Genomic DNA, 237,489 nt, shown 5'->3' with positions numbered 1-237,489 from the left:
GTTTGAATAGTTTAATAGATTATTGTCATTTGTTTTTTATTACAATGGAGACATTGTCCAGCCCGAAAAAAAAAAAAAAAAAAGATATAGTCCAAGTTCTTACATTAACCTTGAACAAACCACGATTTGGCCTGTTCTGATACAAACAGACAATTGTTATTTTCTTCACTGCAGTTCAACCTTGCTGGATGTCTCCATCTATTCTAGTTTAATTGTGACAAGTTAAAAAAAAGTGAGGGGGGGGGGAGTGACAGGAAAATGAAGCACGTGTGTGTAGGGATGTGTAATTTAACCTTGCCCCCTTACCAGCACCATCACGCCCCATAGGCTCCAGCTATGAGCTTCTTCCATCCCATAATCGTGTGCCCTCAAACAGCGACGGTAATGAGGTGGTGATTCTCCTCCATGACTGGCACTGACAGTAAAGATGTTTTTTTTTTTTTTTATGACCTCTTATTATAGACGGCGTAATACGAGAGCAAGGCAGAAGATTGGTGAGGCATTCTACGGGTGACATTTGACAAAGGTCACGGATGAGATTCAAACGTGCAGAACGCCCCCCCCCCCCCCACCACCACCACCACCACAAGTGGAGATGATTTCAGTCATATTATGCGACGTCTTTTATCAAGCATCCTGTAATCATTGTTGAAGTGGATGAAAAGGAACCTGAATTCATTTTGACTTCAGATTTTACCTGACAGATTTAACATCAAAAACAGCTATGAGTGGATTCATAATTGAGACAACACACACAAATTGTGCTAGCCTACTTTATAATGTGCTTTTTTTCGGCCAAGATTGTTCAGAGTGGGCAGCATTCAGGCTCTGTGTCGCCAAGTTCTCTGCAGAGAGGCTGCTACCGCATACCGGGTCACCACCTGGCTGCAGCATCCACGAGCTGAGCTCCACCAGAACCCAGATTGACATTTCATCCATATTTAACACATTTTCCCTCCCTACAGGAAAAGAATATATGCTTGATAATTACGATCAGTTAAGATTTTTGGCGAGGTAGCCCAAAAGTAGCTAGCATGGATTCTAACCCGTAACATTAATGAGGACAAGCACGATACAAAATGGATAAATGTGTCATCAACACACTTTATTAACAATGATTTAGTACGATTTCATTCCGATTCCCACAAGCTTTGCACCTTGCTGTTTATATGATGTATGCTAATGGCTTGCAAATGCCATGCGGCCAATCTGGAGGTGAAATATATTGATGTCATCATCAGTTATAGGGTTGTCCTTGACACACATTTGGATTTTTTATTTTTTTCCCCGGTGGTTTGTGGGCCCAATCTGTCGCTCGCTATGGTTTCGGGGATACGGTGTGCTGAAAGACATTTGCTCATTATGATAATAAAATCAGTGTGGATGCATCTTTAACAGATCATATTTTATGTTTTTAGGTCAACGTGTGTTGGAATTATAACACAGACTGTGCTCGCCAAGGAAATAAATCAGGTCAAATTATTAGAGGCAGGCGGCAGAGCAGATTCCAGCATGAAAGGAAAAATAGTTTTTAGTTTTGGAAGTAAAAAAACACGACTTAGTAGTGACAAGAAAGTTGGGAACATCATCAGCGTCCTATTTTTCTGTCTTCATGTTCTCTTGAAAATATATTTTCTAAATTATTCCTGCTCCTTTCTCTTGACTTCTTGCTTCCCTAAACTTGGACCCTCCACCTTGCAAACCTCGAACTTTGAGAAAAAAGATACTATCATTGTGCGACGTTTTAATTATCACAGCAACCTCTCTGACACCAAGTAGGACAATGGCGCCCTCTCGTGCTTGAACGCGTTTGTGACAGTTCTGAAGTTTGCTGTGTTTGCAATTTTAAGTGTCTGGTTAGCGCTTGTTCTCTTTTGGGAGCCGGTTGGTGAGCAGCCATCATTGGGCACATCAAATACAACAAATAGTCTTATTTCCTCCATCAGTGTTGTGTCAGTATTATGACTGGCTATTGCAAGATTCCACACAGACTCCGCCTTATCCCACAAGACATATATATATATATATTTTTTTTATCTTTTATTATTTAGCAATTACGTTCATTTTAAACTTGCGTGACAGGTTAGGGTGTTACAATGTACTCTTAAATTAGATTTTACGATGGCAACAGTTTGACTTTTGGACAGATTCTGTTAATCGTGTGTGTTGATTCAGCTTTTCACCGGGAATATGCCCCAGTTTGAACATACAAACATAACAAAAAAATGTTTGATTTGATGGGAAAGGGGGAAAAATATCATTTATTATAGATGTAAAATTCTTTACATATTCAAAGGGAGTGGGTGGAAGTACAAAGAATTTACTACTGTCATCTGTGTTTTTATTTAGATTATATTTCATTTTGCATCATGTTGTCAGTTTGGTTTTCTTGTATTCCATCTTTATGTTCTGTCTCGCCGATTACGTTTCAACCTCTTCTCGTGAGCCCAGTCACTCGTGTCGACCAATCAGCAGGCCCCGTCCGGCCACTCGGTGTAACTTGCTGGCTCGTCAATTTGCAATTTGTCATATGTCTGCTTTTGTTTAAATGATACTTTCAATTTGGTCAGTTTGAATTTGTAATTGAGTTTTTTGATTCTCTTTTGTTAGGCTTTATGTTTTGGGGAAAATACAACTTTTTTGAGCTTCACCTTGCTTTGCCTCCTTGGCTCCTCCACCTTTTGCAACACCAGAAAACCCTGACAAGATAAGAATAATAGAAAGTGATGGAAAATATTTTTATTTCACTTCGATGTGAACTCACTGCATAAATATCCACATCAAGCGCGGCACAAGGCCCGATCGGTGGGAGCCAGAAGGGTCCCAGGAATGTGCACACTCTAATCCCAGAAAGGGACACAAGATGTTTTAGCAGAGCTCCTCTGGTCCACATGAGTGGTCCCGGCATCCGACGTTCCCGCAAACTCCGGAACCGGATAAAGTGAGGCCGAAGCGTGTTTGCATAGCAGCAGACTTTCACACTGACGAGAGCAAGTCAACTAAATAATCGGCAACAATGCCGACAGAGGCGCTTACAGCCCTTCCTGTCCTGACGGTATGCTAAGACATCACTAGATGTTAAGTGCACACTGTCAGGCCATGTGGAAAGAGGGATGTGTGTTTAACCCTTTACTGGGTACAGAGAACTTCATTTTTCCATTTTTGTACAGGTTTACAACATTAAGTACAACAACTCCATCAAATGAACTCTAGTATAACATTTTCAAAGCTTTGTTGTTTGACTGCTTGAGTTTTTTGGTTGGTTTTTGTTTTTTGAATCTCAAGCAAAAATTTGAGATGTGGTGACAACTCATTTCAGAACAGTGAGAAGCTACTGAAAGTGAAAAACAACAGTTCAAAAAAGAATTTTGGAAAAGTTGAACTGTTAAAATAACCCATAAAAGAAAGAGAATTGTATATTTAAAACAATGACAAAACTTTGCCTGAAAGTGTGCACACATAAAGGACCAACAAATATTTTTCGGGCTGTTTTACAATACATTAAGCCATAGGTGTCAAACTCAAGGCCCGGGGGCCAGATATGGCCCGCCACATCACTTTATGTGGCCCGCGAAGACAAATTGTGCATCAAATTCGTGTGTCATTACTAGAATTGCAAATTGTCTTCACTTTTAATAATATCTTTTTTTTTCTAAATATGTGACCAGTTTTTACTCGTCTGATTTGAAAATGAGTTATTTGTCAGTTTGTTTTGTAGCTTTTACTGTATATAATATGAGGTTTATTTGGGTTGACAGTCATAATGGCCCTCCCAAAGAAGCTCTGACTACAATGCGGCCCGTGAAAAAAATGACTTTGATACCCCTGCATTAAGCAATCGTTATTTGAATTATTTTGAGTTGCCAGCATAATCACGGAATGAGTTCAACTTTTATCTCAAGGCATAATTCAATGACTCAAACAATTTCCATGAAGTTAACTATAACTTACACTAAAGTTCACGTTCCTAACGGGTAAGGTCAAGGGCATATTTAATATTCCATTCCATACACAATAAAAATAATAAGAACCGCATAACACCAATGCTGCCTGAGGACCTAAAGCTCCTTTATTAAATGTTGACTTGATTTTATTACAGCAATAAATGTAAATGTGTCAGTCAATATGGTTTTGAGAGTGCAGCAGCTCTTAAGAAGCTGTCGGGAAGCATGCGGCGCATTTGCAAGCGGGTGGGGAGGTTCAACGTAGCGTGCGCTGAGTGGATGCGAAGGCCGTCTGACTCAGCAGCTTCTCTGCTGTCTGCATGCTCGCTCCACAGTGCCTTTATCCCCGGTGACGGGACACTGCCTCGGGCCTGCCAACACACCTAGCAGTCAGCCTCGAGTGAGATCTGGATTTGTCTCATTGATCCAGATGATCGCACCACCTTTCATTTCCAATCATACTAAAAGTGAGTGATGTGTGTCTGCAGACTAGAAGAAGTTCTGAGATTAGGATCCTGGTTAAATTCGATATTTGTGGATGAAAAACTTTTAGTTTTAAACTCTGGAATAGGGTGTGGGGGGTCTGCAAAAAAAAAAAAAATGACCCCCCTGACCCCAGGCCAGATAAGTAACATTTCCACCCTTCCTTCGTAGGGAACACATTGGAGGCCCCATAAGCTAAAAAAAAAAAAAAGATGCCACCATTTAAGTCACACAGAGCCATTTTTTTTTATTTAGCTTTTTAAAAAAAAAATGTATCCTTGAAAAAAATCCTAGCTCCGCCAGTGCTTCTGGAAATTACATTGATGTTCATTGTGCCCAATGTGAAAGAAATATAATAAAGCAGCAAGCATAATGTGCTTTGAGGGTGTGTTTGAGCCCATGTCATTCTAAGAAGCACAAACAGGTTCTTAAGAGCAACATGTTCTGTCACCCACTCGCCTCTTTGGTCTTAGTCACTGGAGTTGTTCTGATGAAGCTCCACGCATGCACAGGCTAGTCCCAAAGTCAAGACAACCACGTCAGCCCCCTTCCGTGATCAGCCCGCGAATGCGGTAAACCTGAATTCCCGCATCTGCCTCAGGCGCTCATTGCTACAAGAAGGAAAGAGGTCATGGAGGTCAGTATTGAGAGAGGAACTTCAACTCCCCCCCCCAAAAAAATAGTCATAGCGAGGAAGGAGTGCATACCAAAGGGGCAGACAGCACAATCCCTGCCTTCACGCATATTCTCCTCCAAACTTTATGATCTTTCCAGAGTTCTTCTTGGGGAGGGGGGGGCGACTGCATGCCATTGCCTGCACCTGTATACTATGTAAAAAAAAAAAAAAATACACGTGTGTGTGTGTATATGTATGTGGAGGTCATTGGGTTGAATATGTATTCACGAGAGAGAGAGAGAGAGAGAGAGAGAGAGAGAGAGAGAGAGAGAGAGAGAGAGAGAGAGAGAGAGAGAGAGAGAGAGAGAGAGAGAGAGAGAGAGAACAGACATTTAGTTTGACATTATGGCGACAATAAAGGTTAAATACAACTTACCTGATTCATTCTTTCATTCATGATGTTTTTTTTTTGTGGACTCTCAAGTTACGGCTGAACCTAAAGACATTGTGTAAAACTAAAAGTATGCGTCCAGTCCAGTGTGGCTGGTGCACATCATGACAAAAAGTTCTTTGGAGATGACTCGCATGTGTTTACACTTGCTTCGTGCCTGGAAGGCACAAAGCAAGCATTTCCCGTGACATTTTTTCCTGTGACGCCGAGCTCCACCTTTCTTAAGCCGGTGCTTGAGAGAAATAATGTGGCTCTAATCTTGCATATGCGTGCCACGGGGCCTCTGCCTGTCCCTCCGCGTGGGCCTAGCAAAGCAGGAAAGCAAAGAGTGGAAAAAGATGGGAGAGGTCTCACTCTGTCGGAGCTGACAGGTATGCGTATATTGGAATTTGCACGTCAGCGTGCACACCTGTGAGGAAAACACACTCACTGAGCCTGTCCTCTCTCATCCTGCTGGCTCACATGACTGACAAGGACTGGGGAACTTTTTTTTTTTTCTGCACAGCATGGGGGCAGGTTGGGTGACCTTCTGGACCAATGGCGTGGAGAAGACGTCCTCACATAGCAGCCAGGCGGGGCCACACTGAAATAAAACTCCTGAGTGGGGTGTGTCTCCAAAAAGTTTGTCAGCAGTCGAACTGGGAAGAGCAGCAGGCTTTTTTTTTTAAAAGGGGAGAACCTTTTCAACCCCGAGGAGCTTCTCGACGGGACTCCAGAATCTGAGGTCGGACGGACCACTGTGAGCAGGGATGCGGAGGTTCCCCCTTGCTTGAGAGGACCTTACTTGTTTGTCACTTTCCAATTACGTGACATCAATGCTGTTTTTATCGTAGTCGCTCACATCTCCTTATCACTTTTCCAGCCCAGCTATTGATTCTGTATCCGTTGGACGGAGAACTGATAAGGGCATGTGCATGACATTACCACCAGAGAGGCGACATCAGGTCCTACATGGTGACCAGAATCACTTGTTGCTTAAGTATAAAATTGTTTGGGTGGGTAATCTAGAAAAGACTTTTGAGTCAAGTCCCAAAAACTGATTTGTTGTTGGTGTTGAATGCTGTAAAAATTTTGAGCATTGAATTCTTTCTTTTTTTGGCAAAGGGCATTGCGATTCATGTCTGTTGTGTTGTTAATAATTTGATTTTATCGACATAGTCTAACTTCATTCTTTCATTGCAATTTCTGCGGTGAAATCAGTTGCAGGGGGAATATGAACGGAAGCAAAACAATTCCCTTCAGGCAGCTCAGGGCACACCTGGTGCTTTGCTCATATTTGTCCCAAAAAATGCAAGCGAGAGCCAAACTATTCCCGGTGCAGACAATGTTTGCAGCAGTCATTGAAATAATTTTTGCAAATGTGCTTTAGACTCATTGGCAACTTAATGCAACTTTAATTGGGGGAGTGCAGGAATTAGGTGAGTCATATGCAGCAAAACGCCGGCTTGCGTGTTGAGTTTTTTTCTTTCTTTCTGAGCAGCCAAAAACGCAGTCTTTGCATACTTGTGCTTTTTTAACGAGCGTGCATCTCATACTTTGCTCAACGTGCAAGAGCAAGCTTGTTAAATAGGTGCAAATTGACACTGGGCGAGTGAACTGACAAGAGATTCAACTCTTATTTAATGAGCTTTTTTAGCAATCGTCATGGAAGACGTAAATCCCCCAATAAGGCTCATAAAGCTAGTCTGTAATTAGAGGTGTCAAAAGTGTGGTCTGAGGGCTATTGGTGTACCACAAAATTATTGTTACTGGCACACATCAGGTTAGAATAAAAAATTCAAATGTTAGATGATATCCCAGAGTTTGAAGTTTAAAAAAAATCTGTTTTGCACCAGTAATCTTGGTGCAACATTTTTTTTTCTGATTGTTTGTTGGATTAATTGTCTGTTGTTTTTTTTAAATTATGAATTTTATTTATCACTTTTATACCATTCATCCATTTTCCATAGCACAAGGTAGGGTACACCCCTGGACTGATTGACAGCCAACATTCACACCCATATTAACAACTCTGGACCATTTAGACTCTTTAATGAGCCATGCACGTTTTTGGAATGTGACGTGAGAGGAAGTTGGAGAAAAGCCACACAAGGATGTGGAGAACATGTAGACTCCACACAGAAAATCCCAAAATGAGATTTGAACCTCCAATAATATTAATTTAAGATAATGACGACTAGTGCTATAGAAAATGGATGAATGGGAGTTCTCGTAAGGTTAGAAAATGTAAGTATACACACCCAAAGTCACAAGTCCATCATGTTTTTTGTTTTAACTTATTTTTAATTTGGTGCACATAAATTGTTATACCACAGGGGCCATGACAGAAGGGAGTTGTTTCATATATTTTCATTTATGTTCAGTCAAATGTTGTAATATTAGAAAAAATGTTCAAGACGTATTTTATTCTCTGCATGTTTGCGTGCCTAGGTTGGTAGGTAAGTCATGATTCATGTTGAAACTGCACTTTAAACTGGAACTGCAGGTATGCAAATACATTATGTAAAACATAACTGGATTTAAAGCAAACTCAATAGTTGAATTACATTTAGAAAAAAAGATATACAGAGGATTCAAAAGTCTACATGCCACTGTTGTTGGGTTTTGTGATATAAAAAATGAGAACAAAAACAATCATTTTGAACCTTTGTTTGCTTTTCCTGACTTTTTTCTTTCAAGCACAAACCTGAAGGTTTTGTACTAACACTGCTAATTACCAAACAGTGACACCACCTGTCACAAGAGGGTGTGCACACTTGTGCAACCACATTATTTCAGTTTACAGGTGTAGATCACATTTTAGGATTAAAGTTTTGCAATAATTGATCATGACAAAAATGTAAGATTTGAACAGGGGTGTGTAGACTTTCTCTATCCATAGACAAAAAGGACATTTGCGACAGAGGACATACTGAAAAGAAACTTACATTGAAAAAAATCAACTTTAATGACAGTGAAAATGTATGAGTAACAGTCTTTTCTACATTTTTCTCATAACAAATTGATCTTTTTTAATATTACAATTTTATTGTAACTCTTGCGGCCCTAATAACTTCACAGATCACAGAATGTTTATAGTGCAAAGTTTATGGGTCTCATTAAAACCAATGCGGGGGAAAAAAAATGCAGTAAATGAGTTTTTCGGCCTGTGCATCATGAATGAAGGAATAGCGGGATGCTGACTTCAGAGCAGGCCAACCATGGAAGAACTGAGAGTCCACAGTTGCTTGGCCACGATATCATCCAAGGCCGCTGGGGCAGGAGTCTTGGGGGCGCAGTCACTGTTGCAAATATAAGGAGAGGACACCTCATGAACATGGACTTGAATATCAAAATATCATAAAAGTCTTGAAAGCTAGAGATTGGTTCAAAATGTTCCATTTTCTCATATTTTTATCTTGAGTGATCCTTGCCTGTAGTAGAGGCCACTTTCGTTAGCCAGGCTCTCGTCCACGGCACAAAAAATGGAGGTCTGAGCTCCTTCCTGGGGAGTTTTGATGGTCATCAGGTAAGGCAGCAAGAGCAGGTTCTTCCACATGGATGTAGGACTCAAGTGGCGGCCCAGCTCGGTCCGGACGACGCCGGGGTTGAGGCAGTACGTGTTCACGCCGGTGCCTGACGATGGGAATCCGTTTGACGTTAGAGCAAAATAAAACATCACAGAAAATGGATGTTGATTTTAGTGCACCTTTCATCCTGTTGGCCAGTTCTCTGCTGAAGAGCACATTGGCCAGCTTGCTTTGGCGGTAGCTTACGTTAGGTTGGTAGTCTAGCTCCAAGTTGATGTCCTCAAAGTGGATGCGACCTGGAAGAAGCCACTCTTACCATAGGTACATTAAGAAACTAAGAAGAAACAAACCTTACCCTTCTCATGCTCCAAGCTGGAGACGATGACGATTCGACTCGGCGCGGACCTCTTCAGCATATCGATGAGAATGTTGGTGAGCAGGAAGTGTCCTAAGTGGTTGACGCCAAACTGCATTTCAAAGTCGTCGTCCGTCTTCCATTTCGGGCACATCATGACACCTGGGAAATAAACAAGAAACAGCTCTCAAATACATTTTAATTGTCGGAGCCCGAGTTAGAATATCTTAGTCGAAAAGACAAACCTGCATTGTTTATGAGAATGTCCAAGCGATTCTCTGTCAACATAACCTCCCTTGCCAAGTCTCGGACTGACTGCAAGGAGGCCAGATCCAGCTTCTTCACCACCACATTGTCGTTGCCACTCTGCTGGCGGATGTCGTCGGCCGCCGTGTGGGCTTTGGTCAAGTCCCTGCAGGCCAGGATCACTCTGGCCCCTAAGAAAAAAAAAGGGGTGCTATCAAAACAATTCTAGATAAGAATCAAGGGATGCTGAGTGCTTACCTCGTCGTGCCAGATCCAGGGCTGTCTCCTTGCCAATGCCGGTGTTGGCGCCCGTGATCAGCACTGTTTTCCCATCCAGCCTGGCCTTGCTCCGACACACTTCCCCCGCCATCCACCTCCGCAAGGCCAGCAGGCTTGCCCCTGAAAGAGTGAAAACATGCTATTAAAGCATCCAGCCATGGTTGTGTTTTTCAATCTTTTTATTCCAAAATTTCCCATCAAAGGTGATTCCGGTTAAAGGAAAATAAAGCAATGATGTGCCAATGATGTCATATCATATATAGAAGATTAGATCTGTTCTGAAAAAAAACAGCTGTCCGCTTTGCCTGCTTTTTCTACATTGACAGAAATGGTCAAAGCAATATTGTGTGTCACTTATAATAAAACACAATTTCCCCACCTACAATCACAAATTAAAGTGCAGACATTGTGATGGCTGGTGGTGTCCATTGCATGTGGATTTCTATGATGTGCTGTGATCTATCATCCAACAGTTTGCTTTTGGCAAGATTACTTAAGGAAAGGCAGTAAACATTGCATTTTTAAAAAGTGTTAATCGATTGTACCCCCCTCCCACACTCGCGTCGACGGTCACCATGGAAACGTATTAAAAACATGATCAATTAAAAAATATAAACCCGTTTTACCTGTTACAACTGCGACAGTGATACCGATGGCGTGCGTTTTAACAAACTCCCTCGCTGTCTCAAAGTAGAGTTGCATTTTAGTTTTTGTTATTGTTGTTAATAAAAGAAAAGTCAATTAAACAATTGAAGGAGTGTTTTAACTCATTGACGTTTGACGCTTTTTGGTAACACTCCTGTCTCACACTCATCAAATCACTACCTGGAGCAACAAACGTGATATAAAACTGTATGAGCCGTAACCTGACGTGACACTTTAATAAACATTTGCACGAAGCGGAAATGACGTTTTAGACTTTTTTTGTTTTTTAAATTAATAAGTTCTCTCCGGAAGCTTAACTTAATAGTATAATTTAGCGGTTTTACTTTTAGAATCCCGGTCTTTTTGCTTTCATTTGTTCAATTTAAGAGCAATCTGGTGAAGCTGAAATGCGATGGAAAAATTGACATTGCGACGCTTTTGTAACTGCTTTTATTTTTTTAACTTAGTTTCCATTTCCTGTTTCACTATTCAGAATTGTTATTTATTCAATAGATAAAAATATAATATATATGAAATGTTATTTAGACACAATATTTTGGCAGAGGAAAATATTTAAAAACTATTAAAACATAATATATCGTAACCCGGAAGAGTCGAGCCGCCGTGCCACGTCACAGGTAACTATCAAGTAAGCAGTAGTGTAACATCGCTAATTTCATGTGGTGCTACTGTAACAATGCAACAGCTGGTATCGCTGGCCTGTCTGCTCTTCCACGTTTTCGTGGTGTTCGCCACTGAGTTCACGTTTGAGCTCCCCGATAATGAAGAAATATGTTTCTACGAGGAGATGGAGCATGGTGACCAGTTTGACTTTGATTTCCAAGTAAGTCTTCAAAGCTGCATGTAACGATCTGCTTCCTGCGATAAAGATTCTTGACTTTTAAGTTTCACTTTTTATGTTTCATGTGTATTCATCCATGCATATACTTGCATTTAGGTCAGAGGTTACTAGAACATTTTGACCAAATTTTACATACTTTTGTGGGATTATTGTAACAGCTGTCAAGAGCCTAACCTGATAGGATCAATACAGGGTACTCGGTTTACGACAGAGCGACGTACGTAACGAATGTGGATGTAAATCGGAACGAATCAAGTGACGTTAGTCAATAATTGTATGGAAAAGAATTATAGTCCATAGATTTTTTTTAAATGGCCGATAACCCTTCTTGTGCTGGGTTTACGCCATGCCATGTTTTATTTTTTAAAATAGAATATTTTATTTGGAGCACAAAAGTGAAGAAAAAATATGACAACGTTAAAACTGTAAAGTCACAACTAGAGTACATTAAATTTGTATGCAAAACACTTGTTGGCAAGAAGTATAATCGGTGGGTAGTAACAGAGTTAGTCTATTTAATCTAACACAGGTCATTAACCTAAGCTAACCAGTAGTAAAAACACAATTCCAGTGAATATTTTAATGCAAAACATAAGACCTGGAATTTAAAACAAACAAATGAAAACTGGTTACTCAGTAAGACCATGAATTTGAAATGGAGATCTAATATACTAATTTATCATGCAGTGATCTCTCAAATGTCTTCAAAGGTGACATCTGGAGGAAACTATGACGTGAACTGTTATGTGGCGGACCCTCACGATAAAATCTTGTACGAGGAGGAGAAGAAACAGTACGGCAGCTTCTCCCACACCACCGCCATGAAGGGTGTCTACAAGGCCTGTTTCACCAACAAATTCTCCACCTTTTCACACAAATACGTCTATCTGGATTTCCGAAACGGTGGCGAGAAACCTCTCCTGCCCGACATGACCAGAACCACAGCGCTGACTCAGGTAAAACAGTCTCATTTTTTGCTGACTGGCTTTATGTGTCGCATAAAAAAAAAAAAAAAAAACGTGGTCACTTGAGTTTCCGGTCTTTTTCCTCACAGTTGGAATCAATGTGCGTGTCAATCCACGAGGTTCTGAAGGTGGTTTTGACGTCGCAGAGCTGGTACCGGCGCAGGGAAGCACATGACCGCATCAGGGCAGACCACATCAATCGCCGTGTCACTCAATGGTCCATCAGCGAAACGGTTCTGCTGCTTGTCATCAGCGTGGGACAAGTCATGTTACTTAAGAGCTTTTTTACTGACAAGAAAGGCCCAGTGGCCGCCCCGACTTAGACACGTCTCATTCCAGCACTCCAGGAGTGCACCGTTTTTTCCCTCAGTGTCTTACAAATTGTTTGGAAAGCGATACCACTCAGGCTTGTTTGAAATTCGATTCTTTTAGTGATAATTTATTTTACGTTACTTAGTCATAGTGCAATGCGGAGGAACCAGGTTGCCTTTGTACTACCCCTGGCAAAAATAATGGAATCACCAATTGTGTTTAAAGTTGTGTAAAAAAAAAAAAACATTTAAGGAGAAAACAGATCTGGCAAAAGCAATCCGAATGTTGGAACCAGATTGATGAAGAGTATTGTTTTCAGAGTTGGTTCTAATGGTGTGTTTGAAGTGCTTTACAATTTTTCATGATTCCATTTTCCCCCCTGTGCTAGGTCTTAAAATGTAACTCATTGACTGCCACATTTTTTTTTTTTGTGTTTCATAAAGCCAGAAAGTTGCCATTTGAAATGACTTCATAATTATGTCATGTCTGATCTGCTGGTGATTTCATAATATTTTTTGCCAAGGGTTGCAGTATAAAATGTCATTGTTACTCAAGTTGAAGCTGATATGTTTTAGTGTTCTTGGTCCTAAATTATGTGAGGAAAAAGATGTTTGCGAGAAAAGGGTTTCTACTTTTTCCATTTGCTATTAATGTGATTTATTTTATACTGAATGTTGGTGACTTGTAAAATAATAATTCATCTTATCCCAAGTGACTTCGGTAGGAGGGGAACCCTGAACTGGTTGCCAGCCAATCACAGGGCACACAGACAAACAACCATTTGCCCACACAATCGGGGAATCAGGTGTGGTCAATCGGCCATGTTTTTTGGAATGTCGGATAAAACCCATAGGAAACCCTCATGGGCATTGAGAGAACATGCCAATTCCTCACATGAAGGATAATGTAACAAAGGAATGTTCATGTTTGAAAAATCGAATTCATATTCAACATAGAAAGGCTGCTTTGTTGTCATTCTGCATCACGTGAAGCTAATGGACAAAAGATGATGGCCGTCACCATAAACCATGAGGTAAGGGCTTGAAGTCTTCCTCTTGTACTCCAGCTCATAACACGACGAAACTTTGAGCCAGTAACTAAATCCTGAATTGCTAAGTACGAAAACAATAACACGACTGGGAAAAACTAAAGGTCAAAGCAGTAAATGGAAGAAAAAATAAATGACAAGGGCAATGTCGGTCGGCATCGCTGGAAATAATTTGGTCAACGTCAGTAATTACCACTTATTTCCAGCAGATGTCAGTATTGTCCCCGGGCATGAGGCGTTCACTGCTGCGCCCTACAAAACACAGCCATTCCATTTTACAAAATTGAACCGATTCATTTTAACTACTGAAATTAAAATTCCCATGATTTGAATGCAGCAATCTGAAACAGGCAATTTCTGACTCGGTCATATCAGTAAATATTTGTTAATAGTACTGCTGTTGATTATGACTTTATTACAAGTCTCCTGTCTTTATTTGTCCATAAAAATACAAGTTTTCACCCAATATATCGTCTTGATTCTCGTATTCAATATATTGCTTATTTTCAGTATGACCCAAATGTGTTGAGGATGCTGCTATAAAAACAACCAATTTGCCCTTATTTTTAAATGTCTTCTTAGATTAACTTGATTTACATATGTGTACGCTTAAAGGAGCGTCAGTCTGACTTAATTAAAAGGGGTTAACAGTGGGATTCAGATTACTTCTAGAATCTAAAGACTCAATGATGACATGCAGGCAAGTCATTTAAACTAGAGATTTTTTTAATTAAATAATTCATAGTCAGTTCCCATGACATTTGAAGTCCTCATCAACTAGTCCAGTGATTCCCAACCGGGGTGCCGCCGTGGCACACTATTGTGCCTTAACAGTTCACGGGAGCTGCAGTAAATGATTAAATTCCAATTAATTTGTCAGGATATGATGTATTAATTACAAATATATCAATTAGGCCAGTTACATAAAGTGACAGGAAGAACAATGACTCGCTCTTCTATTTAATAGCCTAAGGTACAATAAATTATTTACCAGATCCCACTGGGTAAAAAATAATTTTCGAATGTGAAACGTGTGCCTTGGCTCAACAGGGGTTGGGAAACACTGACTTGGTCAACTGTTGCGATGGTTTTGTGTGCATATCGAAGTTGACTGACCTGCATGGCAGGACAGGGGAAGCAACAAAATTGTCAATAGAAGCAGGACTAGTCTCAGTCCACTTTTAACCCACATTTCTTTTGAACATGTACACAAGCCACACTTCGGGAGCTTTTCAATCAAACCTTTTTGACCAAACTGAATAGAAAGTAAAGTGAAAACAAGTTCTTCAGAAAACAAGCCTCCCGGAATGGCTTCGAACCACAGTTTGTCTTAAGTTTACAGTAACGGAAATCATATTGACAGAGCTTTTTACAATCTTGTTTCCTCCAGCCCAATGAATACCACCTTCTTTAAAACACTCCAAAAAAAAAAAATTTCTGAACAAAATCTTCATGACGTTTGCTCACTTATTCAAAAGGTTCAGAAAAAATAGAAGGTTAGATCATTCAAGTAAATCTAAACTGCATATTAACTTATTGGGGTGAAAACCTGCTGATTGGTGTAGATAAGAGGGAAACAAGGTGCTGATACTACTTCAGTCCTTTCACCACAAAGATTCCTGGAGCTCTCAAAAATATGAAGGGTGGACAAAAAAAAAAAAAAGGGAAGAAATTTACTAAGATGAAAGATTTAGACAGTAGGAATTTAAACAGAGGAAGGAGCACAAGAACTATTTTTTTTTTTGGTAGCGACTACAATGACTAATACTTTCGAGAAGTCCAGGTAACCTTTGTGATGTGGTGACCATATCTGAAGCGATCCTTTCAGTTCCAAATACCAAGAATTCTTTCAAGTTGAGGCATTTAAAAGAAATGAGTCTACAGAAGTGCACATTAGAACTGTCATGTTGAGTAAGTGCGTTCAAACCTAATAAGAGTGGAGGACGTATTAAAGATGGTGTTTAAATAGACTATATAGCGCGAGTACATTGTCGTTTTCAGTTCAGACAATAAGGGTTGCTTGTGCATGACATGACTCACATCAAATGTTATTGATGAATATGGAACTTTTTTTTTTCTTTTCTCATTTTTTGTAACAAAGCCACACACAACATATAAGGTTCGAGTCAGTGGTGTCCCAAAAATGAGCAGCTCAATGTCAGTTGTTGTTAAACCTTCTCTCTGGGCAAAATACACACACACACACACACACACACACACACACACACACACACACACACACACACACACACACACACACACACACACACACACACACACACACACGCTCGTTCGTCCACTCAGGGTGTGGTGTAGGTGCTGGTGTCCTTGCCGAAGTTGTAGTACTCCTCCATGTCGTCCATGTTGGCTGTCGTCAGCTTGGTGAGGTTTTGCGAGCCGTTATTTTCCATGTTGTCGCCGGACGGGAAGTTGAAGTTTTGCCCTTCGTACTCCGCCTGGCTCTCCATTTCAGGAAGTACTTCAGCGGAATAGAAAAAAAAAACGTGTTTATCTTATCAGCCAATCGGAGAAGGCTGTTTCCTGTGTCATTTTGAATAAACGCTGGTTTTCTGTGCCGACCAACCACCTGTTGAGCTTAATGACGTGTCTGTGTCATCGCTCCATACTTGCTCACCTTGTCCTTCGGGTGACACATCCATGCCGTGCTTGACTTTCATGTGCCTGCTTAAGTTGCCCTTCAGATTGAATTTGCTGGTGCAGTAGGGACACTTGAAGGGTTTACTGCCAGCGTGCAGATGCATGTGGCCCAGCAGGTTGTACATTCTGTTGAAAGACTTGCCACACACCTACAAACAATACACAAAAATATAGATATTTAAAAAATAAAATGCTACTATGTTAGTGAAGGACAAGTGCCACCCTGCTGGGCAAATACCGGCCTTGCATTTAAAGGGTTTGACGGGCAGGTGGACGATCATGTGGGTCTTGAGCGTTTGCTTCTGGATGAAGCTCTTGAAGCACACGTGACACTGGAAGGGCCTCACGCTGTTGTGGATCAGCATGTGTCTCTTCAGGTTGGCTGACAGTGTGAACTCTCGTGAGCACACTTCACACTTGTGCCCTTTCATGCCCTGCAAAGGTCGCAGAGAAATTTAGCCTTCGAACATGTGACATATAGGGTTAAAATGATGAGTTGCTAGATTCAAATGTATTCCCCTATCATTTGTGATTTCCCGAAAAACTCATCTATTTGCAGTTTTTGAGTGCAGGTTTCCAATTTGAAATTTTTGTCTTGGCGCCATCTTGTGGCTTTATAATTCAAAGCATCTTGGGCTAAACTGCAAAAAAGAGCTGGTGTGCTTTTTTCTGCAACCAGGTTAATTTCCTCCAAAGATTTGCTTGTTTTTCCCAATTGAGTTGAACATAAAATGTGGAGTGTTTTAAAATGATTCCTCTTGGTCTCATTTTCACCAGGCATTTGAACAGTGGTGTGAAGAGGTCATTATTAACCTTTTTATGCTAGACCCTAGCTGTCAATCCCACGAGTGACCCACAAATAGTGAAGACGAGCTTACCTTATGTGTGAGCGAGTGCTGGCGGAGGTGGTGCAGCTGCATAAACTCCAAGCCACATTGGGAGCAGGTGTAGGGTCTGGGGCTCTGGTGCTTCAACAAGTGGTTTTGGAGCTGACTGCGGTAGGCAAAGGATTTGTTGCACTCCGTGCACTGGAAGGTGTGGGGTCCCTGGTGGCTGGTCTGGTGGCGCTTGAGGTGGGCATAGGTGGGGAACTCCAGGCCGCACTGCGAGCACACGTGGCAACGGCCGCGCTCGTGCTTGACCTCGTGCGCCCGCAGCTCGCTGGGGTAGGCGAAGCCGCGGCGGCAGAAGCGGCAGCTGTACGGCTTGACGTCGGTGTGCTGCAGCATGTGGCGCTTCAGGTGGCTGGTCTGCGTGAAGCCCTTTTTGCACACGGTGCACTTGTGAGGCCGTGTGCCCTGGTGGGTCAGCAGGTGAGTCTGGAGGTGGCTGGGCTGCTTGAAGAGCTTGCCGCAGTGGGGGCACGCGTGCGGCTTGATGCCGTTGTGGCCCAAGATGTGCGTGACCAGATTGTACTTGGACGTGTACGACTTGTCGCACATGCGGCACTTCCAGCGCTTCAGGCCGTCGCCCACGTCCACGCAGTACGACTCGTCGATCTGGATGTTGATGTCCAGGCGGTCCACTCTGCGGCCGCCGTGTCGCCGGGGGGGCTGCGGAGGCTGGGCTTGCTGGTGCTGCCCCCCTCCGCCGCCGCCACCCCCGTCCGTCCACATCATATTTTGCCCGCCGTCTTCGTATTCGGTCGGCATGGACATTTCCCCCGAGTCGTAGCTGCCCACTTCGCTTGTCTGGAAGTAGCTGCTGATGGCTTCATCTTGCTGGTTAGGCTTCATCATGTTGTTGCCCTGATGATCTACCTCCTCCTCACCCTCGCGGACGCCTCCAGCGTGGCCCCCCAGGGGGCGCTGGCCCTGCAGTCCTCTGTGCTCCGCCCCTCGGTGGGCCACTTGGGCGGGAGGAGGAGGAGGAGGGTGCACGTGGGCGCCCGCTTGCTGCTGGTTGGACGCCTCCCGCTCGCACTCGGAACAGTTCTTGTTGGTTCCTCTCAGGGTGGCCGGGTCCACTTGAACCAACCCCCCCCTGGGAGCCATATTGTTAAGCATGTGGACGCATGAGGGCATGACAGAGTTCACCACTTCTCCTTTGATGTGAGGAACGGTCCCGTCAACACCTTGGAGGGTGTGGCGATCGGGGAGCACCATTTTCACATCAGGGTGCTGAGGTGGCCCCTGCTGCCACCGTCTCTGACTGCAGCTAGGTTGCATCTGTCCGTCCTCCGCCAAGTTGTCCCCGAGGTAATCTCCGTTGGCGCCGATGAGCTGGTCCGCGTACTCGTAGTCCACGGCGTCTACCGGTGGCGCCGGCGACTCTTTGGGCTCGCCGGTGTAGAAGCCGTTGGGTGCGATGGTTGCGCCGAAGACTTCATTCTGGGAGATGAGACCTAGCACGGCAGCCTGGGCCAAGGACAGCACGACCACTGGATCTGTTTGCGTGCCTGTGTCCACCAACCTGGCCATTACCTTGGGCTCACATCTACCCAGGCGCCGGCTCGCCTCCTCCTGGAATCACAGACACAGATGCTTAGTCATGAGAGCAAGGAAGAAATGCATACAGTAGATATTTGTTGTAGCACCAATACATGACATATCGACACCAATGCTAAATCCGGCCAATCTTCCAGCTGAGACACCATCCCTGAGCCAACAAGCTTGCCATGTGTTTTCCGCGTTGAGTGGGATTAGATGACCCACCAAGCTACACTAATCAACAAACGGCCTACGAGGGAAGGAAGGGAGATTAAGATTCAAAACAATCGGGGGGAAAATGTAACAAAAAGATGACAACAAAATAGATGGAGAGGAAAGATGGAAGCAGACAGGAGGGAGAGGAGAGGGGGGAAGGGCAGAGAGAGAGTGACGGAGGAGAAGAGGTTGAGAGCCATGCCACGGAAGGAGGAAATATATGTAGGGAGACAGGAGGGAAGATGATCAAGACAAAAAACGACAAGCAGACTGAAAAAAAAAAAAAGCCCTGCTTAAGGACCAATTGGAACAAAGTTTAAAAGCGCCTCAGTTAAACAAAAAAGCAACCACTAATGATGCCACTGTGAACTCACCACATTTCTTCTGCTGTGAAGCTTCAGGTGCTTTAAGGATCTCATCCCTGAGAGCGACAGTGCCGAGTGAGATGAGGCTCTCTCGCTATTTATACGCCGAGGAAAACGGGAGGCGGTACCTGTTTCGGCCTACCTCCCTTCATCTCGGCCAAACGAACAAGCCGGCCTTTTTTTTTTTTTTATAAAAAATAAATAAAATTAAACTGAAGCCTCATCACGAATGCTCGCCGACGAGCATCTTCTGTATTGCGAACATCCATCGTGCATCAGTGTGGAAAGGCGAAGACAAATGGGAGAGCGGAAGATGCTGTCAGGTGACTGACGTGTGGAAGAGCGAATGAAGAATGAAGGAGAGAAGAAAAAGAGGGAGGGGAGAGGAAGAAACCAGGGGATGGGAAGAGGGGAGCAGGATGTGGTAGAAGAAAATGAAGAAGAGAAAAAAAACAAGGGAAGACTCCTGCCATCGCACCTCCTTCACATTTGTTCGACAAATAAAACAGAGGGAAGAAAAAAGGTGTTAAAACTGCTCAATAGCGCCGACTGCAGGCCAAGGAATCCATTAACGGTATGCTCATAATGTAAAGGATAAATGCTCCGTTTTCATTGGCAGGGTCAAAGGCGTATCATTTCAACACTGTTATTGTTATCGATGTATTGGCAGTGGTGTCAAACAGTGTGACAACTACCACAGAAGCGGAAATGGCATGATGGAATGAGATCATTGTGCCAAAAGTGCGACAGGCAAACGTCTGTCCTGGCTGCTCACGACAATATGGCTTAAATGACTTTGAGACAACAACAATGGCGGTGAATCAGAGTGAGCCAGTATCACATTCTGGTGATAAGGATCAAATTGGGAAAATTCCATGGATTCCAGAAACTGGCTTGGGGGAAATCGGGAGAGACCTCACAGAGTCCATCCGAATATTTCTTGTTCTCGCTCGACGCCAGACACTTTAATCACACTGCGTCCTTACTGGCAGGGTACGTACGTTCATGTCACATTTCTTGAAAAAGTACAGACGCACTGGTTTTTTTTGTATGAAGTAGACCAGGCGGTGTCAGTGTGACACCACACTTTTTGAAGCTGAGAGCTTTTTTTTGGGTACTGATTAATGGGAAGAGCTTCCAAATTCATACACATTTCTGAAATAAAATAATCCATTCAAATTACCTTTAACAAGGTTATAAATAATCTAAATCAATATTCAATACTTTTTTTTTCCTTTAAAACTGACTGTTTACATTTTTTGAATGCCCACTTCAAAATCTTGAGGAAATCACCATGTCCCAGCACTGGGGAACTATTTTTAGAACAAACTATGGGAACCTCATTAGTGACCCTGGAATTAGATGAGGCACCTAGCAAATAAATTCAGTACAGTGTAAATTAGAGGAGTGGCGCTTATTTAAGGTGCTACGTAATCAAAATGACGACTGGCATTTTACGAGCAAAATCGAGAGTGAGTGTGATGTGGCAGTTAATTGTCTTTTTTTGGAGTGTGTTCCATGCAGCCTGTGAAGTAACGCTTTTAAAAATAGTCGAGGGAACAATAACATCTTGTGTTTTTGTGTGATATTTTTATGAAATTGTTAAGAGAATTCCATCAAGTAAATCAAGCGCATTTAATATACAAATAAAAAAGAAATATGGCATAATGTAAAAATTTATTTGATAATAATAATAATAATAATGATATCAAGATTTATTTGTTGAATCAATCAAACTATCAACAACATTGTGCTCAGGTCTTGATTTGTTTCTGCGCTGATCATATTACATCATTTTGAAGGTAAGCAAATGTATTTATTGATGCATTCAAAGCGCTTGTCACACACAGGATAAAGTCTGATCTCTCATAATATTTCCATCGGGTTGTGCTCTAGCCACTTGTTGCGTGCATATGCAAAACACCCGGCAGGTTTTGACCAAAGAGCAAGTGACTGGCGAGTTAAATAACGAGACTGACGTGCACGAAAAAAAACGGATCGACATTGTGTCTAAATTTTTGCCTTTGTCAAAGTTTGTATTTTCAATCTCACTCATTGGGGTGGCCGGAAGGGGGGAACAAACAACAGGATAGAGAGAACATGGAGAGAGAGAAAGGAGGAAGGCTGCAGAGGACAAAATGGGGGCACAATAGCGGAAGCAGGGGAAGAGAACAGATGACTGCATGGAATGAAAGAGAGATTGAAGGGGGAGGAGATAAAGAGAAACAGGCTGGGAGGGAGGGAGAGAGAGAGAGAGAGAGAGAGAGAGAGAGGTGGCAGTGGGGGAAGGGAGGATGGAGAGGAAGAAGGGAGGAGGAAAAAAATCAAAAAGGAAGAGAGGGAGGATGATTGGAGAAAGTGAAAGAGAAGGGTGACATGGTAGCAATGGAGCGAGAGAGGGAGTGAGAAAGAGGGGAGGGGGGAGGAAAGGGGAAATGAGAGAAAGAGCGAGAGAGAAAGAGAGAGAGAGTGCACAAAGCAAAGCCTCACAAAAACATGGCTGCAGCGAAGAGAGAAAAATGGGACTTGGGCATTGTTGGTTTGGGTGCTGCTCTGTTTTTTTTTCTTTTCTTCAACACGCGTGACAATTAAGCATGTGTCACCTGTCACCACCAGGCTGGCGTGCCATGTGTTCAAAGATCTTCCACGGACACATCATTAGGTACACTCGAAGAGTTTACTTGAAGATTAAACTGAATATAATAACCTTCAAAACGCAAACATGACCATTTGGGGCATTTTTTTTGTACCGGGCAGTACTGACTTGGTAATAGCAGGTACTATTTTTTAATATCAGGTCAGCTGGGGATACAAGTGTGGCGAAGCGATGCCATATCGGTGCGAAATTGCAGTCCTGCCGATCGCTCACCAGATGAGTACAGCCCGTTTCTCCGCATACGCTAGTATTGCACTTCCCCTTTGCTGCAATGTTTCATTTCCTCGCTTCCATCGCTCTCGTCTAGAATAACATTCAATATCATTAGCGCGGCCCACGGCAAGAAAACTTGCTGCGTTACAGAATGGAAAGCAGAGACGGCAAACAGACTTTCGAAATGCTTGTATGAATTGTTATCAGGCTGTTCCACTCCAGTCCTGGTGGTGGCAGTAGTGGTCGTTATGAAGTGGCCAACTGCCAAGCAAGCAAAGCAAAACTAAAAAGGTATTGTTATCTTCCTAACACACACCACTACATCGATTCCTACTAAGGTAAGTGCATCTTTTTTGCATTAAAAACCAAAAAAAGAAAACATTTAGCTTCCAATTAGAATAGCTCATCTTTCTATCCAACAACATCAAGTTGTAAACTCGATTTGAAGCGACATTGAGCATTTGTCAGTAAAAAAAAACAAAGAAAATGGCCACAACCAAAGTCAGTGTTACCACTGGTGCATTGATGGACAAAAAAAAGAGACATTGTTACAGAAAAGAGGAATGGAGGAAGCCATGTGTATAGGAGACACACACACGCACGCACAGACACACAAAAGCTAAAATTACATTGAAGCGGTCACAAAGTGGGCCAAGTCAGTCCCCCCCCCTCCAGAATGCACATGGAATAGTCTAATCCATTTAATCTTAAATCAATCTCGAGACCCCGGGAAACAGCCTGCTAACTAGCACACAAACAAATCTCAACAACACCTCAATCTGTTAATTTGTCAGACTGTTCTGCTGATGGTAAGAATCTTGGTTAACCCGTCAGCAGCTTTTGTTTTTGCCATTGTTTAGCTTTTAAAGTGTCCGTTTTCCTATTAGGCTTTAATGGTTAGCTGTCCATCTTATAAGAAAGTTAAGTTATATCTGTGGCAGTGTGTGACTAAAATTTAAGTTCTGAATTTGTTTGTCATATTGCATGCCAAGCCCCTAAAAATCCACTAGGCTCCTATGCTCAAAGCCCATTATTAACGGATTTACCAACGTTTCCTTTCAATAATGAGGCAATTACTTTCATGCAGCCTTTATTTTTCTTTTAAGGGTTTTCCTGGCACTCATTAAAAAGTAGAGTACGCTCAGCATGGTTGGAACGTACATACCCGACACATTTGGCTTGTCTGATTCCAGATTCATCAGCCTCTTTTTTTTTTAAAAACCCAAAAAAACTAAAACCCTGCCTGCAGCGCAGCAAAGCACCGCAATATGCTGACACCATCATCAACTATTCTAAATCTCTTAGCATGGCTGCATTATTTCAAAATGATAACTAACGGGCTGGGTTCACTATTTACCACTGCTGGACCTGAAGTATCATGCCATCATTGGAACAAAAAGAAATCTCATCATACTAATTCAGACTTCACAATTAAACATTGCTAATTCAAGTCACAATTCTCAGTGATTAAACCAATCACGCTGGTTAACATGTCAATAAAACATTTTGTTGTTGTGGAACTCGGCTGGGCTCTTCTCAACGCTAAACTTGAGTTCAGAATATTTATAGACATTTTCCAATTCCATGTAAAAATATCCTTTTTAAAATATAAATCTTTTGAAAAAGATATATATAATTGGGGAAGGACATTTAGTCAAATGTGTGCCACTTTGTGTGAATGAGGCTTAACTGCCACCATGACAAAGCTGTGCATCAATTTTAATACAGCAGCCAGTTAATTAATATTTAGCCAGCGGCCATTAAACAGCTTCATGCTATCATCAGCCTTGACAGCATTGCAGAATTGTGGACACTCAAAACCTGAGTAGCTTCAGACACTTAAATGAGTTTCTTGGTGAACTCTACACAGAGAAATCCATCAGGCCGAGTCCCCCCGTCCGCCGCCCCCCATCGGGCACTGAGAGAGGATGAAAGTCAAAGTGGCATCAAAATGGGTCACTTTGGCAACCAGCAGAAAATGTGCAGCACGAAGGAACATCTGCATCGTGCTGATACCAGAGTGACATTTTACTATCACCATCCATGACTCATAGACCGACAGGAAGAAGAAACGGTGTACTTATGTTTAGCGGCAGCCACTTTGTTTCCAGCACAGCACTGGACAGCTGAAGCAGGGTACACAAATACTGATAATCACGATTCATTTCAGCATTTTTCTTTTTTTTGGTTAAAAGTCAGCAAAGGCCAGATTGTCAAATGTCTCTAATGCTCTCACACGTTTTGATCAATTAAAAATCGTTACGTGCAGCTTACAGAATCAGCATACCATCGACTCTCGGACCAATAGGGTGACGTATTAGGACACACTTCTAATCAATCAATCAATCAATGGTTGCAACTGACACCTTTGTTCCTCTTCTTTTTCAGGAACCAGGTGCCCTAACATTTTTGTCAACATAGTTGGATCCTGAGGTGAAAAAGTCAAGTGTTGGTTGTTGCGGCCAGACAACACGAGGGAGTCGAGTGTCAAAAATTCCATGGGAAAAGGTGCGCCTAAAATGGAATCTTTATCACAAAGAACAAAAGCTGAACTGGAAAACATGCTAGGACACAACCACAATACCCCTCTTGGCAACTTCTACATAATAGCTTGGTTGGTAAGTAAATTCACCAAGATCCATCAAAACTAAAGAGACAGTGGTTTGTTTCCTTGCTGCCCGCAATCTCCTGTTGGATAAAACTACCAACCCAAACTACCTACCCAAGATGGAATTACCAGACTCTTGGTTGTTGTCGCTCGTTCCGAACGATGCACTCAATGCGTCATTTGTGCGGTTAGTTACCCAGCAAAACTAGTTTGAAGGCAGGTTCCGTGGCTCCTGGTTAACAAAAGCGCTACCAAAATGTACAACCAGTCGGAACAGCCTGTCATTTACGACTAACCTACGGTAATGTCGTTATTACAGTAGGACATGGTGTTACACTTGGAGGCCACATAGATAAATAATCAAACGGAAAGACGCTCAGTGCAGCGGTAACGGAGCATGCCTTCTTGTGTTGTGAGATGGAACTTTTGCACAAACTAGGTTGGAACCTTGAGAGCACAAATATCAGGACAGTAAACGAGGGGTCTCCAGTATTTTGCAGGAAAAATGTTACGTGTCGCCCTCAGAATGCAAGCACTTTCTGTACCCTATAAATATAGAACTATGTTGAAAACGTTTATGCCGTTTTTAGGCTCCTGGCATCAAAGTGCAATGTCAAGTGCACAAAAGTACCAACCAGTGAAAAGCCCGAATGACCCCGAGAGCACGATCGTATACTTTTAAATTATATTAACCGGTTAATATTCTGCGACAAAACAAACATCAAAAACATAAAACAACAGAACATTAAGTATAAGATCGGGGCCTGTGTGCGAGGCATCCCCGTGTTGCGGGGCTGGGATGGGCAGAGTGGGGCTAATGTGGCCTGGTAGCCCCGGCTCCTGCTCCAGCATGCGGCTCGTCCACCCCCTCCCTCGGTGCCGACTGTTTTTGGCACGGCCCGACCTGCCCAAATACACGAAAAATGCAATCGACCGTCTGTAGATCAGCTACGCCGCTTGTTTGTGGCACAACACAAAAAGAAGCGACCGCGGAAGAGATGTGGTGGTCAGCCCCCGAGCGGGGGAATCGAACCAAGTTACCGTTGAAGCAGTCCGAGCAAACACTTTCATAAGCGATCACCTCGCTCCGATGTCCGGGCGGAAGGAAACTAGCGAACATGGTAGCTTACCTGGTTCCAAAACGGGTTTATGGTGGCGACGAGACTGGTGGTGGTTTTTGAACGGAACGAAGCAAAGCGGTTGGAACGACGGACAGCGGCCGTTGTGTGAAGCAGGAGGGAGGGGGGAAAGGAAGAGGAGGGAGGGAGGGGAGGGGAGGGGAGGGGAGGGGAGAGGAGCTGACGTGATGAATAAACAAGAGCGCTTCCTTTCCTCCTTTCTCGCCCCTAAAACAATATTCTGGCCTCGAAATGTATTTTTTTTAATATATATATCGCGTTTGTAGCAGTCAACATAAATAGCAGATCTCACGTTTGTTTTTGGGGTTTTTTCAATTGTCTCTCGCGCTATTTGCACTAATGTAATACTCAAATTGACGTAAATGCATTTTTAGATGAGGCAAATGCAATCATAAAATGCTATTTAATGTTAAAAGTAAAATATGGAAGCCAATTTGACGTTTATAATGTTTACGATTTTGACGTCACTTGTGTCGTTTCGATGTGATCCACAAGATGGCGTCATGCCTTTTAGATTTACATAAAATGTCATATCTTCTCTTCTAGTCTATTCTCTCATGATTTTTCATGTGCACGAGTATAAAGTGTCATTTTGACTAATTAACAAGCACAATTAAGGCAGTGACCATAAAAAAACTTTTTTTTCTCTCGGTTTCCTTTTTTTTTTAGCTTGTGCTCTGTGAAAACGTCAATCTGGGACTGAATGGTAAGTTTTTATAATAATAATAATAATAATAATAATACTAATAATAATGACAGTCTGACTCCCGAGTCTTTCATTGTATGGAAGAGGATTCGGGCCAGTGAAGAAAAAAACCTGACTTTTTTCTCAGAATTTTGACTTTAAAGTGAGTATCTGAAATTGACAACTTGACACTAGGGGGCGTTAACACCCCATATTTAATCCTAACCAAAGCTGCCTCAAGTAGTATTACGTCTCAGTGAGGCCTCCTTGTGATTAACGTCCCTTCATTAGTTTTCTCTTGATTATGAGGGAGCATAGACTTCCTATTATATTCTGAGAGTTTAGGAGCGAACCATTGTTCAGAATCTCAGCAGTAAATCAATCGTTTCTGTGGTCACTGGGTTCAATTTCAGGAAAGATGGCCGCCATATTTATTTTGGATTAAGTCAGAGAATGAACAAGAAAAATGAGCACAACATGAGCAAAAATTAGATAGCCCTGAGTCGGGTGGAGTACAATGTGGAGCTCGTCGGATGCTCGCAAATTAACACTGTGGTGTTAGCTCGTATTTCGAACAGATTTGACTCAGCAAAAGAAGAAAATTATTAGTCCTGACCCGTGGACTCATAGAACTCTTTCACCAGTTCAGGGCAGAAAAACAATTGATGCTCACATTCAAAGTTTAGTATTCAATGAACTCATCATGCATGTTTCAGGAACGTGGGAGGAACCCAGAAATAAACGTGCAAACCCAGATAGCCCGTACAAATTGTTGCAAGCGCAGTAGCAGACAAACATTCAAATTCGAACCCTGAACCTTAGAACTGTGAGGTCGATGTGCTAACCATTAGGTCGCTGTGCTGCCCAAGCTTGAAATTACGATTTTCGACGATGCATTCTAATCTGGACCTGCATGGCAATGAGCTGAATGCATTTGTGATCGTGAATAAGTATTACTTGTGGGCGCCAAGGCGCTGCAATTGCCTGCCCACCTCCTCATGTCTTTCATGCACAAATAACCACAAGTAGGCAAATTGATTTTTGTTTGTCTCATATGGTTCCACTTTCCTTCAGGTAGAGCGAAGTTCAACCGGATAATAACGAGTGAGCATTAACCTCTTCTTCTGATCAAGACTTATCATTTTTGATGTGGTGTGCGTTGTTGGTCTTCACGAGATGGAGCTCAGTACATGCATGCCAATTATTTTTCCTCGCACCATGGGGTCTTGCGCATTTCATAAATAGGTAAGAAAATCAGAATGTATGTAGCCCACTTCAGAGACAATCTACCAGTAAATATTGGGTTGTCCATCCAAGCGAGCCACTTGCAGCTGACATCTGGTTGCGAGGATGTGAAGCATGTTGCATAACAGTCAATGAGAAACAGACATTGTGCGAGAGGAGGAAGAAGGAAGAATTAGCAGCGGGCCTCTCGGCCTGCATATCAACCCGTTGTGTCATCAAGTAGATTTAACAAAAAAATCACAGAATGAGCACGTGCGTGAATATAAAACACTTGCAAAATGATTTATTTGCTAAGAGTTTTGACTCATGTCTCGATAACGTTTGACTCGTTCCAAATGGCAAATATAGTGAGCAATTATGGAGATGTTAATACAAAAGGTAGATCAAAACCATATATGATTTATACTTTTGATTTCTTAAATGGTTGTTATCTTTAGAAGCTATTTTTCGTCATCTATCAACAACACGGAAAGAGCCAGATCGATACATTTATCAATCTGCACTGCGATCTGCTCGCAAAAGGCGGGACAATTAAGTATTCTTCAAGATGATTGGGTGACGTGACAATTTGTGCAGGCTACCAAACTGACCAATCACGGCAACGTAAATCCTGATCAGGAAGTAAAAAAAAAAACCAAAAACCCCAGAAACCTCTTTTCCAGTTCAAAGTCTACAAACGCCTCCAAAAAAGAAAACTGTGAGTAAATCTGCGAGAATTATTTGCTACTGGTGTCGCCATATTACTTTTTGTATTTTCCCGACGTTTCGTGTTTTAGCGGCATCTACATATCCCGCCCCCTCAATTACATTGTTGCTTTGTGATTGGTCCGGTCATCCAATTAGCGGGCTCAGGACAAGCTGCATTCTCTATTTTCGTGTTTTTGTGAACTCACAAATACTGTCATGATTCATCTTACATTGAGAGCTCTCTTCAAATTGTTTAGCAAACGTGGTTTTCTTTAATTAACACCCGCACCAATTAGTAACCGCATAATAGAGGGAGGAACACGCAACTGAGCATCTGTTCGTAGTACTTGGATCCACAGTATGTTTTGGTTGGGCGTAACAGAATGAGCTCATGGCAGTGCTTTGCTGAGATGTACATACAGGGCGTGTCTGGGTAGCTCAAATTCACGTTCGAATTCAAAACACATCCCTAGAGAATGCAGCTCGAGATTGCATAAAACTCTCTTTCCAAGAAAAAGAAAAGTTCTTTTTTTTTTGTTGTCTTTAAGCGCGCACGTTCCTGTGCAGCTGTTGCGGAAATTCGATTCCATATGTTAAAATTGGTTCAGTCTGCTCAGATCAGAGCTAATATGGTTTGATGGTGAGGAAAACATTTGTAGAACTGGTGGCACCATCTCATATAAAATTCATGCATGTGAGTTCACGAAACACGTGACCAAAGTTGGATGTGCGGTGTTTTAATATATAGAGGTTGCAATGTTATGAAAGTGGACACTTGTAAACAATGGCAATTGTCCCAAAGGAAATTAGCCGAGCTGTTGACATAACATAACATTCATCAGAGCAGCATATCTTCAGGAGAAGTTTGAGAATTTTTCTGGATAATACTTTGCTTTTTGACAACTAGTTAGTTGGCTGTTTAGCTTTAAATTTAGTTACAAATGCATGTGGAGGCTTACCAAAATCTGCCTGCTAACTACCAAATGAATAAAACTCAACAATGTTTTCCATTTCGCCAGAGTTTTCTCTCTTTGTCATGTTATGCTTAAATCAAAACCATAGATCTGTCACACCCTTTGTTTTGTGTTATTGAGTTGGGCTTTTTGTACATTGGGCTATGATGTGTTTTATGAGAACATTTGAGTTAATTGGCTGTTAGCAGGACACAGATTCATGTAAATCTTTTGTATTACAGATTCAGAAAAACAGTCGTGTGTGAGTCCACAATAAAGACCATTTGCAGATGGTGAAGCTGCAAACACAGACAACTTGACAGATTGGCCATCTCCTTCGACAACTTTACATCATCCATCAGGTCTGCTCGCATTTCCTTACAAACATACTTTTGCTAATCAACATTGTGCATGGCTTCTAGCAATGTGTATTCTTCACGCATCTATTTCTAAAGGGGCTGGTAGGAGCTGCTTTGATTGGCGACGAATCAATTTTCCTGTGTTCACGCCCACAACGGCGCAAAACGCCCATTTCTAACTGTGTGTCTGCAAATATACCAAAACGTAGTTGAATTGCCACGCGTACGTTTCATTAGGAAAATTCATGCATATTTTAAATTAGTATGTATCAAAGACACGGCAGCAAACAGGCTTGATGCTTGTACATTTAATCCTCAGATTGGAGCAGAGATGTGTGAACTCTAGCGGCAATGTCAACACCACAGCTGGTTCTCGCAGCATCTCAACAGTGAGCGAAAGGTTTACTTTAAGCCTTTTTGGAAGAGACCGGCAGTTAATGCCAGGAGCATCCCCTTGCTGACTTGACTCGTCTATTTAAGGCTACAAAGCTCAGGTTTAGTCTGCTCAGGAGTTCACCGTGTTAAATGTGGCCGTGTAGATAGGCTGTCTAGAGGGAAGATATGTCTTCATGAGGGGCCGTCATGGTGGTCTTTTCCCTTCTGCAGCTAGAATACATGTTTTGTTTTTTTTCACAGCCAGAAGCATTTATTTCCGGGAATCATTTCAGGCGAATAAAAGGTGCATTAAATGGTTTCAAAGTGTATTTATTAGCTAATTACCACCTGAATCCTCCTCGATAGAATGTTTGCTGTGCTTTTGCAGACGTGATAATGCCTCTGAAGGATATCCCTCATCAAATGATGGTGGAAAATAGAAATGGCATTGACCAGTCGCGTTTCCATGGCAACGCTTCGCTGTTCCACAATGCGTTTCATTTTTGACTCACAAAACCGCTCGTACTGTATGGAGAGTGTTAGATTGATTTTCATCTCAAATTTCACCAAATGAGCAAAATGAGGGTGTGTGACTGGAAGATTTATTAAGTTGCCACAAGTAAAAAGTGATTTTGGGAATGAAGCATCAAAATGCTTACATCAGCAACACGCAGGTCACCACAGCGCACCTCTGCCATCTGATGCGTGTGTCATTGATACATGTTCTAAAGTGTCCATTAGCTCGAGCAGTCAGAGGTTATCCTCATATCTGTAGCACCGACGATCGCTCGGTCAGCACATCTTGTTACGGCACCGAAACAAGAAGCTGTATTCATCCCAGAAGCAGGATATGCTCTAATTAGACTTAATTGTCAATGGGGATGTGACTCATGTGGTCGATGTTCAAAGCCTTTTTTTTTTCAAGTCTTCTACTTTTCTGTGACGTTTGAAGTCAGATTTTTGAGGTTTTTTTTCTTAGGGTTGACATTTGAAGACAAATGTAGCATGAAGTCATCACGCTTGAATTGCGCATGGTCACTTGGAGATAATCGTATTTTATGATCAGCAGACCATCTCGTAATGGCTTTTTTTTTTTTAATTGCGTTTCAACTTTTTGACACCAAACAATTTTCACTTATATTGACGTAACAGTATTCAATGTCACATTTTTCTTTGAATTTTCAAATATTCATGAACTTTCCCATGTTGGGTCCCACGCTAGGATCAGTTACACATCGTACCCATCCAGAAACTATAATATTTTATAGCGTCTCGATAAGTGGTTGTAAACTATCATGACCGCGTTTACCGTATTGTGTTACATAACCCTAACCCTAACCCTAACCCTAACCCTAACCCTTCTCATTCAGAAAATTTGGCGTATCTCAGCTGTAATATTTTAGCAACTCAGCACCCAGTTGAGAACTTCTGAGCAAGGCGACAGAAGACGCCGAAATGAAAAACATCAACACATTTTCTTAAAAAAGGAAAACTATCGACATAAATCATGCACTTATTTATGTTGCTGTAGAACACGAGGAGATGAAGCATGACGTTAAAGGGCAGAATTTGCTAAATGAGTTTATGATTCAGACACGATGTCATACGTATGCGTCATATCCTCTCATTCGAGTGAACGCCATGGGCCACTATGACACTTCTCGAGAAAGGAGTGTTTGTTCTCTGTCTGTCTCTTCAAATGTGTCAGCCCATCAATGATAGATGGACCTCACCTTCTTTCAACTCGACTCATCTTTCACCCACAGCTCACCTCCCAGAGGCTCAGTCAGTCAGCCTCCGTTTTTTTTCTTCCCACTGGTGCAAGTAGATGAAACTGAAGAGCCATTAAAATGCGGTTTTTATTTCATCCATTATAGTCTAATATAATTAAACAAATTCATTATGAATTGCTACTATTAAAAAAGAATATTCTATTCACAGAGGTCTGCACTCAAACTGGGTGCTCTTGTATTTTATTTTATTTTTTATAGCATGTGTCCACAAGTTACCATGGCGCCCTTGTATAAGAGCAGAAGGGTGATTATGACAACTCTACAGTGTAGCCCTGCCCCTGTCTGACCGCCATTCCGAGCAGCGGCGAAATAAAAAGGCTAATGCGGAGGCTGTAATTCTATGTTGTCACAGCCTATTGTGCCCAAGCCGAGGCCACGTCTATTCTCCTCTGGTGTTGTGTGTTAAACGCAAGGATGCCTCGACAGGCTCTGTTATGTTGAGTAGAAGCAGCGAGAATACATTTCCTCACAGGCGCTTCAGAAGTGAAGGAATGTTGAAAACCGTTGCTTGTAAATGGAATCATGCGTTTATCTCAACTGACACATTGCTGCGGTCGGCGTCGTGCAAATATGAGCAGTTTGTAATTAAAATGACTTTTGTTGCTAATAGTCTTTTTTTTTTTTTTGTGCTTTTTCACATATGGCATATTATATTCCAAAATAATTATTTGTAATAACTCACTCCATCCATCCATCCATCCATCCATCCAATTTTAGCTAGCTAGCTAGTTGACATGAGATGAAATTGTTACCCTGATGCTTCTGTGTCGTCAAGGAAATAATATATATAGTAAATTATAGTAACTATAATTACAGAAAATAATGTTTTTTTTTCTTGGTGTGATGAGCAGCTGGGTTCAAAGTGTCCTCCACCCCCATCAAGTCTTCCCCACTCCTCCTCCATAGATGCAGCCTACACCTCCCTAAAGGGAGGACAAGCAGAGCGTGGCCTGAATGTAAAGTGTCCCTAATGATGCCATGTGCTTCTATGTGCATGGTCTATCCTGTGGATCTAATACAAGAGCTGTACCACCAACAATATTTGATTGACAGCGCCACTGAGGTGTTAATTCAATGATTAGCATTGAATCACCGTGGTTCATTTATTCCAGCTTTGTGGGTCCCTATACATGCCCGAGAACTTGTCAATTTTAACAACATGGATTCTTGTTGTTGTAGTTTTCAATGTTTTATTTTTTATTTTGCTACATCTCAGTTCTGCCAAATGTTGTAGCCGGTGAATCAGGGTAAACATCTCCCCACCCTTTTGGTATGGAGTCAAACGATTATGCACACAGCATGCAGCCATGAGCCAGAATCTACTCGCTATTTAGCCTGGAGCATGTTGACCTCATCAACATGAGACTCCTAAAAAAGGTTGACATCATGGATAAATGATCCGCTGCCTTAATATTAATCCACTAAACCCTTCCCTTTATATAACGGACCTCCAAAGTCAAACAGTTCCAAAGTCAAGTACCATTTGGAGTTCAAACCAAACGCGCTGAAAAGTAATCGGCGACTTCGGGAGGTGATGCGAGCGGACTATCCCAGAAATAGGCCGGCCGTTCGGAAAAATCAATTTTCCCGACATTCCCGATGGCCACCACGCCCCTTGCCTGTGATGGAGTGGCAACCAGTCCAAGTTGTTGTCTGTCTGTCACTCAAAGTCAGCTGACCTAGATTAAGTAAAATAGAAATGGATAAATAGATGGACTTGGCACAACGTTAAAAGGAAAACATCCAAAAATGGTACCACTATTGGTGCGTTTGAGTTTGGAGGTTTCCAGCTGTAAGGCCGATTTTTTTTCCCCACATCTGAATGAATATTTTTTCCTCTCAAATACCTTCCATCAGCATTTTCCTCATGTGCCCAGCATATAATCGTTCTCGTGGATGACTGGCTGCAGAGCTGATTAATCGGCTGGCTGGACACACTTTTCAACCGGGGAACAGCGCCGCGATTGTGTGACAGCACGGCGGATTTGCGGAAGCCTCTGACTGATCCAGGTGGCCGACTGTCGGCCGCCCTGGCTGGCTGACAAGCTCATCCGTTTGCTGTTACCCGATGGAAAAGACCGGAATGATTTTGAATTTGACGGGAGGCAGCACGGTGCCTTGTGGTTAGCACCCGACACGTCTGAAGTTCTGAGTTCGAAACTCTGAATCAACTTTTCTGTGTGTGAAGGTTACATGTTCTCCCGGTGCTTGTGTGGGTTTTCTCTGGGGACTCAGTCTTCCTCCCACATTCCAAAAAACATTTTAGTGAATGTTGTGCTTTGTGAATCCAGCTGGAAAAGTGTTCCAGAAAATGGATGGACAATTGTGTAATTAGTGTGTCTTTTTTTTTTTTTAGAATAATCTAAAATGATGGTGTTCATAAATGTACACATTTTTGGATTAAAAACTTACTAGCATGTTTTCAATCCTAACGGACCACACTTGAGCACACTGATGAAGTTGGATCAACGTTGTTTTTGTCTTTAAACCTCATGTGAGCCACAATCCCTTATAAGGTGAGGGTCACATCTTTCGACTCAATGGACCATTCAGTCAATCTTGTTTTTAACGTTGCATGAAAGGGATTAGAATGATAAAGATGATTTGATTCTAGGTTTTTTCACAAGTTATCTCCTTAGGTTACGCCAATGATTTTGTCTGTCCAGGCCAACGTCAACAAAACAAAATGTTCCGCACGTGACCTCGCAGTCAAGGATCTCGGCGAGACAAGTCCTTATTTGTCCCTGTTTCAATCTCTCTTAACGCACACGCTCTGACAACTCTGAGTCTGTCTCTCGATTATCAAACGAAGACTAAATAATCTCTTCACTGTAATAACACGCAATAAGAAAATAACATGACAGAATTAGCATAAAATATTTTGCTGCTCCAAAGCCAATGCATTTGTGTTTAAGAAAAATACTGCAAGGTGACAATTAGCTCCTTCACTGCTAAATCTTTAACGTCTAAAGCTGTCAATGGCGGTGAATGAATGAGGTCACTCTTACAATCTTGTAGAAACGACCATTAGGCGTGACCATTTTGCAGTAAGTGCTTTCCGCCCTGCTGTTATCAGCTCAACATCTGCTTTTGCTCTTAAAATTGTACCCGGGCCTTGATGAATTACACTTCCACTCGGCAAGAACAATGTGCTTTTCAAGTGGCTCAGCCGAGAACTGACTCGTAAAAGGTTTGGTGCGCAACTTGAATAAATATCACCCGAGTCGTTTGAAAGTAATACCTATTAGACGATCAAAACTGAATTCAAATCTGACAATGTAGACCTACTGTATGGTTGCTAACAGGAAACACGTTTTGCTAGCGGTTAGCATGTTTTGAGGTTGTGGGTTTGAATCTTGGCCCTTCCTGGTAAATTTAGCACGTCGTCCCTGCGCTTGTGTGGATTTTCTCCACTACTTTGGTTGCCTTCCATTTTACGGAAACATGCATGTTAGCATTTTCCAAAAACGTGCATGTTAGCATTTTCCAAAAAACATGCATCAAATTATCCCTAGATGTAAAAATAGACAAATGGATGGATAGTATAAGCAGTAGTCATCCCCTAATATCCATTTAAGACCACTACATGCAATACATTGTGGACTAATGGCTTTTATAATTTGTAATTAGGCCTTATTCTCATGTAAACGTACTTGAAATGATGCACCGCGTGTCATGCGCAGCGGCAATCAAGACATAAATTCACACTTATCAGCTGGAACCAGGGCGCTCCCCAAACGAGGGAATTTGATGAAAAATATTCTTTGCTGGCAATCTGCACATAGCCTTCTGTATTTTGCAAAATGTTCACGTGGAAAGAAATTTCTTTAGGCTCGGAGAAATCACAGGATTCTACTGCCTTGTCATCCAGTTCACCCGTTAAGGTTCCCAAATATGGTTCCTTCGCCTTAAAAAAGCTTCACTCAATAACATTAGCAGCTCATAACTTTCTTCTGTTCTCATGCAGTCATGAAGAAGACTCGATTCACTTCCTGTTGAGCTTTTGATTCTTTTTTTTTGACAACCCACGGTCGTAGGAGTGTCGCGTTGGAGGCGGGCAGGAAAGGATGAGCATGTGCACCTTTTTCGAAGAAAAGTCCTCCAGCTGCTCGGAGGCGAGAACACAAGTCACCGTTGTGTCCCCTGGAGAAAGAGAGAGAGAGAGAAAAGAGAGCGAGAGAGAGAGAGAGGCCCGGCTGGCCTAAGGTTGCCAAGGCAACAGGGAACAGTGTAGGCATGGTGAAAGAGCTGACAGGGATGAGTGGCGACGCCAGGGGACACCTTTATGCATGAAGACACTGACTTTTGGAGGAGAAATAGAGAAATATACTTTTAAAACAAATCGAATTGCGTTATTAATAGCACCGCTTAGGCGCCGTCCCGAATCGAAGGGCACAATGCTCGGGATCGAATCTTGCGGGCAGCCGCGGAGTATATTTTACGCGACCCGGTAAAGGATGAGCGACTCATTTCTTTTATTCCTGCAATATTAAATACAAAGTCTGCAGCATATTAAATGTGGTTACACTTAAGATGGTGTGAAATTATTCACAAGATTGATGAAAAACTTCAATCGACTGTTACGCTTTAAGATTAGTGTATGTCCACTTCTAAAACATTGGTGTCAAACTCAAGGCCCGGGGGCTACATTCGGCCCGCTACATACTTTTATGCGGCCCCGCGAAGACAAATTCGATTTACATCAGTACTAAAATCGCAAATTGCCTTCACTTTTAAAAAATAGAGCTATTGCTAGCTTTTTTTTTGACCATTCATATTTTCAAAATATTTGAACATTTTTTACTTGTTTCAGATTTGAAAATTATTCATCATTTTGTTGCGTAGTCTATACTGTATATATAATATGAGGAGTTCATACATTTATTTGGGTTGACAGCTTCTTCTCAACAAAAATGAGTTTGACACCCGTGCTCTAAAAGGAATCGGTAAAGAACATCTGAAATCTTTGTACAAGAGTTTTATCTTCTTGTTAACGATTAATCCTCGAAGGAGGTCTGTAGTGGTGTTATTCTAGTTGTCTCACTGTTTGTCGAGTTCGCTAACCTTCTTGTGTGTTGACACAGTGGCCTCGCTCTTCATTTGTCTCCAGCTGTTCTCTGTCTACATTTGCTTGTACTTGTTTCCACGCTTTAAAAAAGAAAAAAAAAAAAAAACTCCCACATTAGCTCATCTTCCTGCTTGCCGGATGTAGCGTTCAGCCAAAAAAAAAAAAGGCCCAACATTTTTCGAGAAGTCTCCCTTAAAGTGTCCCAAAGCAGAAGTGACAAATTTGGACGGCTCCAGCGAATTACCCAGAAAGCCTTGTTGACTTTACAAACTACACCTTCCTCAGACAGCTTAGTTTTGTTTTGAGGCAGCTTCACTGGAATCAGGAAGATATACAGCGCCAGCGTTGTGTTTTTCTTTTGCCTTAAGTGGATGTTAACATGTGTTTCTAAATGCGCTTTCCCAAAAATGATATTGTTCGCAGTGGGATGACGCATCCCACGTCTCTATTTCCTGCAGCGTCTGTTGGCATCATAATAAATAGGAACACGTCAAGAACGTTGCGATGGAACAGCCTAAATTATTCACTTCCATTAACACGGGCGCCCATTACACATTCGATTTGTTTAGGCCGCAAAATGTCCGCGAGCGATCGATCATAAACAGGAAGTGAAGAATATACATAACCAATGAGGGCTCTATTTTAAACATGCTTTATCTAAAAAAAAAAAAAAAAAGACATATTATGCTTTTTTGGCGGGTGTGGAAATGGGTTTATTTAAAAAAATAAAATAAAATAAAAAGGTTGTTAGTGCTTCTCTCAGCATTATTGACGTGATTTCAACACATGAATTCTGACTTTGAAGTATGATACAGTTAGTTAAGGCGGGGCAAAATATCAATACAACAATGGATCATACCGTGCAAGAGTATTGATACAGCAGGATCAAAATATCTATACAGTATGTTAACATGCCGGCGGTTCTGCCTCGGTGGTATTGATTTCTTCATGGCTCAATACTTCAGGGCGCCTCATGGTGGCGCTGATCAAAGCTAAATATCCTGAAATGTTGTTTGATATCCTTAACTTTGAGCTTGTCAGGTTTTTCTTGGAACAGCTCAGTATTCCCTTTGCTACACATTTTGGGAAGGAATTACAAATCGGATACCTTCTTGTTCATATTTTGCGTTTGGAAAGAAATGAAACATTTTAAGGACTTTTAAACTTCTCAAACTTTTTTTGAAACACACCGCTACTGCAAATAGCTGTGTTCTCAATTTAGCTGTTTTAGACTCACTTTATTAGTACTGCAAAACTTTACCAACTATTTCTGCTGCGTTCCCTCCCACATCGGCGCCAACGCCCCCTTCTACCTACGCACACAGTTCAAATGTGACACTGTCGATGTGATTGCTTATCTGCCGTGTGATTGACTGGCGTCCAGGCTCTTGTCCGAAATCAGCTGGGCTAAGCTCCTACCGGGATGGATTGTATGCACCTAGAAATCCTTGGAAGAGGTCTCCAGTTATCTTCTAAGACGTAGCCACACTATCTCCTAACTTGATGTGTCTGCTTTCTCCATCCCGACCTTGATGCGAGGCCCCTGCGTTTACGCCTGCCGTGTGAGACTCTGATTTAACGGCGAGAGAAGGACTTCCTTATCAGTATGTTTCCCGTGCGGCTGCTGTCTCACTCGTGCTGTTATGACCCTGAGCTGTCATTGTTTTTACTCCTGACACCCTTTTCCTCCAAAATACTCTCCCTCACTTTTCCTTTTTAGGCTCCACTAACAGGTGATGTCTGTATGCTCTTGCGCAAAAGCTTTTTCCACACCCGAAAATGTCAACGCCAAAGACGTCCATCAACGCTGGTTCAAACTGACAAGCGAGCCATTAGGGGCGTTTGAAAAAGGGCGTTTTCGCCAATGTCCATCTGCTGTTCACTTTTAGCTGCTATTACATGATGAAAGCTTGCTTTATTTACTGTCTCCCTCTCAATGGTTGTTAATCACAGCTCTGTGCAGGTGCATCATGACCATGTTTAATCATCCTGCAGAAAATATACAAGGACACACACACACACACGGGCGCACACACACCTTCCCCCACCCCCTGCAGAACACAACCGTTCTCTTCGCCCATGATGTAATGCTAGCAAACCCCTCCTCTGCCATCTCTCACACACCCTCTCCTTCCCTTTCGCCTCTTTCTATTGGTGGCTCCAGTCTGCATCTGCTGGATCAGCACACACACATGCACTCACTTTACACACCGGTAGGAAGAGGATGAGGAGGGGGATTCCGCCGCAACGGCAGGCTTCGATTACTCCACCTGGCTGCGGTGAGTCCCTCTTTTTTTTTTTTTTTGTGATACATGACAGGCGGCCAGTGTGGCTCACACAAAAGGATGCTTTTACTTTGTCGTTCAGGGGGTTGATGAAGTGGAGTGAGAAAGAGCACCGGTGCCGTGGTCGTGCATCACACTGAGTCAGCTTCTTGGCTGGTGCGTGTGTCTTAAAGTCGTTTATCAAAGATGGCATGCGCTCGGCGGCTGCTAACTAGGAGGGATGTCGGTCACCTTGTCGGGAGATAACGCGCGCTGAAGATGCTGATGATGAGGAGGCTGCGTTAAGTTCTCAGGGAGGAGTGCAGTGATGTAGTTTGCGGTGAGTCCTGGCCAGCTACACAATGAAGATGCATTGGCTACTAATAAAGCCCTGACACTGTCATTATGTGGAGGGTGTGCGTGCGTGCGTGCGTGCGTGCGTGCGTGCGTGCGTGTGTTTGTGTGAGAAACATATGCATGGCTCCTCCTTGTCCCTGAAGTCCGCGGAGCTCATTCACTGGAAGGCTCAGTGGGATTTAAAAAAGGAAAATGAGTTATTTTATCCTGACCTCAACCTTTGAATCCCACAAGAGCATATCTTTTTTAATCTATTTTATTTTATATTTAAAATGAATTAATTGTATTATGACCTCAGCGCATTGAATTCCAAAAGAACTGAATTTATTTTAAATCTTATATTCAAAACCCCTCCTTCCCAAAAACTTTATTTCGCTTACTTGTTTCAAGTACTTTATTTTTTGTTTAATTTAGTTTTCTCTCTATTTATGCAATTTTACTTCATTTGTCATTTAGTTGATCAAGATCTCAAACATTGTATTCATTTTTTATAATTCATAAATCAAGTCTAAATAACAAATCAATTTTAATTTTTAAAATGTTACAATTATTTTGCATTTCCAAATTTGGGTACCACCTGCAATACCGCCAGGGCCACTAGAGGGCCGCGGACCACCGGTTGACAATAACTCATTTAAAATTCATTTATGTTGTCATTTGTCTTTTATTATTAATAATATTTTTAGTAATTCATTTTCTATTATGATTCCACGATAAATGCATTTTTATGTGGTATAAGTTGGTATCTTTTAAAACGTGTGACATAATTTCATTAAATGATAACATACTTTACACACCCTATTTTTTGCCTCGATGAAATTAGAAATCAAGCCTTGTCTCATGCAAGTAAACGACCTTATACCCCACCCTGTATCCTGCCATGTCAATGGCGTGTTCAGCTTTCATTCCCATGACAACCGGGGGGAAAGCCCTGATTGCAGTGACTTCCTCTTGAGCCAAGAGCGCCCATGAAGACCATAAAAGCATTTTTACTCATGGAGGCAGTACATCATGCACTACTCTGGGGGTTGCTGCATGCCTGTGCCTCTTCGTGCTCCAGACAGGGTGTGGTAAACCCAAGTATTCTTGCAGTTCACCATTTGGAAATGTACCCGTTTTTTTTTTTTTTTGGTAGCGGTACCTCAATGTAGCTATTTGAGGGGGAAACTCACCTATTGGCAAGAATAGGTAGATCACAAAAGATTTCGAGACCAAACTATTTGTCTACAAGCAATGAAAAAGCTATTTTCTCCAATAACATGTCCCTTTTAAGATTATCTCTCCACTTCATGTGGTTGTCATTGATTTTCCCCCAGTGAGTCGATCCATCATTTCAAAGAGCTATCGAGTCAATCTGTAGAGAAGTTTAATCCAGCTGCAGCAGCAACAACACGCCGGATAATCAACGTGCTGCTCTTCAATTAACCAGCAAACAAATGAGCTTTGCTGTGCCTTTCAACTCACTCATTGCCAGTGATTGCAACCATCTTCATCATTGTCATAATCGTCATCATCATTGCGAAGATTTGGAACTTGGGTGGGTGGCAGTTGTCGCCAGCCTTTTTTTGTGCTTAAGTTCCATGTCGAGTCATAATTTGAACAAAAAAGTAATTAAAAACACAATTCGCCATTACACTGAATCTAGTTAATTAATTAGTAAATAGTGGGAGCTCAGTGCTTGTTTCTCTTCCACATGGCTTGCGGTAAAAAGCCACTCTGATGCTCAAAGTGTGTTATTTATGCATACATTTTTTATTTTGGTTGCCATCAATGCAGAAAATCCTGCTTTGCAAAGATAGAAGGTTGCAAATGGAAGCAAGGAACTCTGTGCTTTTTGTAAAACTGGATTTTCTTCACTTGTGTAACAAATCGCAGTGAAATAAAACGAAATGCCATTAATCGATTCCAACCCAAAAAATGTAGCAAAGTTTTCTATATCAACAAAAATCATAAAAATAAGACAAGTGAATATAAAATATATATTTTTTTAAAGAAACAGTTGATCGTCATGACAACAATAGTTCAACTGTTTGCTAGCAACATCACGACCGCAAATAGCACTCGACAACTGAACTCAAGCCAAGTGGTCTCTTACGGTAGATACCTGAAATGATCAATATATTTTTTTTTCCAGTCAGCATCAAATGGCCCATGGGCCGGTGGTCAGGACAGTTGTACAGGATGTACAGTAATTAGGCTGCAACTCCAAACTAATAAAGCAACCGGAAATGGGTGCTGTCGGCTCCTCGGAAGGTTAACGTGTGCTCTTGCTGAGATGCTTCATTGATTTCTGACCGCTTTAAGTCCCGTTACAGTCCATGAGAGACACGCTGTCTCCATGGTGACCTTTTTAAAAGTGGCCTCAACACTTAATATTGTAGCTGGACCAGCAGTGGAAGGAAGAGCTGCTATCTATCCATTTCTACAAACTGTGAGGCACACGTGCAAACCACTAGGACACCGTTTTGCCTTCAAGTAAGGAAAATCTGACTATCTGAGCTCACGAACGGAGACGTGGCCAAGCAGCTGTTGAACCACTTTGCATCTTGACTATATTGACGTTCCAATCACCTTGATGAGTCGTTCAGCCTGTTTAATCGTATTAACTCTGTGAGAGTCCAAGCTTACTTCCATATGATTTGAACCAAGGCTTTTACTTCCTTTAATGGCTTTTTGGCTGGAGACAGAGATGCCGCCACGACTACACTAGACGCATCACGTGACGGCGTGGGGCCCGTCTCTGGAAAAAGCCAACGGAAAAGTCCATCCTGGAATCTCTGTTCCGTAAGTGGATAAGTGGATGACCTCAGCTTCCTCAGCATACTTGTGTTGGACAAATGTAAAATCAATAAGGCTTTTGCTTTGACGTAAGAATGAAAATGTAAAGATTGTTTCAAACTTCCTGTTAAGAAAGGAAGATTAAATATCTTGACTCAGGTATTCAGAGTTGGTGTAAGATCCAGAAGCACTTTCAAGTAATATTTGATGTTTAGTTCAAATATTGGTCTGCATTTTTACAAAATCATTAACACATCATCAATGCCAGTTTCTTTCTTACACCCCCAGCCCCCTCAATCCTCCCATTGTGCAGCTGCGCAGGACCTTGACCTCTGCCCCCTTACACAGACTGCAAAGGCACAAAGAAAGCGCAAAATAAATGTAATATATTCATCGGCGTCTCATTAGAAGCCCGCACGTGGCTGACGTCATGTCACGCCGGTCCCCCCGGGGCATAAGCATATTAAGCTGGAGATAATTCATATTAATGCCACATGTCCCGCCGTGGCAGATATTGTCTTTTATTGCCGATGGAAGATGAAGAGAGGAAGGGTTACTAGTTTGGCATCAGCAGGCGAGCCGCTGCCAGATGGCTTTTGGTCATTATTTCACTTTGGTGTTTTTTTTCCTCTTTGTTCACTGACCACATGACATCTGCGCAGCAATAAACTTCATTTAACCGTGAGCCTCCCGGCACGGCACGACTAGACAAAACTGCTCAGATTAGTGTTAATGAATCCGGTGGGTCAAAGTGCAACGTGTAGAGCTGGCCTCACTTTCCCAAGGTTATGAGTTGAAAATATTTTTGGAATACAGACAAAAATAGTTCTCCTTTTTTGTCGTCTGTCTGACTTTCATCTGAAGGTTATCAGACACTGAGTCATGTGATGCCCTCGTGACTTTGTAGTAGCCTATGTCAGCATTTTTGCTCCCCTCCGAAAGGCCTCTCTGATGACACTGATGCACAAATCCAGTGTGACAAAGAGAGCTTGTCATGTACTTAACCCCAATCAAATGTGACCCGATCTGAATGGTCGCTGTGTAGTCGGCGGTGCGTTGGCTTGTCTGGACAACGGCGGGATGTTATTGGAGCATGGCGGAAGATTGAGAGTGATGTGTTCAACAATGGAGCCCGCTGTCACCTTTGGCAAAGTGGAGTTTCTTATCGAATTGTGATATGGTTGCAGAGCACATCTTTTTTGATTAAAATAGGATTTACTGAACAATTTTGACTTTTTAACACTAAGGCCACAGCAGGATTGCCGATACATTGCATGAATTGTGTCAACGAGAGAGAAAAATAAATCGACTAAACATTCAACTGCACTTGCATGAATACACACAGTACATAAGTACACACCCTTGCACATTTCACGAAAACAAATATGTCTTAAGAGTTACAAAATGTCTGCAATGATGCTGACTCATACTTGATTTATGCTATTTTTTTTAATTTTTGTATACACAGCAAGTGATTCACACAATTTCAGGTCGGTTCCAAAATGGTTGCACAAATGCACACCTTTGCCTAATATTTGCTTGTATTGAATTTTTTTGGACATACTTGGACCCCTGAAGTCCAAGTACCTGTTGTAGGTTTGAAGTCAAGTCAAGTCAAGTCAAGTTTATTTGTATAGCCCTAAATCACAAGCAGTCTCAAAGGGCTTCACATAGACAAAAATTGACAATTATTCTCAAATTTACTTTGTACTTCATCTGAGCTACTTTTAACTCAAGTAAGTCCTAAAATGTCAGTCTTTTGTTTGCTGAGTAAAGAATTTGTTGTTCCTGTATGTTTAGATCGATTCATAATTAATATTTCTCTTTTTTGTAGATTCGTTGTTTTTTTTTCCCATATAATGAACAATAGACTATAAATAACGTCGACTTAATCAGGACATTCTCGGTTTTGTCTCGTAGAGGATGCCGCTTAGTTTTGACATTTTTCTTTTGACATTGTGTACAGTTAGGGGGCGGAGTTCTATGGATGCTCTTTCGAGACAAGACACAAGTAATCAAAGCAGCAAAGATCTTACATATAACCCCGCCCCTAACTGCAGGCCTGCTCCTAAATTCCAACACAACTCCAAGGTGATCTCATCGGAACATATTGTTGCTTTAATAAGCACAAGTGTACAATAGATATCTATTATAACTTTTGAGAAATGTTCATCATCACATTTCTGCAAAGCAGTGTTGTTTTAAGCTTTACTGATGTCAAAGCATAGTGGAGATGACTGCAGTGTGACAAGCACAACGTGACATTTTAGTCTTTTTTGCAGCAGTGAAAGGAGATTACATGAATGGCTGCGTTCAAGTCTTTGCCTTTGCCCGTAATCCTCTGTAATGCTCTTTGTGCCGGACGCTCGCTAGCTCTCCTTCATTGTTCTACTTGGCTGCAGAGCACAGCAGAACAACAAGAAGAAGCAGCAGCAGTGACTTAGTCATAGTCAAAATATACACACAGTAAAGACAACTTTGCCTGCAAATTTAATCTGAACTAGCCCAGAATTTATCATCTTGAAAGATTAGCCAAAAATAAATAAATATGTCCTTGATTCAAAATTAAACAACTTGAATCTGTGAAATAAATCCAGCTGGTTTTGATGCTGTGAATCCACATCATCTGAAAAAAATAATAATTAAGAAATGTTTGTAAAGTGTCTCCAATACAAACTTTTTTTTTTTTTTTTTTAACCCCCTGCCCCATGTGTAAAGTTGAGAAGCTGTAATATCACACTAGAGCTGCTCAAAATTTGGATTTCATGGATGACAAAAGCTACTGGACTTTTTGGACTTGATAGTTTGAGGACTCCCTTGCGGTACGTGACGTCACGAAAGGCAGGCAGGGAGCGTGGGTTGTGGGCGGAGCTTAAAGTTTCGCAGCCTGTGGAAACACTACACAAGCACACATACGCAGAGTGGACACGTCAATGCGAGGAGCTGCGTTTGCTGGATTTAAACCCTGATCTCTTTTATGTGTTTTTTTTAACTTCTTTTCAGCACCCCAAAGACTTCAGCCATCAAAGGACCGTTTGCATGGATGTGTGTGCGTTTTTTTTTTTTTTAACTGCAATTGGCAGCCAGGAATGGTGAGTAACAATTTTCTATGTATACGGAGGTTTTTAACGGGTTTGTTTCTTTTCTTCTATTTTATTTGAACTGTCTCAGGCTTGTAAAGTTCATTTGAAATGAAGCAACTCAGTCGGATTCCAAGTATTTTCTCTTAAAGTCAGTCTAACAAGTTTAGTGATGTGCAAACATTGTTGGTGTTGACCTAATCAATATTTAAAAGTACTGAGTTGAGACCATCTTTAAATATTGTTGTTTGTTTAGGTTTTATCATATCAGGTACTTTTAAGACACTGAGAATTTGTGCATAGGCCGACACAAGGAAATCAGGATCAGATCTAGATTTAATTTGGTTTATCACAGCATCATATTTATAGTTAATAAATTTTAAATTAAATTAATAGCATTTAATCTAGAGTCATTTGTCTTTCACAGATTAAAACTGTGACATCATCAATGTGCCTCAAAATCCGGATCAGTTTAAACTTGCTCTTTTATACTGCATCGATGGCAAATTGGGTGCACACTGGTTTTTTTTTTTGTACAGTTAAAAAGCAAGAAATTGCAGTTATAGTTTATGCTTGAGGAAGTGTGAATGTTTAGTGGTTAGCACACCTGGCTCACAGAGCTGAAGTTCTTGGTTTGAATCTCGGTTCAGGCCTTCCTTTGTAGGAAGTTCTCTTTGAACTTGCGCTGGTTTGCAAGCTTAACCAAAGAGTTTGAAATTAAATTCACCATTGGTGTGAATGTGTGAGTTTTTTATGTGTGTTCCGACTTCCTCAGGAATGTCTCTAAATCATAGGTGTCAAACTCAAGGCCCTGGGGCCAGATCCAGCCTGCCGTATCACTTAAGTGGCCCACTAAGGCAAAGAAAGCATGTCGACTTTGTTTCTTGCTCAATATCTTATTTCTCTTATAACACTTTTAACTATCACACACATTAGTCCCCAGTCCAACAAATAGTTTCTTAACATAAATTTAACAACAGTTGTCCTATTTAATATTTGCATGCCAGTTTGTTGAAGAGTGACATTTCTTAAGATTTCACAAAACATTCAGGATGTGACTAATCATTTCTTGTGTAATATTTACCCAGAAACTTCACTTTTGTATGTGTAAAAAAAAAAAAATCTTTACTGGCTTAATCAAATTGATGAGTGTCTTATTGTGACATCACACAGAGGGGGAGAAAGATGAAAACAAACCTTCAGACGACCTCATGTGAGAATGAACAACACTCATCCTCCCTCATTTTACTGTAAACCAAAAACTGCAGGAAGCAGTATTCCTTGAAACACTTAAATCCCCCCTCCTCTTCTTCCGCATCCCCTCCTTTTGCCTAAAAAAAAACAAAACTCACGCACACACATGGGATCCCCACCCACACAATCACATACACATTCAAACACTCAAAACAAACACACATGCTCCACCCACTGCTCCGCTGAGGAATGGTCAGCATGTGGAGACCAGAGTGGGGAGACACTCATTCCTTTTAACAAAAGTTCACAAGGGCCCTTAAGTCTCCGAAAAGCAGATAAAGTGAACCCCCAATCCATCGCGGGAGATCGTTGCCAAACCCATCCGCTATCGGCTTCAACAAAAACAAACCAGCATGTGCCTTTAAGAGGCGGGGCTTGGCAGGTTAGCGTGTTGAAGTGCGCAAGCCTCCATGTGAGTGCCTGGACATGAGATGTGCTTGACAGCAATTTCTGTGGGACTGTTTGTTTTTTTTCTCGCCGTGCCATGCAAGATAGCGAGCTGCCCCCATCCAGCCGGCCCCGTATATCAGTATCAGTAATATCCGATACAACTTTTTGCAGTCAGTCCACAAGGCCTTTTTGTGTTGAATAATTTGCATTTGCTGCATCATGTATGTGTCTTCAAAGTTTTTTTTGGCTTGCCTGTTCGTATTTAGGACCACTTGCTGCTCTTAGGGAATGCTTGCTGTTTTTTTTTTTTAATTATTATTCTTTTTAGATGCAGGTCAGCCCAAGGTCCATCTCATTTGTCTCCCTTGACTTGCTCATTTCCTTATCTTTATTTGGTAACACTGTATTAGTCAGTGTGTTTTTGTGTTTTTAGCATTTCTGGACCTTACACAATCCCGCATTAACTTAATTTAACTTTGCATCGGTAGTGACACCGAGCATTAAGCCTGGAAAGAATTACTTGCTGATTGATGTGAAGTCCTTTTGGAACATTTCTTAATATTTTTCTTACATTCAACTCTTATCAGCTGTTTTGTGGCTCATTTAATGTTAGTCTGAAGAAATGTATTCTTATTTGGAATTGGTGTTTAAAATTATTGCTATTATTGTTGGGGTTTTTTTTTCCGTGGCGATATATCGGGGGTGGCATTTAAGGGAGGCGCACGTTTGTCACAACTTAGTATCGGTTTGAAGAAGTCTGCGATGGAAATGGATTATGCAACAGGCTCCTCTTTCTCCAGAGACAAATTCCTGCCTCCCTCTCGTTTCTTTTTTTTCCCTGCTTCTCTGTTTTGAATCGAGTGCAGGGGAAAAAGATAAAACTCTCACTTGGCGATGAAAAACAGCTGGTCGGGAATGAAAATCCACACTTTTTGCCCTTTCAAATCTCGCTGGCTTACTACGTTTACAATTGTTCAACGCAGCTATAGTATTGCGCGACCGCAGCTGTCATTCAGAATAATACAGGGGAGCAGATGCTTATTAGAAAAGAGAACATTCAACCAAAAAAAAAAAAAAGCTTATTATTCTCAATTTCACAGTTAAAGACAAATGGCTTCAATGTGACTGGTTATTATCTATGGCCTCCATCAGGGAACTGGTGCCAGGAGGGACCGCCACATGCTGTTTTATGACTTCCTTCATTGGCACCAATCACAAAAGCAAGGACCACTTACCTGATATCTAACAAAGAGCCTCAGCTGGTTTGTTTGAAAGCTGCCAGACAGCAGAATAGCGCAATAGCAGCAATCTCGACTTGATTTAAATTGAGACGAGCTTGATAATCGGGTGGATTAATCGTGTCCTGAGGCGATTCAAGCAAAATGGAGTCCACTATGGGTTTGAAGTTGAGATTCATCCATCTTTGTGAAGTTTGCTCCACTTCTTGCATTAGATCTCATTAGATTGTGCAGATGTACAGACGGCCATGAATGCCCTTTTCAAAACCTTTTGTCCAGCTTGTCAAAAGCGGTAATGAAATGAGTCTTCAGGTTGATGAAACCGCAGGGGATTTAATGGCTTGCTTCCAACACTGACTTGGAAGTCATGAGATTGCTGGTCCGCTGTGGCCAGTCACGTATTTACTTTTGCTTCCTCGTGTGGCGTAATCAGCGCAGTGACCTCACGGAAGGCCTCGTTGTGTAATCGCGTGAGTGTTACTTTGATCGCTTGCACGTCGTCACGCAGGTGGATCATCTACTGTACAAGCTTGTAAACAACAACAGTGTTTATCTTTGGTGAACATGTTTTTTCCTGAGCAATTCAATTCTTATTTCGCAGTTCAGGTTGATGAAAATACCTAAATTCCAATGTTTGAAATGAAAAAAAGAGTACACAATTTCATATAATTAACTCTGAAGAGATTAGAATAGCAGAAGTAGTCGAAGTGGACCGCTTGTTTACATGAATGTAATAACACTAAAGGCCTCTAGGGGCGCAATTCATGTGCTTGGCCATTGCCTAACAACTTCTCTCGCGTCACGCTATTTCAAATGAGTCGGCAAGTTAAACGCACAGAGAGGTCTTGGAGCCGGGTAAACAAAGGAGATTAGTTTAATCTACTTTGCTCCCGGTTCTGAGACTAATAGCGGCCATTTTTAAATGCCATAAAGGGATTTGCTGGTAAGTGCGCGGCAGTTTGTGTAAGAGATGCCGTGGTCAAGTGGCGACTACGGGGAATTACGAAACGCAGCCCATTAATTATACTTTACACTTTTACTGAAAATGATCTCCTACGGTTCAAAGTCAACTGCATATTAGTGGGCAACACACTTGACCCCCCAAACTCTCCTTTAAGCACTCCTCTGGCACTCATTGAAAATGAAGCCTGACTCTTCAACAATACTGAGCTGTGATTGGCCGACGACCGTTCCAGGAAGAATCCGACCTTTTGCCCAAAATCAGCTTTACCGCGACACGAGTGAAGACAAGCGCTATAAAAAAAAATAGATGACTAGACCATCCTTAATGGAAATAGCTGTTTTGTGGTCATTTTCATGAGTTGGAAACACGTTAGCAAAATAAAAAAATAGTTGTGTTATTTTAGCTGCGGTCTTCCGGAAAGACGCATGTTGTGTCTTGTTTGGCCACCACATGTGCGTGCATACAGCTGCAACAAATATGCGCGTCGTCGTCGGTAATGTCATGCTGCGGTGCGCCGTGTACTTAAAATGATATATATGTCATTTTCGGTGCCTGTATTTATGGATGCGTTTGCCACGCGTGACATTATTGTCACTGAAGGCCGTTCAGGTACGAACTGAACAATTACTTCGTATTATTTGCAAGTATTTTATTACTGATTATCTTCTGCGTGACTCATATTAGAGGAATTTGCTTTGAGAGTCTTATCTTGAGCCGCGAGAAGCGGCTCGACTCAAGGCCGCCGCAAATCAATAGAAAGATGATTCGGTGAATAATTAATGATACGTTAGGGGAGCCCCCTCTGGGATGTTTCGCAGAAGATGCTTTTGGTTTCAATTTGCACAGATATTCATATCACCAGTGTCCATTTATAAGTACTGTCTGTAAAGGAGCTTGCTTATATTCCGAAGTTAGGCTCCATCTTGCCGTGACTCGGAATGCGGTGAACGGTAAACAAAATGGATGGTAGAAATGACAAAAGTAAACACAAATGCGAATGTAGCAAATTCTATTGCTGGGTCTTGGCTCTGGGTGATTTATGTGATTTTTTTTTTTTACCAGGATTTAAAAGCATTTACAGCTTGGCTATCTTGGTTCACAGTTCAACATACACTTTCATGATGAGCCAACTTCCTCGTTGCTAATCTTTCAAGCCTGCTCCTGTTTGGCTCGTGTTGGAAGTTGTCCGGAGACCGATTATTCTATCGAGTAATCAAATACTCGAATACAATCTATCGATTAATCGAATTATTGGACGCAAATTTTGTTTTTGCGTGAAAGTGTATTACAAAACATTTTCCCCATTTACTGTGTTTATTTGGTATTGTTGGTGATAAAAATAAGAAAAAATAAAACAATAACGCACACGAGGTTAATATTGTAACAAAAAATAAAACAATAATGCACACAAGGTTAATATTGTACTCGTCAAACTCCTTGAAACGTCCTCAGTTACTGGTGCGGCGATTATTTTCTGAAGTAAAAGCAGTACACTCCAAAGTCTCCACTTTGCTACAGTGCTCTGTTTACTTTTTGCCCTCTTTCTCTTCCTGCAATAAAACATGTTTCATCGGGAGTGCCACGTTGTCCCGCATTTTTATTTTGCTGAAGCGTTCAATACCCGCCTGGTTTCAGTAGTTTCCAGAGGAACAGTTCTGAAATTCATAACTATTATCATGTACAATTGTGAAGGTCATGTTGCCCTGTTTTAAAAACCTTACATACCTGCTACTGTTTGATCTCAAGCTGTGATCACGTCTACCTTATGATGATAATAATGATGACGATGATGATGAGGTAGTCAAGTTTAAGCTTGTCATGATAGAAATTAGTACAACCACCCCTTGATGTCATGTTGCACACTGTAAAAGGTGTGCCGCACGTTTCGTTCCCAATGATGTCATCGCACTCTCCTGCCCTTTTTTTATTATTTTCGTCTGACTTTGTTTTTTTGCCAGACGTGCTGAGTCACGCTTTGTTGCGGAAAGTCACCGGCACTAAGTTGTAGTCGATCGGCGGCCGGCCTGACTGCGACAAGGAGGGGCTGCAGTTTATTTTTAACCCACTAGTGATTTATTTAGGAGTCTGGGAGACGGCTGCAGGAATTCTGTCTCAGTCGTCCTCCACCTGTCTTGTTCCTCCCACCTGTCTCATTCCGCACGTATATTATTGAGCATGAGGTTTTGGGTTTGAATCTCCCTTCTGGCCTTCCTGTTTGGAGTGTGCATGTCCCAACTGTTGAAATTCCAAAATTCCCAAAACATGTAAGTACAACATGTACATTTGTATAATGAAATATTAAAATATAACTTAAAACATTGTCTGCAAAATTAATTAATATTTCACAATGGTCGCAGATTATTTTAATTCATTCAATTAGATTCTGGGGGGGTTTTAAGTGCAAATGTTATATACTGTGAACAAAGTTTAGCAAGTTAATAAAAAAGCTTGAGTCAATAAAACTTTGCTGCATCACCACTCTGGCAACATCTTGATACCTTTGTGAGGCGACGAAGATGCGGCTTTTGTTATGCAATGTGAACAACTGACGGCGGAGCCTCGTGTTGACTCGTCTCTTTCCCTAATAGTGCAATTCAATGGAGTTCATGCTGTGACGAGCTCATCCCTTTGCTAATTTACATTTTATCGCCCATTTTGTTATGTTTATAATATGCAAATAAGTGAATAATACACACAGTGTTTTCGCCATCAATTCAATCCAAGATCATAGCTTGGAATTGGAAAGTTAATGTACTGTACGCATTTTAAATCTGTTTTTTCCCCTGCTACATTTTAGCAGACTGCGCTAAGTGTGAGTTATAAAGACAGACCCAGCATGATGCCTCTGTCTTGTCCGTCACCCACTGAGCTCTTTCTCTTCAACACAATGGCTCCGGTAACTTTGCTGGAATCCCAAACCCCAACCAGTGTGGTTTTCAGGCTTGTACTTGGGAATAACAGAAAGCTCTCAAGTAGTGATAATAGTAGTCCTCCTATGAGCCGTTTTGAAGTGCCGTGACTCTGAGACCAACTATTTTGGTAGCGGATGCCTAACCAAGCATCACGTCGATTCCCTCGGCCGAAGACTCACGAGAGACAAGATGATTGATTGCATGATTGAGTTACTTGTGGGTTGGACTCTAGTTTTGGCTCGGACCTGTTGTGTGGAGTAGTTTGCATGTTTGGTCTTGCCCTTGCTTCTGAAGGCTTTTTCTTCATTCCCCATTCCCTAAACGTGCTTAGGTTAATGGAGGGCTTGACCTTCAGTGTGTCTATATGTACCCTGTGATTGACTGGCGACCAGTCTAGGGTCTACCCTGCCTCTTGCCTGAATTTCTTAGTACCCCAATGAGGATGAATGCGACTGAAATTGGTCCAATGGATGAAGTCCTTAGCATTCACGCTCTTCCAGACATGCCATGACCCGGTCCGGTCTATCAACCAATGAGGTTGTCACGTTCCTTCCTTCAACTCAACAGATGTAGGTGTTAATGTGGAGTCTCCGGGGGAGTTCTCAAGGTTAATGAATCTGTTGCTGTGAGCAATATGGCACCAGATTCCCTCAATTATCCATACAGTGCACGGAGCCTGATGAGACAGATGGGCTACACGGCACTAAACTTGGTGGTTATATCTAGTACCAATAAATTACTTTTGTTGCGCCCCTTGCAAATGTGGTTAAATGTTTGATAGAAGTGGCCAGTTTTACTTAGCATTCGGGACATTTGAAAATTGAAGTCACTTTGTTGTCAGTTGCATCCCCATTACTAAGGTCTTAATCACGGGCTGTTGCGTTAACTGGATTATCCAAATCCTCACGGTTTAAATTCTTCAATTCATTGAAAGCATGTGATTTTCTTTTTCCATTCCGTGCAAGCTGGCATGGATGCTTTGTGTGACAAAGCTGTATCAGGCCACCAACTGTACATTCACGCCAGGTAAAAATCATTGTTGGTGGGCCTAAGCTTCTCATTGAGGTAACAAAAGGTCAGGAGAAATGTTTTGACACATTTTCTCTCTGGATTAAACTCTATACCATTTCATAAAGAGTGCCAAGAATCCTCCCTGAAAGCACTCGCTTCTCATTAAATATTCAAAGACGTCTCATGTTGAGTAATGATATGCTGGGGAACTCCAGTCACGGAGTAGTTTCAGCTAGAATCACACTGTCACTGTGAATAGTTTGAGTACTCAATACTGTTCCCCTCCAGTCCTGTGGGTGGCAGTAATGAGCGTCATCAGCTTGAAACCATGTTTGTGTTTTTCCCGATTCTGTGCCTCTTGCTGCATGGACGTGTCATTTCTGCATCAAATGTCTGCCTAGTCTCTCGTTACTGGGGTTAGAAAACTGAACGGCCGCATTAATATAATATTCTATCATGAGAGTTATCTTGTCTGCTTCCACTCAGCGACTCTGTAATGGTGCCTGCCAGCTAAAGTTACGATCACCAGGAAGTCTGCCATCAGCGGTCACCAGACAACCAGGGGCCGGTCGCCCCGCCCCCTCTTACCCCCTCTCCAGCCGTCCTGCCCTGCCAATGGATTTATTACCTGCTCTAAAACCCTTTGAATGAGCTCTTGAGGGAACATTCACATTGATTATAAAGGAGAAAAAAAAAGGCCTCATCCAGAGACGCCATTAGAGTGCTGTTTACGCTCAAAACTGTGACATAAACATTATGTCTCTTGTATTTCATGATCAAACTTTTTCAAACAATTGATATTCATCAATTATATCCGATTTTTTTTCTGGAAGGGTTTGTGTATATGTACAACAAACCCATACGTCACAAAGCAAATGACAGAGTTGTTTTTGGACTGTTTTTCATTCATCCTCATGGCAGCCAAAAAATATGAAGTCAAGCTTCCCCAAGATTATCTGCGGTTGCTAATGACAGCGTAGTTTTTTGGACTGGGGTACGAAATAATCGCAAAGGTTTGTGGCGCTACCATATGCGTGGAGTGCCAGCCGCTTGCATTTTGATGTCGTTCTTTTGGCGGCGTGCTCAAAGAGTGGCCTCGCTTTTGTTTTTGGCATCACTGTGACAAATACATGTTGCGCTCTCGGGACAGAGAGTTAAGGGGGACGCCCCGTTTTCGTTGGTCGAAAATCCGAGTATCTCTTGCCGTAATATCGTCAGCCAAATTTCTCTTTTTGTTCTCAGAAACGGAATGTGTTGTTGTAACTCAGCTTTAATTCTGCCTGTTCTTGGATGAGACTCAGAGAGTGTATTTCCCCTCTGTTCTCTTCACAGATGACCATTGCTTGGAGCTTAGTGTGGATCACATCCACCAGCAAAAAACAAGCAGGCTTTTAATCCAGAAAGGATTCCTCGCCTTTGTGCAAAGAGTCTGCTCGCCGTGTGCGAGGAGGACCTGTGGGAATACAAGGATCAAGTCAAGGGCACGTTCGCTACCTCGCTGCAACTCTTCCAAAGATGCCGGCGAGGATAGAAAGCTGAGCTCGGGAGTTTGGTGGAGCTTCATGAATTCCGAGGAAAGTTCAAACAAACACTCTTCCCCCTTGTGTTTCTTGGTGTGAGGCTAGGATAACCATGTGGACGTTAGCGGCAGGCACGCGCTGCCTCGCGTTTGCCGCCATCCTATTGGCCCTCTGCGTCCAATCAGCAATGACCGTGGATGACGACGTCACGCCGCGAATCACTTTCCCATACGGTAAGTGAAAAAAAAAAAAAAGACACCTTTAACATCTCACAGCTCAACATTTTTGATGAAGTTGTGACTATTTTTTACATCTTATTCCATATAAGGAACGGATTTTGACCAAAACCAAATATCAACAATTGGTTTTAATGGATTTTTAATGTTTCTGAATGTTCTGAACTCCTGTTTCCATGTCAGTGTTATATTAGGTTGTCATTTTAAGCCGTTTATTGACCTTCAGGATAACAATAAAACACTCAGCACATTCACACTGGAGCTGCTGCCGGCCACAGCTCACAACCAGACTCTCACGCCGCTATAAAATCCAGCATGCTCAACTTTTTAATGGCCTCTGTACAATACATACAACAATTTCTTTACACCTCATCCTTTGAAATTAGTGTCAGTTGCTTCAAGCCACAATTCATTAACAATCGACAAAAGACCCGAAATAATATCATGTCAGGGTGAGAATGCTCTGATGAGCGAGCGAGAAATCCCAATCAATGCTCAGCCATCTGCAGGACTCAAGCCTTCATTTGCATGAGTGAATTATCGTGATGAGCGAGGCGGACCGGAATAAGTGCTTGCAGGCCGAGGTGCACGCATGCCCAAATGAAATGCGTGCAATCATAATTGTGCCCACACACTGACAGTCATTATGCTTTGTGTTCAGGAATGGCTCCACATGGCAACATAGTGTACTATACAAATATGTCTGTGCCAAGGATAGACATAATAAAGAGCGTTTGTTCTGTTAGGCAGGTGTCCACTGGATTGTAGTGCTCACTACAGCCACCTACTGGACCGGGGTGGAATTTTCATTTGAGCAGTTTTTCATAGGGGCAACCAGGCTTTGCATCTTTTACACATTTTGTGAAGCGCTGCGGAAAATACTATTTTTGTGACTACAGTTATTGCCAAATCACTAAAGCATTATGGTAATTTAGCTCCATAAAATATATTTATATAATAACGTAGAGCGGCCAATAGATGTGGTCAGTTGTCCCTTTGGATTATCTCCTGGTTTGTAACGGTCCAAAGTCCTCTTTAGAAAAATGCTTTGGTTGGAAGTCACATGTCAAGCTGCTGCTATTCATTCTCAAGCGCATCCTTTCTCTCGCTTAAGCCATTTAACTTCTTTGTCAAAGACCTAAATGGATTACGCTAAGTCACTTTGCAGAAACAATTTAAAAACGCAAATAACTAGCCTGTACCACACCATGTCAAACAACTTTGGTCACAATTGTATGCATGGAAAAAAAAAAGGGAGGGGGAACTTTCCCTCGCTTAAAGTGAACTTTTTTCCCTGGAAAGATTTTTTTTTTTTGTCCTTCCTCTATTGACTGCCATTCACCATGCCTCTCTCCTAATGAGCAGGCTAATCTCTCATGTGCGCCGAGTGGAGGTTTTTTTGTGTGGCGGTTGCGGCGGGAGCGCTCGTCTGTTATTCATTAGGGCCGCACGAAGGTTCATGGGAATAAAGTTGGGCATGCGGCGTGTTTTTCATTATCACAAACGTCTCTCGAGCCAGCGGACGTTTATTTCTTTCTTTTGCTTGCATCAACAAAGAGTCGCTCTGAGTTTTAAACCTGAGAAGATTGGAGGTAGTTGTTTTTCACCACTCGTGATGTGAAAAACCTCAGTAATGTTTGCATGTTTTAGCGCCGGATACGATTTCATGTGGACTTTTCACGGCCTTTTCACATTGTCTGTTCCATGCTGCTCCACCAACGGCGTAAACTGAAAAAGAAAAGTTGAACGACCATTTGTTATCATGGAAAAGAAATATGCTGTTACCGACTTTGTGGAGTTTTTTTTTTTTTTTGCCGGTTAATCTCGGGAACTGAAGCAAGAATTTGATTAAATAGTAAAAATATGACAACATAATGACGGAACAATTGGAATTTTTCCAAATTATGATTTCACGTTTCAGTTACGCCTTGCAGAAATTCTCTCCCCATGATTGGCCATTTTGGCAAAACAATCTTAGCACAGCTTAGCGTTAAGTGTGATTCGCGTTGGCTTCTCATAACCAGCACATGCTCAAATGTTCGTTGACTAATCTTGAGAGCGATGTCATGCGCCATTCCTCCTCCAATAGTGGACGTGACACACACTTTGAAATGCTTTATTTGCACGAGCGTGGCACATACTTTCTGTGGCATTTGCCCCTTACGGTGTACACGGTGTCCTTTACACACACGTGTTTGCTTTCCATTGGCCGTATATTGTGCGCCGGCTCTCATGCATGCTAATCCAACGACCTTGGCAGCACGCAGACAAGCAAAGGCGACCTGCCCGTGATTTTAGGCATCGGGCCCAAATACTAGTGTCCCTTTTAGACATGCTACGATGCCTTCCTAAAACCTAGAACACGCCTACTGATCCTGAAAGAAATGCAGGGTGTGAAACCACGACTCGTAGGGGGGGTCGCACTCACAAGGGCCTTCGACCGACGCCATCAATGACAATAGCGACGTCATTGCGACACCTCACGTGCAGTGCTCTGGCCTCTGCAAAAAAAAAGATAAGACAACTATATATTTCTTAAACAAAATTGCTTTTAGAGCGTTTTTCCACACTCACCGATGTCAAATGATCCCTGAGGACACGCCCACTGAGCCTGAAAGAAAAGCCGCCTTTGGACCCCCCACAAGTGACACTCATTAATGCTCGCATCCGACTCGACAATGGCGACGTGATTGCGGCACGGTTTTGATAGCCTCATCCCCCCTTTTTTTACACGCTCCAGAGGATGAGGAGAAAAGTTCCGCTGTGACACATTTGGACAGCTTGATTGGCGCAGAATAGCAGGCGGCGCGAAATGACCTTGTAGAGTTTAATTAAGGTGGACAGACAGGAATGCCAGGGTCATGACACTCATTTTTAGGGATCGCTGCGTTCATTTTTTTTTTCGTGTGGGCAGAGATTTTGTAGCAGGATTTATGAAGTCTGGGCAACATTTCGCAACAAGTCATTTTATTTTACGACAATGACAGATACAATGTTTGGGGTTTTTTTTCCACTGCAGTGTCGCATTTGGAGTGCAATTAGCATTCAGCATGCATATGCAATTTTTGTCAAGAACTTACAAATTAGCATGAATCAAGAGTGACAACTTAACCCCTGCTTTTGGAATGTAGAAGACATTTAAAACATCCAATTGGCACAACTTTACTGTTAATTTTTTTCCACCTAACTAATTGCAGTTTCTTTCCATTTTCTTGAAATGGATTGTGGACAGTCATGCTGCAAATTATAACAATATACCAGATATCATTTCTCCAGAGACGGTCAGCAGCATAAATCAGGGCTTTTGCGTGATTGGATTGGGAGATTAGGTAATGTTTTGATCTTCTGCTAATGCCATGACATCATCGCTGTTATGTTTTCATGTCAAGCAGTGAACAAATGCGCAACCATATTTAAGGCTGAAATGCAACTCAAAACCAGTATTTGGAGATTTTATAATTCAGTTCCACAACAAAAAAATTACCTGAGTGAAATTTGCAATCCACACTCTTATCAAGAAAGCCCCCTCCTGGTCCTTATCAGAACTCAGCCCCCGGCTGGGATAATTGGACCAATCAGCAAAGCGATGCTCGCGTGGAATACGGCGACAGGAAGCGAGCGGTGGCGGCGGTGCGGCTCGGTCAGCGTTAAAAGCTTCCAGCTGTTTGAGGAGCGCGTGCACAAAACCATCAGCATGCGACGCTCAGACCGGCCCCGACCGCCCGCTCGTTCTCTGGGCTTACTTTGCGGTGCGTGTGCAACCACAGTTGCAGACTACTGCACAACTCATCGTTATAACACACACACGCACGCACACACACACAATTGTGGGTCTGTATGCTGCGTTAGCACTTAGGCCTCAATCACATGGCTGCTTCCAGAGAGTGCACTTAGCGAGCTGCACAAACCATCTGCAAGAATGTGCAAGTGACTGAGACTGTGAATGTTAAAATATGTGCACGGCCACAGGATGGACGGTCAAAAGTATTGGGACAGTTGTCAAGGTAACTGAGACACTGGCGGAGCTAGGTATTTTTTCCTTTGGGGGGGAGGGATATCTTGGGTCTGCAAAATAATTAAGAACTCTAAATGTTTTTATCATATGGCCAGAGCCTGGCCTGGGACCTGCATATTTTTTTTGGGGGGGGGGCATTGCCCCCGCAGATCCCTTCTAGCTCCGCCAGTGAACTTATAGTATATGCCAATGGAAGCATTCTTTGCTGCCAGTTCAAGTAATTCAATCATCACCTCTTTGAGTTGCTGGGCTCTCGTTGCCATGACAACCCCCTTGTATATGCCTCCTATTTCTCATCTGTCAGTCAACAGCGTTCTTAGCACCAATCAGTACAACATTTACTCTGACATTCTTTCACACAACATGGCATCCGGTGGCTTTCTGTGTTTTCGGGCTCCGAGCGCCTCGTCGTCAGACGAGCGAGGACACGTCTCTCTTTTTTTTTTTTCAGGGAATTACATACGACATGCCGGAATAAGTTGCTTGCAACCCACAAAGGCATACACGTTCCACCTCGGGGATACAACCACCAGCATGCCTGCAGAATGACACCTGAGAGACACTGATGACAGAGCTGAGTCTTGCTATGCTGTCATCCTCGTGTGTGTTGATTCTGCACAGGTGTTAAGTTCCTCTGTAATCCTCAAGTGCCCGCATTCTATTTACTTGTCACCATGCGACACCTTCTATGTTGCTTAATCAACATGCATGAGGCACTGCCAGCCTGGAGTTGTTGTTATCTGTGAGGTGCAGCCGTCTCTCACTGTGATGTGCACACACACAACTCGGGTCTCTAAAAGCCCCGCTGAACAAAATAAAAACTGTGCATGAATATCACGTCGAAAAAAAAATCATAATTTGAGTTAATCATTGATACTATGGTCAATATTATCAAAAGTAGGCGTAATCATATTTGCAAGGGCAAAAATTTGAATGTATACTAGGTGTACAAAGCTGGACATGGCTGCCTCGTGCTGCTTTCGTCAATGCGAGGCCATGTTTACAATCGGATCCTCGTAGGAGCGATTAGCGGCCCCACCTTCGGTCCGACTCGGCGCTCCAAAACATCTGGAATGCGATATGCAGCTGCGTCTACGTGCATGTGCGCCTCTCCTTTGTATGCAAACTGGCGCCAGAGAATCATTTCTGCTAGCTGAAACAATGCAAACCAAGAGGCCCGAACCAATCCAAAAATGTATTTAATTCCGCAAAAATGTACAGATGTTAATTTATGCTTTTCGGATATATTAACATCTGCTTCACTTTATGGGTTGGCGTTTTTTTTTTTGGCGGATAACATCATCGATAATACTTCTGGATCGTCGTGCATGCAAAGTTGATAGGCTGTGGCGATTTCATCCCGGGAGCCTTCGGATCAGAATCGAACACTATCAGATGCAAGATGATGTAGTTATGTATGAAGAGTTCTGCATATAGATAGTCAAGCAGATACAATTGACATATTTTCCGAGAACCCCGTTCGGAGAGTGTGTTTCCCGTCGCAAGAGTTGAAATGAGACTGCGTATCTCATTGTCTTGCGGACAGTTTGCACATGGTCGCTGTGGAGCAGCTGCTCAGATATACGACTTGCTCCTAGCATCCTTTATTTATTGAAGGGGGGGGCATCTTGAATGAATAGGCTACCGGAATTGAATTTCACCTGATTTATTGCTAACTTCTACGATATGGCCAAAAGTCTTGGGACAGCACACAAAGTTCCTAAAAGCAAGTTTGGATCCGTCTCTCTCTCCCTCCCTGTGTCCAACCACACATGACCTCTTCAAAACACAGTGACATGTTATTTTTTTTTCTCGGATGACCTCTGAACGTTACCACGGCTACTGTTGTTAACGATGTCCATTCCTCAATACCGCGACTTTCATGAGTGTGCCCTCCTCTACTTTTTATGTTATTGTCCTGCACGGTGATGTACGTCAGGATGTTAATGTGCCAAAAGGGAAGCAGGTTTTTTTTTTTTTTTTTTTTTTTTAGTGGATGACTAGAACCCAGGGGACCAACAGAGATGGTGATTAACATGATTTCATATTTTCAAGTGCTTTGTTTACTTTAATTGGATTGTAATTTTATTCGTACCAGATTAGTTTTAAATAGTTTTTATCATCTCAAGTCCTCTTACTTTCTTCTTAGCATTGTTTCCTTATCTCATTTGGGCAGTGTTAATATTTTATTTATTGCATTTTTCATTTGCGCAGTATTTAATATTTTATAATATTGCATTTTTTTTTAATTTACATTTTTTTTAATTTATTTTAGTTCCTTAAACGATTAGTGTTTACGTATACGGTCATTTATAGTTTTCTTCCTTTTTTTCCCACATGTAATTCAATTGTAATTTATTTAATTGTGATTTCCCTGCCCTCATGGCAGGAAATATGTATATATGCGTCCCAGCCTATGACTCAAATGACAGGCTTTCTCTACATTGACTCCAGATGTTGCAGGATATTCCGCAAAGTGAGAGCTTTTGGTTTGGAAAAGTCCTTGAAATGTGACGTTTCGGACAAGATGAGTCTTGTGCAGCTGGTTCCTCTCGATTTTCTTGCCAGAGTGCTTTGAGTGTCGGTTGAAGTGCAGCAAATATTCGTGTTTACAAGCCGTTTGTCTTATTTGGACATGCAGCAATTTTGGCTTTGGTGTCTTGGTCAGTTCTTTCTATGTTTACCGGAGGAAGCAATAGATAAACATGTAGCAAAAACAATGGAGGAAAGAGCTTTGCAAAGTATGTAAACAACAAAAGTATATGTTCTATTGATTTTTAAAGGCAACTCAAGGTCTTTGTTGGAGAATCAACAAGTTGCTTCTCGCTCGCTGATTGTGACATGACCTCCAAGATGCTGCATGTTTCTGTTGTCACCTCATAACCTCTTATAATTACTAGTCAACTAATTTTGAACATTCCTGGACTTGTTTTTCCCCGCCAAAGAAAGAAACCCAATGGCTTCTTCCAATGATATCACATCCAAAGCGATAAAACTAGCTGGCATCAAAAGTTGTATTTGTGAGTATTTTATTTATTTATGCCTGCCAAGTTTGGGGTGGTGAAGTGCATCGGCTCGGAGGAGGATGTGAACAAACTTTGTGTTAATGCCGAGTCTGAATTCCGCATTGCTGGCTGATAAAGGCTGCATTAGCTGCTATTAGTTCGCTTCAAGTGGTTAGAAAAAAAAACAATTTCTGCCAGAGGAGTTTTTGAGCAACTTTGGGATCTAGCAACGACATGCAGTAACACCGTAATGAATTTTGCAAGGTGGCAAACACAGCCCCAAGCCCCCCCCCCCTGAAAATGTTTTGCTCTTGCTTCTTTGTAATATTCATAATAATGGCGTTGTTGTCACACGTGCCCCACAGATGCCAAGGAGAGATCGGCCAAGAGGTTCTCCGCCGAGGGCGTCTTCAATTACACGTCGCTGTTGCTCAGCCAGGAGGATGACATGCTGTACGTGGGGGCCCGGGAGGCGCTGTTTGCCCTCAGCCTCTCCGACATCAGCAGGACTAAGCTGCAGAAGAATGTGAGTGTGTCACGCTGCCAGACGTGTGTGCGCATGCAAAAGTCTTGCCGTGAAAGTACAATTTTGCCAATTCATGGAAATAGCAATCTGTCAATAATACTACAAATATATATTGTTGTAACGATAATATTTTGGCATATGCTTTTGGAGTTATATTTTGATAGGTATTTTTTATTTTATTCTAATTTTAGCAGATTTGTCAACATAAGGTGGTTGTTGCATTTTATTTTTTTTATTTTTTTTTTAAATAATTTATTCCGACTGTTTTTGCCCTTCAGCTGACTTGGGCTACTCCGCTTGGAAAGAGAGAAGAATGCAGCTTCAAAGGGAAGAACCTCGAGGTGAGATGGGCCAGTACTGCCATCGACAATGTTGAAACAACCCAAAAAGTTTCCAGAGGATTATTTTTATTGTATTGTCACATTCGGGAATTAAAACCTGAATGTACTCCACCAACCTGTGCAACTTGAGCCATAAGCAGTATTGTTTGGAGCTTTGATGCCTTGAGATGTCGAAACAACCATTTGCCATTCAGCCTTTTGGCGTCACCTTCAATTTTTATGTTTTGACACCCTTTCCACATTTACCAGGTGTGCATGGGGGATTTCACCCCCTTTTTTTTTTCTTTTTTTTTTTTGCTGTATGTGCGCCCTTATTGTAATAGCAGCTGTCGTATCCTCAGGCGACAAGTTCTGCTAATCTACGTGGTGCTGCTGTGTAGTCCCAACTCAACTCCAACAGCTTTTCTCCCCATTGAACACTTTAGTTGATCAGGTATTTTTTGGAAAAATAACACTCATGATGTTTTTTTTGTTTTTTTTCCCCTTCAGACCGATTGCTTCAATTACATCAAGATTCTGCTGCGTCTCAACAGCACGCACCTGTACGTGTGCGGCACCTACGCCTTCAGCCCCATCTGCGGCTACATTGTAAGTCTTCAAGTTTCTCAACCCAACTTGACACTGTTGACCTCTCAGCCAAAAACAAAAAGCAACAAAAACCCAAAGAAGCTCACTACACTCAGCCAGCATCTCAACGAGCAACTCCATCGACATGAAGTCAGAGGAGATTTCACGTGATAACGTATTTTCCAGAAAATCTAAGAGGTTCCACTCTTCAGTATTATCGAGTTCGGTTTTTCAAGCTTGTTTTTTTTTTTTTTTCTGCCTTCCGTTGCCATCTGAGCGTGACAGGACCCTGCTGAGGCAATTTATCCAGACAAGTCAACAGGGGGCTACTTCGTGCGTGTGTGTGTGTGTTTTCCAGCGTCAGACGTGTTTACCTAGCAGAGGAGCACGTCAGGAGTGGCTGGTAGACTCGCAGCGGTGTGACACTAACGTCAGCTCTGTAAACTTTAGCCGCTTTTGACGTCAAGAAGCGAAACCATAACACAGAGCGTCTCAGGCTGCGGAAGACGGACGGGGTGAATACTCTTGATGTTGACACAGTGCAGGACGCTCTGTCACATGCATAGCATTACATGTTTATTTTTGTAGCTCTTCTTTAAACAGGCAGACATGCCTTGGACATCGAACTCATAAAATGGATTTATGCTAGATTGTGCAGCGGGTACCATTTTTTTTTGCACTCGATTGGCACAGTTGGGATTTGTGTCATGGCAGGCTCTGAGCCAGATACAAATATATATATTTCTGCGTTTATTTTGTTTTAGTGGAAACGTGCGCCGATACTGAGTTTACATTCATTCTGGTTAATTCAGTTCCAAAAGCCTCGGCGCTTTTTTTTATGTGGTTGAAAGAAAACAGATGTTTGATCAGCGCTTGCTTCGTAAAGCAGCGTATTAAAGCTCACATGCCAGATCGAAGACTACTCCGCTCACAATCCAAACCATATGTGTGGTAAATGACAACCTGTTTGCTCACCGTTCACACTGCCAGTAAGTCAGCGCTCTCTTGTGTATTTTAGCGCCGGAGGCTGCTGAGGTCATTGTAATTAGAATGACATCATCACACTGTGCCTGTCTGTCTGCAGAACACGTCCACGTTCACTCTGGCGAAGGACGACGCCGGCGAGGTGGTGATGGAGGACGGGCGCAGCCGCTGCCCTTTTAATCCAGAGTACAAATCCACTGCCATCATTGTTGGTGCGTTAAATAAAATTTTGCAAGTCAATGTTAGCAAGTTTTGCTCTGACCAACCAATCAGAGGATAGAGATGTGCTGATGTCATCAAGGGCCAGTGCCAGGACAAATTTGACATTTTTAATCTATTGTTAATGTTCGATTGGACAGCGCTACTGATCCTGAAGGGCAGGTAGATAAACATATTCAAAAAAAAAAAAAAACCTAACAGCCACATAAATGAGGGAAAAAGTCTGTTGGAAATAAATTAATACACTTTTATGGGACATATATTAGAATTTAGGTTGTAAAAGTTGGTCAGTGCTTGATATTTTGACTCAAAAGGCCAGTTGAGAAGGCTGATGAGTCATCATTTCCCATCTGTCTTCTCTTCTGCGTGTGATTCAGTGATTCAGCTATCAGTAAATAACGAGATTATTTTTAGTACTTAGCTAATCCCACATTCAGATTTAATACAAGTGTATCACTGATTCTTGCTCATACTGCATTATTAGATAATCCATTTGAACATGTTGCATTTTCTTCTTCTTTTTTGAATAGATGGTGAGTTGTACACTGGCACAGTCAGCAATTTCCAAGGGAACGAGCCTGTCATCTATAAGAGTTTGGGCCAAGGAACAGCGCTAAAGACGGAAAACTCTTTAAAATGGCTGCAAGGTAGAAATTCTTTTCGCCCTCACATATACATCACTATACATCTTTTCGTTTTAATAACAGAATGAGTTGCCTCGTTCTCAAGAGGTTCCGGGTTGAATTGTGAACTTGGCTTGTATTACCATTATGTATCTGTCTAAGTGAGCAGGTAAAGCTTCCACAAGTGCTCATTAGCAGGTTGCATGCGGAGAGGACAAGTTTCTCTTTAGATGGCTGGCTGGCTTCTGTCAGTGGGCACACATGCTCTTTGTAAGCGCTCTGCCAAAGGACGCCGCACGCTGTGCGCAATTAAGTCCTCTTTTCTATTTGGATCTGTCGGTAATTCATGCTGATGATACATCTGAGTGCAATTACGGTTCGGTCTACTCTCCCAGGACCGACTTACAGTAGTCATACATTTAGCAACGTAAAAGGCGAGTTGCTGTGAATAAAGAAAAACGCAATGATGCCATTTTTGTTTGTTTTGCACTCTTTCTTTTTTTTCCGCAGATCCCGTCTTTGTGGGCTCGGCTTATATCGAGGAGAGTCAGCCGCTAGGGAACCCCGTCGGCGATGACGACAAGATTTACTTCTTTTTCAGCGAGGCGGGGAAGGAATTTGACTTCTTTGACAACACCATTGTGTCAAGGATTGCTCGCGTGTGCAAGGTAAGACGACACCTGCGCACACAGACGGGAAAAAAAAAAAAGAGGCGACAGGGCCTCCAGCTGCCTTTGTCTTTAACGTGGATAGAATTGCCACTCTGAGAGGCGAGACGCTCCCACGTTGGAACATGCATGAAGCGTGATGGAAATAATGCATCATTCTTTTTCTTTCTGTCTGACTGTACCAACTTGTTTTCTGCACATTTAGTGTCGCTACGTGGGAATATTCCTCCACTCCATTTTTTTTTTAACTTTAATCCTCACATACTCGCACAATGTTGTTGTGGATACGCAACGTCATTATGACAATATTTTTGGTTATGCATGTGTTGTCAGATCAAGTGGACCATCTTTGAATATCTTTGACGCTTTCCCGCCGTGTTTCTACTACTGTTTTGCTCTGCCTCGCTCCGCTCGAGAGTTGCTGTTTTTCTTTTCCGACATGTCCGCCTCCCTTTCTCCCACTCAGGCTTTCCTGTGTTTATTCAGGTGTGCCCGCTGGATGCGGGGATGAGGAAAAGGTGGCGCTTTACTCACCGAGGCACAGCACTGCTGCTTTTTATCGGCGGTCGGAAAAAATGGCGATATAGCGCCATACAGTTATCAGATATTAAAGTGGCCGGACAAGTGCAAGGGAAACAGACAACTTATTCACATTCACACCTTTAGACAATTTAAAGTCTTTAATAAACCTAACATGCATGTTTTTGGAACGTAATGGGAAGCCAGAGTACTATTTTTTTAATAGCTGAGAAACGAACAGAAAGCTTTTCGTTTCATTTTTATCGCCATTAATCCGTTTTTTTTCACCATTCAGTAGAATGGAAAAGTCCATTTCTCTCTTCCCCTAATTCAATAATTCATGATTTATATGCACATTTTGTAGTTGCTATATCATTAGCGAAATGTTAATGCTATTCTGCCTGCCAATGTCATTTCCCTTCATAAAAATTGTATTCACTTTATAATTCATGACCTATTCCAATTTATGCATTACATTCTTTCCGTACGTTATACAATCACCATTGACGTCAATACGCAACTACTGTTGCTGACTGCTGTTAATAGTTTGAGATACGCACGGGAGGGAAATGAAGTATAATTATAACCTTTAGGGGTGAACTTAATTTGACCTCTTAAACTTTTAAACTCACTTGTCCCACATCTTAGTGTGTCAATTCTGACATTTCACCCAAAAGCCCAAATATCACTTTCAGTTTTTGTGAGTAATTTTCTATTATTATTATTATCCTCTGTTTATAATGTGAAGTGTTGATGTTATAGAGGCATATTTTCACAGTCCAACTATCTTTAGGGATGGCCCCCAATGCAGGCATACTTTACAAGAGCGGAGGACAGCTGAGAGAGCGGGAATGCACGCTCCTCATTACGGCAGAAGTGCGGCCTAATTGGCTCCCAGGCCTGCAGCAGTCCCACCAGGCCCTCACCTCAACACGCAACGAGACCATTGTTCATGTTTAAGAGCTCGCGGCGGGAGGGAATGTGCCACTTCTCACATGTTCTTCCCTCCCATGCTCTTTGGGGTTATGGAGGGCTCGACGCGGCTACAACCTGTCGAGAGATTTCGGTGTTTTTGTTTCCTCCTCCGCACGAGCCACCTGGCTGTTGGCTACTCGTTGCCACGTGTTTACAAGCTCGCTGATAATGACCCGAGCCCCGACGAGGTCATCTGATGTGTGTTTATGGAAAAGATTCTTCCTGCCTCCGTTCAAATCTCAGGGGAAGGAGTGAGGCCCCATCCTAAAATCTTTCATTAATATCTCGGCTTTGTTTACACTTGTGCCAGCGCTCTCCTTTAAAAGGCAAAGGCAAGCAAGTTGTTATTCACCTTTGTAGTTTCATTCATTGACAAGGAGTACTTCTTTTTTTTTTTTCTTTTTCACGAGAAGGTGACCTCTGCCCACAGCCATGTCCAAAAACACAAACTCAACTTGTAGTTTGCATAGGTCATGTTGGAAAAGAAAAATGCACTGGGGACAGAAAAGGGCCTTTCCCAAACTCTTCCCATGGAAGCATAAAAATGTCCAGCAGTTGCTAACACATACTTGTTGACACTTGTTTCCAGGGAGACAGAGGTGGTGAGCGTGTACTGCAGAAGAAGTGGACCACCTTCCTGAAGGCCCAGCTCCTGTGTTCTCTGCCTGACGACGGCTTCCCTTTCAACATCATCCAGGACATGTTTGTCCTGAAGCCCATGGGAGACAGCTGGGAGAGCACCGTCTTCTACGGGGTCTTCACATCACAGTGGTGAGAGACAAACTGCATATATGTTGTGTAATAAGAAGTGGATGTGACTAGTAATGAGTATTTTGTGAATACCATTTTGTTCATCATCATAACATATTTCAATTTGTAACTTTGTTGACAGGTACAAAGGTGCGTCTGGCAGCTCTGCAGTTTGTGCCTTCACCATGGCCCAGGTGGAACGGGCCTTCAGCGGCCGCTACAGACAGGTCAACAGGGAGACCCAGCAGTGGTACACCTACAACCACCCGGCACCAGAACCGCGACCCGGAGCGGTGAGTCGCAACCCGAAATGCATACTTTCTATTTGGACGAATGTGTATTTAATGATCCGACACTTATCACCTGCCCGCAGTGTGTCACCAACCACGCCAGGCAAATGGGAATCCAGTCGTCCTTGCACATGCCCGACAAGGTGCTCAACTTTGTCAAGGACCATTTCCTGATGGACAGTGTGATCCGCAGCGCCCCCTTGCTGCTGAAACGCAGCGTGCGCTACACACAAATTGCCGTTCACAAGATTCAGGGCATGGAAAGGGCCTACGATGTGCTCTTCATCGGAACAGGTTAGACACACAACTGTGCCGTGATAGTTCTGGTCAGACCCCAAGATGAATGATCTGCAGCTATGGTGGGTTTCAAACCTGCAACTTTTTTTTCCTTCTCGCGCCCAGATGACGGAAAACTACACAAGGCCGTCAACGCTAACGACAAGATGCACATTATCGAGGAGATGGTTCTGTTTGCTGACCCGCAACCCGTGCAGCACATCGAACTGGACCCTCAGAGGGTAAATACATTTTATAGTGCTTTTTAGATTATAGTTCCTTCAAGTCAGAAAGAAGAACAGCACAAGAGCTAAATTTACCAAGCTGCCCAGGGACATCCCTCCCCTCTGGGGCCTTCTTGCCGCATTTTCTTAAGAGTTATTTGGGCATCTGGAGCAGAGTTTATGATCCTCGCTAGTGTTTTAGCCGCTGCTCAATTTCATTAGCTTCCTTTCTTTATGACATAATGGCCTCTCCCAGAGGCCAAAATGGACCCTTATCGAAAGATTATGTCATTCTAATAAAGCCCGGGCTACTTTCCCACGTATTTTGGCCGATGAAAGACAAACAAGATGATTCAGTAATGTTTGCTTCATACACTACTGGGAAAAACAGCCTTAATATAAACTTTATAGCGTGTGCATCAAAGCTGCTGAAATGAGTTGAGGACAATATGCGTGGTCACCCCCAATTTAACGACCCTCCTGGCGCCAAGCAGGAGAACATCTGGACAGATTTTTGTGCTCTATTTACTTAAATTGTTTTTAACTATGTAATTGTTTTGGCATGAGGCAGCACAGAGGAATAGCGTTAAGCACCGTTGCCTTGCGGTTCTGAAAATCTCATCTTGGGCCCAAACGTGCCATCCCCAACAGCGTGTCCTATAGTGGTTAGCATGACTTCCTCACGGTTTTGAGGTGGGGAGGGGGGGTCAAATAGGGGCGGGGCTAGGGTGCACGCCACTTCTTACCCAAAGTTACTTGGGATAGTCCAGCTCACCCTGTGACATTAATGAGAGCGATACAAAAGTGGATTTGTGTGTTTAACTGAAATATGAGAAGCTGAGTGTACACGTTTCATCCTTCTCCTTTCTGTGCAGGGTCTGCTGTTTGTTTCGTCCTACTCGGGCCTGGTGGAAGTCCCTGTGGCCAACTGCTCCAACTACCTAAGCTGCGGAGAGTGTGTCCTGTCCAGGGACCCTTACTGCGCCTGGACTGGACGGCTTTGTCGGGACGTCAGGATGGCACCGCCTGACAGGTAGGGTCACATGATCGGAACGGCAAAACAGTTTTGGCATCACTCACTCAAAATAATACAATCCATAGAACTTTATATTCATTGGATTAAGTATGCTGTTAGAATCGTGTATTGGTCAAGCGCAATGGAAAACGACAGGAAGGACATTTTTTGCTAATGTTAGCATTTCATTAGCACATAGTGGAGCATTCCTTAGAAGATGATTCAGTGAGCTCGCTGACTGTAAATTGTATTTCTGACGTCTGCAATATTCTTTTAACAATTTATGTCCCACTATGACAGAGTAGACATTAAGGTTGACAACAACCACTTGCAAACATACTAGGATGGAAATTACAAACCTGTACATGTAAATATTTATCCTGCAACTACAATGCCTCCATTGAAGAAGAAAACAAAACACCGGTTGTGACGTCATTGAAAACATTAGAGCTTTTCTTAAAGGGCCACTTAACCCTTAATGATAGGGTGGACAACAATTTTAATCTAAAATGATTTGACTTAAGTTCGCTCGCATCAGTTTCTCTTAGCATCCCTTGTTAAGGCTGCTCCTTGTTGCCAAAGAAAAACATGCAGTGTTAACCATTTGTTGAGGGCCGACCGGACGTTTTCATGACGGCGTTGTGACTTCTGAAGTTTTAAGAGGCACATTTTGGTGGATTGAATTACCATATGTAATGTACAACTTAAGTGGATCCACACTGTGTATCAAAACAAATAAAAAACAGACCATCCGTCACGCTGTGAACTTAGACAAGATGGCGTTAAAAAGAAAATTGTTCCCTTTTGTCAAACTGAAGCGGCTTTGTGATCACACCATTAATGAAAGACCTGATGGAAGAGCATGTGCGCACAACATGTCACTTAACTGCAGCTGTGGGTGTTTTTGGATGTCATGTTCCGTCTCAGCCACTGGCAGCAAGATGTGGAGGAGGCTGACACTTCGGCCATTTGTAACAGGACGCTCTCCGGCCCGAGATCTGCCCGACCAGCAGCTACCCGTGAGTGTTGATTTTTAGTGGCATTTTCAAAATAAATGCGACTTGCCCCAGAAAAATGGATGATGTGGCACGCAAATGAGTTCGGGTTTATTTCCTGGTTTTTACAACTCAGCACAGAGCACCTTTTGTTTGAAGCCACCCTCGTTTTAAATTTAAATGTATTGGAACTGAGTTTATTAAATTAGCTTGAAGTGAACAAGGCCCGACCCTTACATCCTGTATCAGTCTGCATGTAAATCTTTCTGTGTATGTATTGTACTGCCCCCAGGTGGCCAAGGTGTGCATTCCATAAGGAGCTGCACAATCACAATTGATTTCTTTACATTGTATTTCACTCATTCACTGTCAGCCCAGTTGAAATGGATCTTTGACGTCTATAATTACCATATGGAATTAATAATCATATGCTTAAGTTTACATTTATCGTTGTTTGTGTGCACTTTTGGGACAGGTTGGTCCCGTTGCCAGCTGATTACAATCCCCACCAACACATTCCGGGTCTTGCCCTGCAACCTGCGCTCCAACCTGGCCCAGAGGAAGTGGCGCTACAGCGCCGGCGCTAGCCAGTCCCTGTACGCCACGCTCGAGGGCAGCCTAGTGGTGGTGGCGCAGGCCGACAAAACGGAGACCTACGAGTGCTGGTCGGAGGAGGAGAGCTTCCGCCAGCTGCTGGCCAACTACTGCGTGAGAGCGGAACCCCGGCAGGAGGGCTACACCACAGCACCGGGCCACTCGCGCACGCCGCACGTGAAGCTAGAGGAGGTCATGATCCTTCCCGGCGAGTCTCGCTCGGAGCAGATCCACACCAAGACCTACTGGAACGAGCTCATTGTGGTGTGCGCTTTGCTGGCCTTCTCCCTCGTGGTCTTCTCCCTGATTGTCATCTACCGCAACCGCGACCACATGAAGTCCATGCTCAAGCAGGGCGAGTGCGCCAGCATGCAGCAGAAGAAGCCCAGGATAGTCGGCAAGCCCGCAGAGAGCCTGCCGCTCAACGGCAACACCATCCCCGTGTCCACGTCGGACCACAAGGGCTACCAGACGCTCAACGACAACTACATCTGCAGCACGCCCACCCGGGAGTCCTCGCCGGAGAGCAAGAGCTTCTCCGACGCTTCCGACGGGCGACCGCTCAATGTCAAGGAGAGCCACGTGGAGTACTCGCCCACATTACCACGTCCCAGAGTGCGACTCGGCTCGGAGATAAAAGACTCCATCGTGTGAGAGCAGACCCCGGCAGCTTTTTATTTTGCTCAGTCGTTTCCTTTGCTTTCAAGCTGCGTGCGGGACGGGAAAAGCAGCTCCAACAGGGTTGAGGACTCGGCAGCTGCTTTCCAATAGTTTTAGTCAATTTCTTCACAGCCACTAATTGCATACACAATGCCTGCAGAGTGGCAATGCAAGACAGAAGACGCTCTCTCAGTATTTATGTCTGCAAGTCCTTACACGTCCCCCGGCTGCACAAAAATCACCAAGTTCAGGTTCAAGGAGGACCAAAAAAAAAAAAGCGCTCTGACTAAGACTGTGTGACAATGATGAATCGATGAAGGACAATGAGACTGTATGACATTGTAACAGATCTAAGGAGCGGCGAGAAGGGCACCAAACGCCTCGTACTGCCTGAATGTATGGCTGGAAAAGACAAAAAAAAAAAAAAGTCTGGTCTGTTCACACTATGGACCATCGGACGGCGCAGCGCCTATACCGAATCGTGCAGGTACTACAAGCATTAAGCGGGGTACATGCATACCGATAACGTTTTTTTTCCCCTTGATCAAAGTCAAGAAAGGCCAGATTTTGTTGTTTATTTTGTGGTCAACACTGAGGTGGGCTAGCCAAACTTTGTAGTAGATTACCTGGGAGTGATTCCGATCACAGCCTCAATCGTCTTTGAATTTCTTCTTTGTGTTTTTTTTGGCTAGCTGCTGCACCACGCTGCCTCTCACAGGTCAGTCTTGGAACTGCAACAGATGTGTTGATTATTTTGAGCACGCCACACTATACGAGCGGTCAAACACACTTTGGAATTTCCTCGTCACGCGTAAAAGTCGGTATGTGTATACCCCGCTTTACTTAACTGAAAGCCAAGGAGTGAAAAATAAAATCTTCAGGGTCACACCGAACCATCCCATGCTCTGTGCCAAAAAAAATCTAGAAAAACAATTATCGAAATGCAATAGTGCCATTGTGTTGTGATGACCACTCCCACCTTCTTCGTTTTTAGGATCGCAAAGAGCACACAGAGGCCTTCGCGAAAGGCACTAAAGTATCATCCTGTGTTTGGTGGCGCTTTTACACAGTTTTAAAAAAACAGTTGATCACAGACCATTTAAGAAATCTACACTACTCACTCCTAACTGTCTGTTTCTCTTACTACAATATAATCAACTGTGCAGACCACAAAAAAAAATGTCAAAACTAAAATTGAGTCTTTGTTAGCTAGCAGGTAGAGCAATGTAAAACAACAGAGTTGCTATTTCCTGGTCACGTCGCACATTTTTCTCAGTCACTTGTTGCTAGGCGGGACTCGCGGGCGAAAACATGCCCAATGGAAAATTCCTGTTACTGACGCCTCTATGTGTCCTTTACTCATCACCATTGAGTATTTAGTTTAGGTTAGTAATTCATTTACAATCTATTCCATTTAAAGTATGCGTATTCTTTTCCATATTTGAGATTTTTTTTTTAATTAGCTATACTGTGGAAAGTCTATTGCCACAGTTCAACCACTACTCAGTATTGAATATAAACTATATCATCTGCTGATTTAGGACAGCGCGGTGAAAAGCACGTGTCTCCAAATAAGGCATTTGTTGTGTGTTTGTTTCAATCAAATTTTTTTTTATTTAATTTTTTATGTTTTGGTTTGTGTTCACTCTGGATTTTGTAAGGGATTTGGCCGCCCCATGCATATAGCGGAAAACATGAAGACAAGAAAATCTTTTGAAAAACATAACAATAAGGATTATTAAATTTATTGATCCACAGTTTAATTGCTACTATCGAGTTTAAAATGTGGCACCTGCTGGAATTAGTTGTGCAATGCAACACTGCAAAATGGCCATTTAGTGGGAAACAAAAAATCTAAAGTCATTGTTATTTTCTATTTTCTCATGCCAACGTCGTGTTGAGCTGTTGCGCAGCTGTAGCTCAACTTCCCCATAGTTGACGTCACGTTCTCCAAATTTCAAAAACTCCCTTCTCGATAAATAGACCAATTATTTTTTTGCCAAACTTTGAAGAATGTAATTGTTTGAGAGGTCAGTGCAGCGATAATCTCAATACGAGCTCCCGGGTTTCATCATCACTCGAGTCCATGTGAAAGCACAAACCAGGTTCTTTGCACAGCATGTCAATTTCCACATTAAAATGCAACTACTGAGAAAACAGGGACCATTCTAAACATTCTTTGTATACTCTTGAGACTTAAATGACTTTTCCCAAAGATGTAGGAAGCTTGTCGATAACAATATTCCCAACGCCGAGCAATAGGGCACCGCGTCACTGAACCACAAACTTGCAGCATCTATTTCAGCAGAAACCCTTTTAAGAACAAGAATGACCGACATCTGGATCTGCTCCCCCCCCCCCCCCCCCCCCACACACACACATCCAGTTGACAAAGTAATTGCACAGGATAGAGCGCACAAAGTGGTCTGTGTTTATTTTTTTGCTTTGATTCTATCGACTGTCTGTGCTTAATATTGTGTGTGTGTGTGAATTTTTAAGGGACCTTGTGTAAGACGTGTCGTAGAACTAGAACTGAATTGTTTGCTACCCACAATATTTGCTGCCGCAATAGTCTACTGCTGATGAGTGCACACGCGTTTTGTGGATCAAGCATATTCAAGCAGGAATGGTATCTAGTTATAATAATGCGGGGTTAGCAAAATGGGTGGGAAGTGGTGCCTCAATACCTTAAAAGGTGACACTACACTTTAAAATCTGCCAAAAATGTGTAAAAGGAAATTTAACATGCTGCTAAATCGATTTGATTATTTTAAGAGTGAGCCTAGCACAAACACAATGTAAGCAAACTGCTAAAATTGATTAAATCTGAAAATGGACACTTTTAACCAGAATTGTTAAAACTCTACAATCACACTGATATGGAAACTTTGACCTGACAGCTTTAGAAAATATATCTTCAAGCTTAATTTCCGTGAGTTGGCCTTCAACCTAAATTTGGTCACCTATAGAGCAAGCCAAGCCAAGCTTGCTGGGTTTGCAATTTTGTACCACTCGGAACTAATGAAATTGTATTAATTAAAGACCCTGGGAACTAGACTACATGATCAAAAAAAGGAGATCCTGCTTTTATATGCTTGACAGCCTCATAAAAGTATAAAATGCCTTTGTTGTTCTACCTTTTTTTTTTCTTCGGCCGTGTGCCGTGTCGTACTGCCCAGCATTTACAATTCACAGTATACACGGGTCATGTTAGCATTGTTCACCGTAACTGCTAACCATAACACTAGGGGCTGCTCAAAATGTTTTTTTTGTTGTTTAATTTTTATGCACACACATGCCTTTCTGAAGACACAAACTGACGTACGGTTACCATTTGGCCTTAATTGTCATGCATATTTATTTTATTCATGACGAGCTTTTTGTTTCAGAGCAATTCAAGCTTAATTTTGAGTGGCTCCTCGGTGATGCAACGAATACTGTACTGGACATGAATGTAATGGCCACCTCATCGTCTTTTTTTGTAGGATTTCTTTTTTGTTTTGTTCAAACAGTCCCGTGATATAAAGACCAGCACAATCCAACTAACATTTGATATATATTGGCATCATTCACTGAGTTGACTGAAAAGCAAAGTAGAAAAATGTGGTCTTGCCTGCATGATTCCCTTCTATTTTTTTTAATTATTATTGTTATTATAATTATTTGTCGTGTATATACTTGTGAACTGTATTTTTTTTTGTATTATGGAAATGAATTGTGACTGTTGTTTTTGTTATAATGTACATAAAAAGCACTTTATTTTAAAATCTTTCAGATAAATGAATAAAATCAATGTTTTTAACAGAATCATTTATGACTACTTTTCATTGTTTGATATGTACGGTTGAAAAAAATCTGTACTAAAAGCGATTTTGAGTCACATGGCGCACAAGCAGACACGCAGCCAAACAAAGAAAAATATAAAAAAGACAGTCATGCGTGGTATCGGTGATATAAAAATAATAGGGGACACATGTCATTGCGATCCGTGAGACCAAAAAATATACAACTCTGTGTTTTTCTTCTTCTTTATCTGGCTGCATGTCAGGTGTGCGTAACCTGCGTGTGACGTAGTTACCGTTACATGCGTTCTCGACTGCGATTGGCTGACTCGGAGCGACTGGGCGAGGCTCAAATAGGGACGGAAAACTCGGGAATGGAGGACGATGCCCATCTCTTGGTAAACAAACAAGAGAACCGAGACAGCTGTCTCACAACCCCGAAAAATGAAGAGGGATTATTCATCTGGCGGTTAAAATGGAAGGGGGAAAAAGGTGGAGAAAAGAATGCAGGACAGCGGTGAGTGTGATATGTTACCGTTTCGTATAACGTCTCTCAACTTAATGTAACATACCTGCTGTGCTCTACCAATTTAACCATGCAAACAAATTGCATTACCATGCTATTGCTCCGAAGACCGAGTAAATAAAGATGTCACGTTTTAAATTTATGCTAAATCCTTTCGTTATGCCAGAATGTCGTACTTTTGTGTTTTCACACACACTGTGCAGCCTTGTCAGTATTTTGTATTGTAAACTGTAGTGTAGAATATTTGATTTTTAATTGTACTTTATCCAGTTCGTTTCATTTTGAAAAGAGAAACATCAGCACATTTCTTGGCAATTTCATTTTTAATGTTATTTTAAATTGTTTTATATGCTCAAAATGAATCTGTTAGATAAAAATTATTCATTACATGTTTTAACCGAAAACAATAATACAAACTGTTGATATTTCAAAGTTTTTTTTGGACTGGTATCAATAACATTTGCACACTTTTTGTAAAAGTGCCTATTTTCATGATCACCATTACCCGCTGTTTGAAAGCCTGTTACATAGTATTTGACCGTCTTTGCTTGCTCTAGCTCATTTTAATTAGTTTTTTTTTAATTAATTTTATTGTGCAGCCTGTTATTTTCGACATAAGATCCTGTTATAAGGTTAACAACTGTTATCATCACTGGTACCTTTCTCACTTGTCTTTGCTGCCACCTGGCGGTATCACTGCATCAGTCATGTAAAAAAAAAAAATCTGCTATAAAAGCGTAACCCCAACACTATTCTAATAAATTTAGCTCCAACTGAATCGATCATAAAGAGCCAAGCGAGCATGAACTACAAAGATACTCTTTATTTGTAATCATTAGGAGACATGTTTATACAAGAAAAAAAAAGTTACGACGATGCTTTGAGTGGACAATTGTTCATCTTCCTCCTGCTACTAAAAGCACCGACGCTCCTCTGCATGCACAGTGTGGGATAATGACGAACAATTTCACCCCAGAAAAAAATATTCCATTGCCATAAGAAGAGAATGTAGGCTGAATTCTATGTTGAGTCTCGGATATTTAAAAAATGACATTACAGGCGTTTATCTTTATCAGGAAGGAAGCCGAATACGGGATGAAGTCAGCTCTTCACTTGGACTTTGGGTTGTCTTTCTCTCCACCGTCTGACTTTTTCTGCTTTTGTTGCATTATTTCAGCATCCCTGGAGGGCAAAAGACAAAAAGTGTCATTAAGATTAAACTAATATATCATGAATATTAATGATGTGTTTTTCGAGGCATGTTGTCTAGTACCTCTGCTTCCGAGCAGCGGCTGAGAGCCCGTCGTCAGTTCTCTTCCCTTTGCCGGTATCGTTCGCCTTCTTGGCAGCCTTTTGGCGTGCAAGCTCACGCTGATTTCCCCCTAAAAAAAAAAAACGTGTTAATGTCACATGTAGTGAACACGAATGCAGTGACGTCCCAATTATAATCAATATAATGTTACAAACATTTCTAGGTCATAAATATTTAACGAACAAATAACTGGACGCGCCTTCTTCCAGTTCCGCGCGGCGTTCGTAACCTCGAATTGTGTTGTGTCGTAAAACCGAGGAATGATTGGAGCATACAAAACCGGACGACGTGGCAGGGCGGCGCTGTGGAGCAGCTTCACACCTCAAACCACAACAACACAAAAACCGGTCGGGAAACAATTTAATTAGAGGTATAAATAGATATACCTAGACACACCCGGTATCCAGCTGACGTATTTTACCGAAAATTAAGTATAAAATATTCTTTTGAGTGATCAATTTGACAGAGAGCGGCGCTTAAACAGCACTTGTATCAGTCAAATTCTGTGGACCAAAAACAAGCAAAAGCAGGCACCAGTATAACAGATTAATGAAAATGATCATTCTTAATACAGTTGCTACTTATGCAGTGCGCATTTTAAGAGGAAAAAAGAAAGTGATGTGGTCTTATTATGGACAAATTCGGAAACGTCCAAGCCCCGCGAGAGGACATGACGTCTTTTCCAGCATATAGACGACGACGGGCCTCGGCTGCGCGAGTAACAGAAACGAGAACACTTCATGCAATTGCTGTGAAGTATATAATGCCTTACGGTAAATTTATATATGTCGATACCCACTGGTCATTTTAGTAACTGATGCTTCCGTCGACCCAAATCCACAAAAAGCTCAGCCTAAAGGCCAAAATGTCCCTCTGCGTTGTGCCAGTCGCTCTCTGCCTGGTTGTGCTGCGTCTCTACTGCGCCTGCGTACAAGACAGCCCTTGACAACGAGAACATTCCGGGATATCAGAGCGCATGCGCAATTAGTCAGGATGTAATGTGTGACATTTGCACGTGGAGAAATAGTTGCCAGTTTACTTGTATTCTTGTTGAGGACAGTAAACGTACAAGAACATGCCGGTGCATTATTGTTTTGTTTTGTACTGTGCTGTCCTTACTGTACAAAATAGCAAATCCAGTGACAGTATCTGGCCAACAGGGGGAAGCCTTTACCAGCAAATAAAAGCATCACTGGGCCTTTCGTGTTATACTATTAGAATAAAAAAGATCAAACATGTACAACACTTCAAATTCAGCTAAGAATAAACTAGGGGATAAACAATATGTGGACTTTTAACAAAGGAAGAAAATCACATTTTATCAAGTGAATTTCAAATGTACAATTTTATTGTAATATTGCACCTTTTGTTCAAGTATAAATTTGTGCAAGTATACATTTGTTCTCAAATTGCATGGAAAAAATACAACTGTGGTTTAAAAAAGGCATTACTCCGACAGTAAACAAGACAGTCACAATTATATCCGACTTTTTGAAGGTGAAGTCAAGTCAAACTTTTCTTTAGTAATATGTTCAATGCGCTCCTACTACTCTTAACATTCTAATTAATACTGCGTTTGTGGGTTTAAGCAGTAAAAAGCCACCCATGTTTTCCACTCAGTGGGTGGCCATTTTGACACTTGCTGACGACTGAAAATGACATCACAGTGCCTTAGGGCTCAGGTGATGAAAAACCACGGCTCACCTGTTTTCTGAGTTTGGTCGGATCCACCAGTTGCCATTCATATAATTCTGGAGACAAGGTCTTCATGATTTCAGTATTCATGCTTTTCTGTGATATTTTTGTTTGGTGGTATGTCGTGATCTTGGCCCGATGAGTCGTTGTAAACAGTATGTCTGTTGCCAGCCATAACTGAAATTGATATGTAGACTCATACAAACCCTTCAAAACCTTTTGAACTGGAGCCTGCATGTAATTTCAGTCAAGCTGACCGTCACGAAAGAAGGAAAAGAGAGACTTTTGCGGCGCCGGGGAGTCACCACACGTACAGAGCGTCTCGTCTGAAGACGACGGGCAAAGCAATGAAATGTTCAGGCAGCGATCAAAGGCTTGCTCTTTGTGTGCTGGAGCACGAAGAAAGTTAACAGCATGTAGAGGAGCAAGTTAAACACTGTGGTCAAGTTTATTAGGCCGCTGGCAACACAGCATGTTTGCCTCCGACTTGTTTTCCTCGTCCACATCTGCTCTTGACCGTGGTGGCCTGACACGTTTCACCAAAACTATTTCGGCCTCCTCGCGCAATGACTCCCACCTGGCCTTTTTGACAACATTTTATACTTGTGCAAAGCCGAGATTTTCGACTTTCCCAATTCCCTGTATTGAGTTGCACTTTCTCAGAGTTTTTTTTTTTTGTCTGTAAGAGACCTGATCATCATCTGTATTATGCAACGCAGCGGTTTGCATCACAGTATATCCCGCGCGACATTGTTATCATTGTGGGAAGGAACATTTAAAGTGGGTTAATGTGTTGAAAGGAAATAGGCCGTGTTAGCAACTTTTTTTTTTTTTTTTTTTGCCTGATTCAGCAGGGGATGTGATGTCATCATCTGTTTTGCTTTTCCCATGAACGTATCAGAATCATTCCCTTTTGACTTAAGTGGCATTTTTTAATTTAAAACATGAAAATAAATCTTGGCAGAAGAGTGAGGCGATAATCGATTCAGACAAAAAAATAATAAACCGCAGGGCTGAGTATTTTTAGCTCACTGCCTGAGGGCGCTCGTGCCCCTTGATCAAAAGTTATTTTGGGACAAAAGACGACACGCGAGCAAAATCTCTCTCCTGTTGTGCAGATGTTACCCCGGCCGACCTTTTGTCTTGGAAGCAAAAGATCAATCCAGCAGGAGGCTGGATTCAATTTCACATACGCAACTGGTAGGGCTTAAAACTGAGCAATGAAAGAAAGAATGAATCAGATAAGAGCCACATGACAAAGACACCAAACAGTGCAAAGATTTTGGTGGAACACAATCTGATTCCTCGTTTTGGACAATTTTGCCACACACCAACTGAAGGAAAATTAAAAAAAAAAAAAGAAATTAAATCATCCACCAACTGTATAAACATAAATAAAGAGACTGCACTGTTTTAGACCCAATGCCCCTGAGTCACATTTTATGATAGTATCAGAGCAGAAACGTGCGTCCGTCATGTGACTTCTTATTTATTTTTTAAACACTTCTTGCACACTTGAGAACAATCCAGGCATGTTCTTTTTGTAACAAGAGCGGTCATCGGAGGAGAAAATTATGTTTTTTTTAATTTTCATTATGTGCTAAAATTACACCACTGCTGCATTCGGACAGGATGGAAATGAACGAGCGTAGCACGTCGTCTCTAAATGCAACAGGGTCTTGTCAAAAGTCCAGGGTTGCGTGCACCACATTACCAAGCGCAAACAACGCCCACAGATGAAACCGTGGTAGAAAATGGACACAAGTATACTGAGAAGTCATTAGCAGGGTAAAATTAAATCTTGACATCGTCCAGACAGACCATATGTGTTGCCACGGTAACACAACCATTTATAGTCTTATATCCAAAGTATTGGGGGTGGAGGGGATTAAGGGTAGGGGGGCTTTCTGAGTCAAAACTAATCCTCCAAGATGAAATTTTCAAAAATTAAAAGTTTCTTCTGCTGATAGCAGACGCTAATTTTGGTGAAATAAGTTTGTGACCACTGCTAAAGATAGTGGGTGGGAAAACAAGCTCATACTGTAATTACATAATGATTCTATGTCATACAGAGCCAAGTGAGCAGATTCTCCTCCGCCAATGCACAGTCTGTATAGTAAGTAAATAAACTCCCACAGAGTGACACTATAAGTAGCATCCCAGACTTGGGAGTTTCCTCCATGGCAACCGGCCTCAGTGAACTGCGTGGCAGGACACATGGGAAGCCTTCTCCCATCTGGAGATGATGAGGATGATCACAGCGGACTAGATCAGCACAGTCAATTCCCACTCCGCTTGATTGGAGGAGTGAAAAATATGCACAGTGACTAAGAGGACGCAGCCGAGACAAATATTATGAAGGACGGAATTAGAAGCAGCTTCTTTGTTCGCAGCTCCCGGGGACATAAAAGTCAATGTGATGAGGGTAAACACTGTTGTGGTAAAAGTTCTGCCTTCACAAAGATGATTAGATCCCACAAGGTGCTGTATAACAAATCAGATGAGCTCAGACTGTGACATCTGGATATGTTTAATGGGGAAGAATGTGGTTTAGTGCTCGTCTCTGTCTCTATGCCTCATGGGTAAAAGGTAGCAGGTTTGAATCTCAACTCCAACCTAGCATAAATTTGTCTGGTTAGTCCAGTTTTCACCACATTCCAAAAAATGCTGATTAGGTTGATTCAGGATTGTTCATCTGTGTCAATGGGAAAGTGATTGCTTGTTTGTCCAACTCGCCTGCGATCCTGATGAGGACAGTCTGAATGGATGTTTCATGTTCTGTTTACATTGCTTCAAGTGCACAATCCTGATCCAATCCAGATTAAAAATCCAGTTTTACTCCATAAGATCCAAAATATTAGAACAATTATTTTAATATTTGTAGAGGTTGAAGTGAGCATGAGTTAGAGATGCACATTAATTTTGGTGACAATATGAGCCCTATTTTGTTTTTGTTTTTTTGCATGCCGTATGTAAATGATATTTGTCACAGCAAAATGTTTGATGTATCTTTTGGAGCTGATTGCATTGTAAATTGAATCTTGTGGCAACTGAGTGTATTTCAAAGCATTCAAGGAAGGCACTCTAATGATGTCGCGCAAGACTCCAAAGTCACCTGCCTTGAATAGGATGACGTCTGTGGGGCAAATGAGTCATCAGAGTCGCTGGAAGCCCACTCCATCATAGATGCGATGGCTCCAGTCGTGCGGGTGAAAAATAGGCATCCAGTGAGAGGTAATAAATTCAGACATAAGATGAAGTGGCGCTCTTTTGTGAGGTCTTTTTTTTTTTTTTCTGTGGGTGGCCTTCACACATGATGACCTGGTTGTCACAGACAACTCTAATCAGGCTTCAAAAGCAAATGCATCATCTTTGTTGAAGCACTGCAACGTCCTGGAAACGCAAGCACGGGGAGGAAATACAAGATCGTAACGGGAAGGATTCAAATCCTGATCCTCCGAACTGTATGGCAGATGCGCTAACCACCAAATTATTGTTTGTTATCAGAATACATTTATTTATTTGCTATTATTTTGTGATTAGATGTGTTATTTTGATTAAACACAGAAAAGATCAGTCTGCCTTCAAAAAGGACTAGATCATTTAAATAATTGTTCATTTTGAGAGCCTGAAATCTTATTTGGACAATATTTAGTCAAAAAAAATTCGAAACGATTACTCGATTTCTAAAATACTTAATTTGATCATCGTTTTTTTGTCGATTAATCGATACATTTTCACACGCATAGAAACAATAAAACCCAGAAAGGGATGTTAAAATTTGTAAACGGAACCTAAAAGTAAAAAATGTGATGTTTTTTTCTTTTTTACCTTGGGTGGATTCTTTGCAGAGATAAAAGTTAAGACACCGCTTCCTGGTCCCTCAATATAAATGCTGCTGTCTGTCTTTTATTGGCTAATTCCATCACACGGTGCGCCCTGTGGTTTAAAAAGGACACGCACTCCTCTGGTGACGGCACACTCCATTTATTGTTGTCTAACTATTTGCAGACAGAACGCGCTGCAAGCAGAATGGAACTAAAATGAAAGCAAGAGCAGAGAACATTCTCTGGAGTCATGCGAGGACACCGCAGCTTTTAATCATCTCTGTGCTCATGCATGGAATGATGCGCCACAGCAGTCGGTGTCAAAGTGGCAGCTGTAAAGTCATCTCAGTAAAACACTTACACACCTGGGCCCTGTTTACACACGTGTGTGTGTGTGTGTGCGAGCAAGTCAAAAAAGAGAATTTGCGTCAATTGCGGTTGTTTTAAATACGTATGATTTTCTTTGTTGTTTCATTTGAGAGAAAAATTCAACTAGGAGTGGCGCTAAACAGCTTTTTGGAAGATTTGTTGGCGTTCACTCGGCCAAAATGTCGCTTGTTGTGAAGTCAGCTGATTGAATTCGCCGCCACCAAGCAGTGCAATGACGACTCGTATCTCGAGAAAAAGTCATGTCGGTTCATTCGTATATAAAGGCCTCAGTGTTTATTTGTGAACTTTGATCTAGTGGGCTAGTGTTCCGCTTACCCGGAGTGCACCCACAAATCATGAAGCTGATTGTTCTTGCGTTTTTTTTTTTTTTTCTCTCAAAACAACAGATCTCAAAGGTCTTCACAGTGAATAATCTACTTGCTTTGCAAGTAGCACACAGCCTTGAAATTCTTGCACTTTGCACACTGAAGCCTTGACCGCTACAGTATGCTAGCAATTTAGATTTTTTTTTTTTTTTGCACCAGCTCATGTTCAACTGATGTTATCTTATGAAAATGCATTTATCAACAAAAAAAAGTTCATCCTGAAAAGTAGAGTGAACAAATACACACAAAACAGCTTTTTTTTTTCTTCTTCACAAGAATCATTGTAAATGGTGTTCAAAGTGCAACACGTTTACCACCCCTAGTTTAGATTACAACTTTTACAATGTGTATTTATTTCATCTGTATTCCATTAAACAGTCGGCTCTTTTGAAAACTATTCACTTTGTCTGAGCACTTGTTTGTACTCTTACATGGAAACAAAAGATAGAGAAATGATCCCCTGGGGACGATTTGTGTACCTTTTCTAACACTTAATTGTACCAAGGGGTTCAATTGTTAACCCTACAGAGTCCATCACAAAAATGTCTACCTTGGAGCACAATAGTACCTTTTTTTTCTGAGATTGCATACAACGTGAGCAAACTGAGCTTCTCGCAGGTGTCCTGGGACTTTGTGCCCTCAGGTGTGACGCATCTCTCCTGGGAGTCGGTCGATGGGCTCTACCCTACTTCCCGCGAAACAGATGGCGAAGCGCAGACAATGAGTGGATGAGACTGACAAGACAGGTAGAGATGGGGGGGGGGGTCAAGGGTTTTATCTTCCAGATCTCACCTTCTGAAAACCTGCTGGTGAGGCCCGAAGGGATTTGTTTTTTTGATGACCACGAGAGCACGGTGTTTCATATGGATTGTACTTTTAGTTCGGACGTTGATCACTGCCAAATTGCTCATTGTTACATTTTTATTGACTTTAAAAATGTTTGTCTAGTGCATTCCCTGAAAGTAGTAAATGGTTTTCCATTAGGAAAGCTTCATTGAAGGCTTATGCAGTATGTGACGTTTTTCTGCCACCTGCTCTTGCTTCTTTGACCCACAGTAACCTCCTCCTTTTACGTACTTTCATTCAGGCGTGGCTTAAGAATTTAACTAAATAGGCTTATACTTGTCAGACTCACCTGCTTTTGCTGCCGCTGCTGTCACTCGTGTGTTTTCACTTAGTGATATACAAAAACTCGGTTTGTAGCATCTGTAGTGTACAAATGAATGGCGATTTGATTTTATGCATTTTGGATCACGGGTTCATTCTTAAAACTCAAATCGGATGAAAAGCATGTAATAAAACGACTTGCATTAAATATTTAAATTGATTTGCTCCCAATGAATTAGAATAAAACGATTACTGGCCCTTGTCAGCAAAGCAATTAAAAGAGCGAGGCGAGTGCATCAACCGACGTCGTCATCATAGCCCCGCCCACTTTGTAACGTAGGCTGACGTCACCTGGTTTGAGCGTTACTTGGGAAAGACTGCATTAATTCGCCGAGCGGACTCCGAAAGGGAGAGCCAGTGATGGCTTCGCTCGGGCAGGACCGACGTTACGGGCTGTCGTGCGGGAAAAACAGCAATAGTAAACTCGGACCCAACCGGACACTTTACCACGTCAAGCTCACCGACACCGCCATTCGAGCGCTGGAGGCTTACCAGAACCTCAAGGTACCTGTGGCGCGTGCATACCGAACACACGCACACTTGTCACAAGTTGTTTTCCTGGCTTTATTATCTTAATTGCTACCTTTTTATCTCAAAATATGTTTGTGTCATCCGTCAGCACTATGCGCTTAACTTTACAAGCGAGACGCGCCTAATGAGAGACCATCATCGTATACACGCGCTTGTTTAAATGTTATTTTTTTCTCTCTCTTTCACTCAGACTGATTTACCAAGTGAGCCGACTATCTGTTTCGAGGGCAGTCAAGGGGTAAGGACATGTTAATTTCTATTTAAAAAAAAAAAAAAATCTCCAAACCAAGTAATATTTTCGTACTTCATTTTACCACATTGGGGGGGAATAAATTACAACTTTTAATTTTAATTTATTTGTTTATGTACCATTCATATACATTTTGAAAAACCCCATCTATTTTATAAAGTATGATGTCAAACTGAAGGCCCGGGGGCCAGATCTGGCCGACCATGTCATTTAATGTGGCCTTCGAAAGCAGATCAAGCGTGTCAACACACTGCTTGCTAAACTCAAAAATGTAAAGTTGTCATATGTAATAAATAATAACTATGATATATTGATCGCAGCACCCGCAGACGGATTATTATATGGGATCTTACCGCATATCTGAGTTTGCCATCTCCGATTAAAAAATCGTATTATTATTAATCAAGTAGATTTTGCCTCCATAATGTTTTTTGTTGTTTATTTTACTGTATTTGTCCATGAGATGACCTTGTACTTTATTTTAATTAGTAGTTTAATAATATTGTTTGATATTGTACGAAAAAATGACAATGATCGATGCTTCCTCCCCGTCAGCAAAAAACAATGCCCTCACTACATTTTAAAATATGATCAAGGCCATTTTTTTTCCGCTATTGTGTAGCTGCAAAGTAGACTTTGGCATATATTGTATGTGCTGTAATGATCCATAATGGGGGGTTATGCTTACAGCACATAGGAAGCTTGCAGGTTATTGGGTCAGGCTAGGTACTGTGGAGTGACAGGGAGTGAGTGACACACACACAAACCTTCACATTCTGAGTCACAAATGCAGTGAGGAGCATTCATGTGTCAAGCGAAAAGCCCCCCCCCATGACGCACATTGGTCGCATTGCTTCGTGGGAAGTTAATGTTGCTCACGGCGGGTGTTTACGCTTGGTTAGAAACTTTTTTTTTTTTTTTTTTTTAAGAGGGGGAGGAAGAAGAGGGAGGGTTTCCAATAATCCAGAATCTGCAGCAAGCACCACTAGATCATATCTGTGTTTGTGTGTAGACTGTGTGTCGTCAGGGATAGCTACAGTTTTGACCTCAGGGAATGTTTTACTTTTCAGTAATTACACAGGTTGGTGGGAAATAGCTGCAGCTTGCCAATGTTCCTGTCTGGACATGACTGGTAACTAGTTGTGTCTACATGCCCCAATGTTATTAATATCATTAAACACTTTCATAATATTTATTGGTGTAGTTGTGTGCAGACCCGAGAGTGAACTCAACTCAGAACAAGCAGCAGTTTGGCAAAGTGATCAAATCTTGATTAAAAAGAGGCTTTAAGGTGTTTAATGCTAGCTACCCAATTAAAATGTCGCATTAAACATCAGACATTTGCATATTCTGTATGTAAATTAAACATCACTTTTTTTTAACTTTAAGTCTACTAGCTTGATGCTAACATAATAGTAAAGTTGTCACAAACGGTGCAGCAAAACATGTAGACAGTATGTGAAAGTAGTTACAGACCTACTTATTTATCCTCCTTAAAAAACGACTAATGTTACTGCAGTTCATGGCTCCATGTACAAGTTTTTTCAGATTTTTTTTCATGTATGACTTACCTGGATGCACCACGATTGGACACCTGTTTGATGTAAATGCTCGTGGTGTTTTTTATCTGTAGTTTCCCTCCTTTGTTATTGTGATGGAAACTGGATGACGGAAATTTCTACACAGTCATTAACCAAATGAATGTTTAGAGGTAATTAGGAGCCATAATACTCTGCATGACAGTGTCAGCTCTCTCTGTCTTGACTGACTCAAACGTGCATGCTTTTGTGTTAGTAGGCGGCAGAGGAGCGTATTAGCAGAGTCGATAACAATGCTCTCGTCTGTGTTTGTTAAGACCTAATGCTAGTTTTGGACGAGTAATACAACCTGTTGCAGTGCATGGTCCAGTCGTAAAGTCAACAAATAACCAGTTTCATTTTGCCTTTGCGTGTTTTGAAGTGTTTGCTTCTTGTTTTTGTGCTCAACGTTTTAAAGGCATGAGTTATTCATTTCCCGCAACACCCCCCAGCCCATTGTACAGCGCTCTTTAGCCTGGCAAGATCAGCTGAAATCCCCTGGGGGAACCATGTGTGTGTATGTGTGTGTGTTTCCTTGCCTCTCATTTGAATAACAAGGAGCAAGGGAATGCGGCCTGTGTTTTGTCACCCACAATGAATTGACTTCCTCATCCTAATGCATTACAGTCAGTACAGATGCAATGGACTGGACTCCGTCCTGGAGGGTTCTTTTTCATAGGCTTGAGCACCATGGTTTAAAGAAAAAAAAAAAAAACACTGCTGTGCATGTAACAGAGCAGAAGCTAACATTTTTGGCTCAAAGTTATGCAAGTGGAATAAAGTTTAGATTTCTTTTCCTTAGCTGATGATAGCTGATGGTTACAGGAAGTGCTGAATAATCAAAGTGGCTGGAAGCAGCAGAAGGCAAAACCACAACAAATTCTATTGTCCCCCTGAGGGGAACTTGAATGTTACACTCCATTTCTTTGTACAGTATTTGAACATGTCACATGCCTAATGGATCCTGTGAGCATGCAAGTGGAGTGAATTTGGGGTTTAAGGATTCCCTGCTCTTGGAGAAAACTGGCATTCCACCAACAAGTCAGTGACCACTGAGATGGTGGAAAAATGACTTCTGTGTGTGATCAAGCAGTTCATCTTGGCTTACAAGAATCGCGTCCCGTTTAATTCCCTCATGTGAAAATCCAGGGTGCTGGCTCAGGAGGTATAAAAGGCTGCTTGTTTCCCTGCCACACACACGTGTCAAAGTATGTGTCGAGCCGGCCTTGCTTGGGGGCCACACGGGGGTGGTTGGGGGTTGCGCTGACCCACAATTTGTTGAAGTTGACAGTCTGGCCTCGAGCACCTGCCAGAGACAAATTCTTCTTGGCATCGGTTTTGGGGAAATCTCAAGGACGCTTCCCGACTTCTTCTCCCCTGCAGCATTGGAGCTTGTGGCTTTGTCTCTGTAAAACTGCAAATGAAAGTGATTACAAGCTCAGTCTTGATGACATGCGCCGTCTCCCGCCGGAGGCATTCGCATTAATCACCCAGCATGTGAATCTGAGCAAGCGACACCAGCCGCGGACCCAACCGACTGAAATATTATATTAAAAATAAGTCCATAATAAAATAGAGATAAACAATTAGTCATGCAAAACTGGGTCAAATTAACTCAAGCTACTTTACTGTGGTAGCTGGGAAGTAACATGATAAAAAATTACACAATCACTATGCTGTTTTAAAAACTGCATACTCTGGATTGTGTCACAATCTTGGAATTTTTTACTTTATCTGGAAAAAGTTTTTGTATTATAAAGCTTAAAACCTTTTTATTTTTAGGCCTGCCTCATACCGAGTAGCATGACTGAATACGACTACGAACTTGTATTCTTTACAGTGATGGGAAAATGAAGCTTCATATGTGCGTTATGAACCAGTTGTATTTTTTGACTCCTCTAGATGGCACTGTTTGAATAAAAGCGTTTAAGAAATGGCAAGTCAGTGTACGTTCACCCCGATGTTCAACTAATACTGCCATCTTGAGGAGTCAAAATATATTCCAACTGGTTTGTGAAGCAAATTCGAAGCTTCATTTCAATGACTAATTCTTTTGTAACCATTGTTGACTTTTTGTGAAATTAGTCAGATTTTACTGAGCAGCCAAGGCAGAGATATGCATACCACTTTCCTATATCACAATAATTTAAATTTCTACGTGAATCAGCACTTTATTACTATAAATGCTGTGACATCATCACGCTAAACACCAAAAGCCAAGGAAAATGAAAAGCACACGTGCAGTTTTGACTATTTGGAATATTTTTCCAGAAATGTTTGGTCACATTCCAAATGTTAAAACTTCAGGGTCATTGCAGTGAAAATGTATTTTTTATCTGTGTGTGATAGTTCCACTGTTAAATTACTACAAATTTTTCACACAAACAAACACTGCCACCTTTTTGTACAGTTTGGTAAAAACCAGCTAAGCTAGCAAAATGCGTGATGACCCTACAAGGGTCAAGGGAGAGGCTATGCTCAGCCCAAAATGGCAACTAGTAGTCCTGGGAACAAATGTTCTCTTTTGTTGGGCTGAGACGAGGAGTTTATTTGCCAGCGGCGAGGATGAGGAGGCAGCCAGGCTGTCTGGTGTGTGTGTTTTTTTTATGACCTGCTTTTTCTTGTGTGTCACTGAGAGCTCATCCTTTTGCCTTGCTCCTCCTCGGCCTTGCGACTGGCAGAAATGTTGATTACACCCTAGCAAGAAAAGCTCAGCCTCCAGTTGCTCACGCTGGATTAACACACGCAGTCACACGTGGGGCGCGTTTATTGTGAATCCAGCCGAGGGTGGCTCGCCTCCCGCTGCTAACAGACAGCGGTGGTGGCGACAAGTTTCTCTCCCACCTCCTTTCTCCTCCCTCCCCCCCCCCCCCCCCCCCCCCCCCCCCCCCCCCCCCCCATCGAACCAGAGAGGCGAGGCAGTGCCACGGCTCTGGAGTCCAGGAGGCCGGAACAAAAGACGGCCTGTTTTCAGAAGGCCATTACTCAGGCTGCAGAGGATATGGAAACAATAGGCTGCATGAGTTCTACACCCCGACACCACATTCAACTAAAAGCTCGCAGGAAACTTAAGCCCGGTGCACCGACAGCAGTCTCTCACAGTTTTTGTTCCATCAACTTTATAGTTTGATAACGCCAGGAAAAGGAGCCTTTTCCTGTCCAGTACGCCAAGACATTTCTGATGACTGACTGAGATTGAAACCAATACCGTTTCTGTAGAAATAAAGATTTCCTCACGGCTCATTCCATTGAAATTTATGTCCGCATATAATCAGAATACTCATTTTTAGATTTTTGCCCTTCGACGTGCCCACTTCATTTGGAAGATGAGTAACTTTCATAAATAATTCTTTCTGCCTGATGTTGCTGCTCATGTAATGCTTCCAACCCAGGAAAGGATGGAAATGGATTAGCTGTGTCCACTGTTTTTAGCGCCTAGTTAAAGTGGAGCGGCAACACATGTTTTGTAAGGGGCTTGTGCCAGAAACAATCTTCTGATCCGTAGATCTTTGGAGAACGTTATGTCACTGTGGAAGTTTTTAACACTTCGAAGGTCGCAGAAGACGACGTAGGAGTAAAAGTGTCGGAAATGACTTGGGAAAAAAAACATCATTTCACTTAGCAGAGTTCAACAGTGATCAAGTTGCGCCAGCAAGCCACATGAGACTATTCTGCCGACCAGCGCCAAGTCTCCTCCACGTCCTTACAAAAGGGTCACAATGTTTATCTCGAGAGCTTGATTACTCTAAATGGGGGAAAAGGAAGTCTATCAAAAACCAAAATAGTGTCATTTGTATGATTATTATCAGTCAAACCCTGGGGCCAACCAACCAGTGGACTGTGACCAAAAATTTTACTAGCATTAAAATGACAACAAATAGCAGACTATAATAATAACATGTTGTCCAATCAGCATTTTTTTTTTTTTAAATGTTGAATGTGAAAGATTCTAGTGAAGGCTATGTGACCCATATTCAAATGGCTTTCATCTAATTGTGTGAACTCCTCTTGTAAACATTTCCACTACAGAATAGTGGTGCTCTGAATGCTAGGCCAGATTGTGGTCGGACGATTAACGTGAAGTACATGATGGGCACATGCCTTTCATCCATCACAAAAAACGACCTCCCGCAGCTCATATTTTGCAGCCTGAGTGTGAAGTGTAGCATCCCCTCCCACTTTCCTTAACGCTGCAGGTTACAGACCTAACCAGTCACTGTATCATAAAATGATTTTCTGCACTCTCAAGTTGAAACAATATGTTTTTGTAATTGTTGTGGCGGTTAAAAAAAAAATAAATAAAATAAAGGTCCATAAAATCCCCGTTCATACTAAACTGCAAAATTGAGTGAAAATGAAAATTACGTAATTACGCCTGTAGTTAGTCATGGTAAAGAAAAAAACCAGCACAGTGATTTGTTTCAACTGATCACTGCAGATTATTATAGCACATTAATGCCATTTCCAGAATTAACATTTTTGTGTGTAATCCCACTAACAAGCAAAAAGTGCTGAATGTAACCTCCGTGGCGGTCATAAGTGGGGATGAGGTTTGACGGCTCAAGACAAAATCATCATGGTCTAATTAATTACTTCTTGAGGTTGACCCGGACCCTAAGTCAAATAAATTAAAAATAACATTGCGCTTCGACCAGCGGTGTCAAACTCACGCATTGTACTCAGTTTCTTTCGGAGGGCCGTTATGACTGTCAACGCCTAGCTTTGGGATCAGAATCTAGTAAAAAAAAAAAATAGAAAATGAATGGTAATAAAAATTGCTAGCAATATTTGTAGTTTTCAAAAGTGAAGAAAATTTTCATTTTCGTATTGACACATAAAGTCAATGCACAGTTTGTCTTCGCGGGCCACATAAAATGATGTGAGGGCCGTATCTGGCCCCCGGGCCTTGGGTTTGATACGGATGGTTTAGCCACAATTCTTGTCTAGCGTCGACGTGTCTATCCGCACTCTCTTCACCGCCTCTCCAAATAAATCACGTGCGGCCATGTGCTCCCAGTTAGAGAGGCTGGCTGGTTTTTTAACAAGGCCAGCACAGTTTTATAGCTGAGTGGAGATCGGACTGCTGTCCTCCTATGAAATGGCATTTTTCCACACCGCATATTTTTGCTCTAACTACCACCCACACATTTTTTAAATTCCTTTTTTTTTTCTAATAGGGAAGTTTTACAATAGTTATTCACAAACCTTTGGTGTGCCAGTAAGATGACCTTTGCACAACTGCCTAATGCCTTATGAACGTTTGCAATGTGTTTAGCTCTTGTGCTTTTACTCTGCGCCAATATAAACAACAGCACCAAAGATTAGTCAGACGCTTCCCTCGCATGTTTTCTCTCGGAAAGCAAGATCGTACATTTCAGAGACCGTTTTACTATCATGATGGAGTATTTGTTAGCACTTTTTTAGTTATTCCTTCAGGTCAACAATTTTTTTTAGGCTTATTTAAAGGTTAAGTCTGATGTCTTAAATTCAGTGATAAAGGTAAAAAGAAAAAAGAAATGTACTCAAAGTAGGATAGCCACCGTAAAAGCAACACAATGATGATACACTTGTTTTTAAATCTTAGGAATCAAAGGACATCAGATCTTGACCGGTTGTGGTGAACCTTCATGTTCTGTTCAGTTTGTGTGCACCGTGTACTCTGACTAATTGCTTGTGAAAGTGAATCAATCACAAAATGCAGACGTAACAGTGGTTCAGTAACAAATGTTTTCTGACCTCTGTCTCTTAAAAAACACATCCGGGATTAACCCTATACACAAGCTTAGTACAGTGTATGGCAGAGATAAATAGTACACAGTTCTAAAGTGTTATGTCACATGCTGAGATGAGCCACCTGTGAGTCAACTTTCATAGGAAACCACATGAAATTTGATTGAAAGACTTGCAAAATCCTGCAAGTCAAGACTTGTGCAGCTGGCTGATAAGAATGAAGTGAAGCTCACAAACGCTGAGTCGGCTTGTTCTGAACAGACTTTGTGTTATTGTTAGCTTTTCCAACAGACCTTGCATGTATAGGTGGCTTTTGTTTTCAAGTCACCGAATTTAGCTTTTCTCCCTCCTTTCCTTTCCAGTACATTAAGCTCCCAGCTCCCACAGCAGAATCGCCAAATGCGCTTCGGGTCTTCTCCTTCTATTTATCCAGCGACTGTAAAGACCAGCCGCAGGCCAGCTTTGACTGCATCCATCAGTATGTTTCAAGGTAGGAAGCCGAAGAAATGCAGGGAGTACTTTCAAGGTTGAACACGGTCAGAAAATGTTTTTAAATTATTTAAATTATTTATTTTTTACTTTATTTATTGTATTTTTATTTGATTTTTGTTTTTACCATCCCTGTCCAAAACACTTCCCATGTATCTTAATAACATGTCTCTGACATCCTTATATGTCCAAAAATATAAATAATTGAAAATTGTAGCACACTTATCACATGACATTTCTTGTCTTGCAGAAATAAGCCCATTTTCAGTTTCTAGTCTTGTTTGTCATTTTCTAATAAGTATGAAGAGGAAGGAAACAAGCACCTCTATTTGTTTAGGGAAGAGCGAAATTCAATCTCTCTTCTTTTATTCAGCGTTTTTAACACGTCCTATCTCGTATGCTCGCTTTGGCCCCACCAGTGAGTTGATATTTCCAAGAGAAAGTGTGCAGTCATGCGTGCAAATGAAGCAGCCCAGCCATTTCACGTGTGACGCATGACTTTTGTCCTAGAAGAATTTTGCAAAGCAACTGTTTGAAGCCAGGTTCGACCGAGCTAAGCTGGAGGTTTTCCACAGGCCGTATCCTGCCATGAACCTTTTGTCTTGATACCACGTAGCACACCGGGCTATATCCAGTCTGTGACATAACCACGGCCATCTTGGCCAGCTCCAGCTTCAAACCGCACTGTTGCCCTGAAGTCTATGTCGGTACGCCGCTGTGCTCACTGGGCTTTGTCTTGACGGCGTTGACAGCTTAAAGCTCCTACAGCTCAGCGGCTTTCTTTCGGTCTCGTTGGTTTTTGCAGTGACGGCCGCGAGCAGCTGGAAGGGCAAGGAGTCATCCAGGACAAGATCACCGTGTGCGCCACCGAGGACTCCTACCAGATGACACGCGAGAGGATGTCTCAAGTCGAGAAGGATAGCTGGAGCCGTTCGGCCATTGAGATAAAACCCGGAGCCACGCATCCCAGTGAGTGTTCACCTCAAATGACTCACAACCCAAATGTCATTTTGGGCCTCAGTGTTTTTATATGACTGTGAAGGGACTTGCCTCACAGACACACATATCCTCCAGTGGTGACAGTTGGACTCAAGAACATTTCATTTAGTGCCAGGATTTTCTATAGGAAAATAGTTATAAAATGCAAAAGCCATCTTGGAATGGATTGCATTCAATTTTATTTCCTTCAGCAGCTGGGTGATGGTCGGCTTCATAGTTCCAGCTTCCAATCTTGGCTCAGGGCCTCGTGTGTGGAGTTTGCATGCTCTCTCCATGTGCTTTTTGCAGCTACATTCCATTTTAGGTTCATTGAAGGCTGAATTGTTTATAGATTGTTTATCATACATGTGCCCTGTGATTGGCTGGCAGTCAGCCTGGGATAGGCGCTAACTCAACCATGATTTTAATAGTGGATATGGATAGATGTTTTATGAAAATGGGATTCACCAAATTCCCAACTTGGCCGTTCTTAATGGTTTCTACTGGAAAATCCCAAAGATTACAGACCATCAAAACCTCCACCGATGCTACGCAGTGCTATGTTACGCTTAGCTTAGCTATGCTACGGTGCACATCGATGCCCCTGCGACCTTTAGGGATTTTAATTCTTGCTCAATGCCAGTGAATATTTTCGACATATTTTGCATAGGATGTCAAATGTTATGACTACAAACATTTTATTAGTGCTCAGTTAGTCAAAATGTTATCTGTTTTTAGTATTTCACTTATCAGTGAGCACATGTCTGCGGTGTGATATCAGTTTTCCAGCATATTTTTTTTTTTCCTTCCAATTGCTTGCCAGTGAAATTCCATTGACGATAGCATCTGGCTTTTGAAAGAAAAAAGACACACTTGCCCAGAGTGACATTTGAAGAGTGCGTCTTTAAACTATTGTTGCAGATGCAAAAATCCAAACGTCCAAAAAGTTATTCCCTCTTATTTTTATTTGATAGGCCCATAACTCCCAGTAATGTTTTTTACGTACATCAGGAGGGAAAAAGTAAGCAATGGGATTGCTCACATCTGAAGACACATTGACGTTTTATATCAGATGGTACGAATCATGAGCATCGTGCATCATAAATTAAACGTGCAGTTATGCACTTGCCAGCTTCTTTCTTCTCTTTTATTTCTCCACTTCAACCCTCGCTGCAGTTACGCAATTTTCTTTCCTGGCAGGACTATCAGACCCCCGCGTGGTGCCGAGCTCCAGACTCTTGCTCAAACTGGTTGCTTTTGACCACACTTGGCCTTTGTAGATTGTGTATCAACTTTTTTTTAAGGTGAAGATGATAGCTGTGCTCTTGTAGCTTCAGGACCTTCTCTTAAACAACCTGAAGAAGAGGTCATATAATCGTCCGTAGGCCTCATTGTTTCATTCTTCCCTTAAGTTTTGCAAATGTGATTTATGTCTGACTTTGCAGATAACATAGCACATACGGTGACCTTCCAAGTACAGCTTCATGCGTAATAGGATTAGCAAGTGGAGATAGCTCCTACCCGTCCGTGCCCTACGAGCTGTCTGCTGAAGCGATCAGTTTCACCTGGAAGACAAATGGCTTGCGTGCACTTTGGAGGCTAATAGCTGCATTTTGTTTTTGGGGTGAAGTCGTCATGGAGACAGTGCGGCTAAATACGATTATCAGGTAGTTTTTAGAATTTCCTCTGCCTTATTTATCTGCTCCTATGGGCATATTGAAAAATGTGTACTGGATATTATTTGTGCCACTTTTCTTTGTTCGCCAAAAATGTTCATAATTAAAATATGAATATAAAGAAAGTGCATGTCGTGGGTAAACAACATCTCCATAGCCTTTGTGTTAGTTGAATAAAGACATTTTATTTTGCCTGAAATGGTCCTATTTAGTTTAGAAGAAAAAGTGATAGCTACTGTGCGGTGACTTTCTGTCTTCACCGTGAAGTAATAAAATATTAGTGTTAATTTTGATTCATATTTGAGATCATTTGAGTAATTAGCTGCAAAATAAATCCTGAATTGGAAGTTGTTCTGCGGAACTTTAACAGCCAAACACAATTCTGGATGATGGGTCACTTATGACTGATTTGAATGTCACTAGAAATCACAGAAATACCATTCCAGAGTGCCATTGTCAAATTTTTATTAACTGTACTGGCAATGTTTTTTGGAACCGCCATCACGCTTGAGGACTATAAAAAGCTTGATTTGATTAGAGCTGCTAACCTTTTTATACACGATGGAAGCTTAGCTGAGGTTGACCTCGAAATCCTCGACAAACATGTCACCACGTCATTGCAAGTTCTACATCCATTTTTATATTGTTACCATCACACCATTTTGCCTTTTCTATTGGTCAGGTAAAAGCGTCAAGATCCATAAGAGGCCGCCCATTGTGTCCGCATCGGACGGCAGCTTCTGTAAACCTCCTGCGCCTAGCCGCTGGAGCGGCAGCATGGCCTCGGTCCACCAGAAGCCCCTCAGGGAGCGCATCATTCATCTACTGGCTCTCAAGTCCTACAGGAAGCCGGAGCTCCTGCTGTGGCTGGAGAGAGAACGGGTCGGTCCCAAGGACAAGGCAGAGCTCGGAGCTATATTGGAAGAGGTATGAGGAAGAGCATATGCTCATCGGACACTTCATTAGGTACACCTGCAACCGGATTGGATCAACTCATTTCTTATTCTAAATTGTTTTGACTGTTCTGTTCATGATAAGTTTGTTGTTTTGTTAGCTGAAAGAGAAATGATGGCATTCATACATGTTTTTACAGACTTGTGTGTTTGCATGCACGTAATTGGGTCAATGCGACTTATCTCTGCTGACGTGTTTGTTTTGGGAACAGGACAATTTGTCTGCAGTTTGTAGTAGATCATTTTAACCTCAGAAACAGAGTCTTATAGTTTTAATTCTGCCTGTGGAAGAAATCCAAAATTACTCATCAGATTGAGTACAAGTGTATTGCTTATGACAACAGTGGATGAGTGTGAAGGATAAATAAGATGAAAATGGAGGTTTGTTTAATGGTCGCTTGTATTTCAGGTGGCAAAAGTGAACCCCAAAGATAGCAGCTACCTCCTGAAAGACGACTTCTACAAGTACGTGCGGCGAGACTGGCCTGGCTACAGCGAGGAGGAGCGACAACTTGCTAGCAGGTTGTTGTTGAGGTGTGTTTGACGTGCGGACAAAAGAATTGCAGCTGTTCTCCCATGTGACTCTCTCATGTTTATTTTCCTCCATCTTTTGTTCCTGTCTGTTTTCAGGAAGTCGCAACCCCCCGCGCACGGCCACTCGAGGAATCCTCAAGCCGATGAATCTATCGGGAAACCATCCGGGGATAGAATGCCGCTGCAGCACAGTCTGACAAAAAACCCACTAGTGGTGAGAAGTCAAAGCTTGGGTTTGATTTCATCACTTGTAGATTATCTCAATCATGCATCTGTGTTGGTCTTCCAGAAACGCCCCGTGCTTACGCACAGTCTACAACCTCTTGCAGCAAAGAGACAAAGGCAAAATGATCACAGGACGCCGCAGCAGCCAGTCACCAACGGACTTTTAAACAATAAGGGAGCACCTGTCGCCGAGCCTCTTAGTTTCCACGCCAAACCTGATTTCCAAAGGACTAATCATACTTTAGGGAGCTATGTTGGAGACCACCAGCACGCTTCCCTTTTAGCGCTTAACGTATCAAGCACCGCAGACATACCGGTGACTGATCAGCACAGAACCAAAGCGACGAGCCCCGAGCCACCTCGGGCTGAGTCGGTCTGCGCTCAACAGCAACAGAAGAAGAAAAAATCCAAAAAGCATAAAGACAAGGAGCGGGAAAAGTTGAAAGACCACCAGGACAAAGGTGGTCAGAGGACAGTCCGGATCTCAAGCACGACCAGGACAAACTTGGAAGTAAGGCTTTTTTATTTGATTACATTTCAAAGGTCATAATCAGACTGTCAATCAAAACTCTCGCAATTTACCCCCACCACTGAGGTCCCGAATCAACATAGGTAGCCGCCCAGCACACTTAGCCGACATAATCTCCTAAGCATAGGTGTGTTTGCACCCCTAAGCTCCCTCTCTCTGGAGTGTTGGGCCTGTTATGTTCCCGACTCACTCAACAACAGCTCTTGAGCTCCCTAAAGCGACGCCTCCCCTGATGCCTCCCACCTCTGAACTCGTCTACGTCTCCTAGATGGACGTGTTAAAGTGTTATGCCCTGCGGGGTTACTTGACTGACTCATGCTGGTAATATCTTAATCTATTATGTGTTGTTGTTTTTTTTGTTTTTTGTTTTTTTTAGATTGTGACATTACTAATGACATTGACTTGGTGGAGAAACCGGATTATGTGAGGTAAGTTTGAACATGTTGTGATTTCTTACATTTGACTGAAACTTCCCATATCCATGATGAGTATTACATTTCCACTAATAGTCAGCAGATGTGCTGAGGCATGTAATAACTATTTTTTTAAACAATCTTGCAAGTACAGTATATTTTAATTTCTATGAAATGAAACTGAAGTTTAGGTGACACCTTTGGAAGACTAAAGAGTGGCGTATGATACAACAATGTGGAGCAAGCATGTTGGAGGTGTGGTTTACTGTAGTCTAAGTTTAAAACCAGCAATGGACGCAGAGAAGCAATTCTGTCCCATAGTTAGTCGTTTTAAAGAAAAATAAAGTGTCCGATTTGGTAAATTTTCAAATTACAATTGTGTTCAACGTTAGGTTATATCTGTTGGCATAATCATATGAGGCGTTCTTTTGTATTTTGGATGGAAGACATTTTACATTAATGTGTAATATATGTTGGGTTTTTTTTAACCCTTACATTGTTTATAGTATTTTATTTTTGTTAGCTCTGTCCTAATACGTTGCAGTTTACTGGAGCAGGATTTAAAATATATGTTAGTCAAAGGCCGCCATCTTGTGGCACAAAATAGAATCGCAGCATTCTGAAGTGCAGTAAAAACGTCACAAATGAAATAATTTTAACCGGAGTGGCGTTCTGTGACTATTTGTCTGATTTTACAATTTTTGCCACACACTAAATCAGATGTCTATTTACAGCGCCTATGTCAGGATCACAAGCGTAGAACAACGTCAGCGGTACCAGGAGGATTTCAACGCGGAGTACGACGAGTATAAAGATCTGCACACCCGAATCGCCACCATCACTCACATGTTTGTTCAGCTCGAGTCCAAGATCAAAAGCATGTCGCCCGGCACTAAAGAACACAAGGTGCATGACTTCATCTGCTTTGTTGATGGATTTTATGGCTGCCATACGAGAACTTACTTAAATTGTGTTCTACTTTTAACAGGTGATGGAAGATCAAATTTTAGAAAAATACAACAAGTATCGAAAAGTAAGAAACATTAATCCAGATCGGATCTAGAATACTTGGTAGTTATTCGCATTTAGGATGTTCAGTTATTTCTGTCCAGTCTAAATTTTTGTCGATTGTGTGCACAGAAATTCCCGGGTTACCAGGAAGAGAAGAAGCGCTGTGAATATCTGCACCAGAAACTGTCGTTCATCAAGCAGCTCATCGTGGACTACGACGTCTCTCAGGGCTCCTCGTAGCGCCGGCTCTCCCTTTGCGTTGGATTTGTGCAACGGAGGGATTTTCATGAACAATGTTAGGTCCACGAGCATTTTTTTTTTCCAATTTTCTCTCACAGGTGTCCAAGAAGAAATATGTTCGACTCAGCAAAAACAGCCACCAGGAACACTGGAAGCTATGTTAATGGTAACCAGAAGCGCCTGTTCGATTTATCAATACACATTACAGTTGCCTCCTTTGAAATGTTCCACGAAAGCCTTCCGGTCTGCTGCTTTGCTAGTGCCTCTTATCTCTTCTGCTCTTTTTACATTTTCTTTTTTTTTTTTGGACGATACACTAAAGCAAAATGTTATATTTGTATAGTTACAAGCCCTTCATCTCTATCAACTCTACTGTTTAATTGCAGCGGGTTTATTTTTATGCCCCCCGAAATGCACTTGTTTAATTCAAGGGCCGTGGAACTTTTTCAGCTTTGTATAAAGTCCTCCATCTTAAATTCATGAAAATATATGATGCAAAGATCAAATGTTGTTTATTATTATGTTCTGTGCATTTGTCATTTTATTATTTCCCTTCTGGGGTTTAATTTGTAGAAAGGCATGGCAGGCCGGATTAAATGCTAGGGATCCCCTACCGCTAAACAAAAGCATTTATTGAGCGCACTTTCACATAATTGACTGCTGGTGGAATATCTCAGGCGGCATGATTAAACCTCCGTCCAATGATGTGGAACAAAGTATTTCTCTCTGATCTGCTAATGTATTTATTTTAAGACCATTTTACGTCCTCTTGCAGGCCTGTGTAGATTATAAATCACATGATATTTGCGAAGAACTGAGAGGGCGAGCTGAATAACCTTTTCGCCTTATGTAACTCAAAGTGACTAGTCCCCTTTAACATTGCCTACATCTCCGGTTCTACCATAAACGGCACTAACACAGACTTGAGGTGGGAATTCTGCTTTTGGAGCACCGGTGTGGAATAATAAAGGCAGTGTCTGACCAGTGTTTCACACATCACACCATACAGTGCATCTCAATAAATTAGAATATTGTTGAAAATGTAAAATGTCAAAAGTTCAATTAAAAAAGAAAGTCAACAACAATAACCCCAGATGTACTTTTAAATTAACTATCGAAGGGATCCAAAAGAGATGGTGCATCTGATCCGCAATTGTTCCCGCTCTCAACTCTCGCGACATTTCTTCAGTGTATCGTTTCCATGGAGACAGCCGTTGTCATGACGACGGGTACAAGATAAGTTTGACGTTTAGTTTTGTACGTTACGATGTGTTCGGGAGTTTTCTAAGCTTCAATTCGTTGCACTACACTTTTCTAATCCGTTTTAAAAGGATACAAATTCGTAAGTACACAAGCCGTTTATTAGCAAGCTGGCGTAGCAATTAAAGATGTTTTGCTACGAATCGTGCCAGCTTTTGTTTTTCTCAATTAGCTTTAGCCCATGCAATTTAATAGCTATGAGAAGTCTTAGTTGTATGGATTTTGTTTAGGGGTGGCAATGAGTGACGAAAAAAGTTCGACTGAGTCAGAAACGACGGCTGCTAGCAGTGCGAGAAAATTCATAAAGAAACCAGCCACGATTCACCTGACAAATGCCGCACAGGTAAGCACTACATGAGTGGTTTTTTTTTGTTTCGTTTTTTATAGTGCAAATTTTAAAATCGTATATATTCTCAGAGCTACGTTTTTTTTTAATGTTTTTCCAGTTATTTCTTTGTGTTGCATGCTATCTGTGTCGTCTTGCAGCTTCCAGAGAACACGAATTGCCTGGCGTGCTCAGATGACAGCGCATACCTCAGCCTGGGTCATTCCGGTGGCTTTTCGGTGTGGTCTGCGAGTACGCTTAGCCGTGAGGCAGAATGGTTGCAGGAGAGAGTCGAGATGACTTCCATCCACATGACCTGTGCCAGTGAAAATGCATATTTGCTGGGCACGATTGATGACATGGGTTGGTCCCATGCGCTTGGCCTTGATTTCATTAGATGACCTTTAGGCCAAGCAAAAGTTGAATTGTGAAATCGGTGTCTCCCCAGGTGTCGCCAGAGTCTTTTTGTATAACTTAGAAGGCATTTATTCCTTTAGTGTTATTAACATGATGGTGAGTTTTGTAAAAACAGCGCAGTGGATACGTTCATATAGAACGTGTACAATTATTTTTTCCTTACGTCAGGATGATATCAACAAGAGGAGTGTTTGCTTAAATTTTGAACTATCCAAAGGAAGTGAATATGGCTCTCTTATAATGAGGTGTAAGTTGTCTTACTATTTTCATTTTACCATTTCGTCTCTGAAATTGTGATTCAGACTTCATATTTAAACTCAAAATTCAATATCTCCTTGCAGACAACAATGACATTTGGCTTGAAATCTATTATTTTCCCGTACATGACTGGCTGAGAGAGTTAAAGGTAGTATAGTATAGTTTGGTATTGTAAATAGAATATTATGTTTACATTATTTACACATGTTCAATATTTCATATTTGTTATGCGGGAAGGCCCAATTTGAATCATGACTGTGTTTTATTTACAGGATCCCAAAATTTCAGCAAACCTGAAATGGTCTCCTGCTGTCCGGGTGAATCGAGTCAACCCATCAACAGGTATTATTCTATCAAATAAACATCAGACAGTAAAATATTATTGAATGAGGAGAAATAACCCAGCATTCTTTTGTCGTTTTGCAGCAAACGCCACAGAGGTCCCCAACATCTTGTCTTACTTTTTAGTTTTGGATGAAACAAACGAGCCACCAAGGTAAAACAACCCCTGAAGGAGGTTGAGAGAGGCCGTTGCTAATCTCGCAGAATCTTTTCCAGACACTGCACGACACATTTCCTTCTGCGCTGTGGTCACTCTGATGAAAAGACAAAAGCAAAGCCAGGTTTGACATTGTAATCTTTTTTTCAAGACATCCTATTGGATCATATCAGTTGACTACGACGTTTTAACTTCTACTCGATGTTCCCTCCTTTCCTATTCCCTCCCATCCATCTCATAGGATCCCCAGTTTCTCTCTGTTTTTGGTGGACCGGAAGTTACAATCTTCTCTACCTGATGCTCTCCAAAACAGCAAAGGCCAAACACGGTCAATGCAGATCTTGAATCCATCTTGAATTTCCAAACAAAAACCATAAAGCCCCATCACTAACATTTTGGACTTGTTTCGGAGAAGATCCCGAACCGCCACCGTTGGTGCTGTGGCCCAATTGGGCGGAAATCCTCTGCTCCGCCGTCAGTAGGTGCACTCGTTTCATTGCACTCGGCCTCAGCAATGATTTGCTGTGTGTCTGGGACAGGCTGTCTGGTGAGTATGTCGAACAGAAAAAAAAATCAATAGATTTGTATTTTTTAATCACTTCAGTAGCTTTAGTCAGGATTCGTATGACACAGCACATCTCCAACTATTTGGATTTTGATCCTACCAGAACCAGACTATACACTTGTACTATTTTTCATTCCCGAGGCCCTCCTTGGAAACAAAAGAATTTTCAAGGAAGAATTCAAAGTTGTTTTATCTTTGCCTCTGGCAGTACGCTATCACATCTCATAAAACATCTCTCCTCTGAAAGACATTTTGTCTTGTAAACCCAGGGGACATGTGCCAGTAAAGATATCATTGAAGTTGTTAGAAGAGTCAACGGAGGAGATGATTGAAAAGATTATGTACAAGGGATTTTGTGACTCCTGCCAAGTCTTTTTTGTTGCTTTGGTGTCAGACGCTCAGCAGGCTCGAGCGCTATTCGCTTTTTCAAACCAATCGGCGTGCTCGTTAGTGTGCAGTCTGACAGTACAGCATAAAGATCTGCATTAAGTCGCTTTTCCTTCAAATGAAATATTTTTTGTCTTTTTCTCAAAAATATTACTGATTTTAATCTTTTTTTTGCCTTTGCCTGTAAAATCTTCAAACCTCAGAATCAAGTATTTACTGTACCTAATGAAGCGTCTGTTGCACGCGCTCACCTTGGACAAGCATGAGCTTCAAATTTCACTTTAGCAGAGACGGTAAACGAAAACAGCGTGATTTTGCGAGCCAGCTGCTGTGACATCTGAAAGAAACCCCCTGCAGCTCTGCTCCGCAGCTGCACGCTTTACTATTGCGTGACCCGATGAAAGATATATTTAGCATTTTCCTCAGAGGAGCCAAAACACTATAATGAGGCTCAAAAGCATTTGAATGACTGCCAAGCTTACAAACATCCGTCGGCTTATTATTACCTTCAACTCTTTTTTTTTTTTTCTTCCCCTCAGGCTCTCCGTTGTCTATCTCAAGAGTATTATCAGAGGGTGCCTTACTCAAGCTGCACTTTGTGGATTACTGGCCTGCGTGCTCCGATACTACCCCGACTTTAACGGCGGGTGAAGTTCACCTTGTGACGCTTTACGAGAGCGGCGCCGTTCACGTCGTAAGCACGAGCCAAGGAGCGGCAACCAACACTGGGCAGCTCTCGCCAAGGTTACCTCGGGTGTCAACTGTTAGAACATTGCAAGGGTTGCACACATTTCAATTTGCAATCTCTGATTTCACGCACAGGCCAAAAGACAGCGGTGACCAGGCCACTGTCATTGTATCGGTACCATTCCTGCAGGGCTTGGTAGGAAAATAGTTTATTTAAAGCAGACATGTTAAATACGTCTCACAAATTCTGTTTTTCTTGTGGGTTTCTGGGAAAGTCATTGGTGGTGTGCCGAAATGGAGAAATGTTCCTGCAAGATGTCGTCAACCGAGCCACGGTGTGCGTCTTGAGCTTTCCTCCTCACCATCAGCTGGCGAGTCCGTCCAATCCCATCTATTCGCTGAATATCAATCAACGCATTCTCTTCATTCGAGGTACAAATACTGGAGAATTGTTGCTTCCATGCATAGTCCTTTTTTTTTTTATTGAACTACTGGAATAAATGGACTTTTCTATGATGTCACAGTATCACTGATGTGATTATCACACTGAAGGTTTGTGCGTCCCCTCCAGCCGACCAGGAGCCCACCTCCAGCGTTTCATCTCTAGATGATTCAAATCAGAGTCAGAGCCACAGTCTGCTCATGTTGCATTTCGACAAGCATGACGCCATCAAGCCGTATGTTGTTTCGCATCCAGAATCTCCACGGCAACAAGAAAGCAACGTATTAATCGGGGAGGATGCCTGCAACTTGTATCTTGAGCAAAGGTTTGAATCGTTTCATCTCAATTGAGTGTTAAAATGCAATTTTTATATTGCACATTTCTTGTGTTTTCATTTTCAGAGCTCTGTCAATGGATGAGAGGCACAAAGCTATTACGCAGACTTGGAAGCGACTGCGGTGTGCTACCACCACGTAAAAGCATCATGGACAAAGAATCATTTCTATTTTATGCAGAGGTAACATTTTCACAAAAAATAGACACTCAGTTGTACTTTGACTTATTATTTTAAATTAGTTCTGGGACCAAGCTTGCAAATCAGTTGACTTATACTGCACATCAAGTCAATTTTCCCTATTAAAATGAATTGTGATACTGTACTATTAGTCCGATTCAGACCATAAAAAAAGTTTAAAAAAAGAAATTGAGCTCTGTATTATCATATGTAAATATAAAAACATAATAAAGAGAAATCAATTGGCTCATTCGTTTTATGCGACAGCACAGTGGTGGAATCCGATTTTGATTACCTCTGAAAAAGAATTAAACGTGTGTCAGCATGACGTGTGGATCGTGATAACCCACCATTTTGCATCGCACATGAAAATCGTTCCATGCCATACTGGAAGATTTCATGAAAGCCCCCTGACCTTGACTTCCTCCTCATAATTTGTACAAGAGATGTTGTTGTGTGTTTGAATAATGCAGCTCATCTTTTATGTATGGTGTAGAACATGGAGTATATGGGATAAAAAAAAAAAAATTCCATGTGGATGTGATCTTAGTCCACTTCTAATTTGGGATTCAGCTGGACTTATTCTAGCTATCTCTGTACATTCCGGGGGGGTAAAATGGCCTTTGTCATTTGGTCATCGACTCAGCACTGATAATCCCCTGGAGGAGCCATTAGAGCCGATTCTTTGAAGATGAGGCGTGCTGACATCACGTCTTTGTGCATCTTTGTGTAGCGTACTACACAACACAGCGCTTCGCTTTCTCGCAAGTGCGCTTGTTTTGTACCCAAAAGGGACAGCCGAGTCACAGTGAACAATTTTAATCACAACTTACATTTTTGGGAAGCAGGGAAACAGATCATTTGCAACTAACTTCTGAAAAAGAAAAAAAAAACGTGGTTAATTAAGTCTGTTTTTCTGCAATGTGGCTGGGATGGCCAACAAAACTTTTAACGACTTGGATATTCAAAACACTGTAGGGATTTGCTTTTGAAATAAGAATGAGATTTTTTTCTTTTTTTGCCCAGACAGCTTGTTTTCCCAAAAAGTTTTTTTTCAATGTAAATACTTTTTTTTTTTTTTTTCAAAAACACTCCCATCCAAAACATTTCTTTTTATACTTGCCCAATTGTTCATTTTTTTATGTAGAATTTTAATTTAAAAATGCTTCATATCGCAACCTCCAAAAATGGTAGGATCAACTAACACTGTACACACAAATACAAAACAATGCAAAACAATTTGGAGACCTATTACTCGACAAGTCAAAATGTCATTTTTCTCTCTTCACTGAGAACATACAATCCAAAACAAACACAACTAAGCATGCCTGTATGGACTTTGCTTTGTGTTACAATTGTCTATACATATAAATGTATACAAATAAAAACTCATATCAGGCAACCCAATTGTCCCATTTGTATTCCCTTCATATGATGCTCTCCAGGTCTTTGTGTACTATGTTGCTTGTTGTCAGGAGGCGGTTGTCGGTCCCCGGCGTCCCGCTATCGCACATCGGGGAGGTCTCCTGGCTACCGGAACTCGCCTCTTGTTTCAGCATAACATTTGGGGAGCTGGCAAAAGATCCCGTTATAACCGTATTGGTGTCCGTGGCCGCTCGTGAACTGCAGTGGGACCTGCTGAGAGGACCCTTGCGGAAGCGAATGGTAAACAGGCCGTAGATGAGCGGGTCCAGGCAGGCGTTGACGAGCCCGAAGATGAACAGGAGGTGGGTGAGCGAGTGGGAGACCTTCCCTTCCAGGTCATCAGGGAAGAACCAGTACCACAGGCCAAGCAGGTAATAAGGAGTCCAGCAGACGATGAAGGAAAGACACGATCACCACGCTCATCTTTAGAGTCCTAATCCGAGCCTCTGGGGATGTTGTTCTTGGAGCAGCGCAATTGGACCTCAGTGGAGAAAGCTTTAGGAGAAATCAACAAAGGTCATCAAAAATACACGCATATATTAATCAAAATAAAACTCACCGTTGTCCCTTTTCAGGCGCTTGGAGATCTCAGCGAAGATCCTGGTGTAACACGTGATCATGATAACCAGGGGCAGCAAGAAGAGGCAGAAGAAAGTGAACATGTTGTACGCTGTCTCGTGCCAATGGCTCCCAAAATTTCCTCGTGTGGTGCACTGCGTGAAGTCCTCGGGATACTTGATGGTCACGTTGTGGAACAGGAACAGCTAAGTTGGAACATTTAGATTTTAATGTACTGAATCTTCATCTTAGGCAGCTGCTCTTGTGTTTGGTATTTTGAAATCATCAAAATTTCAATCAGAGTTTGTATGTCTTTAAACGTATTTTTGATTTTAAGTGAGCTGACCTGAGGGATGGAGAGCAAAACGCTCATGGTCCACGCAAACCACCCAGCATGAACTTGTTCCTCTTCCGGGCCTCGTTGATGGCCAGCGGGTTGAGAATAGCCGACTGGCGGTCCAGGCTGATCACCACGGTGACGAAAGCACCCGAGTACATGGCAAGAAGCTTGAGGAACATCAGGAGCCTGCAGGCAAAATCACCCGCCAGCCACTGCACCGTGATGTTCCACGCCGCATCCACGGGCATCACCACGAACGTCACCAGGAGGTCAGCTAGCGTCAGGTTGACTATCAGAACCCGGACGTGGGATTTGCGCTTTCCGTCCACGTAGGCTACACGCAGCACGGCGAGGTTGCAGAAGGCCGACACGCCGCACAAGATGAAGGTGACGATCACCCGGACTTTGGCGGCAATGCTGAAGGTGGGCAGCTCCAGGCATGGTGACGACACGTTGCAGGTGACGTTAGCGGGCTGGAGCTCGGTAGATACTTGATACATACTAGCACTCATTTTCTTGAGGAGGACACATTCTACACAACCAGAAGAAGAAATGATGGGTGAGTCACCCGCAAATCCTTTTACAAGCTTAATGTCAACATCTCAAGTCATGTGCATCAGTAATTCCAAACTAATGTACAGTATTGTCACAGCTACTTGGCTTTAAATGTAACTTAAGTTACTGATTACTTGTAAAGTAACTAAGTCTTTAAAGTATCTAATCAGTAATTAAGTAAGTCACAGTTCTATTTTCACAAAATGTCTTGTTTTCTCCGCTTTTTGGTCAGAAACTGCTGTTTTTGGAGAAGCCAACCAAAATTCTCCTGTTAATTACTATAGAGTTGAAAACATGTACATTTGTAGTACACTGCACAAATAGCATCCAATTTTGTCCTACTAAATTCACAATGAACGTACAATAAAGTAAATTGCATGCATTAATCAAGTGATACAATGGTCCGATATTTTATCCAAAATAATTTCTCAGCTTCAGTGGAAATTCACAAGAAACTGTACTTACTCGCTGTGTAGAAATGTGCTTCCATGCATATTTGCAATAAAAGAGCGTGAGAAAAAACTGCAATAAACGCAGCCTACAAACAAGAGTCGAGTTCAGTATGAAGCGCTCCTCTTTGAATGCACGCACGCATACATGCTCACCCTCCCACATGCAGCCTGGGTGCCAATGAGGGAAGAGCATAGGTGTGGCCTTACCTCTAAACATACTGAAATAGAAATTGTGCAGTACTGTCAATTTTTATTACGACATTGAAAATAAAGCTGGTAAATGTGCAATAATAAACAATTGATTGTGAACAGATTTTAATTCTGCCTGTCATACATTAACATACCTAATAATAATAATTATTATTATATAAAGGTGATAATAATAATAATTATTATTATTATTATCACCTTTATCTCCTTTATCTCCTTGCACGTATGCCAGTTATTCCCGGATGTGTCCAACTGGATTAATTTCGCTAGGTGCATTCATAGGAGCTGGTCAAGGAACACGCTGACCCAAAACAGGTATTATCTTATCATACCTCCCTTTCAATAGAAGCCGTATCACATTTGATACTGTTTGAGCTGTTCTGTTTCTCTTGTCGTGATTAACGGGAGGCTCATGGCAACATGTGGTTTAGCAAAGGTCATGAAAGGAACGACCTGATGCGCTCATCCAGATGAAAAGGTCACTTGTATTGTAATGATGTTTTGTAGGGGGGCAGTATGGTGGAGGAATAATTAGCTGATGCACATTTGTAAGATTCTCTGAAATAGTTTCACACTATATCTCCGCAATTTGTCTTCCATCATTACGTGCTAAGCAACAAATCTCCGAATTGGCTTTAACAGCATCGTCATCCACATTGTCCTAGATCGCGTCTTCATCCATTTACCGACTGACTCACACACAGTCGTCATACACAGAACATCGTGTTTGCCCATTAGTCGGGAATGCGGTTCGTTCCATTTCCTCACTGAGTCAAAGCTCTTCACGGCATTAACGTTATCATGCTTTTAATTGTTTCCTTAGGGCCAAAACCAGGCGGTGGCACTCATTTTTGCATGCTACATTTAAACAATCTCATTAGTAATTATATATAGGACAGCAATATGAGACTATCTAATTAGACTATAATTAGAACACAATTTCTAGCATGACTCCGCTTATGCGTCATTTTTCTTTGTCATACATAATGAAAAGTTTTTTTTAAGCACGTGAATTAAGACTAAAATAGTTCATTTAAATTAGAGAATTTTTGATGGATCCGTTTTTAAGAGATTGTTGGGCAATTGTCCATGTTTACCTAATAATGACTCCATCCCTGAATACTTTTTCTTCCCTTGGCACTTGTTTTACTACTAATTCACATGACATAGCCACATTGACCGATAGCATCTAGGGTCGATGCAACGGGCAAGGCCATTAGCTAATTGCCATTGAGAGGCTACATCACATCGCCTCGCCTTTGGCTTCATGTTGCATTAGCCGTACTACTCGGGCAGAACTAAAGGATTAAGAACGTGAACAACGAAGTCAGTGATAGCGAGTGTTGGCAAGAGAGTGCGGCATGGAAAACAAGCTATTCAAATGATATTTGAGGAATCATGTGCAGCTGCATGTTTTTTACTGCATTGGTTGCAGGTGCCATTAGAAACAAGCAAGATAATAATCCAGCATATATTATCTAATTAGGGCTAATGGAACGATAATGACTCACAATCAATCCGACTGCCATATAAGAGGCCAGATTTGCTATTTGAAAGATTCCCGAAATAGCTCAAAGGGAAATTAGGGCTTATTAATGTTCTAGTTTGCAAAAGCCTATCTTAAATCCTGGTTTCTTGGAATATTGGTCATCATAAAGAAGCCTGTCACATATTCAAATGTTTCAATGTGGTATATGCTTATTATATATTATCATATATATTATTTCATTTTCCCAAATCGATAGTATTGGTAATTTTAAATGTGGGGCCATCATTTTTTACAAATTACTGACCAATCTATATAACGTGTTGAGAATAACTTGACCTCTTTGACAATGTGGTTCTGCTCAACAACAACCATAATGTTTTGCAAGGATTTTGCCCAACAGCAGCAATATGCTGATCTCAGTAGTTAAATAATATATAACTATAAATATACTCTAATTTATTCAACAGAAAGAAGTTAACACACAAACAGTGGACCGATGCGTTACCGATAATATCCGTTAGGGGGCAGCAGACAAGCAGGCACCACCGGTATCTGCATGCGCGTCGAACACGAAGAAGAAAACTTGAACTACTCCTCGAGAACGATTGGATGAACTTTTTGAAACTGTTGTTGTTTTTTTACGAGGTTGTTTTAAAAATATTTTCCTCTTTTTGGGGGGTTGTGGCTTTTTAAATAAGACGTGACAACGGTGAATTGTTGTAAGGGGAAATATTGAGGGAGTTCGCCCTTTGACGTTAGCATGTTAGCTGCTAGCCGAGAGTCTCTGCAGCACTCTGCTGTAAACTTCACCGCCGGTGGACAAAATGTCTGTTCGACGAGCTCTGGTGGACTGTACCGTGCTGTCGTTACAAGATCCTTGTGTGTTTTATCCGTGCTGCAAGAACTGCTTCTGCAGAATGGATGTGGAGCCACGTAACACGACGAGGTAGGAGAATCAAAACAAACACTAACCATGTTTTGCTCTTGAGAGGAATCAGTTTCCATAATTCTAAAATGTCCCTCTGTGTTGTTGTTTTTTTTTTTTAAAGATCCAGATGTTCCAGGTGTGCCTACAATTGTGAAAGGTATCATCTGGAGTACAGATATCGTCTTTCAGTGTTGGTGACCAGGGACACAAGTATATTTGGAGTCACTGTGTTTGGCAGCTGTCTGAACCCATTCTTTGGCATCCCCGCAACTCAATTTCAAAGGTGAGAAGACATCTTTCAGACTGTGGTAGAATAATATGATGATCTGTGGGCCTCATCAATATTCGGAGCATCATTTTAATATTCTCAACTGCTGTACAAGTGTATTGGATAGTCTGGTATTCATTTGTGAATTGACAGAGTGTTGGAGAACTCAGATGGACCGGGAGAGGCATCAACCGGATCCAAATTGCTTGCCAGGGCCGTCGAGGACTGTTTTATTGGCAGACATCTTGTCTTTGGGATAAAAGTGAGTTTGAAGCCTTGTATTAAATCATGTCATTGTGATATGTTTCTGACACTGCCCCTCTTCTCTGTGCCTTGCAGGTGACAGATTCACAAAGTTGCCCATGGTTAGGAGATCGTAATCCAGGTGCTTCTGGTGGCAAGGACATGCCCCAGTTTACCGCCACTCAGCTGATTTTCCCAAAAGTCGCAGGCTTGGAAGGGCACTCTGTCCTCAGGTGCTATCAGTGCCTCCTTCGGAAAGCAGAAGAACATCAGCGGGAATCTGTTGATTCCAACAAGTCCCGCGGGATCATGACCACATTGCCACGACAGATTCCTCAAGATTCTCCTGCCAGCAGCTTCAATAACGTCACCCTATCCCGTCTTTTTTCCCACTCCCTGCATAGGTAATGCATCACCCATGCTTGTTCTCATTAGAGGTGAGCTGGAGTTTTTGAGTGGCCCCATGTCAAATTCTGCTGAAAAGCAATTTGCTGGTAACAACCCCCTTGTCACGTAGCGTGAGATCGTCTTTAATATGGAACGTGCGCAAAGCCTCCACACTTAATTTAATCTCAGAGATGAATTTTACATGATTCTTGATCATGTAAATGCTTGGTGGGCCGGATTGCTTTGCCTCACCCCTGGTGAATCTGCTCTCTGACCAGAACATTAGGTACAGTCTCATGAGACTTCATCATTTGCTCGAATGCCCTTGAAACCGCTCGAAACTCTCAGTGCATAACGACATTCTCTCTCCCGCCGCTCTTTGACACTGATTTGCATGAGTGCCTCATGCAAATCTAAACGTCAATCCAGTCACATTTGTTCTCCCTCGCAGGTCACGGCACCACGACGGCAGCCTCACTCCAACGCCGCCATGGCAACAATCGCTGGGACTTGTTACTTCATCCGCCGAGCAGGAGGAAGAAGAGAAAGACTGCTGCACATCCGATGACAACCAATCCACTGCCAAAGGGCAATGTACTTTTTTTGACACGCCGCCGTTTTCTCTCTGCTCGCCAGCGAGAAACATTATCGACTCCTCCTTGAAGCTTTTGACCCCCGCTATCCCTCCACGCGTGAATTATCCTCTGGTCTCCGAATGTCAGGCCTCCAGGCAGCCGGAAGATTCACTTTTGTCTCGTTCACTGGTGTGGGAAGATTTGCCTTTTTCTGAGAGTCTGACAGCGTTTTTCAATGAGCAAGATAAATATTTTGACACAACAAAAGACAACAACCTGCTTAATGAATCTATTTCTGCTTGTACCAATACCACAAAGGCGCCAGGAAGCAAGTCCCGGATTTTAACAGACATCGCTAACACTAAAGCGCTCAACGAAGAAGGTGAAGGTGTCTACAATTGTTCTTTGGACCTCTTTAGTTTAAGCTCAGTGGACCTATGCGAGGAAATCGTGCAGCCGCCAAGAAGTCAAAAGCGCGTCAAAACAGCCACTGAAGCTCATAAAACACCTTCTCGAGACATAACACACTGGGATCATTCTTTATGTCTTGACTTTATTCCATCTTCTCAGTCTACTCCCAATGTTAGAATTTGCCCATCCTCCTCTTCCCCACATCCATTGTCATCCCAGAGACTTAAAAACATCTCAAAAAGACGATTCAAGAAGCACTGTCTCGCAATCCAGGGAGGGATTCGGAACGGAAAGCCGGCAAGTGAATGTGACACGCCTCGGAGATGGTCAGAGGACGACTTTGTCATTGTCCCTCCCACTCCTGCTAAACTCAAGGTGGAAAATGATTGCTCTCAGGAAAAAATGCCATCGCATTTGGTGGTAACAAAGCGGTGTGACGCAGCAGGCTTTGGTGGAATCGCACAATTGGACCACACAATCAAAGAAATGCCAGCTAACGTTTCCCTATTTAAAGACGAAGCCTGTGATTGGTCCAGAGATCTGTTCTCGGACTCTGTATGAAAACTTCGGTCCCCACTTCCATTGAATTGAATGATAGGGTCACTCGCTGATTTTAGCAATAGACAGGGTAGCCCTGTGGAACCTCTAAAATTGAACACAATCCATTGTGGAATGCTTGCCCGCTTCTGATTTGGTCATCATCAATCATCCTGTAACATGTTTTAAAACTGAGAAGGAAATTTGATATATTATCAAATGTAATGTTCCAATGATATCTTCAATCATATCTTCTTTACATGTCTACACAACTACATCTAAGTTTATATATCCTGTGTTATGGACTCATCTTATCCTGTGTTATTGTTCTCATCTTACCCTAGTTCAGAAAATAGCATACTCACTAACTACAATGGCAGGAGGAAACAGTAGGTCAGGGCAACCTGGCTGCCTGGCTCAAAATACACATTGAGGCCAGGGACAGCGGTGAGGAACAAACGTATGTTAGAATGGAACCATTGTTGGCGTCTTCATGCATGTCATGTCGTATTGACTGTGGGTGTATATTGTTACGACATGACAGGCATGCCTGGGTGAGAGCAACAAGCCCAGCCACCTGGGCAGACATGCCAGTTGACCAGCCGCAACAATATCAGTAGTTGTAGGGACAAAAACTAACATGAACCAATCCATCCAGCTTCTATATCGCTTGACCTCATCTTTGTGGGCATACACACGGAAAGGAGATTGAAACTCCCAACCTCAGAAGGGCGAGGGAGACGTGATGGGTGTCTTAATTTATATGCACACTGCACTTTTTATCCTATCCAGCTCAGACATGTTTAAGGTAGTGAAACTGCTGTGTGTGCGTGCGCGCGCGTGAGAGAGAATGATCACATGCTACATAATAACTTTATGCCAATATTGTGTAATTCTTCTTTTGTAATTCTTTTTAGTCGATTTTAAAACCTGTATGATTGTAATTCAACAAAGATTAAATAAATGTATAACAACATATTGGTGCTGTATTTTAACTAGAAGTTTTTGCTGACAAGTAACTGAAAAAAAAAAGAAAGACAGCTGAGGACTGGACTATCAACCTTATGACGTTTGGCATTGGATTCATCGGAAATAAAACTCAAGGTTTCTTGAGGGCGTGCGCTCCTTTAGTCGTCATGACAGGCAAATTATTGGCTCGTTAAGTCACGTGACAAGCTACCGATTGCGGAAGTTGCGGTATAGCTCGCTACTGCTATACTCAGGCGACATTTACGAGGATACGACGCTCACAAATGACCACAAAAGTCTCGGTTTCCAATGTTGTGAGAAATCCATAGTCGGCGAGATGCATAAAGTCGCCGTATTTGTCATCTTTTCAGTTACCCTTCTCACGTCGCAGGTAAGTGTTAGCGAGGGAACAAAGTGGAAACCAATTGTGTCATCAAAACAGGGCAGCGATTGAAGGCTTTGTATAATGGAGCGTTAAGGTAGACGCGTTTAAATAACTCTTTACGACATTTATGATAAAATATAGATTATTTGAGACGGTGGCTTTAATGTTCCGCCTTTTTGTCAAGCAGGGTAAGGAATGTGTTACCCAAAACCACAAACAAGTTTTGATTTTTCTTCCTTTGACCTTAACTGCGCATGCGTCGGTGCACATTGAAAATTGAACTAATATTGTGGTAGAACGGGCGAAACGATATTTGTAGGATTGTCGTTTTATTACAAAATGAAAGTGTGACACCTTACTCGTGTACATAGATGAACTTTAGGCAGTTTCATGACTCTTTGGCCTGGGAGATTCTCGGCAAACTGAATCAAATAAGTCTGCGTACCATCGAAAGCTGTTTATATCGTTGTAGTTATGATTGCGGGTAATTTCGGTCAAACCATAAAAATGTCTAATCGCAAGGAAAAAGGTACAAGTGCGGCCAAGATCGCAGTTGGCTCTGAAGTCATCCCCTTTGTGAAAACGGGCAGATTTAAGGACATTAAAAAGCGAAATAGCAAAACTGTGATCATCATCATTATTCATAAAGCTGTTTTTTTTTTTCACGGATGTCTTAAGTGCAATGTCCTATGTTTTCTTAATGGTATTTTAATATTATTATATGATGTATTTCATCATTATTTCTTTTGTGACACACTAATGGTGGGGTGGGGGGGGGCACAACAATCTGTAAGATGTTGTAAAATGTAATTTCACTTTTCATTGACTACTTTTTTATATTAATGATAGTTTGAAACAGAGACTCGTTTTGCTTCCTCCAACAGGTAAACTGCCAAGAGGCCATCCTGCATATTTCAAATGGAGCGACACAACAGGAATTCTGCATCCTTTACAATCAGTCATGGACCCCCTTGCCCGAAAGCCTTAATGCTGCTGTAAGCCTCTCACTTTCAAACTCACTCCAAAAAATAACAGCTTCATTTGTTCTGCACTTTCTATTTAAATAAATGTAAGGGTGGAGGGAAAAACAAAATGTAAATTTGGCCTGTGACTAGTCCATAGTGGCTCATGCTGTCACCTTAACCCTGACCCTTAAGGCCATTAGTGAAGCAAAATATGATACTCACCTGTCAGTATGATGCCCTGTGATTTGAAAAACTAAGAGCAATAATAACATTTTTGTCATCCAGATACCGTATTCGCTTGTGAACATGACGTCCACGGTCCTGTGTGATTCCTCGGGAGTCAGTCCAGAGGTGGTAAAGGGGAAAGCCTTGGTGGTGATGAGGGGGGACTGTCCTTTCAGCCAGAAGGCTGTGGTTGCCCAGGCCCTCGGTGCTACGACATTGCTCATCGCAAGCAAGACAACTCTGGTAGGAAGGACATTTGTTGCATCAACATGTCCATATTTAGTCAATGTAGCCTGCATGGAACACAAAGTTGTCACAAGGCCAAGCAGTTGGATTCGGTGTGTTCTGATCAACTTGTCTTTTCAGGTCTCTCCAACAGCTAATGGCTCAGAGTACCTAAAGGTCCAAATTCCCTTGGCCCTCATGAGATACAGGGACTTAATGGAAGCACAACGGGTCAGTCCCACTTGTCCTTAAACCTCCTTTCAGCTTTCAATTTTCAAAAATATTTTGCTGTTCCTTGTGAGTCACCACAAAGTTGACTTCTGTTAAATGTCACATTTCAATCAGGTTTTCGGCGATGGCATGCAGGCAAGGCTTTTTGCGCCACGCTCCTCGAAGATCGACGCCAGCATTGGCCTCATGCTGCTTATCTCCATCGCTACCGTTGCCTTAGGCGGCTACTGGAGCGGAGCCTCTGAGAGGTCAGAGTTGACTGCAAGATCAGCAGATTTTTTTTGTTTTGTTCCCTCTGTCTGTGGAGCTCAGTACCAAATGGTACCGTCCCCCGAATTGGTGGGACTCGATGGGAATATTTTTTCCAATGTTTCCAGAATCCAATAATAATAATAATATTGTGTTTGTGGCAGAGAGCGTTTCAGTTCGGGTGAGGGAGGAGCAAATGGAGAGAGCAAAGCCGATAGCGGAGACCTTCCCCTCTACTCCCCTCTGAAAGTGTTTATCTTGGTCGGCCTCATGTGCGGCATGCTGATCCTCATGTATTACTTCTACAATATTCTAGGTACGATGGTGCAATGCGAAAAGGATCAACTCCCACCGGAAAAGTTTCAACTACTTTGACAATTCTTTTCCCTCAGTTTACGTCATCATCGCCATATTCTGTGTTGCGTCTTCCACTGCGCTGTTCAGTTGCATTGATGCGCTGCTGGATAAATTGGGCTGCGCCCATGGGAGGTAATTAGCAGCTGTTTACCCAGCCTTTGCGGTAAAAAGAAAAAAAAAACGGTCATGAAAGGTTTCCTTTGTTTTTATATCCTGTTTCCTTTTTCAGATTCACCATTCTGAATACCACCTTTTCAGTGAGGTCTCTTATTTTGGCCAGCATGTGCATAAGCATCTCTGTGGTCTGGGGTGTCTACAGAAACGAAAACAGGTACGAGCGAGCATGCAAACAAGCGAGCAGCTACTCAACTTCATGATTTTGAAGTCATTGCAACAACTCTAAATCATTTTCAAAAACGCATTAACCTTAGTTTTTAGTGACTTTCAGATACAAATCCTGATGGAAGTCCTAAATTGTAGAATTTAAAGATATTCTGATTCAGAGGTTCCACTGTACCATTTTAGTTTTAAAAAAAAAAAAAAAAAAAAAACTCAAATAATGTGTGTTCAAACCACATTTGTAGGTGGATCTGGATCTTGCAGGATCTCCTGGGTGTTGTTTTCTGCCTCAACTTCATAAGGACCGTCTCGCTGTCCAGTTTTAAGGTAGAACGTTCCCCTGCTATTTTTTGGCACAAAGTTGACGCCAAAGCAAATAATTTTATATTAGACAGTGATCTTAACAACAATAAATTATGTTTTTGAACCCAGATTTTGTGATTGTGTGTATTCATTCTGAAAAAATAACCCAATGCTTTTGCTGACAGATCTGCGTGATTCTCCTGACCCTTCTGCTTGTTTACGATGTCTTCTTTGTTTTCATCACGCCATTCTTCACCAAGGTATCACATGCCCGTTATGCAAATTTGGATGGGAAACATGATCACAGCACGTCTGCTTGGCCTTTTTTCACAGGATGGTGTGAGCATTATGGTGCAGGTGGCTTTGGGTCCGGGCGCATCAGGAGAGAAGGTAAAGAAAGCTTCTGTGCATTTGCGTCGCTTTTCGCAACAATTGTGAAGTTGAAATGTGAACATTTGGAATAGGCAGATTCTTTTTGGCATTTTGACTAAAAGCACTCTGAGGAAGAGCACTTTGGCTCACAGGCACCAACCTAATCTTTGTGTCCATGTGTGGCTTGATTAACATCCTCCCTGTGTGTTCTTAACTGTGCGCTGGGTTTTGCTGGTCACAGACACAAGGTAACATTGTGGAGGTGCCGGCCGAGCCCCAGACTCCCTCTGAGACAGTAAGACTGGCTTTCTCTCCATCTCTGTACTGTTTTTGCTGTGCAATGTGCGCAGTTGATTGATGACATTTTCTTTCCCCTCAACTTGTTTTAAGACCCTCAACACACATCCCACACATGAATGCAGCTCGCTCACAAACACGTTTCTGCGTTTTATTTCATTTCACACTTGATGGGCATGCGGCCACTCCATCGCACTAACTGTGTGTATACAATGTGGAACATTTCTCCATAATCCCCCTTTAATATTGGTTAAAGAAGCCATTGTGAAGCGTAGATCAACTTCCTCCATACATTGAGCGATATCGCATCTTATCTATTTATAGCTTCCAGTCGTGATGCGTGTCCCGCGGTTCTCAGCCTGGGCTCAGAACTTATGTCATATGCAGTTCTCCGTTCTGGGTTATGGAGATATCATTGTGCCAGGTGAGTGTACCCACTTTCACCTCAGATCAGAATTTGATGTGCATGCTACATTATTTAAGATGGTCAAGATACAAAAAAAAGGATCAAGAATAGGTTGTTGTGGCTTCTTTTGGTACATCAGGTCTTTTGGTGGCTTATTGCAGCAGGTTTGACGTTTGGATCAACAGCACCAGGAAGGTCTACTTCCTCAGCTCTTGTATAGGTACGTCAAAATGACCTGTGTGTTTCAAGCCTTCCCATACATTCACCAGTACACTGCTGTGCAACAATTGAGTCGCTCATCTGTGTCGACGTCTTTTGTTCCTCGTCGTTTGTAATCTTGCCGTCCCTTTTTATTTGTAGCCTATCTTCTGGGGATGTTAACAACATTCACCGTGATGCTGCTGTCAGGAATGGGCCAGCCGGCCCTGCTCTACCTTGTGCCCTTCACCCTGATAACCTCTGCGACGGTGGCGGGCTGCAAAGGACAAATGAAGCAATTCTGGGCCGGGACGTCCTATGAGGTGAGCAGAGAGATGGTTTAGTCAACATTGATAATGTGATTTATTTATTTATTGCGCTCTGTGGTCCCAGTTTATTACTAGCAGTTTATTCAGTGGCGATGTCAAGAAATATTTGAAAAGTGCATGTGTGTACCAGGCTCGATTGTGTGGGTGAGTGTGAGATTGAGAGGAACTGTGGATATGAGAGACTTTGACTGTGCACACGTGTGTGAAAGCAAGAGACTGTTCAATTGTAGGTTTCCCTTTGCTGATAGAAGATCGCATTGTGACCTGACTTTGTCTTCAGCAGGTGTTGGAATCCTCCCAGGAACCTTTGTTGCCAGGTGTGCTTCCCTTATTCTTTCACGTCATGCCATCTTTTTATAACCCCTTTTCATTTTCTTTTAACATTTTAATTCTTTTTTTTCCCCACCATAGTAATCTAGAAGAGGTTAAAGCAACACAAGGCGCTGATTGTCCAATTTCCCTAACGAGCTCAGTTTATTGTAGTTTTAATCAGGAAATTGGAAAAAAAAAAGCTAATTTTTATGTTAGCAATTCATTTTGGAGACGCGATCTCCCAAAGGGGTGTGCCATTTGTCGTAAATCTCATCCCCAAAAAGCCCTTAAATCACGGCACATTATTTTAGTGGTGCCAATGTTCGTACTGACATAATTTTTACATATCAAGTGCCAATGGACTGGAGTCCGGTTTAGTGTCCCTTTAATGATGACGCTTCTGACATTAATTCCACATAGGTGGCTCTAGCCATCCGTCTAATTTGTATAGAACTTGTGTTCATAAGGGTCAAGGGTGAGTGAACTTGGAGGCTAACACAGCAGGTTTGGGGCAAGAAGCTTGGGCCACCTTGGACTGGTCGCCAGACAATAACAATCACACCACAGTGTGTGTAGCCAAACAAGCATTCACACTTATTAATCCTATGGTCAAGTTGGTCTTCCCTTAACCTAACATGCATGTTATTGGCATGCGGGAGGAAACAGTGCAAGCTCTGCAAAAACCTCTTGTGATTCTAACCCAGGACCTCTCGGGTATAAGTGTTCCAGCCTGGTTGATTTTCCTTTCCATTTAAATGTTAATGAAGTTATCTGAAGCAAATTTGATTTTTGAAACAACACAATAATGTATATTTTTATACATTGTGTGTATTTTACCATTGGTATAATGCCCGCAGGCTTTTGTCCCTCACGTTTTCACACTTTATGCTGTTCAACATTCATCCGCATTAGAGATGCACCGATCCGATATCTGGATCGGATATCGGCCCCGATATCAACAAAATTGATGGATCGGGTATCGGAAAATGCAGCCATCTGTGAGCCGATCCTTTCCTTAATCTATTGGGACGCGGGCTACGTCATACGTCAGCAGCACGTGTGCCGCGGGACGCGGGCTACGTCATATGTCAGCAGCACGTGTGCCGCATGCCACGAGAGTTTTCTAAACAAACGCAAAAATGGAGCGAACGAAAGAGTCAGCTGTGTGGAGGTACTTTAAACTGAACACGCCAACTAGCTCGACGGCAGTTTGTAATGTCTGCAAAGCTAATGTTGCCAGGGGTGGTGGTAGTACTGCCAGTTATAGTACTAAGTACTAAGCAGAGCTTGTTTTCAGGGAGCACTTCTCATTGCTGCTTAAATGAGCATTTAGAGCATCAACAGGTCATGAGTGGTGTGGAACGGCACCTAATGTTTACTATTTATTTTAATATTTGGTTACTGTGTGCTTGATCACCCTTTCTATATTTGCCCAGTGCAGTTTCAGCTGCAACATTTGTATTTTTTTTTTTTTTAAGAAGTTTGTATCCTAATTTACTTGAATTTAAATGCTGATACACTTTATTGCTGCTGTTGCACAATTTTTGTTACAAATAAATAGTTCATTGCATGAATCTGCTTTATCTTGTTACATTTTGTCTTAGGAATGAACTGTGTAGTCATGCCTGATGCCATTGCCTTTAGTCTTTTCTGTTCCACATGTAGAGGTATGTAGCTTGTTAAGTCAACCATAATATCGGTATCGGTATCGAAACTGAAAAAGTCGGATCGGTGCATCTCTAATCCGCATGCTCTAACATGCTGTCAACTTGGCTTGGTCAGTTGTGGCATGTATTGATAGATGTGTTGTTTGTCGCTCTTGCCCTCGTTTTATGAAATCCCAAACAAAATGGATTTTAACGTTTCTGTTCTTTTTACAGAGGCAAGAACTGACTACCCCATAGAAGCAGAACCATGCTGACCTTCAAGCCAACTATTGGAATTTCTTTTTATTTGTATATTTTACTATGTAATTGACAGTAAGGGCCAATGATGAACCAATAGATTCAGACCAATATGGATCATTTTTGACTGCTTTGCAGAGTAGAGTGTGTGTAGGTTATTTTGTAGTGTTGGAAAGGCCTTTTCAGTGCCTGTTTTGAAGGTATCAGGAAAAAAAAAAAAACACATCTTTGCCTACAACCTGCCTTGGCAATGACTGAACACATGATAGAAAACACTATATTTAGCGTGACATCATGTTTCATAACATGTGGGCAAGGCGAGTAAAATATTGTTCTATGTGGGGTCTCGATTTTAAAAATGTTTTGTGTGAACCAGGTTTGAGGTGTTTTTATAATGTGATGTTTGTTGCCTTATATTAAATTAACAAGAATGTTGTAATGTGTTTTATTGTGAATGTCTTCCGTACAACATAACTCTAAACTTCTCTTCGGGGAAACATTTTTCCTCTCAGGAAGTCATGGAAAGAGGCTGTCATGAAACCTAAATTAACTGCAAACGGCTCATAAAATAACATGGTAATATTTATAACTCGTACAGTCACTAGGTCGCAGGTAAGACCACGGTTTACCTGTTTTGTGTCTGAGCTGTGATTGGTCATTACTGCGCAACGATGACGTCATTTTCAGTCGACAGCAAGTAGCAAAATGAATTGGATAAAAACAAGTGGATTTTACTAAATGTCACCATAAAAATATTAATCTACATACAATGTTTAGGCTAGAGGGAGCACATATGAAATTGTAATAACTAGCCCTTTAAAAGAGATATTTCAATTTAAGATATTTATTGCTGTTTTTCTTTCTTGTAAGCTATTTTCCCCCTACAAAAGCACACTTGGGTTGTGGGAAGGCCAGTATGATGTGAAGTAAAACAAAGGCACATGTGGTCGGAGGCTCCTCCCCGGCCATGTGACAACTGAGAGCTGGGCTGGCTGACTCAGCCGCTCCGTCACGCCGTCACGTCAGTCTGGAGTCGCACAATTATGAAAAAGCAACCTTCCGTTGGAGCTGCAGCCGAAGCGGATCTCTCCAACGTCCACCGGGCTTTCTCTCCGAAGCTAATAACACAGAGCACCGCCGATAGATGGCTAGAAGCCACGACCCAGCCTCCCCTGAGTCTCAACGGTGACGAGAATGGTAGGTGGCCGCTTTCCTCATTGCGTACCCCGCTTGTGAGTAGGTTTTGTCAGCTTGTCAAATTGGCGCCGGTGGGTCGTCGTGACAGCGCGGTTCGTGAGTTGCACATCCACCCGTGCACGCGTTTGCCTTTTCGGCTCGAGATGATTATCCCTTTGTTTGTTGACACTCCGGCTAATACGCTGTAGCGTTTTAAAGCAATTTAAAGGCTCCAGCGAGAAAATCCCCACGCGTGCCCCCTCCCCACACACACACGTGAGGCACAGCAGGCTAAGTGGCTAGCTTGGTAGCGCTAAATGCTAACTAGCTTACAGTAGCAGCCCTGGCGTTACCGGTGGTCTCACTAACATGGATTTTCCACCGCAAATACTGACAACCGTAACGACATGTTTGGGTGTAAGACGAGTTGTCATGGCGGTCGTCTCTCGGACAAGGGGACACCCGATTTGATTGGACAATTTGTTCTGTCACGGAGGTCGAGAGGTGCTGACACCGCCGTAGGAAGCATGCACTCCCGCCTTAGACCCTTCGCTTCGGGCACTTTCCAGGCGTTGACTTGATGCGATTGACATTGTTAGAGAAGTACCATAGGATTGTAGTACATTCGTTAGGCACAAATTCGCGTTTTTTTATGCGAACATATTAGCTATTCGCTGAGAAACTCAATTATCCATTTGCTATTGATTAACCCCTGTAAGATGGCACCAATAAAGTCTTGTGGAATTAATAGAAAATGACTTGTGCTTTGACACACAAGTACCCCAAGATACGATTTTTTCAAATACCCCACTTTATTCCTGAAGTCTGTTCTGCAGCAACCAGTGTGGGAGAAAGTTCTGTTAAGAGACTTTCCTTAAAAAGTCTCCCATTGGCGATGAGGAGTTTTGCTTCGTGGAGCGTTTTTTAATGGTTCTGTTCACTCCCTTTTCTAAGCTATCATGACCCCTCATTGTATTAAAAATGGTCTTGCACGCCTTGGGAGCTTGTTACGCTGCTGGCGGTTGTAAAAACAAGCAGAAGTAGTTGAATCTTTTAACTATAAGAACATTGTATTTGACTGGCTTTTCCAGATGAGGAAAAAGTGAAGAGAAATAAAACAGAATGTAAGGACAAAAGATGGTGATGATAGCCAAGACAAGGAAACCATCATTTTCTCACAGCGGAAGCCTGAGACGGTCACATGCCCCAGCTTACCACTCAACTGGATGAGGGTCACTGGATCGAGTTTTGGACGACATGTGAAGCGCTTGTCCGGAGCGTTGCGCACTCGGGTGATGACGTTGCAATGCGTCCCCTCGCGTCCCCTCGCACTACACCAGACGTCACCAACGTGGGCACCAGGTAGCCCACAGGGCTATTCTAAAAATCGTAATGGGACATTGTGATATTCTAGGAATGTTTTTTAAAGGGGACTTCTAAGCAGAGCTTAGTACGATTGGCTGCTTGCAGAGTTGAATAAATTGCCAAAGATTAAAATCTGGACGCAGAGCCCCTCTTAATTTCCAATAGCATCATAAATCTGGAGGAAAAATACACGATGTCTTCTTTAAAGCTCGAGTAGGTTGAACCATACAGTTTGCATTTTATGCTTGTTTGTCATTACTGGATGTGATCAGCTCAGTTTTGTAGCCTCTGAGCGGCGAGTAATCTTGCATCACTCGGTTGTGCTCTTAGGTAAACTCTTGGCGCGAGTGTGTGTGTGTGTGTGTGTGTGTGGGGGGCTGTCTGTTATCTCGCACGCTAATCCATTTACACCCTTACACACACACTTGCTAATTTGAAGATGGCTGATAAAGTTCTTTCCACTGGCCTTGAACAGATTTTCGAACAAACTCGGTCACAGCCTCACACATGGTTCATTTTCCACTCCAACCAGTGTGATGAAGTGAAGTTTTGGCTTCCTTGCGTAACCTGCCAACTGAATCGTCATATTAAAAGAGCTTGTCCAGTAAATCTTAAAATACCGCACATCATTTGCAGTGGCTCCAGTGTTTAACGAAATGTTTTCCAACGCTCGAAGAAATTCCAGCGCTGGTTAGCCCTGCTTCTTATTGGCCCACATTCTTGTTAGCTTGAGCTATATAGAGAAAGCATCACAAGATCACGTCCTGTGCATCACCAGGATGCACACTTGCTTGAAGCTATCGCAGCGAGGAGGGCATGGCGTGCCACAGTGCGCTGCCGAGCCATGGATGGCCACAGGGAACAAGTGCTTGAGCTGTCACGCTTTGGTCTCATGACTCTTCCAGTGGAACCCTTCCAGAGGCTTCAGTTTATTTCCCCCATCCATTTTTTCCCTCTTGATATTTAATCCCAGCAGCTCAGTGTAATTACAAAAAAACCTAATACAAAGCCACTGCTGGCATTTTTTCTAACTCTGTTGACCCGGAGATTGTACTCCACCTGTTTGTTCTGTTTGACAAATTAGGAGCACAAAGACGGCAAGATTTACAATATAGACTCGACGGGTTGCGGCAATGAATAGAATCGCCCTCGAGCCATCATAACAGGTTGCGCTGCTGAGGTCAGTGGTGAGAAAACAAGAAGAGCAAAAGCATCTCTTGCTTCGTGGTCGCTGCTTTTTTGGGGCTCCATTCTTTCCATTGAGGACAATTGGATTGTCTTCTGTCACTCTTCACCACTGTAGTTGTGTGCACGAAGACATTGCTCCCTCAATTCAATTTGACTCAATTATGCGGATGTTGGGTTATATTTCACTGGGCAAAAAAAAAAGATCATAAAACTTTTATTGCGCTGAGTTTGGGAAAATGACAAAGGGGAAGAGTGAGTGAGGAAGCATAAGTGTACGTGTGTGTTTTTGGCAGGGCGTCCCGAGAGCTCCAATCTTTTGTTGTCTGACATTCTCAGGTACCATGGTTACAGGTTAGCCCAGCTCGATCCGGTTTTTAGTGCTATGCGAGGTGGATTTCATATCAAACTGATTTCCCTGTATCTATGATTTATGGGCATAAGTATTTATCGAATCATTGATTAACTTCAAGAGATTGGTTCTTGATATAGTTACAGTTTTCAATATGTGGATTATGACGGCATGTTCATTTTCTATTTAGTCATCAATGACTAGAAGCAAATGAGGACAAGAGGACGACTCTTAAAAGTATGCACGAGTGTCACAGTAGTTGTTTATCATTGAGGCCTCTGCCCATCGACAAATCCTGTCCCACATCACCTTCATCTGGGCCTCTCACCCTGGTCTAACATCTACTTGCTCTCAGACACATTCATCTGCCTCCCGAGAGACACTTCTTACACATTAACTGTCCGCGGCACAGTTGTTGGGCCCCCGCATCTCGCTGATGACTCAGCTTTTAACTTTCGGCCAGATCCGTGCGCTAAATGCAGGACGTTGCGCCAAGAAGCTCTGTTTAGGCGGAGGACCTTGTGATTTGATGATCGTTCTCTGAAGGCAGATTGGGGCATTTGTGGTTTTGGTCCGGGAGATGCATGAAGGAGCATTGGGATGTTTTTCTACAAAGCCCTTAAATACAGAGATGAAGACGAAGAAGATGGTCAGGTATGCTATCAAGTGATCGGGTGTTGTTTTCTTTGGGGAGGGGGGGGTGATGCAGATTTTACTGAATCAGCAGGACCTCAGTGTGAAGCTTCCAAATGCGCATTTTGAATCCGATCCAAATGAAAATCTATCTTTCTTAACATTCAGCAAAGATATACGAATCTTATGGGTTTTTCCATCATCAATTTAAACTGCAGCCAAACCATAATTGGATTAGTGTGCTACCTTGATGAAATCTGAATTCAACTTTGTTAGAATTTACAACTTTTTGCTCTGCATACACTTTGAAAAGTAGTTCCAACAACATACGATTTGCTGCTGAACTAGATAAAATTTAGATACTGGTAAATAAACATAAAATGCATCCACATGTGGACTAAAATTTAACTTGCTCAAAAAAAAAAAAAAAAAAAAAAAAAAAAAAGCAAAACAGCCTTTTCACTTCTTGTTCCAACTTTGTAAGTCTGGTCTTTGGACTTTTAGAAATAGTTGAAGTGCTTTAACGGATTCTTTGCGTATCCTGGGAGGGATTAGTCCTTTTAATCCTACTGAGGGTCTCCCAAACTCCACTGTCTGGAAAAATAACATTAATTAAACATTCTCGGAGTAGAAAACCTTGTTTTGGGAATTAAAAAAAAAAGAAAAACATGCTTATCTTTTCAAATCTACATTCATTGGCTGACACATGTAAGCTCATCCAACTGTTGATCTTAATTTTCAATTGTTCAAATGTTGTCATTTTTCAGCACTTTCACTCCCAATATTTCTTTTCTCTTCTCTTGTCAGTCCCAGAAACCCTGGATAGAAAGCACTTTCACCAAGAGGGAATGTGTGTACATACTTCCAGTGTCAAAGGACCCCCACAGGTATGTGTTTGCTCTCCAGTCGTGAGCCTGGTGGTGGTCGCCGTGGAAACGTTGTAATTGTATGGTGTGCGTGTTAGACTCAACCCCCACTCTCACCGTGGTTGCATGAGTCTGCTTCCAACCTTGCTTTTTAAACTCGCACTGTAATTATAACTTGATGATGTTTGTTACCGTCCTCTCGGCTCAAGTGAATTTAATTTGGTTTTATTTGCCAGCCATGTTTGACCTCCACCAAAAACCATGAGTTGAATTTGTTTTTTTTACACAGAATTTGGCCAAAAAAAAAAAAAAACTTAATATAACCAATTTACTTTTAGTGTAGAGGCTAGAATGTCAGGAATTTGTTAAATATGCAAATGCATTAATAACACTTTGCTTAATATTGCAGTTAATAATGCCATAATCTGAATAACAAAATTCAGGAAGACACAGGAACCAAGAAAAAAAAAAAAAATTCACCATGTAATGTCCTTTGGGGATGATTTGGAACAATGTTTATAATATAGAACATTGTCATTACACATGTACTGTGTATACCAAGACTTTAAAAAAAAAAAAAATTCTTCATCTAATATCGTTGGATTCCAGTGTTCACTCGCTTTGTATGATAAATCATCTCCGTTTCTAGTTACTCTTTGTAACTAATGTGCATTCCTCGACCTTCCGGCACAGTTATTCTTTTTCTTTGTGTTTTCTTTGTAATCAATGATTTTCCTACACTTCCCCTTTTTCTCCCCCAGTGCATGTTAGCGCCCATACTGCCATTGGATTTGTGAACTTTGAACCATGGCCCACATTTCAGGCTGCGGGCGAAATATTAATTTGGCAATATATCATCTCATAATCATGTCGTTAGGTCATAAATCGAGACGCAAGTTCATAACTGGTATCACTGCGTTGTTAAAATTAATTGTGCTTGTGGAATTGGTTCGTAGGACTACAGCTATGGATTTTGTTCGCAATCAAATATCCTTCTGAAAAATCTAGTTATTGGAGAAAATGCAATCCTTGATTTGGTTGTAGAGCAATTCTGAAAGAGTAGAAAAAACTTGATTACGTTGTACTTAATAACAAATGACCAATTGATGTCCTTTTTCAGATTAATCAATAGTTTTTATTTCGTAAATTAACATAGCGGCAGACTATATTTTACTTGTCTTCAAACATTTGCAATAAGACAGTTAATTGGATTCCAAAACTCCTTTTAAAGGTCCCAACAGCTGAGTTGAAACTCCTCTCGGTGGAATTCTTGCACGCCCGTTGTGGTCTCTGTTCCAATTCAAACCTTTGAATGCTTCATGTCATGTGTTTAAATTCCATCTAGATGCCTTCCAGGATGCCAGATCTGCCGACAGCTCGTCCGGTGAGTAACGCCTCTGTCTTTTGTTTCCGACATTCTCTGGTCGGACAAGATGAGCTCGTAGAGAATCTCTGCTCCCCACAAGCAGCCTCAAGGCAAAGAGTGTCGTCATTGTGCCGAGCAGAAACCCGCCTCAGGAAACAATTAGCTTCCAGGCTTTGTGATCCCACATTCTTTGCTAATGATAAGATAATCACCTCATGTTGCCCGTTAATTAATGCTTATCGCCTCAGTAGTGAATAAAAGATAAATAATGTCAAAATGACTGTGTTTATATTCATTTCGGGTTGTTTTCTTTTAGTAGAATGCTATATACTGTAAAAAAAAAAAAAAAAAAGATTACAACGCTCACTTAAAGTTCTTTTAGGTTTGTTTTCTTTCATAGGCCCAAAATAGAAAATGAGACAACACAATCATTAGTCAAATGTATTCCAATGTTGTCAAAGTCAATTCATGATGGACACTTGATTTGTTGTTTTATGCCTTCTCCCTCTGGTCGTTTTCTAGCACACAAGACAAATAACAATGCAATCATTGAGTATGCTCGATCAATTTAGCGCAGTTGCAAGAAGCTAGCAAAAAGCTTGAAACATTTGTTCTTGAAAGTCAAATGAATGTGTTGGGTAATTGTTCCTGATTTTTGTTTTTTTAAAACGTGTGCGCTTCAGGTGCTGCTGCGGGCGTCTGGTGCGGCAGCATGCCGGCTTCACAGCCAGCCTGGCCAACAAGTACTCGGACGTGAGGACGGCTGAGAGCGCCGGCGGGCCAGCGCCGGAGCTGGAGGAGTGGTCGGTGGAAAAACACACAGAGGCCAGCCCCACTGACGCCTATGGTGTCGTTAACTTCCAGGGAGGCTCGCACTCCTATCGAGCCAAGGTAGGGAGGATGACTGTACTAACTCTGAGTAACGCTCTACACTGTAACTCTGAGTAGGAGAGTATATTTGTCATTCGTCACCTAGATTGTGTGAGATTATTTATTGAGCTTCCTCCTGTCTGTCCAGTATGTGCGCTTGTCCTACGACTCTCGTCCGGAAAGCATCCTAAAGCTAATGCTGAAGGAATGGCACATGGAGCTTCCCAAGATCCTCATCTCTGTCCACGGGGGCGTGCAGAACTTTGATCTGCACCCTCGCATCAAGCAAGTGGTGGGCAAGGGTCTCATCAAGGCAGCTGTCACCACGGGTGCCTGGATCCTCACCGGAGGGGTCAACACAGGTTTGGAGATATTGTACTTCATTTCCAGTCTTACGTTTTCTTGACACATCTTAAAATATATTTTAGCATTGCTTAAATGACCAGATATAAATATCTGTTTCTGTGCGTGTGTTGGTCACACGAGCAACTATGTGGTACGTTGGTTTTGCCCAGACTGCCTTTTTTGCTGCATTCCTCCAAAATACCACTTTTATAGGAATGGTTAAAGACTAAACGTAAGCTGCCAGTCAGTAGTCATAAAATCCCTGGGGGTTCTTTGCATTGCTCTGCCAAAGGTGTAGCAAAACATGTCGGTGATGCTCTCAAAGAGCACTGCTCCAGATCATCAAAGAAGATTTGCACTATCGGTATTGCATCCTGGGGAGTGATCGAAAACAGGAGCGACCTCATCGGGAGAGACGTAAGACGCGTGGCATCATATTGCACCGTGTCCACAAACGAGAACCTTCACCTTATTTTGCGATGTCCCCGCAGATCATCGCTCCATACCAGACGCTACTCAACCCTCTCAGCAAACTCAATGTTCTCAACAACCTCCACTCGCATTTCCTCCTCGTCGACGACGGCACGGTGGGCAAGTACGGTGCCGAGGTCAAACTGCGGCGGGACCTGGAGAAGCACATCAACCTCCAAAGAATACATGCACGTAAGAGCCACACAATAGGACACACACGTTCGAGGCCCACCTGCAAAAATTAAAATTCACGTCAAAGAGCGACCCAATAGAATATATACTTTCATTTCATCCCGCCCACACAGCTTGAAACACATTTAAACTTAAGACGCTCTTGTTGAACGCAAAATGTAGTAACTGTCCACTTCTCCTTTGCCTTCTTTCTCATCCTCGCAGGCATTGGTCAGGGCGTTCCTGTTGTGGCGCTCATCTTCGAGGGCGGTCCCAATGTGATCTTGACCGTGCTGGACTACCTTCAAGAGAGCCCTCCCGTCCCGGTGGTGGTGTGTGAGGGGACCGGCCGAGCCGCTGACATACTGGCCTACGTCCACAAGCAAACTGAGGAAGGCGGGTAAGCAATGTCTGATTATATTTTATTCAGTTTATGTTTCCTTTTTATGGTGCTTCTAAGCAATCACTATATGGCACTGTAAATTGCCCCAGCCGCCTACCAGACGGCGTGGAGGTGGACATCATCGCCACCATTAAGAAAACCTTCAACTTCAGCCAAGGCGACGCCATTCATCTTTTTCAGACTCTGATGGAGTGCATGAAGAAAAAGGAATTGGTAAAGTGGTGCAATAGCGGAAATACATTCTTGATTCCATCACTGGACACTATATTAGAAGGATCTGCGTTGTTTAAATAGGAGCTTATCAATAAGGCTACCTTTTCCAAAAAAAAAAAAGCAGAGGTAAAGAAATGTGGTGGTTTTCTGAAAAAAAATGGTTACAGTTATTAGATATTTTTTTTAGCACTTTAAAACAACCACCGCTAAATCCATCTGATTCAAATTTGCCATTGACCAGTGTTATTCAACAAATATTAGTATCTATGAAATTTTCCTTGATGCTGAGCGTTGCGTTTCTTCAAAAACAGATCACCGTGTTTCACATCAGCTCCGAGGAGAGTCAGGACATCGACGTCGCCATTCTCAAGGCCTTACTCCAAGGTAGGACTTCTTCCCATACGCTCGCTTTCCTTTTCTAATAATAAAGACATATTTCTGCCAGAATACAAGTCATGTTGATTTAGTGTTCATCTGAAGCAGAGAAAGGCTCTAAGATTTCAGGGCTCTGCGGTGTTTTTCTTCTGTTATTGATATGCTTTCAAAGCAGTTTGGCCCAGTTTGATTTGAAAGAGATCGCTCTCCGTCCCTGTAATCTCTTGAAACTCAGTTAAGAGTCAATTCAGAGACACAAAATATGTCAAAAAAACTCAAAAGGTTTACGTGATGTTATGGAAGCAATTACGCCTACCTTAGGGAGGGATTCCTTGCCCTCACTTTATATTTCGACTGCAGGTGAGCGATCATCTAGACTGAAAAGTCCACACAAACAAATATTTGTTAGCGCGAAGTGTGTTCTTGCTAGTGAAACAGTAACTTATCCTCCAAAGGACCCTGAGCTTCCATGTTGCCTTGCAACAGGGCAAAGAAGTCAAAATGGACAATGTTCCTTTTCATTGTGATTTTAGTGAGTAAATGAGTCTTTGGATTTTTAACTTTCCCATATCTGCGCATACTCTGTATGAATAAGCATAAGAAAGCAATTGGACATGTATATATCCTCATTGTAAATAGAAAAACTTAAATACAATGAGTGCCCAAGTAACGGTTAAATTCACTTTTCCTCTTTCCGCTTTTGGGTATTTATGACACGCCAGTGTTTAGCAGACATGATGTGTAGTGGGAATTTTGTGGGTGGTTAAATCATCACTGTCGCCGCAAGTAGAAATGTTGTGCTAGTGGGAATAATGTTGCCAGGAAATCATTTTGAGTCACATTGCCATTACGCACACAATCCGTTTCAAGTCCAGGAAATATAAAGCAATTAATTAATCAATCGGAACCGAGCTGGAGCACTTAATTCCCCCGTGAATCTTAACTCTATCTTATTACAGACATGTTGCTTTATTGTATGCATCCAACTTTGTGGGAATAGTTTGAGAAAGACTCTTTTCAAGCAAGACGGCTCGATTGAGTCACTTTCATGACCTGTAGGTGTACGTACAAGCAAGGAGTCCCAATACTTTTGTTTCAAGCAGAGTAGGAGTGATTTAATTTAATCTGTAATCCTGTTAGCTAGAGCACAGGACATACTGTACACTACCTTCCTTGGAATTGCATTTCTCACTCGAGTATGCGTCAGGGACCAAATTGAGTCGACAGAAATTTGATAGCTTTGATGACTGAAATGTTTATGCACAACTGAAATGCTCTTGTATGGGGGGAAAAAACTATCTGTAGTGAGCATGACAGCATTTTAGAAGTGAGCACTTGACATTTTGTCACGAGCATAAAATAATTCAATAGTGTGAGCGTGAGTGGCACTGCTGAATGATGTCTGGCGGCCCCTTTTATGAACGCAAATCGAACGTGTGTGTTTCAGGCACAAATGCTTCTGCCTTCGATCAGCTGGTCCTGACCCTGGCCTGGGACCGCGTTGACATTGCCAAGAATCACGTGTTTGTGTATGGACAGCAGCTTTTGGTATGTGTGCGTGCACGTGTATTTGCTTTGCTTCGCTTTAGCCTCAAACCTTTGGACTGGCCCAAAATGACCATAGAATCTCAAATGACCACACTGGTGCAGTCTGAAGAGCCCCGGGGGCCATGAGCAGCTTGTAACATGAACGCTTATTGCCGTGGTCATCATAGGCTGACCTTGGTGCTGCTGTTTATTTGGAAACTTTGGCATTCCGTCTCCCTACGAGATCACATTTATTTTGATTTTGGTGGGGAGCTGTGTCCCCCACCCCATGCAAAATTTAAGGAAAATATTTCTTTTGTGCTGTAAACATTTTCGTTTGTGCTGCAACGGTTTTTAAGTTATGATTTGGCTTCACGCAGGTGTGTCTTTTCCCTGTTTTCTTTTTTTTTTGGCGGGGGGAGGGGGGCGTTATCATAAGCTCATAGCCTTTTGTTTGTGTTTGTGTGTGCAGGTGAGTTCCTTGGAGCAAGCCATGCTGGATGCACTCATAATGGATCGAGTGGATTTTGTCAAGCTGCTTATTGAAAATGGTGTCAGCATGCACCGCTTCCTGACAATCAATCGTCTCGAGGAGCTTTACAACACAGTGGGTTATGAAACAGGCACAAGTAAAGAACCGGAATGTTAGCAAATGATCGTTTAACACTTTTCCACTTTTGTTTTTTTTAGAAACAACCTCCCAACAATCCAACTCTCCTCCACCTGGTTAGAGATGTCAAGCAGGTCAGCGGAGATCATTTTTCACTTCCAGAGTACGAGTCAATTCAATCTCAAGAGTGTTGTTTTTTTCCGCTTTGACTTTTCACAGAGCCACTTACCTCCAAACTACAAGATCACCCTAATTGATGTGGGCCTGGTTATCGAGTACCTGATGGGCGGGACTTACAGGTGCAACTACACAAGGAAACGCTTTCGAATCATTTACAACAATCTCCATGGCAGCAATAGGGTGAGTAAGCCTCCACTGTTGTACGCTAGTTATCTTTTACGCCTTTCTCCAAAACAAAATCATTGTTCCCCCCGTGTGTGTGTGTGTAGAGGTCTGGGCGTCACCCGATAGGCCCGGGCTCTCATTTGAGGAAAAGTCATGAGTCATTCAGCATGAATGCTGATAAGAAGGAGAAGACCAGGCACAACCATTTCATCAAGACTGCACAGCCTTATAAGCCCAAGGTAAAGAAAACTTCAGCAGTCCCTCACAATTGCAAGTCACTATCAAAGCAGTCACATCCTGTACGTAGTTAGTGATACATTGTTTTGTGTTATTAAAAATAAACCCAAATCTGACACCTCTGCTGCTCTACCGGGCCCCCCCTCTCAGTTGGAGTCCACCAAAGAGCAAAATAAGAAGCGCAACAGGGAGGAGATCGTGGACATCGACGACCCGGAGACACGGCGCTTCCCCTACCCGTTCAACGAGCTGCTGGTGTGGGCCGTGCTCATGAAGCGGCAGAAAATGTCGCTGTTCTTTTGGCAACACGGCGAGGAGAACATGGCCAAGGCCTTGGTGGCCTGCAAGCTCTGCCGCTCGATGGGCTACGAGGCCAAGAAGAGTGATGTGGTGGACGACACGTCGGAGGAGCTGAAGGAGTACTCAAAGTAGGTTTGCTGACTAAGCGACATTAAGGAAGTCCAGTCATTAAATGTCAGATGCTGGCCTGACAACGATTTCGGGTGTTTTCCAGTGAATTTGGCACGTTGGCGGTGGACCTGCTGGAGCAGTCCTTCAGGCAGGACGAGACCATGGCTATGAAGCTGCTCACCTACGAGCTGAAGAACTGGAGCAACTCCACCTGCCTGAAGCTGGCCGTCTCCTCGCACCTGCGACCCTTCGTGGCGCACACTTGCACCCAGCTGCTGTTGTCCGACATGTGGATGGGGCGGCTAAACATGCGCAAGAACTCCTGGTACAAGGTTCATGCTCCATCTTAGATTTTTAACCCGGGCTTGTTTTTCTAATGAGAAGTTGTCCTTGTGACTTCTTAAACCATGTGATGGCTCAAACCCAGAAAACTAGTGAGCCGTGTTTGGTCATTAGATGACCCCCTTCGGCACTGTGATGTCATTTTCAGCAAAATGGCCGCCCCCTTGGCACAGCGAACACCCGGGAAGCGCCGACCCCGTGGCGCTTTCCGGTCACATGACTGTGCTAGAGTAAGCGTGACGTGTACCTCTGCATGCAGGGGTCCCTCCTCCCCCTGACATGTATTCATCACTTCACCACAATGGGAAAATGAAATGAGGAAAAAAATAAATAATGGATTTGGTTGCTTGATTCTTACTCCACAAACACAATATTAATCTGCATTCCATGTTTAGATTAGTTGGGGTGAGAACATAGAACATAAGAAATAATTTTTTTTTACTTGGATTTTATTGTTGTGCATGCTTTGAGACGAGCAAGAGGGGCAAAATATGAGAACCCACCTACTTGTGTGTTTGTCGCCAGGTTATCCTGAGCATTTTAGTGCCTCCTGCCATCCTGCTGCTGGAGTACAAGTCTAAAGCCGAGATGGCGCACATCCCACAAAGCCAAGACGACCACCAGATGACCATGGAGGACAGCGAAAACAACTTCCAAAACATGACCGATGACATACAAATGGTCAGAATCACGCAGTGAATCTCATCTCATGTTTTCATTGCTTTCTTTGCTTGTGTTTGTTTCCCATAATTCATTTTTTTATTTGATTTGCAGGATGTATTCAAGGAGGCCAGGTCCATCGACCCTACGGACACAAAGACTGACATGGAGACGCACGCTCGCTCCCGAAAGCTGCCATTAACCAGGAAAATCTACGCTTTCTACCACGCTCCCATCGTCAAGTTCTGGTCCAACACGGTATGCTTACTCCATGTATTCAACATGTGATAGATCCTATTAAAATAGAAACAACTTGGATCCTCCCATTATTTCCAGTCTAAGTCTTGAGCTGTCACTTTCATCTTTATTACAAAATTTATGACGCAGATACTAACCGAAGCTATCAGTCTTGCGGTACTTCAATGCGATGCAGGAGTAGTAGTCAAACAATAATGACATAAGGGACAAGGTGCACACAGTCTTATCAGACACCCAGATGCACATGCTTTGGATATTCACCGCTTAATGACTCCCATAGAGGATCAATATTCCCACAGCACCTCTTCATGGAAAGCTCAGGGATTGTCACGCTCATACAATGACTCGTTGCTGATTATTTCATCTCGTTTTTGCCTCGGCAAGCCCGAGGCCAGTTCTCTGTTACACGGGGACGGATTGCCACTTGTTCACCACGATAATAACGAGCAGATAACATCATCGAAAGTGCTCATTAACATATCTCAGATGCCTTCTGGCATACTGACTTTCATGCGTCAATGGCAGCACTCCGAACCAAATTTAGCTGTCAGATGATTGCTTGATTTCCAAGCACTTAACTACTCAAGTGTTTTGGTTCGTGTGTTATTTAAAAGTCCACTTAGTCCGTGTTGTATCTGCTATATCAGTTCAATCCTTTAACAATCTATATGCTAATGATGCTACTTTCCCACAGTCCCAATTATTTGACCCCGAATTAATTATAGGAAAAGTAACATTGGGACATTCCTGACTGTCATACCAGTGTGAAGACGAGAAGATAAAACAAAACGAAAGATCCAGTTACTCAACCTTATTAATTAATTAATTGATTGATTAACTCTGACCCTACCTTATTTGAAACATTTTGTGTCCTCAGCTCTTTTATTTGGGGTTCTTGATGCTCTACTCGTACGTTGTCCTGGTAAAAATGCCCGAATTGCCGTCTCCTCAAGAATGGGTCGTCATCCTATACATCTTTACCTCAGCCATCGAGAAGATTCGAGAGGTACCTCCGTCAATAGAGTCTTAAATCGTTGCCTTCATGAATGAACTAAAGCGAAACGTTTGCCTTCTTTGCAGATGTTCATGTCAGAAGCAGGCAAAATAAGTCAAAAGATAAAAGTGTGGTTCGATGACTACTTCAACGTCTCCGACTTCTTGGCCATCGTGTCCTTTTTCATTGGCTTTGGTTTGAGGCTGGGCGGAGGGAAAACCTTCGTCCCTGGCAGGACAGTTTATTGTCTCAATATCATCTTCTGGTACGTGCGACTCCTCGATATCATGGCCGTCAACCAGCAAGCTGGGCCCTACGTCATGATGATCGCCAAAATGGTGAGTTCCTGGCACAAGTTCCACTTTCTACCACATTTTGAGACACTACTCATGCTTCCAACTGGAAATAATATCAAATAAGTCATATTTATGAAGTGTACGAGCAAGGTAATATGATGCATTCCAAACTATTTCCATAACAAGGTCTACATTTTTATTGGTCAGAGTAAAATGTTTGAGGCTTTGTGTACAAAGCGGCCTTGTCGGTCACGTGCTTGATTCCCTTTCATAGGTGGCCAACATGTTTTACATTGTGGTGATAATGGCCATCGTCCTGCTCAGCTACGGCGTTCCCCGCAAGGCTATCTTGTACCCGCACGAAGAGCCAAGCTGGACGCTGGCCAAAGATGTGGTGTTCCAACCATACTGGATGATGTATGGAGAAGTGTATGCCTATGAAATCGATGGTGAGGATGGAAAGGGAGATACGTTGGATGTCTTCTAGAATTGTGCTTCAGATAAAGGGTTTTATAATGAGCAGATTTGGACTCTAACAATTATAGGTAGTCGCATCCTTTGAGTTAGATGTAGTTGAATGTTTTTTGGTTTTTTTTTGTTGATATGTGTATGTACATGTCCCGATAGGTTCTTTTTCTTCACAGTGTGTGCTAACAACAGTGATTCGTCAGTGAAGAGCCTGTGCACAGCGGGAGTGTGGCTGACTCCTCTCCTCCAAGCAGTCTACCTCTTTGTGCAGTACATACTCATGGTCAACCTCCTCATCGCCTTCTTCAAGTAAGTCCACACACTTGTTCACGCTTCCAAAATTGACAACATATATAAACAAAAAAAAAAACACATTCGCAGGAAATCAAAACAAAAATGGATGACAACTTTACAACGACCACATTTTTCTTTCTATGAGCTTCTATTAATCAATAAACTAATGCAGTGTACAAAGGTAACATGTAGCCAAAGCCACAAAATGATATAGTTTCAAAACAAAATGAATGCCCTATTGACCCCAACCAGTGTGTGGCCAAAAGTGTGACAGCATCCCCGTTCTTTTCTACAGTAACGTGTATCTACAAGTGAAGTCCATCTCCAATCTGGTGTGGAAATACCAGCGCTACCACTTTGTCATGGCCTACCATGAGAAACCGGTCCTCCCTCCACCTTTCATCCTCCTGTGCCATATCTACTCACTCTTATGCATGTGCAGGAAGAGAAAGGAGCAAAACACCTACGGGCCAAGTATGTCTCTTTTTTTTGCACCGAATAAACAGTATCACAACTAAACGGCATGCCGCGGAGTGAATCTGATGATTTTTGGGGTTCTTTGACTAGGGTGAAAAAGTCACTTTTTTTTTCCCCCCCTTCTCTTCCCTTCAGAGTTGTTTCTCACAGAGGAAGATCAAAAGAAGCTTCATGACTTTGAAGAACAATGTGTGGAGACGTACTTCCACGAAAAGGAGGACCAGTTCCACACAGGAAGTGAGGAGCGCATACGGCTCACCTCTGAAAGGTACAACCTCTAGTCCCAGAAGATAAGCGGCAAGTAATGTTGCAAATAGAGATGGTCAGCTTTACATTCGATTATTTATTGGTTTATAAACAATAGCATCTCAGACGCAAGCACTGTTGGAGTCTGGTATGGTCTTTGGGAAAATCATTTATTTGTGGTACTTTTCAGAGTTGACACCATGTGCATGCAACTGAAGGAAGTGGGCAACAAGGTCAACTTCATCAAGCGCTCCTTGCACACGCTGGACTCCCAGATCGGTCACCTGCAGGACCTGTCCGTCCTCACCGTGGACACCCTGAAGACGTTGACGGCTCAGAGGGCGTCCGAGGCCAGCAAGGTCCACAATCAGATCACCCGGGAGCTCAGCCTCTCCAAGAACATGGTTCCCAGTATTGTCCCCGTTGCGACAGACACTGGCCCCCACTCCAAATCCTCCGTGATGGGGAAGCGGAACTACCTAGGCTCGGCGAACATTGCAGACTCTCTTTTTGGGATTGGCGCCGGGGGCTACGGTACCGATAGTAGTCGTAGAGTCGGGCCAGGCCCCTTAGCAGGACCAGGGCCAGATCCGAGTCCGGAGAGAAGGGGCTTGCTGGCGCTCAGACACTATGCCGCCGAGGCTGGTTCCTCCGGCACCAGTGCCTTTGTCCCAAGTGCTGCGGCCATTTCCCCTCCGGAGCCGCATTCCCGGGGCCACTCCCTCACCCGCAGGAGGCTGACCCGTCCACACGAGCCGGAGTATTCCGACTCGCCATCCAGCCTGCCCAACGTGCCCTCGCGTGTGGCACACTTTCACATCAGCAGCACCCCCTCCCAGCCGAGCGGCTCCAGCCACCCGGAGCTTGCTCTGGCCGGGCCTTACCAGCAGACGCCTGACAGCGCCACTGTCGAGTTTGGGGCGTTCATCGGTAAGTATGAGAGAGAATCTGCTATCGCTCCAGTGAGGAGCGAGGACGATGAAAACGGTGCGTGTCTGTATCCCACTGTGGTGGTTGTAGCTACGGCTTCGGGCGCTGCTCGGCCTGCCTGCTCTCCTGCTTGCTACGCACAGTCTGGCAACGCACAAGGGTTAGAAGGACGGGGGGGCTGGGCATCGGGGTATGTCAATGAGGCTTTCTGCGACGACGAGGGCCGGACAGCTTCTCCGAGTAGATGCCAAACACACACTCGGAGCAAAGAAGATAGCGTCACCGCTGCCGTGACAGGCCGACGGCCCCACGGACGAAGGAGCAGAGATGTTTCTCCGCCGCCAGGCTCCTGCTCTGAGGGTCAAAATTGTGACGAGGCGATACATGCGGAAGTGCAAACAAGAGGTTTGAGTTGCGGGTCGCATCTGCCGGGTACTGGCATCTGTCCGCTCCCAGATCGGGTGCCGTGCAGCTTTTCCTCCCTTTTGCTGTTCTTCTGTCCGTTCTCACTGGTTCCGATGCGGTTCAGATGTTTTCAGACATGTTGAGGCCGCTTGCATGACTTGAAGATTTTCAGGATACCTTTGATAGGTGGAGGCGGGTTCCGGGTTCTGATGAGGCTCGTGTGTTTTGATGAAGTGTGGTGATGGGATTTTCCCCTTTTTACTCTTAACCGTGTCTCCACAAATTGAAATATTTTTGAACTGTTACCTGATGACGCTTTTCAATGGAGGAATGTTATATTTGATTGAAAAGTGGGTTTGGTGGTCAAATTTAACGAATGGAGGAAAATTTGATTTGTCATGGCTCACACAATGCTGTTTTGCTTTCAGGACATAAAGACTGTTTTGATCCCCAGGGCTCGACGCCCAAAGATACCCCCAGCCCACAGCACAGCAAACAGCTGGTCTGTCTGCCTGTCAATGGAAAAAAAAACTAATAATAATAATGAAAAAAAATAAAGTCCTCCTACCCTTGTCTGCTCACGTGTTCCCAGGTTCAGCCGGAAGGACAAGGTCATATAAGAGCAGTTAACTCCTATGCAGGTTTCACAGAATTTGACAGGAGTCCTGCTTTTCTCCATCCCGATTCAAGTAGGTTCTCATGAAAACATCAAACATCACAAAACAAGTAGATTTTTCTTGTTTACACTCGTGTGTCTGTCTGCAGCTTTGAGGAAGAGGGATCGTAGCAGAGTCTCAGCTGAAGACATCCTCTTCCATGAGGATCCCCGGGGTTCAGTGCCGGTAGGAAGTGTACACCCTTTGCTAACCAAAACAGCAGGATGTGAACAATTTCTCACAAAAAAAAAAACCACTTGTAGCCCATCAATATAAAACAATCAGATAAAATACACTCGGCATGCCTTTTTGTGATTCATGCTTAAGTTGCTGTGCAAAATAATTTATTATAAATTAAATTGAATTGTCATATATCAGGTCATAAACTGAGATCGTGCTGTTCTAACTCTAATTTTCTCTCTTAGGAAAGAGTCCAATTCAAATCAGCCCAAGCAGGCAGCCTGTATGTATCCTGTTTTTACTATGTATAATTATATTGTGGGTTTTTGTGTGTGTGTGTGCCCATGTTGTGTGTCTATATGTATATTTGTGTATCTGTTATACCTATTTTATTTTTTAAATCTCAGTTTTAAAAGACAAAGGCCAGAACGTTCATGTAGCGGTATTATGTAACAAGCAAAAATATCATTGTTTCAGCATATTTGAAATGAAGTTTTCATAATAATTACCTTTGTCATATAGCATACAAGCAGCAAAGTTCACTTGAATATCAACAGTGAACAAGAATACCACAAGAATTGTGTCAAAGAATTTTCAGTTGCATCCAGGCCAGGGAAAGTATGCATTTCGTTACCACTTTGTTTCTAACGAAACTGGCGTTGTCTCCCCTTGCAGCCAACCCCCTGAGGAGGACACATTAGCAGGTAAAAGTTTCACTCTTTCACCATCTTTTTAGTTTCACACATTCAGGTTCTGTCTGGATCAGCTGGTTCTGCTGCATAACAAATGACCCATTGTCGGACAAATGCATTCAAGACGTGACGTTATTTTACATAACTATAGTTTTCACTGCATTTCTTGACTTGTGGTTTAGGAATGCTAGTGTTTTATTTCCCAATTTAGTACTTTTGTTCTGTTTTAGCTCCAGTCTCTCTCCGCACACCTCGCCACACCCACCTTGGACCCAGAAAGGATTGTGAGTAACCTTTTGTCCACTTTTAAGACTTACTTACGGACAAACGGAGCGACAGATGTCACTTTGAAAAATGCTGACATACCAGTACAAGCTGTACCTTTTTTTTCCGTTTTCTGCTCTCTGCAGCAATCGGGTCACCTTTCAAGCCTATGGAAAACTACCAGTACTCAGGTAGGCTTCTGGATGAAATGCTGTTATTATTAAGGCCGCTTGCCTCCTTTTTTTAATTTTTTATTTGTTTTTATCAATTACTTATTCATTTATTAACGTGGTACTATTATTACTTATTATTAGAATCATCTTTAAAATAAAAAATCTTTGTGTTACACTGATGTGATTTACAGTTTGTTCTTTCTTCAGCTGTTGAACGTAACAACCTGATGCGGCTGTCACAGAGCATCCCCTTCACGCCGGTGCCCCCTAGAGGTGAGTGTTTGCACGCGGACGCATCATGTGAGGTTTTGCAAACAACACAGTTTATCAAGGGCGGGATTATGAAACCAAATTGTGATTTCTGCACCTCCCTCCCGTGCTCTGTGTACTGTCATCTTTGTCAACATTACGTCACGCATTTACAAACAAATCGTACACTTTGGAAAACATTTCAGAAATATTCTGAAAGGCTTATAGAGCGTAGTTTTTAACCTTATTTAATTAGTATGTTTGAACTGATCAGGAGAGCCGGTGACGGTGTACCGCCTGGAAGAAAGCTCGCCCAACACCATCAACAACAGCATGTCTTCCTGGGCCCAGCGAGGCCTCTGCGCCAAGATCGAGTTTCTCAGCAAAGAGGAGATGGGCGGCGGCCTTCGACGGGCCCTCAAAGTCCTCTGCACCTGGTCCGAATATGACATCCTCAAGCCCGGCCACCTGTACATAGTCAAGTCCTTCCTGCCTGAAGTGGTCGAGACCTGGCAGAGTATCTACAAGGAGGACACCGTTTTGCACCTTTGTCTCAGGGTACAAAACACAATCGCGCTCAAAGGCAGTGCACTACAAATGTATCCGTGTTTCAGATTGGATTTGTTGTTTTCTATGTGTTTCCAGGAAATTCAACAGCAGCGAGCAGCGCAGAAGCTGACTGTGGCCTTCAACCAGATCCGACCCAAGCCGATTCCTTACTCGCCAAGGTAAACACGGCCTCATGGGACTTGAAGAGAGGAAAAGTTGATCACCTAGGTTCTGACATTATGATACCAGAGGGCTGGGCGATGTATAAAGTGGGATTAAAATAAAATCTCAATTTGTATCGATATTTGCTCTTTGTTGATAGAACAAGGCAAATCTGATCATTTGTAATAAACAAAATGGTCACAGATGAGGTGAGGTCGCTTATGTCATTGGTAGCCACACTGACAAATTTCGCAACTATGACTTCCTGCTATTAATTATCACAAAGTGCAGTATTTCTTTAACGAACAAGGCCGCTATTTGTTACTCAAATCATTTTGTGATAGTCACGATGACTCTGCAACAAACAAGTTTCTCACCAAACGAGTTTAACAAGGTGCTGGGTTTTTTTCCCCCCGTCTCATTATTTTGCCGCCGCCCTTTTTGTTTGTACTTGATCTAACTTGCGAGCTACTTGTCAATCTATGTATTTATAGTGCGTGTTCTTTCCAAATATTAAAATATATATATATATATATATATATATTCAATATGCGTCCCACACCACCACCACATTTTATGTTGGAGCCTCCAAAAATAGATTACCAAACAAAAGATGTCTCATCCTCATTAATTGTAGCAGGTTTTGCCCTCAAGGGTGAACAAAACAATCTTGTGAGCTGCTCCACCTCAACCGTTGCCGAGCATGCATATTAAAGTGCGTTCCCATAAGCCTTATTCTCACTGAGCAGCTGGTTTTGACGCTTAAAGACAAAAGAAAAGGTGCCTTTCAGGTGTCTGCGTTCCTGTTTAGACAGAAGCTGTTGAGGTGTGTCACATGCCACTCTGGAACTTGAACAAATTTGCACCTATAGACAATTACCCAATGATAGTGTCATGTCGAGACTTGTAGAGAGAAGAACTCTGAGTACCCGGAGAAACACCACACAAGCTTCGTGAAAACATGCAAGCCCTGACATGACATTCCAACCATGAAAATTATAACTGTGAGGTAAACATGCTAACTATGACGTGATTACGCTCCACAAAATGATCAAAAGCCAAAAAGATTATGAAAATCCCAAAGGCATGTTTTTAGATGTGCCACCATTTCTGGTTTGCATGCAGGTTCCTGGAGGTGTTCCTCCTCTACTGTCACTCCGCGGGCCAGTGGTTTGCCATCGAGGAGTGCATCACGGGCGAGTTCCGCAAGTTCAACAACAACAACGGCGACGAGATTGCTCCCACCAACCTCCTGGAGGAGACCATGTTGGCCTTCAGCCACTGGACCTACGAGTACACGCGCGGCGAGCTGCTGGTGCTCGACCTGCAGGGTAACATCGACACGCCTCTCGCTTGGCACTTTTTTTTTTTCTTCCTTGAGGCTCTTATTACATTTCGCCTCTTTCTCTTCAGGGGTCGGAGAAATTCTGACTGATCCGTCGGTAATAAAGAGCGGCGAGAAGGGGTACGTTCACGTCTGTCACATGAACCACACCAAGACCTTAATTAAATGGAAACCTCTATTAACTTGACCTAAAAATAAATGTCATATATATTTATTAGAATGGGTTGGTTGTCGACGTGCTTTTGAACAGGGCTTTATTTGTGTCATGTTTCTTTTTCATTTTTGTTCTATGGCGCCTGCGCACAGGTCTTACGACATGATCTTTGGACCCGCCAACCTGGGTGACGACGCCATTAGGAACTTCCGGGCAAAACATCGTTGTAACTCCTGCTGCAGGAAGCTAAAACTTCCCGGTGACCTGTTCTGCACTCATGTTTTGAGCATACGCAAATTCTGTTTGAACATTTAATTCAGTAATTCTTTAACATACCACTAGAGGGCGCCTCCACCCGACACTTTGAATTGCTATTAATACTATACTATATACTATAATATAATATAATATAGCCAGCCCTGCATGACATTTTAATGTTCAAGTGTTTTATTCAATGTTGGCGTTGTGGTTTAGATCTGAAGAGGAACGAGTACACACCTGAGCAGGTGTCTACCCGAGGGGCGGAGCCAAGGAACCGCACCAATCAATGAGGCTAAAGACGCTGTGATCAATCAATCAACTGGAAATTTCTCACTTGTGTTTCCATGGAAACGGCCACATGCTGTGTTAAAAGATTCAATCATGTTTGCATGCGCATACATGAGTAGGTACGTGAATAATTATTTATTATTGTTTGATGTTGCCTTCTTTTACCATATATATATGTATATTACAAAAAACATGAAATCAAAAGTGCATTGTATACCTGTTACAGCAGCATTGTTATTATTCTAAATGTTGAAACATCTTGTATCACTGCTTTTTATCTCCAAGTTTATGAAACCATGTTTTGAAAAAATAACTTTAAAAAAAAAAAAAAGGGCAGATTGCAATGCAAGTTTTCCAGGCGTCGATCGTGTTATTTTATTGCAGAAAAAAAAAAAGTGTGTCCGCCCTCGCTAGATTTTGTTGTTCCTAAGGTACGATTGCATTCTTTTTGTCATCACCTATCAATGCGTGCAGATGGATTAAATCTAGTGTATCTTATAGATACTGTTATCTGCATGAGCACGAGCTTTGTCATCTTTTATCCAGGGCACACTTTACTGTACATGTTTTGTACTGAACTTCATTTATAACTAATAAAATCACAAACAAATTTACTGTGTCACGTGGTTTCAAAAAAAAAAAAAAAAAAGAAAACATGGTATACCAGTTTATATTTTAATTTTCCTGAAAAGTGTGCAAGTCTTGTCCAGTGGTACCATCCTTTTTGTCCAGACCTGTTCCATAAGCTTCATGGTTTCTTTTTTTAAATAATTCTCTTGAACCATAACTCAAAAGCAAGATCTCATTCTAATCTTATTATAGCTTTTGTTGATTCTAAGTTCGGTTAGGGGTTACCAATGTGTTTTTTTCCCCCCATTAACAGAGAACTATGAACAATTTTGTCCTTGTGTATAGGCTACTAGGACATTTTGGTCTGTTGATGAATTTAGCAGCTTCGTTGCTCGTACCAGCGACTACGCCCAAGTTGTTTACTTGAGCTGACATGAACTGTAATGTTGGGGTATTTAAAAAAATGTTGAATGCAGCCTTCCCAAACAAGGCACATAATGTACTCTACCCAAAAAAGTTCACTCATTGTTTTTCTTGTAATGGAGAGCTCAACAAAGATGTTTCCCCCCCGCCCCCCCTCCCCACCAAACTATGCATAAGTAATCTTTTGACAAGGCGTTCCTTTATGTGGCCAGTGTCTTTTACCGGATGACCATAGTGAAAGTGAAAGCGTTTCCAACTTTCTTTCACTTTCTAAATGAGCTGCAAGGATTCAGACCACCTCATTCCTGTCACAAATGCAGATAGTTTTTATTACCCTCTTTGGACTTGTTTTATATGCCCTGCTTGTGTCTCATTGCGCAATATGCAAAGTTTCACGGGAAAGTTAAACACATTTTTCCAATATTTCTTTGTGCAGCATTGATATACTAATGCATAGATATTGATCATATATATACTGTAAATAGAATTATGTTTATTACTTTTTTGTTTTTATTTGTATTTTATTTTTGATTAAAAATGCAGGTGCTCACTGGGGTCAACATCATTTAAAAAATATATTTTCATATATTTATTATTAATCATTGGTTTTGGGGCAAGAGAATCCAAACTGTTGTTTTTTTTACTGCTTTTTGTTCACTGTTATTGTTTTTTAATGTATGTTTTGTTGAGAATGCAGCTGCATATCAATCAAATATTGCCTTGTGATTTTTTTATTTGTAATCATAATTTTTTTTACATTTTTAATTGACAAATGCAGATTCTGACTTTGTAGTAAGCCAATCCTTTAATGTATTTAATTTCTATCTATTTGTTTATTTATATTTACTTGGCTGGGTTTTTAAAATGTTACTGTGGTGCCTTGAGATCTGAGTGAGTCGATTCAAGTTTTTAGAAATACAAGCTGTCATTCGGACTTTGAAAGGGGAAGGATTATTTGAAATATGAGTTTTGAATTGTAAGGGTGCTCATAGAAGGAAGTAAACTTGTATCTCGTCTCGACGCACCACTCTATTGTTTTTTTTCTGAGTTAAAATAAGAGCTCATTTAAGTGTTTGGTTGCACTTTTTAAAATGGAGTTATGTCAATTAAATACTTTACATTTAATTACATTTGCATTCGTTTTTAATTGCAAGTTTTGTTTCTTAAAAAAAATTCATTCACCAAAAGATTTCTGTTTCTGCATTGGAGGTTTTTTTTTTTGTGTGTGTATTAACAAATGCAGACGTCCAAAAAGAGGAAGCAAATAAGCACACTTTGTGCTTTTTTGTTTCAAGTCTGAGTTGATGAAAATAGGAAATTGCAAAGTGGCTGATGTCACATGTTGATACCCAAGCTTGGCTGACCGGTTGTGCAGCAGTTACCTCCCACTGGGTGTGTTTCATTTTACGATAATAAAAGCAAGTGAGACGGAAGTGACTTTGCGTTTTGCTCCGTTCTCAACAAGAATCTGCCTGACTCGTACTGCTCGTCTATCAGCCCAACGGACACACCCGCACAAAAAAATCAAAATGCATCACATTGAGGTCGAGTACTGGTGAGTTGTCCTTCTTATTCAGGTCAAGTGTTTTGTTGTGTTGTTCACACGTTTTGTTGTTGTGTTACAGCGGCAGCTGAGGGTACGCCTCGAAGTACAGGACACTGAAAACCATGCTTGAGTCACGCTTTCCGGGCGAGCTCCAAATAACCGGAGGCGTTGGCAGGAAATGTACTTGTCCTTGTTTTTGTCTACCCCTTAATATAAATCACTTATTTATTCATTGACCAATGTATTGGTTTGTTTGAATTCTTTCTGCTCCAACTCAAACGAGACTCTAAAATGTATATCTAAGTAAAAAGTGTTAAAATTGCCATTAAACACCTACGAAGTGTAAATGATAAATGTATCTTCTTTCAATTTATTGAAGTTGCTACAAAACAATATAGAAATACAATTATATATATTGGATGTAAAATTTACAGAAAGAGCCTTTATAGAACCAAAAAATATCATTTGATGTTAGTGCTATATTACTGTATTGAAAGAGAAGTTGACAATTACATGGGATGCCAAAATCCACAATTTTAAGAACCTTAAATTAACAAGATAAAGTTAAAATTTGATGATTAAAACATGAAGCGCTATGGAATAGTAATAATAATGATAATCAATTTTCCCTCAGCGAGTTTTGAGGTGAAGATGGACGGAGATTTGATCTTTTCCAGGTTGAAGACTGGGGGCTTCCCAACTGATGACAAGGATAAGGTGAGTGACTTTTACACACACAACATTCTTAATTATTATCCTGCAATAATGTTACTTGTGCACGTGTGTGTTCGTGTACCCAGATCATTAAGTTGATAAAGGACAAGATGCAATAAAGATGAGACGGTGAGTGACACTACAAAACAAAAACTTCCCCTAATTGTTTTCATACATTGCATTGACACATAATGTACATAGATTAATGCAGTTATCATGCGATGTCACTTAATTAGCCTGCAAATGGTTTGTTCATTTATTCCAAATAATGTATTGTTCATCTGTCTGTGTGTGCAGTAATGTATGTACAGGCAGAACAATTATAATTAATACAATTATATTTATTCATTAATGGATGTGTGTAATAACAATATAGATCGACGAAGCAACAACTGTACTCATTCTTTACATTATATTTGATTTTGGTTTCTTCTTTTGTGGCCACAGAAAAGCACCAGAGCATGATGGGAAAGCCTCCGAGGGGCCGGACATCGACTGTCCTTCTATTGATGACTGTGCGCGCTGAAACGACAAAAAAGCGTGACACACGATGCCTCAGAAGGCTGTCTGCTGATCTGGAATCTGTGGAGCTACTCCCATCATTCACGCTGGTTTACGCTAAATATAATCAGCAATAGGGGACGGCATGTAAGAAATTTGCTCTAATTTGATGCAACAGCAAACAAAAAGTGCATTTTTGCTTGGGGATCACAATTCAAATCATCAGGGTTGCTGCTCAATTCACGACGACTCAGTAGATAATAGCACTGATCATGTTTTGGGTGTTTTGTTATAAACCACATCGGTGCTAGCTCAATAATGGACAAATGCTATTTCTAGAATATCTTTCCCCCTTTTTGCCCTGTGGAGACAAACGTGCCAGAGTTAGTTGCTGGATAGTCCTAAATTTAGGTGATAGTTGCACTTTAAATGGTAGATGAAAACAAAATGATTAGTAACATTAGTAATATTTTTTAGTAGATATTTCAAATTAAAGGGGATTATCTATAAAACAATTGTAAGAGTGTAAATTTTAAATTGGAGACTGGGGCGCCACATTTGCTGGGGCCGGCCTTTAATCGCATAATGTTTGTGCTCGTCTGTCTATTCAATCAAATAAACTGCCGTAATAAAACAGAGCTGGTGAAATTTTAGTTTGACTTTTTATTATAAAATGAGTGACAAATAAATACAACCAAAACAATGTAAAAATAGGTTGGAGGCTCGTTCTGAAATGTCATTGGTCCCTGGCTTTAAGGAAAAAAAAAACATTTCAAAAAGGAAACATTTTACAAATAGCACCATCATTAAATGGCCATGCCAGCCCTGCTGACCGGGCCAGACACAAACACACAATTGCACACGCATCCAAACAACAAACCAACCAAAAGAAGATGAATCCCGTCTAGAAAAAAAGTGTTTCGTTTCATATAAATATAATATATTAATTTACACGTCGTAGCAAAGAAAAGGCTGTCTTTACCGACCCAAGTGTTCATGGTCACTGGCTCCAACGTGTGTCAAGAAGTTGTACAATTGCGTGGGGCAATGGCTGCGTGGTGAAAGTTGAAACATTCAGCTGCCTGATTACGCAGCATTGATGTCAGAAAAGAGATCTATTGTAACAGGGAATCGCTAAGCCAACAGAGAAATATTGTAACAACTGTGCGTTAGCGGCCTAGGAGGAAGGTGAGGCCGGCGAGGCCCACGCCGGCCACGGCCAGCAGCGCCGTCTTCATGGACACATCCTGGTGGGACTGTCTGCTGCTACTGCTGCTGCACGACTTGCAGAAACCCTCCTGCAACATGACAGACATGACATTAAGTTCGATGATGGAGTGAAGGTGGAGTGACAGTAAATACTCAGCAGAGGGCACAATTGAAGTTTGACACAATTGTGTATGTACCGATGTATCTCTCGCTTTTTTCCTCTCTCACTCTCATTTTCTCTCTCACTATTTCTCTGGTTTTCTCACCCTCTCTCCCTTTCTTTCTAGATAAAAAGAAGACAAAGGGCATGTCCACCTGTTGTCGTCATGTACACAGCTGCTGCTTTGTCTCATGACAAGGACGACAACTTTAGTGCAACCCCCCCCTAACTCACACACACACACACACACACACACACACATAGACACTTAGGGACACGTGCATCCATGTGGCCGAGTTGCCTTTGTGGCAGTTGAAGGCAGCTGCTGCCAACTCAATCCAGGAGGGGCCTGTGTGCGTGTGTGATCCCATTCATAAAAGCAGTGAGGCTAGAAAAGACGTCTTGATTCAAATATAGAACATTTCCCAGTAGCCTGTCCCCAAAAACGCATCTGTCAACAAGTGGTCTATCAGCAAAGTAAACGTGAGGCAGATAAAAACATGTTTGTTTGTAAAATGTAACAAAGTGTGGTTAACTTGTGTTTGTGATGATGTTGACAGAGTAACAGCAGCACTTCAAGATAAAAGGCAGGACCAACCCAGCCGTTGTTCTCCAGCATCCACTCCTTCTTTTCCTCGCCTAGGAAGTCGGCGACGGTCTCCGCCAGTTTCCTGCAGGTTTGCGGCCACTCGTTGAGGTCCAGCCCCAACTTGGTAGCGGCGGTGGTTCCTTTCTCCTCCTGCTCACTGTGCTCCCAAAGCATCCTGGCCAGCACCCCCGTGAAGGCAAAGAGGGACACCACCCTCCCCCAGTTCAAGAGTCCGTCGCTCACCATCTCCTGCATCACCGCCCTGAGGCCGGAGCACATGTCCGGTCCGCACTGCCTGATGAAGTTCTGGGCCAGGCTCCGGAGAGACGCTTCATTGAGCGACTCAGCCAGCCGGCCCACACGTCTCATGGTGGCGGCAGTCTCGCTGGGAGGAGGAGGAGCCTCGCCGGGGTCCGCCGTGCGGCACAGGCCTATGTAGTCCTCGGCTAGGGCCAGGCTCTCTTTCCACAGCCCGCACGACGACATGTTCTGTAAGTGCACACACAACAATCCCATTCATTTACAACACGACCACTGAAGGTGGGACAGTGTGAACATTTCATATGAGCAAAATTATTCATATTAGTCCTTCTGCTTGTCATGTAATGTCTTGGCATTAGAATTCAGGTTACGGCGTTGTAAACCGGAAAATCTCCTGTCAGGTGTACCACATCAAAACTTCAAGATAAAATCTTTTGAAAGTGACTGATGGGAAAGTTTTTCGTTTTCCCCAAAATGAGAAGCTATAAAAAGATATACTGTAACAGATCATTTCGTTATACAATTGCATTGTAAAATGACAATATAGGGCATTCTATAAAAAAAATCCACTGAGCCCTGCTTCACTTGTTTTCACACAGTTTTTAAAAGTTGTGTAACATTGATAGCGAAAGCGTTTGGCGTGCACTCTGACCTACGTTACGAACGTCCTGGGTTACGTCGCCACTGTCGGAAAAAGAACCAAGTTACGCTATCGTAACCTAAGTCATGTGTGACTAGGCATCACAGCCTCGAGATAAAAGCAATTAAACACGATTTAAATGGTTATTTTTGGAAAACAGTTTGAACTTCATCAGAAGAAAATGTGCACGTAACACGGACAGCGTCTAGAGGTACGTCAAACGGCTCGCGAGCGATAAACGGCTTTTGAATGCTTGAAGCCGGGTGAAAAATGTGACTTGAATACGACACCTTTCACCACGCGACTTCTTTACAAAACCTAACCGAATAAAACAAAACCTAGTTTCCCCGGTTAAACCAAGGTTAGCGCCGGTGAACTTGCCGGCGAGCAACAATGTTAGCTGGCCGTTGATGTTACCAGAGCAATGGAGGACACAAAGGACCTAATTCAAATTCACTCCGCTGGCTCTTAAAAAACTCAGGCAAGCTGAAGCGCCTCCATACATTGTCACCGTATTAATTCAGTATAACACACAAAATACCATTGTAGGTATCGTGACATAGAAAGTAAAATACAAATAAAATGAAAGCACTTACCCTCCCAGCGATGATTAGACGGCTCTACTGTGCAGTGCAAGAAGCCGGCGGATCGGCGGAAGGAGACGTTGGAGGCGTGCGTGTGTGCGATGGCTTATGTATAACTCCGCCCGTGCAGGTCATTGCCGTGGTTATATAGGAAAAAGAAATGAAAGGTTGCAAGATCCTTTGTTACGTCAGTCTATTGTTTTTCTGATTAAATCCCTAACCCTAGTTTGAAACCCTAATCCTAGTTTGAATCCCTAGTGTGAAACCCTAACCCTAATTTGAAACCCTAACCCTAGTTTTAAATCCTAGTTTGAAACCCTAACCCTAGTTTTCAATCCTAGTTTGAAACCCTGACCCTAATTTGAAACCCCATCAAAGACTTCAAACACATGATAAAACATAAAACATAAAAGATAGAAAAACACACTGAAACTGAATTGTGAAAAGGTTTTGCTTGCTTTAATGAGGTTCTGAAGCATGTTTCAACTCACAAAACAAAAATGAGAAAAAATACATGACAAAAATAGAAACTTTTTTGTCCTACATCAGATGATTTAACAATTATTTTAGGTGATTAAACAGGTTTTCTGTAGCATGAATGACATGATCAACCATTTCATCACTGTAATCTCAATAGATGCAGTTGTGGGTGATAAAATCACATCAGAATCTGAAATACACGTGTTGTTAATTTATGCCATGTAGAAGTGCATATTACATTCTACATTTGAGATTGATACTTGATCAAACCATAGTTATTTCTTTGTGGTTTCCAAATTCATTGACAATGATGGTGTCCAAAACAGTGTACACAATGTGATTTGCATGACTTCTCAGCATGAGGAAGTGTGAAAGAACAACACAACATGTTTGTCCTGCTGGAGTCAAACCGTCAGAAAGTTTGATACATCTGCTGTTATTTATCTTCTATAGCTTCTCACTTATCTCTCCCGAACACCAGGTACTTTCCCACCTTTCAAATGCTGAGAAATAGTGAGTCAAACACTGATGAAATGGAGATTTTCAGTAACTTTGGTATTTTTTTAAGAAGTACAAAAATAGTCCAACGATTCTCTCAAGACCTTTAAACCTGTGCCGTAATCAATTCAAGACGTGTCGCTGTCAAAATGGTCAATATCAGGTCTTGTGGTGCTTGACTCCAACAAACAACACATTGAATTAAACAGTGGAAAAAGTACAGTGCTTGAATTAGAATACATACAATTAAAGACAAACTGCTTTCCTTCCAATTTTATACTCATGATTATACAGTATATTGTTTTGTATATATACAAAGCACATGCAGAGCAACCTGTGTTGAAAACGAGTCACCTTACTTGACTTTAACATGATTAGTTGTCAGTGACATCAGTTATTCAGAAAATATACCACCACTTAGTGTTCAAAGAAACTCCCTACGTTTATAATGTTTTTTTTTTAAATTTATTCACTGATGATTTTTTATTTGTTTGCCTTTTGGTCTTTGTTCTTGTTTCTTCTGCTGAAGGTAACTATTGTCAATTCCAGATGCTCGTTGGTAGAATCTAGGCCCAAATCTGCATTAGAAAAAAGTGAAGATTAACAATAGTAACATAATGCTTGGCTAACACAATCATTTAACCCCCTCTCAAAAATATGTATAGCAGGTGGAAGAAATGTGTGAAAAGTTGCAGAACCAAATAATGATGTGTATTTTGCTTTTTCCTGTCGTGTGTGTGTGTGCGTGCTGGTGTGTGTGCTTTTCACCCGTAAGGTGTTATCCCAAGAGGCGGAGCAGAGCGCCGTGCCGTCCGGGGACAATCGAACTCTGCTGACACGGTTCTCGTGACCGTACATTGTGGAAATACGATTTCCCTTCAGGACATCCCACACATTTATGGTGTAGTCGTTGTAGCCGGCGAAGAGCAGGCGACCTGAAAGGAAGTGTGACCGAGACTAAAATAGTCACAAACTTTTTTAAAAAGGAAACTTTTTGTTTCAGATTTACCACTGAGGGAAAAGTCCACGGTAGATGCCCCAAAGATGATGCTGTCTTTCTGGTAAATGGCCACTTCGCGATCAGCACGTAAATCGTAGAAGCGACACTGAAACCAGCATGACATACACTGTGTTAGCTTTTTAATATCTTGCGGACAAACAGGGGAAATTTAAAAAAAAAAATCTACAAACCCCTGTGCAAATTGATATTTAAAAAAAAACAACAACAAAAAAACATAAATGATAGGTCACCCTAATGGTCCTTTTTATTTTCAATGTAGCGCAACAGGAGATGTAAACTAATATGGTGACAGATGAATGAGGATGTTTCACTTTCCTTCCTCTTAATGACAATGATGAGAAGTTGAGAACTTTCCCCAAACATGAGCGAGGTTTCGCACACACACACGCATTAGACCTCATCGTGCGTTCATAACACGGAGGATGTGACTCACCGTGGCGTCGTCAGAGGCAGACGCAAACGCGTCTCCGCTGGGGTAGTACCTGAACACACAAGAGTAGGTGGATGCAGATTACGATTAAAGTTAAGCCACCATCGTTGTCATCGATACCAGTGCAGACTCGATACGACACCAAAATTCCAATACCAAAGTCATTGATTATTTTCCAATCATCTACTAGTGGCTCAATGTTACTGTTACCACAGTGGATTATTCTTACTCAAATTTAAAAGGCTTCTTTTCTTTTTAGGTTCAATCTCACAAGGAATAAGACGACTTTGTCAACATGGTTGAAGAAAATCATGCTGAAAATTGATCTTATGATTTTATTTAGTGTGCTGCACTCACTTGACACAGTTGATGTCAGACTCGTGGTTCTCAAAGGACTGGATGTTCTGACCGGAGCGCATGTCCCACACGTTGGCTTTCTTATCACAGCCCTTGATAACATGCACAGTACACCATGTCAGTCGATATTGTCATGTAAGAATAATACGAATAATCTGCTCTCTTACGCCAGACACAAAAGTGTTCCCGGTCTCGGAGGGGGCGAGGTCCAGTGACAAGATGTCGGCGGTGTGACCGTGGAAGCTCTGCAGTAGCTGTCCGCCCTCCACGTCCCACAGAGCACACGTGCCATCGCCACTGCTAGTAAGGAGCTAGAATACACACACACACAAACAAACCATTGAAGACCACTGCACGTAAGTTGATTTTAATATTAAAAAGTTTTTTTTTTATTTGGTCCATTTTGCATTCATGCTAAAGTGACAACATGAACAGCTTGTGTGATGAAGACCAGACGATGAGCACTTAGGAGACAAACGCCTCCATCAGCGGTCCCGGCGGATTAGAGAATTCCCGCCGGGTGACCAATCCAGACGCACTTCCTGTTTAGTGTCCACGGCAAAGCTCCGGTTTCAGTGCGAACGCGTCGCAATTATCAGTAAGCCACAATTAGCGACACGACAGCAGATGGGAGCCGCGCTGATCCGACATGAGAGCTTCATGGTGGAGTATGGGTGTGTGAAAATAAAAATGGAACACATCACGCGGAGTACTAAAATGAATAGATGCTTTCTGAATTTCCGCCTGGAGCTCTACTTAGCAGGATAAAGACTGTCCTCGTGTGCGTGCGTGGCCTCAAGGCACAATGTTCCACTCTGTCTTAGATAAAAGCCACTCAAGTTCTAAAAATACTGACAAGTGGTGACCCCTTTGTCTCCTCCCACTAACCTCACCCCCACCCTCCACGCTTTCTTATTTTTGCCCCTACGGCCTCCTCTGTCGTCAATCAAAGCGTGCGATCTAATAATATGTCCATTTTGTCTTGAACAATAATCGCTTCAACTTCGGCTTCGATGAATATAAAGTCCGCTACTTTGGCTTTCAAAATCAACTGCTTCTGTTGAAAATGGCGCTCACCTGCATGTCGGAGTTGGTGAAGGTGCAGCCTGACACATAGTTGGTGTGCATGGCTACGGACTTCTTCTTGCTCACCGGGTTCTCGTTCGGGTCCATCGAAAGCGGAAACACACAACATTTGTTGTCCAGACCTCTGCGGGACCGTAAACACAACATGATGAGAAAAACAGGGTTAAAGTCAGATTAGGGTTTCGAAGCAGCGGCGGGCCTTGAGATGACAGATTAAGAGACCATCATCGTTCCATTTCGGGTTTTGAACCATGATTAGGGATTCAAACGAGAGTTTACAATGAGGATTATTGATTGTGATCAAGGTTTGAATATAAGGTTACGGTTTCTATCATGGGATTAGAATGAAATCATGGTTGAGGGTTTCGAGGAAAGGGTTGTGGTTCCAAACCAGGGCGACAAATGAAGGTTTTCAAGATGGATACACACCCACATGCCACCGCACAACCTGAGGGTGCGTACGCACACGCCATCACCCACGTGCACGGCAGGCTCATGGCATGCTCCTGCAAAGAAAATAAAAATACCCACAGACTCGATGATCTTTTTGGTATGACGTTACAGAGAAAAGATGGCAGTGCAGACTATTTAGGAGGATTATGTTATGTTCATGTGGTTCTCTAAGTGCACATGTGATCTTTTCATGTGCTAGTGGAAGTTGTCATGTGAAGAAAGAACAGTGTGTCAGGTTCTATTGGGCCAGCAGAACCTGTTTTTAAATTATTTAATTCTAAACATGTGACTCATTTCATTTCTCAGCTACATATTGTACATGAGGGTAACTTATGGAATGTATTTATTTTATTTATCAATAATTTCCACAAGTGCCACTGTTTTTAAATATACAGGAAAAATTACATAAAAATTATTTTAAAATTTAAAATGTCTTGATAGTGACTGGTTAAAAAACTAAAGACCCGATTAAGTGATACGATTTGAAAAAGTCACATGAAAAGTTTTGAAAGGTAAAAACAATCCGACCTATGGCAATGGAAAACTAAATTAAAAAAAAATATTTTTATATGTTTAAACTTAAAATTATTGGTGAGAAACTTTTAACAAACTGAATGAAGAAAAATAATTTCAAGTGAATATGCACAAGAGTCACAACCTCATTAAAATCAAAGGTATGTTATTAAATTCTTACCTTATTGAGAGTAAATGCATCCCACACAATCACTTTTCCATCCTACATAACAAAGAAACTCAAATGTTAATATCCAAACACATTCATGTACTAAAGCAGTGGTCAGAAATATTTTCGCGGACCGGCCATTATATAAATAAATAATTCATTTATAAAAATAAATAATACATTTGTAATAAATATATAAATACGATTAAATAAAAATGATACGACTGGTATAAAAACAAGTATAAACGACACTTTTTAAAAATGATTTATTAACCCTAACCCTAGGCTTTTGTGAGGTGTATGATTTTATGGGGCAGCACACGAGCAACTGTGTTGCAAATTTTTCCATGATAAAAAATGATCAGCCTCATTGGGATTTAAACTCGGGTCAATGGGGTGAGTGTCCAGAGAACAAACCACTGCACTATGGAACACGCTCTGTTGCCGCTGGGAAATTACGTATATGATTTAATGGAGCACTTCCTAAAGTGATTCATTCTTTTTTCAGTTCATATGACTTCAACCAGTAGGTGTCGGTAATGCCGATTGAAGCTGGTGCCACCTCGCCGTAAAACAAAACGAAGAAGAAAATGACGTCACTTCCCGTTCACGAACGAGTCGTGAATTGCATTTCCCGTTCGACAACTGAATGGATCTGTGAGTGAACGAATCTGTGAGTGAGTGATTCGCATTTCCAGTTCATCGCGAGAACGGATCAGTGAGGGAACGAAACCTGACTTTCCCGTTCGCGAACGAGTTCATGGGTGAACTGCCTTCCTTCCCCCCGTGCATCAACGGACCAGTCAGTGAAAGTGTTGCGTCTCCTGGCGTGAACTGTCAGCCAGAACGAAAGAAAGAACCACTCACTGAAACACCACTTCTTTTATGCGCGTTTCTAACGGCTAATTTTATTGCATGAAGGGATGCGCCGTTATGCAACAACGGGGAGATTATGCTTCTCTTTGGGTAATCTTGATTTTATAACACTTAAAGTAGTTTTTAAATAACGTGTATGCATATATACGCCTAAATATTGTTATCCAATATATCTATTGCAATTTCACATTGGATTGCTGGTTTGAAATTTACTTTTATGATTATTATTAATATATTATTATTTTATTATTATTATTTTAATAAACATTAAAACCTGTTAAAACTTGTCTGGTGTTTTATTCTTTGTTTTTATTTTTTTGGGCATGAAAACAAAAATCTGACATTTGGTTAACTGCTTTATATGACAATATGTATGTGTTTTACGTTTTTTTTTCAATAAACATTTATGGTAAAACTTGTCTGGTGTTTTATTCCTTGTTTTTAGATTTTTTTGTTCAACCTTTTATTCAAACACATTCGGTATAATAACACCATCAACTACAATCCAACAAATACAAAATCAAAACATCAATGTAGGCATAAGGTGTGACGGCTCGCAAAGCAGTCTGTCACTCGTGAATCTTCGCGAACGAACCTGAAAATGGCGGTGTACGTAATAGTGTCCGAATTACGTCACAGATCAAACAGCCAATCAGAAAGTGGGGGTGAGGGCGGGTGTGGCACTTTTCACTTTCAGTTAAGCTTTGGCCATGATTATTCCCTAATGAACTGGCCTGTTATTAGGTACACCTGAAAATGGCGGTGTACCTAATGGAGTGTCCGAGTGATGTCACAGATCAACCAGCCAATCAGAAAGTGGAGGTGAGGGCGGGTGTGGCACTTTTCACTTAACCCAGGGGTGTTGACCTCCAGTCCTCGAGGGGCCGCGTTCCAATATGTTTTCCAAGTTACCCTCGTTAAGTGCACCTGCGTGAAAAGTTTTAGCCACTTTCACGTTCTGCAGGAGCTAAAAGTTTTCACGCAGGTGCACTTAACGAGGGAATCACACGGACACTCCATTAGGTACACCGCCATTTTCAAGTGTACCTAATAACAGGCCACTTTATTGGGGAAATATCATGGTCAAAGGTCACAGTTGTCAAGCTCTAGTCCTCGGGGGCCGCGTTCCAACATGTTTTCCAAGAGACCCTCGTTAAGCGCACCTGCGTGAAAAGTTTTTGGTCACTTTCACGTTCCGCAGGAGCTAAAACTTTTCACGCAGGTGCACTTAACGAGGGAATCACACAGACACTCCATTAGGTACACCGCCATTTTCAAGTGTACCTATAACAGTGTCCGAATGATGTCACAGATCAACCAGCCAATCAGAAAGTGGGGGTGAGGGCGGGTGTGGCACTTTTCACTTAACCCAGGGGTGTCGACCTCCAGTCCTCGAGGGGCCGCGTTCCAATATGTTTTCCAAGTTACCCTCGTTAAGTGCACCTGCGTGAAAAGTTTTAGCCACTTTCACGTTCTGCAGGAGCTAAAACTTTTCACGCAGGTGCACTTAACGAGGAAATCACACGGACACTCCATTAGGTACACCGCCATTTTCAAGTGTACCTAATAACAGGCCACTTTATTGGGGAAATATCATGGTCAAAGGTCACAGTTGTCAAGCTCTAGTCCTCGGGGCCGCGTTCCAACATGTTTTCCAAGTGACCCTCGTTAAGCGCACCTGCGTGAAAAGTTTTAGCCACTTTCACGTTCTGCAGGAGCTAAAACTTTTCACGCAGGTGCACTTAACGAGGGAATCACACGGACACTCCATTAGGTACACCGCCATTTTCAGTGTACCTAATAACAGGCCACTTTATTAGGGAAATATCATGGTCAAAGGTCACAGTTGTCAAGCTCTAGTCCTCGGGGCCGCGTTCCAACATGTTTTCCAAGTGACCCTCGTTAAGCGCACCTGCGTGAAAAGTTTTAGCCACTTTCACGTTCTGCAGGAGCTAAAACTTTTCACGCAGGTGCACTTAACGAGGGAATCACACGGACACTCCATTAGGTACACCGCCATTTTCAGTGTACCTAATAACAGGCCACTTTATTAGGGAAATATCATGGTCAAAGGTCACAGTTGTCAAGCTCTAGTCCTCGGGGCCGCGTTCCAACATGTTTTCCAAGTGACCCTCGTTAAGCGCACCTGCGTGAAAAGTTTTAGCCACTTTCACGTTCTGCAGGAGCTAAAACTTTTCACGCAGGTGCACTTAACGAGGGAATCACACGGACACTCCATTAGGTACACCGCCATTTTCAGTGTACCTAATAACAGGCCACTTTATTAGGGAAATATCATGGTCAAAGGTCACAGTTGTCAAGCTCTAGTCCTCGGGGCCGCGTTCCAACATGTTTTCCAAGTGACCCTCGTTAAGCGCACCTGCGTGAAAAGTTTTAGCCACTTTCACGTTCTGCAGGAGCTAAAACTTTTCACGCAGGTGCACTTAACGAGGGAATCACACGGACACTCCATTAGGTACACCGCCATTTTCAAGTGTACCTATAACAGTGTCCGAATGATGTCACAGATCAACCAGCCAATCAGAAAGTGGGGGTGAGGGCGGGTGTGGCACTTTTCACTTTCATTTAAGGTTTGACCATGATTTTTCCGTAATGAGGTGGCCTGTTATTAGGACCACCTGAAAATGGCGGTGTACCTAATGGAGTGTCAGAGTGACGTCACAGATCAAACAGCCAATAAGAAAGTGAGGATGAGGGCGGGTGTGCTAATTTTTTCATGATAAAATGTTTTTCAAGCCTCACCGGGACTTGAACTCGGATCGCTGGGATGAGAGTCCGGAGGACTAACCTCTACACTACGGAACACTTACGACTAACGTATGGACATTACGTATATGCTTTTATGGAGCAGCTCTCAAGCGAATAGATCAGTGGTCGGTCCCCAACCTTTTCTGCGCCACGGACCGGTGACGTGTCAGAAATAGTGTTGGATCCTGAGTGTACGATTCGTTCAAAAGAACGAATCTTTTCAGTGAACGAGAGTGAATGGGGCAGCACCCGAGCGGCAAATTTTTCCATTATAAAATATTTGCGATTTCACCGGGATTTGAACTCGGGCCGTTGAAGTAGTAGTCCAGAGCGCTAACCACCACACTATGCAACCCTCGCTGTCGATGTATGGCAATTACGTATATGGTTTAATGCAGTGTTTTTCAACCGGGGTGCCGCAGCAGGTAGCGATTTGCCTCGTGCTTGCAGACGAGAAAATTGGTGACGCATGGATGCAGCGGCAGGTATATGGGATGCCCATGCAGGTAGCATTGACAGCGACGTTGTCATTGTGGATAGCGAGGCGAGTTGATAGTGACAGTGATGGAGAAGTTTTTGAAGAGAAAAAATGCTGACATTGTACTCAGCACACACTAGTGTGCCGTGAGAGACGTTCAGCTGTGCCGTGGGATTGTCCAATATTAATTACGGAGCGCATTGTAAACAGGATCGCCAAACCACTGGTCAGTTCGCACAAGGCCCGGTCAGCCACTTGCTAATCGTGCATGCGTGGAGAATCGGAGAATCTTGAGATTTCATATTGTGTCGGTTGGATTGTATTGCATCGGCACATATTCAGTTTATGTGTGTGTTGCTGTGTGCTTTTGCTAACAGTGACAGACACTATGACTGTTGTGGTGCGTTTGTGGTCCAGTGGAGAGCATGCAGTTCAACCGGAGAACCTGGATTGGTTATTTTTCACATACATAAAATAAACAGTCAAGTCGAGACACCTCGACTGTGATAGCCACTCAGCTGCTGTCAGAACAGCAGAGCGTCTTTAAAAGTGACTTTGTTCTTATTGTTGCAATATTTATAGACCTAGTCTTAAACAGTAAACAAAATCACGTTGATTCTTTTATTTGAATCACAATCACTTTAAATAGTTTATTTATTGTAATAGTTTATACGTGTGTGCGTATACCTGTGATGAGCTGACCATGCGCCGCTTGTCTTTGCACCAGTCCATGCACAACACTTTATTGTTATGACCCTTGAGCACACGTCTGGTCTTGATGGAAAGAGACGACACCGTCTCCACCTTCTCTGCCAACTTGCTTACTGCACGCAAACGCGAATGCAGATATATAATAATTTATACATTGCTATTTATCTTTTTTTAAAGTAAATAATAATGTTTAAATTATGGATTATTTCCTCATTTTAGCAGTAATTTAGAAAACGGATGGATTAATTACTACATTTTTTTAATTGTAAATAACATTATTTTACTTTTTTGAGAGAGTCTTTAAAAAAAAAAATCAAACCTACAGAATACTACAATATTCAGTGGATGTAAGTTTAAGTGCAAATCCATTACAGGAGCTGTATAAAAATAATTGAGCTTCAAGAGGGTCTGTTAATCAAAACAAATAGGACAATTGCATGAATGTTTTGAAATTTTTGCTGACTTACACTCGACGTCATTGAGCTTGTTCCTCTCTTCGTCCAATTTCTTTTTCAAATTGGCACTTTCCCTCTTGAGCGAGGCCAGACTTTCCCCCGCCTGGAGCCCCTGACACGCCATCTTCGCACATCCAATCACCACAGACAGAATTTCAATGTCGGGATTGAAGAAGAGACGCGAAAAGCATACTTGTGGTTTGACTGAGCGGCACAGCATCGAGACAAGAGCGCTCGTGCACAGGTCCAGCTCGGCTTGCATGAACGTGAAATTCTAACCTCAAGTGCGCCCTCTTCTGGCCACCTGTGTCACTGGCTACACTGTGTGCGGCTGTCCGTGACTTGATTACCTTCTCCACGCAGAGGGAGCAGTAGTTGATGGCCTCGGTCTTGATGTAGATGTTCATGAGGGGGCTTGCCTTGTCGCAACTCTCGCACGGCCCAAAGGTGACCGCCACGAATGTCTGGTCACACATGGCTGCACTTGGGATCACGCACACGTCTGCGGCACGCAAACACACAACCAACACGCGACAGTCGATGACAACTTGGTATTTTGATTGCAACACCATGAAAGCACATCTTGTGTGTGTGTGTGTGTGGGGGGGGGGGGGGGGGGGGGGGGGGGGGGGGGTAATCTAGTCAAGCTTGATCCTTCTCTAGAAAAGCGGTACTGCTATTCCGAGAGCAACAAACAGGAAAAAAAAAAAAGACTTGCTACATTAAATAAATACAATTATTCTATCAGATAAAGCTCATTATTCAAAATACAAAAAAAAACGTTTTTGTATTAAGGCACTGATACTGTGCAATAAACTGATTACTATTTATCCTCAATAGGAAAAATGTGATAAAATACCAAATTAATTCATACAATACACACATTGATATTACATTGAAATACATGTGATTAAAAAAGTGCAAATTTAGAGAGAAATAAGTATTCCTGATATAAAAATTGATTTAAAAAAAACGAAATGAGATCAATGATATGGGGGAAAAATACATACTTTCATACAACCTACAGCAACAAGCAACCACACACATTTATCCTTTAGTACCCAGCATTGTATGCATGAACTCATACTAATTAGACATTTATTAGTATAAACATGCAACAATACAATATTCCAAATGCCCTCTGAGTGGTTTATAATAAATAGCAATGATAAGAGACTGGATCCTTACCTTAGAGAATATTTTTGGGGGTATGTACGTGTGTGTACGCCAAGCAGGTATTTTCTTGTCCTGGTGGAAGTGAGTTGAGTTTTGCACTGAAGAGGATTGCAACTAAGCTTCTTATACACTTGCTAAAGCTTGTGACTCTGCCCTACTTTGACTGGATACACCTGCAGGTGGATCTCATAAGTGCCACCAATGAAAAGATTCATAGAGCAGAAAGACATGTTGAAAATCAATTGACTGCTACGCTTCAGACTCCAATTGAAAAGTTCGAGGAAAATCAACACAAGACTGACAAAAAAGGGCTCATCTATTTGAAAATCAAATTATAATTCCAGGAAATACAAATAGCATTAAATAAAAAATGGTATTCTAAACTTTTGTCTTCTCAGCTAAAAACTTAAAAGGTTACACAACAAAAACAAAGGATTTAACCTTGCCGTTTGGAGGGGACTCTACATTGACTTTCAAGCAGCTAAATATTCTTCTTCTGCTAACCAGCACATATTTATATTATATTTCTATATTTAGCTAACAACCCAAGAATATTCTCCAAAGGGGAAAGAAACAATACGTCTTTGAGGCAGCATGTCAGTGCTTGGATTCTTTTATTCATCTTTGTTTTTGTCATACTTTTACAGATTTGACAATTTAAGTTGTTAACAGTGAACACGTCCACTAAAGCACAGCTACCAGGAACTACAAACAGTCCAGTTTGTCAGAGATGATGATTGGACGGTGGAGCATCGGCGGGCGACATCAGTGACGGAAAATGAGTTCTTCTTTGTACAGTCTTCCTCTGGGTAGGGTTTTAAAAAGTCTAATAGACTGTGCGGGACAACAAACAAAAACAAAACAAAAAACAAGCCAAAGCAAAGAAATATTTGCTCTTGATGGTACACTCTAACTTAAGACTTCACAGATGACAAAAACAATGGCACCACGCCGACCAAGTCACGCGTGTAAGGCTTTGTCCACGACTAATGTGATGCTAAAATCATATGAACACTTTTCATTAAACATTCAGCAGGTGATGAATCCATCCTCTACATAATTTTCTCTCTCTTAAACAAACTGCATGTTTGATTTCTTTACACACATACAAACAATAATCACAGACACTTGTAGTGTTGTTAGGGCCACAAGCAAAAAACAAAAAAAACAAAAAAAGACATGTAACAGAGTTTCTCCTCCTTTGTTCTGGCAAAATTACCACTAAAACATCACGAGAATAGCCATTTCTATTTCACAGTAAAAAAAAAAAAAGTGACATTTTAAAGCCAGAGAAGTGTTTTTACAAATTATTTAACGACATGCTGGTTTCTACTGTCTTGTGGAAATTGCGACATTCACATTTAATTGCACATCATTAATAATATGGATTGTTTGTTTGTTTGTTTGTTTTGATCGTGAGCGGGATAAGCGAAATGAAAATGACGCCTTCACATGCCTGAGAAGATCCAATGAAATTACGTTTCCCCCATTACAAACTACTTGCAATCGAGTCTAATGGACCAGATCAAGCAGAAGGAATTGTCAAGAAAAAAAAAAATTATTGAACCATATAATTTTTTAGCACAATCGTATATTCTCAGAATACCTAACGGGCAGAGCTCTGTTATTTGCTGTAACTTGATTGGCTGATTGAAAATAGTCACGGGAACTGTCTCACTTGTTGGAAAAGTACATTCAAATAAGAAAACAAAACAATAGAATGATACAAGTAGAGTCAAGTCAAAAATAAACAGAAAATAAATACTCTCTTAGGTTCTGAGGCTAAATAAGCTTAGGTGGACGGAGGTTAACACTGTTGGCAAATGACACGGGGCAGCAGGGCAATGGTACCAGTACATCTCTTTCAGATAACATAAATCATAAAAATCACTCTACTATGCTTCTTTTTTTTTTTGCAGCCTGTGCAGTCTAAAATCTGTTGTAAGCATATGTTGTCAGGTAGGTCCCGCCAAACACACAAGAAAATAAACATCCGACATCTTCTGCTGTTTTTTTGGTCATAAAAACAATGTACATTTCGAAATGGTAAAGGCAGAGAGAGATATGACATGAAGCTGTTTGAGGCACTGAGAAACAACCTCACAATGCTGCTCAATGATAAGAACAAATAAAGATCAATAAATAATAGCAGAGCAATAGCGTCGCCTGTTAAGCGACAACCTGTGCTACATACGCTTGGTCCAATGAGCAAGATGAGCCCGGCGTGAAAGAAAGCAAATCAAAACGCCTCGTGGCAAAGCGGGTAGAGAATGCAATAAATACACGCATTGATCATATTTATATATATTCATCTATATGTGCATAAATAACATGGCGCAGACGACGTGTGATCGGCCGTCATGGCTTGACTGAGCATGAAAAGGCTTGTTATTTAAACGCCTGACCTCAAAGAACTAACCAAGCGACCAAAAAGGGGTAGGAGGGATTTAATTACAGTGAGTCTGGGCAAGTTAATCAATCAAGCTGCACTCCGCGGAATTTCTCCATAAAATATCATTACAATATCCTTTTCATTTGAGCATTGATGACAAACACAAATCACAAAACAAATAGTGGACTAACATTTTTAGTTGTGGGTTTTCCTGCTAGCCTCTAGAAAATAATTTTGGGACAGGAATCGGGTTCAAATGTCTGAGTCGCGACAGGAAGCTATTATTTCACTGTAATGGATTCTACTTAGGGCAGCTGGAGCACTGGTTAGCACGTCCGCTTCACAGTTAGGAGGGTGCGGGTTTGATTCCACCTCCGGCCCTCCTTGTGTGGAGTTTGCATGTTCTCCCCGGGCCTGCGCGGGTTTTCTTTGAGCACTCCGGTTTCCTCCCACATCCCAAAAACATGCTTGGTAGGCCAATTGAGCACTCCAAATTGTCCCTAGGTGTGAGTGCGAATGGTTGTTTGTCTCAGTGTGCCCTGCGATTGGCTGGCAAATAGTTCAGGGTGTCTCCCACCTACTGCCCGATGACTGCTGGGATAGGCTCCAGCATGCCCACGACCCCCGTGCGGACAAGCGTTACAGATAATGGATGGATGGATTCTGCTTACAAGACTTATTAGATACCCACCATTTCTCAGTTGGCAGGAGTGTCCAATTTCATTTTTCAGCCACAGGTGGCACTAGCGCTTAGAAACTCAATATCCCGTGGAGTGGAGCTTTAATTTGTTCTAAAATAACTGATTTACTACTAATAACGTACGTTTGCGCAACTATCAATACTAGCAACGTATACGGACAGGCAAAAAAATGACATGCTCTTCCCTTGATGACACGGTGTAAGTAAATGTGTGAGTGAGTTTTTGCCATTATTTCAGTATGCAGTGAATCCACACGTTTGCAAATTCATGTCGTGTTTAATATGAAAATATTACTTTGGTGTATTCAACTGCAGTAAAATGAGTGCTTTGCCCATTTGTGGTACAATTGCCAGCCATTTTTGGGTCAATTACTCGCCGGATTCACTGTTTTTGGTAGCATTTTTGTCCGATGGTAAGATTGGGAAACGTTGCTAAAGAGATGTGAAGAAAACAGCACGTGGAGCATGCACGGTGTGTTTTGTGATGCTCACGGTTTGTGTGAGAGAGAGAGAGAGAAAGATACAGTAGATGGCCACTATCCTCTCCCCAGCTCAGACGCGGGTAAGGAAGGACAGGTTGAGTGAGCTGGGGATTTGAATACTCTCCAGGGCGAGGGAAGATGGGTTGAACGGGAAAGTGATCGGGTAGATCATTTTGGTGTCCATCAGTAGCTGTGGACTCTCGCAGCGGTCCCGCAAACGAGTCTGGAGAAGGCAAAAACGGTTAGTAGAAAGTACGCACTGCTGGACATGGATTTGATGGCGACTCCTGTTTTGGTTAGCAAAAGAATGACTAAATTGCATATGAAGAATTTTTTTTTTCTTTCTTCAGCCATCACACAGAAATTTCAAAATACAAGCAAAAAAATGTGTCTTAAGTGCTTTTCTGCCATCTTGTGGTATCTACAGACAATTTTAGCTGGGGCAACCATTACCATAGAGTTCGGTCCCTGTTGCAGTAAATGTGTGGGTTTGTAATTTATTATGACGTAAAATTCGGAGTTGTTACTCACCTGTATATTTCGGATGAATGAAACCGACACCCTCTCCTCAAACTCGTTGACCGGAGTGTAGAGGTTCAGAACCTTCACGATCTGAAGGAAATGGAAAAACATTGAGAGAAGTCATGAAGCACTTTTCAAGTATTTGTTGACAAAGAACAAAATAAAACAAAACTAGACCAGCTGAAGGCAAAGGAGTGACTTCTGATTGATAAGTTGGAGTAATCAAATCAGAGCATGGGTCGATCTTGGTTGTGTACCTGTGCGGTGGTGAGGGCCAGGCACATGGAACAGATGGCTTTGGCGTCCTCGTCCGTCTTCTTCTTAACCTGGAGCAGTTGGGCGGCCTGGATGAGAGGCTCAAGAGTCTCCTTGGCCCCGCAATTCATCAGGTTTTTGTCCCGCAGCCACTCCTCCAGCTGGCTCACGTTGTACCTGGAACACGTGCGCTACGTCAACTACCTCGACATTGTGTGAAAATGTTGAGAACTGTTGCTTGTCAAAAGAGAATAAAAGAAATGGCTCTCAACATTTACGCATAATTCTATGCACGTGAATGCTAACGTAACCGAATAAATCTGTCAGTAGATGAACACATTTTAAGTACAATTTGTATTTAATGTAACACTAATTTAATTTTTAAATTACTGTGAAAACTTGTCCTACAGCATTAACACATGAAATTTTCATCTTCACTAGAAAGCTCCGCCCTTTTTTTCCCTACCTGATCTGCATGCCTTTGCTCCACGAGCACATATCCTTGCGCAGCAGCAGGTTGTTGAGGGTGACGGCGCCGATGACGTAGAACTGCTGTTTGACCACCTGCTTGATGAGCTCAGGGTCGGTGCCGTGCTGGCACATGGTGGAGTGGAAGGCGTTGAGCTGGCGCAGGATGGAGTCCAGCGTGTAGGTGCCCTCGTCGGCGATGCTGGACGTCCGCTTGCGCAGGCCCGTCGGCTTTACGCCCGACACGCCTTGGATGGTCTCGTGCTCCAGCATGCCCGACACTGATGGGGGGAAAAAAAAAAAGTCTCAATCATATGTATCTTTGGACTTGGATATCTGCCAGTAAGCAGGTGCGCACCAATCATGGGCTGAAGTGTGTTCTCCATGCATTTGATGAGCTGCTGGTAGATCTGGATGGCCAGGTCACTGATCACCGATCTGTACTCGGTCAGGTCAAAGTTGGACAGACAGTGCTCGTTCTGCCGGGATGTGTTGTGCTTCATGAACACCTGGCGGGAAACATTTTTCATCACAGAATAATAATGAGGAAAATTGTCCTGCCTTCATCTATTATCTGGAGTATTTTTGCAAAACATTTTTTTTTTTCCAGAGAGAGTTTAGGAAGACTTTTTACATCATCTCCACTGTACTGCTTGAGACAGTGCAGGAAGCGGCAGGTGTTGGCTAGCCAGAAGGAGACAGTCTCAAAGTCATCTCCTCGTTTCTGAAATGAAGAGGTGAAACACACAAGAGCTTGACTTACGAGTTCAATCGCTTGTATTTTTATTTAATTTCAGTAAAATGAATGAAATGCCACTCATCCCTTATAGCATCCCAAAAAATATATATTATTTTTCACACCTTTTTTTTTCTCAATAAGAAAACAAGCACTGCATACTATTGGACTGAATAAAAACATAATGTAAAAATCTTAAACGTTTTAATTCATTGTGTCACTCCTAGTGATAAATCGAGATAGTCATAAAACACTGTGATTACAAAAAAATCCATGCAAGCTCACTTTATCTCCATATGGAGATAAACAAACCTTGAGGATCTTCTTGATGCTGTTGATGGTGGAGGTGAGCAGCGTGCGGACCTTCTGGTCATCGTTGAGGTAGTCGGCATGCCTTACACACATGAACAGAATGTAGGCGGGCAGACCCGGGATCAGGTTGACGGCCACGCCGCGAGGCTTTAGCTCTGCACAAACACAGAAGAAACAAAAGTGTAACGGTAGATTTGTACAAAGTACAAGGTGTTTGTGGTAGCTCAACTTTATCCATCATAAACACTGTCAAACTTACCGAGGATCAAGTTCTTGACCAGTTTCATCTCGTCCTCCTTCTTGTACTCCAGCATACCCTGGAAGTCTTTCTCCCGGCGAGGAATGTTGACCGGGCGGATGGGCTCGTCCACCATCTGCCCCGGTGACGTCTGACCCTCCGCTTGACCGGCTGCAACGCAAATGATTTATGATTGTGATTTAACAAACACAGGCAATAATATTAGAGACAGTTGATGATGTTGCATCTTACCTCCCATCTCTCCAATCCTCTTGGAGTAAACCTTCAGCTGCTTCTTGAGCTTGCGAATGGTTCGGTCTTGTTTTTCCAGCTGCTCCATGAGATCCTGTAATGTGGATACAAGGGAGAAGCAGACGTAAAGGAGGCGAAGACAAATTGGAAAGGCCTTCACCTTGAAACAGCTTTTCACTGTCGCCCTCTATTGGTCAAGTGCCACACTGTCAATCAATGACCTTTTTTTTTTTTTTTACAATTACTAACCTTATGAGGGGCAATTTTTCCAAGCACCCACTCATAATCCAAACACCATGTAAACATAACTACCATGTATATTTCAAGAATAAAAATAAAAAGTTGTTTAAAAAGTTATCATGCTGCAACAATAAACTCAGAGTGAGCAGAATCCAAACATTTATAGACAAACAAACAAAGACAAAGCAAAAGGTAGTTTGCTCTCGGGTCAAAATGAGAGCCGCTGAACTAATTTGGAAGAAAAAAACAGTTTCGCAGGAATTGGTGCCAGTTAAAAGAGAAGAAATATATGCATAGCTGCTCCGGTGTGAATTAGCAACTGCGGTAATAAGAGTTAGATGCCGTCAGCCTTTGGAAACAAACTGCTGTTAGTCGAAACTCTTGTGCAGAACACACACGCAGACAGTCTGTACATACAACCATCCGGCGTAAAATGATGACTCGCGCCTCTCGGGATGCTGCGGGGTCGTCAGCCACCAGCTCCTGTCAGGTAACACCATCCACACGTCACACGAGTGTGTGTGCGTTTGTGTGTGGGAGCTTATTTTAAGTCAGTGTTGAAAGACCCTTGAAATAACTTCTACTATGAATTGGCATGCGATAAATAAATGGGCTTGACAGCGTACCAGGTTCTCGTTGGTGAGCCGGGTGATCTCATGCTGCAGACTAGCTTCGATGCGGGCCTCCGGAGGCAGCTGGAGGTTCTGTGCCAGGAGCTGCTGCTGCCGGTTGTTTTCCTCCTTGACGTTCTGCAGCTCGCCGCGCAGAGATTCCACCTCGCTGTCGTAGCTGCGCCGCTGGGTCTGCAGCTGGTGCTCCAGGAGCCTGGCGGGCAGGAATCGGGAACGGGAGATAGAGAGGAAGATGCGGAAGATGGAAACGTGGGGCGTTTAAGTGGGGAAACAACACAACAGGGATGAGAGAAAACAAATGAGTGTGATGAAACAAGCAAAGGAGTTCAAGATGACTTTAGAGGCACTTTTTAGTTATCCCGATACTCAGCACAAATCAATTGCTAGCCAAGCAGCCTTTGCTTAATTGCACTTGAATTGGATCCATTCTTTATCCATAATAGGAACGGTAGCAGAAACAAAAATTTGAAAGTGTGATGGAGATTAATAGCTACGCTCTCCCTGAATCTTCAGTAGAATGCAGAAAGATCACACATTAACACCTGACAGTCTCCTTTAAGCCCTGATTAACCAGCCACAGCTCCCCGTCCTCATTCAGCTTTTGGAAGTCTGGAGCAGCCGATCTGACCGACACACAATACAAAAGGAACCACAAAGGAACATGAAAAGCACAATGAACATATGAAAAATGCAGGGAAGGAAGGGGATGTTGGGGTTAATGGGGGTATGAGTCTTACATGGTGTGAATACGTTGCAATTACTTTATTTGAAAGTGAAAATAATGAAAATAATTTATTACTGTTTAACATATTTTGTAACTTTGTATTAGATCAGTGTCCCTGTATAATGTAAACCAATATCTATAATCTACTGTATATCAGGAATTTCATACAAAATCCAACATTTTAAACTTGTTTTTCATTACATTATTGAAAAAAAGTAAATCATTGAATCTAGAACATTTAGCAACGATGTGGTTCGTGACAAATGGACGTAAAAATGCTATATATATAATAAAAGAATACATCAATATTTTAAGATATTAACTTGTTCAATTTCTATTGAATTCATTTCATATTTTATATTTATCTCTTATTCAAATATAATATTGCATCATTATACTATTACAGTAGAAGATGCTTATTTGAGGAAATTCATACAAATGTTATTTTAGTATGACCATCCACATGATGCCGTTAGTTCCTATTGGACTTGTTAGGTGGAATGCGACTAAAGGTGAAAATCTGCACACAAAAAAACAGAGAAAAAAACAACTTGCATGAAAGAAAAGGAGAAAGCACACTGTTGCATATTTTAACACAGGGCCACTGTGTAAAAATATGCTCAACACAAACACATGAGTGACAGATGCTGAATGACAACTAAGAAGGGGACAACATGTTGATTCAAAACACTCATTGGACACTAGATTAGGTACACCTGCACAATCAAATGAGGTCCAATTCCAAAATCTGCACCAAAAATATTGTCTATTATCTTAGGACTTTAATGAAGTTCCATCCTAGCTAACCAAGCTAATAACAATACCATTCTACAAATACCTTTAGACTTTTTTTCCATACAGATTTTATGAGACAGTGCGGGTGTATTTCATGTTTGCCAGCGAGTGCAGTTCTAAAAACAATAGTGCCATTATTTGGCTTTTATGAATCAAATTGTGCTGTCCACCTTTTATGTCAAACAGAAACAAGAAGGGTTTCATGCAAAACGCATTCCATGACAGTGAGGCTGATGACTCTGCAACGTTCAATCTGCTTCAACGTTAGTCCCAGATTCTTCACTGCCTTCTTGGACTGCTTAATAAAGCTCTTTGGAAGCTGGGAAACAGCAACCTCACTAAACTCTACGTGGACATGCTGTTAAGTCTTCTTGGTGTGGAACCAGTGAGAACGGCTCACTCTTCCCGCGTGGTCATGCACGATGCATGGACCACCTCATCTGTTACCTGAGCCTACTCAGCAGATGTCTGACTTCTAGCCGCTTACACGCAAACCTGGGAGATCAGCACGGGACAAGTTGGCGTTCGCTCGTCAGCGACGGAACACCAACGGTATGGAAGGTGGGAAGAATCCAATGCTGAAAGAAGAGCGGGCAAAACCGGGTACCTGTTTGTATCTTTGAGACCGATGTAGGCTTGTTTGAGCTCATCAGCGTCCTTCAGTTTGGAAACGTCCTCCACGTGGACGGCCACTTCTGTCATGGTCTCCTAAAACAGACGAGAGGAAGAATATTGGGGAGGCTATTAGAGATGTTTTATTGATTTAGCAGATTGACGTCCTTTTCTAAAAGAAGGTGTTTATATACGACGTAAGTTACGTAACATTGATGCAGGGCAAGCGGTGGTTTAACAATACCTTCTCATCCTGTGGGAAAGCGTGGATGGAGGAGAGAAGGTAGAGACAGAAGCATTAGAAACTGAGGGCGCAACCAAACACATTCAAAACAAATGAGAACAGACTCATGAGCATGTTCACGGACACGAGGAAAACATTCAATGTCGTATTAGTAGCACAATGGCATCACAAGTGACACTTCAGCCAAAAATACAGTTCATTAAGTACACCTTGACAATCGAATGAGATTGTTGGAGTTGGCAATTGCACATAAAGTGGCAGCAAGAAATTACGAAATGATCAGCTAACATGGGTGCATTAGTATGGAACATAGAAATGTTAAGCGGCAGGTCAAGGGAACGTGACGTGTACCTTGTGCTGCATGGCTTCCTTTTGGCTGACCAGCTGCGAACGCAGGATCAGCACCTCCTCCTTGCGTACCTCCAGCTCCTCACAGGAGGAGTTCAGCTGATCCAGGAGCACCTTGTAGGCCGGAGAGCCCGGTGCGCCGGCGCTCGATGCCGCGCTGCCCAGCAGGCTCTTCCTCATGTCGGCCAGGTTGTGCTTCAGCTTCTTGTTTTCAGACTCCAGTTCTTGACGCTGAGGATTGAGAATGTTAGGTTCTAATGAAAATAAAATCCGGACACAGAAAAATGATGTACGCATTTTAGCAGCTCACTTTGAGGGACTCGTACTCCAACTCTGCCCCACGAGCCTTTTTGAACTCCGATTCATCCTAAAATAAGGAGCAAAGAACAACCTTTAGAAATTGATTGAGTTCCATTCATTATGTGGAATAAAAATACAATGCTAATCAAGAAATCGGTGCGACTGTGTATTTGCGCGCACCCTGGCTCGGGCCCTCTGAAACTGCTCCTCCTTATTTTCCAACTCATTGCGCAGTGACTGCTTTTCTTGCTCCAGCTCTTTGAGTCGCTTCTGCAGCTTGAGCGTGAGCGAGGTATCCATTCCTCGAGTCAAATCCTGCAAGAAAAGCCATTCAATGTCAACTCCCGCTGACACAAGAATCCGGAAATGCAGAAACTAAATCAAGAAGGCTCGTCTGAAAACAAGTCCAGTACTTCTGCGGCATGGGAAGCGTCTTCCGATTCGGCGAACTCTGAGTTGAAGGTGTATTCGGACTCGTTGCTGCTGTGGGTGGAATCTGTTCTCCTGTGGCCAGGCTTGGAAATGTGCTAAAAAAAAAACAAAGCAAAGTGAGTGGGGGGGCAAAAAAAAAAAAAAAAAAAAGAATAAAATGTGTCACATACTTCTTTGAGGTCGTCGAATTTCTCCTCGAGGCGAAGGTGTTCTGTCAGGAGATTCTGGTAACGAGAGCGCTCCTCGTTCAGATCTGTCTCCAGCTGCTGAGTCTCCGCTGCAATCGCACGAGCCATTTTCTCTGCAAGAAGCCAAACACAAAGTTATTAGAAATCCAAATAACTTCTGATATTGTACCAAAACTTAATGGGCAACCTTCAATTATTAAATATTATGAGCATTTGTGGGTGAAATAATATGTTGAAGTTTTACTGTATTTCTTTTGAATATTGCATGACGTTTGCCAAATTAAACCTCACATTTGAGGCCCTTTTGTGGCCCATATGTCAAAATTCACCTGTCATCTGCTGATTCTGTTCCTGAATCAACCTGTTCAAGTCGTCTTTCTCTGTCTTCAGCAAGCCGTTCTGGTCCTTCAGTTCTGACACCAACTAATACACAAAAGATCCCAAAATGACATCTTTGCTATAATTTGATTTGTCAAAACCAATTAGTGAAGAAAAGTCATGAGAGAAAAAAAAAGGGTGGCGGGGGTCGAGGACAAGCACACAGGGCGAGGCAAAAGTTTCCCTATTGTTTGTTCTATTCTATTCAGAGGTAAAAAAAAAATGTTATTTCAATTTACAACAATCATGAGAAAAATCATTTAAAATGTTGAATTAAAGTATTTGAAATAAAACCCCTAATATTCTGTACTGAGAAAATATATAATGTGCTAAAACATACCTGTAAAATTTTTTATTAATTGAACATATTAACATATATAATCAGTCCACTTCTTGCTCTGAAAGAGCTAAATATGGGCCCTAAAGACCACAAAAGACTGCTACAAACAAGTCCCACTATTTCTACTTGACTGGGCTACAAATATGAGGATGCTAAAAGACGAACGAGCACTATACTAGGTGCTCACCTGCATGGGGGCAACTGCGTGCCCAATGTCCCCTGCCTCTCTGAGCCGGCTACATTAACGGAAAAAATGTTTGTCTTGGATGAAATAATTTGGTCTAAGTGGGATCACTTTTTAATGATATGTAGAGGAGTAATTACTAAAATGTAGTCAAAAATCAATATTGTGAAATAATAGCACTATTGAAGGAAGCAATTATTAGCGATGAACCAATACAGAACCAAGGTTGTTAGATTCTGATAAGGGTCAGCTCATAGTAAAAAAGTGAAAGTTACATTGGAATTCTATTCAAATTTGCCTCACGTGTTTGCTTAATTTGTTCACGCTTCCCCTGAATGTTGCATTATTGCTTTATTTTTATTTTCTGGTGGCATTCGGTGTTAGGCATTTAAAAAATTGTTTGCGGTGCAAAAACTATTCCTTTGCAAAATAGACAAGCGATGATTAAGAAAAACATCCTGCTTCAGTTCAGTAAGTTGAACAACTGAATTTTGAACTGAAGAGGGAACTTGGGTGATAGAACGCAACCAAAAGAGAACGTACTTTCTCCATTTCGCCCTTGTAGGATTGTGACCAGTCCTCGATGGTCTTCTTCTCCTGCTTTGTGGTGCGCAGCTCCTTCTTGAGCTTCTCCAGCTCCTCCAGGAGACATTTGACCTGGTTGCCTTTGCTCTTGGCCTCCTCCTCCACGCCTCGAAGGCGACCCAGCTCCCCGCGCAGCCGCTCGCTTTCTGTCGTGTAGGTGTTCTCCAAGCCCGTCAGCTTCTCATTGACAGACTTGTTCTCTTTGGTCTGGCGGGCCGGAAAACGGTCAGACCGAAGAACAAAACAAAACTCCACCAAGAAGACAAACGATGGCGCCGACCTGCTCGTCGATCTTCCTCTGGAGCTGCATGATCTTGTTCTCCATGCCCTTGTTGAGCTTCTTGAAGTGCTCCACCGAGCGGGCTTCGATCTTCAGTTTCTTCAGCTCGCGCCTGGCTATCATCCTGCGAGTGCAGCACTGCAGGTACACGATGGAGCTGAGGCAGCGCTTGTACCAGCAGCGAGCCAGCCAGCCTCGGGCGTGCTTCTGGATGATCACCGCCTTGTGCTCGCGCAGAAGCTACAGATGGCAAGGAAGAGACAAATATCAAACACTGAACAATCTCAATTTTGAACTTTTTTTGACAGCACTATAGAAGCCCGATCATGTTGTTGTATTTGTGCGCATTACCGCTTGGTACTTCTGGCGGGCCATGTAAGATCTGAGGATAGTCTGTATGGCCAGCGCAGCCGCCTGCTTCTGCCTGTAGCGTTTCCTGGCCACGTACATCTTCTGGTACTTCTGGATGATGGTGGCGGCCTGCGTGCGACGCATGAACTTTGCCAAGCTGACGATGAGAGAAGATTAGGAAATTACTTAAATAGTTAAAGTTCTGGGGGGACTCTAAGATCCGGTGTGAGTGACCCACCAGCGAGCCTGGTAACCTCTGGTGAACCTCTGGATGGTGATGGCCGCGTCGCGCTTGCGCAAGTACTTCTTACGCGCCAGCCAGCAGCGAATGGTTTTCTGGATACGGATGCAGGCGGCGCGCAGCTTGTCGGCTCGCAGTTTCTCCAGGTAGGCCACCTGGCCGGCCCTGAAGAAAATCTTGGTCTTACCAAACTGGTATTTATCCTGATCCTGCCAGAAGAAGGGAGCATTTAGAAATCACAAAAAGATGGAAGCTCTGAGCAGAGGGAACGTTTGCTAGGCGGACCTCCACGAGCTTCTCCAGAACGTTCCTGCATGTCAGCTTCTTGTCAGAGAGAACATCTTTCTGCTTCATCAGCACTCTGTACCGGCTGAAGAACTCCTGGTATGTCCATCTGAAGTGTGCACACACATGGAATCATTAGACAAGATGTAGAACAGTGATGTTTAACATTTGTAGTTGTGATTCTTTTTTTTTTTTTTTTTTTGGATTGCCGAGATCCAATCGGTACCTTGACGGGAAACCTGCAGCAGAGATCCGAATTGTCTCCAGGACGCCACAAGCTCTTAGCTGCTGCACTGCACGTTTCGGGTCAAACCTGTTAATCGACAAAATTCACAGATTATTAAAAAAAAAAAAAAGTTTGCTTTATGATATTCCATTGCTGTAGCGGCAGAGACTCACGAGAAGGCCTGCTTGAAGTCGTTGGGTTTGATACAGCGGACGTAGTGTGGCGTGGTGGCGTTCAAGGTTTCCATGAGCATTTGAAGGGAGTTACGGAACTACAAGAGAGAAGCATCCCTCTTACACTCCTCGTGAGCCAAGTCTGGAGTGTGCGTAAGGTAAGGGATGCAAAGTATCAAACCTGGCAGCCGACGGTCTTCTTGTGCTCCTTGCTGCTGGTGTCGCGGCTCTTGTCAGGTTTGACGCTGAGACGGGTCCTGCCTCCCATCCCGGGGGGCTGACCCGTAGGGGTGGTGGCTTTGCCCTCATCCTGGAACAGCTCCACCAGCAGGTCGAACTGGGTAGAGCAGTCCAAATTACGGTCATAACGATATCGAGACTTTGGGTTAGGAGGATTTAATGCCGGGATGCAATGTACTGTGGAACCTTGAAAACTTGACAGTACATTCCGGACCATTTTACAACGTTTACTTTCTACTCCCTTTTATTTATTTATATTTATTTATTCATTTTTTTCCAAACAATTCGATTGCTAATGTCATCACTGAGGGCAAACAAAGCATCCTCGGTGCCTCTTGATTTGTAGATTAGTTTTGTTAAAAAAATTAAATTAGCCAAAGACCATCATGGAAAAGTTATGGTATTATGACACGAACAGCTTTGTGTATACTGTAATGTACAGGTGCATCTCAATAAATAAGAATACCGTACAAAATAAATCATTACTTTTAGTTACCGTAATTCAAAAGGTTATCGCATATTAGTAATCACAATTCAGTAATTAAAAATACAGATTATTTTTCAGAAAGTCAATTCCTACTTATTTTCTACACTATACATAAATAATTTTAATAACTGACACTCATGTATATAAATGTTAGCCATTTGTGTAAAGCACTATCTTTGTCCATGTGTATTATTTGGATTAGCATGCTAGCTAATATTGCTAAGAGTCATGTGGCAGTGCAATTTTTGTGTTGGATAATTTAACTACTGAATGTTTGCGCACATTCTATATAGATGTTGATGCTTTATGATCCGTTTCAAGTGATTTGCCGCTATCTTGAGTCTTCCATAGACTAAATGAAACAGTACTGAAATCGATTTATTCAAATAAATTGGGATGCACCTGTAAATGCTTTTAGTACGGCATGCAGAAATGAACTGAGATGTCCTTCTCAGTGCTGTATTGGAAAAGCAGGAAACCCAAAACAAACCTTTCAACGCAATACCACTTCCAAATGTCTTTTATGCCCGATCATGCTTTATTTTTAAACTCAAAGTGCCTCTAGTGCTCACCATGCAGCAAACAACGGCACAGAACGAAATTCTGCGACCCAGTGCTGTTAGAGCGATTAAGTCGGCGAGTGAAAGAGAAGATAAAGAAAGCGCCAGAGGCAGATCGGCATTGCGTGAACGACTCCGTTTACCTTCTGCCGACGGGTGGGGAGGGAGGAGGGTTGTCACGATGAAGACAAAACCACACACATGGGACAACACATGAAGACAAAATGACAGCAGAACACAATGACGTCATCATTTGCATGCCACATGTTTGTCATGGCAACAAACGGGAAATAAAAACAAGCAAACTGGTGATGAAGATGATTGAATTTTCAATTGATGAATTCAATCATCATGTCACACGCACGCACACACACGCACAGTGAGATCGACGGGATCATCTTGGCCGAAAATCTTAAATCCTAATTAAACCAAATCTCATTCAGACCTCGTTAAGGTTTAATCCCAGTTGTTTAAATCTCATTGATGCAGACAACATGCACGTGTTTGCATGTGCCTCTGTGGGTGCAAACCAATCCTTTTGGCCTCTTCTGTTGACGTCTGAAGGGAAGCACATCGCATCACAGTGTGTGCGTATGAGCGGTCAGGATTGAAAGCATTTCAGTCCAGCAAGTTGATCAGAAACTGATCTGAGTCCATTTAAACTCATTTGCTAACCAAAACAGTAGCGCCTACAAAGCACCCAACACGTCAGCTATGTGACTGAAGAGTTCCGCCCAGTCTGCACGGCCTATAATGTAGTTGTTCATATAGCCACTAGAGGTCGCTACCACTCCAATCCCAAGAGACGTCAATGTTATGATGATGCGTATATGTCGTACCTTGCTGGCCTTGAGCACCTTGATCTGTTCTTCATTCACCGTGTCCTTGTTCTTCTCCAGGAAACCATCGCATTGATATTCAACCTGTGCGAGTACACGAGAGTGAAGTTTGTGTAAAAATATCACTGCATGCATGCGCGCACACACAGACGCACACCATAAATATTGCTGTCGTCGGGCCGGAATCGCTAAGATCACAATTTGGTAAATGTACTATTTTTTTACAACTCTATACTTTTGGTCAGTCCACACCGGTGTTTTATTTATTTATTAACATTAAAGGTGTGGTGATCATCACAGATATCAAATTAAATAATAATTAAATAATAAATAGCGAAATAAATAAATATTTTTTTATTTTATTTGTATTTTCCATCTTTATACATATATGTATGTTTCTATTCCTGCTTCAATTTGCAGACAGTTTTATTTTGAGGCTTTAAATATTTGTTATATTAATAGATAAAAAGACTAATTTCAGATCACATATGTATATGCGAGACTCCATTTTCATATCAGGTAACCTCATTGGAAAGCCTGTGTTAGTCCTTGACCCGTTTAGATGTAATCTAATAGCGCAGTGGCTAAAACCGGACACGATAACGCTGCGTTGCACCAAAAGTGAATTTCAAGCGCCGCTCTAAACCTCTCATCTTTTTTGTGGGTGAGAACAGAGATAAGAAAATAAAAATCCTCCAGCTATTCTAAAAATAACTGACAACAGCGCTTGCTGCAGCCAATCTTTTCCTAAATCTTTACTAAAAAGAGACAAATCACCTAAAATGGTAAGATAAACTAGTGAGTTGAAACACGCGAGCACCATGCAAATACGTGTCCGGCCCACCTTATCAGCAAAATGTTGGATGATGAAGGCGCGGTTGGACATGCGCGGTTTCTCGAAGAGCGAGCACGTCTTCAAGTGGGTGTTGTACAACTTCTGAGCCCATGAATCATCCGAGCCTTTTGGCATCTGAGGAAAGACGAGGCATGAATGAATCAACCTAAATGCCTCAGTTTTGGACATTTGTTTGAGATTATAAATCATCAAATATCAAATGTACCCGGCACTCTTCATCCAGCAGGTCCAGGACGCCCATCTTGGCTTCGATGAGGTTGATACAGGGCTGATTGTCGTAGAAGTCAATGAGAGTCCAAGGGATCTGCTCCTTCATGTACTCCTCCTGCTCCAGCTTGAATACGTGCTGCACTCACACCAACGATAGGCATTTAGATGCCAACGTGCTTACATAAGAAAATAATAAAAATAATTCTGCGTACCATATTGAATTGCTGCTGGAGCTTCTCATTGGCGTAGTTGATACAGAACTGCTCGAAGCTGTTGATTTCAAACGTCTCAAACCTTGCAAACCAACAGAAAAAAAAAAAAAAATTTAAAAATGAAAATTCTTGTGCACCGTGTATTTCATTTCCATAGTAGTGGCAAAAAGCACACAACTTGAAATCCCGTACCCGTAAATGTCGAGGACGCCGATGAAGGAGTGCTGTTTGATATTGGTGATGAGCGCTTTGTTGACGTGCTCCACGATCCAGTTGAAGAGCTTGGCGTAGATATGCTTGGAGAGGGCGTCGCGGGCGTTGGTGGCCTGCAGGCGAGGGAGGGTCTTGATGTAGGTTTCGGAGGCCGTCTTCAACTTCCTGTGGCACAGCCACTGAGCCATGTCCTCGTAGGTGACGCCGACCAGCTCGCAGAACTTGGTCAGGTGATGATTGTTGGTCTACGAGAAAGAGAAGATCATATATTAGCCCCGTGATGCCCTTGTCGGGCTCTCATCCACTAATGCGATTTAGCCTTAATTTGCCTTTTTTATTTTTGGGACTGTAAAAGCCAAAGCAAATATAATCATTTCTTTTTATGTGCTTGTCTAATGTCTAATCTTGGCTAAATCCAATCATGAAGAGAATAAAAAAAGAATAGGATGAATGAATAACTGGTAGCCTTACGGGAATGATGCTGCTATCTGAATCTTTGTCTTTGATCTGCACATTTCCCAGATGAAGGATAGCAGCCAGAACTTGAAATAATCCCATCTGATAAGATTCGTTGATACCTGCGGGGGGAAAACATTTTGTTTTTCTACGGAAGTAATTTGGGCTGGCGCTGAATTTATAATGGATCACTCACTGTAAAAACAAAACAAGTAATTGCTGTAAACGAGTTCAAATGCTGAGTTGCAAAAAAATATATATTGCATTTTTTTGTTAGTTAGCATGGTACCAGTATTTCCTGGTTTCATGAAAAGCCACCTCGAATCCTACACGGATTTAAATGATGAGTTACCGAGCAAGGAGAAGGCGTGGCGGGTGGTGCCGAGCTCCTTGCTGTCATCCACCCCGTCAATAACGGGGCTGCATCCCTGCCGGGTGTACAGGAAGTCGTTGGCGTTACCTGAAAGGGACAGACGCTGATTTGAGACAGATTTACTCTTTCACTCTCAACGGAAGTAATTCTTCACATACCAACACTTTAAATCAAGGAATGAAGTGTTGCCTGGCAACAGTGGCACAGCCATGACTCTGTGACAACTCCTTGATTTACCAAGCCAGCAAGTCAGCAAGAGAGGAAAACGGCAGCTGCGTGTGTGTGTGTGTGTGTGTTTGTGTGTATGTGCATGTGTGTGTGCCTGCGTGTGTTCCGTGTCTAAGATGAGCAGGTGCAAGTTCACAGTGGGAGTGCACTGCATGAAAGCTGCTTGGACAACAGACCCTTATGTGTTTCTACTCGAGCGTTGACATCATCAGACAACAGGACATGAAATGTAACAAGTGATTCAAAACACCTCCGCTTCTATGGTTAATACTTTTGGAAATGTCGGAGGTGGGGCGGGGGGGTACACATTAAGATGTAACGCTGGCTCCAAGTACATCAAGTGTGTTTTCTGCCTTCCTTACTTAGTTTGAGGTTTTTGAACTCCGGCAAATGCGATGATGCGCAGAGTTGATAAAAGATATGATAATTCCTCTCTTCGTCCGCCTGGAAGACAATATCATCATCATCAACACAAAACAAATGCTTTTCATTCACGGCATTCAATCTGAGAAATAAACCAATCTTTGCCTCACCTGGAATACCACTCTGGACTTTTCCAGCAGATATGTCCTCATGTTGGCGCCGATAATCCGGTAGCGGTTGTCGAAGCCGATCTCGATATACTTCCCAAAGCGACTGCTGTTGTCGTTACGAGTTGTCTTAGCGTTCCCGATAGCCTGGCGCGGGGAAAACATGTCATTTTGAAACACAGTTTTGGGACTGCAATATCTATATACGCAAGAGGGAAAAAAATATTGATAACCACAAATTTTAAATTGTCAAAGCAGCTTGATTCAATTCCGTATGATTGTAAATCAACAACCCCTAGAAAGGTTGTTGTACTTTAATATGTGTTGTTGCCGAGACCAACAATCCAGTCTCTCATAATCTGCCTGCATCAGCCAAAGCAATTTAAATGCCTCACACAAACATCCCTGGGCAGGTTCGATAATATGGGAAAAGGCTGAGGCAGTTCTCGATGTCGCAGTGACATCACTGCGACGCAAGAAAGCTTTCTATTCATTCCGTAAGCTCCAATCTGATTGGTCACAGCCAATGTGGACAAGAGGAGACCAAGTGGAGCGAGCGTGAGAGAGCAGAAGGAATAAGAGAGTCACCTCCATGATGGGGTTGGAAGCCAACACCTTCTCCTCCACGTTGGCCTCGCTGGCCGAGCCACTGACCGTGGCAAAGTATCTCATGGCGTATTTGGCTGAAACGGTCTTCCCGGCCCCAGACTCGCCGCTCACAATGATGGACTGGTTCCGCTCATCCCTGCAACGAGACATTAAACTGAATCTGTATTTGGAAAGTGGAATTTTCCTTATTGCTCATAAAACTTTGGTTATTGCTTTAAATATTTCTATTTGATTATACAATGAGGAAGCAATGCGGGCTGCTGATTGCTTGAATTGGATCATTTACTGGTCATGCGTCACATGGAGTGAGGAGTCAGCTGCAGTTGGCTTCTAAGCTCCCTTTTTTTATGCTTTAATACCAAACGCCCTCACTTTAGAAGAAACTGGGCCAGCTCTGAGAAGCTTGACATTTTTCATCTCAAGCTCCCCTTCTCTGAGGAGACAGGATATTCCTGAGAATGCTCTCTTTCATGAACTCTCAGTCAGACTACCCTTTAGGCAGGGGCGGGGGGGCGAATGTTTCTTTACTTGACTCCAAATGCTGCTGGAACACACTCGCTGCACTGTTATTTGGAAATGTCAATGAGGTAATATGCAGGTTAAGCGTTGTTTTTTTTGCAAGTCAGGTATTTACTTATCTAAATTTAAAGGGCGGGTCAAGCAAATCATTTCAAATTAGTTCCTGCCGAAGAGAAGCAAGAATCAAGTCGAGGATTGTACAAACCTCGCCATCTGCTTGTAAGCTTCTTCTGCTACAGCAAAGATGTGCGGGTCCATGTCTCCCATGTTCTGACCGCTGTACGCATTGATGATGTCCGTCCCGTAAATGGGCAGCGTCTCGTACGGGTTGATGGCCACCAGAACAATCCCTGCAGCACACAGGGAACGCCAAACATATGATTGGGGGTAGAAAATGTCAAACACTTATTTGTATCAAGTCATTGACAAACCTGACATTCATTCAAATAAAACTTGATGAACAAATAAGTTACGTTCTGAGTTTAAGAATTAAACACTTATGATTCCGATAACATTTAGCCGTCTTACCGCAATAAGTGTAGATGAGCTTGGAGTCGATGAAGCGGACTTTGAGGTTGTGCAGCACCGCCGGCTCGTGGAGGTAGCTGAGCGCCGTGAGGTCATTCTCACCCACCAGGATGTCAGGGTTTCGCAGGTAGGGCAGGTTCTTGGTCTTGGGGTCCAGCTTGTGCTCAAGATTCTGAGGGTGGGGAAATGAAAGAAACCAGGACTGGTACTCAGAAACATACCAAATGACTGACGGTGGTAAATATTATTCAAGTTCTTTCCTTCTTCAGTCTTCAACTTTGAGCTATCTATAAGCGCATCCGTCTGATGTACTTACCCGTGCCTTCATTGGAAGAAACATTTTCAATACAGATTTCCTCAAAAACCACATCGAGTGGAGTAACAGGTAGAATCCATTTTGAGGATTCGCTGGAAGGGACAGCTCGAGGCTCGGTCAACATGTCTGGCTGGACATGCGGACTGCTTTTGCTGAAATAATGATTAAGAGGTCTCCGCCCACTGAATGTATTCCAAATGCATTTTACACACACACGTGTATCGTATCAGAAATATGTCATGGGATGTGATCCTCGTGACGTTGATAAAAGTACCCCGCTCACGTTGTTGTTTACGAGTGGTGCGGCCGCAAATGGCTTTTTGGCTGGCGTGTTTCATCTTCAGACATTTGGAGAAAAGAAAATCAATTATACATGGATTGGTGTCTGATGCTCGTCTAATCGGGCCACAGGAAACCAGCCCCATTAAGAGCGGTGTTTTGTTTTGTAACAACAGCTTTTTGGAAGACGAAATCATACCTCGGTCTCGCTAAATACAGTTTATAGTGACAGTGATTGTCTAATTACAGCACTGAGATTCTGCAAACCTGCCTGACACAAAAAGAAAATTGAGCCAGTCTTCCAAGGTCTAGGAAACTAAACACATGACAGACCGTGGTGTGATTTAAAAAAAAAAAAAAAAAACAGCGATTGAGGAAGCACTCCACTGCTTTGAATGTTCATCTACCTGACTAAGAAATATATGATTTCAATAATTTTATAAAAAAAAAAAAATGGTGGTGGAGGTTTTGAGGAATGAAATTTGTAGCGAGCTATTAGCAAAACTAATAAGGCTACTCTGACGTTAGTTAGCGGTGCAAAGACGAACAAAAGAGCTGAAGAGTCGTAGGAGGAAGACAACACACTACTAACCGTTCCATCTTCCAGCATAAGCTGCAGGGAGGCGTCGCCATTTTTGTAGTCTTTGCTCAGCTCGGCCGACTTCCACACGTCCTCAACGTCGGGGATCCACACCCGAGCGCACTGTGAAAGACATGAATGAGAAAAGTCAGATGATGGGTTTACACACATGCCCCGTGGACGGCAGGGGAATATTGTGGTCCAAATAGAATTCATCCCAAGAGGACATGTTGTTTTGCCCAAATGAAAGTCGCACTGTTGGCCTCAGATGAAGCGGAAGTCACAACAATCAGATGTTTGTGGGAACTCACTGCGAAGGCAAACGGCAAGCCAGACTGAGTACTTGTGGATTGTGTGCCGCCGCACAATTGTCTCTTTACCACACACAGACAGACAGATAGACAGATGTGTGCCCACTTGAGTATTAAAAAAAGGCCTCAGGATTGCCTCAGCTGATCACAGAGCGTGGAAAAACAGCGGTGAATCCAGCCAGTCACATGGCGGTAGAATCCGAATCGTACTGTACATGAAATTGCGTGCACACACACACACACACACACACACACACACACGCACTTCATGGAGGTCTTCCTTGTAATGCTACAAAGCCACCAGCGCCACATTGTGACCTTAACAACTGTGTTCATGTGACATTACATAAGCGAGGCGAAAAGGAATGAGGACTTAAATGAGGTTTAGCAAAACAAATTTGAGCAAGTTGCATCCACTTAATCTGGATTTTATAACGTGTGGAATCACTTGTTTAGTTGATAGTCTGTCGATTTGACTGCGTCTCCAGTTTAGTTACATAAAATGACAATTTAAATCCCACGCTGGAGAGACAGAGAGGATTTATTGTGGACGCGCACGACAAGAGGGTGACTTTTAATTGGATCTGCTGGTTCACTACCAGTCAACTGAATCGTGACATCATGGTCACGCCAACTTCCTGAGTGTTATCTGCGTGACTGGTTTTAGTAGTAGGATGCTGCATACGTGTCACATGACAAATCAGCAAGCAAAACAAAATGAGAATTTACTGAGTTCCAATACAATAGGATCGCAGCCTACTTGGCCGAACCCAACAACAACCATTCACACTCGTATTCACATCTGGTCCAATTCAGATCTGAGAATATCTGATTCCATGCATTTTTTTCCTCCACCATTTACGCTGACATGACGCATATCCCAGTTGTGCCACAAAAGGAAAAAAAAATATACCGGCAGTAATAATCCAGCCCGAGATGAAAATTTCTATTGGGTCATAAAAATACAACATTGTCGTGCTTTTAACCGTGAGACTTTTACAACCACACCGAGCAGCGTAGTTCTTTTTAACTAGGTATGCATTGTTAAAGTAGATAACAAAAGTAACCACGACTACTTTCTGGCAATGGTACGAAGGATGGATACAGTCCAGTTGTCACTAGCGTGCAATAATGAGACAAGAATGGCACATTTTTGCTCACCATCAGGCAAACATCCAGAAGTCACATAAATACACACACATGCACGCACGCATGCACACACACTAAAAGCCAATTCTAGCCATGCCAAAACATTGTGTACTGTTCCGAACGTTGCCATGGTGAACTGAATGTAAAACTTTAAGAGTGAGCTTGTGGAAGCGCCATTTAAAATGGTTCATTTTTCAAACAATTCGATTGCTAATGTCATCACTGAGGGCAAACAAAGTATCCTCGGTGCATTTTGGTCCCCGCTATGCTTCATTTTCTCATTTCCCCGCAAGGAGTGCCAAAGCAGCCAGCCTAGCAACCAAGAGGGGTTGGGTTGGGAAGCAATGATAAATGGAGAGGTTAGGAGGAGGGGAGGGAGAGGGCTAAAAATAGCAGCAGCAAGTTTTGAGCAACATCACACCTCGTGGAGACATCACGGCTGCACCAGTGAGCACACGAGTCCATCCTCGTTATCACCCTCGCACATTTGCAATTTAGGCGAGACGTCAAGCCCAATCAAGTGGAATTAGGCCTTGCGGAAATATGCTGCAAATCACCACACGCTGACGCGATGCAACGGGAATGAAAGAAAAAAAAAAAAAAACGAGGTGAAGGTTGGAACACTAGTTAACATGTTTCAAAAATGAAAGGAGAGAGAATGCTGTGGTTTGTCGCTGGTGTGTATCGGGTGGCAGACGTTAGTGACATCACAAATCACTGGCTACTGATACTCGGACGTCATTGAACACACACGCAAGCTTGTCACAACATTTCTTTTGAGCGCGTGTCTTGTAAAACAAAGACATGGTGGCTCTGATCAATTGCGATCACAAAACGCGTGCCATGTGCAACTAAACTGAACTTGGCCGAAACAAGGCTGCAACTGAACAAGAGACCCCAAGAATAAAAGAGAGACGAGTAAGATGCCAAGTACAAGACAGAAGCGTCCATGCGATGTCCGCCAAGGCTGGGAGGAGGACAGGATAGCATGACGCTAATCCCGATTTAACTGAGACGGAGGATCCAGAGCTGATCAGTTCACCAAAGGATTTGCACCGAACTAATCTTATTTCACCCAACGCTACCTTTTAATTACCATTACTTTTGCTTCTGCGTGGAGACAGGTGATGATATTTTAGAAGGAATTTTAACCTTGGTCCATAAATGGAGACAAAAACCTGGACATTTTTGGAAGGGAACAATATCATTACCACCACTTCATCTGGTACAGCTGAGAATTGTGAAGAGAAGTTAATTTTGATTGAAACTCTCAGAGAGGTAGATATCCATTTAACCATCCAGTTAAAAAGTCTGTGAAAGAAGAAACTTATTCCAATCCAAGCAACGTTAAAATCTCATCAAATCACCTTGAAGATCGCAAGTACGGATGCGTTGCCAGACACCTGCCGAGTCGAGACCATTTCTGACGCCGCCCTGACTTTCTTCTTCCTGGAATGCTCCCGCAAACCTCTCTGGAGTTGAAGCATGGCGCCGACATGAATTTCAAGCAAAGTCAATAAATGTCCTCATTTCAGACTGAGGTTTGGAAGTCACATGCATCACAAGAGTGGTGACTACGCAGAAGGGAAGGCTTGAAGCTGGGCGTGGCATTTAATTTACGTGTCATTGGCAGATTAAAGGACTTCACCTTGCTAAAGCTGATCTTTGAGCCTTTCACTCTTCATCAGGCTGACCTGCTGTGGCTGCTTTGCACCCGTACACAGTTAATTACCTCATCTTCCACCTAATTAGGCAAGATTCTGATCACTATATCTTGATTGGTAAATTTAGTTGGACACAGGAAATACATTTAATATCAGTATAAATCCGTGACTGAGGATTTTTTTTTCTCCCACCCTCTCTCTTACGGGCCACATACATCGGCTATGGAAACAGCTTACTTTGTTTCCGTTGATCAAGTCACTTGGGAAATGCAACACCGTCCCCTACACGACTGGAGAGGAACTGTGTTGCATTAGGCCCAAAACCTGACTCGACTATTTTTTTGTTGAAGGAACTTTATCACAGCAATTCAGCATTTTCTTTCTTATTTAGAACAAAAATGTGTATTTTAATAGGTGCAAATTTTTGAAAACACAGATGCATTTGATACGTTCTTTTGTTAAAATGACACTTCCTTTGACTTTACTATCATAAAAAATACAAGCATAGTCTAGCAGGAAGTTGTGTGCTATCCCTCCTGTGCTGTGCTCTGTGTGAAAGGCAGCTAAAGCTATTTTTCACAAACTCTGTGTGAAACCACCACACTAAAACTGTCTTGACAAATACGACTTCATCACTGTCCAGTTGAAAGAATGCCCATCCTGAACTTTGCATTTTTGAACTGCTAATTCATTGAGTCAATGACTCCTACAAAAAAAAAAAAAAAAAAGAAAAAATCAAGATAATCCCATTTTGACCAACGTGCAGAATGGAATGTGATATGCAGCTAGTTCACAAAAGCCAAGTCAACGAACGGAGTGGCTGACTGCTGGGGCGTCGTCACATGATGCCACTCATGTGAGAAGCTGCTGTTTTTCTGCTCAGCCTGACGATGTGGGGCCGGAAATCTCAGCATTAGCGGCCAGAGAGCGGTATCGGGAAAGTCCGCTACCACCCAAAGGTGCAGCTGAACCTAATGACAAGACCCTCTGATCTTGGATTACGACTGTGCATGGTCTCGTTGTGTGGATCAGTGGTGACAACTTCTCGCCAAGGCATAACAAACTAAGTCTGTGAGAATTTCGTCAACAAGGAAATCAACTTCGTGATTCATGCTTGTCGGCATTGCTTCACATCCACTGACAGTCATTGAGTACACACAAGTATCTGACCACCAGAGCACAAGTCACAATCGGTGACCATTTGTAACTCTAAGACCTAAAATAAGTAACAGGACACCTGAAGTTTCAATCAATGAGCACATACTTAAGACAGAAGGAATACTTAAAATAAATATTGTCTTCAAAGACCATTCTGCACCACCACATTAAGGGTGTGCCCCCATGAAGGCTTCACATTCTCCACCATGAGACTTGACAGCTCGGATCAGTTAAGAACCACGATTCTGATTACAAACACACAAATAAACAAATAAAAATAGCTTCTTGATAACCATTAGACTCAATCTCATCTGTTAAGACACTAAGCAGAAACTTACATCAACGAACATATACGCCAATTCCCGGTTCATGTTTGTCGGGTGAGCTTCTAGCTCATGCTTCTTCTCAGGATGCCTCCAACAATTCAAGTCCAACTCAAGAACACTCTACGGGATGGAAGCTCCCCATCGGATCGGCAAACATGAGACACTCCGTAGATGCTCCGGAAGATTTTCTAGTCCTGTGACGTGCTAAGTGGTCCTCGCGGCTGCCCATCACACTTGCCATCCTCCTTCCTGGATCACATGAGACTTCAGCGAGGGAGAAAACAAGGCTTTCCCACATACGCACCACCACCACCGCTGCCTTCAGGCAAGACGTAGTCTGAGCCCGCTTCCGGAAGGTTGGACTCACGATGGCTGACTTCTGTGACATCATTCTTTTTTGTGAGATAACAAGATTGTTTCAAATACATGCCATAAAATTACTACCACGCGGTTGTTCCTCAGAAACATGCCTTTGCTGTGTCAGAACAGCGATGTCAACATGCCAGATAGGACATGGCTGCGCAAATGCTTAACTGAGTTTTCAGACTAATCTAATTAGGCACTGGTCAAAACAAAATGAACCGATGGCCGACATGCAAGTTATACAGTGATCAACTTCATTTACTGCAGGCCGTTTTCAAAGCTGAGTTTAACCCCAATTGCCTGCCATTTTAAAGCCAAAACCCACAGAACATTCAGTTCTGGGTCAATATGAGCACTGATCCAAAGAATGAGAAGACTTGCTTCTTTCACAAAAATGTTTTTTCTTGGGAACAGACAATAGAAAAATAAGATTCCCATATCCAGTATTATAGCTGTAACTATGCTAACTTCTCCATTGTGGTACTAATAAAAGTTATCTTACGATTGTCATACGGCATTTTCCTATCTCTTGTTTGATTAGGTGTGTCTAATGAAGTGTGGAGTGGATTCTGGTGTTCTTCACAGCGTCACATCAAACACATGAATGGAAGCAGACTTGTTCAGCGTGCGCATGCTAACCACACAGCAGATTGGACTAAATGAGCCTCTCTATAAGGCAGACTCACAAACAATGAGCGGAGTGTATTCCGCCCCGTGTTGGTAAAAGTAAACGACAGAGCGGTGTTTGGCATCAGAGACACACACCGCTATTAAAGGTGCCACAAACACTGAGCGCTGTGTTTGCGGCCATGCTAATGCCGTCATTTAGTGGATCTTAAAAAGATTCAACAAGACGTTACGTTTAATTTGGTGGGAGGGCGGGATTCAAATACTAAAATTTGTTCTGAATTATAGCTAAATAGTAAAACGTAGCCATAACAAGACATAGCTAACAAAAACCCGCGCTAATCAGAGGATTTACGTATATGTTTGAGTGGTTAGGGCATCCCACAAGGTTATGTTCTAGGACCCTTTCTATTATTCATGCTTCTTCTGGCTAATTTTCTCTAGCTATTCATGAGCAATGCCAAGTCACAATTCAAAAGCAAATGACGGCATGTGTGGTCCACATACCTAGGCTTTTTGAAATTTTGTAACTCTGCCCATGTGTCCCTAATATTACGTTTTCTTCAAAATACAACGAGGGTCAAGAATTATCTGTACATCACACTTAACTTAACACATGAGGTTTCTTGTCTTGCTGTTTTGAGCATTCAGCTCAGTCTCATGGAGTCAGCCAGCCCTCATTCCGCCGCATATATTGCTTGGCCAATGACGAGTACGGTTTTCCGTACCAAAACATGACGACGACCGAACAAAGCAGGGGGATGGGCAACTCAGCCCAACGCACACACACGCGCACGTGACCTTGCGTAGCTTGACTATAATATGCCTCCTCCTTTAGGCGTCATATCTGTCTCTCTCTCTCTCTCTCTCTCTCTCTCTCTCTCTCTCTCTCTCTCTCTCTCTCTCTCTCTACTCAGTCCAAGACAAAAACAAGCAGTGCTAACATGACAAGGATGCTCCAGTGTCCGGCTGTGACGCTTGATCGCAGCATCTCCCCGGGACACAAACTGCTGCACATACAGGACACAATGCTGACAAAACCTCATCATATCCCTCTGTATGAGATAATTTAGACCTCAGGCATTCCGTGGTATAATGCGATACAGATTTCAAGCACAAATTGCTCAAAGACAAACACAGCTTCCCTCTGCCACAACACAACAATGACGACAGCTGTCAAAGCAGGATGGGGGAGCTAGGCGCACATGCGCAGGCACGCGCAGGCACACATGCACATGCGTACATACCCCACTATTTTTTTAAACACAAAATTTAACAAAAACAAAGATATTCAGAAAGACAAATACTACAAAACTGGAAGGAAAATACACTAATATTTATACATACATTACATCTAGATTATATTATAAAAGAAAAATACTAGGAAAAAACAATAGGGACTTAGTAAAAGTAAATTACATATATATATACTAAAAGCAAACAAAAAATACAAAAACAGAATACAGTACAAAAATATTTGACAAAAAATCTTATAGGAAAAATACTAAATTACAAAATATATTGGATGAAATATTCACAATTAGGTGAAAATCTTAAGTAAAAATATCTACAAACTTTAGGGAACAAATATTGGGAGCACTAAGAATGCTGGATGAAAAATAGCCATAAAGAATGCAACAGAAAAAACAAAATAGAAGAACAGGAATATGGGGGGGGGGGGGTATATTGGGGGGGAATGTCTCATGCTAGTTATCTTGCGTTGCACAAGGTTAGAAAATGACAACACACGCAAAATTTCAGTGCTCGAATGTGTCAAGGCCGCTCATTCTCCTTCCTCGATCAACAACAAGAATGCGGTGTGCAGATGTAGCGTTTTAGAGCATCATCACGTCCCACCGCTTTTCATACCTCACCACACTCCTTTTATACGACATTGCGTAAGCAATAATGAAGTAAACGAGTTATTTTGAAGATACTTAAGTATTAAGGGAAGAAATGCGTGTCCGTGACGGCAGGCACCGCCTTTGCATCACCCAGCCCATGATGCCGCTACAAGGCCAGCGATGAATGTCATATTCGAGGTAAACAATCAAGGTGACACCCATTGTGGAGGTATGATTCACGAAGGATTTGCGGCTTAAATGATGCTCAGAATGAAAAATAAAATAAAAGTTTGTGATTGCTTTACATTAGCAATGCCTTTGATGCATCTTAGCAACCGATCAATATCAAGACTACATTACCACCGCCTTCCTTGCAACGGTTTCGTATGGAAGTGACATTTTCATTCATTTGAGCACAGCAAGACACGTTTTGGGGGAAGTCTGCATGCAACGTCAACCCAGCCCGGTTAGCTTTTGCTCGTCTGTGCTTACCTTTGTGTACAGCTCCGACGCTGCCATGACAGCCGCTACGAGCTCACGCCAATCAGGGCTAAAAGTCGGCTGCCTGTCCTCGCTGCATGGGACTCGTCGTGTCTTCTCATGAGGCGGACCACGTCGCCGTTTGGTGTGTGTGTTTGCACACTGGTGTGTCTCAAAAAGTGAATGTCTCCCTCCTGGTCATGATAAAACTGAAAAGAAGCCAGGAGCAAGGCTACCTACCGAGGGTCGGCTATCTCACTTTGCATTCTGGGTATGATGGATGAAATGAATCAGCCCGTCCAAAAAAAAAACAGGAGATGTCCCATGGGGAAACAGCGACACAACGTGGTGGCGAATTAAACTACAAGCAGAAACGCGAGCTGCAGTGGGGCGTTGACAATCCGTTCCGAGCACACCCGACTCACTCAAGAATCGTGTCTCAAATCATCTTCCCAATGAAGTAAATGAAATCATGATCCGTTCCACTGCTCACTACATACAATACTTTAAAGAATAGTTACGATAACAGAATGTACAAAATGAATGGTTGTGCATTGTGATTTACTATAACATCCGTCATTCTGCTCTTTGTAGTGTTTACAACTTGGCCACCAGATGTCAGTATAATCCATCTGTGATAAACACATACTTGTTAACCCCCCCAAGAAAATGGGAGAGAAAAAAAACAAACTGCCAATTTGTGCAAAACTATTTTATTTACATAACAAAATGGCACAAATTAACCGGAGGGCAGCCATATACATGCACAGCTCAGACAGATGAGTTGCTCACTGAGATGTAGCACAATCTGATGGTAAACTTCATCTACAAGGACCTTGGTAAAGAGAGATCAGTGTGGGAGAGTGCGTCATACTAGCGCAAAGCTACTTCCTCCAATCTGGCAAGTGGGAAGGAGAATCTCTGAGCTACAAGCAACTGTGTTGCAAAACACCTCTTAATCTTCACGCTGAAGGCAAAGTTCCTGCTCCAGGGGGGCCTTTGAATGCAGTATCTAGGGCGCATTAAGAAATTCACTCTGACTCTGAGCATGTGTTCGGAGAGAGTTCATTTCTTAACACAGCCCATGTTCCAAACCAATCAGCAGCCTGTGCTTGAAATGTTTTCCTTTGTGCTACTTGACGCACTCGCGCACTATGTCCCCGGTCAGAGCATCTAGTGTGCACACCGGCACTCCGTTTTCGGTACCCTGTGCGCCCCTGGTATCCTTAGCTATGATCTTTGCCGCTGGATTATTTGACCTTCTTGTAATCACTTCCTTATTCTTTTCAGGGGGTCCTCAAACAATTCTAAAAACTGTTGTGTGTGTGTATCCTAGTGAGAATGTGTTTTCTGGGATCCAACACTAGCATTCGCTCAACTTCCTTTGTGCCATGGACCACATTGACATAATTTGACAGCCCAGCATAGAAATAAAAACAAATGATTAAATATATACGACGCATTATTATGCTGAATGTTATTTGTTGTGACTCATCAGACCTGCGCTTGTTCCGCCAACAAATAGTGTTGCGCGTTGATGTTCATCAACCAATACAGTGTGTAAACTTATGCAACATTCCTTTGAAAAAGAAATGTTTGTGAACTGACTTACTCTTAAATCGAGGTTTCATTATATGATATATTTTACAAAGTTTGGGATCTGGAGAGGAAATTGATTTCGAAGTTGAGGGGGGGGGGGGGCTGCATTAATTAAGGGGAAAATACAGAAAACAATAATACAAATGTGAAATGCTAAAAGGCTGATGTCTGCCCCCGTGCCTAAGAAAATGAAATGTACTATATACACAAACACACACTTTCACGCCTTGGGGCACTTAGCCCACGTTGACGTGCTGTCTTTCAGTGTATATTACATGAGAAGAATGAGAGACAAATGGAAATATACATGGCAAGGAAGAGAGAGGCAATAAGGGTGGGAGGAGACAAGAGCATGGTAAGCAGCCAATGGCGGTTGGGGAAGGTAAAGACAATTTGAAAGGTAGCAAGGCATTTCCTGCTGAGTGGCTAAACAGGTGGTCCTGGGAGGGGGCTGGAAGAGGTAAAGTTACAAGCTCTGGACTAGATGGGGGTGGAGGGGTGCAGGACGGCGCCATCACCCTGCCAATTTACTGGCAACCAGGGAGGGTTTCCTCTGGGGCAGGTCCTGGGGGGTGGGGATGTGGTCCCCCGTGATCTCTGTCTTCTCGGGTGCCGCTGCCGTCGGCAGCTGCTTGTTCTTTATCTTGGCTTTGGCCATGTTGTAGTCACCTGAGTCAAAGTACTTTTGCTGGAAAACATGAGAGACGAGAATCAGCAAAAGCAGCAATTCAAACGTAATATATAGACACTGGGAGACAAAAAGGAGGGTTTATAATTCCCAGATAATTGAGAAAAAAAATTGAGAACAAAATTGTTTTTGGTAGTTGTATATTTGTTGACTTTTTTCAAAATTAAAATAAAATACATGAAAAAACCCACCCAACATTGTTTCTTACCCCCTTCTGAAGGCGTTTACGAAGCAGATCGGAACCGCCAGGTTTATTGCCCAAGTTTGGGTATCTGGCCTTCAGTTTGGCCTCCTCTGCTTTTTCTGGATTGATCATTTTGTCCTGAACCTCCTGAAACACAACACACACACACAAATCAAAATCAACCAAGCAAAAGATTATAACCCAAGAAACGTTCAAGCAGTGGTCATTAACCTTTTTTGACACCGAGAGCTCTCTCTTGAGAACTCACACACTCACACTTTTCTGTAAAACTGAACGATAACTCCTTGGTGAAAAACAGCTATTCACATTCTTATGCTCTTCCTGAGGCTTCCGGCAAACATTTTAAGTGCCAGAGGAAGGTTATGACACTCCAGAAGATGGTAAAATGAACATGTGTTCAAAAAGGTGAAGAGTACCGAATAGGCTCCAGCCACTGGGCCACCATAAGGTACAGGCTCATGAGCTATTTGGCACCAGGCCACCCAGAGACCAAACCAAAATGTCATTAACCTACAGAGCCTCAAAGACGTTATATTTTGACAATAAAGTGCCACTGTACACAAATCAACCGGATGTCACGGAATGGAAAATTCAAGCCACTAAAGTATCGGTGGGTGGCAAATAGGGGTCGCAGATTAAAAATTGTATTGCAATGCGATTTGATTTGATTAATTGTTCAGCCCTTGTGTTAACTAAGTGCACAAAGCCTCCATAACTATTTAAAAATGTCAACACAAATAAAGAATGGTTGCCTTTTTCTCATCGTTCGAGATATCACAATCATCATCAAACTGGTCATCTCCCACACGATGCAGAGTATGACCTACATTTTGGAATCAAATTATGAATACATATAGACAAGCCGAAATTAGGCAAAGGTCGAATTTCACGTCTGTCTTGGTCCCTAACCACCACGGGAAAAAAGTGACTGCTATTTGAAGTTGTGCCGTTGATAGCAAAAGACCAACACGAAGATGCAAGACCTATGCTCGACAATGCCTTCACACGCGTCAAAAATCAGTCAAGCTAGCATGCGGGAGGCTACCGAGCTTGGATCAGACCGCTGAAGGTGCTGTCAAACGCCCCTCGGGTGTGGGTTTAAAGTGTCAGGGCCGGTTAGACTGTAAGAAGTCTCTGAGAATACAAGTTAACAGAGCTTTGCGTGAAAAATGCATATATTTCTGTAGGCCATGGCTGTCAGCACGGGCGGGACCGTGTTAGCTCTGAAGCTAATCGTTTTTTCCTCCAGAATGTCATGACAGTGGGTTAGCATTGCTACCATTAGCTCACGTTAGTGCTCCATAAACTACATCGAACATATATTCATCTCACCAGAACAACGAGTCAGTAGATATCAAGACATATAGTGTAATAAACTTATTGTCAAAATGAACTGCGACGGAATGTTATTAATAAACGTGACAGGGAGGAAAGGGCTACCCTTAGCTTGAAGCTAACACTCGTAACAAAGTCAACCGCGCTCCCGCCTATTTCCCTTCTATATCAACGGGTCGTCATAAACGGCCACGTTACACACCTGCTCTTCGACCAGCGTCTCTTCGGACGCCGGAATGTCTTCGGTTCCGTCCGACATTGGCCAATGTTCGAGTTGCTTTCAAGAAAGGGGCCGCTCAAGTGTGGCTAAATGGTCCTCCTAACGGTGTGAATGAGTGAGCGGCCGCCGGGATCCCGCTGCTCTGTCTGGTGGTAGCACTGCCGCGCGCTCCCGCAGCTGGTTCTACGTCACTGACGGAGACACCGTGCGCGTTCACGTCGTTCTCGTGAATTCGCGTAGGACGGGCTTAAAAAAAACAAAATAAAAAAACATGCGTAACGTGCGCATCAGCTGTTAGGCGCATACGCTGCTTGTAACCAAGGACAATCTTCAGAGTCTGTCAATTAAAAAATAAAACTATAAAACATTATGTAATTTATTTTTGACATATTTGTGTACTAAATTTGGCGGAACAAAATTAATACATTAGTTTTACGTTGCTGTTTATCTCATTGACCAGTATCCAAAGTCTATAGCGCGCGGCAACCCATCTTGGTAAATGTTTAGTGATGGTGTATACTAAGTTTGTCAGAGAAATTTCAAGACTGTTGTCACAAGACATACATCACGTCCAAATGTACACGCTTTCCCCTTTTAAGTGCTCCCTCTGGAAACTAATAACCTTTCCTAGCTATCTCTGTCACGTCTTCATATGCTCCTGGGATGATTCTTCCCAGATCCTCTGCAGCTTCGTCATCATCATACTCTGATGTCATCGACTTTACAAATCCTGGAGCTTTTTTGACACCCGTTGTCATAAATAAATTAACTTAAATAAAATACAAATTCCTCTACAAATTTATGTTTTGTCTCTTCATTGGTCTTTGTTTAAAAACCTGCATGACACCAAAGTACACCTTGGCTGGTTTTTGTATAGCTTAATAATGTGATACGACCGTGTCATTTCATATATTTTATAAAAATATATATTTTGCATGAATTGGTAAGTTGACTTTAGCTTTATTCTCCTACAAGCTCATTTTAAGTATTGGATTTATGAGGGTGAAATTAATAATGCATATTCTTAAATCAGTATAAAGAAAATGATGAAAATGTCAAGATCGTTATGATGGCTTCTATCAGACTTATAAATCTCTTTGCAAAAAATGACAGACAGAGCCAATATAAAGATTGCTTTAGAAGATAGATATATTTTTTAGATTTGAATATTAATGTCAAAAATACTATGATATACAGTTTACACTAAATCATCTTGGCATGACAGACATCACAAATAGAAACTGAAATATTAATTTAAATATTAAATAAACAGGATGGTTAGGGAAACTGAAAGTAAACACTTAAAAACTAATTTTACTCTTTCTCTATTGCAACACTTCCAACAAAGTGGTTTTTGTAACAGTACAAAAAGAAATATGACGATTATTTTTCACTTTCTTTTCCAGTTTGGACATGGGAAAAAAACTAATCCACAGTGCATTTCTTGATGATTTCTGTAATGATCAGTTCACTTTAATTCAGTGCGATTGCATGGTCAATGGTGGTCCTTTTGTGGGGTTTGTTTTTGGTGGGGGTGGGATGGGGGGGGATAATGGGAAAGCGGTTTGCCACTGCCCACTTCTTCTCCACTACCCGACACAGCTGCTGCTTCTTCAAGCTCGGGAATCATTAGCCTCTTTTACACAGACGCCGCAAAATTGTCATAACATAACTTTGCCTTTATAACCAAGCGGTCGGTGTGAAAGAGGCTAGTGAGTCCAAATTAGGCTTACTTTACCTTTAAAAAAGCTGCGTGAAAACAAGCAAAGTTTTTTTCCTCTTTCAAAAGGCCATGTATTGCATTTGTCAAGTAACTGAGGTTCAACATGTATTTGCCATGTCACAATGAGGTCCAAATCAACAATCCTGTTTAGGAACTGGTGCACAAACTGTGCTGAATTATCGAGTCCAACTGGTCCTGGGGACAATCATTGGTCTCGACTCTCCCGCCAGACGCAGGAGGTTGGGGGGGATACACAAACATCAAGAATTCCTTTTAAATATTATAAGGCATTTTCTAGCAGGATCTCAAAACCTTGCACACTCCAGCTGTGAGTCTCAACAAAGTTCATGCAAGTCGACAAAGAATTCCATTCTGGCAAGTGTCCCACAAGGGGCTGCACTCCATCATCTGCTGTCCTTCAATCTCTCTTCCAATACAAGTCACAGGCTGACACAATGAATGACTCATGGCTGGCATGGAGGTGCGGCTATGGCCTGCCAGGTGGAGAAGGGAGGGCGGCGATTGGATTGGGGAGTTAGTGGAGCGTCAGCAGCGGGGCGAGAACGGCGGGTCGATGGGGGATTCGGTGAACGACTGCAGCTCGTAGGCAGCACCGCTGTCCACCTCCATGGACTTCCTGGAAAACAGCAGACGGATGTCCCTGTGGAGGTAGATCTTCCCAGACTTTGAGCTCTGGAACCTAGTTGGCAAAAAAAGCGAAGATTAGCCACATACCGATAACAATCATTGTCAGGCAATGTCAAAGGCTCCTGACCTCAGATGAACGAGGTAGCGCAGAGTGCGTGCCTGGCCCAAACTGAGAGGCTTCCTGTTGATCTGATGGTTGGAGTCCCGCCTGACGGGGACGGAGAACGTCCTCTGGCGTAGAAAGGTCTGGTGTCCCGCTGGCATGGCTCGTAGGTCGTACATCACTACAAACATCTTCACCACCGTCTTGTTCGGGTTGAATAAGGTCTGAGGTAAGCGCAGAACATTGTGTGAGACATACAGTAAATTACACAGCGTGCTGAAATATTATTTCAGGACTAAAAAGTCACACTATGTGGACAAAAGAATCAGAACGCCTAGTAGCCACTGTGCTGACACAAAGGGAATATGGAAGAAAAATGAGGTTGGTTCTCTGCCTTTTGAAGTTAGAAGTGTCCCACTCATAAGAAGCCTTTCAAATGTTGGAGTGTCTCTGCAGGGATTTTGTGGACCTGAGAGAGAATCTGCTGGCTCACAATCTCCGTTCTAGTTCATCCCAAAGGTGTTTGATGGGCTTTTCTACACCAAATTCATCAGAATTTCTGGAACTTACTTGTGCACTGGGAGCAGAAAATTGACTCAAAACCCGTTACCACAAAGCTGTAAAATTGTCCATAGGAAGAACCCAGGGGAGCAAAAAGGGCTCTAAATAATTCACTCATAAGTTTGAAAAGCTGCTAATTTACAAAAGCGTATGGTTGCCAAATCAGAAGAACTATTTCAGACAACAAGGTCATATGTTATATTTAAAAAAAAGACTTAATTGGCTCCCGCGAAACAAAACGAAGCAATTATTACCAGTTCAGATCATTGGGGAGTCCTACATAAAAAAGTTGCACATAAAGTTTGCAAACAATGTTACATTATTTATGGGTTTTCGTGAAAACATTTTTTTCTGGTGTGGAAGTAAATTATTAAATTTGTCCAACTAATATGATGAAAGACAAAGCTTAGCTTGAGACACTGCCACTAGGGGTCTCCAACGACCTGACTTGCCTTAGTCTCGACATTGCTTTGTAATCACTTTGAAAACATTATGCTGATGTATTATGACCCCCCCCCACCATCACCCAGTACAGTACTTAAACGACATTATTACCACTTGAATGGTTCCTGATGGAGGTACTCGGTAGCCCCTTTTCCCCAGCGACTCCAGGTTGATCACACCCTGTGCACGAAACACACAAGATTCCTTTAGAATAGGCATATTTTATGACTTCCTAAGGAAAAGCTTTATTGTCAAGGTATAATATATCATGTTCAGAGCACAACAAAGTCATAAATATAAAATAGTGACGCTGCAGTATACTCCACCAATATAAATCAACACTGCTAGCAGACTCGCCAACAGTTTTTACCCTACAGCGGTAGTCACATTAAATGCCGCTTTAAAAAAAATTATTATGTCTGTGTATGTTCTTCTGTGGGTTTTTAGCTTGTATTTTTTTATCTTTTTATTCTATTTATTTTATGCACTGATCGGTTGGCACTTTTTAAATTTCGTTGTACATGTGTGACAATGACAATAAAGATCTATTCTATTCTATTGTTTACCATATAAGGTGAGGGGGCGTTGTCATCGGAGACGCTGTAGAATGACACGTCCACGGGTAAGGTCAGGTGACTGGGGCAGAAAGACCCGCTGGCACCTACTTCGGCCGTGAAACCTTCCACAGTCCCTAAAGGCTCCAGGCGGTAGTTTAACACACATTCCTGCAAGAGTCCATTTTGAGGACACCATTAATTGTCACATCAAACACATATTTTACACCACAGATTGCGACGCCCAACAATGATTTTGTATCCATATGCTCGCCACTTGCCTGCCTCGCACAAACCCACGATCAACGAATCAAGTGTGAAATCTCCAAAAATATACGGTTGGGAAATTGTGACTATAAATGCACGATATCTTCTTGAATGAATTATTGGGAGTTATTGCAAGAGCATACACCGAGTGCTGTTGGTACTGTACCTCAAAGTTTCCGAGTAGACTGAGACTGGCAAGTGGAGCACTTGCACTGAACAGCTGCTGAGCGTCATCTGCGTCCTCGTCTCTCTTAGGGCACACCCTGAGGGTTTCACACACACACGTACGCACGTACACTTGATTGACCTGTTCACTCCATGAAGGAATTTTAAGGTGATCTCGAAACACGCATTCTGAGGCAAAACTGCTGAGGTGAAAGAAACCCATACATCGATATACATGCTCTCCAGATAATGGAAAAATAACGAAAGCTACACAAATCATTAGTGTTGACTGATTTCAAGCTTGGGAGAATAAACTTTGCAAGTAGCTGCTGCATAGAAAGTGGCACGGAGCACACCGCCCACACGCGCAGCGAGTAGGCAGTTGCTGCTGCTGCTGAGCTCGCAGAGTTTTGTTCTGGCTGCCATTTTGATGTGCACAAAAGTGAAGAGGTTTGAAAATCTGAGGGGTACCTTTTCCCAGCGGCCCAGGGTAAACCCTTACAGCCAACTAGAGCGGTGTCCACGTCAAAGTAGCCAGATTGGTTTCTCCTCTGAGGAACCTGCCGGAGACACACAGGACACGATACATAAGTACGCTGCCATAACGATGATTTAATGCAAATATAGCTGCGTTCCCTCTGTGTGTACATTTTAGTGATGAGGTCTGAATGAGAAGGGGCATCGCTGTAATGTGTCTCACGGCTACTGCCGTTTGAGTGAATCATGCTGCCTTACTGTTCGAGTGCGTGCTCATCCATCAGCTAACTACACAGTTGCCTCGCAAGATACTTCAAAGGCTCCTTCATGATGATTGCATTGTGAGTAACCAACATCACAGATGGCTACTGAGAGCGGTGTTAAGACACATGCGCACGCACTGCAACTGCTGGTGCTTCATCCGTGGCTAAAAAGTCTCCGTGTGTTGAGTCATTAAAACTTTTGCCAGTGCGGTGTGAGTATGTGTGTGATTTCGTACAGGGCTGGAGAGCAAGGGTAGGCCCGTGCATGGGTGGAAGGCTTTGGTCGCCGTGGTATCTAACGAGTGGCGATTCTGCTTCCTCCAGCCGTTGCAGGGCCCCAGGGGAGAAGGTCCGTGAGTTCGCTGGAGAGTGAAAGAAGCAGAGGTTAAAGCACCTGGTAGAGTAAAGCTGCATCGTCTTTGAAAACATGCCCTCGAGCACCACGCATCATTTTTTATGTCCACATTTGTCCTGCCTGGTCACGGTCATAAACACTCACAAAGAATGGTACCGGTACTCTCAAGCCATATTTTCTTGCATGTTCCCAATTTTCACGTGTCACATGCATTACGAATGGGATCACTAGTATGATTGACAGTCTTGCAACTGAGTTTACAGCATGACAATTCTTACCAGGACAGTAGGAGGGGGAGTCAGGTCTGGAGACTGTCTAGGAGTTTGGTTCTCATCCTGGGCCGACGCGGTCGCCCGTGTGGGCGACTGAGGCTTGCTGTTGTTTTTGATTGCGTTACAGCTGAAGGTGGTTCCTTTGCAGGTCTGACTGGGGGGCGGGGCACTTCTAAGCCCGTTCTCGAGCGAGGGAGGGAAAACATGACTGCTGGCTGTGTGGACAGTGAGCTTTTCCTGGGTGGGAGTTTGTAAACGCGGACCAGCGTGCAGCTGGCCTCTGAGTGAAGGTTCTTCAAGTGTAAAACGGGCGCCATTTCGGGCCCGAGGAGAATGGCAATCGGTCCCCGGGTCAGGCCGGGGTTTGCTTGTGCAAAGAGGCGTGTGTGGGGCGGCGGCGTGTTGGCCCCTGCAAGGTTCGTGGTTGTGGCCATTGGTGTAGCAATCAGGCGAGGTGTCTGGGACGTGTGCGGGCTGCGTGTACGTGCGGATGGTGTGCGTGACCGTTGTTGTGTGCGTATGGCGCAGAGGGCTGCCACACCTGCTGTGGGTAGGCGACAGCGAGGGGACGGACAGTCTTTCCTGGATGAGTCGAGTAATGTCGTGCACTGCCTGAGCGATGAGGGAGCCCTCTGGCTCTTTCTCGCCGCGTTTCTCTCTCTCCCGGTCTCGCTCCTTCTCAGCGCGCTCATCTCTCGTCTCGGTCAGCCTCAGCTTCCTGCAGGCCGCAGGTTTCGGGGAGGACGTCTCCCGCTTCTGGAAAGATGTGCTGGTGGAGGGTGTGTGGAAAGGGGAAGGCCAAGCATGTCCCACACACTCGTAGGGTGGTACCTCTGGCTCTTTGGTCTTACTGGCGGCTATGTCGTCATGGCTACTGCCCCACGTGGCTTTGGGGGGGTTGTCTGTGGCAAAAAGGGCCGGGGGGAGCGGCGGTGCCGTGGGGTCGCAGAAGTTGAGCCGCTGTGCGATGCGGGCTATAACTTCCTGTCTCTCCTGTAACAGAGAGCCGATGAGGGGATTGGTTTCGTTCGCCGCGGGCCGCGGTGAGGGACAGCGGGCGGGCTCGGCCAAAGAGAAACTCTTCAAGGCTCGGAGCGGCTCGGGGAGAGGAGCTTTTGACCTGTCGCCGCTGTTGGTGCTGCACCCGTAATCTTCCAACGGCGACGGCTCCGATGAACCGTTGAGGGAGGAGTAAAACCACTTCCCTGGGAGCGGGGAAGGAGAATGGGAGCGCGATGGTGTGGGCGAGCGGGAGGATCGGCGGAACAGCGGCGAGTCCTGACTTTGGGCGACGTTGACCTGGGGAAGCTCTCCGTTCTGATACGCGTGGTTTTCACCAGGGTCCTGGTTCTTTTTGACGTAAGGTGGTGCTGTCGTCGTGTGCGGAAGGCTGTTAATGGGAATATTGTTGATGGGAAGATTGGGGATGGGCATTCCGTTGGGAAGGAGGCCCGACATGGAGCTGGAGCTCTTGTTGTACATGTTGGAGCTGTGGTGGAGGTTCTCTTTGCTGGGCTCCTGGCTTTTTCGGAGGGTGGGCAGGCCACCATGGCTGTTGAGATTCGGGTTGAGGCTGTGGGTCTTGCTGTAGAGCGGGGGAAGGCCGGTGTGGATGCTGCAGGCCAAGGTGGGATAGGTGGGCTGGCGGGGCAGCGACTGGACGCGGACTTGCAGCGCGACGCTCTGAGACACGTTAGGGACGGGGAAAATGTGTTCGGATGGCGGCTGGGAGAACTGCCACACCATGTCCTCATCGGCAGCACTGATTCTGTTTCAAAAGAAATCAAGTGTTAGTCTCAAATTAGAAAATACACTTATGCCAAGACATTCCATGCCCGCCGGTGTCAACATATTGCATCGTGTGGAATCTAACCTGTACAAGATGTTTCTGGGCACGATTCCATGGGAGGCACTGAGCCAGGCGCTGAGCTGCGAGAAGAAAACGTACGAGCGCACGGCCAACAGCAAAGTCTTCTCCTCAATGAAACGGTCCCCGCTTCTATTTAAAGAGGAAGGGGGGGACAAATTAAAATGGTGGAAATGTGTCATTGTGTTGGGTTAATGAAAAACTCTTCAGGGATGCGTGTTCACGACTTCTTCCAACCAAACTACGCACAAAAGTGGGTCAGCTTTCCAGGCTAATTAACCCGGTGGGTACCAAAGTATTTATTGAGAAAGAATGCGGTTGTCTTTATTCATTTAAATTCCTGTCATCACTTTTAACAGTAAATGTTTTATATAGGTGTAAGCAAAATGAGATGAATGCACCCAGCCACTATATGACAAAATGCAAGTTTGCTCTTACTGCCTTGGAACTGGCTGCAAAGTCCATCTCTCCAATAGCAGTGCATCTTGTTTGATGACCGGGTCACTGATGGGGTCGCTCGGTGGGCACTCGTCGCCATAGCAACAGTCGGGCAGGAGCATGACCTCGATCATGATGGGGATACTGTTCCTCCAAAGCAGGATCACCTCCGAGCGGGTCCGCCGCGCCTGCTGACACTTTTGACATGGACAAAGGTGGAGAGTGGGTAATCATTAGTAAGTGTCAACACGAGGTCACATGACAGTGTGTATGGGGGGGGGGGGGGGGGGGGGCAAAGCAGATGGGGCTCCAGAAAGAGAGACTCGGAGGCCCGCTTGGTGGTCTTGATTAATTGCGATTGTTCTCAAAACTCCACTAAGATGCAGCGAGGGACATTTATGAGATTTCAAATAAAAAAGACAATTCATGGCAGGAATGCAGTTGTTCTACCTGCGGCAGTTTATCGTTGCATTCGTGCTTGAGAAGAGGCGGCATGGCCGACTGGGCGGGCGGACAGTGCAGCCCCTCGGTCCTGCCCTTCACCGAATATTCCGGCGTCCGCCCCTCTGTGATGAGCAGGGTCAGGAACACCAGGAACTCCTCCGCGTCATACTCGAAGAACTCCTCTGTCGCATCTAGATGGAGCACAGGAAGCGGCCGGGTCAGCATTGTCACATTTCTTGATTGAATCGTATCCTTCCAGCTGCAAAGGTGGCTAGAGCACAATTTATAGCCTTGAAATGTATGTCCGATCCCTTCCAGCCCAAGAGCCCCTTTGTGTGCAGCACTCAAACCAGACCTAACATGGATTGCGCATTTGGAAGATATTGACAAAAATATCCCATTGCTAATGTGTTTGGATTTGGTTGGCAAGTCTCATTCTTGTGACTCTTTTATGTTTAACTAAACCACTTCTTGTTCCTACAGTGTGGCGTGACACAACATTTCCACTTTGGTGGCTTCAAAAGGGAATATATTTAGACCTTCCATGTCAGCTGAGTGTCAGGGCTGATGTCACCACCGTCTGCTGCCTCCCTCACAGACACAGACACAAAACCGCAAAATAAGCATCCTTTCACCAAATAACGTCCAGCTGGGTTGTGCTGTCAGTTCTGAACCGTTAGGAAACAACTACGAGTCTAACAATGACTTTGTTATCAAATGAATGGCTGTTTGTGCCCTGTGATTGGCTGGTGACCGGTTCAGGTTGTACCCCGCCTACTGCCCCAAGATCGCTGGGATAGGCTCCAGCATGCCAGTGACCTTTGTGAGGATGAGCGGTTCAGAAAATCTATGGATAGATATTGTCATACCGCTAATTGACAGCAAGCAGCTCTTTTTTGTTAGCATGTCAACCAGTCAAACCAAGATGAGTCTGATGTATTTTTAGAAGTTGAGGAGCTCGGGGAGGAAGCTCATGAGTCCCACATGAGGCCAGCTGACAAGCCGCAGCTTCCTCCTTCACGTGGAGATTGTCTATAAAATGGTCGGATATCTACCACACGCAAGGTCCGCCTCTGAGGCTTATGAAGAAATCTGGCGCCCAGCGATGAAGGGGGTCGGCAGCATCTGCATTTTGAATGAGCTGCTCCATCCTTCCAGCTGTCCCATTTACACGCCAGTCAATGCACCACTGTTACTGTCTTCAGCGCTGTTATCAATGTAACATTTGTAAAGAGGCAAACAACCAACATCCGGTGTCTCTCATTACGATATGGAAAGGCGTAGAAGACATACTTTCAGATCTGGCTGGACCGCAGCCTCAATTTGAACAAGAGCACTCAGGAAGTGCAGATCGCTGCCAAGGTTTGAACATTTGTCACCTGTCAAACAATGCAGGCATTTGTTTTGTACATTTTGCTCCCGAACTGCATGATCTGATGAATGAGCTAAGATTTTTAAAAAAATTTAATTTTATTTACGTTAATCTTTTTTTTTCTTTAAAATTCTAATGACTATTCACAGATGGTGCCATATTATGCTATGTTGTTTCAATTTATGTTCTCTTTCTATAGCATGGAAGCCACCATAAATAAACATATCATATATCTTGATGTAGTTGTTAGAAAAGAATTGACTCTTGATTTCATTTAAGTAACTATGGGTAAAATTAATGCTAAATTCATTTTAAAAAAAAATTGAATTGGTCGTCGATTAATCGATTCATCATTGCCCCACTACTCATGATAAGACAGCCCTCTTGCTATAGTCAAATCTGTAGACGAGGCAAATTAACACCAGTGTTGCTTTGGCCGATTAAGAAAAATTAAGTACATATTTTTCATTTCTTGAGTATGGAATTATTTACCCATATATATACGATACACCCACAGGATCATTTTGCAAGCTGAGAGAGACTCTCACAATGTCCTAAGCATTCTGTGTGTGTGTGTGTCACACACACATTCCTGTGGGGGGAACTCCTCCTCCACGCTTCTGAGCGGCTGCTGCTGCACATGGAACAAGGCGCAGTCCAACACAAAACATACGAAGGAGGGGATGGCGGTGGGTCGCTCTGGAGGGGAGGGGGGGTTGTTCTTTTCAGCAGCTGCTAGAGCGCTTCGATGGTTCGCTTGAATCGAAACGCCTTTAATGAGAGCCCAATGATGAGGGTATAAAACAAAGACGGAAGCTGCGGTAATGTACGACATAGGTCAGAGCTGGAGGTGACAGTCCATCAACTCCTCTACATTTACGCTGACTGCAGCCACACGAGTGGGCCGTTACCATCCATCCTACTATGGGTATTCGGGCTAAAGGTACCGCTCCATGATGCAAGCGACAAATGACGCATCGGAATATCAATGATGGCGGCTGATATGATCAATGGCGATAAAAAAGAAAAAGAACAATAACCACGTAAACACACGCACAGGGCACCAGTTGGTGTCGGATTGCGGCTTTTCAGGAGGACACATTCTTGGGTGCATGCACATTGCTACCCCGAAGGCGTGCGTGTTACAAAAACACCCATGAATACTAACAAATACGGGCACAGTGACACACAAACACACTCTTTGAGGCAGGCGTTCATACTCACACGGAGCTGGGCAAATTGTTAGTGATGGAAGGTTTGGGGGAAAAGAGGCCCAGCGTGCGCATACATGAGCGCTGTCATTCTTTAGGGGGCGTCATGCTTGAATAGAGCATTCTGTTGAAGCCTACACGCGTACACACACACAAACAAAGGCACACACATCTTGAAGGGAGGCTGGATGGGAGGTGATCGGGATGCAGGACAGCACAAAGAGACAGATTGGCGGGAAAGCTCCCGTTAGACATAAAGAGAGAGCTGTGCTCAACGCTATACGGAGATATTTACAGTTGAAAAAGGCACCTCTCTTTGTTATGCGGTTTGTGTAACTCGGCATTGGCAGATTGATGAAATAATCCACATTATTTATGAATGATTAAGCCTTTGCAGGGTTCAATGTTCAGCAGTAGGCCTCTTGTACCCAATGGCCCATGACCCAAAACAGTGTTATTATCTCTATAATGTGTAACCGGCCTATACTCGAGGTGTGGAACTACTTTGAGTATCATTAAGTCAGTTTTCTCTTTTTTTGGTCTTTGTCCATGTGAGTGTGGTCTAATCTAGATCACACTCCTCAAAGTAGATTTCCACTAGACGGCACAGTTTGATTCGATTACCAACATTTTGAAGGGTACCATGGTGCTTTCATACGAGCACATTTCAATGAGTTTGAATTGATCCCGTTAATTTGGACCCTTGATCAATTGGACACGGCAACTGAACTTTATGGCCACGTCTTTGGTTTATCATGTTCGCATTTAGCAGTTGCATTGATGTCCGTCAGCAGCATGTCTGTATAGTCAAAACAGACTAAAGAGTAACGTCTCAACTCAATAACCAGTCACAAAGCCCTATTTCTCCACATTTCTTATGTCATAGGGGGAAGTATCAGTTTGCTTGCTTTATGGCTTCAACGTGATTGTAGGACTTCATAGACAATATCCTCGCTAGGTTATGTGTAAAAAATCAAGCCGGTTTAATCCGGGACTTTCTTCTAAGACTCTGATGTGAATGCGGCTAATGCGTCATGCTAGCTTCACATCAAGCTAACGCTGGGTCTTTATTGTTCCCAATTGTACCATTGCGAACTGATGGTAAGAGGCTTGGATAAACGCATCCTGCTACAGATGCGGATTATACAACGGCACACAGCAACACTTGAGCCTTGCCATTCCCACGTGCCCGCGACCTCTCCGCCGTTTGTTTCCACGAGGCAAATACGAATTGCGTAACAGGTCAGATTTAGATTAGGGCTTCTTATTATTAGAGGCTGTGACCGCCTGCCACCAAGTGTGAGCTGGAGTCCTGCCTGTAAATGGGCCTCTTTGGCCACGACGCAAACACGCACCTCTCCGCTGTCTTCGTGTCACCGGCCGGGCTGGCCAGCAGCAGATCAGTGCAGTTACTATGTGGGATGGAAAATGTCCTCCAGGATGGTGAGCGGGGGTCAGCTTTGGTAGCTAACACGTTATTTAGAGCCAACACGGCAGCGGTGCACACTGTCGGGCAATTTGTCATCGCTGAAGAAGGCAAACGTGATGCTTTGTTACAAAACCAGGCAAATAATCCAAAAATTTTGAACACAACGGCGTTTCTATTTTAACAGAAACAGATGGGACGATAGAAGACACGCAAGCACTCGCACGCTTTGATACAAACTGGCTCATTAATCCAAGCAGGGAGGACAAACAATTGTCCTGTTCTTTATTGGGTAAGCTGCTGCACACAATACTGCTCACTCTACACTCCCAGCTAATTTGAATCTTGCTTAGAGAAGACTCCCATTCCGCTCGGTTGAGATCTCTTTTTTGTTCATGAGCACGTTTCATTCAAATGACACCGAGAGCAGCAGCAGCTCCAAGTCTCGCCAGCACACGATCAAAGTCAAAAGCACTGTCGGGGCTTAACTGCACTGCATCTGCTCGAATCAAAGGGCTGCACAGTACTGATAATAACGTGCGGTCGGGGAGCGATGATCGCAAAGAGAGAGAAGAAGAAGAAGAAAGCTCTGAGCTGATGCTGGGGGAGAAATCATTGCCTATTTTGGACATTTCGAAAAGAAAGGAAAATGGCAATTTGCGTGAACAAAAACAATCAACGGCTGTGATCACTGACCGGATGTTGACCGATAGACAATCAATCTGGTTGCTGACACGTGGTTCATTCAAATAAAGTGGTGGCGAATAACAAAGCTTCTTCGGCCAGTGTTGATACAAAAGGAAGCGCAAAATGGTACAAACCGGGACTTCATCAAACTTTGACATCATGCTCCACCCACATTTGATGGTATCGGCAAAATTCTTCACAATTTAGTGCCATCCATCGGTCTACCAACTTTCATGTCAACTAAAAATTGCAAGTCAAGAAATCTGATACGAAGAGGGGAGAATTGGCTGGGTGACTTGATGCCTCCTTTCTGTGTCGATCATACAAAACAGCAAACTCGAAAACCGTCGTTTCCTGCTGGCTTTTACAGGCAGGGTCAAATGATTCTTACAATATTGGCTTTTCGCATGCAATCAATCTTATCTTTTTGCAATTCTAATTCCTCCAGGTGCTGCATCGGGACATTTATCTAGCTTTGCATACAAAGAAGGAGCTCAGACGTTGATTGTCCGGGTAGTCGTGCACCATCACCAAAGCAACACTACAAACAACACAATCGGAATCAGAATTCGAAGCATCTTTAGTGGTCGAAACCCAAACAAAGCTTGACCATCATTCGTCTAGTGTGACATAATCATAGATGCATCCATATCATATCTCTTAAAGAACATAGAGAAGCAGAGTGGGAGATTACCCTGACAGTGCTTCCATGCCAAATCTTCTTACTGCAGCCCCTGGTGTGATAAATATAGACAACTTTGTAGCTCTCACGATTTCCCCCCCTTCTAACTCTTGATTTCAAAGCACGCTGCTCTGATAACTGTCTGGGATGCGTGCAGGCTCCGCCCTTCCTCTCCAAATTAAATTCATTTATGCGGAACAACAATAAACCATTTATTACTAGCGGCTAGCTGGCTAAAACTTGCAATCTGAATGTCAAAGCCACATTCAAGGGGATACAAAATACTTATGAATTTGCATAAAACAGGGATACCCAATTTAAAAAGAGGTCAGCCAGACAAAAAAATAGAGTCTGCAAAGTGTGCTATAATTCTTGACCCTCTGAGATGAAAGCACGTCATACATATAAGTCACATGGAACCCACTTAAAAGTTGTGGAAAAAAGGCTTCTTTGGAGCCTTACAACTGACAAAGTACATCTGGTCAGAAATGTGCTTTTTATGAAGTAAAAGAAGTTTTAAATACTGCTGAATATATTTTACTTTAAACAATTATCAGAGTTTCCCCTGTGGCGATGCTCGACAGCGCTTTTCCTTTTCTCGTCTTGACATAAAAGAGGAGCTCGCGAATACTAACTGACTTGAACACAAGCGGGGGGCAGTCATCAGCGGTCACACGATTAATAACCTGAGGGCAAAAATGGATGTTACCACGGCAACAGGGACGTTGCGTTAAACACTCCCATCACGGTGATTAAAGGAGTGGAAATGAAAAGCGCATGTTTGAATCTGTGTAACTGACAGCGGCGGATTGAGCGTTTAAGGGCGGCCGAGGCCCGGGTTGTGTTGTGGCTAAAGGCTGCGCTCCACAAACAATTGTACTGAAGTGATTACAGCACGTCGATTAGTTTGGGCGGCTCGTCAAAAAATGTCCTCATCGGTCAGAGTGCATCTTCTCCTTTGTGCGGTTTGACTGCAGGAGCTGCCCTCCACCCTGTTCAACGTTGCATAACAAGACGTCATCTTCGAGCTCACCTTTCCTGTTTTCGTCCGCTTAGTGCCGAAGCAATTAAAACAATGGAAGTGGAAGTGCGGCCTACAAGCAAAGTGACATGCCCAGCCCGAGACTTGTCGTTACAGTCGACCCGGGTGAATTGTCAAACGTCTGGTTGTTAGTACAACCGCCAATACGTTATCAAGCTATACAAGACATTTTTAAATGCTTCATTTAGAAAAGAAAAACAAAAAAATGGTCAAATAAACTGCTCCAAGAAACAAACATAATATTTCTCACCGCAAATTCCATTATATTACAAGAAGTCGCTTCCATAATAGTTCCTATATGAGATCCCTAAGGAATAAAGTGGATTCAAACGTCATCCAGCAAAATCTCAACAAATTCACTTTGTCAACTACGAGTTGGTAGCAGAAGGCTCAAAGTCTGTCAAGTTTGGCAGCGGCTGCTGTTTCATTTGCACAAATGCCACTTCAAAACCATTAACTCGGGACACGAGTGCGTTTACCTCGCTCCCACGCTGCAATACAAAGGGGCAGATTTGGAGCACTCATAGCAACAAGCTCTGATTGGTTTAGGAGCTCCGAGTACAGTTCCAGCTGAGGAGAACCCTTCCTCTGTTTTGTCAACTCAGCTGCCATTGTTCTCTGTGCACACACACACACACTTTGTCCTCTCTCACACCCGCCTGCAATTGTTAGGCACAATCAGCAGTTGTTTGTCAGCTGAGCAATAAAACACACGCTACTGAGGTCACATGACAAATGAACCATAAGTCACTCGCAGGGGAGAAAAATACAAGTTTTCACGAGAGAACAGACAAAACTCGGCTGATGTGGAAAAAGTCGGCTGTCGTCTCCTGTTCAAACCAGACAGTGCTAATCTGGTTTAGGTCAAGGGCGACCAAAAAAGCTACACTCATAATTAAACAGTTAAAACCTGTAATTTAACTCAGAGGATCTTTTCTGAGGACGTTCAAATATATCCACTTAAACGTGTCCAGAATCAACAGTTGAGAATGACATGAAGACAAAAGTCCAAACAAAGGCTGCCTTTTTAAGGTTAAGCAAGTGTGTTAGGTTTCCACATTTCACCCAACAGGATCAACTTGTCGTGGAGTTCCGCACTCTCCCAGAGTGACCTCAAAACAAAAGCCTGAATGTTTCCAGTTAATATTTTTGTAATCCCGGTGGGAATCGAAGGAATTTAGCCTATTTAGGCAGTGGCCAAACACACAGTAGGCATGAGTGGCTGCAGAGTCTACACGGATGTCATTGCCATGTCGGCCCTTTTTGGTTGTCAACCGGCATGGCAACTGCTTAAGAGACTTGAAGGCACCAATTATTCAAAAGAGCTGCTGCTCAGTAACCAGGATGACACACTTAAACTGTCAGTAACATTTTCCAACTCTCTGCACGTCACAGTTCTGTATTAACGGCACCGACGCTGAATTGGAAAATTACGTCAACAAAATAATTTTCCACCGTGAGCCGTTGTGTCAAAACCGAGATGTGATGGTGACGGTGTAAAGGTATTTCCAATTTTGTGCAAAGATTTAACACGCAAATTGAAAGCAATTGTCGCTGACTGACAAACTATTTTAAACATTTTTAGACTTGATGCTTAGAAGTAATCTTGTATAAATTTAAGAATGGTAAAACGTTACTTACAAATGGCCTGTATGCACAATGATTATGACATTCACTTTTTCCACATCCTCTCATTAACTGTGACCATCATTGTGGTGTGAATCTGACATTATGACCTTGAAGTCCTTGCAAGACGCATTACTCAGAGTCTCAAAAGCACTTAATGGGGTGAGAGTCCCAAGTTATATTATGCAACGTGAATAAGAAGCAAGCGAAGAAAGATAAAGAGCACAGAAGGATTACTTGTCCCCATCATGCAGAATTATCTCAAACAAATATTCCATGAAAATCACATCCAAGTATTATTAGGATGAAAACGTGGAAGAGTTTTCTATGCTGTTTGCGTCCCTGGTGGAGGCAGCAGCAGCAGGTTTGATGGTGTGTTCAAAACACTGGGGCAGTGGGACACACGGGCTTGTAACCAGAGCCAACCTCAAGCGTGAACGCATGGGCCTATGACCTCGCCGCCGCTTCTCATGCCAACTTCTGGAAAGGGGAGAGCGAAGCAATCCGAGCAACGTCGCTCAGGAGGCTGTAAGGAAAGTGTGTCACTGGTGGAATCGACACATGCGATAGCGGTTGCCGGCTACCTTAGACACGAGCTCCGCCACGCAACAAAATAAACTCGCAAGTTAAGGTACCACTGAGCTAGCCTTCTCCTGGCAACTACAAAATTTATTGAACAATTTAGAGCACCTATTACTAAAGTGCTATCAAAGGATAAAAGGAAAAAACTGACCAATAAAAATCAGCTGAGTACAGGGGGAAAAAAAAAAAGAACATTAACCTCGTAGAACAGGATAGACTTACTGTCAGCTAAACTGGTGCGAAGATGAAGATCTACAGCGTCGGTGTCTCCCAAAAAATGCCCCGGCCGATCGGTTTGCCTGACTTGACGAGATTGGTGTGAATGAACAAGTGTTAAGGGGATGGCGGTTTCAAATGTACTGTTGTTAATAAACAATGCGCTCAAGGCTTCCAAAACGAGTCCCCGAGGTGCCCTCTGTTAACCGTGTAACCATGATTCTGCTGTGAGAAGAGCTACATGGTCACACTGGGAGACAACAAAAACAGATAATGAACTGCCAGTTTTAGATTTTGCCTTATTAATTATAATTAGGACAAGGATAAGTAAGTGCCCTTCCTGTGCTGCTGCATTTTTGGTCACCAAAGAGATGTTTGCTCTTTCGTGAGAACAAGACCCCCCCCCCCCAAAAAAAACCTCCAATCGCCTTTCCGACCCTATCCCTTCAAAGTTCAAACTACCATGTGCAAAAACAAAAAATAAGCAGTAGGACAAAATGATAGAGGCGGAAAGGGACATTCCAAGAAACTAATAAGGGCAGTGTTGCACAAGTCTGGCCTTGTTTATAAACTTAGTATGCCACGATATCCTCCTAAGATAAAAGTAAGACATAAATGGTTACATGTTCTTTCTCAGTAGCGGGTGAATTCTTTTTAAATACAAATGTTTTCTGTTTTCTAATCAGGTCTGTGCTGGAAAATACAATTAAAAATCTGCTTTTAATTTGGAAAACAATGATCAACATTGTTGCCTTTTTTCTGAAATGACCCAAACCAGTCACTGAATCATAATTAATTTGTCAATTTGAAATAATGTAACCTTGTTCTACTCAACAGAAATGTCTATTTACATTTTTTTCCCAGCTAGCAAACTTGACAAACACATAAAAACCATTCCAAAGACAAACCTAAAAACACCAAAACCTTAAAATCATTAGGCAACAGCCGCTCCACACCTTGAAAATAAACCGCAAAGTCCAGATGGCTCATCCTGCTGTATAGCGATGACATCACAAGACAAGCGTTGGCAAGCTGGCAGCAGAAAGATGACCCATGCTGGTACTTTCAGCCTTAACCAGTCCACCGCTAACATTGAGCACTTAGCTTGTGCACATCGTCACGAAGCATAAGATGTCCCATTATTCCGCAAGCGATTAGCGCACTGGGAAGACTGGGAGGTCCAATCCCTTGCGGTGGCGACGACGCACGGCTCGGCGACTTAACATCGAACTTGTCACAACAGCGTCAGGGATAAACGCTGGCCCAGGATTGACCTTCATTAGGCTCTTGCAGTGCCCGTAAAAGCATTTTTCCGCCTTTGAGATGAGCGAGACCATAAAATTGCACATCGATGGCAGCGTTTCAGTTAAAATGGTCTTATGTGAATTTCACAGTGCAAAATGTTTTCGTTAGGTGAAGCTACATTCGGGAATAGCGGTCAAACGGCCTGTGTTGCCTGAAGCTCCTGCTGTTCATCAATAGCAAAGCGGAAATCTTTGCAGGAAAAGACGCCTTCAACACCTGTTGTAGTTGCCTCCTGTTGCGGGATAAATCACCACCGGAGGAGCCGGCCCAAACAATACGGGACGAGACAGGTGCTGTGCACGTCACTCTGTGTTATCTGGGGCTCTTTGTCAGCGAGAGTGCAGAGTCGCTGATCCGCTTGCATGAGTCTGGGACATCTCAGGGCAGCTGTAATCTGGCCGAGGGGAGGACAGAAGGTAGGCAAAGGAGTGGAGTCGGGTGCGGGTGGGGGGTGGGCTGTCTAACGGTCCAAAGCAGAAGGCATCGCCATACAAACACAACAAACAGAGATGAGTGCCATCTGACCAGCTGGACCACATTCACACAGAACTGATCTAGATCGTTTTACTTTTCAAGATGTGTCCCCTAAACATGTTCCAAGAAATGTGTCTGCACAAAAAAAAAGCGAAAACTGCCGTCACGAGATGTCATCAAAACGCTCTCAGAATATTAAATCAATCAAAACCAGGCTGGTTCTGTCTTAGCGTTTGGCTTCACACCCAAGTAAGGCTTCTTGAGTTCCAAAACATAAGAATAAGAAGCTTGTGTGATGTCAACATACTCACAAGAATGGCAGAGTTGAAAAGAGAAGGTTCTGTGACTTGCTTTAAGTATTTTTGACACAGATTGATGTTGTTCTGCTGGTCTGCCTTACAATGATGGACACAGCCTAGTATACTTGTGTCGCACCAAGTTAAAAAAAAAAGAAAAATGCAGTGACAGTTCCAACTGTGTCAGACGGGGCTTGTACACAGTGTCAAGCCTACTGGTACTTTGGCTGAGGAGGTTTTGAGATCTAGCAGGCCAAAGCCTCTTCTCCAGTAAGTGATTCAAGCAGTCTGGGGTTTTCTTTATGCGCCGTGTAAACAGCGGCCGGTCGAGCTGCAGTGGTTCTTAGGAGCAAACTGTTGAAGGCACACTCCCACACTGACCTGACTCATCGCTCAACCCGCAGCAAAACAGGAGGGTCAGATGACTCCAGTTAGCACGGCATAAGAGCTCATGTTGTGCCCTGAGTAACTTAAGCGAGGCCCGCAACATGCAGAGACCTGCTGCAAAATCTTGGAACAAATTGAGATTGTTTGTTCACATTTTGGATTGGTTTGACTTTGCTCCCATTTTCATGGACATTAGATCTGGATCTATTCATGTTGAAATATAAAATCTTCATCTTTTACAGTTTGTGGCTCAGCACTTGTTGGCAGATGGGAGATTCAATGATTCCCTTTACCTTGACCAGTTCAGTTCCTCTTTTTAGAAAAACAGTCTCAAAGCATTCAGGATGTCATTCTTGGTAATATGCAGTGTTGTTTCTGTTCCATGAATACTTTGGGGAATTGAGACCAAATGGTTCTATCCTGTTTTCATGCAACTCATTTCCCCACATGCCTTTAAGGAGATAGACATGCATGTATTTGAAAATGAACTTTGACCATGGTGAAATGTATTTTGTTTATGTAAAGCAACTTACACACATGTTCTTCTTTTCTAGCTTGCTTACTTTGGAACAATCTCAAATACCTTTCCCAAAAGTGCGCCTGCTAATGCGTGACACTGCTTGCTTTTTTGTGGACCAAGCTTTTGCTCCAAGGGAGGTCAACCGCAGGGAATATCCTGCAAGATCAGCTGAACTATATCTCCATGTAATAGCAATAACCTTAATATCTGACAGAAGAGGACCGAGTAGTATTTTACACAAGTCTGCAGATGTGCAGAAGCAGCCAGGTCCATCCATTTAGGTCGTTGTCATTTGTTAGAATTGCATCCCCCAAAAATCCAAAGAACAGCACAACACACCTTTAAATGCTCACTGAAGAGTCTCGCGGTACAAATTAGGGATTTTAGTAGCCTTTTAAAAAAAACAATGAGTTGAAATTCAAATGAATACAGACAGGTTAGCAGCTATTTTCTAAATATAGCAACAATCTTCCTTTTTAACAACAAATGGTGAGGCACACTTCTGGACAAGTCCAGACACGTCCCCCTCCATCCTAACACTGCCTAGGGTGGCTCAAATCAGTGCCCCAGAGTGAGAGGTCCTACTCTGCACTCCTCCTTCATGCTAATCAAACAACGCAGTGCTTTTTTTGTGAGCAACGGCGGCCGGTCAAGGGGTACAGACAAGAGAAGGGCGTCTGAGCATCACGACCGAGTTCACCCGCATGGGAAGAGTACGGCATGTTCTAAATTAACAACAGCTGACTGCTAGCCGTGGCGTAGACTTACCACCGTGGGCCGGCATCTACTGGCACAGGCTGTCCTAATTGGAACACGGCAGCCAGCGACGTGCCAAGATGACACGGTGATCGTCCACGACGGACGGGCGAAGCGCAGCCCTGAGGGAGCCCGTTTGTACTGCTACAGTTTTGACTGAAAACATGGACATGTATATACACGACAACAGCTCTTTCGAGCCTTAAACTGCCAACATTTGAAAGGCAAAACATTGCCGCTTGTTTGCATGAAAACGGCAGTTTGGAGCCGTTCAAAGGCCAACATTCGAAACTGAAAACATGCCCATTAGTTTACATGACAACAGCATTTTGGAGCCCTTAAAAGGGCAACATTTGCAAACAGGCCTTAAGGCATATTGATTTACATGACAATGATTACATTTTCATGTTTCATGCCCAGATGATGAGAATGAACCGGAAATAAACCCGGATTTAAGTCTGAACGCTCACCAAGCAAAAAAAAAAAAACTACACTGTAGTATCTGTGACTTTTGAGAGCTTGAAACTTTAAAAGAAGGCCTGACGATTCCCCAAGCAATCAACGGAATAACCGATAGGATCATCGATTGGCCAAAAATGTATTTACGACAGCCTTAATTACACGTTTCTTTTATGACTGTTTGTTCAGCAAAGCAATAGAAGGTGCGCCGCGGGCTGCGTCGATCCTTGACCACCTGTCGGGACAGGACAATACTTTCTAATGAACGTTCACGGGGCGTTGAATCAATCACAGGTGCAGTGAGTAATGCGCAAATACATAAATAGGGGAACGGAAATAACCACTCAGCAGGCAAATGGAACAACACACACGGGCTACCTCAACACTCGGATGTCTACACTGATGATGAAGTAAACATCAGATGGCTTGAAGGAGTGAAAGAAGCTATCTAGGTGAAGGTAGAAAGACCTTCTCTAAACCCGACACCACGTATCTCCCTTCACAGACCCATTCCATCGGAACTCAATTTGGCCCACAGCAAAGAACAAACAGTTCCCCTTGACCACAGGGGTGAACCCACTACCTTTTTGCAACTGAAGGGAATATTAATGAGGGAGTTTCCGCTTAATGACTTGTTGGCCAACAAAGGCGTCTCAACGATGGCCGTTGTGCATCCCAAAAGACCGATACCTTTGGTATCTCCTCCTTGGAGAATCCATGCGGGTGGGGTTTCTGCATGTGGTGACTCCCTCATTAATATTCTATTCAATTGTAAAAAAGGTCATGGTGCTGGCTCAGCAAGTCAGAAGTGTGTGTTGGTTTTTTTCACAGCAAGTCAGAAGCATTATTTTTTTCCCAATTATTTGTTGGAGGTAAAATTGAGCCTTGCATTGAATTGAACAAGCTATGTGTAAAAATGTTCTGATTGAATTGCTTAAGTTATTGGATTCGTTGTTTCGGCTAGGGATGTTCTACATCATTTTTTCAGATGGATACCAACCAGTATGATTCACACCGAGTACACACCGTTATTGAGTTTTGTACACAACATTTCATTTGACACAATGACAAAAATTACAAACAAAGACCTTTCTTTCTGATGCGGATGATGATGATGCACTGATGTGTCAAACTGCTGCAAAAAGAGAACTTACTCGATGCCAGACTTCTTTTAGGCCATGAGTATCCGCACCTGGTATCGGGAGATTTTAAAAGTACCTGAAATCTTTAAAAAAGGCTGCTATCATTACTGACTCATCCCTAGTTTCGGTCCTGCCCAATTCAGTAAACTAGTGCAGTTTCATCTTACTAGTAAAATGCATCTCACTATCATTCAATCATTCGTGGTCATCACGGTGGCAAATAACAGCCGCTATCGCCATCTTACTGTTCATCACAGTTGACCCAGCATGCAAAGCTGCATTATATAGGAGGCTATAATTAACCTAGAACCCTTTCTATTTATTTTCTTTGTCACATCATCTCCTTCCGTACAAAAGAAGCCCTCAAACGGGATTACAAGTCAGTGTGACAGCAGAGCTGCATGTCACCAACACAAACCGTGTGCCTTTTATAACCTCATCAAAACACACAGGGCCGCCAAGTGATTGACTGCAGCTAATCTCATCACGGCACTGTCACTGGAGTACAATCAATCACTAAATGCAGAGTTTTCATGATCAAGAATGCAGACGCTGTCACCAAATGAGCGCTTGGGTGGAATTCACATAATCACAAACAGGGTGTCCCCTCACTTGTCCCGGTTTCACCCTAACCACTGCTGCAGACATGGAAACAGGTTGCCCAGCAGAAGGGCTTGCACACACACACACACAAAAAAGGCAAAGAAAAAACAAATAAGCTGACATGGATCAGCAGAAATGGGTGTCCATGAAAACAGCCAAGCAACACAGTGACATCATCATCACGTCTCTTGGAAACTATTCTAAACACATATAAGGTAACACGGTGACATCATGTTCTTTCGAGAGGTGTTCAACCTACCTCTCTCGGGCTTCATGTTGTCCAGTGTCATCAGGCTTGCTGGGTCGTCTCCCCCCCTCTGGCTTCTTTCGACAGCAAACAGTAGACACGAAGCCGCGTTAAGCTCGGCGTGAACGACCCCCTTTGCGGTGCAGCCTGGCTGGGGATGGCTTGGCCCTATCCCGCTACAAAGCGTCGCTTTGGTAGCATGCTACTGTACCCTGCCATTTTGTTCGAAAGACACCTGCGCGCCCCGCGACTAACAGCCGTGCCTCGCTCGGGGTAATAATGGAGACTGTGGTCGCCAAGTAGCTTTGTTGAAGCGGCAGCCTCTCTCGTTAAACAAACAGGCGAGCTGGCTAGAGTGACAGCCCCCTTTTAGATTCCACCAACCCGGGCATCATTTAGTCGTAACACAGCTAGCTAACTTCAACTACGACTCGTACGTGATCAGCGCGTCTTCTTCGTTGGTCGCCATCGACTTAGCTGCTGTTGACTCCTCATCTCAAAACTTTTCTCCTCCACAAAAACAACAACAAAAATGGCACGACTACGCTCGGGCTAAAGCTAACGTTTCATTCGCGACGAAAAGCTGGCGAGCCAGTCGACTGAACGCGAAACGGACGATTTGATCAAAGCAAATACGGATGAAAGGAACACAGTCAGCCTTCCTCGTCGTGATGCTTATTACAGTCTGACCTCTCTTCTTCTTCTTCCTCCTCCTCCTCCTCCTCCTTCTCCTCAACACACACACTCCTCCATGGGTTCTTCCCTCCCCATTCTTGTCAAAACTAGTGATGGGTCATCGCGAACGAGCTGGCACAAAGGAACGATCATTTGTGCAATGATTTTTATTTTTAAATAAGTGTTTGTTTATCAAATAACGAAAAGGTAAAATAAATAAACATATAAATGACCTGTCCGGCCCATCTTAAGAGCAATGTTTTAACGGTAACGTAAAACAGCACACTTTGATACAAACAGCACACGTGTTAAATATCAGGTTCTATATTGAAAACTCTGGAATCTGTGATATTTATTTCAGTTACAACAAATATTAGACGAGATTCATTCGACCAGAATCAAAAACAGTTTTAATTGGACAAAATTATCAAACGACATGTTGGGCAGCCAAACTACATGTTGAGGGAGCCAAAAGAGTCGAACTGCAGCGAGTCAAATGATCGAGATCACTACAAGCGAGCCCGAATGCCCATCTAGAGTCAAAACACATGCAGCTCTCGTCACGTGTCCCAACAACAGCCCCGCTGGTCGTCACTTCCCTCTTTTTCCTCCACGTGAGCTTGCAACCATGGCAACTGTCAAGCATTTAAAAGTGAAAACTTTCATGAACAACCAACATGCATGGCGTACATCGTACGTCGTTGGTGTCATGTTGACGATCACAACAAAGCGAAAAGGGGGCGGGTCGGCGTTCCAATCTGCCAGCTGATTGGTTGGGCGGGGATTTGGGAGCGCGTTCACGTGCGCACGTGCGATGAACATTTTGTTCTGGCGTGTGGTTGGATAGTATGAGCACAAAGATCGTCTATGGTAATTAAGACAATGTGCTGCTTGATTTTGCTTGACACTTTGCTGGCACCAAGTGGGGCCTCTCAGGTAATTGGGCGATGATCAAAATACATAAGTAATAATGTCATGCACGCATAGTTTTGTAACATACCATGCTATTGACTCTTCTTTCTGCTTTTTTTTGTTTGAGGGCATTTGAAGAATAAAAAAAATAATGTTCTAATATAGTACAATTGAATGAATGTGTGTGATATAATGAGTCACTCCTATGCCCAGAAAAGTGAGTCACACTAACCATCTTCCCCAAAAAATGGATACGCCCCACTTAGTGCCAGCAAATTATCAAGGGTGTTGCAAATTTACACTACTGATGTTTTTTTAATCTCGATTTTGGTGATAAACCTAACAAGGAATTTCCCCATCGCAGGGTTCATACAACAACTTAGTTTCATTTGCACACAAATGATCCCCCCCAAAAGACTCTCTTGTGACCAAGTATTAACGTTTGATACAAAAATAGTAACAGCATAACGTTACAATGAAATAATCTGTTTATTTCCAAGAAGAAGTGCATTGTATTTAAAAAAGGAGAGTGGGAACTCTTTATTGTCATGCTCTCTTTGATTTCACTTTGTGTTGTTCTTTGTTTTAGATCCTGACACACTCAGCTGTCATCAGAAGTAGTACCTTTTTAAATGCTTAAACATTCTCCAAACTAAAATGCCCCCTGATAAGAAAAAGGTCCTCATCACTGTTTAACTTGGTACCACAGACAAAGGAGGGAAAGAAATAGGGTCAAAGTTTACAGGACAACTCCAAACAACAGGCAGTAGATAATGGGCCTTTTTCCAACAAAGGACCAAAGTTTACAATGTTCACAATGTTTTCTGCCAAAATGACGGTCTGATTTAAGACCATAAGTGAGCCCCTTTATTGTTCGTCGATGTTTAATTAACTCAAAATTGGTTAAATGACACCCATTTAATAATCTTTTTTTTACGTCTCTTGCTTAAAAATCATTTATGTACACTAATTAAGATTAAATGAATCATCTGATGTTGATCAAATAAATCATAGCCGCAAGGAATACACTTAAGACTTGATCCTTTGATGCAAAAACTAAACAAGTCATTTTGAACTGGTTGAAACTAGTGAATTGTATCCTTAAGTTAATAATCCTGCATGAATAATATCAACATGAAGACTGACTGCAGATCTTGACGGCAGTCGACGGACTGAACAAACATTGTTAGAACAAAGAGATGGCGATGTCTTTGCAAACTTAAGATAGTAGCGCCGCTCTGTGGATAAATGCAAATAATGCAACCCGCTCCTCTCCACCAGAACATACACAGGCAGCCAACTGGGCCAGCCAAGTCAGAAAAATTCATCATGCATATTCGTGTTTGTTGTCTTGTTTGTTTAATTGAGTTTCACACTTCATTGCGATGAAATTCTGCGATGGGCCGTATATGACCAACATACATTTGGTTACAAAAACTTTTTTAGGGTCATGTGGAAATTTTACCTAAAAGTGTCCTACACCCATAACCTTTATTATTATTATTTTTAGTAGAGTCGATTGCCCAACCCTGATGTACAACAAAGATTTATGACTCTAAATTTATGACCAAAGAAGAGTTGTTTATTTAAAAGAACAAGAACAACGTCGACGACAACAACAAAAAACAACATCTTTGTGAATTACCAGGTGGAAAGTCCTCCATCATGAGTGAGAAACGTCCCGCAGCGTTGAGAGATCCCTATGATTGTCGTAGGCGCCATGTTTGTTGTGAGACTTGTGGCCTCAAGTTGCCATCACAGGAACTCCTTAATTGGACAAAATGAGAGGCATGGTCCAGGAAAATAGGTCCACTTGCTATCAACTGTTCTTTTACATAACAATGCAACCTGCATTCTATTTTGTGACGGTAGTGTCATTAAAAAAACGTTGAAGATACTTCATCGTTTGAAGTGATTCGATTCCACATTATTGAATTCAACAACTAAATTAAAACATATGTCTGACATTTTCTTTTCAACCATTTCACGTTATTAGATTGCATTAAAGTCAACTATTTTTGTGGAGGGAAAAATATCACAAATTGGTTGGAAATATGATAGGCTATGTTTTTTTAATTATTTTATTTAGTGGCATTTTGGTGATGACATGGGTTGTATATGTCCTGAAACTTTCCATGGGAATCAGTCAACGGAGAGATTATACAAGACGACCAAATCATTATTAAAAATCATTCATCACCACAAATACTTAAATCAAAAAATTAAAAAAAGATTTACACCATTTTGAAAAGGCAAAAATTAAAAAAATATTTCAAAGAATGATATTTTAATTATATTAAACTGACATCAGATCATCAAAGCTATATTAAGTACATAATTCATTATTTTAAAGCTATACAAATTCATGACGTTGAATAAAAACGTAAGTTGAAGTCAATTAAATACTAAAGTAATCATCAAAGTAATTTATCCATCCATCCATTTTCTGATAAATAAATAACAATTTAAACATTAAAGGAATGTCATTGTTAATCAATAAATAAAAACACTTGTACTACAAAAGTACAGAATTTGCATAAACTAAAGATTACGCTTCAAATCATAATATCAAAGTTTCCAGTTTATTCCCATGGAAAGTTTACAACTTGTAACTCTAGTGATCTTTTGAAGTCTTTGGCATGACAATTCAGAGAGGACATCGTTCCTACAACAGTATGCAGTAAACACTTACAAAAATAATATAAATAATACAGAAAAATACATCAAATCCACACACTTGCAAACTTATTTCTCGGATAAGCTTTTTTTTTTTTTTTTTTTGCACTTTTATTAGACTTTGCTCATATTCATGACACAAGTACGTACGTACCTAAAAAACAGATACTCGATGAGGCAAGGCAGCGGGGCCACGGCTATTGGAAACAAAAAAAGTTACAAAATAATAATGAAGGCAATAAACAATATCTCCGTGGCACAGAGCCCCCTCTTGGCAGACCGGCTGCCCGGCCTCCACTCCCGCCACTCGTGTGTGTACATGAAGGCAGCAAAGTGGGCAGGACTTGCAGCCCTCTAATTTTTCAGCAGATTGTACATTTTGGACAGGAGATTCCCCTTCAAGACTACGCCTTCTACATTCTATACCCGTGGGAATGGCAAATCAAATACAAAATAAAAATAAAAGTCTACTTCACGAATGCCAGTGCTTTTCAACATTATACATGTTTTCGCCATTTTTTTGGTTTTCTTTTAAAAATCTTTGGATGTGCCGTACTGTAATACCCATTTAAAAACAATAGAAAAACACATATACATACAAACACTGGTCAACAAAGTTTTGCTTTTTTTGAGAGGGGGTGGCGGCAGTGTTTAAAACACATGGAAATGCCTCACAAGCGTCACGCTGTAACAAAACTTTTTTTGTCTTTACTTTCTCCCCCCTGCTATATACAAATCTAGAATTTCTACAAATACATAAATTAAATTAACCCAGTAGTTAAGGGGAAAAAAATATTTAACTTAAGCAACCACAACACAGTAGTAGAGAAAAAATAGTGTGGGGTGGCGGAACACAACATCACAGCAGTTGGTTTTACCCTGTTAAAAAGCAATAATCTACTATCACAGATGAACCACTGAGAACCAGAATGGGCTAACTCAATTTTTACTTTTTATAATTTAAGTGCAGAAATGAATAGAGTAGGAATATAGTGGTTTATTTCCAATTTTGACATATGGGGGCAGTCAATTTTTGTTCTGAGCATTTTTTCTGTAGCTGCATGTTTGAATAAGAATGTTATCCATGCTCGTACATGAAATATTGATATATTTGCCTTTTGTAGACAACTGTTGTACCAAATCTTTACTTGCAACCATAGGGTGGTAACCCAAAACCATTAAAGAGATAAAAAAGAGTTAGCTAACTGTAGTTCTCAATGACTCAAAAATGATCAAAAATATGCTTCTCCCGCCATACAATATACATCAACCCTGAAACACTTCTTAAAAGAAAAAGAAAATACAAAAATGGAAAAACACGGTCGCAGAAAGTACGCAAAGGAATTGTCACCATGAGGTATTCAGAGACATAGTGGAAATAACATGCACGGCCAGGGTGAGAGAGAGAAAAGGTGAGAGATAGAGGAAGGGAGATTTTGGGGAGAGTCGCTTTGGTATGTTTTCATTGCATGCGTTGGCGATAAAAAAGCACCATAGTGTGATTTGAAACAAAAGAAAAAACAGGGGGCGGGGTTTCCTTGGGGAGTGGCGGCCCTTCGACAGGCTTGAGGTAAGTCAAAGGAGAGAAACGAGGTCAAGAGCGGTTCAACACTTTGGTTCAAGCAAGGCACTCGTCCTGGGAATGTGAAGGAGGGGGATTGCGATGGGGTTGATGTGGGTCTGCTGAAGCAAACAGCAACCAGGAGGCAGACGTTAGGAGGACGCTCAGTGGAACCTCTAAATATGAAAGTTGGAATTGGAGTAACATTTAGCGCAAAACAAAAACTGATTCTGCCAGTGTTGCATGAGTATACCAAGTGGTACACAGGCTCCCTCTAGTGGTACACAAACATCGAAGTACAATTCAGTTGTATTTAACTTTCAAGTTCATTTACATTTAATCTTTAAATGGTATTGAACCTTTCTGTGCAGGCTAGTACATTTCAAGTAAATCTGTGGGGAAAATAGTTTTCAAATTTACCTATATTCAAGAACAGTATCAAAATTCAAACCGAATGTTACAATGGGATTACAGCAATATTAAAGAGTTTTTAGGAATCAAATGAACATTCAGAGCTAAGCATTCTGTTAGCTGGTGGTTGGTCCAAAAGGTTTAAGAACTATTGCTCTAAAAATGTGGCAAACAACCTCAAAGAATGAACGTAATGAATGGAAACGGTTCCGATAATGGATTAAAAAAAGGACAAGACAACTTTTGACGTGACTTATTTTAAAGAGTTTGGTTTGACTTAGAGGTTCCACTGTGTATGGCTACTAGCAAAGAACCACGTTTACTAATTTTCTTGACAGCTTTAACATGTTCTGTGCCAAATTTGGAGATTTAAAGGGGAAATCAACCCAATATTTTCTTTGCAATAATACGCCCCCACTAGTCTAAACACGATATTCAGATTTTACAGTGCCGAAGGGCTCAGGTAACGACCTTTCGATCACGCCTCACGTTTTCTTGATTTGGTCATGTGACGTTTGTAAGCTACACATGGATCCTTCGGCCTCATTCCGACACATTCCGTGTTTAGACGAGTGGGGGCGCATAGAACACGTAAATACAATTTTTTACCTAATTTCCTCTTTAAATTTTGGTTAACCACTGCATATGTGAAATATGTCTTTAGGTCCATCAGCATAATCTACTCATCTTTACAAAAAAGCAAGCAATTTTTTTTTTTTCCCGGTCACAAAATTTGAAAAATAAATGCTTTTGTTGTATAACGATAATATTTTTGACTACATGAGTGTGACTATCTGTAAAGCTGGAATCGAGAGCAGGAGCGCATTAGGCAAGGATAGGGTGTGTGTGTGTGTGTGGGGAGGGGGCGGGGGGTTGTACAATAATATTTTTATCACCACTCACAGAGGCCGTGCATTGAAAAAAAAAGCAACAACAACATCTTTGGTTATCTTTGGTATCATCAAAGTGATAGAAATCACATATGGAACTTGAGTGAGGTAGCATCTTTGGTTTCACACTAGAAAACATCAGCAGGTGACACGTTGTTTTGGTGGGTGTTGAGGAAGCGTCTCTATCTCCCCCTCCCCCCCCCCCTCTGCTCCTTCTGATAAATGTAGAGCTGCTAACCATGGCCTTGAGGAAAAAGAGGAGGTGCAAGATGACAAGGGGCCCGGCTGGCTTATTTATCAAACAGGCTACGCTTCTTCCCCCTGTGTAGTGCTTTCCTCCTTGTGCTGAAATGCATAGCTTTCCAGGCTTTGGATTGTTGGGGGAAGGGAAAGGAAGGTGATTGGACCATTGATCTTCTCCACCTGACGCCTTTGATGGACACACAAATCAATACGATAAATAAAAGCAAAACACTAAATTTGGCTCACAGTGACAACACGCTTTGATTGGCCTTCGCAGCGAGCGTTAACAGTAACATTCACGCCGCTCGCGGCGAAGATACAACTGATTAAAAAGGCATCTGTAAGGCAAAAAGCTTGACGCTCCTGTCATGTTAAATTAGTCAAAAATGATTACGGGTGTAAAGTCACTGCTAGTTCACATACATTTTTCTCTTTGGTTAAATGTGAGCTGGGATCAGCTCCTGTTCCTGTCTTGACCCTGAACAGAATTAATGCAAAAAAATAAATAAATGGATAGACTAAGAATATTGCAACATGGACAATGTAGTGGTTCACATAGTGAACTCTGGTACCAATATAATACCCAATAAGACCCCAAACAGGGTAAACTCTCCAGAAAATGGATGGATGGATGAATGAAGGGACACTCAGAATGTTGCACCATTAATAGTATAAAGATGATTTGAATATGACTGCTGCGATTAACAACAGCTTCTAACATGATGCTAACAAAAATAAAAAATAAAATGGAAAGATTACAAATGTTGCACAGGCATTACTGTAACAGTTTACCTAGTTGACTGTCATGGAATCCCCCCCCATACAAATAAACTAGACAATCTTATGTTTCTACCATGACTATGAATATGGTAAAAAAATGGACGGATAAGTGGTTAGAAATATTGCAACATAACATCACACAGCAGAACCCCGTACATAATAAACCTCAAAAGAAAATGGACAAACAGGTGACTTAACAATATGGATAATGTAGTGGTTCACATAGCTGACTTTAGCCCTAAATCAGCATCTGCCATAACCCTGAACAGAGAGCACAGAACATGTAAGGATGCATGACTAGGAATGTTGCAACTACAAACTATCATCTTTGGTCAATAGCACTGCTAGCGTTTGAAGTGTAGTGTGTGCACAAGTGAGGCTTTGGTTTCTCTTGTTTAAAAACGATGTTTCAGCATGTCGGAAGGAAAGCACTACATCGCGATCCGGGGTGGGAATTTTGGGCTAGCAGTCTACGCTATGGGATGGGCTGCCCGCCCCTGAAATTGTCCACAGATTCAAGAAAAGAGAGCCGGGATGAAACAAAACAAAAAGCAACAATCCAGTCGCTCCTGTGAGATTTACGTTTCTTTGAACGCTGATTGGCCAAATCCCACTGGAGCTCCGTAGAGCAGACTGATTAGAACCTCCATTTTGGGAGTCAGATCGTGACAGCGGGAAGGGGGTTGTCGTAAAGCTAGAGACCGGTGCGGGTAAGTGAGTACAGGAAAAAAAGGGATGGGGGGTGTGGTAGTCTTTTTGCAGTAACACAAACATGTCAAAGCAGGTCAAACAAGAAAGAAGTCGTCTTTGGTTTGTTTTTTTCTCATCTTTGGATACTATAAATATTAATATAGTACAGATTTAAGGGCAAAAACGGGAGGTCTTTTGTAAGGTTCTTTTAAGTTTTAAAGCTTTTCCACCGAGTCGAGTCCATGAGTAAGGGCCAAAAGTGCCTTCCCGCTCCTTCTTCAGGCTTTGGTGCAGGCGCTGAGGCCGATGCCGGGCGGGTGGCCGGAGCCGTCGTCGACCCACTTGTCCAGGCTGCGGCGGCGCGCGTTCATGAAGAAGTTGCTGACCGTCGCCAGCTCCAGGCCCAGCTGCTGCGCGATGGTTATCTGCAGCTCTTTGGACGGACGCTTGTTCTCCTTGAAGATGGCGTGGAGGGTTCGCCGCTGCACGTCCGTGAACACCAGGCGGGGCTTCTTGGCCGCCGGGTTGCCCCGCTCGCTGCGGCCGTGGTCCTGTTCCTTGCGCTTGCACGCTGAGGAGAGGCCAGTAAAAACAAGAGGAAGCAGGAATGTGAGTTGTCATAGAAAGCTTTCAGGGTTACTCAAATATTACAAAAGATGACGATCGAATTATTCAAATAGGTAATTAATTAGGTAATTAGATACCTAAATTAAAATCAAAAACATCTATTGAGCTAATGATACAATAACCCCCACAAAAATCTTTGCACCGTGTTCATTCATTCATTCCTTCATCCATTCATTCATTGATCAGTCAGATTGAAATATTTTAAACATCTCTCAGTACGATGTAAGTTACTCCTATAGCACTGCAAGACTGACAACAACAAACGTGAGTGAGTCTTTTGACCTTAAAGGCTACTTGAACGTCAATACACTTTGAACATAAATGGAGCCACAAGGCAGGGAAAAAGCCTCTTACACAATTCACTCGCGTAATTATTGAAAATTCACTGCAACATCATTGATTTATTGATCCCTGTGGGAAATTTGCTGCCTTATGCTGACTCTTTGGGATTAAAATTAAGTTGAATAGAAAAAGGGATTACTATTGAAAATATGGAATATAAGAATAAAAAGCTAACACAGGTAACGTTAGAGCTTCACAGTTGAGAGGTTCTGGGTTCGAATCTTAGTGAGCCTTCCTGTGTGGGTTCAATTGCATATGATACTGTCATTCATGTCTAGAAAAATGGCAATGACGTTTTTTGGGGGGGAGGGCGCGGTTATACGCTACAGCGCAGACAGCGGTGACAGTGAGACAACGGCGGACGCTGTCCATGGTGCTGGAAACACTCAATTGCAACTCTGAAGACACAAAAACTCGCAAGTGAGCAGGATACACCCTGTGCTCGTAAACACATTCACATCTATTCGGAATTTCTTTTTTATGCCCAGACAAAAGTTTGGTCTAAAAAAACAAAACTTTAAACCTATTTTAAAAAGAAGACAAGATGAATGCTATCACGCTACATCTATGCACAGGTGAGAGCCATCCATGCACTTATAATATTCAAATTGTCGAAATGTGAATACTTCAAAAATTGCAATAGGGAAACTCCAAACAGGAAGTTCGAGAGTTGAACCCGGGCAGAAGCACTTGACCGTGTGGCGGTTGTGGTAAAACATCACACAGAGCCTCTATTAACACTAGAAATTCAACGATGCAGCTGATGTGGCTGCCATTTTTATCACGTGCTGCTTTCTAAAGACTTACTTTTCCCACTCAGCGTGACTTGTAACCGACCAGGAGGGGGCAGACTTGGGTTGCTCTTAAGCACATCGAAGGCTACAACATTAGTTGCATCTGATAGGAGCCGATTCAAGTAAATTCCAACATAATGCTATAATGCTTAGTTTTGCTTGATATGTAGATAAACAGATCATCTAAAATACAAGCACAATAATAAACATGCTGCTAAATAAACATCTCTGACGATGTGTCAAAGCACAATCCAGTCATTTCCACCAGCTTATCTTCAAGATCACATTTGGCTTTTTCATATATCTCAGCAAACCAAAAGAGGGGCACAACAACAACAACAACAACAGCAACAACAACAACAACAATTACTAAAATTAGCAATACTTGCACCCAAGACTGCTAAATATTAACTGCTAGTGCAAAAGCTGCTATAATAAATCAATTGGAGTGAAGGCCATGCAGACAGCGGGAAAGACCTGGCAAAGCCTGGACCTCGTCTCGCAACACACACGCACACATGTACGCACCTACACACACAGACGCACACTGTGGTTGCTAATCATTAAAAGCAACAAAGATAACTCTAGACACTGTGGTTCGATGGGGAGACTAGAAGTAACAATGCATTTATTATATATACATAGTACACACACGCGCACACACACACACACACGCACACGCACACACACACACACAAATACCCAGTACTAATTATTTTCTTTTTAATTATAATTTTGAAATTGTCCAATTTTCCAGAATACTGTTAACATCTTGGTGTGTGTACAAAATTTGTTAAATGTTTAATGAGTTTTTATTTCTACCTATGCCTATTCATAACTGTGATTTGGGAGCCATTAAAAATAAACAAGAACATTTCTTCAATAGTGTGAATGATAATAATGAAATCTTATTTGAAGATAGCTGAATGTAATAATGACTCAAGAGCCCTATAAGTGGACATTTTGTAACAAGATTAAATCAGAAATAAAACAACGACATATTACTAATAGACAGAATCATTTCCCTGCATACACACGTTTAAATGCGTTTTGTGTTTTTTTTTTTTTCCAGTTAATTGTGAATAAAGTTCTCAGAGACACACAAGGGCAGAAGCCCGGAGAACTAATCAATTGCGATTACATACACAAGCATACACACGCGCAAGCGCGCGTGCACGCACGCACTTTCAATCCAGTCGGCAGCCCTCTCCTCATTGTAAACCCCCAAAACCACACATGTGCAACCCATCGATTAGCCTCATAAACTTTAGGAAGAAAAAAAATCAATTTGTTGCTCTGTGAATGTGCAGCGTGCGTGCGTGCCTTAATTGACTCCTGACTACCACAGGGACAAATTAATACAGAGGTCTATCAGTTAATTAGACGGGGAAAACACCCCCCCCCCCCGCCCCCCCCCTTCTCAATCTGGAATAAATAAACATAACTACCAATGAACTGCAGTGCATTGTAGGACAATAAAGTCCCATTTAGGAGGGGATACAAATCACCACGTACACAAAGGCCTCCAGACGCGAATTTACACTCTGAACAAGGCCAGAAAATGAGGCTGCTCGGTTGCATGTATACCAAAATAAACACTCACGATTCCTCGTGTTAGGATCGATTTACTTTACAAGATCACGGGTCGATATTTAGAGGTAAAACGATACCAAAAACGACATGCACACAAACACCCGCCATAGATAAATCTATATATCAGCAGGCCATTTGAATTGGAATACACAAACATGCGCTTGAATTCATCTTAGCAGTCAAATACTAAAATATTTCAAAATAAAAATCACGAAATAATATTGACACTGGAGGCTACTCGCTGGCATTTGATCGTGTGAAAAAAAAAACAGCATTTTAAAATCCCAATGCAAATGCATGCAAAAATACAACAAGCATGTAGTTCGATTTCGATTAAAGTCAAATATACTAGAATTGGGGCACGGAAAATAAATCACCAACGAGCCGAAAATACTATGAATAATTACTAGGTGAATTAAAATGGACGCAAAACAACACAACGAACAAAGTCGAATATTTAAATATGACAAAGTAAAGCACGTTATCTATGTGGCCCATACCGTGATTACGACAAAATAACACTGAGTTGAAAATTCCCAGCCCACTTGACCTGCTTATTGATTATTATTGATTATTGCTTAATAACAGAGTAGCCTCGAGAGTCAATGCGAATAGCTGCATGCAAACACTGAAAATAGAATAGAATGTGGATTTACCGAGGCTTCGCTCACCTGCGAGCCTGAGCGCACTCATGCGCTGGAACTCAGGCTCCTGCAGCCACTTCCACATGCGGCGGAAGGTCTCCCTGCCGGACTTGAGCTTAGACCACGGTTTGGGGTTCCTCAGCAGGTCGGACAGGGTCCCTTGGGACCGGCACAGAACCCGCTGGGCAAAGATGGCTTGGGGGATGCTGTAGCGCTTGAGCTCCGTGGTGATTCTCTGCGCCACCTCTTTGGTATTCACCTCCTCCATCTGTCCGCCGCCGCCGCCGCCTCCTCCTCCACCGCCGTTGATGGCTCCTTGCTGGCCGAGCGCCGAGGCCTGCTCCCGGCCGCCTCCCAGTGCCTGGCCGTGGCCCTGCGCTCCGAGGTGGGCGTGCGGATGGTGGTGCAGGCCGTTCAGCTGCACCATCCCCGCCGTGGAGCTCATGTGCTGTTCCGGGTGACGGCCAAGCATGGCTGGATGGTGCGCCTCGAAGCCGCTGGGCGTCAGCATCTTCTCCCCCGGCATGGCGGCGCCAGGGTGGGCATAAGGCGGCAGACCGGCTTGGCTCGTATGGATGCCCGCCAGACCGGAGCCGGACAGCGGGGAGAGACTCTGGCCCATGCAGGGGTCCTTGTGGTGGTAGGCGGGGTAGAGAGTGTTCATTGGAGCCAGGCTGCGGTCCTCCCGCATGAGCGTGAAGCTGCCGCTGACGTTGCCCGGGATTCTCTGGTGCGGATGCGGGTGATGGGGATGCGGGTGCGCGTGGTGGTGGTGGTGATGATGGGGCGGGGGAAACTTGTCGGACACGGTGGAGATAGGGGGCAAAGGCTGCAGCGGGGTCAGGGTTGTGTAGGTGCTGCTCGCGCTCATGCCGGGGGCTTCACACATGCTGATGGCCGGGTGGAGGTGTCCCGGGTGGTGGTGATGATAGTCTCCGCCGTCCAAGAGTGTCGCCATGCCCATGGCGCGGTGGCTCAGCCCCCGCGGGCTCGGACGAGAGTGCGGACTCTGGCCGCTCAGCAGCTCCCCGTGGCTGCTCACGGAGTCATGGCCGTGCAGGTCGCCTATATTTTCCATCGACAGCTGGGCATTCATGGTCCAGGCGGTTCTGTGGACCAATCATCTATGTGACCTGCTTAGCTTGCGCCCCCCCGCCCCGAAAGTCCTCAAAGTTGTTTTGATCTTTTTCTTATCGTTTGAAAACTCACACTACATCGGTTCCGGCGTCTAAATCCACGTTTTCGTCATTGATAGATCGATATATATCTTTTAAAATTTCTTGTATTATTTCCTTCCTTTGTATAAAGCCCCCCCACCACCAGCCAGCTGTCCTTGCGCTCCGGTCGGGTGCCGCGCCATCTCTCTCTCTCGGTGTTTGTCTGGGTCCACCACCGCAGCCCATGCACATGCGCACGACGCAGCTCCCTCTCTCGCTCTCTCTCTCCAGCAGAGGCGCGCCCCTAGCGTGACGTCACACGCCTTATTTAAGGAAGATAGGTAGCATTTTGGTTTGGACGCAGTTTCAATTATTGTCGGGGATATTTGAAAGGAAAATAAGTAATTGAACACATAATTTAAAGTTAATTCGTCCTCTCTCATTTGGAAGATTTGTTTTTTTTTAAATAGTCGCCATTATAACAGCCTTTCATTTTCAATCCACTTTAAATCACGCAATTAAGGTCCAATCAACTTCCGGGTTCATTTCCAGTCCTCCGCCGCCCCCTTCAAATACTTTTTAACCCCTTGGCACACGCAAACAACCAAAACATGTCATTGATTGGATTCATGGTCGCCTCTGAAGTTCACTGGCACTTGTTCATTAGTATTGCAGCCCCCCTCCTGGATGACCCCCACCTCACTCCTAACGCCTGTTTGCTTAGAATGTGACAGTTTAAACCAAACGAAGGGACACTAGTTTGCGGTACCGTTGCCTTTGATAGAAAACGATGAGCAGATGTGTCTATTGTTGAAGTACAAGGCTTAACGAACCAAGCCGAGCACTGTATGTGTGTGTGTGTTTGTATGTCACACTGAACCCTACAAGTTAAAAAAATACTTTTAATATTTAAATGCTGTTTTAGCACAATAACACCTCGTTTGTGCCAAAAGTAGGGGCATAGAAAAGTTGCAGCAACTGCACATTTTAACAATAAATAAAGGAGTAATTATAATCAATAAAATAATAATTTTTGCACGTTTATATCAGTTTCATCGTCATGGTTCATACAAAATGCACAGTTGAAGTTAAACAAGTCTATAATAGATGAGGATGTAAAATTGCATTCCTGGAGGATTTTAATCTGCTTAAGGGAAAAACTCACAACATGACCATAGCTTGGAAGAAATCAGTTTTCTGTAAACTGGTTGTAAGTAATTGAACTGCAACAGATTTGGAACAGCATCTAAATTGCCTGACCACACAACAGTCTGTCCCGATCATCAGATTGGTCATTCAACACAACAAGACGATATTGGTACTCAACGACACAACTAAGAAACAAATAGATCAGACAGAATACCAAACGTCCTCACGTACCCCACATGGAAAAATATTTGGACAAGAAAGAACAGCTCTCTAATGTTTCCAGAAGCTTCCATTGTACAAAAACACAGCCCAAAGCCATGGAAGAAAATATACTTTACATTTACAACAAAAAATAAAAGGAGAAATGTAACTTTTCATAGTCCACAATTCTTTTCCCAAAATGAGAGTAGCAACAAAACTAGAGACCTCAAGCTCACGTAATGACCACTCAGAGTTCACCTGCTTTC

At 42.6% G+C, this 237,489-nt stretch overlaps 17 protein-coding genes and 2 long non-coding RNA genes across 46 annotated transcripts; 8 read left to right on the top strand and 11 right to left on the bottom strand.

Annotated features, from left to right (window-relative positions):
* Positions 1-8,145: 8,145 nt before the first annotated feature.
* On the bottom strand, positions 8,146-10,768 carry si:ch211-107o10.3 (uncharacterized protein LOC407663 homolog). The gene is made up of 7 exons (XM_037248273.1): positions 10,510-10,768; positions 9,863-10,003; positions 9,604-9,795; positions 9,359-9,520; positions 9,183-9,299; positions 8,908-9,109; positions 8,146-8,775 (listed from the first exon to the last, which is right to left on the bottom strand). Exons 1-7 carry the CDS (start codon positions 10,583-10,585, stop codon positions 8,679-8,681), a joined length of 987 nt encoding a protein of 328 aa, XP_037104168.1. The 5' UTR covers positions 10,586-10,768; the 3' UTR covers positions 8,146-8,678.
* A 383-nt stretch (positions 10,769-11,151) lies between these two features.
* tmed3 (transmembrane p24 trafficking protein 3) lies at positions 11,152-13,614 on the top strand. Its single transcript, XM_037247383.1, has 3 exons — positions 11,152-11,372; positions 12,101-12,346; positions 12,445-13,614. Exons 1-3 carry the CDS (start codon positions 11,226-11,228, stop codon positions 12,676-12,678), a joined length of 627 nt encoding a protein of 208 aa, XP_037103278.1. The 5' UTR covers positions 11,152-11,225; the 3' UTR covers positions 12,679-13,614.
* An 806-nt stretch (positions 13,615-14,420) lies between these two features.
* Positions 14,421-26,180, bottom strand: znf710b (zinc finger protein 710b). Its single transcript, XM_037247381.1, has 6 exons — positions 25,991-26,180; positions 17,252-18,835; positions 16,616-16,807; positions 16,351-16,522; positions 16,004-16,194; positions 14,421-15,917 (listed from the first exon to the last, which is right to left on the bottom strand). Exons 2-5 carry the CDS (start codon positions 18,791-18,793, stop codon positions 16,016-16,018), a joined length of 2,085 nt encoding a protein of 694 aa, XP_037103276.1. The 5' UTR covers positions 18,794-18,835; positions 25,991-26,180; the 3' UTR covers positions 14,421-15,917; positions 16,004-16,015.
* A 13,187-nt stretch (positions 26,181-39,367) lies between these two features.
* Positions 39,368-72,841, top strand: LOC119120533 (semaphorin-4B-like). 2 transcript variants are annotated; one of them, XM_037247503.1, is made up of 15 exons: positions 39,368-39,443; positions 54,745-55,165; positions 62,554-62,714; positions 62,993-63,055; positions 63,545-63,643; positions 64,707-64,818; positions 65,356-65,472; positions 65,959-66,116; positions 68,200-68,381; positions 68,503-68,653; positions 68,734-68,944; positions 69,053-69,168; positions 70,026-70,183; positions 71,093-71,184; positions 71,636-72,841. In XM_037247503.1, exons 2-15 carry the CDS (start codon positions 55,045-55,047, stop codon positions 72,406-72,408), a joined length of 2,514 nt encoding a protein of 837 aa, XP_037103398.1. In that variant the 5' UTR covers positions 39,368-39,443; positions 54,745-55,044; the 3' UTR covers positions 72,409-72,841. The 2 variants fall into 2 exon arrangements, with proteins under 2 accessions (XP_037103398.1, XP_037103397.1); XM_037247502.1 differs by lacking the exon at positions 39,368-39,443 and adding an exon at positions 45,470-45,655.
* Positions 72,842-77,525: 4,684 nt separating this feature from the next.
* serf2 (small EDRK-rich factor 2) lies at positions 77,526-78,991 on the bottom strand. Of its 2 annotated transcripts, none has more exons than XM_037247174.1 (3): positions 78,834-78,991; positions 77,996-78,104; positions 77,526-77,904 (listed from the first exon to the last, which is right to left on the bottom strand). In XM_037247174.1, exons 1-3 carry the CDS (start codon positions 78,838-78,840, stop codon positions 77,832-77,834), a joined length of 189 nt encoding a protein of 62 aa, XP_037103069.1. In that variant the 5' UTR covers positions 78,841-78,991; the 3' UTR covers positions 77,526-77,831. The 2 variants fall into 2 exon arrangements, with proteins under 2 accessions (XP_037103069.1, XP_037103068.1); XM_037247173.1 differs by lacking the exon at positions 78,834-78,991 and adding an exon at positions 78,254-78,558 and having other exon boundaries at positions 77,996-78,198.
* Positions 78,992-81,228: 2,237 nt separating this feature from the next.
* LOC119120363 lies at positions 81,229-83,868 on the bottom strand. Its single transcript, XR_005097499.1, has 2 exons — positions 83,561-83,868; positions 81,229-83,122 (listed from the first exon to the last, which is right to left on the bottom strand). It is a non-coding gene; the product is annotated as an uncharacterized LOC119120363 (long non-coding RNA).
* Positions 83,869-85,103: 1,235 nt separating this feature from the next.
* On the top strand, positions 85,104-101,607 carry LOC119120359 (RNA polymerase II elongation factor ELL-like). Its single transcript, XM_037247168.1, is given in 13 exon segments — positions 85,104-85,982; positions 86,200-86,247; positions 93,929-94,056; positions 94,861-95,024; positions 97,392-97,636; positions 98,072-98,196; positions 98,293-98,410; positions 98,486-98,867; positions 98,870-98,932; positions 99,327-99,378; positions 100,098-100,269; positions 100,352-100,396; positions 100,504-101,607. Coding segments are annotated over 13 exon segments (1,797 nt in total). The 5' UTR covers positions 85,104-85,838; the 3' UTR covers positions 100,615-101,607.
* A 173-nt stretch (positions 101,608-101,780) lies between these two features.
* Positions 101,781-106,157, top strand: wdr93 (WD repeat domain 93). 2 transcript variants are annotated; one of them, XM_037247171.1, is made up of 16 exons: positions 101,781-101,956; positions 102,105-102,217; positions 102,361-102,562; positions 102,648-102,712; positions 102,785-102,863; positions 102,958-103,022; positions 103,147-103,216; positions 103,301-103,370; positions 103,433-103,497; positions 103,615-103,701; positions 103,789-103,920; positions 104,865-105,069; positions 105,148-105,208; positions 105,288-105,444; positions 105,584-105,779; positions 105,856-106,157. In XM_037247171.1, exons 2-16 carry the CDS (start codon positions 102,113-102,115, stop codon positions 105,929-105,931), a joined length of 1,635 nt encoding a protein of 544 aa, XP_037103066.1. In that variant the 5' UTR covers positions 101,781-101,956; positions 102,105-102,112; the 3' UTR covers positions 105,932-106,157. The 2 variants fall into 2 exon arrangements, with proteins under 2 accessions (XP_037103066.1, XP_037103064.1); XM_037247169.1 differs by lacking the exon at positions 101,781-101,956 and having other exon boundaries at positions 102,009-102,217; positions 105,288-105,446; positions 105,586-105,779.
* A 945-nt stretch (positions 106,158-107,102) lies between these two features.
* LOC119120361 (putative gonadotropin-releasing hormone II receptor) lies at positions 107,103-109,419 on the bottom strand. The gene is given in 7 exon segments (XM_037247172.1): positions 107,103-107,794; positions 107,796-107,837; positions 107,839-107,888; positions 107,953-108,157; positions 108,298-108,336; positions 108,339-108,823; positions 109,312-109,419. Coding segments are annotated over 7 exon segments (1,245 nt in total). The 5' UTR covers positions 109,337-109,419; the 3' UTR covers positions 107,103-107,395.
* A 2,126-nt stretch (positions 109,420-111,545) lies between these two features.
* ddias (DNA damage-induced apoptosis suppressor) lies at positions 111,546-115,324 on the top strand. Of its 2 annotated transcripts, XM_037247533.1 has the most exons (6): positions 111,546-111,943; positions 112,047-112,208; positions 112,347-112,455; positions 112,533-112,840; positions 113,275-114,416; positions 114,765-115,324. In XM_037247533.1, exons 1-5 carry the CDS (start codon positions 111,822-111,824, stop codon positions 114,368-114,370), a joined length of 1,797 nt encoding a protein of 598 aa, XP_037103428.1. In that variant the 5' UTR covers positions 111,546-111,821; the 3' UTR covers positions 114,371-114,416; positions 114,765-115,324. The 2 variants fall into 2 exon arrangements, with proteins under 2 accessions (XP_037103428.1, XP_037103427.1); XM_037247532.1 differs by having other exon boundaries at positions 113,275-115,324.
* A 161-nt stretch (positions 115,325-115,485) lies between these two features.
* On the top strand, positions 115,486-122,851 carry zgc:123258 (uncharacterized protein LOC641502 homolog). 4 transcript variants are annotated; one of them, XR_005097537.1, is made up of 17 exons: positions 115,486-115,706; positions 116,585-116,695; positions 116,951-117,133; positions 117,257-117,346; positions 117,461-117,594; positions 117,760-117,911; positions 117,988-118,084; positions 118,182-118,283; positions 118,537-118,618; positions 118,780-118,854; positions 118,928-118,984; positions 119,208-119,261; positions 119,588-119,687; positions 119,809-119,889; positions 120,030-120,190; positions 120,427-120,513; positions 122,389-122,419. XR_005097537.1 is itself a non-coding variant. In XM_037247535.1 (17 exons), exons 1-17 carry the CDS (start codon positions 115,653-115,655, stop codon positions 122,427-122,429), a joined length of 1,608 nt encoding a protein of 535 aa, XP_037103430.1. In that variant the 5' UTR covers positions 115,486-115,652; the 3' UTR covers positions 122,430-122,851. The 4 variants fall into 4 exon arrangements, 3 of the variants coding, with proteins under 3 accessions (XP_037103430.1, XP_037103429.1, XP_037103431.1); XM_037247535.1 differs by having other exon boundaries at positions 120,480-120,513; positions 122,389-122,851; XM_037247534.1 differs by having other exon boundaries at positions 120,477-120,513; positions 122,389-122,851.
* Positions 122,852-123,419: 568 nt separating this feature from the next.
* On the top strand, positions 123,420-150,078 carry trpm7 (transient receptor potential cation channel, subfamily M, member 7). Of its 6 annotated transcripts, none has more exons than XM_037247751.1 (44): positions 123,420-123,609; positions 127,931-128,010; positions 129,335-129,373; positions 130,039-130,246; positions 130,374-130,587; positions 130,863-130,987; positions 131,062-131,233; positions 131,438-131,612; positions 131,705-131,828; positions 132,140-132,212; positions 133,651-133,751; positions 134,203-134,337; positions 134,421-134,474; positions 134,560-134,700; positions 134,790-134,924; positions 135,073-135,350; positions 135,437-135,665; positions 136,201-136,356; positions 136,450-136,593; positions 137,471-137,599; positions 137,674-137,925; positions 138,158-138,332; positions 138,528-138,660; positions 138,941-139,119; positions 139,258-139,390; positions 139,559-140,298; positions 140,389-140,703; positions 141,132-141,205; positions 141,296-141,392; positions 141,469-141,548; positions 141,785-141,822; positions 142,215-142,243; positions 142,462-142,515; positions 142,642-142,686; positions 142,876-142,941; positions 143,192-143,475; positions 143,563-143,645; positions 144,754-144,959; positions 145,042-145,093; positions 145,280-145,386; positions 145,602-148,224; positions 148,295-148,395; positions 148,850-149,058; positions 149,377-150,078. In XM_037247751.1, exons 1-41 carry the CDS (start codon positions 123,607-123,609, stop codon positions 145,676-145,678), a joined length of 5,934 nt encoding a protein of 1,977 aa, XP_037103646.1. In that variant the 5' UTR covers positions 123,420-123,606; the 3' UTR covers positions 145,679-148,224; positions 148,295-148,395; positions 148,850-149,058; positions 149,377-150,078. The 6 variants fall into 6 exon arrangements, with proteins under 6 accessions (XP_037103646.1, XP_037103649.1, XP_037103648.1 ...); XM_037247748.1 differs by lacking the exon at positions 123,420-123,609 and adding an exon at positions 126,358-127,144; XM_037247750.1 differs by lacking the exon at positions 123,420-123,609 and adding an exon at positions 126,359-127,144 and having other exon boundaries at positions 141,469-141,545.
* bcl2l10 (BCL2 like 10) lies at positions 149,763-152,980 on the bottom strand. Its single transcript, XM_037247768.1, has 3 exons — positions 152,886-152,980; positions 151,398-151,877; positions 149,763-150,728 (listed from the first exon to the last, which is right to left on the bottom strand). Exons 2-3 carry the CDS (start codon positions 151,872-151,874, stop codon positions 150,600-150,602), a joined length of 606 nt encoding a protein of 201 aa, XP_037103663.1. The 5' UTR covers positions 151,875-151,877; positions 152,886-152,980; the 3' UTR covers positions 149,763-150,599.
* On the top strand, positions 151,744-158,630 carry LOC119120674. Of its 3 annotated transcripts, XR_005097562.1 has the most exons (6): positions 151,744-151,879; positions 154,627-154,796; positions 154,855-154,912; positions 155,562-155,600; positions 155,832-155,962; positions 156,080-156,377. It is a non-coding gene; the product is annotated as an uncharacterized LOC119120674 (long non-coding RNA). The 3 variants fall into 3 exon arrangements; XR_005097563.1 differs by lacking the exons at positions 155,562-155,600; positions 156,080-156,377 and adding an exon at positions 158,579-158,630; XR_005097561.1 differs by lacking the exon at positions 155,562-155,600.
* Positions 153,311-164,450, bottom strand: LOC119120670 (guanine nucleotide-binding protein subunit beta-5b-like). The gene is made up of 13 exons (XM_037247767.1): positions 164,358-164,450; positions 163,520-163,671; positions 163,182-163,293; positions 162,691-162,827; positions 157,893-157,934; positions 157,175-157,251; positions 156,737-156,869; positions 155,827-155,970; positions 155,660-155,751; positions 155,306-155,354; positions 154,861-154,957; positions 154,620-154,786; positions 153,311-154,429 (listed from the first exon to the last, which is right to left on the bottom strand). The coding sequence occupies exons 2-13, from the start codon at positions 163,643-163,645 to the stop codon at positions 154,418-154,420; spliced, it is 1,188 nt and encodes a 395-aa protein (XP_037103662.1). The 5' UTR covers positions 163,646-163,671; positions 164,358-164,450; the 3' UTR covers positions 153,311-154,417.
* Positions 164,451-167,396: 2,946 nt separating this feature from the next.
* myo5aa (myosin VAa) lies at positions 167,397-194,506 on the bottom strand. Of its 11 annotated transcripts, XM_037247766.1 has the most exons (43): positions 194,230-194,506; positions 186,308-186,418; positions 185,121-185,292; positions 184,798-184,942; positions 184,053-184,209; positions 183,468-183,611; positions 183,297-183,378; positions 182,686-182,793; positions 182,349-182,455; positions 181,857-182,122; positions 181,665-181,746; positions 181,448-181,588; positions 181,231-181,356; positions 180,387-180,470; positions 178,442-178,597; positions 178,261-178,358; positions 178,088-178,174; positions 177,862-177,970; positions 177,574-177,785; positions 177,336-177,492; positions 176,985-177,224; positions 176,663-176,911; positions 175,547-175,640; positions 175,200-175,330; positions 175,011-175,124; positions 174,778-174,912; positions 174,608-174,664; positions 174,301-174,528; positions 173,950-173,958; positions 173,701-173,801; positions 173,541-173,597; positions 172,117-172,197; positions 171,569-171,767; positions 171,360-171,425; positions 170,703-170,796; positions 170,472-170,621; positions 170,213-170,367; positions 169,799-169,888; positions 169,523-169,673; positions 169,163-169,445; positions 168,699-168,873; positions 168,451-168,531; positions 167,397-168,142 (listed from the first exon to the last, which is right to left on the bottom strand). In XM_037247766.1, the coding sequence occupies exons 1-43, from the start codon at positions 194,254-194,256 to the stop codon at positions 167,990-167,992; spliced, it is 5,664 nt and encodes a 1,887-aa protein (XP_037103661.1). In that variant the 5' UTR covers positions 194,257-194,506; the 3' UTR covers positions 167,397-167,989. The 11 variants fall into 11 exon arrangements, with proteins under 11 accessions (XP_037103661.1, XP_037103652.1, XP_037103650.1 ...); XM_037247757.1 differs by lacking the exons at positions 172,117-172,197; positions 173,541-173,597 and adding an exon at positions 179,691-179,693 and having other exon boundaries at positions 194,230-194,505; XM_037247755.1 differs by lacking the exons at positions 172,117-172,197; positions 173,541-173,597; positions 194,230-194,506 and adding exons at positions 179,691-179,693; positions 190,916-191,084.
* A 412-nt stretch (positions 194,507-194,918) lies between these two features.
* Positions 194,919-198,441, bottom strand: arpp19a (cAMP-regulated phosphoprotein 19a). Its single transcript, XM_037247887.1, has 3 exons — positions 198,247-198,441; positions 196,713-196,835; positions 194,919-196,504 (listed from the first exon to the last, which is right to left on the bottom strand). Exons 1-3 carry the CDS (start codon positions 198,301-198,303, stop codon positions 196,331-196,333), a joined length of 354 nt encoding a protein of 117 aa, XP_037103782.1. The 5' UTR covers positions 198,304-198,441; the 3' UTR covers positions 194,919-196,330.
* A 948-nt stretch (positions 198,442-199,389) lies between these two features.
* On the bottom strand, positions 199,390-222,643 carry fam214a (family with sequence similarity 214 member A). Of its 3 annotated transcripts, none has more exons than XM_037247467.1 (12): positions 221,891-222,643; positions 206,852-207,036; positions 206,402-206,598; positions 205,970-206,095; positions 204,103-205,864; positions 203,706-203,831; positions 203,201-203,289; positions 202,731-202,827; positions 202,310-202,468; positions 201,855-201,923; positions 200,763-200,962; positions 199,390-200,687 (listed from the first exon to the last, which is right to left on the bottom strand). In XM_037247467.1, the coding sequence occupies exons 1-12, from the start codon at positions 221,919-221,921 to the stop codon at positions 200,534-200,536; spliced, it is 3,195 nt and encodes a 1,064-aa protein (XP_037103362.1). In that variant the 5' UTR covers positions 221,922-222,643; the 3' UTR covers positions 199,390-200,533. The 3 variants fall into 3 exon arrangements, with proteins under 3 accessions (XP_037103362.1, XP_037103363.1, XP_037103364.1); XM_037247468.1 differs by lacking the exon at positions 221,891-222,643 and adding an exon at positions 219,440-219,559; XM_037247469.1 differs by lacking the exon at positions 221,891-222,643 and adding an exon at positions 215,696-215,816.
* A 4,841-nt stretch (positions 222,644-227,484) lies between these two features.
* On the bottom strand, positions 227,485-236,724 carry onecut1 (one cut homeobox 1). Of its 2 annotated transcripts, none has more exons than XM_037248010.1 (2): positions 234,744-236,724; positions 227,485-231,287 (listed from the first exon to the last, which is right to left on the bottom strand). In XM_037248010.1, exons 1-2 carry the CDS (start codon positions 235,810-235,812, stop codon positions 230,995-230,997), a joined length of 1,362 nt encoding a protein of 453 aa, XP_037103905.1. In that variant the 5' UTR covers positions 235,813-236,724; the 3' UTR covers positions 227,485-230,994. The 2 variants fall into 2 exon arrangements, with proteins under 2 accessions (XP_037103905.1, XP_037103904.1); XM_037248009.1 differs by having other exon boundaries at positions 234,729-236,723.
* Between the last annotated feature and the right edge of the window lie 765 nt (positions 236,725-237,489).

The sequence above is a fragment of the Syngnathus acus genome, chromosome 3, assembly GCF_901709675.1.
Source record: "Syngnathus acus chromosome 3, fSynAcu1.2, whole genome shotgun sequence".
Classification (NCBI taxonomy): Eukaryota; Metazoa; Chordata; class Actinopteri; order Syngnathiformes; family Syngnathidae; genus Syngnathus; species Syngnathus acus.
The sequence above is the reverse complement of the archived record's forward strand: the minus strand, read 5'-3'. Positions and strand labels throughout refer to the sequence as shown.

Coding starts and splice junctions, on each gene's coding strand:
- si:ch211-107o10.3 (XM_037248273.1), bottom strand. CDS start 10,585: ATGCAACTCTACTTTGAGACAGCGAGGGAGTTTGTTAAAACGCACGCC. Junction 9,300..9,358: donor CAGCTTGGAGCATGAGAAGG/GTAAGGTTTGTT, acceptor GGCTTCTTCCAG/GTCGCATCCACTTTGAGGAC. Junction 8,776..8,907: donor GAAAGTGGCCTCTACTACAG/GCAAGGATCACT, acceptor TATTTGCAACAG/TGACTGCGCCCCCAAGACTC.
- tmed3 (XM_037247383.1), top strand. CDS start 11,226: ATGCAACAGCTGGTATCGCTGGCCTGTCTGCTCTTCCACGTTTTCGTG. Junction 11,373..12,100: donor AGTTTGACTTTGATTTCCAA/GTAAGTCTTCAA, acceptor ATGTCTTCAAAG/GTGACATCTGGAGGAAACTA. Junction 12,347..12,444: donor GAACCACAGCGCTGACTCAG/GTAAAACAGTCT, acceptor TTTTCCTCACAG/TTGGAATCAATGTGCGTGTC.
- znf710b (XM_037247381.1), bottom strand. CDS start 18,793: ATGGCCAGGTTGGTGGACACAGGCACGCAAACAGATCCAGTGGTCGTG. Junction 16,523..16,615: donor TCAAACCCTTTAAATGCAAG/GCCGGTATTTGC, acceptor TATTGTTTGTAG/GTGTGTGGCAAGTCTTTCAA. Junction 16,195..16,350: donor TGTGTCACCCGAAGGACAAG/GTGAGCAAGTAT, acceptor ATTCCGCTGAAG/TACTTCCTGAAATGGAGAGC.
- LOC119120533 (XM_037247503.1), top strand. CDS start 55,045: ATGTGGACGTTAGCGGCAGGCACGCGCTGCCTCGCGTTTGCCGCCATC. Junction 55,166..62,553: donor GCGAATCACTTTCCCATACG/GTAAGTGAAAAA, acceptor CGTGCCCCACAG/ATGCCAAGGAGAGATCGGCC. Junction 66,117..68,199: donor GGATTGCTCGCGTGTGCAAG/GTAAGACGACAC, acceptor ACTTGTTTCCAG/GGAGACAGAGGTGGTGAGCG.
- serf2 (XM_037247173.1), bottom strand. CDS start 78,307: ATGCTCCAATCATTCCTCGGTTTTACGACACAACACAATTCGAGGTTA. Junction 78,199..78,253: donor ACAATTCGAGGTTACGAACG/CCGCGCGGAACT, acceptor AAATATTTATGA/CCTAGAAATGTTTGTAACAT. Junction 77,905..77,995: donor GCCGCTGCTCGGAAGCAGAG/GTACTAGACAAC, acceptor TTTGCCCTCCAG/GGATGCTGAAATAATGCAAC.
- wdr93 (XM_037247171.1), top strand. CDS start 102,113: ATGAGTGACGAAAAAAGTTCGACTGAGTCAGAAACGACGGCTGCTAGC. Junction 102,713..102,784: donor TTAGTGTTATTAACATGATG/GTGAGTTTTGTA, acceptor TCCTTACGTCAG/GATGATATCAACAAGAGGAG. Junction 105,209..105,287: donor TACCATTCCTGCAGGGCTTG/GTAGGAAAATAG, acceptor TTTCTGGGAAAG/TCATTGGTGGTGTGCCGAAA.
- ddias (XM_037247533.1), top strand. CDS start 111,822: ATGTCTGTTCGACGAGCTCTGGTGGACTGTACCGTGCTGTCGTTACAA. Junction 111,944..112,046: donor GAGCCACGTAACACGACGAG/GTAGGAGAATCA, acceptor TTTTTTTTAAAG/ATCCAGATGTTCCAGGTGTG. Junction 112,456..112,532: donor ATCTTGTCTTTGGGATAAAA/GTGAGTTTGAAG, acceptor TGTGCCTTGCAG/GTGACAGATTCACAAAGTTG.
- zgc:123258 (XM_037247534.1), top strand. CDS start 115,653: ATGCATAAAGTCGCCGTATTTGTCATCTTTTCAGTTACCCTTCTCACG. Junction 120,191..120,476: donor GGGCCGGGACGTCCTATGAG/GTGAGCAGAGAG, acceptor CTTTGTCTTCAG/CAGGTGTTGGAATCCTCCCA. Junction 120,514..122,388: donor CCAGGAACCTTTGTTGCCAG/GTGTGCTTCCCT, acceptor TTCTTTTTACAG/AGGCAAGAACTGACTACCCC.
- trpm7 (XM_037247748.1), top strand. CDS start 127,091: ATGTTTTTCTACAAAGCCCTTAAATACAGAGATGAAGACGAAGAAGAT. Junction 131,613..131,704: donor AAGCAAACTGAGGAAGGCGG/GTAAGCAATGTC, acceptor AAATTGCCCCAG/CCGCCTACCAGACGGCGTGG. Junction 133,752..134,202: donor TGTATGGACAGCAGCTTTTG/GTATGTGTGCGT, acceptor TTGTGTGTGCAG/GTGAGTTCCTTGGAGCAAGC.
- bcl2l10 (XM_037247768.1), bottom strand. CDS start 151,874: ATGTCGTCGTGCGGGCTGTGGAAAGAGAGCCTGGCCCTAGCCGAGGAC. Junction 150,729..151,397: donor TGCTGGAGAACAACGGCTGG/GTTGGTCCTGCC, acceptor GTCATGTTGCAG/GAGGGTTTCTGCAAGTCGTG.
- LOC119120670 (XM_037247767.1), bottom strand. CDS start 163,645: ATGTGTGACCAGACATTCGTGGCGGTCACCTTTGGGCCGTGCGAGAGT. Junction 157,935..162,690: donor GCATGGTCAGCTCATCACAG/GTATACGCACAC, acceptor TTTGTTATGTAG/GATGGAAAAGTGATTGTGTG. Junction 157,252..157,892: donor ATGCATTTACTCTCAATAAG/GTAAGAATTTAA, acceptor TTTTCTTTGCAG/GAGCATGCCATGAGCCTGCC.
- myo5aa (XM_037247766.1), bottom strand. CDS start 194,256: ATGGCAGCGTCGGAGCTGTACACAAAG. Junction 178,598..180,386: donor AGGTGCTCAAGGCCAGCAAG/GTACGACATATA, acceptor TGCTCTACCCAG/TTCGACCTGCTGGTGGAGCT. Junction 170,368..170,471: donor GGTCAAGAACTTGATCCTCG/GTAAGTTTGACA, acceptor GTGTTTGTGCAG/AGCTAAAGCCTCGCGGCGTG.
- arpp19a (XM_037247887.1), bottom strand. CDS start 198,303: ATGTCGGACGGAACCGAAGACATTCCGGCGTCCGAAGAGACGCTGGTC. Junction 196,836..198,246: donor AGACGCTGGTCGAAGAGCAG/GTGTGTAACGTG, acceptor GTTGTGTTTCAG/GAGGTTCAGGACAAAATGAT. Junction 196,505..196,712: donor GTAAACGCCTTCAGAAGGGG/GTAAGAAACAAT, acceptor CATGTTTTCCAG/CAAAAGTACTTTGACTCAGG.
- fam214a (XM_037247467.1), bottom strand. CDS start 221,921: ATGACACTGGACAACATGAAGCCCGAGAGAG. Junction 203,290..203,705: donor TACCCTTGCTCTCCAGCCCT/GTACGAAATCAC, acceptor TGTCTCCGGCAG/GTTCCTCAGAGGAGAAACCA. Junction 200,688..200,762: donor CGCTACCTCGTTCATCTGAG/GTCAGGAGCCTT, acceptor TTTGCCAACTAG/GTTCCAGAGCTCAAAGTCTG.
- onecut1 (XM_037248009.1), bottom strand. CDS start 235,812: ATGAATGCCCAGCTGTCGATGGAAAATATAGGCGACCTGCACGGCCAT. Junction 231,288..234,728: donor CGCAGGTGAGCGAAGCCTCG/GTAAATCCACAT, acceptor GCCTCTCCTCAG/CGTGCAAGCGCAAGGAACAG.